The 273,321-nt window shown below is 38.8% G+C and overlaps 7 protein-coding genes and 3 pseudogenes across 15 annotated transcripts; 7 read left to right on the top strand and 3 right to left on the bottom strand.

The window, feature by feature from the left end:
• Window positions 1-13,358: 13,358 nt before the first annotated feature.
• On the bottom strand, window positions 13,359-13,526 carry CTXND2 (cortexin domain containing 2). The gene has a single exon (XM_088834897.1). It carries the CDS (start codon window positions 13,524-13,526, stop codon window positions 13,359-13,361), a length of 168 nt encoding a protein of 55 aa, XP_088691023.1.
• A 42,175-nt stretch (window positions 13,527-55,701) lies between these two features.
• On the top strand, window positions 55,702-125,246 carry ARNT (aryl hydrocarbon receptor nuclear translocator). Of its 4 annotated transcripts, XM_055401359.2 has the most exons (23): window positions 55,702-55,887; window positions 85,645-85,756; window positions 89,521-89,565; window positions 94,575-94,619; window positions 97,284-97,328; window positions 99,499-99,712; window positions 102,508-102,721; window positions 103,901-104,003; window positions 106,864-106,929; window positions 107,344-107,429; window positions 108,881-108,957; window positions 109,628-109,762; window positions 112,040-112,114; window positions 114,502-114,653; window positions 117,813-117,923; window positions 118,083-118,158; window positions 118,310-118,433; window positions 118,612-118,714; window positions 119,097-119,244; window positions 120,298-120,460; window positions 120,882-121,048; window positions 121,790-121,889; window positions 125,126-125,246. In XM_055401359.2, the coding sequence occupies exons 1-22, from the start codon at window positions 55,863-55,865 to the stop codon at window positions 121,877-121,879; spliced, it is 2,376 nt and encodes a 791-aa protein (XP_055257334.2). In that variant the 5' UTR covers window positions 55,702-55,862; the 3' UTR covers window positions 121,880-121,889; window positions 125,126-125,246. The 4 variants fall into 4 exon arrangements, with proteins under 4 accessions (XP_055257334.2, XP_055257333.2, XP_088691862.1 ...); XM_055401358.2 differs by lacking the exon at window positions 125,126-125,246 and having other exon boundaries at window positions 121,790-121,927; XM_088835737.1 differs by lacking the exons at window positions 55,702-55,887; window positions 125,126-125,246 and adding an exon at window positions 81,301-81,391 and having other exon boundaries at window positions 121,790-121,927.
• On the bottom strand, window positions 84,444-85,035 carry LOC148778166 (NADH dehydrogenase [ubiquinone] 1 alpha subcomplex subunit 5 pseudogene; annotated as a pseudogene).
• On the top strand, window positions 125,126-137,611 carry CTSK (cathepsin K). Of its 2 annotated transcripts, none has more exons than XM_055401360.2 (8): window positions 125,126-125,246; window positions 126,971-127,094; window positions 127,560-127,682; window positions 127,767-127,922; window positions 129,655-129,873; window positions 134,282-134,447; window positions 134,703-134,808; window positions 136,936-137,611. In XM_055401360.2, exons 2-8 carry the CDS (start codon window positions 126,972-126,974, stop codon window positions 137,033-137,035), a joined length of 993 nt encoding a protein of 330 aa, XP_055257335.1. In that variant the 5' UTR covers window positions 125,126-125,246; window position 126,971; the 3' UTR covers window positions 137,036-137,611. The 2 variants fall into 2 exon arrangements, with proteins under 2 accessions (XP_055257335.1, XP_088691864.1); XM_088835738.1 differs by lacking the exon at window positions 125,126-125,246 and adding an exon at window positions 126,646-126,721 and having other exon boundaries at window positions 126,946-127,094.
• Window positions 137,612-137,752: 141 nt separating this feature from the next.
• Window positions 137,753-150,919, top strand: L1TD1 (LINE1 type transposase domain containing 1). Its single transcript, XM_088835739.1, has 2 exons — window positions 137,753-142,798; window positions 145,229-150,919. Exons 1-2 carry the CDS (start codon window positions 142,576-142,578, stop codon window positions 145,939-145,941), a joined length of 936 nt encoding a protein of 311 aa, XP_088691865.1. The 5' UTR covers window positions 137,753-142,575; the 3' UTR covers window positions 145,942-150,919.
• Window positions 150,920-152,272: 1,353 nt separating this feature from the next.
• On the bottom strand, window positions 152,273-152,612 carry LOC148778164 (cAMP-regulated phosphoprotein 19 pseudogene; annotated as a pseudogene).
• A 6,349-nt stretch (window positions 152,613-158,961) lies between these two features.
• On the top strand, window positions 158,962-187,044 carry CTSS (cathepsin S). The gene is made up of 8 exons (XM_055402544.2): window positions 158,962-159,112; window positions 160,063-160,189; window positions 163,233-163,355; window positions 166,147-166,296; window positions 168,048-168,275; window positions 169,487-169,652; window positions 170,936-171,038; window positions 186,600-187,044. Exons 1-8 carry the CDS (start codon window positions 159,087-159,089, stop codon window positions 186,697-186,699), a joined length of 1,023 nt encoding a protein of 340 aa, XP_055258519.1. The 5' UTR covers window positions 158,962-159,086; the 3' UTR covers window positions 186,700-187,044.
• Window positions 187,045-187,550: 506 nt separating this feature from the next.
• Window positions 187,551-219,320, top strand: HORMAD1 (HORMA domain containing 1). Of its 4 annotated transcripts, none has more exons than XM_055402543.2 (14): window positions 187,551-198,927; window positions 199,625-199,769; window positions 201,114-201,177; window positions 201,580-201,616; window positions 203,694-203,714; window positions 203,972-203,998; window positions 206,830-206,897; window positions 207,430-207,581; window positions 208,712-208,965; window positions 210,408-210,474; window positions 210,560-210,633; window positions 212,065-212,148; window positions 215,855-215,923; window positions 217,921-219,320. In XM_055402543.2, the coding sequence occupies exons 1-14, from the start codon at window positions 198,895-198,897 to the stop codon at window positions 217,999-218,001; spliced, it is 1,176 nt and encodes a 391-aa protein (XP_055258518.1). In that variant the 5' UTR covers window positions 187,551-198,894; the 3' UTR covers window positions 218,002-219,320. The 4 variants fall into 4 exon arrangements, with proteins under 4 accessions (XP_055258518.1, XP_088691858.1, XP_088691860.1 ...); XM_088835732.1 differs by having other exon boundaries at window positions 208,712-208,971; XM_088835734.1 differs by lacking the exons at window positions 215,855-215,923; window positions 217,921-219,320 and adding an exon at window positions 212,518-215,845 and having other exon boundaries at window positions 208,712-208,971.
• Window positions 219,321-219,461: 141 nt separating this feature from the next.
• GOLPH3L (golgi phosphoprotein 3 like) lies at window positions 219,462-268,901 on the top strand. Of its 2 annotated transcripts, none has more exons than XM_055402106.2 (5): window positions 219,462-219,609; window positions 221,676-221,870; window positions 245,208-245,339; window positions 246,481-246,595; window positions 266,485-268,901. In XM_055402106.2, the coding sequence occupies exons 2-5, from the start codon at window positions 221,688-221,690 to the stop codon at window positions 266,910-266,912; spliced, it is 858 nt and encodes a 285-aa protein (XP_055258081.1). In that variant the 5' UTR covers window positions 219,462-219,609; window positions 221,676-221,687; the 3' UTR covers window positions 266,913-268,901. The 2 variants fall into 2 exon arrangements, with proteins under 2 accessions (XP_055258081.1, XP_055258082.1); XM_055402107.2 differs by lacking the exon at window positions 219,462-219,609 and adding an exon at window positions 219,950-219,970.
• On the top strand, window positions 256,936-266,474 carry LOC148778163 (ubiquitin-ribosomal protein eS31 fusion protein pseudogene; annotated as a pseudogene).
• Window positions 268,902-273,321: the final 4,420 nt, after the last annotated feature.

Below are 273,321 nucleotides of genomic sequence, written 5' to 3'. Positions count from 1 at the left end.
TAGGCTCCAGTTTCATCCACCTCATTAGAAATGATTCAAATGCATTCTTTTTAATAGCTGAGTAATGTTCCATTGTGTAAATGTACCACAACTTTCTTATCCATTCGTCTGCCGATGGACATCTAGGTTGCTTCCATGTCCTGGCTATTATAAACAGTGCTGCGATGAACATTGGAGTACACATGTCTCTTTCAATTCTGGTTTCCTCAGTGTGCATGCCCAGCAGTGGGCTTGCTGGATCATATGGCAATTCTATTTCCAATTTTTTAAGAAATCTCCACACTTTTCTCCATAGTGGCTGTACTAGTTTGCATTCCTACCATCAGTGTAAGAGGGTTCCCTTTTCTCCACACCGTCTCCAGCATTTATTGTTTGTAGACTTTTTGATAGCAGCCATTCTGACCAGCGTGAGATGGTACCTACCTCATTGTGATTTTGATTTGCATTTCTCTGATAATGAGTGATGTTGAGCATCTGTTCATATGTTTGTTAGCCACCTGTATGTCTTCTTTGGAGAAATGTCTGTTCAGTTCTTCAGGCCCATTTTTTGATTGGGTCATTTATTTTTTCTGGTATTGAGCTGCATGAGCTGCTTGTATATTTTTGAGATTAATTCTTTGTCAGTTGCTTCGTTTGCTATTATTATCTCCCATTCTGAAGGCTGTCTTTTCACCTTATAGTTTCCTTCATTGCGCAAAAGCTTTTAAGTTTAATTAGGTCCCATTTGTTTATTTTTGCTTTTATTTCCATTACTGTGGGAGGTGGATCATAGAGGATCCTGCTGTGATTTATGTCAGAGGGTATGGAAGCACACTTTTAACCACTGGACTGCCAGGAAAGTTCATGGAACCTTCTATATAAGACTGAAAATAGGGTCCAAACAGCCGGGATCATCAAAGCTTTTGAATTCCTCTCCTGGTGACCACCCTTTCACCTATGCTCATTTCACCTGCCCACCAGTTTCCTGGGACCATGCTAAGTACCCATTTCTTGTTGTTACGACACTAGGAATTGAGGTACAGGGAAGTAAACGTCTTATCAAAATATTTGAAATTCAGAATGTTCCAAACTCACCTCATGATTGTATTATTTTCTTACCTGAGCCAGAAATTTTATTTTAATTAATTAATTATTTTGGATGCACCATGCAGCATGTGGGATCTTAGTTTCCTGACCAAGAATCAAACACAGGCCCCTTGCATCCCTGCATTGGAAGTGTGAAGTCTTAACCACTGGACTGCCAGGGAAGTCCCTGAGGTAGAAATTTTAGATGAATTGTTGCTGTTGTTCAGTTAAGTCATGTCCAACTCTTTGAGACACTATGGACTGCAGCACACCAGGGTTCCCTGTCCTTTACTACCACCTGAAGTTTGCTGAAACTCAGGTACATTGAGTCGATGATGCCATCCAACCATCTCATCCTCTGTCGTTCCCCTTCTACTCTTGCCCTCAGGCTTTCCCAGCATCAGGGTCTTTTCCAGTGAATTGGCTCTTTGCATCAGGTGGTGAAAGTATTGGGGCTTCAGCTTTAGCATTATTCCTTCCAATGAATATTCAGGGTTGATATCCTTTAGTATTGACTAGTTTGATCTCCTTGCTGTCCAAAGGACTCTCAAGAGTCTTCTCCAACACCACAGTTCGAAAGCATCAATCTTCGGTGCTCAGCCTTCTTTATGGTCCAGCTCTCACATCCACACATGACTACTGGAAAAATCATAGCTTGACTATACAGACCTTTGTTAGCAAAATGATGTCTCTGCTTTTTAGTATGCTATTTAGGTTTGTCATAACTTTTCTTCCAAGGAGCAAGCATCTTTTAATTTCATGGCTGCAGTCACCATAGAGCCTGTAGACTCTAGGACTCTTTTAGATGTATTACTCCTTATAAAACACACACACAGTATTTATTGGTTACTTCATAACAGGCAGTGTTTTAAGCACTTTACAGTCGTTAATTTAATTTAATTCTCACAACAATCTCATGAGGTAGGAACAATAATAATATTGTCTCCTTTTTTTTAAAGTAAAATTTTAAAATTAAGATATAATTGACTCATGACATCATATGCAAAATAATGATTTGATATTTGTGTATATTGCAAAATGATTACCACAATAACTCTAGTTAACATGCTACCATACATAATTTTTTTTCTCGTGATGAGAAGCTTTAAGATTTTCTTTGTTAACAACTTTCAAATATACAATACAATATTATTAATTATAGCTACCATGGTGTACATTACATCCCCATGACTTCTTTATTTTATAACTAGAAGTTCGTACCTTTCAACTCCCTTCACTCATTTTACCTACCCACCTCTTCCCACATCTCTGGAAACCACCACTTTGTTGTCAGTATGAATTGGGTTTTGGTGGTCTTTATGTTTAGTTGGTGATGGACAGGGAGGCCTGGCGTGCTGTGATTCATGGGGTCACAAAGAGCTGGACACGGCTGAGTGACTGAACTGAACTAATGTTTGTTTGCTTTTAAGATTCCACATATAAATGAGATTAAACAGCATTTGTCTTTCTCTGTCTGAATTGTTTCACTTAGCATTATTCCCTCAGGTCCATTCATATTGCCACAAATGGTAAGATTTCATCCTTTTTATGAGTGAATAATATTCCATTGCGCATATATATATATATATATATATATATATATTTATGGATAGGAAACTGAGGCATAGAATTAAATAAATCTCCCAACACCACAAAGTTAAAAAATGTTAGAGCATGGCAGTTTGGCCCTACATCTTGTGGTCTTAAACCATCATACAATACAGCTTGTTTATCCTAGCTTGTAAATACTTTTTATACCTTTTCCCCCCTTTCGTTTCCTATTCTACTGCCTTTATTTAGTCCTTCCTTCCTTCCTTTCTCTCTCTCCCTCTCTCTTGCTTCCTTCTTTTCATCCCTCTCTCTCGCTCTTTTTTTCTGCTACACCATGCAGCATGTAGGATCTTAGTTCCCTGACCAGGGATCGAACCTGCCCCCTTTGCTTTGGAAGCCTGTCGTCTTAACCACTGAGGCTTCCGAGGTGGCTTAATGTAAAGAATCTGCTTGCCAATGCAGGAGACTTCAAGAGATGCAAGTTCGATCCCTGGGTTGGGGAGATCCCCTGGAGGAGGAAATGGCAACCGAGTCCAATATTCTTGCTGGGAAATCCCGTGGATGGAGGAGCCTGGCAGGCTACAGTCCATGGGGTTGCAAAGTGTTGGACATGACTGAGTGACTGAGCCCACATGCAGTCTTAACCACTGGACCAACAGAGAAGTCCCCTAGTTCTTATTTCTTGCCAGGGCAAAGTAGCCTCCTGATTGGTAGCCTTTATTGTAGATTGGTTCTATTAGTAGCTTTGATCATGTCACTCCCCTGCTTTAAAACTGTTTTATGTTCAAACTTCAATTATAGAATTTAAAACTCTTCATAGTTTGTCCCCCATTTACCTCTCCAGCATATTTCCCATTTCTCCTTTTGCATTCCTGATTATATGCTTTTCCCCCAATACGTTTTATGTGTTTCACTTTTATATCTTCATACCTTTGCTTACTGTGATCTATCTCCTGGAATAATCCTTCCCTTTCTGTTGTGTGCTAAGTCGCTTCAGTCATGTCCAACTCTTGGCAACCCAATGCACTGTCGACCACCAGGCTCCTCTGTCCGTGGGATTCTCCACGCAGGAGTACTGGAGTGGGTTGCCATTTCCTGCTCCAGGGGATCTTCCTAACTCAGGGACCAAGCCTGTATCTCTTACGTCTCCTACATTAGCAGGTGGGTTCTTTACTACTAGTGCCACCTGGGAAGCCCACCTTTCTGTTGGTGAAATATTAGTTCTCTACTGCAAGGAGATCCAACCAGTCCATTCTAAAGGAGATCAATCCTGGATGTTCATTGGAGGGACTGATGCTAAAGCTGAAACTGCAATACTTTGGCCACCTCATGCGACGAGTTGACTCACTGGAAAAGACTCTGATGCTGGGAAAGGTTGGGGGCGGGAGGAGAAGGGGACGACAGAGAATGAGATGGCTGGATGGCATCACCGACTCTCTGGACATGAGTTTGAGTGTACTCCGGGAGTTGGTGATGGACAGGGAGGCCTGGCGTGCTGTGATTCATGGGGTCGCGGAGAGTCGGACACGACTGAGCGACTGAACTGAACTGAACTGAAGGTCAAACTAAATGTCTTCTATGTGAAGTTTTCTTAGTCAAACTTTAATATGTATCAGAATCACCTGGAGAGCTTGTTAAACCACAGGTTGCTATCCCCACACCACACTTGGAGTAGGTCTGGATGGAGTTTGAGAATTTGCATGTCTCAGATTTTCCCAGGTGATGCCCATGCTGTTGGAACAGGGACCAGAGTTTAAGAATCTCTTTTCTAGGGACTTCCTTGGTTAAATATCTGTCTTCCATTGCAGGAGACTTGGTTTGATCCCTGGTCAAGGAACTAAGATCCCACACACTTCGGAGCAACTGCTAAGTCTATGTGCTCTGGAGCCCATGTGCCACAACTAGAGAGCTCGGATGCCACAGAGAGACTGTGCCCTGCAGCAAAAGATCCTAACAACATAACTTGGACCCAAACCCAACCCAGTGCAATGTAGCTGGGACCATCACTTACCCACTGTGGAACCAACTCTTGCCTCTGTGCTTCCATTACCTTAATTCTTTTCCTGTCATGAGTTATCTGGGTCTGTGTGTTTCCTCTGCTGGTTTGTGATCAACTCAATTCTGAGTTCCTATCTTAATTATCTTTATTTCCTCTAGCACCTGACCTATTGCCCCATACATGCAGTACTCTGGAGTTTGTGGTGATTAAAGGGAAATCTTTGCTCTGCCCTGATTATGTTCCTGTTAAGATTCGTTCAATTTTCTGATATGTGTGTGGGTGGGCTGAGGGTGGAAGTAAGGAATGGGAATATTGAAGAGAAACAGAAGTAATTTGGACCGTCATATTCCAATCTGATTTCTTCATTGCCCCGAGAAGCTGAAGCAATTAGTCCAATAGATCAGCAGTGGAACTTGGGGAAGTGTCTTATGAGGACTTGCTGCTAAACATGCAGTCAGGAAGCCTGCTAGAGACCCTAAATCTCTGGCCCCAACTCAGGGAGTACGGAATCAGAATCTGAATTTTAATAAGACTGCCAGGTAATTTGTTCACTAAAGTTTTTATTTTAAAGCTTTTAAAAAATAAATATTTATTTTAATTTTGGCCACACTGAGTCTTTGTTGCTGTGCTTGGGCTTTCTCAAGTTGCAGCGAGCAAGGGGCTATTCTTCACTGTGATACTCAGACTTCTCATTGCAGTGGCTTCTCTTGCTGTGGAGCACAGGCTCTAGATGAGGCCTCAGTAATTGTGGTGCTGGGGCTTAGCTGCTCTGCAGCATGTGGACTTTTCCCGGACCAGGGATCGAACCAGTATCCCCTGCATTGCAAGGTGGATTCCTATCCACTGTACCACCAAGGAAGTCCCTGCTCACTAAAATTTGAGAAACACTGTAGGAAAGGCAGGTTTGAGCTATATAATCCTTTCCAGGACAATAGTTAGGAAGCCAAACTCTGGCTTTTTTTGTTTGTTTGTTTGTTAAGGATTGAAGAGTAACTCCTGTCAGAGACAATCAGGCCCTCATATAAATTTCATTATTTTTCATATTGTTTATTATTTTAGATGTAATCCAATGGAATGACCTATTGGTATAAATCAGTTTTGGGTTTTTTTTGCCTTACCACATGGAATGTGGAATCTTAGTTCCCTGACCAGAGGTTGAACCTGTGCCTCCTGCAATGGAAATGTGGAGACTTAACCACTGGACCACCAAGTAAGTCCAACCTTATTAAAATTTACAAAATATTGAAAATAATAATAATAAGACAGTTTATTGAAGCTGAAACTCCAATACTTTGTCCAGCTGACGCAAAGAACTAACTCATTTGAAAAGACCCTGTTGCTGGGAAAGATTGAAGGTGGGAGGAGAAGGGGACAACAGAGGATGAGACGGTTGGATGGCATCACCGACTCAATGGACATGGGTTTGAGTAAACTCCAGGAGTTGATGATGGACGGGGAGGCCTGGCGTGCTGCAGCCCGTGGGGTCACAAAGAGTCGGACACAACTGGAGAGACTGAACTGAATTGAATTGCCAGCTTAATAATATGAAATAAATAACTGTTACACCTGTACTCATGTCAGTGTTCATATTGGTATGCTCAACACATTCACAGCTATAATCTATTGTGATACGTTGAAAAATCACAAACATATGCTACTTATTACTTGATCATGAGAAATCATAGCGTGGGGGCCAGAACCTTGGAATGCCAAATGATCCTTTCCTTGCAGACAGACTTAGGGGAAATAGAATCATAATCTGAAGGTTATGCATAATTTCAGAATCAAAACAAGGGAACATAGGGATTAAAAACTCAGAGGGTTTCAGACATCAAGAAAGTAATGTAATGGAGCAAAACTGGGTGAGACAGAACCGTGGTCACCCAGGAATACGTCTCACCTACAGGGAGCAGTTGACATTTAGCTCTAGTTAATTTTTTTCCTGTGTGGCACATATGGTGCAACCAGATCTCCAATTTTTCAAGGGAACTTGAAAACCATTTTTTTTTTTGTATGAAAGCTTCTGAGTTTTGATTATTCACAAGTAGTTTAAAAAATTTTGTAAATTCTGACTTCCCTGGTGGCTCAGTGGTAAAGAATCAGCCTGCCAATGCAGGGAAGGTGGGTTTGATCCCTGATCTGGGAAGATTCCACATCCCATGGGGCAACTAAGCCCATGTGCCACCACTGTTAAGACAGTGCTGTAGAGCCTGGGAGCCACAACTACTGAACCCATGAGCCACAACTACTGAAGCCTGTACACCCTAGACCACACTCTCAGCAACAAGAGAAGCCACTGCAATAAGAAGTCTGCGCACCACAACTAGAGAGGATCACCCGCTTGTCACAGCTGGAGAAAAGCCCAGGCAGCAACAAAGATTCAGCTTGCCAAAAAAATAAAAAACTTGTTTTGTAAATTCTGCAATACTCTGTCAGCAATTCAACTTCTAGGAACTAAACTACATACCTTTGAAATGACATAAAGAGCTAAATTATCTTCTGCAACATTATCTGAAATAAAATGTTTAGAAACAAAATAAATTGTCATCAGCAAGTGTTGGTTAAACAAACTATAGCACACCCAAACAGGGGCATACTCTTCAACAGTGTTATAAAAAATAAAACCGCTAAGGAAGCTGTTTGTGCATTAATATGAAGTGATCTTCAAGATACATGATTAAATGAGAAAAACAAGTGCAGAACACGGTATATACCATGCTTTGCTGTGCTGTGCTGTACTTAGTCCCTGAGTCGTGTTCGAATCTTTGGGACCCCATGGACTGTAGCCCACCAGGCTCCTCAGTGCATGGGGATTCTCCAGGCGAGAATACTGGAGTGGGTTGCTGTGCTCACCTCCAGGGCATCTTCACTACCCAGGGATAAAACCCAGGTCTCCGGCATTGCAGGCAGATTCTTTCTCAGTTGAGCTTCCAGGGAAGCCCCATATACCATGCTCAGTTCAGTTCAGTTGCTCAGTTGTGTCCGACTCTTTGCGACCCCATGAATCACAGCACACCAGGCCTCCCTGTCCATCACCAACTCCCGGAGTTCACTCAAACTCATGTCTATTAGTTGTTAAATATTTACTTCTTTATTTGGCTGTGCTTAGATCCCGAGGCACATGGGATCTTTGATCTTTTTTATGGCATTAAAGCTATTTAGTTGTGGCGTGTGAACACTTAGTTTCAGCATATGGGAACTAGTTCCATGACCAAGGATGGAACCTGGGTCATCTGCATTGGGAGCGTGGTGACTTAGCCACTGGACCACAAGGGAAATCCCTCAGTTGTTAAATAATAGCAAAAATACACATTTTTTTATATATGTGTAAAATATCACTGGATGGATACCTAAGAAATTAATACTGGTTATCTCTAAAGAGGGCAAATTGAAGGTGGGGACAAGGGTGGGAGTAAGAGTTTTGTTGCTGTTTAGGCACTCAGTTGTGTCCAACTCTTTGCGACCCCATGGACTACAGCACACCAGGCTTTCCTGTCCCTCACTATCTCCCGGAGTTTGCTCAAACTCATGTCCACTGATGGTGGACATCACTGTTGGTGATGCCATCCAACCATCTCATCCTCTGTCATCCCCTTCTCCTCCTGCCCTCGATCTTTCCAAGCTTCAGGGTCTTTTCAAATGAGTCAGCTCTTTGCATCAGGTGGGCAAAGTATTGGAGCTTCAGTTTCAGCATCAATCCTTCTTCCAATGACTATTCAGGACTGATTTCCTTTAGGACAGACTGGTTTGATTTCCTTGCTGTCCAAGGGACTCTCAAGAGTCTTCTCCAACATCACAGTTCAAAAGCATCAGTTCTTCGGTGTTTAGCCTTTTTTATTGTTCAGCTCTCACATCCATACGTGACTACTGGAAAAATCATAGCTTTGGCTATACAGACCTTTGTAGGCAAAAAAATGTCTCTGCTTTTCAATATACTGTCTAGGTTTTTCATTGCTTTTCTTCCAAGGAACAAGTGTCTTTTAATTTCATGGCTGCAGTCACTGTCCACAGTGATTTTGGAGCCCAAGAAAATAAAGTCTATCACTGTTTCCATTGTTTCCCCATCTATTTGCCATGAAGTGATGGGACTGGATGCCATGACATTCTTTTTCTAAATGTTGAGTTTTAAGTCAGCTTTTACACTCTCCTCTTTCACCTTCACCAAGAGGCTGTTTAATTCCTCTTGGCTTTCTGCCATAAGTGTGGTGTCATCTGCATATCTAAGGTTATTGATATTTTTCCCCACAGTCTTGATTCCAAGAGTTTTTACAGTACACCATTTAATAGTTTTTGAATTCTGAAGCATAAAAATGGATAGTTTATTCAAAGATATTACTTTAAAAATAAAAAGAAAAGAAGAATGTCTGGAAAAATACACATATGTGCAAAAACAAATTACCTTAATAGCAGTTACTCTGGAAAGAAGATTAGTGAAACAAGGCAGTGTCTAGGAAATTTCTGCATTTTTAATCTTAAGTAACATTTGAAAAAAAAATTTTTTTACCACTGTGCATTTATTACTTTCACAATAATTATTAAATGTTAACTCAAAAAACAAATGTAAAATGCAACACACACCTGCACAAGGTTTATAGATTATACTGGAGGGGGTCTGCCCAATAAAACTTCTTTGCAAACCCATTGGATTTCTAAGCCACCAGTTTAACCTAAGTGAAAGAAACATTTAAGGACACCAGATTAACAGAGCTAATGTGGGCACTAAAACCAGGTGGATTCAAGGTCTGTGGGCTGCAACTCCCTGAATCTCCACACCAAGGAGAGATCTGACTACCAGGACTGGAAATATTCTGCTGTCCAATGGCTAAGTTGCCTTCTTTCCTGAACAGCATTCACCACACTGGCCCTGTGTGAGTTTGCCTTGGGTTGCTCCTCTTTCCCTGCTTCCACATTTGATACACTTCTGATTGATGTATTTCCCCCCGCTTGGATAAATTAAAGGAGAACGTAAGATAACAGTCAAATCTGTGCCTCTCTTGTGACTGTATACTGATGCTCTGATTAACCATGTGTTTTTCTTGCATTTTATTTTAGATAGCCTGTGTGTGTGTGTAGCCAAGGATACAAGTCTCACCTGAAGTGACTGTGTGCTGGTCCAAGTACCTGCACAAGCCCAAGTGATGCCCCACACTTAGATTCCAAGATTATGACTCTCTTAGTTCACATTCCCATATGAGGTTGCTGTTGCCTAGAACATTTGGCCCAGCCTGGCTGGACCTGAGAGTTTAGTCTCTATTATTTACCATGCTAGAACCAATTCTCTTCAGCCAGACCTATATTGAGCCTTCGTCAGTGGCTTAGGTGCCTCCTTTCCTTCTAGTGAATTCTCTCTCTCTTTTTATTTGGCTGTTCTAGGTCTTAGTTACAGCATCCAGGATCCAGTTCCCTGATCAGGGACTGAACCCAGGAGCCCTGCATTAGGAGTGCAGAGTCTTAGCCATTGGACCACCAGGGAAGTCCCTCTCTCTCTCCCAATAAAAATATTTTAGGAACAAATTTGAGTCAGTGGTAGTGAGGTAGATGAGCCCATAGCCTGCTAGTGAGATAGACAGCTAGTGAAAGAGACAGCTAGTGAGATAGACAGCTAGTGAAAGAGACAGCTAGTGAGATAGACAGCTAGTGAAAGAGACAGCTAGTGAGATAGACAGCTAGTGAGTTAGACAGCTAGTGAAAGAGACAGCTAGTGAGATAGAGAGCTAGTGAGATAGACAGCTAGTGAAAGAGACAGCTAGTGAGATAGACAGCTAGTGAAAGAGACAGCTAGTGAGATAGACAGCTAGTGAAAGAGACAGCTAGTGAGATAGACAGCTGGTGAGATAGAGAGCTGGTGAGATAGACAGCTGGTGAAAGAGATAGCTGGTGAAAGAGACAGCTGGTGAGATAGCTGGTGAGAGAGACAGCTGGTGAAATAGAGAGCTAGTGAGATAGACAGCTAGTGAGATAGACAGCTAGTGAAAGAGACAGCTAGTGAGATAGACAGCTGGTGAGAGAGACAGCTGGTGAAAGAGACAGCTTGTGAGATAGACAGCTAGTGAGATAGACAGCTAGTGAGATAGCTAGTGAAAGAGATAGCTAGTTTGATAGACAGCTAGTGAAAGAGATAGCTAGTGAGATAGACAGCTAGGGAAATAGACAGCTAGTGAGATAGTTAGTGAAATAGCTAGTGAGATAGACAGCTAATGAAAGAGACAGCTAGTGAGACAGACAGCTAGTGAAAGAGACAGTTAGTGAGATAGACAGCTAGTGAGATAGACAGCTAGTGAGATAGACAGCTAGTGAGATAGACAGCTAGTGAAAGAGACAGCTAGTGAGATAGACAGCTAGTGAAAGAGACAGTTAGTGAGATAGACAGCTAGTGAGATAGACAGCTAGTGAGATAGACAGCTAGTGAAAGAGACAGCTAGTGAGATAGACAGCTAGTGAAAGAGACAGCTTGTGAGATAGACAGCTGGTGAGAGAGACAGCTGGTGAAAGAGACAGCTTGTGAGATAGACAGGTAGTGAGACAGACAGCTAGTGAAAGAAACAGCTAGTGAGATAGACAGCTAGTGAAATAGAGAGCTAGTGAGATAGACAGCTAGTGAGAGAGACAGCTAGTGAAAGAGACAGCTAGTGAAAGAGATAGCTAGTGAGATAGATAGCTAGTGAAATAGAGAACTAGTGAGATAGATAGCTAGTGAAAAGTTGCTATATAACATAGGGAGCCCAGCCTGGTGCTCTGTGATGACTTAAAGGGGTGGGATGGGGGAGGGGAGGGAGGCTTCAGAGGGAGGGGATATTTGTATAATTATGGCTGATTCATGTTATTGTACAGCAGAAACCAACACCTTGTAAAGCAATTTTCCTCCAATTAGAAAATTAATTTTTTTAAAAAGGAAAGAGAAAGTAACTTTATACTTCTTAAGTGTGACCCGCACATAGTGACTTCTAAAGAGGACAGTATGGAAAAGGGTGACAAAGAATAATAAGAAAAAAAATTTAATTATTTATTGAAACAGATTTTAGTTGCATCATGAGTGATCTTTCTCTGGGGTGGATGGACTCTCTAGTTGTGGCACACAGACTTAGTGTCCCGCAGCATGGGGGATCTTAGTTCCTGGACCAGGGACAGAACCCATGTCTCCTGCATTGCAAGGTGGATTCCTAACCACTGGACCACCAGGGAAGTCCCTCTAGTGAACTCTCTTATGGACTTTCCTGTCAGTTAGCCATAGTTTGCTCTACCAAATTTCCATAACTTCAGACTTCGAAGAAATGGAGTTATGATTTCCTTCTCTTTTCTCTTAAAAAATCCCTAGGGTGGTGATTGTGACACTTATCATCATATTTTATATATTAGCTTCCTGTGACTGCCATAACAAATTATCATAAACTAGGTGGCTTAAAACAACAGAAATTTATTCTCTCAGTCCTGAAGGCTAGAAGTCCAAAATCAAGGTGTTGGTAGGGCTGCACTCCCTCCAAATGCTCTGGAGGGAAAACTTCCTTGCTTTTTCCAGCTTCTGATGGTTCCAGGCAAGGATTCTTTAGCTGTGGTTGCATAACTCCAATCTCTGCTTTCATTTTCACATGACCTTTTCCCCTCTGTGTGTGTGTCTTCTCTTCTGTCTTTCATAAAGATATTTGTCATGGGATTTAGGGCTTACCCCACTAATCCAGGTTGAATTCATCTTGAAATCCTTAACTTTACATCTACAAAGACCACCTTTCCAAATAAGGTCATGTTCATAGATTTCAGGGGTAAGGACATGTACATATCATTTTGAGGGCTCCTTTTCAACCCACTAGATGTTATTTTGTAAGTGAGGAAATGTAGGCTGAGGGAGGTTAAGGGGTTTACCCAAGGAAAATGAGTTCCCCTCTACCACAGAACTCTGCCCACTTGAGAAAGGCATCAGCTTTTATTAAGTGTCATACACTAAAAATTTCCTGTTAGATTCTTACCATAGGATAACTGGTTCCTGCTGGCCTTATATTTGCATAACTAAAGGGACATCCTAAGACCACCTCTAGGAGGGCTTAGATGCACCTTACCAAGCATCATGATTATGTTATGTGACCTCATAAAATTATGGCCAATTGTCTAATTATCTTAGGAATATTAGATATTGGAGGATTGAAATCCATGGCCTTATTTTTTAATTTTTATTTATTTATTTATTTTTGGCTGTGCTGGGTCTTTGTTGCCGTGTGGGTTTTTCTTTAGTTGCAGTTAGAGGGGGCTACTCTCCAGTTACTGTGTGCAGGTTTCTCATTGTGGTGGCTTCTCCTGCTGCGGAGGACAGGCTCTAGGGTGGCCAGGCTTCAATAGTTGTGGTTCCTGGGTTCTAGAGCACAGGCTCAGTAGTTGTGGTGCTTGGGCTTAGTTCCTCCGCAGCATGTGGGATCTTCACAGACCAGGGGTCAAACCCACCTCTTCTGCATTAGCAGGCTGATTCTTTACCACTGAGCCACTGGGGAAGCCCCTCATGGCTTTATTTAAAAGATAAGTTCAACCTGTCTCGGCCCTGCTTTGGTAACTATTTCCCTGAATAGAACAACACAGACTAGCTTGTGTTTCATCCCTGTTATTATTCTCAACTCACCCTCATGTGCCTATTGTGGAATGCAAGGGGGAGGAGGCTGAGAAATAGAAAGGTGGAGTAATAAACAGTCTGTTTCATAAATGTCTGTGGAAGAGATTTCAAATCTCCTGTGAAGGGAAGTCTATCAGGTTTTTTCACACTTCAGCTCAGAGATGGTTCTGTAGCTGTAGAGCTGGCCTCATAGGGATTCTTCACCAACTTGGCACACCGAAAAATCATCACTATTAGGAAGAGAAACAGAAGAACCACAAAGGCAATGGCAAAGCCTTTGTCTACATCAACACTACTGGACAGGCTTGAATCATCCATGGGAACACACACCTCTTTACACTTGTCCAACTGTAGCTACTTTCTCAGGAATATCTTCAGATTTGTCATATTCCTAGACAAAAGAGAATAAAACAAGTTTATTGGCTTATATTTGTATGTATGTATTTTTTAAAATTTTTGTATGTGTGTGTTAGTTGCTTAATCGTGTCCGACTCTTTGTGACCCCATGGACTGTACAGCCAGCCCGCCAGGCTCTTCTGTTCATGGGATTTTCCAGGCAAGCATATTGGAGTGGGTTGCCATTTCCTTCAACAGGGAATCTTCCCGACCCAGGGATTGAACCCAGGTCTCCTGCATTGCAATCGGATGCTTTAACATCTGATCTATTAGGGGAGCCCTGGTAGCTTGGGGTAATAGTTGCTTTATAATGTGTTGGTTTCTTCTATACAAAGAAGTGAATCAGTCAACCCACTCCAGTATTTCTTGCCTGAAAAATTCCATGGACAGAGGAGCCTGGTGGGCTATAGTCCATGGGACTTTGAAGAGTAAGGCAGGACTGGGCTCTGCATTGCCCTGCATACCCCCTCCCTCTTGGACCTCCCTTCCATTGTGCCCACCCCATCCCACCCCTCCAGGTTATTACGAGCACCGAGCTGAGTTCCCTGTGTTATACTGCAGGTTTCCACTAGCTATCTATTTGGCACATGATAGTGTATATGTGTCAATACCAGTCTCCCAACCCAACGCACCCCTCTGTGTATGTATTTTCTTAACACTGTTATGTTGAAACCAAAGAGGGTTTCCAAAAAAATTAGCAAGATTTATTTAAGAGGTACTCATGAAACTGATAGGGCTTCCTTCCCTGGTGGCTCAGACAGTAAAGAATCTGCCTGCAATATGGAAGATCCGGGTTTCATCCCTGGGTGGGGAAGATCCCCTGGAGCAGGGAATCTACCCACTCAAGTATTCTTGCCTGGGGAACTCCAATATTAGAGGAGCCTGGAGAGCTACAGTCCATAGTGCTGCAAAGAGTCGGACATGACTGAGCGACAAACACACACACATTCACACACACATGAATCTGATAACATTAGTATAGGTGAACTTCAAGATATAAGCATATGTAAAAGTAGGTGAAATACTCCAAGGCAAGACATGAAAAATATGTGTAACTCAGAAAACAATTGGGGCTTCCTTGCTCTGTTAAATCCCAGTACAGTTGTCTTGAACACCCCAATTCTGTGTTAAGTGCAAACCATTCTTTAATATTTTTTCAAATTTGAGTACTTACTGTAATTAATTTATTGTGGTGTCTTAACTTACTAGGTATGAACATAAAATTGTTTTATTTTTTCTAATCACTATGTTTGTACTGTCATTCCTATCTCTTAACGAAAAATCAGGTATGTCCCAGAAGTGATCAATTTCAGTTAAGTCCACCATCAAAACAATACTGAAAAGAAAGTCAGAGGACTCTCTTTTCCCAATTTCAAACCTCACCATAAAGCTACAGTCATTAAGATAGTGTAGTATTGGCATAAGAATAGACATACACATCAATGGAACAGAATTGAGAGTACAGAAATAAACATACATGTATTGTCAACTGATTTTTGAGAAGAGTGTCAACACCATTCAATAAGGAAAGAAAACAAATGGTCCTGGTAAAACTGGATGTGCATGTGTGCTCAGTCACTTCCGTCATCTCTGACTCTTTGTGATCCTATGGATTGTAACCTGCCAGGCTCCTCTGTCCATAGGATTCTCCGGGCAAAATACTGGAATGGGTTGCCATGCCCTCCTGCAGGGGATCTTCCTTACTCAGGGATTGAATCCACCTCTCCTGTGTCTCCTGCATTGCAGGGGAATTCTTTACCCACTGAACCACCTGGGAAGCCTGGAAAACTAGATAGTCATATGCAAAAGATTGAAGTTAGACCCTTACTTCACACCATATATGAATATTAACTCAAAATAGATCAGAGACCCAAATGTAAGAGCTAAAACTATAAAATTCAGAAAAAAGGAATAAATTTTCATAACACTGGATTCAGTTCAGTTCAGTCGCTCAGTCGTGTCCGACTCCTTGCGACCCCATGAATCACAGCACGCCAGGACTCCCTGTCCATCACCAACTCCCGGAGTTCACTCTAACTCATGTCCATCAAGTCGGTGATGCCATCCAGCCATCTCATTCTCTGTCGTCCCCGTCTCCTCCCACCCCCAATCCCTCCTAGCATCAGACTCTTTTCCAGTGAGTCAACTCGTTGCATGAGGTGGCCAAAGTATTGAAGTTTCAGCTTTAGCATCAGTCCTTCCAATGAACACCCAGGACTGATCTCCTTTAGAATGGACTGGTTGGATCTCCTCACAGTCCAAGGGACTCTCAAGAGTCTTCTCCAGCACCAGGTAAAGGATTTTTAGATATGGTATCAGTAAGAGAAAAAAAGATAAATTGGACTTCTTCAAAATTTAAAACTCTTGAGCTTCAAAGGACACAATCAAGAGGGTAATAAAACCTACATAATGGAAAAAATGTTCGAAAATCTTATATCTGATAAAGGACTTGTATTTAGAATATCTAAAGTATTTGTACAACTAAATAATAGGACGACAAATAACTCACTTAAAAATTAGACAAAGGATATGAATAGATATATCTCTAAGAAAGAATTACAAATGGCCAATAAGTACATGAAAAGATGCTCAACATCATTAGTCATGAGGAGTTACTAAAGAACAGGCATAAGGTTTCAGTGAAGTAAGAAGAATAAGCTCTAGATATCTTCTGTATGACGTTGTATGTATAGTTAATGATAATCTATTGCACACTTAATTCTTTGGCAATGCCAAAGAATGCTCAAACTACCACAAAATTGTACTCATCTCACATGCTAGCAAATTAATGCTCAAAATTCTCCAAGCTAGGATTCAACAGTACGTGAACCATGAACTTCCAGATGTTCAAGCTGGATTTAGAAAATGCAGAGGAACCAGAGATGAAATTGCCAACATCCGCTGGATCATTGAAAAAGTGAGAAAGTTCTAGAAAAACATCTACTTCTGCTTTATTGACTATGCCAAAGCCTTTGATTGTGTGGATCACAACAAACTGTGGAAAATTCTGAAAGATATGGGAATACCAGACCACCTGACCTGCCTCCTAAGAAATCCATATGCAGGTCAAGAAGCAAGAGTTAGAACTGGACATGGAACAACAGACTGGTTTCAAATTGGGAAAGGAGTATGTCAAGGCTGTATATTGTCACCCTGCTTATTTAACTTATATTCAGAGTACATCATGAGAAATGCTGGACTGGATGAAGCACAATCTGGGATCAAGATTGCTGGGAGAAATATCAATAACTTAGATATGCAGATGACACCAACCTTATGGCAGAAAGTGAAGAAGAACTAAAGAGCCTCTTGATGAAAGTGAAAGAGGAGAGTGAAAAGGTTGGCTTAAAGCTCAACATTCAGAAAACTAAGATCATGGCATCTGGTCCCATTACTTCATGGCAAATAGAGGGGGAAACAATGAAAACAGTGACAGACTATTTTTGGGGGCTCCCAAATCAATGGATGGTGACTGCAGCCATGAAATTAAAAGACACTCCTTGGAAGAAAAGTTATGACCAGCCTAGACAGCATATTAAAAAGCGGAGACATTACTTTGCCAACAAAGGTCCGTCTAGTCAGAGCTATGGTTTTTCCGGTAGTCATGTATGGATGTGAGAGTTGGACTAAAAAGAAAGCTGAATGCCAAAGAATTGATGCTTTTGAACTGTGGTGAAGACTCTTGAGAGTCCCTTGGACAGCAGGGAGATCCAACCAGTCCATCCTAAAGGAAATCAGTTCTGAATAGTCATTGGAAGGACTGATGCTGAAGCTGAAGCTCCAATACTTTGGCCACCTGATTCGAAGAGCTGATTCATTTGAAAGACCTTGATGCTTGGAAAGATTGAAGGCAGGAGGAGAAGGGGACGACAGAGGATGAGATGGTTGGATGGCATCACCGACTCAATGGACATGAATTTGAGTAAACTCCAGGAGTTGGTGATGGATGGGGAAGCCTGGCATGCTGCAGTCCATGGGATTGCAAAAAGTTGGACACAACTGAGTGACTGAACTGAACTGATTGTACACTTAAAAATTTGTTAAGAAGGTAGATCTCATATTAAGTGTTCTAACTGTAATAAAATAAAATTTGAAAAAATAAAAGAAATTGGCTAAAGCAGCCTGTGGCAGTAGAAAAGAAGGCAGAGTTGAGATTGTATTGAATGAGGGGGATTTTTAAAATATATTTATTTTTATCATTTATTTATTTGGCTGGATCTGAGTTGTGGCATGTGGGATCTGGTTCTCTGCCTGGGGTTCAAACCTGGGCACCCCGCATTGGGAGCTTGAAGTTCTTAGCCACTGGACCACCAGGGAAGTCCTGAGGGGAATTTTTTTATTTTTCTTGAGGACCAGGTATGGACTACAGCTAGGGACCAGCCTTAGGGGGTCACATAAAAGAGGATCTAAGCTGAGAGGGCTTCCTGCTAGGATGAAGTTACCTTAATAGAAAATGGCTGGAAGTGAACTTGGATTCAGCATTATAATGACCAGCCAGAGTAGAAATATTGATCTGAAGGGATCTGCAGTTAGATAACCCTAGTAGAGAATTTCTGAGGAGTTCATGAAAAAGGAGAGAAAGAGCCCTAAACAACATCCAAGCCTAGAGAGAAAAAAATGCCAATAGATTTGTTTTGGAAAATGGTTTGGATCTTAAGGAGAGATGTGCCTGTGTGCTTGTTTTTCAGTTGCTTACTTGTGTCCAACTCTTTGTGACCCCATGGACTGTAGCACACCAGGCTTCCCTGTCCATCACCTTCTCTCAGAGCCTTCTCAGACTCACATCCATTGAATCAGTGAGGCCATCCAAACATCTCATCCTCTGTCTTCCCCTTCTCCTCCTGCCTTCAGTCTTTCCCAGTATTAACGTCTTTTCTGAGTTGGCTCTTTGCATCAGGTGGCCTAAGTATTGGAGCTTCAGCTTCAGCATCAATCCTTCTTCCAATGAATATTCAGGGCTGATTCAGAGTTCTTGCCTGGAGAATCCCAGAGACGGGGCAGCCTGAAGGGCTGCGCCGTCTGTGGGGTCGCACAGAGTCGGACACGACTGAAGCAATTTAGCAGCAGCAGCAGCAGAGTGGTTTGATCTCCTTGCAGTTCAAGGGACTCTCAAGAGTCTTCTCCAACACCACAGCTAAAAAGCATCAATTCTTTGGCATTTAGCCTTCCTTATGGTCCAACTCTCACATCCATACATGACTACTGAAAAGCCATAACTTTGACTATATGGACCTTTGTTGGCAAAGTAGTGTCTCTGCTTTTTAATAGCTGTCTAGGTTTTTCATCGGAGAAGGCAATGGCAAGCCACTCCAGTCCTCTTGCCTAGAAAACCCCATGGATGGAGGAGCCTGGTGGGCTGCAGTCCGTGGGGTCGCTAAGGGTCGGACATGACGGAGCGACTTCACTTTCACTTTCACACATTGGAGAAGGAAATGGCAACCCACTCCAGTGTTCCTGCCTGGAGAATCCCAGGGACGGGGGAGCCTGGTGGGCTTCCGTCTAAGGGGTCACACAGAGTCGGACACGACTGAAGTGACTTAGCAGCAGCAGCAGTAGCAGGTTTTTCATAGCTTTTCTTCCAAGGAGCAAGCATGAGTGCTAAGTTGCTTCAGTTCTGTCCAGTTCTTTGTGACCCTTTGGGCTGTAGCCCCTCAAGCTATTCTGTCCATGGGATTTTTCAGGCAAGAATACTGGAGTGTGTTGCCATGCTCTCTTCCAGGGGATCTTCCTGACCCAGGGATCAAACCGTCGTCTCCTATGTTTGCTGCGTTGGCAGGTGGGTTCTTTACCACTAACACCACCTGGGAAGTCCTTGGAGAGATGTAGAAAAAGCTAAAATACTGTTTTTGTTTTGTTTTGACTGCACCAGACAGCATGTGGGCTTTTAGTTCCCCAACGAGGGATCAAACCTGTGCTCCCTGCAGTGGAAGTGTGGAGTCTTAACTACTGGACCACCAGGGAAGTCCTAAAATATTGTTTTGTAAAAGATTAGCTGGGGACTTACCTGGTGGTGCCATAGATAAGAGTCCGCCTGACAATGCAGGAAATGTGGGTTTAATCCCTGGTGCGGGAAGATTCCACATGCCCTGGAGCAACTGCGTTCATATGCCACAACTACTGAACCCTGGTTCTAGAACCCATGAGCTGCAACTATTGAGCCGCAAGTACTGAAGCACAAGTGTCTTATAGCCCGTGCTCTGCAACAAGGGAAGCCACTGTAATGAGAAGCCTGCATACTACAATGAAGAGCATAGCTCCTTCTCCCCGAAACTAGAGAGCCCATGAAAAGCACAGCCAGAAATAAATAAATTTTAAAAATTAAAAAAAATTTAGTTGACATGGTGAGAAGCTAAACTGCTCCGTGAAATAGTATCAAGAATTGTGTTCATAATGGGCAGAGTTGTACGTTGGCAGAGAATTGTAAGGTTGTCGTTCAGTCTCTCAGTCATGTCTGACTCTGCAACCCCATGGGCGGCGGCACGCCAGTCTTCCCTGTCCTTCACCATCTCCTGGAGCTTGCTCAAACTCATGTCCATTGAGTCAGTGATGCCATCCAACTATCTCGTCCTCTGTCGTCCCCTGATGACGAGAGAAAAACTAATCTGGTAGCTGGAAAATGTGGGAAAATTGATAGATATTTGAACCATTTAAGATATATCTCTCTCATATATGTATTACATTCTTTACGTGTCATCCTTTCTACAGTGCTCTTTCAGAGCGAGGACGTGTATTTTTGTGTTCCACATTTCAGTGGCTTATCACTAGGTGGTGCTAGAGGTAAAGAACATGCCTGCTAATACAGGCGACATAAGAGTCTTGGATTTGATCCCTGGGTCAGGAAGATCCCCTGAAAGAGAGCATGGCAACCCACTCCAGTATTCTTGCCTGGACAGAGGAGCTTAGCAGGCTACAATCCATGGGTTGCAAAGAGTTGGACACGACTGAAGTGACTTAGCACTCATTACTCTACCTCTGTTAATATCCTTTTGGGCCTACTTCCAACATATGTCTCAAAGCCATTCCCTTTTCTTTAACCCTATGGCCACCATTGTGCTCTAGGTCACCAAATGCCAAACACCTGCAAATATGTTCTGATTTTCCAAAAACATTCTTATTAAAATAAGAATTCTGATTAAAATATTACAGCATCTTCCCGGGTTACCAAGGCTGTCCACGATTTTGCCTCACCTTGTTTCTTGCCACTCTTTTCCTTGTACAATTTTTACCCAGCAATGCTGGACTTGTCGCAGCTCTATGAGTTTTGCATGATCCTCCTTTGCCTCCAGGCCTTTTCCATTAACATTATCTTTGCGTTACTCCCATCCTTCTATATTCAACTTTTAGGCCTTAGCTTAAATGTCAATTTCCTAGGGAGACACTCTAGTAACATTCACTATAGTTTATTTCTATTATTTCAATTTCTCTCTTTTCTGATAAAATGCTAATTCTACATGAGACTAAGGACCCTATATAATTTGTTTTTACCCTAAAAGTCTGGGATATATTAGATGTTCAACAAGTATCTGTTCAATGAATGATATAGTACTATACTTTGCAAAAGTGAGCATGTAAAATGTTGTAATATTTTAGATGTATTATTTTTTATTTACATTTAAGACGCTGTAATATTTTAATCAGAAGACTGATTGATTTACATTTATGAAAGATTGCTTTGCGGTTTGGAGGAGAATAAGAATGTTTTCAGAAAATCAGAAAGTATTTGCAGGTGTTTGACATTTGATGGCTTAGAGCACAATGGTGGCCATAGGGGTAAAGAATGAAGGAATGAATGACTTTGAGAATATGGCATTGAAAGGAGAAGACTGTTGATGATCTAAAAGAATAGTGGTAGCAGAGTGATAAAGAAGGAGTCCAGTCTTTTGTGGATGAAAAAACAAAAGGCAGTGAGGAAATGAAGACACCAAGATTTTAAATCATTTATGAGGAGTTCAACTAGGAAAGAGAGAAGTAGAGTAGCAGCTAAAAGCCTATTGCAGAATCAAACAAGGGATTCCTTTTCAAAGGAAGAATAGAAAGGTATCAAGTAGGATGTGTTTGGTTGCAAGTGACAGAAAAGTCCACTTAAGTGAGATTAAATAATACATGAAATTTATTGACTTATGAGACTAAAAACGGTACGGACCTAACAGAAGCAGAAGATACTAAGAAGAGGTAGCAAGAATACACAGGAGAGCTGTACAAAAAAGAGCTTCACGACCCAGATAATCACGATGGTGTGATCACTCACCTAGAGCCAGACATCCTGGAATGTGAAGTGAAGTGGGCCTTAGAAAGCATCACTATGAAAGCTAGTGGAGGTGATGGATTAGCTCCAGTTGAGCTATTTCAAATCCTGAAAGATGATGCTGTGAAAGTGCTGCGATCAATATGCCAACAAATTTGGAAAACTCAGCAGTGGCCACAGGACTGGAAAAGGTCTGTTTTCATTCCAGTCCCAAAGAAAAGCAATGTCAAAGAATGCTCAAACTACCGCACTATTGCACTCATCTCACATGCTAGTAAAGTCATGCTTAAAATTCTCCAGGCCAGGCTTCAGCAATACGTGAACCATGAACTTCCAGATGTTCAAGTTGGTTTTAGAAAAGGCAGAGGAACCAGAGATCAAATTGCTGGGTCATCAAAAAAGCAAGAGAGTTCCAGAAAAACATCTATTTCTGCTTCATTGACTATGCCAAAGCCTTTGATTGTGTGGATCACAATAAACTGTGGAACATTCTGAAAGAGATTGGAATACCAGACCACCTGACCTGCCTCTTGAGAAACCTGTATGCAGGTCAGGAAGCAACAGTTCGAACTGGACATGGAACAACAGACTGGTTCCAAATAGGAAAAGGAGTACGTCAAGGCTGCATATTGTCACCCTGCTTATTTAACTTATATGCAGAGTACATCATGAGAAATGCTGGGCTGGAGGAAGCACCAGCTGGAATCAAGATTGCCGGGAGAAATATCAATAACCTCAGATATGCAGATGATACCACCCTTATGGCAGAAAGTGAAGACGAACTAAAGAGCCTCTTGATGAAAGTGAAAGAGGAGAGTGAAAACGTTGGCTTAAAGCTCAACATTCAGAAAACTAAGATCATGGCATTTGGTCCCATCAGTTCTTGGGAAATAGGTGGGGAAACAGTGGAAACAGTGTCAGACTTTATTTTTGGGAGCTCCAAAATCACTGCAGATGGTGACTGCAGCCATGAAGTTAAAAGACGCTTACTCCTTGGAAGGAAAGTTATGACCAATCTAGATAGCATATTAAAAAGCAGAGATATTACCTTGCCAACAAAGGTCCATCTAGTCAAGGCTATGGTTTTTCCAGTGGTCATGTATGGATGTGAGAGTTGGACTGTGAAGAAAGCTGAGCACTGAAGAATGGATGCTTTTGAACTGTGGTGCTGGAGAAGACTCTTGAGAGTCCCTTGGACTGCCAGGAGATCCAACCAGTCCATCCTAAAGGAGATCAGTCTTGGGTGTTCATTGGAAGGACTGATGCTGAAGCTGAAGCTCCAATACTTTGGCCACCTCATGCGACGAGTTGACTCACTGGAAAAGACCCTGATGCTGGGGGGGGATTGGGGGCAGGAGGAGAAGTGGATGACAGAGGATGAGATGGCTGGATGGCATCACCAACTTGATGGACGTGAGTTTGAGTGAACTCCGGGAGTTGGTGATGGACAGGGAGGCCTGGTGTGCTGTGATTCATGGGGTTGCAAAGAGTCGGACACGACTGAGCGGCTGAACTGAACTGAAGGATAACTTTAAGTAGGGCTTGATCCAGACAGTCAAGGTGTTTTCATGGTTTTGTCTTTATGTATCTACTTTTCTTCTACATTGTGGTTCCCTGGTGGCTCAGCTGGTAAAGAATCCCCCTGCAATGCAGGAGACCTGAGTTCGAAGCCTGGGTTGGGAAGATCCCCTGGAGAAGGGAACAACTACCCACTCCAGTATTCTGGCCTGGAGAATTCCATGGACTGTATAGTCCCTGGGGTTGCAAAGAGTTGGGACACAACTGAGCGACTCACTTTCATTCTTTCATCTACGTTGATTTTATACCCAGACCAGCTTCCCTATGGTAGCAAGAATGGCTACAGAAAATCCAGACTTCACATATTCCCTCTTCATATTATCTCCTCCTCAATTCCAGAGGGAGAAAGAACAATTTAATATCAGTCAGGATTCTTCTTTGCAAGTAATGAAAACAGGGCCTCCTTTACTTAAGCAAGAGCTTCCCTGGTGTCTGAGATGGTGAAGAATCTGCCCAGAATGCAGGATACCCGGGTTCAATCCCTGGGTCAAGAAGATCCCCTGGAGAAGGAAATGGCAAGCCACTCTAGTATTCTTGCCTGGAGAATCCCGTGGACAGAGGAGCCTTGTGGGCTGCAATCTATGGGGTCACAAAGTGTCAGACAGGACTGACTGACTTTTACTTACTTAAACACAAAATGTATTTATTATAAAGAGACCAGGTGACTTCCAGAATCAAGGAGAAGGAGAATTGTTCCCATAAAACAGGAAGAAACCAAGGGAGGACAGGCACTGGGAATCATAACCAAGGTCAGCACAGGAAAAGTCTGGTTAAGGCACCGTCGGCGCTGGACATGAGCCGCCACCACCGGACACTGCTGTTGCTGAGGCCTGCTGCTACTGTCATTGGATACTGCTGTCCCTGCCATGCCTGAATTATAAATTGTGTCATCTTTGTGTCACTTGATATTCCAGACCCTGGCTGGAGCATCAGACTGGTCAAGGCTGAGTCACGCACCAGCACCTTAGCCACCATGGGGGCGGGAGAGGGAATATTCATTACCTCTAGGTACTGTAGTGAAAATGAAGTTCTGTCTCTAATAGACTCACATAAAGGAGCATTTCTCTCAAATAAGAAGGAGTTTTGGATGTTGAGCAGACAAAAAATGCCAAACATCTATTTTTTGGTCTTGGTCCCAATCCAGCTATATGCTGTTCCTAAGAGATGCACCTAAAATTTAAAGGCATGGAAAGATTGGAAGTAAAAGGTGTACGAAGTAAATACTCACCAAAACAAAATTGAGGTGCTGTATTAATATCAGACAAAATAGACCTTAAAACCAGAAGCATTATTAGGGATACAGAGGATTAACACATTATAATGAAGTACGAAATTCAGTAGGAAGATATAAGAATTCTAAACTGTATGTACCTAATAAAATAGTCTCAGGATAAATAAGCAACAGGACTACAGGGAGAAATTGATAAAAATTGTCATTATACTGGGTAATCAAAATATTCTTCTCAATCATTGATAGGTCAGCTAGACAGAAATTGGTGAAATACAGAATATTTGCTTGATATGGTGAACAACCTTGATTCATAGAACATGCGTCCAACACTTAGCAAATTTGTTCAGTTCAGTTCATTCAATTGCTCAGTCGTGTCTGACTCTTTGCGACCCCGTGAATCACAGCACTTCCGGCCTCTCTGTCCATCACCAACTCCCGGAGTTCACTCTAACTCATGTCCATCAAGTCAGTGATGCCATCCAGCCATCTCATTCTCTGTCGTCCCCTTCTCCTCCTGCCCCCAATCCTTCCCAGCATCAGAGTCTTTCCCAGTGAGTCAACTCGTTGCATGAGGTGGCCAAAGTATTGGAGTTTCAGCTTTAGAATCAGTCCTTCCAATGAACACCCAGGATTGATCTCCTTTAGAATGGACTGGTTGGATTTTCTTGCAGTCCAAGGGACTCTCAGGAGTCTTCTCCAGCACCACAGTTCAAAAGCATCAATTCTTCGGCGATCAGCTTTCTTCACAGTCCAACTCTCACATCCACACGTGACCACTGGAAAAACCATAGCCTTGACTAGACGGACCTTTGTTGGCAAAGTAATGTCTCTGCTTTTCAATATACTATCTAGGTTGGTCATAATTTTCCTTCCAAGGAGTAAGCGTCTTTTAATTTCATGGCTGCAATCAGCATCTGCAGTGATTTTGGAGCCCAAAAAAATAAAGTCTGACACTGTTTCCACTGTTTTCCCATCTATTTCCCATGAAGTGATGGGACCAGATGCCATGATCTTAGTTTTCTGAATGTTGAGCTTTAAGCCAACGTTTTCACTCTCCTCTTTCACTTTCATCAAGAGGCTTTTTAGTTCCTCTTCACTTTCTGCCATAAGGGTGGTGTCATCTACATATCTGAGGTTATTGTTATTTCTCCCAGCAATCTTGATTCCAGCTTGTGCTTCTTCCAGCCCAGCATTCCTCATGATGTACTCTGCATATAAGTTAAATAAGCAGGGTGACAATATGCAGCCTTGACGTACTCCTTTTCCTATTTGGAACCAAATAGTCTGTTGTTCCATGTCCAGTTCGAACTGTTGCTTCCTGACCTGCATACAGGTTTCTCAAGAGGCAGGTCAGGTGGTCTGGTATTCCCATCTCTTTCAGAATGTTCCACAGTTTATTGTGATCATACAATCAAAGGCTTTGGCATAGTCAATGAAGCAGAAATAGATGTTTTTCTGGAACTCTCTTGCTTTCTCCATGATCCAGCAGATGTTGGCAATTTGATCTCTGGTGCCTCTGCCTTTTCTAAAACCAGCTTGAACATCTGGAAGTTCATGGTTCACATATTGCTGAAGCCTGGCTTGGAGAATTTTGAGCATGACTTTACTAGCATGTGAGATGAGTGCAATTGTGCGGTAGTTTGAGCATTCTTTGGCATTGCCTTTCTTTGGGATTGGAATGAAGACTGACCTCTTCCAGTCCTGTGGCCACTGCTGAGTTTTCCAAATTTGCTGGCATATTGAGTATAGCACTTTCACAGCATCATCTTTCAAGATTTGAAACATCTCAACTGGAATTCCATCACCTCCACTAGCTTTGTTCGTAGTGATGCTTTCTAAGGCCCACTTGACTTCACATTCCAAGATGTCTGGCTCTAGGTCAGTGATCACATTATCGTGATTATCTTGGTTGTGAAGATCTTTTGTGTACAGTTCTTCTGTGTATTCTTGCCACCTCTTCTTAATATCTTCTGCTTCTGTTAGGTCCATACCATTTCTGTCCTTTATCGAGCTCATCTTTGCATGAAATGTTCCCTTGGAATCTCTAATTTTCTTGAAGAGATCTCTTGTTTTTCCTGTTCTGTTGTTTTCCTCTATTTCTTTGCATTGATCGCTGAGGAAGGCTTTCTTATCTCTCCTTGCTATTCGTTGGAACTCTGCATTCAGATGCTTATATTTTTCCTTTTCTCCTTTGCTTTTCGCTTCTCTTCTTTTCACAGCTATTTGTAAGGCCTCCTCAGACAGCCATTTTGCTTTTTTGCATTTTTTTTCCATGGGGATGGTCTTGGTTCCTGTCTCCTGTACAATGTCATGAACCTCCATCCAGAGTTCATCAGGCACTCTATCTATCAGATCTAGTTCCTTAAATCTATTTCTCACTTCCACTGTATAATCATAAGGGATTTGATTTAGGTCATATCTGAATGGTCTAGTGGTTTTCCCTACTTTCTTCAATTTAAGTCTGAATTTGGCAATAAGGAGTTCATGATCTGAGCCACAGTCAGCTCCTGGTCTTGTTTTTGCTAACTGTATACAGCTTCTCCATCTTTGGCTGCAAAGAATATAATCAATCTGATTTCGGTGTTGACCATCTGGTGATGTCCATGTATAGAGTCTTCTCCTGTGTTGTTGGAAGAGGGTGTTTGCTATGACCAGTGCATTCTCATGGCAAAACTCTATTAGCCTTTGCCCTGCTTCATTTGTACTTTTCCATATATTGTTTAATCTCATTTGCGTTGGGGTTGAGGTTTAATTTTTGGTCATGTGAAACTAAAATCATCCTAATTCCATTTATTAAATCCCTTTCCGCTAAGAATAGCTAGAATGGTTTCTGGTCTCTGCAAATAAGCCTTGATGTATATAGATACCAAGCTGAGTTTATCCCAGAAACAGAAGCCTGCTATGTATATAAGCCATATAAATACCACAGTTGTTGCAGAAAAAGCATTTGATAAATTTCAATACTAAAAAAACCCTACATTGACATTCTTAGCAAAATAGGGGTAAAAAGAATACTTTTAACACAGTTAAGGGTATTGACCAAAAAATGTAGAGCAAACATCCAGATAATGGTGAAAAGCTGAAAGACTTTCCCCTTAAGATCAGGAACAAGACAAAGAGGTTCATTGCCTTCACTTTATTCAGCATCATTCTGGAGGTTCTAATCAGTGCAGAAAAATAAGATAAAAAAAAAACAAGGATTTAAAAAGAAGAAACAAAAATGTTCATTATTCACTGATATTATTTCCTACAGAATAGTCTACAGAAAATATGGGAAATAAGTAGTTTAGCAAGGTGTTTGGATGAGATACACAAGTCAGTTACATATGTAAATGCCAGTAACAAACAATAAGCAAATGTAATTTTTAAAAGACCATTCATTTTTAAAAGGGTCATTGGGAACTCCTTGGTGGTCCAGTAGTTAAGACTCAGAGCTTTCCCTGCTGTGGTCCTGGCTCAATCATTGGTCAGGGAAGTAGGATCCTGCAAGCTGTGTGGCGCCACCAAAAAAAAAAAAAAGGACATTATTTACAGTAGCTTAAAAATATATAACAAACATAGACAGCATATTAAAAATCTGAGACAACACTTTACTGACAAGGCTTCGTATAGTTAAAAGCTATGGTTTTTCCACTAGTCATGTATGGATGTGAGAACTGGACCATAAAGAAAGCTGAGCACCAAAGAATTGATGATTTCGAACTGTGGTATTGGAGAAGACTTTTAAGAGTCCCTTGGACAGCAAGGAAATCAAACCAGTCAATCTTAAAGGATATCAGCCCTGAATATTCACTGGAAGGACTGATGCTGAAGTTGAAGCTCCAATACTTTGGCTACCTGATGTGGAGAGCGAATTCACTGGAAAAGACCCTGATGCTGGGAAAGATTGAAGGCCAGAGGAGAAGGGGGCGACAGAGGATAAGATGGTTGAATGGCATCACTGACTCAATGGACACATGAGTTTGAGCAAACTCTGGGAGATAGTGAGGGATGGGGAAGTCTGGCATGCTGCAGTTCATGGGGCTGCAAAGCGTCGGACACGACATAGTGACTGAACAAAGTGAATAGAGAGATACACGATATTTATGAATTTCACATGATTAAGTTGTTAACTCTCCTCAAATTTACTTATAGAGGCAATATAACTCCAACAAAATTCCATCAAGGTTTTTGAGAAAACTGACAAACTGTTTTTCTGAAGTGTACATGGGAGCTCACAGGTACAAGAATTAAAAAAGCATTCTGAAGAGAAAGAATATGGTGGAGAGATTTCCCATATCACTTATTAAGGTTTATTACAGAGCTATAGTATTTTTGACAGTGGGATATATGTGCCGGTATAGATAATAGACCATTGGAAGAGACTAGAAAGCCCAGAAACAAACTGCACATTTAGGGATACTTGACTTATAGTGGGATGAGCACTGTTGACAGAAAAAGAATGGCCTGTTTAATAAGGGATACTGGAAAATAAGATATCCATTAAAAAAAAAACCACATCTATAGTTACATGTCAAGAGCAAACTTTGAAACCTTTAGGACTTCCTCAGTGGTACAGTGGATAAGAATCCATCAGCCAGTGCAAAAGGCATGAGATCAATCCCTGGTTTGGGAAGGTTCTACATATGGTGGATCAACTACGTTCACGGGCCACAGCTACAGAAGCCTGTGTGCCCAGAGCCTGTGCTCTGCAACAAGAGAAACCACTGCAGTGAGAAGCCTGCATACTGCAACCAGAGGCTGTGTGCCTAGAGCTTGTGTTCTGCAACAAGAGAAGTCACTGCAGGGAGAAGCCTGCACACACAACCAGAGAGTAATCCCTGTTTGCTGGAACTAGAGGAAGTCCAAGCACAGCAACAGAAATTCAGTGCAGCTAAAAGTAAAAGAAAGACAAATTCTTAAAGACAACAACAACAAAAACTTTAGAAAAAAATATAGAATGTTTTTATGACCTCAGGATAGGAAAAGATCTCTTAAACAAGATACAAATGGTACAATATATATTTTAAAAGATGCATGAGTTTAACTTTAGAATTAAGAACTCCTGATCAGTTCAAACACTATAAAGTAACTAAAAATACAAACCACAAACTTGGAGAAACAGATTTCTAAAAAAGGGTTAGTATCCAAGTTAGCAAACTAACTCCTCCAACTGAATAAGTAAAGGACAAATAACTCAAGAGGAAAATTAGCAAAAGACATGAACAGGCATTAAAAAAAAAAAAAGAAACATGAAAGGTAAAAAATATACGAAAAGCTGTTCAATTTCACTAGTAATCACTGACATTATTTTTTATTCACTAGATTGGTGGACATTAAGAAGTCTGATAATACAAAGTGTTGGCAAGGATGTAACTCATTCAAAGTTCTTATACAGTCCCCATCAGTAATATCAGAGTGCTGCTGCTACTGCTAAGTCACTTCAGTCGTGTCCGACTCTGTGTAACCCCATAGACGGAAGCCCACCAGGCTTCCCCGTCCCTGGGATTCTCCAGGCAAGAATACTGGAGTGGGCTGCCATTTCCTTCTCCAATGTGTGAAAGTGGAAAGTGAAAAGTGAAAGTGAAGTCGCTCAGTCGTGTCCGACCCTTAGCGACCCCATGGACTGCAGCCTACTAGGCTCCTCCATCCCCAGGGATTTTCTAAGCAAGAGTACTGGAGTGGCTTGCCATTGCCTTCTCCGAATATCAGAGTCAGTTCAGTTCAGTTCAGTTCAGTCGCTCAGTCGTGTCCGACTCTCCGCGACCCCATGAATCACAGCACGCCAGGCCTCCCTGTCCATCACCAACTCCCGGAGTACACTCAAACTCATGTCCACAGAGTCGGTGATGCCATCCAGCCATCTCATTCTCCGTCGTCCCCTTCTCCTCCCGCCCCCAACCTTTCCCAGCATCAGAGTCTTTTCCAGTGAGTCAACTCGTCTCATGAGGTGGCCAAAGTATTGGAGTTTCAGCTTTAGCATCAGTCCCTCCAATGAACATCCAGGATTGATCTCCTTTAGAATGGACTGGTTGAATATCAGAGTACAGATCGATAAAATCCCCTGTAGAAAATCATTTTGCATTATCTAGTCAAGGTTGTATATTGTCACCTTGCTTATTTAACTTATATGCAGAGTACATCATGAGGAACGCTGGGCTGGAAGAAGCACAAGCTGGAATCAAGATTGCTGGGAGAAATATCAATAACCTCAGATATGCAGATGACACTATCCTTATGGCAGAAAGTGAAGAGGAACTCAAAAGCCTCTTGATGAAAGTGAAAGAGGAGAGTGAAAAGGTTGGCTTGAAGCTCAACATTCAGAAAACAAAGATCATGGCATCTGGTCCCATCACTTCTTGGGAAATAGATGGGAAAACAGTGGAAACAGTGTCAGACTTTATTTTTTTGGGCTCCAAAATCACTGCAGACGCTGATTGCAGCCATGAAATTAAAAGACGCTTGCTCCTTGGAAGGAAAGTTATGACCAACCTTGATAGTATATTAAAAAGCAGAGACATTACTTTGCCAACCAAGGTCCGTCTAGTCAAGGCCTTGGTTTTTCCCGTGGTCATGTATGGATGTGAGAGTTGGACTGTGAAGAAAGCTGATCGCCGAAGAATCGATGCTTTTGAACTGTGGTGTTGGAGAAGACTCTTGAGAGTCCCTTATACTGCAAGGAGGTCCAACCAGTCCATTCTAAAGGAAATCAATCCTGGATGTTCATTGGAGGAACTGATGCTAAAGCTGAAACTGCAATACTTTGGCCACCTCATGCGACGAGTTTACTCACTGGAAAAGACTCTGATGCTGGGAAAGGTTGGGGGCGGGAGGAGAAGGGGACGACGGAGAATGAGATGGCTGGATGGCATCACCGACTCTGTGGACATGAGTTTGAATGTACTCCGGGAGTTGGTGATGGACAGGGAGGCCTGGCGTGCTGTGATTCATGGGGTCGCGGAGAGTCGGACACGACTGAGTGACTGAACTGAACTGAACTGAGTGAAGTTGAATGTACATATTCACTACAACCCAACTCCCAAGTCCACTCCTGTGTATACACCAGGAAAATTAAAAGAAGATTGCTCCTGCAGAATTGTACACAAAAGCAAAAGTTGAACAGCTCAAATGACCACACCTTGGCGAAATATCACATAAATTGTGGTATAGTCACAGTAAATACTATAAAGTAGTGAAAAGAATGAGTGAACAAACTAGAGTTGCATTAAATAACGTGGGTGACTCTTAGAAACATATTAGTGAATGATAGAAGCAAATTACAGAAAACCGCATACATTATGGAGAAGGCAATGGCACCCCATACCAGTATTCTTGCCTGGAAAATCCCATGGACGGAAGAGCCTGGTGGACTGCAGTCCATGGGGTTGCTAAGAGTTGGACACGACTGAGCAACTTCACTTTCACTTTTCACTTTCATGCATTGGAGAAGGCAATGGCAACCCACTCCAGTGTCCTTGCCTGGAGAATCCCAGGGACGGGGGAGTCTGGTTGACTGCCGTCTATGGGATCGCACAGAGTTGGACACGACTGAAGTGACTTAGCAGCAGCAGCAGCATACATTATTATATTATTTTTATAAATCTCAAAACAAAGCACTTTTTCCAATAACAATACACTATTTAGGGATGCACACATATGTGATAAATTTTCTTCTGAAAAAGCAAAGGAGGGAATTCCCTGGCAGTCCAGTGGTTAGGACTAGGTGCTTTCACTGTCTCAGACCAGGCATGTGGCCAAAAAAAGAACAGGAAAAAGTCAAGGAGTGAGTGATATAGATTCATGGTAATGATTACTTCTGGGAGGGAGGCAGGCAGATTATCTAAAGGAAAGAACACTCGGGTAAATGTACTGAGATGGTTCAGTTATTATTGTATTTCATAACTGGAATATATTACATGTCTTCTTTTCAGTGTATCAAGTATTATACACATTTTTGAGAAGTGGTGGGTTAAAGTATTCGGTTTGACTATCTTGCACTGCAAATATGCTATGAGAAATAAAAAAGTTCTAGACACTCCTGGTGATGCGGTGATTAAGAATCAGCCTGCCACTGCAGGGGACATGGGTTCGATCCCTGGTCTGGAATATTCCACATGCCGTGGAGCAACTAAGACCACGTGCCACAACTACTGAGCCCCCGTGCTGCAGCTACTGAAACCCCAGCACCTGGAACCTGTGCTCCGCAAGAGAAGCCACCGCAGTGAGAAGCCTGTGCACCGCAGTGAAGACTAGTCCCTGCTCACTGCAACTAGAAACACTTCACACGCAGCAACCAAGACCCAGCACAGACAAAAATAAATAAATTATTCAAAAAAGAAAAGAAACAAAAAGTTCTTTGGGATACAGTACTCATTGGCTCCAGAGATCACTATGTGTTTGTGAGAGTGTCCTCTGAAGAGCCAAAAAGGGAACAGTTTAGAGAGAGCTCATTAGAAACTGTTGATGGTCCGTACAGTTCTTGGTTTTGGAAGGGCAAAGAGTGTTCCTTCTAGATAAGTCAACCCCCAGTGAGAACAATTCAATGGCGATCATGAAATACAACGTGGCAGTGGAGAACATGGGTTCTGCAGTCAGTCCATCTGGATTTGGATCCTGGCTCTAACAAAGCTTGGTGATCCTCAGCAAGTTACTTAAATTTTCAGAACCTTGGTTTCTTCATCTGTAAAATGGGGATAATAATACAATAACCCTATAATGTAGATGCTAAGATTAAATAAATATGTAGAAGATAGCACAGTGCCTGGCACATAACAACTGCTATGTAAGTGTTTATTGTTATTATCCTCCCTGGGTGTACTGTGTTCCTCATTTCTTGCACCCTTTCTCTTGCTGTGGAGTATCTGGAAGTCATTGCTGTTTTAATTTTTCGCTTAAGTGGAGTTATAGAGCAAGTTTTTTCCCATATTACAGTTGTACAGTATTGATAGTGTATAACATCAATTGAAAGGGGAGGTTAAGGTACACACTTCAAAGCACTGACAACTAACTACTCAGGGTTATATACAGTTCATTTGGTGCTAAGAATGTAATAGATATTCAATGTATTATATGACTTGAAGAAAGGATTCCAATTTAAATTTAGGCTGTGTGTTTCACAGAAATTAAGTGTCAAAACAAGTCTCATGATGATTGGAAATGTGTCTTCCAGCCCCCTGGTTTATTTTTAACTTGAGACTTTCCTGGTGAAAAATTCATTCTAAGGGAAGAGCTAGTCTAGGTTCTCAGTTTAGCTAGAGTCAGAGAAGAGGTAAGATTCTGACAATACAATCTCTGAGAGGCAGTGTTTTTTGACACTGAGTTCCCTCAAATGTCAGTCCAAGGTTATGGGAGAGTCAAGAACTTCTTTATCATTGCTCTTGTTACTTTATTTTATCTACAGACTTGCATGCTTTGGGAACTAGAGGTTCCAAACAGGTCCCTCTCTATTACTATACAAACTCTATTAACTTTCAATTTAACTTCAATGCATCATTTACTATTTAACAAATAAAGCACAAAAACTAGGACCTGTGGGCATAAAAAGATATAAATAAGGCCTGATTTCTGTCTTTAGAAAACTTACAGTCTGATATGGAAGATAAGACACATCCATACAACTGTGACACAGGTACAAAATGATAAACACCAAAACAAAAGGTAGCAGGCCTCTCTGAAATTGTCTGCTGGACACTTCCCCTCCTGTCCACTCATACGGCTATTAGGGGAGCTACCGTGTTCTGACACGGCCCCACCGTGCTGGCTGCCTCAGTTCAGTGGTCGGGGGTAAGCATCCAGCTGGGCCAAAGCTCTTCTCTTGGATTTTTGTAACTGGAATGGGAAATGCGTCCTGGCATTTACCAGCTATTTAATATGTACTTGCTGATAATTGAGTTGTAGTGAGAAAACAAATTTCATTGCATTTTTAGTACCTTGTCAGTGTCTTTACCCTACTCCAGTACTCTTGCCTGGAAAATCCCACGGGCGGAGGAGCCCGGTGGCTGCAGTCCATGGGGTCGCTAAGAGTCGGACACAACTGAGCGCCTTCACTTTCACGCATTGGAGAAGGAAATGGCAACCCACTCCACTGTTCTTGCCTGGAGAATCCCAGGGACTGGGGAGCCTGGTGGGCTGGCATCTATGGGGTCGCACAAGAGTCGGACACAACTGAAGTGACTTAGCAGCAGCAGCAGCTGTGTCTTTATCCACTTGCATATACCTCAGGTGTCATTTTCTATATATATTTCTTTAATGTCTCATTACATGTGGAGGTATATGCTGCTGCTGCTGCTGCGTCACTTCAGTCGTGTCCGACTCTGCATGACCCTATAGACAGAAGCCCACCAGGGTCCCCCGTCCCCGGGATTCTCCAGGCAAGAACACTGGAGTGGGTTGCCATTTCCTTCTCCAATGTGTGAAAGTGAAAAGTGAAAGTGAAGTCGCTCAGTCGTGTGCGACCCTTAGTGACCCCACGGACTGCAGCCTACCAGGCTCCTCCATCCATGGGATTTTCTAGGCAAGAGTACTGGAGTGGCTTGCCATTGCCTTCTCCGGTGGAGGTATATACCTTCTCTTTATTCATCAAAAAGGCCATATTCTCTCAAAAAAAATCCATATAATTTTACTCTGCTACTTAAATATCTCACTGGACCCCTTACAGTCTGGATAGTTTATTAATTTTCCAACTTCTCTCTATTGCATTTCAAGAGACTTGTGTCTTACCTATCATTTGTTCTTATCACAGATTCCTAGCTATGATTTTATATACTGTGTAAACCATCTCCATTTTATAAAGTTAAAGAGAAAAATAAACAAAAATATATACTTCCTGAATGTAAAGAAATCATTCCAAAGTAATCTGCTGATAAAAGAACACAAAGGGAAGAGTCAGGAAAATTTCACTGAAGAGATAAATACCTGAATTGAATTGAGGCCTGAGAATGAGTAGCTCCTGGTGGCTCAGGCAGTAAACAATCTGACTGCAATGAAGGAAATGCAGGTTTGATTCCTGGGTCAGGAAGATCCCCTGGAATGGGTAATGGCAACCTGCACCAGTATTCTTGCCTGGGAAATCCCGTGGACAGAGGAGCCTGATGGACTATAGTCCATGGGGTCATGGGGTCACAGAGAGTCAGACAAAGCTGAGCAACTCACACTTTTCATGCTGATAAAGGTGGGGAAGGGGAGAAGCAGGAAAGGAGAAGAGAGGACAGCATAGTATGTTTGAGAAACAGTGAATGTTCAGTAAGTGCTTGAGATATATTCTCCCACTGAATAAGCAGCCTAGGAAAGTTCACCTGGGCCCTTGTATAGCACATTAAAGACTCTGGATTCAGCTTTGCAATTGGTGGGGAGTCATCAAAAAGCCTTTAAGCATGGAAATTGCACCATTAGATGGTTGTTGTAGAAATATTAGACTGGCAGGAAGATGGCGGGTGCATGAGAGCAATTAACCTGAAGTCTTTCATTAATATGAACTTCTAGAGGGCAAACATCTGAAAGTTTTGGGTTTTTTTTTGTGATTTCTCACAGCATTGATTAGCATAGTGCCCACACCCAGGTGGCGCTAATGGTAAAGAATCCGTCTGCCAGTGCAGGAGACATAAGAAACATGGGTTTGATCCCTGAATTGGGAAGATCCCTGGAGAAGGGAATGGCAACCCACTCCAGTATTTTTTCCTGAAGAATTCCAGGCAAGAATGGATAGAGAAGCCTGGCAGGCTGCAGTCCATTGGGTTGCAAAGAGTCGGACATGACCGAAGCGACTTGGCATGCACATACCGCACCTACAAGGAAATATTTGTTAACGTGGAGACCCCAGTGTCAGAAGGAACACTCTGCTTCTCTAGGGTGAAGAAAATGGATAGGCTGACACTTGTCTGGTTAACAAACTCAGCTACGGTAAGACTAGTCATAGAAATCTTTCTACAAGTGATGACCAGGCTCAACTTGGAGTAAGGAAGGTACACTCCCAATGAAGGAACAGTGATAGAGACAAGGAAACATGGGAACTTTTGTGGAACTAATGTTTATTTCAGTATGGTGGAGATCACAATACATAAAAATGAAAGGTATAAAGTTGTAGAATCTCACAGTTGGAAGGAACCTTTAAAAGTAACCTTGTTGCATTAGCCTTCTAGTCATTCTTGCAAAGCCCCTGGGGGTACGGTGATTTTAAAAATACTGGTGTGGCATGCTCAGGAAGCAGAAACATGGGACTGAAGTTCAAGGGTAAAGAAGAGCAAGATCTTTTGAGTTAAGAGTCACCCAAGGATAGGGCAGTTGAAATCATAGGAGTAGATGAGATGGTTGAAGGAGAATTAGAATCAAGGGAATGTTAGCATTTATGGTGGAGGAAAGAGGTCAAGGAACCACAGATGGAATAGTTACAAGTAGAACTTGTAATAGTTACAAGAGAATTCCAGGCAGAGGACAGTTTGCAAACAACCTTGAATGCTTCAGAGAGATGGAAAATCTTCAATATTTGGAAACTGGAAAACATTATCTTGGATTCTTCTTCTCCTCTAATTAAATCTGAATTCCTGAACTTTGATTTGAAGGTCTCTTCAAACTTCTCACTCATAGCTGCCATATTCCAATAAATGAATTTTGCTTCTATTAGGCTTATATCTTTCCTCTCTCTCCCTTACAAAGTAAAATAGGGACTTCCCTGGTGGTCCAGTGGTTGAGAGTCTGTCTGCCAACACAGGGGACACAGGTTCAATACCTGGTTTGGAAAGATTACACATTGAGGGGCGACTAAGCTTGACCACAACTACTGAAGCTCTGGTGCCCTAGAGCCTGAACTCGGCAACAAGAGAAGCCGTCCCAGTGAGAAGCTGGCATACCGCAACTAGAGAAAGCCCACGAGCAGGTGAAGACCCAGTGAAGACAAAAAAAAGTAAAACACATTCTTGCTGAAAAGAGAAAAGAAATAGGATGATAATGTTTTTGTTCTTGGCTCTTGTTTTCAGATGTAAGGATCTGATCCAGGTTTTATAGGGCCTGAAGTTTATACAAATTGGAGATCTGTCGTTAAGAAAAGAATGGTTGTTTAGCCACTGGTGCCGCCTGTGTTAAGTCGCTTCAGTCGTGTTCAATTCTTTGCGACCCTTGACTGTAGCCTACCAGGCTCATCTGTCTATGGGATTCTCCAGGCAAGAATACTGCAGTGGGTAGCCATTCTCTTCTCCAGGGGATCTTCCCAACCCATGAAACCCACATCTCTTATGTCTCCTGCACTGGCAGGTGGATTCTTTACCACTAGTGCCACCTGGGAAGCCCTGTTTAGTCACTACAAGATTTTTAATACAAAATTAGGTTTAAAGTTTTTAGAATGGAAAAAAAAAATCACAAGAAATTATTGGAGACTTAGTTTCCATAGGGCTTCCCAGGTAGCGCTGGTGGTAAAGAACCCACCTGCCAATGCAGGAGACATAACAGATGTGGGCTCCATTCCTGGGTCGGGAAGATCCCCTGGAGGAGGGCATGGCAACCCACTCCAGTATTCTGGCCTGGAGAATCTCCATGGACAGAGGAGCCTGATGGGCTACAGTCCATAGGGTTGCACAGAGTTGGACACGACTGAAGCAACTTAGCACCGCATACATTCTTCTGAAATCTCTTGGATAAGATAGCTTTTTTTGACAAATATAAATGGCAGATAAAATTCAAAATCTGTTTTCCAGAGAGAAGATCCGCCTTAGAATCTTTTACAGTGGCTCTTAAAGTTCCAGTTTTGTTTGAGCTGAATAGCAGCACTGCTCCCTAGAGTAGGGATAAAGAGGGCATGAATCTACTGGCTTGTGTAAAATTAGGTCCTGCTAAAGTAGGAAACAGAACAACAGTACTTATTTACAAATCTGTAGCAATGTCAGTTCCTCTTTCACTTAACACTTTCCAGAAAGATCAATCACCACTTCCTTTCCTTGTGTTCTCAAGTCACTTAATTTTTCCCATCTGTAGTGTTGCATATTTCTTAAAAAAAAAAAAACCAAAACAACAACTAAATGTAAAAAGACCCAGATTTTTTTCCTGGCTGTAAGTTTAGTCTGAAAGGAAAGGTGATTGTGAAGAAATACAATAATGAAACTTTCTTACTATAATCTCTAAAATCAAAGACATCCTCTAGTTAATAGGACTAACAGAGGACCCCCCCAAAATAAGACTATCCCCAAGATATCCCCTTTAAGATATGTTTCACTTTTCAAAAGAAGCACTAATGAAAAAAAAGCTCTTTATTTCCCCAGTGTTCCCCAAGCTTGCAGAAAAGAGTTATTAAACTCAGAAGACTTGTTGGAATTATTCCCATAAAAACTTTACCAGGAAGGGCCATATGGGTGTTTATTTACCTTTTGAGAGAGTGATATCCAAGGCTGGATGTTGGCAGGGTAGTGTCCTCCTACTCAAGCACATCTCTTGGCAGCCTCTCCTCTTTTCATCAACCCCTTCTTAAAAAAGAAGAGTTGTTGTGGCTCTCTCCCCTTCCCCACTCCCACAGTGAACTCAGAAGCTTCATGAATAGTTCAACTAAAACAGGATCAAGTTTCGGACACTCCCATAGTGAGTGAGAAAATGATCCCATTAGATTAAATTGGAGCCTAGATCAGTAGAAGTATATTTCCACAACTCTGCTAGGGCTGGGGCAGCCAAGGTTAATAGCTCCAGCAGTATCGGCTAAGTCAGATCATGTGGGTGGTAGAGGCTGAGTCAGTAGCCAGCTTTTTTGGTCTGTGCAATGATTCTTTGCATTAGTAGCATCACCCAATAAATTGTTAGAAATGCTAATTCTTGAATCCCCATTCCAGCTTTAATAAATAAGGAACTTTGGAGGTGTTGGCACTTTTTTTTTTTTTTTAATATTTATTTGGTTGCTTCAGTTCTTAGTTGCAGCACTCAGGCTTAGTTGCCCCCAAGGTATGTGAGATCTTAGTTCCCTGACCAGGGACTGAACTTACATCCCTTGCATTGCAAGGCAGATTCTTAACCACTGAACCACCGGGGAAGTCCTGGCACCTATGTCTTAACCAGCTTTTCTAGGTGACTGTGATGTATGCTCAAGTTTGAGAATTACTTGCCAACAAGATTGGGCTTCCCTGGTAGCTCAGATGGTAAAGAATCTGCCTGCAATGCAGGAGACCTGGGACAGATCCCTGGGGTTGGGAAGATTCCCTGGAGAAGGGAATGGCAAACCAGTCCAGCATTCTTGCCTGGAAAATTCCACGGACAGAGCCTGGTGGGCTACAATGCATGGTATTGGAAAAAGTCGGACACAACTGAGCAACTTTAACTCACTCACTCACTGCCAACAAGATCAGTGAATCTCTAAAACCTCCCCTTTTCCTCAAAAAGAATTTTCTTAGGATGTTTGGATCAGAAAAGTAAAAAACTGTTTCATTTAGCATTAATTATGACATTGTTATTTTGTTGCTAAGTTGTGTCTGACTCTTTTGTGACCCCACAGACTGTAGCCTGCCAGACTCCTCTGTCCATGGCGTTTTTCAGGCAACAATGCTAGAGTAGGTTGCCATTTCCCACTCTAGGGGATCTTCCATCTCCCGCATTGCAGGTGGATTATTTAACCCTGAGCCACCAGGGAAGTTATTACACATGAACATATACTTCATGCAAAATTTAGCAATAGTTCCTCTAAGGCTTTATTTGGTTCTATAAAAAAAAATCTGTATAGGATGTGTATGTTCAATTTCTTTATTTACCATAATTTATTATTATTTACAAAAAAATGATTTTATGTTTTTTCATTTAGCAGTGAATCTTGAACCTCTTTCCATTTTAATACATATAAATCCACTTCATTTTTTTAAATGGCTACTGAGCACCCAAGTACTCCATTACATAAATACCTGAAGTAGGCATTTGGGTTGTTTCTAATTTCTTATTATTACACCAACATTGCATTGGATACCCTTGTACATATTTCTCTGGGTACTTGTAGAAATGGGGATAAATTCATCAAAATATTGGAAATATAAATTCTGTGTTACAGGATATTAACATTTAGAATATTATTAAGTGTTGCCAAACTACACACTAAAAAGGTTGTAGTAATTTATGCTTCATTTCTGTTTTTTTAACTGTACCATGAAAATAGGTTACTTTAAATCTCTGAAATGCTTGTCTAGTTAATAGGTAAAAATAATAGTTTCTTAAAAATTTGCATTTCTGTAAATACTATGATATTTGAATTTCTGTTATTTGTACATCTTTTGTAGATTTTCTGTAATCTATCCTTTCTCTTCTTTTGACTGGGCTATTCATCTTTTACTTATTGAAAGAATATTTGTAGAATACATGAAGAATATTTGTAGAATATATGAATATACATATACAAATACAGGTATATTAAATATGTGTATTAAAATCCTTTTGACATAACTTTTTGTGATTTGTGCTGTTTCCAGTTCCTATCCTCTGCCTCTCTCACTCCCTAACTTTTGAAGCTGCTCTTTATCAACATTAGCTTTGAGAATTCAACCTCTTTTCTTTTGGGCTTCTCTTATTTCCCTGAGCAGTCTCACCCCTCCCACACACTTTTATTTATTTATTTTAAAAATATTTATTTATTTTTGACTGAGTCTTCATTGCTGTGTGGGCTTTTCTCTAGTTTCAGCGAGTGGGGGCTACTTTCTGGTTGCAATGCACAGGTTTCTCATTGTGGTGGCTTCTCTTGTTCTGGAGCATGGGGTCTAGGGTGACCAGGCTTCGGTAGTTATGACTCGGGGGCTTCAGAGCACAGGCTTAGTAGCTATGGCACATGGGCTTAGTTGCTCTGAGGCATGAGTAATTTTCCTGGACCAGGGGCTGAACCCGTGTCCCCTGCATTGCAAGGCAGGTTCTTAATCACTTAACCACCACCCAAGATACTGATCTGTCCGTCATTCATCCAATTCTGGGTAAACTGCTCTGTTCATTTTCTTTCCTCAGGCTTCTGAGTATTGGCAGAGAAAGTAATAACAATTCTCCATAATTTCATGAGAATGTATGACTTTCCACTTTGGGACCTCAGGGCATTTCACAATCCTTTTACAATACTTTCTTTATTCATACACTTCCGAACCATCTATACCTTTACAGCTACAACCAACGCCATTTCTACTTCTTATTCTCAGTGGAAGTTTCCACTGGTATTTCTCGTTAAGAATCAAAGTCATGGCATATGACTTGTCAATTTCTCTTTCTTCAGTTTAAAGTGTCTATACATTTTCAGTAAAAAAGTGCCTTGATTTTTCTGAGAATAAACACTTCCACACAAAGCCCTAACCTATCTCCTTGTTCTGGCTAGGACCAGTCTTAATTTTCCTGAGCATATATTTTATTACATTTTTAATTTGCCCCCTTCTATAAGCTCAGTCTATAAACATATTTCTCTATTTCTAATTTTTATGTCTCATCCCAACTAATGTTTGATTATTTTCTCTTAATTGTCATATTTCTTGAGAAAGTGGTATATGCTAACTACCTGCCTGTATTTACTTATTTTCTGAGAAGGCAATGGCAACCCACTCCAGTATTCTTGCCTGGAAAATCTCATGGACGGAGGAGCCTGGTAGGCTGCAGTCCACAGGGTCGTGAAGAGTTGGACACGACTGAGCGTCTTCACCTTCACTTTTCACTCTCATGCATTGGAGAAGGAAATGGCAATCCACTCCAGTGTTCTTGCTTGGAGAATCCCAGGGATGGGGAAGCCTGGTGGGCTGCCATCTATGGGGTTGCACAGAGTTGGACACAACTGAAGCGACTTAGCAGCAGCAGCAGCATTCACTTCTCATTCACTTGAACTATGATTTTCCTTTCTTCTACTTTCCTTAGATTTGTTCATTCTTATCTCTGAACATACAATGTTTTGCCCAAACTTTTATCTTGAAACTCCTTTGGCTTCCATTGCCTTGCTGTTTCCATGTTGCATCTTCCTTCTTTCATAATCTGAAACAGGCATTCAAAAAAAATTGATTTACAATATTGTGTTAGTTTCTGGTGCACAGCAAAGTGATTCTGTTACATACACATATATATGTATTCTTTTCCAATATGGTTTATTACAAGATATTGAATACATCAACAGATCCCTGTGCTATACAGGGACTATAGTGGGACCTTATTGCTTACTTTATATATAGTACTTTATATCTGTTATTCTCAAACTCCTAATTTATCCCTCCCCCCCTTTCCCTTTGGTAACCATAAGTTTGTTTTCTATGTCTCTGTTTTGTAAATAAGTTCATTTGTATCATATTTTAGATTCCACGTCTATGTGTTATCATATGATATTTCTCTTTATCCTTCGAAATTACTTCACTTAGTATGATAATCTCTAGGTCCAAAAGGTATTGTTTTATCCTTTTTTATGACTGGTTAGTGTTCAATTGTAGATGTATACCACATGTTCTCTATCCATTCATCTATTGATGGACTCTACTTGCTTCTACGTTTTGGCTGTTGTAAATAGTGCTGCTATGAACATTGGGAACATGTATCTTTTCAAATGATAATTTTGTCTGGATATATACCCAGGAGTGGGTTTGCTGGGTCATATGGCAACTCTAGTCCTAGTTTTTTAAAGAACCTCCATACCATTTTGTGGGGCTTCCCTGGTGGTTCAGAGGGTAAAGCGTCTGTCCACATTGCGGGAAATCTGGGTTCGATCTCTGAGTCGGGAAGATTCCCTGGAGAAGGAAATGGCAACCCACTCCAGTACTCTTGCCTGGAAAATCCCATGGACAGAGAAGCCTGGTGGTCCAAGTTTTTCTGGAACTCTCTTGCTTTTTCAGTTATCCAGCGGACGTTGGCAATTTGATCTCTGGTTCCTCCGCCTTTCCTAAATCCAGCTTGAACATCTGGAAGTTCTCAATTCATGTACTTTTGAAGCCTCACTTGGAGAATTTTGAGCATTACTTTGATAGCATGAGAGATGAGTGCAATTGTGCCGTAGTTTGAACGTTCTTTGGCATTGCCTTTCTTTGGAATTGGAATGAAAACTGACCTTTTCCAGTCCTGTGGCCACTGCTGAGTTTTCCAAATTTGCTGGCATCCTGAGTGCACCACTTTAACAGCATCATCTTTTATGACTTGAAATAGCTCAGCTGGAATTCCATCACCTCCATCAGCTTTTTTCATAGTGATGTTTCCTAAGGCCCACTTGACTTCGGACTCCAGGGTGGCTGGCGCTAGGTAAGTGATTTTGTAATATTTGTGTGATAACAGATGAGCAGAGCATGGTAGGTAATGGAAGAGCAGCATCAACAGAAGAAAACTGGGGTGCTGGCTTTCAGAAATGATACCTAAATTGATATCTGTACTACAGGTGTGTTAAGAGGATAAGATGTATATATGTAAGTGGGTTAGGGTTATCTAGGCCAGAGAACCCCACATGTTTTGAACTACTATATGTTGAATGCTTGAAAAGATGAAAAATGTAATGGGTTAGTTGAGACTTTTCATTCTTTAACAAATGTTTACTGGGTTCCTGACATGTTCTAGACACAGTTATAAGTGCTAGGTGTCAAACAGACCCAACAAAGTATTGAGTATGTGACACAGTAACAACTCCTCTGGAGAAAATTTTCAAGTCCTTGTAATTTCTCTCCTGGATTTCTGAAAAATATAATCCACCTAAGTGCCTTTCTTGTTTCTTATTAATAGTCTCCCTCTCCCCCAAATAATCTGGATGAGGGATTCTACAAAATTTTATATCCAGAAGTAGGGTTTCCAGATAAAAGAGGAATATTTTTCAGTATAAATATGTCATATGAAATATTTGGAACATATTGATACTAAAAAATTATTTCTTGTTGATCTGAAATTTGAATTGACTGGCCAGCTTGTATTTTCATTAGCTAAATCTGGCAAATCTATCTGGAGAGACTTAATAAAATATGCATCTAAAGGCCACCATTTTAAGTAATTAAAAAAACTGGCTTACCATGAACTTACTCAGAATTTGTGATAGTTAAAAAATTAATAGTAGTAGTGGTAACTGTTTCATATTGGAAAGCTGAAAACACATGTAATAGGTCAGGTTCCACAATCAACTTCTTCTTTTTTTTGTGGATCATATAAGGCATTTATTTACCAAATGATATTTTCCTCAGTAAACTCAGAATATATGATGCAGACAATATTATTTTGATAAAACTTGTTGAATGATGATGTTTTCTGACACATTCATTGATAAGAATCCACATACAGACACTTCATGGATCTAAGGTGCAGAGAGGAGTAATATTCACAGTTGGTTTGTGAGTGAGGAAAACTTTTATGTTGAGGAAAACTTTTAGAAGTGTGAGTGGAGGTGGAGAGAAGAATCTGGCACCTGAGTTGCTTAAAAATATTATCAGTGTCATAGATGAAAGAAGGATCCTTTCATTCAGTTTGCAGAAAGTAACAGTTTTTTAAAAACTAATTAAACTCAAAAAGAGAGAAACTAAATGCAAAGCAGACTTGATCAAGTAATTATCTATTCAAATATGCAAATAGTCAATAGCTGGTAGTAGAAGATACAGTCTGGAAATTAAAAACAACCGTCTAAATATAGAATTGGAAACAATATGCAAAACAACCTAGAATGGGCTTAGATGTTAAAAAATAGAGAACATGAGTTTTGTACTTCTCACTCAGTTCAGTTCAGTCGCTCAATCGTGTCCGACTCCTTGCAACCCCATGGACTGCAGCACATCAGGCTTCCCTGTCCATCACCACCTCCTGGAACTTACTCAAACTCATGTCCATTGAACTGGCAATGCCAGTTCAACTTCTTAATTTTTGTTTCTACTAAAATTAGAAAATCTAAATGCACAATGAGCTTATCAGATACAGCAATGAGTGTTTGGTGACTACCAGATAATTCTGAACACTTGAATCTAAGATCTAGCACCATGTTTGTTTGGTTTAGTCACTAAATTATGTCTGACTCTTTCGTGATTCCATGGGCTATAGCCCACCAGGTTCCTCTGTCTATGGAATTTCCCATACAAGAATACTGGGGTGGATTGCCATTTCCTTCTCCAGGGGATGTTTCCAACCTGGAGACTGAAACCACATCTCCTGTGTTGCAGGCAGATTCTCTATCACTGAGCCACCAGGGAAGTCATCTAGCATCATGGGGAGCTTCTAATTAAAGACAGCTTTTAGTAGTGTTAGATCCTAAGTAGAAGACTAAATGGCAACCTCAAAAGTTGAAGATTTCAACTTGGGAGAGAATAGGAGTTGTATTCAATTTACATGGGTTGCATTCAGCTCTGAAAAGCACTTTTTCCATTCAGTTGCAACAGTTGGATGTGGTTTAAAATATTTTGAATAATGTGTCATCCATTTTTTTCTCTGATGAAGAAAGAAAATTATCATGTATTGTTGGGAAATAATAAACTCTTGGTAGTAAAGGCATTTGCATAAAAGTTTTATTTTCTTCCAAAAATCTTGATACTTGTTCTTAACATTAAAAATCATGACATTTAGAATTTGAATAATTGAAGATTAATGAAAATGTTGCTCAGATAAGCCTACTTAGAAAAATTAAAATAGTTTTTGTTAGTATTATCTGTATAGCAAAGAAGGGGTTTTTGCTCCAGCATTTATTTATTTTATTTACTTATTTATACATTTATGGCTGTGCTGGGTCTTTGTTGCAGTGCAGGCTTTCTCTAGTTTCAGCAAGTGGGGGCTACTCTCTAGTTGTGGTACTTGAGTTTCTCATTGCAGTGGCTTCTCCCGGGCTCTAGAGTGCAGGCACAGTAGTTGTGGCACATGGGCATGGTCTCACATGGGCTTAGTTGATGTAGAGTCTTCCTGGACCAGGGGTTGAACCCGTGTCCTCTGCCTTGGCAGGTGGATTCTTAACTAATGGACCACCACCAGAGGTCCTCCAGTCCTTATTTAGAAACTATGAGAGCACCTTCCCCATTCCTGGCCTCCACACTTTAAAAGCAGTCTTCTAACATTTGCTTGTTTCTTCTCAAAGATCATCCTTACTGGCTTGCTATCAATATCACGGTAATCCAAGCCTATGCCCCAACCAGTAACACTGAAGAAGCTGAAGTTGAACAGTTCTATGCAGACTTACAAGAACTTTTAGAACTAGCATCCAGAAAAGATGTCTTTTTCATTATAGAGGACTGGAATGCAAAAGTAGGAAGTCAAGAAAAACCTGGAATAACAGGCAAATTTGGCCTTGGGGTATGGAATGAAGCAGGGCAAAGGCTAATAGAGTTTTGCCAAGAGAATGCACTGGTCATAACAAACACCCTCTTCCAACAACACAAGAGAAGACTCTACACATGGACATCACCAGATGGTCAACACCGAAATCAGATTGATTATATTCTTTGCAGTCAAAGACGAAGAAACTCTATACAGCTAGCAAAAACAAGACCAGGAGCTGACTGTGGCTCAGATCATGAACTCCTTATTGTCAAATTCAGAGTTAAACTGAAGAAAGTAGGGAAAACCACTAGACCATTCAGATATGACCTAAATCAAATCCCTTATGATTATACAGTGGAAGTGAGAAATAGATTTAAGGGACTAGATCTGATAGAGTGCCTGATGAACTATGGACAGAGGTTTGTGACATTTTACAGGAGACAGGGATCAAGACCATCCCCATGGAAAAGAAATGCAAAAAAGCAAAATAGCTGTCTGAGGAGGCCTTACAAAAAGCTGTGAAAACAAGAGAAGCGAAAAAGCAAAGGAGAAAAGGAAAGGAAAGATATAAGCATCTGAATGAAGAGTTCCAAAGAATAGCAAGGAGAGATAACAAAGCCTTCCTCAGAGATCAATGCAAGGAAATAGAGAAAAACAACAGAATGGGAAAGACTAGAGAACTCTTCAAGAAAATTAGAGATACCAAGGGAACATGATGCAAAGATGGGCTCGATAAAGGACAGAAATGGTATGGACCTAACAGAAGCAGACAATATTAAGAAGAGGTGCAAGAATACACAGAAGAACTGTACAAAAAAGATCTTCATGACCCAGATAATCACGATGGTATGATCACTCACCTACAGCCAGACATCCTGGAATGTGAAATCAAGTGGGCCTTAGAAAAGCATCACTAAGAACAAAGTGGAGGTGATGGAATTCCAGTTGAGCTATTTCAAATCCTGAAAGATGATGCTGTGAAAGTGCTGCACTCAATATGCCAGCAAATTTGGAAAACACAGCAGTGGCCATAGGACTGGAAAAGGTCAGCTTTCATTCTAATCCCAAAGAAAGGCAATGCCAAAGAACGCTCAAACTACCGCACAGTTACACTCATCTCACATGCTATGGCAACCCACTCCAGTACCCTTGCCTGGAAAATCCCATGGATGGAGAAGCTGATAGGCTACAGTTCATGGGGTTGCAAAGAGTCGGACATGACTGAGCGACCTCACTCACTCACTCACACGCTAGTAAAGTAATGCTCAAAATTCTCCAAGCCAGGCTTCAGCAATACGTGAATTGAGAACTTCCCAGATGTTCAAGCTGGTTTTAGAAAAGGCAGAGGAATCAGAGTGATTCAAATTGCTGGGTCATCGAAAAAGCAAGAGAGTTCCAGAAAAACATCTATTTCTGCTTTATTGACTATGCCAAAGCCTTTGACTGTGTGGATCACAATAAACTGTGGAACATTCTGAAAGAGATGGGAATACCAGACCATCTGACCTGCCTCTTGAGAAACCTATATGCAGGTCAGGAAGCAACAGTTAGAACTGGACATGAAACAACAGACTGGTTCCAAATTGGGAAAGGAGTATGTCAAGGCTGCATATTGTCACCCTGTTTATTTAACTTAGAAGCAGGGTACATCATGAGAAACACTGGGCTGGAAGAAGCACAAGCTGAAATGAAGATGGCTGAGAGAGATATCAATAACCTCAGATATGCAGATGACACCACCCTTATGGCAGAAAGTGAAGAGGAACTAAAGAGCCTCTTGATGAAAGTGAAAGAGGAGAGTGAAAATGTTGGCTTAAAGCTCAACATTCAGAAAACTAATATCATGGCATCTGGTCCCATCACTTCATGGGATATAGATGGAGAAACAGTGGAAACAGTGTCAGACTTTATTTTTGGGGGCTCCAAAATCACTGCAGATGCAGATTGCAGCCATGAAATTAAAAGACGCTTGCTCCTTGGAAGGAAAGTTATGACCAACCTAGGCAGCAAATTAAAAAGCAGAGACATTACTTTGCCAATAAAGGTCCGTCTAGTCAAGGCTATGGTTTTTCCAGTGGTCATATATGGATGTGAGAGTTGGACTGTGAAGAAAGCTGATCCCTGAAGAATTGATGCTTTTGAACTGTGGTGTTGGAGAAGACTCTTGAGAGTCCCTTGGACTGCAAGGAGATCCAACCAGTCTATCCTAAAGGAGATCAATCCTGGGTGTTCATTGGAAGGACTGATGCTAAAGCTGAAACTCCAATACTTTGGCCAACTCATGCGAAGAGTTGACTTGCTGGAAAAGACCCTGATGCTGGGAGGGATTGGGGGCAGGAGGAGAAGGGGACGACAGAGGATGAGATGGCTGGATGGCATCACCAACTCGATGGACATGAGTTTGGGTAGACTTCGGGAGTTGGTGATGGACAGGGAGGCCTGGCGTGCTGTGATTCATGGGGTCGCAAAGAGTAGGACATGACTGAGCGACTGAACTGAACTGATTACTTCATGTTTAGTAATAAATTTATAGTTTTCACTGGTTTGTTTTATGTTGAAACAGAATCAGGAGAAATGCGATTTGACTGTTCTCTGAATAAAACACAAATTGGACTGACATTTTGCTTATTGTAGAGATAATATTCTTTGTGTACCCAAAGCTACAACTCCATCAGTTTTGATCATAACTTATATTTTACAGATTTTCTCATGCCTCACAAAATTTTTTTATTTCACTTTTTCTGTAACTTGAATTTTTAATGATATACTAAATAAGAATTTTCTGGGCGTTTTCCCTTGTGTACTGTATATACTGTGAAATGATTCATATTGCGTATATCATTTATGTCCACTTGTAAAATAAACATCTGTTTAGCAAGTCCAGGGCAGATAGTGCCCTTTCATGTTGTATATACTATGATTTTGTATGATATTTGCTTAGGGATTTTGCAAAAAGTCCATTATACTTTCTCCCGGCAAAACATTAACTTTGTAGCTAGTTGCACAAGTTTGTCTGAAACAAAGTGGCATTTACCATTTTTTAAAAATGAGGGATGTTACTTGATCTTTTTTTATTGGTGAAAACATCTGTGTCATTCTGGAATACATTCAGTTCAGTTCAGTTCAGTTCAGTTGCTCAGTTGTGTCCGACTCTCCGTGACCCCATTACTTTGCATTTATTCCAAAAAAATACATTTCTCAGCAATGGGGTTATGTATTTGGGTCAAAATTGACTTGAAAGCTTTGTTGGCTTTCCAAGTCACTGACAAAATTTCCTAATAGTCAGGGAGTAGTGGGGAAGGGACAAATGTGTGCTAACCCAATAAAATCCAATATTTAGATATTTGTAACTGTACTTCTTAGTCACTATTTTTTTTAATTTATTGCTGCTTTGATGAACCTTACCACATTTTAAGCCACATAATAATTTATATGCTATATCTGCACTGCAGTCTTGTTTAATAGCTAGTACTTTGTCAACAAAGGTCCGTCTAGTCAAGGCTATGGTTTTCCCCGTGTTCATGTATGAATGTGAGAGTTGGACTGTGAAGAAAGCTGAGCGCCGAAGAATTGATGCTTTTGAACTGTGGTGTTGGAGAAGACTCTTGAGAGGCCCTTGGACTGCAAGGAGATCCAACCAGTCCATTCTAAAGGAGATCAATCCTGGGTGTTCTTTGGAAGGACTGATGCTAAAGCTGAAACTGCAATACTTTGGCCACCTCATGCGACGAGTTGACTCACTGGAAAAGACTCTGATGCTGGGAAAGGTTGGGGGCGGGAGGAGAAGGGGACGACAGAGAATGACATGGCTGGATGGCATCACCGACTCTGTGAACATGAGTTTGAGTGTACTCCGGGAGTTGGTGATGGACAGGGAGGCCTGGCGTGCTGTGATTCATGGGGTCGCGGAGAGTCGGACACGACTGAGCGACTGAACTGAACCATTACTATGTAATTTTGAAGTACTTGTTACCTTTTTTCACCACTACTTCTTACGTGTCAGTGTATTTCTTTTGAGTGAATGATTTTTCTGTTTTTGGTGAATTGGAAATAAAACACAAGAAAGTAGTAACAAAGAAACTTTTAATTTTAACAAATGTAAACAATAATATACAAATTACGTTAAGCTATCTTGGTCGAAATAAACTATACTGATAACTAAATGAGAGAAATGGATCTATGTAATCTTTGCAGTATATATACAACCTATAAGAATTCAAAGCTGCTCAATAGCATAATGGGATTTGTTAAAACTAGAATTAAATTTACATTAGACAATATGTGAAAGCTATGTGAAATTAAACGAGTAGATACTTATAAAGCAGTTGGGACCGTGTCTAGCTCAAAGTGCTCAGTGCTTCCTATCATTAGAAAATAAATCTGAACAGTCATCAATTCTGTACTAAAACCCTTTCACTGTCCCTCAGTTCAGTTCAGTTCAGTCGCTCAGTCGTGTCTGACTCCTTGCGACCCCATGAATCACAGCACGCCAGGCCTCCCTGTCCATCACCAACTCCCAGAGTTCATTCAAACTCATGTCCATAGAGTCGGTGATGCCATCCAGCCATCTCATTCTCTGTCATCCCCGTCTCCTCCCAACCTCAATCCCTCCTAGCATCAGACTCTTTTCCAGTGAGTCAACTCGTCGCATGAGGTGGCCAAAGTATTGCAGTTTCAGCTTTAGCATCAGTCCTTCCAATGAACACCTAGGATTGATCTCCTCTAGAATGGACTGGTTGGATCTCCTTGCAGTCCAAGGGACTCTCAAGAGTCTTCTCCAGCACCACAGTTCAAAAGCATCAATTCTTAGGCGCTCAGCTTTCTTCACAGTCCAACTCTCACATCCATATATGACCACGGGAAAAACCATAGCCTTGACTAGATGGACCTTGGTTGGCAAAGTAATGTCTTTGCTTTTTAATATGCTGTCTAGGTTGGTCATAAATTTCCTTCCAAGGAGTAAGTGTCTTTTAATTTCATGGCTGCAATCAGCATCTGCAGTGATTTTGGAGCCCCCAAAAATAAAGTCTGACACTGTTTCCACTGTTTCCCCACCTATTTTCCATGAAGTGATGGGACCAGATGCCATGATCTTAGTTTTCTGAAAGTTGAGCTTCCAGCCAACTTTTTCACTCTCCTCTTTCACTTTCATCAAGAGGCTCTTTAGTTCCTCTTCACTTTCTGCCATAATGGTGGTGTCATCTGCATATCTGAGGTTATTAATATTTCTCCGGCAATCTTGATTCCAGTTGGTGCTTCTTCCAGCTCAGCGTTCCTCATGATGTACACTGCATCTAAGTTAAATAAGCAGGGTGACAATATACAACCTTGAAGTACTCCTTTTCCTATTTGGAACCAGTCTGTTGTTCCATGACCAGTTCTAACTGTTGCTTCCTGACCTGCATACAGGTTTCTCAAGAGGCAGGTCAGGTGGTCTGGTATTCCCATCTCTTTCAGAATGTTCCACAGTTTATTGTGATCCACACAGTCAAAGGCTTTGGCATAGTCAATGAAGCAGAAATAGATGTTTTCCTGGAACTCTCTTGCTTTCTCCATGATCCAGCAGATGTTGGCAATTTGATCTCTGGTGCCTCTGCCTTTTCTAAAACCTGCTTGAACATCTGGGAGTTCACGGTTCGCATATTGCTGAAGCCTGGCTTGGAGAATTTTGAGCATGACTTTACTAGCGTGTGAGATGAGTGCAATTGTGCGGTAGTTTGAGCATTCTTTGGCATTGCCTTTCTTTGGGATTGGAATGAAGACTGACCTTTTCCAGTCCTGTGGCCACTGCTGAGTTTTCCAAATTTGCTGGCATATTGAGTGCAGCAGTTTCATAGCATCATCTCTCAGGATTTGAAATAGCTCAATTGGAATTCCATCACCTCCACTAGCTTTGTTCGTAGTGATGCTTTCTAAGGCCCACTTGACTTCACATTCCAAGATGTCTGGCTCCAGGTGAGTGATCACGCCATCGTGAGTATCTTCATAGTGAAGATCTTTTTTGTACAGTTCTTCTGTGTATTCTTGCTACCTCTTCTTAATATCTTCTGCTTCTGTTAGGTCCATACCATTTCTGTCCTTTATCGAGCTCATCTTTGCATGAAATGTTCCCTTGATATCTCTAATTTTCTTGAAAAGATCTCTTGTTTTTTCCTATTCTGTTGTTTTCCTCTATTTCTTTGTATTGATCGCTGAGGAAGGCTTTCTTATCTCTCCTTGCTATTCTTTGGAACTCTGCATTCAGATGCTTATATCTTTCCTTTTCTCCTTTGCTTTTCGCTTCTCGTCTTTTCACAGCTATTTGCAAGGCCTCCTCAGACAGCCATTTTGCTTTTTAGCATTTCTTTTCCATGGGGTGGTCTTGGTTCCTGTCTCCTGTACAATGTCACGAACCTCCGTCCAGAGTTCACCAGGCACTCTATCTATCAGATCTAGTTCCTTAAATCTATTTCTCACTTCCACTGTATAATCATAAGGGATTTGATTTAGGTCATATCTGAATGGTCTAGTGGTTTTCCCTACTTTCTTCAATTTAAGTCTGAATTTGGCAATAAGGAGTTCATGATCTGAGCCACAGTCAGCTCCTGGTCTTGTTTTTGCTAACTGTATAGAGCTTCTCCATCTCTGGCTGCAAAGAATATAATCAGTCTGATTTCGGTGTTGACCATTTGGTGATGTCCATGTATAGAGTCTTCTCTTGTGTTGTTGGAAGAGGGTGTTTGCTATGACCAGTGTATTCTCATGGCAAAACTCTATTAGCCTTTGCCCTGCTTCATTCCGTGCTCCAAGGCCAAATTTGCGTGTTATTCCAGGTGTTTCTTGACTTCCTACTTTTGCATTCCAGTCCCCTATAATGAAAAGGACATTTTTTTTGGGTGTTCTAAAAGGTCTTGGAGGTCTTCATAGAACCGTTCAACTTCTGCTTCTTCAGCATTACTGGTTGGGGCATAGACTTGGATTACTATAATATTGAATGGTTTGCCTTGGAAACGAACAGAAATCATTCTGTCGATTTTGAGATTGTATCCAAGTACTGCATTTCGGACTCTTTTGTTGACCATGATGGCTACTCCATTTCTTCTAAGGGATTCCTGCCCACAGTAGTAGATATAATGGTCATCTGAGTTAAATTCACCCATTCCAGTCCATTTTAGTTCACTGATTCCTAGAATGTCGACATTCACTCTTGCCATCTCCTGTTTGACCACTTCCAATTTGCCTTGATTCATGGACCTAACATTCCAGGTTCCTATGCAATATTGCTCTTTACAGCATCGGACCTTACTTCTATCACCAGTCACATCCACAACTGGGTATTTGTTTCGCTTTGGCTCCATCCCTTCATTCCTTCTAGAGTTATTTCTCCACTGATCTCCAGTAGCATACTGGGCACCTACCGACCTGGGGCATTCCTCATTCAGTATCTTATCATTTTGCCTTTTGATACTATTCATGGGATTCTCAAGGCAAGTATACTGAAGTGGGTTGCCATTCCCTTCTGCAGTGGACCACATTCTGTCAGACAGGAAGTTATAGCTAATCTGCTTCACACTGCCTCCTGTTTTGGCTGTCGGTACCAGACCATAGCCTTAACTAGACGGACCTTTGTTGGTAAAGTACTGTCTCTGCTTTTTAATATACTATCTAGGTTGGTCATAACTTTCCTTCCAAGGAGTAAGCGTCTTTTAATTTCATGGCTGCAATCAGCATCCGCAGTGATTTTGGAGCCCAAAAAAATAAAGTCTGACATTGTCTCCACTGTTTTTCCATCTATTTCCCATGAAGTGATGGGACCAGATGATCTTTGTTTTCTGAATGTTGAGCTTCATGGTTTTTCCCGTGGTCATGTATGGATGTGAGAGTTGGACTGTGAAGAAAGCTGATCGCCGAAGAATCGATGCTTTTGAACTGTGGTGTTGGAGAAGACTCTTGAGAGTCCCTTGGACTGCAAGGAGATCCAACCAGTCCATTCTAGAGGAGATCAATCCTAGGTGTTCATTGGAAGGACTGATGCTAAAGCTGAAACTGCAATACTTTGGCCACCTCATGCGACGAGTTTACTCACTGGAAAAGACTCTGATGCTGGGAAAGGTTGGGGGCGGGAGGAGAAGGGGACGACAGTGAATGAGATGGCTGGATGGCATCACCGACTCTGTGGACATGAGTTTGAGTGAACTCCGGGAGTTGGTGATGGACAGGGAGGCCTGGCGTGCTATGATTCATGGGGTCGCGGAGAGTCGGACACGACTGAGCGACTGAACTGAACTGAACTGAACCAGACCATAATCGCCCAGATCGTCTCACACTACCAGTTCTATGGTGGTGGTTTAGTTGCTAAGTCGTGTCCGACTCCTTGCGACCCCATTGACAGTAGCCCACATTTCCTTTCTCCGTGGGATTTCCGAGACAAGAATACTGGAGTGGGTTGCCATTTCCTTCTCCAGGGGATCTTCCCCAGCCAGGGATTGAACCTAGGTCTCCTGCAGAGATTCAAAACTTACTGAACTTTTATTGCCAGGGACAAAGTTCCTTAAAAGAGGAAAAAAAACTAGAAAAGAGTACAAATCACTAAGTGAACTTTACGCATTAGAGCACCTAAAAAATATTTACAAAATAAACCTTATGCAGAACTGCCAACCAGGCGAATCCGCCACCCAGGGAAGCTTTTTAGTAAAATTGTTTTTCATTGACGTCACAGGATCACTGACCTCTAACTCAGAAGAGGCGGGATTAGGGAGACAGCTGGAATCCTTTCTCGCCCGCCCTCCTCCACAGGACGGGCTGGCGGCTCAGTGGCCAGCCCGCCCTCTGATATATCTTGGATCTCATTGGTCAGTTCTCCCGAGGAGGCTGGCTTTGAGTTTGACCCCGCCCTGGAGGCGGGGTCTCTCCGCGGTAGGACTGGGGACGGTGGGGGTTGCTGCAGCCGCCATCTTGGGCTCCGCGGTAGCGGTGGCGGCAGTGCGGCGCCGCGTCTGGGGAGTGGCTCTTCCCTCCCCCTCCCCCCCGGTTCCGCGGCGGCAGCTCCTCCCACTGCGGGGGGGGTGGTGCGGCGGCAGTGGCATCCACGGCCATGGCGGCGACTGCTGCTAACCCCGGTGAGGAGACGGAGGACTGGGTTGCTTGGGAAGGAGGAGGGGCTGGAGGGGCTGGCAACTGGGGAGACCCGGGGCTGCGGGGCCGCGGTTGGGGCCGAGCGCGCCGGGACGCGCGGGGGCGGCGGTGGGGGAGGGGCCGGACGCGGGGGCTGGGGGAGACCCGCGGGAGAGGGAGGGAGCAGGTGGGAGGTAGCTGGGGATTCCTTGCCCGGAGTTCTGTGGGAGCGCCAGTCCGCGCGGGGCTGGCCCGCCTCCACTCTTGTGGCGGCGTTCTGGTGTGCGTTGTGCTCTTTCAACACTGCCCACTGTGGACCTGCTTGATGCCGAATAACTGTGGGCAGAGTGGCTTGTTTTACTTTAAAAGTAGTTTGAGCTTATAAACGCTGAACCGCGTTGCCGTTCAGCTGAGATGTTACTTCCAAACGTTTAGATTTTAAAGTTTCAAAATCTTTGCATTTATACTCAGTTTCTTAAAAACAAAGAAACCAGCCAACCTGTCTTCCCCCCCGACGGGGCTGTCCTTTGAAACTTGCGTTTATTATTAAGAGGTGCCTCTAGTATCATAAGCTGCTGAAAGCTGAGGTTTGTGTAATGTTTGAGTTTCAGGATAGGTCTTGCCAACGGCAAGCATCCGGGACCCCAGGTTGAAATCTTGTTAGGTGGGTCGAGGTAGTCCCCATTCTTTAAGTTCAGTTCATGCTGTGTCTCAAAGAACATCTCTTCTATAGTGAGAGCTTGAACATTAAAAAAAAATAAAATTAACCAGTCGTGTCTCAGACATAGAATAGGGTGTAGTGCAACAGGTCTGGACACATCAGGTTTTGAAATTCCTAGTCCCAGTCCTCTTTCCAGTACATTACAGTTATTTCTCCCTAGGAAGTATTTCATTTTAGGGATCCTAGTTTACTTTGCTGACCTTGGTCATTTCTTAGAAATCCTTATCTTTGATATCTTCAGAAAAGAAGTAAGAGGTAGGGATAAATAACTTGAAAATATAGTAGTGGGAGGGCTTCACTGCTATTCGCTTGTTAAAATTTAGATGGATTTTTTTCGTTCCTCTGAAAGGCAGCAGTATTTTGCAATATCCCGGTTTTACTATTACAATTGAATCACTGTGAAATTTACTGTCTTTCCTACCATGTTTCTGGGAACAGAACTATTTAAAGAAGTTAATTTGCCACATGTGAATATCATATTTTTAAATCTTTTTAGTTTTTTCCTTTTAAAGGAAAAGGAGATAAAGTTAATGGCTAAAATTCCATTGCAGGAAGTGCTGAGTGATGGAATAAAATTGGAAAGATGCTATTATTATGGCAAACCTGACCTTGAAGTAAAATGACTTATCTGTTAACTAGCGAGTAAATAAACAAGATTTTAAACTAACACATTGCAAAATACTTATATAACCATAGTCAAGTTGCAAAGCGTTTCTCTTATTAAGAGGTGGCGAAGTAAACAAGTTTAGTACATATGTCAGAAGCTTTTTTTCCAGCAGTGTGGGTGGGGTTGCTTTATTTTGTTTTTTAAACAAGGGTAACAAGAAGGACAATCTCTTAACCACATTTTCATTAGCTGATCAATATCAGCTTAAATCTGTAAGCGGAAAATAGTATTTATTTGTACAGAATGCTTGCTTATGATGGAACAGTTATTTTGTTTATTGCCCTTTGGCAGCCTGCTTCTGCAATTTTTAGATTTCTTTTTGATGTTGGAGAATTTTCCCATAGCTTCCAAGTTATTGATCCCAAGTTCAACCATGATGTTTAAATTAGAAAGTGCATTTTCTTCCTTCAGTTCTCCTTTTGCCCCTTTGTATCAAAAGGAAGAGATCAATTGTGGACTTTTGGTAGCCTGTTGCATATGAGGGCCATAAATGTAGGGACACAGGGTGGAAATGTTCTGTGCTCAGTGAAAAGAGGCTTTCAGGTCTGAATTCCTTGTGCATGGTCAAACCTTTTTTTCTTAGGGTCATTTTAGGAACTAGAGACATCGTACATGTTTCTTTGAGTTTTTCTACTTTGTCTTTTTTCTAGTTAAGTTTCCCTATGGTTCTTGTTTGTTCTTTTTTCACATATGTCTGCACAGATTTCTGTTAATAATTATTTAACTCTTCTAAGCTTCCTTTAAGGTAATCCTTAGCATTAATAACAATACTTGATCATTTTAGTTGTGTTTATAGGGTTTGACATAGAGACTGTTGGTGGCCCTACAGAGACTTTCAGGAGACCTGGTTCCTTTGCATTTTTTACTATGTATGTCTTAAAATGGTGCTGGATCAAAAGAAGAGTAAGATATGGTTTATACTGTACTCTCTGAGTTATGTTGGAGTAATAGTTCTAATGTGGTGGTGCCTTTTTTCTCTGTAATTGATAATTTTTCATACTCATTGTTTTTTAATATTTCTGTTTACCATTGGGAAGCAGAAGTAAGTGGGTAGGTGGTTCATGAAGTCTTAGACTATATTTTTCTTCTCCGTGGAATACTAACAATTTTGAGAAATATTTTTTAAATCATGTGATTTGTAATGCATTGGCTAAGGCACTGGTTGGGAACAGATTAGTTATTTGATTTATATTTCAGTATTCAAACCAGAGATGTGAATGAGTTTTTAGTAGTGCAGGTTTTTCCTCCCTTGATTCTGGTATTCGCTTTAACAGAGATCTCTTTTTGTGCTATTCCGTTCCGTTCAGTCGTGTCTGACTCTTTGCGACCCCGTGGACGGTAGCCTACCAGGCTTATCCGTCCATGGGATTCTCCAGGCAAGAATACTGGAGTGGGTTACCATTTCCTTCTCCAGGGGATTGTGGATGCAGAATGGGTAGAAGGCAAAGGAAGGAACACATGTTTGGGTTTTTAAGACTGACATTTAGGAAAACTTTTTCTTTTCACATAGTTTTTAACCTCTTCAGATTATAAAGTAAATTAACTTAATTTTTATCTATTACCTTTACTTACTTTTTTCAGATACCGGAAAATAGGAGTTTATGCAGTATAAAATTAAGATGCCAAGATACTTAAAAAAAATTATATTCTATTGCAAAAAACTTTTTCAAAAGCGTTTAAATATATTTTACTGATTCAGCAATTGAAAAACAGTCAACATTTTTGAAAAAGAACCTTAACCCATGTACTTTTTATTTTTAATTTTTAAAAAATATTTTTACTTTTTGTTAGAAACGTTTTACTTGGCTAGTTATTTTTGGTTGTGCCAGGTGTTTGTTACTGCATGTGAGCTTTCTCTCGTTGCAGCAAGCAGAGGCTAATCTTCCTTGTGGTGGGCTGGCTTCTCACTGCAGTGGCTTCTCTTGTGGTAGAGTGTGGGCTTCAGGCACTCAGGCTCAGTAGTTGTGGCACATGGGCCGAGTTGCTCTGTGGGATCTTCCCAGACCAGGGATTGAACCAGTCTCCCCTGCATTTCTAGGCAGACTCTTAACCGATGGACCACTAGGAAGCTTCCCCACATACTTTTTATGCTGTTCAAATTGTGGCACCAAACTGAATGTTTTCTGTTTTCTTAGAAATTAAGAAGTCGATACGGCTGCATTCTTGGAACTCTAGTTTTCTTGCTTTTGAAATAGTGGTCTCTCACTTTAGTTATTTGCATTCCAGTCCTACTTCTCTACTCATCACTGACAGATGAGAATAATATGTTGTTTTATGGATGCTTGTGAAAGTCTTTTGTAGTTCTCTGCTATGGATGACTTTCTTCTAAAGTATTAACAATGGGTATTTTCCACAGTGCCAAGTGATGGTTGATTTTCAAAAAACTAAATTGCAACATTCAAGGAAACTAAACCCCCTTTTCCTTGATTTTACTTAGGCTGTGACATTTGGGGCATATTTAATTTCAAAACTGGTAAAATTTGAATTCTTGATTGGGGAAACTGTCTTTGAAACTGTGGTTGCTCAGCTTATAAAGAATCCACCTGCAATGTGGGAGACCTGGGTTCACTCCCTGAGTTGGGAAGATCCCCTGGAGAAGGGAATGGCTACCCACTCCAGTATTCTGGACTGGAGAATTCCATGGACTGTATGGGTCCATACATGGACATGGGGTCGCAAAGAGCCAGACAAGACTGAGTGACTTTCACTCACTCACTTTTTTCCCTTCAGGCTGTTTACAATGGTTATTTTAAGTGTTAATTCCCCTGGTGGTATAGTCCTGTTATAGGGTGACATTTCTGTCAGTGCTATCCAATGTTTCTATGGTTGTATAGCTGATTTCCTTTAAATATAATTGAAGGGATATATTTAAAGCTCTTGTGAAATGCAAAGCCTGAACTCAGTGGAGTTTCTTTGGGCCCATCATTCACAGACAGTGATGGACCCTGCTTGTAGAGCTATTTGTTCTTAAGAATGCTGCTTAACATGCCATGATGATTTGAATAAGTAGACATTAACGAATGTTGAATTTGGATTCAAGATAACCTCTTTCATGAAACTTCCCTGGTGGTCCAGTGGTTAAGACTCCAAGCTTCCAATGCAGGGGGCACGAGTTGGATCCCTGGTCAGGGAACTATGATCCCACTGGCTGTGTGGTGAGGCCAAAAAAAAAAAAGATAACCCCTATCATTTTACGCGTAAGGAAACAAACCTAGAGAAAGAAATGGGCACATTTATTAAACATGTATTAAGTTCTTAGTGTATACCAGGCTGCACTTTTCCTGTTTTGTTGGCTATTATGTATGTTAGAAACCATCTCTCAGTTTCCAAATAAATTATCTCAGTTTGCATCTCTTTTCATCATTTCTTTGTTTTGTATTTGCCTCTTCACATTTTTCGGTAGTTGAGTAGACAAACTAAATTTATTACTTTAACAACTTTTTAAAAAAAGATTTTTGTTGTGGACCATTTCTAAATCTTTATTGAATTTGTGACAATATTGCTTCTGATTTATGTTCTGATATTTTGGCCATGAGGCATGTGGGACCTTAGCTCCCCAACCGTGGATCAAATGTACACTCCTTGCTTTCGAAGGTGAAGTCTTAACCACTGGATGGCCAGGGAAGTCCCTGATTTCAACAACTTAATTCCAATTAAAGTTTCATGAGAGCAGGACCTTTATCTACCTTGTTCACCACCGTACCCTACTGCTCTCAGGGGTGTCTAGTGTGCTGAGTAAATATTGAATAAGTGAATGTTGTAAAACCTGGCATTGGAGATTTATATCTTTATGCACTGTTAACATGAAAATACCTTTGAAAGGATAACACTAATTAAACCATAGCATCATGAATTCATTTATAATAGCTCACATTAATAATTATTGGTCACTTATTCTAAATATATCATCTCTTAATCCTCATATATATTATCTCATTTAATTTTTGTAAGAATCCTATGAGGTATGTATTAATCATGTTTTTAGATGAGGACACTAAGTCACAGAGCAAATGATTAGTTTGTCTGAAGTCACATAGCTAGGAGGGGTAGAGACAATTTTTTTGGGGGGGTAAAGACATTGTGATTGCTGGCAGTCCATCTACACAAAGTTTTTTTATAGGCATTTTAAAATCTTTTTTTTAAAATTAAGGCATAGTTGTACAATATATAAGTTTCAGGTGTAGAGCATAGTGATTCATGGGTTGTGTTCAGTGTATAGTTATTAAGTATTGGTTTTATGCCCTTTGTTGCACTGTCGATCCTTGTAGTTTGTTTTATATATAGTGGTTTGTACCTCTTAATAATCCTACCATTCTCTTATCCCTCCCTTCTTCCTTCTCCCTACTGGTAACCATCAGTTTGTTTTCTGTATCTGGGAGTCTGTCTGTTTTTTGTTAATATTCACTGCTGCTGCTGCTGCTAAGTCACTTCAGTCGTGTCCGACTCTGTGCGACCCCATAGACAGAAGCCCACCAGGCTTCCCCGTCCCTGGGATTCTCCAGGCAAGAACACTGGAGTGGGTTGCCATTTCCTTCTCCAATGTGTGAAAGTGAAAAGTGAAAGTGAAGTCGCTCAGTCGTGTCCAACCCTTAGCGACCCCGCGGACTACAGCCAACCAGGCTCCTCCATCCATGGGATTTTCTAGGCAATAGTACTGGAGTGGCTTGCCATTGCCTTCTCTGGTTATATTCACTAGTTTTATTTTTTAGATTCTACATTTAAGTGATACGTACAGTATTTGTCTTTCTCTGTTTAACTTAACGATACTTAGCATACTACCGTCCAAGTCCAATCCATGTTGTTGCAAATGGAAAATTTCTTTCTCTTTTATGGCTGAGTAGTATTCCATTGTATATGCACACCACATCTTTATCCATTTATCTGTCGATGGATGCTTCTATGCTTCTCAGGTTACTTCTATATTTCTAATAATGCTGCTGTGAATATTGGGGTGTATGTATCTTTTTGAGTTAATGTTTTCTTTTTCTTTTGAATAAATACCCAGGAGTGGAATTGCTCGGTCATATGGTAGTTTTATTTTTAGTGTTTTTTTTTGAGAAACCTCCATACTGTTTTCCATTGTGGCTACACCATTTTAGCCACAGTGGAAAATAGTATGAAGGTTCTCATTTCTTTACATTCTCACCAACATTTATTGTTTGTGGTCTTTACATAGTCAATATTCTTAACTGCTAAGTTACAAGACTTAGTAGTATTCTCCATTGGACTTAAAGTCACTTCCTACAGAAGTGTAGCACAATTGCTTCTTTTTAAGAAGGAGGGTGGGGGTATTGTCCTTTTTTTGTAGATAAAGGTGAAGTACCACATTTGGCAGCCAGCATAGCACAGTTGCTTGGATGGAGAGATGAGTGCACAGTGCTGAAAAATTTGCTGGAAAAGTTTTGCAGTTCTTGAAATCTTTTCTGTAACATCCTTTATTCATAATTGTTTTTCAGCTCTTTAAATGACTTTAAGGTTCTTACTGGAATCTTTCCTCCTGGTTCTTAATAATCCATAATTGTGCCTTTTTGATGAACTTTTTGAATTGGGCTTCAGAAACAGTGCATTGCTCGCTTTTTCTCACTGACTTCCTTCTTTGTTCCTTAGACCTGCTCATTTTCTTTCTCTTGTTCATTATGCTTCTCCAGGTCTCACTCTTAGGACTGGAACTCTTAATTGATTAGTTAGTAAGCGAATCAACTTCTTTCATTTCTGTTTGCCCATCCACCTGCCTCAATTAAACATTTATTTGGTAACTGTTGTGTCTCCTTCCGTTCATTTATCTTTTATGTATTGAAGACTGTCCAAAATGTTTATTCCTGTCTTTTCACATAAGCTTATTTTCTGTATTTTCATCTGTCTAAAAAAAAAAATCTCTTTGAATAATCCTCAACATGTTATTTATTATATATATACAGGTATATGGGCTTCCCTAGTGGCTCAGCAATGGCAACCCACTCCAGTACTCTTGCCTGGAAAATTCCATGGATGGAGGAGGCTGGTAGGCTGCAGTCCATGGGGTCTCGAAGAGTCGGACACGACTGAGCAACTTCATTTTCACTTTTCACTTTCATGCATTGGAGAAGGAAATGGCAACCCACTCCAGTGTTCTTGCCTGGAGAATCCCAGAGATGGGGGAGCCTGGTGGGCTGCTGTCTATGGGGTTGCACAGAGTCGGACATGACTGAAGCCACTTAGCAGCAGCCGCAGTCGCTCAGCAGTAAAGAATCTGCCTGCAATGCAGGAGATGTTGGAGACATGAATTCAATCCCTGGGTCAGGAAGATCCACTGGAGGAGGGCTTGGCAACCTACTCCAGTGTTCTTGCCTAGAGAATCCAATGGACAGAAGAGCCTGGAGGTCTACAGTCCATGGGTCACAAAGAGTTGGACACGACTGAAGTAACTGAGGACTATACAAGTATATACCTACTCCAGTATTCTTGCCTGGAGAATTCCATGGACAGAGGAGCCTGCAAGGCTACAGTCCATGGGGTTGCCAAGAGTTGGACTTGAATGAGTGACTAACACTTTCCAAAGCTTTATATATATATGTGTGTGTGTATGTGTATGTATGTATATATAGATATGTAGTCACCAGTATTTTCTTTCAGATTTGCTGCCCTTCCTACCTTTTCTGTATCTTTCATGACTATCACAGTTTTTCCAGTTCCCCAGGCTAAGTAACTAGAAGTGTTGGGATTCTTTTATGTTTTTATCCGATTTGTTATCATATCTTGTTTTTTTCCCATTTAAAAAAAGCATTTTAAACATATAAAAATATTAAAGCATATAAAACATTTTAACTGTATAAAATATATACTTAAAATAGATTTATTTATTTTTAATTAATTTTTATTGGGATATAGTTGATTTACAATGTTATGTTAGTTTCTGCTGTTTACAGTAAAAGTGTATTTGTCATCCATATACATATGTTCACTCCAGATTCTTCTCATATAAATCATTACAGAGTATTGAGTATAGTTCCCTGTGCTATACAGTAGGTACTTAATAGTTATCTGTTTTTTTTTTGTTTTTTTTCAGGATTTTCACAATATTTTTATATAAATAAAGGTAGGTCACAAAGTAGCATTGAGAGCACAATTCATCTAAAACTATAAAATTATATAACACACACAGATAGGCCCAAAGACATTATTTTGATAATGAGTGTCTGGAATAGTGAGATTAAAGATAATTATCTTTTTTTTTCTTCTGTTCTTTTTTTTTTTTTTGAAAATTTCAACCCATTTACGTTTAAGGTAATTATTGATAAGTACGATCCCGCAGCCATTTTCTTTATTGCTTTGGGTTCAAGTTTATACACTCTTTCTGTGTATCCTGTCTATAGAAGATCCTTTAGCATTTGTTGGAGAGCTGGTTTGGTGATGCTGAATTCCCTCAGCTTTTGCTTGTCTGTAAAGCTTTTGATTTCTCCTTCATATTTGAATGAGATCCTTGCTGGGTATAGTAATCTGGGCTGTAGGGTATTTTCTTTCATCACTTTAAGTATGTCTTGCCACTCCCTTCTGGCCTGAAGAGTTTCTGTTGAAAGATCAGCTGTTATCCTTATGGGAATCCCCTTATGTGTTATTTGCTGCTTTTCCCTTGCTGTTTTTAATATTTGTTCTTTGTGTTTGATCTTTGTTAATTTGATTAATATGTGTCTTGGGGTATTTCGCCTTGGGTTTATCCTGTTGGGGACTCTCTGGGTTTCTTGGACTTGGGTGATTATTTCTTTCCCCATTTTAGGGAAGTTTTCAACTATTATCTCCTCAAGTATTCTCTCATGGTCTTTCTTTTTGTCTTCTTCTTCTGGGACTCCTATGATTCGAATGTTGGAGCGTTTAACATTGTCCCAAAGGTCTCTAATATTGTCTTCATTTCTTTTAATTCGTTTTTCTTTTTTCCTCTCTGTTTCATTTATTTCTACAATTCTATCTTCTAGTTCGCTTATCCTGTCTTCTGCCTCTGTTATTCTACTGTTTGTTCCCTCCAGAGTGTTTCTGATCTCATCTATTGCATTATTCATTGTATATTGACTCTTTTTTATTTCTTCTAAGTCCTTATTAAATCTTTCTTCCATCTTCTCAATCCTTTTCTCCAGGTTATTTATCTGTAACTCCATTTTGCTTTCAAGATTTTGAATCATTTTCACCATCAAAATTTGAAATTCTTTATCAGGTAAATTCCCTATATCTTCTTCTTTTGTTTGTGTTGGTGGGCAATTATCTTGTTCCTTTACTTGCTGGGTATTTCTCTGCCTCTTCATCTTGCTTATATTGCTTTGCTTGGGGTGGCCTTTCCCTCTTCTTGCAGTTTGTGGAGTTCTCTTTATTACGTAGTTTCTTCGCTGTGAGTGGGGTTGGACGGGTGACTTGTCCGGGTTCCCTGGTTAGGGAAGCATGTGTCGGTGTTCTGGTGGGTGGAGCTGGATTTCTTCTCTCTCCTTTAGAAGACAATGGGCTGCTTTTCTGGGAGCCTGATGTCCTCTGCCAGTATTCAGAAGTTGTTTTGTGGACTTTACTCCGCATTCAAATGTTCTTTTGATGAATTTGTGGGGGAGAAAGTGGTCTTGCCATCTTATCCCTCCGCCATCTTGTTCCTTCCTCCCCAGAACACTGGATTCTTATATTCCACTTGGTCGTGGAGTATCTCTTCCCAGCTGCTCCAGCAAGGCGCAGCCGCTGTACCTTACCTTGGGCGAGGGGTATCTCCTCAAGGTCGCGCCTCCTGCTTTGAATGTAGATCAGCTTCTTTCGGCCCTCCGGTGCCCAAGCAGCCACCGCCTCCTGAACGTGGTACAGCTCCTCTCGGCCACCGCCCTAACCCTGGGCGCGGGGTAGCTCCTCTCAGCCACGATTCTGCATGTGGTCGGTTGCGCCGGAGCCGGGTGTCTCCCGCGCCTACGCCGCCGGAGCCTAGTTATCTGTTTTATATATGTTGTTTGTTTTAGTTGCTAGTTGTTTCCAACTCTTTTGTGACCTGATGGACTGTAGCCCACCAGGCTCCTCTGTCCATAGGATTCTCCAGGTAGGAATACTGGAGTGGATTGCAATTTCCTTCTCCAGGGGAATCTTCCTGACCAGGGATTAAAGCTGCATCTCTTGTATTGGCAGGCGGATTCTTTATCATTGAGCCACCAGGGAAGCCCCATTTTACATATAGCAGTGTGTTTGTGTCAATCCCAGTCTCCTAATTCATCCCTTCCCCCCTTTCCCCTTTGGTAAGCACAAGTTTGTTTTTTACATCTGTGACTCTTAAAATAAATTTATTGAAACATATATATTAAAATTTATTTTAGTAAAAATTTTCCATACATATATTTAAAGACTTGGTTTTACATGATTTGTTATAAAAACAGCAGTACTTTATCCCCTTCTCTGGTGACATCTGTTTTTTTTTTCTTTTAACCAAACTTTTAACTTTTTATTAAATGTCCCGGAAATAGGAGATACGAGTTTTTAAACTGAAGAAGCCAGAACAATGAATGAAAACTCATGTACTCAAGACACATTATTATGAAATTTCAGCGTCAGATACAAAGAGTATTTTATAAGCTTCTCCAGAGAGGAGAAAATTGATCAGTGAAAAATAATAAGCAGTCAGATGGTTTTGCTTCTCCATACGGTAATCACACTGGCAGATAGATGACAATGGAGTGATGCCTTCCAAATTCTGAGGGAAAATAATTTCCAACTTAGAGTTCCATAGTTAGGCAAACTATCAGTGAAGTGGAAGAAGGATACTTTCACATACTCAAGGTCTCCTTTATACTCTTCCAGGAACTTCCTAGAGGATGAGCCTTGCTGGTAGATGAGAGTGTACCAAGAAAGTAGTAGTAGCGTTAGTTGCTTCAGTTGTGTCCGATGCTGTGATCCCACGGACTGTGGTCTGCCAGGCTCCTCTGTCCATGGGACTCTCCAGGCAAGAATACTGGAGTGGATTGCCATTCCCTTCTCCAGGGGATCTTCCTGACCCAGGGATCAAACCTGGGTCTTCTGCGTTGTAGGCAGATTCTTTTATTGTTTGAGCTACAGGGAAGGCCTATACCAAGAAAGAGGACACGTGAAATACAGGGAAGAAGCAGTACAATAGGATACATCCCTTTTACATACATTGTTCTTAGTTTCCCTGTTTCCAGTTCGGTAACCTCACTTTCAACTTTGCCTGGTGTTCCCCAGGCCAGAGGACCTCTGGTTTAGTTTACACTCTTCCAGAGAATAAATCAGTTTTTGACTGGGTTGAGGAGGGGCATTTTCCCTTTTGGAAGAAATAGGAAGAGGATCTGGAAATTGACCTGCTTCTTAAACAGTTATTGAACTAATCCTTATTTTAGCTTTCATTTGCTCTCCCCTCTACCCTCCCCCAGAAGCACCCAGAGTCACCAGTTCCTGAGTCTGGGGCATTCTGGTATGTAAATAGAGTCGGTTTTTTGCTTTGCTTTTTCCCTTACTCATTTAGAATTAAATTCTTATGGGTCTACCAAAGGTAGTGGTACCAGTTTCCATAAATTTATTATTCTTTTCTTTCACCCATTTTTTTTCCCATTTATATGGTTCTGTATCTTGTGTTAAAATTGTTTTTCTCCTTTATGTAATTTGAGGTGGTGGGGGCAGAAGAGAGTAAAAGTAGGTGTATATACATTTAAAATACTATTCTTATTCAGAAGTTACATAGTTTAAAATTTTAGAAGTTCCTTTACCTTTTCATCCTGCTATCCTAATTTAGACCTTTTATCACCTCATTTTTGGTTAGTCTAATTTGTTTCTCTGAGTCCGTCAGATTGATCTTTTAGTTTATATTTTCTTGTCCCTCTAACTTAAAGGTATGTTTTGTTTTTCAGTTGCTTATTGAATCAGATTTAAGATTTCATCTTGACCTTCAAGGCCTTCTCACAGTTGGGTAGCACTTGACATGTTATATTTTCTACCGAATACAAATTCTGTGCTTCTTCACAGGTCTGTTTCCCTACAGCTCCTCACAGCTGTTTTCATACCCCGCTACCCCCCATTATGATTTGCTCATCTTCTTTTGTGTATATGGGATGCCTTTTTCGTCTTCTTCGCTTTTTCTGAGGTCCAGCTTGACCTACCTTTCTGAAACTTCGTGGCTGGCTGGTTAGCAGCTTTGTTTCCTTTAGTTTTTCCTTCCTATTGAGTACCTTCTCTGTGCCAGGGACTGTGTCAGACTTTAAACCACCTCAATTATCTTTTCTTTCTCTAAATTTCTCCAACTCTTAGATCCCATTTAAACCTATTATTGAAAGAGTTAATAGTGATAATATATAAAATAAACTCAGTCTTAATAGAGAAATCCACATGAAACCAACAATGATGATTATTTTATACCTAGAAAATTAGTAAAACTTTGAAGGATTGCTGAGATCCAGTGCTTTGGGAGCTATGGATAATTTATACCGTTGGTGAAGTTCTTAATTGGAATGACCGAAATGGCAACCCACTCCAGTACTCTTTCCTGGAAAATTCCATGGATGGAGGAGCCTGGTAGTCTACAGTCCATGGGGTCGCAAAGAGTTGGACAAGACTGAGCAATTTCACTGGTTCAGTGGTCTTGGAGAGTAATGGGCAAAGTTTTAAATGTGCTTCTTTAGATTCAGAAAGTCATTTTCAGAAATTCTTTGTTGTAGGTAATCTTGGCATATGTGCTTAAAAATATACAAGACTATTTGATGAAACATTATTTATGATAGTGATAGCTTGAATGTCATAAATATGTGTGTGTGTGTGTGTGTGTATGTGTTAGTCACTCAGTTGTGTCTGACTCTTTGCAGCCCCAAGGATTGTAGCCTGCCAGGCTCTTCTGTTCATGGGATTCTCCAGGCAAGAGTACTGGAGTGGGTTGTTATTTCCTTCTCCAGTCATAAATATATGTTCTGTGAAATACTGTGTAACTGTTAGAACTAACTAACAATATTTATTGATGTGGCATACCTTCTAGAATACATTGTTAATTGGAAAATAAAATTTTTAGAATAAATATGATATGGATCCTTTCTCTTTGTTATGTAAAAATTGCTAAAACCCTGTAATATATAGTGTAAAGAAAAGATCTGGAGGGATTCATAACAAAATGTTAACAGCAATTTCCCGTGGCAGAAATTGGGGTATATGTACAAAAGACTTTACTTTGGACAGTTTGCTTCTGTATTGTTTGAATATTTTTGGAGACTTCTACATCTTATTTTCTGTATACCCATATTTTAATACATTACTTTTGTAATGTAAAAATCAGTAATGGCCAAATCAGAGCCTTTTAAGTGTTTGCTGTATTTTTACAGTGCTCCTGTTTAAGAAGTACTGCAGTGTGTTAGGCACTGCTCACGTTTATTATCTGATCTTCCCTGGAGGTAGGTACTGTTACAGCTGCATTTTACAGATAAACCCTGAGAGATTAAATAATTTGCCCAAGGTCATACATGTAGTAAGTGGTAACCCTAGGATTGGAATTTAGATTTCTATCACTTTAGAGTTTGAGCTATGTTCTTTCAGATTTTCAGTGCATGCCACACATACAGGTACACGCACATAAATTTTCTTTTTAAAAAATTGGGATCATGCCTATTCTGATTATAAAAGTATTATATGTCTAGTGTAAAAGATAAAATGGATATGTAGAAAATCAAATATGGAAGTTTCTAAATGCCATTCCAGAGACAACTACTGTTAATAGGTTATTGTGTAACATTCACTCGCTCCATTCTAGCCATGAGGTCATCCACACTATTTCTAGAATTTAACAGGCATACTCTCACCTCCAGGCATCTGCACTCTGCCTAGAATGCATTTTCCCGATATCTGCATGGTTTATTCCCTCACCTTCTTCTGACCTTTCCTTAAATGCTGCTTTTTCAGCGAGATCTTCCCTCACTATCTAAAATTGCTTGAACTTTATATACATCTGAGTTGACTCCCCCAGTTTATTTTTCTCTGTATTTATCACTATATAACATATTGTTAGATCAAACCAAGTGAAATGGCTATTTATCCATTTCTTATCTATAAAATGTCAGCCCAGTTTATATTTTGTTTCCCGATTTATCTTGCTCTTCTACTAGCATGCAGAATTCATAAGAGTTGGGATTTTTGTCTCTTCTATTTCTTGTTTTATCTCTAGGGCTTGGCAACAGTGCCTGACATATAGTAGGCATACAATAAATATTAAATGAATTCTTCCAGGCTTTTGTTATGCATGTAAGCTTATTGTATATAATTTTCTATAGCTTGTGTTTCCATTTTTCCAGTCATATATGGTGAGTAGCTTTCCCTTTCAGTGATATAGATCCACCTCAAACATTTTTTATATATTAAAATTTTTTTTATTATGAGAAAGTACATATAACATAAAATTTGCCTTTTTAACTTTAAAAAAATTTATATAGTTGTAGTATAGTTAAATTACAACCTTGTGTTAATTACTGCTGTACAGCAAAGTGACCCAGTTGTACATATATATATATAATTTGTTTAAAAATTTTTTATATATTTTGGCCATGCTGGGTGTTAGTTGCAGAACCTGGGATCTTTGATCTTTAGTTGCAGCATGTGAACTCTCAGTTGCAGCATGTGGGATCTAGTTCCCTGGCCAGGGATCAAACCCTGCTTAAAACAACAGAAATTTATTCTCGCGCATCTCTGGAGGCTCTCAGTCTGAAATGAAGGTATTGGTAGATTTAGTTTTCTCTTTTCTAGCTTCTAGACACATCATCCAGTCTCTGTCTCTGTATCTAAATGTCCCTCTCCTTGCTTTTGTAAAGATATCCGTCATTGGATTTAGAAACATCCTAATCCAATATGACCTCAATTTTCACTAATTATATCTTCAGAGACCCTATTTCCAAATAGGATCACATTCTGAGTCTCTGTGGACATGCATTTTTTACATTCTTCCGCCCACTACAATTTATTGAGCAAGATTTATTCCAGGAATTCAAGCATCGGTCAACCTGAGAAAACCTATGTCCGTGTCATTATCAAACTAAAGGGAAAGAAAAATGATTGTATTAATAAATACTTTACAAAAACATTTGTTTCTGATTTAAAAAAAAATCCATTCCACTGCAATAAGCAGCCCATCCACTGCAACTAGAGTAGCTTCCACTGTCCGCAACTAGAGAAAAGCCCACACAGCAACGAAGACCCAGCACAGCCAAAGTAAATGAAGAAAGAAAAAAACTATTTTGAAAAGAAGATCCATTATTGGACCTTCGAATAATGTTAAGATGTTAATGTTATAATGTTAAGATGTCAGTTCTAAGTTAATGTTTAGTCAGTGCAATTCCAATAAAACAACCCAACTTAAAAAAAAATGAAAATGAATTAAAAAAAAAGATTCTTTTTTTTTTTTAACATAGACTTCTACGACTGGTGAAATCTGTTGAAGCCCTTCAACCTCATTGGATCATTGTGGAAATAAACGAGAGGCACTCAAGTTGCTCAGCACAGTGCCTGACACAAAGTGAGGGCTTAGGAAAAAACCACTAATTATCCATGCACTCACTGTAAAACCAGGAATAATACTTTGAATCTTCAAAAGTTCTTGTCACACTTTTGTGTTGCACCCATTCCAGAATATTAGTAAAAACCTCCCCTGGTCTGGGCCAAGTTGGAGCCCCTAGTGAGGAGTGCAAGGACACAGGCACATGGGAGGAAACTTTGGTGAGCTGGTGGTGCAGGGCCCTAGGCCCCAGGCTCACCCTGAGGTGTGGCTTGCTCTCCCTATTGAACCCTTAGAATGTTAGTGCGTAAGGTAACACCATATAGTATTATGAAAAAAATGAATTTTATTAAAGATATAGTTACCAAAATAGAAATTACAAGTTTGTAATGCAGTAATTAATGTTTCTTTATTAACACAATGAGATGTAGTGACAAGTCTAGTAATTATTATAGTCTCAAAATAGTATTGAATGTAATAATTCTGGATATTTGTATTAACATGTGATGTGAAAATATCTGATTTCTGTTGATGACAAAGTCACACATAACTGCTGAAACTACTGTGTTTTACCTTACTTTCATGATTGAAGGAAATGCTAAATTTCAGTTAATGATTAATGAGAATAAAACTTTTCTTTGTCCAAGTTTATGAGTAGGTTTTATCCACTGACCCACAGATCAAGAGCCCTTGCAATAATTCAGTAAATGAAGAAAAATAAATAGTGTATAAGTGTATAAAACTACATATTGAATAAGGAAAGATAAAATAATCATTCCTTGCAGGTGTGATTATGTATTAAGAAAATCTAGTAAACTAAATGCTTTTATCATTGGAGAAGGAAATGACAACCCACTCCAGTGTTCTTGCCTGGAGAATCCCAAGGACGGCGGAGCCTGGTGGGCAGCCGTCTGTGGGGTCACACAGAGTTGGACACGACTGAAGTGACTTAGCAGCAACAGCAGCAGCAAATGCTTTTATAGAATTTAGTAAAGTTATTTGAGTACATAAACACACTTAAGTCAGTAACTTTCTTTTATTCTAGCAATAACCAATTAGAGGTTGTAATGGAAAAGATTTTATTCCAAGATATAATAGTATTAAGAGCTATAAAATACCTAAAAATAAGACTTATGTGAGGAAAACTGTAAAATTTTATCAAAGGGCATTAGGAAATGTCTGAATAAATGTAAGATGTACCATATTCCTGGATGATGAAATGCAGTACCATACTACTGCAAAGTTCTTATATAAATTTGATGTAATTTAGTTAACCTTAAGAGTTGTTTGTTATTAGAACTTTACTGAAATTTTAAATTTCAAAAGGAAGATGAAGTATATGACATTAAAATGTTTTAAAAACTTTTAAACTTTTTTGGAGATGATTTTAGATTCATATTTAGTTATGAGAAATAATACGGAGATTCCCTACCCTTAACCCAGTTTCCCCCAGTGCAGTGTTTTCTTGGAAAACTATAGTATAATATCATGAACAGGATATTTACATTGGTACAGTCAAGATACAGAATATTTCTGTCATCATAAGGGTCCCTTGTGGTACCCTTTTAAAGCAACATCCGCTTTCCTCATACTTCTACCCTCTCCTTAATCCCCAGCAGCTACTAACCTGTTTTCTGTTTCTGTAATTTCACTATTTCAAGAATGTTCTATAAATGAAATTGTACAGTATGTATAATTTTTCCGGTCTTTGAGTATTACAAATAAAAGTGTACAAACATTTGGGTACAGATTTTTCTATAAATGTAAGTCTTCGCCTTTCTGGGATAAATACCTGCAAGTGCAGTGCTGGAATTTGTGTTGATTGCATGTTTAGTTTTTAAAGAAAATACCAAACTGTTTCCCAGAGTGGCTGTACTATATTATATTCTTACCAGCACTAGTGATCTTTTTTTGTATCTTTCCTATTTTTTTATTAGTATTATTTTTAGCCATTTTAATAGGTATGTGTATATCTCACTGTGGTTTTAGTTTGCATTTCCCTCATGTCTAATGACGTTGAACATCTTTCCGTGCACTTCTTTACCATTTGTGCATCACTGATGCAACGGACATGAACTTGGGCAAACTTCGAGAGATGGTGAAGGGACAGGGAGGCCTGGTGTGCTGCAGTCCATGGGGTTGCAAATTTGGACACGACTGGGCGATTGAACAACAGTCTTTGGTAAAATGTGTGTTTAAGACTTTTGCTTTATTACTGTTGAGTTTTGAGAGTTCTTTTTATATTCTAGTTACAAGTCCTTTGTTGCAATATTTTCTCCCACTGTGTAACTTGTCTTTTGATCCTCTGACAGTCTTTCACAGAACAAAAGTTCTTAATTTCAGTGATGTCCAGTTAATCAGTTTTTCATTTCCTGGATCATGTTTTTGGTACCTAGTCTAAAAACTCTTTGCCTAGTCCCTAGATCCTGAAGATTTTCTCTGAAAGTTACATAGTTTTATATTATACATGTAAGTTCATGATTCATTTTGATTAAATTTTGTAATAAGGGGTCAAGGTTTTTTTTTTTTTCCCTACGGATGTCTAGTTGGTCTAGCACTATTTGTTAAAGAGACTATCTTTCCTCTGTTGAATTGCTTTTGCACTTTTGTCAAAATCATTTGGGCATATTTGTGTGAGTGTTTCTGGGTTCCATTGATCTAAGTGTCTGTGACTCTGCTAGGGTTTCACAGTCTTAATTACTGTAGCTATATTAGAAGTCTTGAACTCAAATAGACTCTTTTCTACAACTTTTTTTTAGCTATTACAGCTTTTTACCTTCTCATATATATTTTAGAATGGTCATGTGTATATCTTCAAAAATATCTTGGTAGTATTTTGATAGGAATTGCATTAAACTTGTGTATCAGTTTGAAGAGAATTTACATCTTTTGTTGAGTCTTCCAGTCCATGAATGTGATAAGTCTCTCCATTTGTTTAGATCTTTCATTTCTTTCATCAGCATTCTTTCAGCATACAAATCCTGTGCATTTGTTAAATTCACATTTAATTATTTTTTGAAAGGGTTATGAATAGTTTTGTGCTTTAAAATTTTTATGTCCATGTATTAATTGCTGGTATATAGAAACACAGTTGAGTTTTGTGTGCTTATCTTGTATACTGAAGCTTTGCTGAATTCACTTGTTTGTTCTGAGAGGTTTTTTTGTTTTGGTAGGTTCCTTAGAATTTTCTACAAAGACAATCATGTAATCTGCAAATGGGGGTAGTTTTATTTTTTTCCTTTTTCATCTATATGCCTTTTATTTCCTATTCTTGCATTTTTTGCACTGGCTAGAACTTCCCATACTGTGTTTAAATAAGTGATGAGAGTGAACATTTTTTTTCCTCGTTCCCAGATCTTAGGGAGGAAGCATCGTCTTTCACTGTTAAGTATATGGCAACCTGCTCCAATATTCTTGCCTGGAAAATTCCATGGACAGAGGAGCCTGGCGGGCTACAGTCCATGGGGTTGTAAAGAGTTGGACACGACTGAGCAAGTGAGCACATTCACACACCCACACATACATACACACAGTGGCAATTTTTCTTTTTTCCCTTTTTGTAGATACTTTTGTCAAGGTGAAGACATTTCACTTTAATTTTTCTGTTTTTGTCAGAATGGGTGTTGAATTTTAGGAAATACTTTTTTTTTTATATCCCATGTGTTTTTTTTTTTTTTTACTTTTTAAATTCTACCTCTCCCTGTTGCACTTTTCCTTCACCCTGCAGCAAATACTTTTTATACATAGGCTGATATGATCATTATTTTTCTTCTTAGCCTAGTAATGTGTTGATTGATTTTAAGTGTTTAACCAGTTTGCTTTTCTTGAGTAAATCACATATGGTTACACTGTAAAATTCTTTTGCATATTGCCAAATTCTGTTTGCTGAATTCTATTTGCTAATATTTTGTTATTTGTTAATATCTGTTTTCCTAAGGAATATTGATCTTGGGTTTTTGTTTTGTTTTTCTACTGTCTTGGGTTTTTGTATCAGGTTTATACTAGCTTCATAAGATCAATTGGTAAGTGTTCCCTTTCTCAGCTTGTTTCTGGAGAAGATTGTGTAAAATTGCTGTTTATTTAAATGTTCAGTAAAATTCTCCAGTGAAATCATCTAGACCTAGAATTTTTTAAGAGTTCTTGAAATATGAATTCAGTTTCCTAGTAATTATGGGACCATTCATGTCACCTGTTTTGTGTTTGATTAGTTGTTTTAGTTTGTGTTTTTGTTTCTTTTAAAATTTAATTTTTTTGTTTGTTTGGCTTTGTTGCACCTTTGTTGGTGCATATGGGCTTTCTCTAGTTTCACTAGGACACAGGGGCTCCAGAGCACAGGCTCTGTAGTTGTGGCACATGGGCTTAGTTGCCCCATGATGTGGAATCTTCCCAATCGAACACATATCCCCTGCTTTAGCAGGTGGATTCTTTACCACTGGACCACCAGGGAAGTTCAGTTTGTGTTTTTTAAGGAATTGGTCCTTTTGATCTAAGTTGTCAGATTTATGAAAGTTAGTATTCTCAGTTATCTCTTTGATTTCTTCGGGATCTGTCGTGAGAATTCCTGTTTTTTCCCCTGCTTTTGGTAGTTTGTGTGTTTTTGATCTGGTTTGTCAATGTTATTGATCGATTTAAAGAACTTTTTGTTTTATTTTTAAATTGTTCTTCTGTTTTACAATTTATTATTTTATGTCTTTCATTATTGCTTGTTTTGGGTTTATTTTGTCCTTTCTTTTTCCCCAAAGACAGTAATTTAATTCAGCTTCAGAAAAAGCTGTCACATGAATTTGGATTAGAAAACATGACAATAAGAGGTTTGGTTTTTCCGGAAACACAAGGATGAGAAATAACCCTTAATAGGTTCAGTGATAATTTTCTGAATCTTCCTCTTGCATCAAAAGCTATACATCTCCCCAAAGCACGTGCTCCAAGAGTTAGTTTATTTTCTTTTTATCTCTGTCTAGCTGGGACAGGCTACTTCCCTTCCGCCTCCACCCCTCTTTCAGTCAGAATGTGTGAATGCTAAAGACCTTGAGCTCTGACCAGTAAAAGAACTGTCCTTTAAGCTAGCAACCCACAGGCCAAAGCCCCATTCCCAGTCCCCATGGCAGAGGCCACAAAGCTGACATTGTTTCTACTGTCTCAGTGAAAGTCACTGAGTTGTGTCCAACTCTTTGCCACCCCACGAACTATATAGTCCATGGACTTCTCCAAGCCAGAACACTGGAGTGGGTAGCCTTTCCCTTCTCCAGGGGATCATCCCAACCCAGGGATCGAACCCAGGTCTCCCGCGTTGCAGGTGGATTCTTTACCAGCTGAGTCACAAGGGAAGCCCTCCACTGTCTCAGGAAGAAGCCAAAAGCTGACCCTCATCATAAATCAAGACCTAACATGAAGAGAGAATGAAGGCTCCGAGGTCCAGAGTAGGCTGCAAGCTGGGGGCAAGAAAAGGGAACTTTTGCAGTCATTCCATCTTTAGAAATAAGGGGAAAACTGAACCCTTTCCATTATTGTGGTTCTATAAGGTACTCTACTGCTGAGCTCCAAGAGGATATGCAAGCACAAACCTTTTCCTAGGTCTCACATCAAGTATTGGATCCCATTCCAGGTGTGATACAGGAGAGGGAAGACGAGTGGAAATTTGGCTGTGTGATCAGTGCTGGTCCCAAACACAGGGACTTCACAAGTTCCAAATGAAAATCCAAGCTCACAGGGACCAAGAGGGCCGACAGCGCAAAGAGATCCCTATACTCGAGGCAATACCAGTGCCACAGTGGCCAATGGACGTCACCATGGAAAGAGACCAGTTGTAGATACTGATATGGGGAGACAAAGGACAATTTGAAATAGTGTTCTTTTCCAGAACCTCTCCATTTCTTCTTTGGCTGTGGTTCCCAAAGGAACATTTCTGATACTGGACTGAGGACTAAGGTGGGTGTGGAGGCAATGATGGCCAGCATGTCTCAACAAGAGCTCAACCATCTTGGGGGTCTGGCCTGGATGGAAGTGACCTTTTTTTCCTTTTTAGTTTAGGTGAATTATTTCACTTTTCCTCTTTTCTTATATAGCATTTTAGTGCTGTAAGATTTCCTCTGACTATATAGTTTTTGGTGTGTTCCACAAATTTTACCATCTCGTAATTTCATTTTTTAGTTCACTGTATTTTTTATCCACTTTGAGACCTCATCTTAAGTTATTGAGAAATGTGTTATTTAGTGTCGAGGCGAATGGAGATTTTCCTATTACCTTTCTGTTTACTAATTTCTGGTTTGATTCCATTGTGGGTGGAGAATCCAATCTATGATTTCAGTTCTTTTAAATTTGTTGAGGTTTGCTTAATGGCACAGCATATGGTCTATCTTGGTATCTGTTCTGGGGACACTTGAAAAGAATGTATATCTGCTGCTATTGGGTGTGGTATTTTTATAAATGTTACCTTGCTGTTCAGTCACTAAGTTGTGTCTGATTCTTTGTGACCCCATGTACTGCAGCGCGCCAGGCCTCCCTGTCCTTCACCATCTCCTGGAGTTTGCTCAAACTCATGTCCTTTGAGTCAATGATACTATCCAACCATCTCATCCTCTGTTGTCCCCTTCTCCTCCTGCCCTCAGTTTTTCCCAGCATCAGGGTCTTTTCCAGTGAGTCGGCTTTTCGCATCAGGTGGCCAAAGTATTGGAGCTTCAGCTCCAGCATCAGTCCTTCCAGTGAATATTCAGGGTTGATTTCCTTTAGGATTGATTGGTTTGATCTCCTTACAGTCCGAGGGACCCCCAAGAATCTTCTCCATTGCTGCAATTTGAAAGCATCAATTCTTTGGTGCTCAGCCTTCATTATGGTCCCTGTCTCACATCTGTGTTTGACTACTGGGAAAAAACATAGCTTTGGCTGTATGGACCTTTGTAGGCAAAGTGTTGTCTCTGCTTTTTAATGTGCTATCAATCCTTTCCTTCCAAGGAACAAGCATCTTTTAATTGTATGGCTGCACTCACTGTCTGCAACAATTTTGGAGCCCAAGAAAATAAAATGTCAGTGTTTCCACTTTTTCTCCTTCTATTTGCCATGAAGCGATGGGACTGGATTCTGAATGTTGAGTTTTAACCCACTTATTCCCTCTCCTCTTTCACCCTCATCAAGAGGTTCTTTAGTTCCTCTTTGCTTTCTGCTGTTAGAGTGATATCATCTGCATATCTGAGGTTGTTGATATTTCTCCCTGCAATCTTTATTCCGGCTTTTGATTCATCTAGCCTGGCATTTCACATCATGTACTCTGCATATAAGTTAAATAAGCAGGATGACAATATACAGCCTTGAGGTACTCCTGTCCCAATTTTGAACCAGTCCGTTGTTCCATGTCTTATTCTTACTGTTGCTTCTTGACCTGCATACGGGTTTCTCAGGAGACAGGTAAGGTGGTCTGGTATTCCCATCTCTTTAAGAATTTTCCACAGATTGTTGTGATCCACACAGTCAAAGGCTTTGACATAGTCAATGAAACAGAAGTAGAAGTTTCTCTGTAATTCCCTTGCTTTCTCTAAGATCCAGCGGATGTTGGCAATTTGATCTCTGGTTCCTCTGCCTTTTCTAAACCTATCTTGTACATCTGGAAATGCTTGGTTTTTGTCCTGCTGAAGCCTAGCTTGAAGGATTTCAAGGCTTCACCTTCCAGTGTCATATCTTTTTGCCTTTTCGTGCTGTTCATGGGGTTCTTAAGGCAATAATACTGGAGTGGTTTGCAATTCCCTCCTTCCGTGGACCACATTTTGTCAGAACTCTCCACTGTGACCCGTTCATCTTGGGTGGCCCTGATGGCATGACTTGTATAGCTCATTGAAGCTTATGGAGCTTCCTACACAAGCTCCTTCATCACGACAAGCTGTGATCCATGAAGGGGAAATGTTAATTAGACCCTGTTGATTGAGGTGTCACTGAGGTTTTCTGTACCTTTGCTGATTTTCTTTCTAATTGTTCTGTGCATTGTTGAGAGAGGGATATTGAAGTCTCTCAGATATAACTGTTTTCTCCTTTCTGTTCTGTCAGTTTTTGCTTAACATATTTTGCAACTTTGTCGTGCATGTACACCAGATGTTTCCTTGCTGGACTGAATCTTTATTATATAATGTTCTGCTTTGTCTCTGGTAATTTTATTTGCTTTGGAGTTTACCTTTTTGTGTGGTTCAGTCACCAAGTTGTGTCTGACTCTTTGCGAACCCATAGACTGCAGTATGCCAGGCCTCTCTGTCCCTCACCATCTTCCAGAGTTTACGTTATCTGATTATTATCAATATAGCCACTTTTGCTTTTCTTTGATTACTATTTTACAAGATGTATTTCCATTATTTTACTTTCGCCCCACCTCCACTGTTATATTTGAAATGAGTTTCTTGTAGACAGCATATAGTTGTCATGTTTTTTAAGTTGCTCTGCCAATCTCTGTCTGTTAATTGGTATATTTAGACCATTTGCATTTAATAAAATTATTGATGTGTTAGTGCTCAAGTCTGCCATTTTATTTTTTGTTTTCTGTTTGTTTTGATTTTTGTTTCTCTGTTTTCTTTTTCCTGCCTTCCTATAGGTTATTTGAACATTTTTAAAACTTCTAAAGAATTGGACATGACTGAACAACTGAACAATAACAACAAATAATGTTTATTAGTGTATCTTCTTGAATAGCTTTTCTAATAATTGCTATAGTGGGCCTTATGTTATATATACATATACGTAATTCAGCACAGTCTGTTGATGTCATTTTACCAGTTTGAGTAAAGTGTTGAAATCTTAACCTCCCTTTACATTCTTTTATCCTCCCCATTTATAATTTGCCTTAAATTTCTGTATTTACATTTAGAAGCATCCGTGTTGTCATTTTTGCTTCCACCATTATATATAATTTAGAAACTTCAAAAGGAGAAGCACAGCCTGTTTATTTTTATTAATACAGTGTTTTTTTCCTTCATTCTTGGTGTTCTAAAATTTCTTCTCTTTAGCATCCTTTCTTTTCAGAGAACTTTGTCTAGCTATTCTTTAGCATAGGGCTGCTAATGACAGATCCTCCTGAGTTCTCCATAATCAGAGAATATGTTTATTTTCTGCTCATTTCTGAATGATGTTTTTGCTGGGTAAAGGATTCTGGATTGGTAGTTTCTTTCTTTCAGAACTTAAAAAATACTATGCCACTTTCTTTTGGCCTCCATGGTTTCTGGATGAAAAATCTGCTATCTGAATTATTTTTCCTCTCTTAAGTATCATTTTTCTCTAGCTTCTTTCAAAACTTTGTCTTTAATTTTTTTACATTTAATTGTGATGTGTGTTGAAATGAGTTTCTTTAGGTTTATCCTTTAAGGGTTGCTCAACTTTTGAATCCATAGGTTACAACTGTCACCATATTTGGGAAGTTAGATGTTATTTTTCAGATTTGCCTTCTTTCTCCACCCCAGGTCTCAAATGATACAAATACTAACTCTTTTGTTAGTTATACAAGTCCCTGAGCATCTCTTGATTTTTTTTTTTCCTATTCATTTTCTTTCCCTGTCTGTTTTCTCTTCAGTCAGTCAGTTCAGTTGTTCAGTGGTATTGGACTGTTTGTGACCCCCATGAACTGTAGCACTCCAAGCTTCCCTGTCCATCACCAGCTCCCAGAGCCTGCTCAAACTCATGTCCATCGAGTCGGTAGTGCCATCCAGCCATCTCATCCTCTGTCGTCCTCTTCTCCTTCTCCCTTCAATCTTTCCCAGCATCAGGGTCTTTTCCAGTGAGTCAGTTCTTCGCATCAGGTGGCCAAAATATTGGAGTTTCAGCTTCAGCATCAGTCCTTCCAATGAATATTCAGGACTGATTTCCTTTAGGATTGACTGGTTTGATCTCCTTGCTGTCCAAGGGACTCTCAAGAGTCTTCTCCAACACCACAGTTCAAAAGAATCATTTCTTCGGCACTCAGCTTTCTTTATGGTCCAACTCTCACATCCATACATGATTACTGTTAAAACCATAGCTTTGACTAAATGAACCTTTGTCAGCAAAGTAATGTCTCTCTACCTTTCAATATGCTGTCTAGGTTTGTCATAGCTTTTCTTCCAAGGAGCAAGCATCTTTTGATTTCATGGCTGCAGTCACCATCTGCAGTGATTTTGGAGCCCAAGAAAATAAAGCCTGTCACTATTTCCATCGTTTCCCCATCCATTTGCCATGAAGTGATGGGACTGATCACAGATGTTTTCTGTTTGGATTATGTAATTTGTGGTGTTCTTTCATTTCATGGATTCTTTCCTTTGTTCCCGCCTTTCTGCTGTTGAGCCTATTCACTTAACTTTTAATTTCAATTCATATTTTCAGTTCTAAGATTTCTATTCAATTCTTCTTTATATTTCCTACATGTTTGCTGAGACTATTTCTGCTGAGGCTATTTTTTCATTTGTTTCAACTGTGATAGTAATTGCTTGTTGAAGCATTTTTACCATCCCTGGGTCAGGAAGGTTCTCTGGAGAAGGGAATGGCAACCCACTCCAGTATTCTTGCCTGGAGAATCCCATGGACAGAGGAACCTATAGTCCATGGGGTCACAAAGACTCAGACATGACTGAGTGTTTATTATTATTTTTACCATACTCACTTTTAAAATCTTTATCAGATAATTCTAACATCTGTGTCATTTCATTGTTAGCATCTATTGATTGTTATTTTTCTCAAATTTAAAATCTTCCTGATTCTTAGTATGATGAGTGATTTTTTAAAGAACTTTGAAGCCTGGACATTTTTGTATTCTGTGACATTCGCCTTTATTTAAACCTGTTTTATCTAGCTTCCATGATGCCACTTTAGAAGAGTGGCATCAATAAGGGTGCTACCGTGTTACTACTTGGTGGAGATAGAATTCCAGGTTCCCCACTAAGTCTATTTTGACACTTGAGGTAGGACTTCTTACCGCTGGATGTGGATGGGAGTTACATTTCCCTACGTGGTCTCCACTGACAGTTGGGAGGGACAGGTCCTCATTTCTGATCACTGGAAATGAAAATTCCAAGACCCTACTTGGCCTTCTCTGACACCATACCAGGAGGGGTTTTGAGGTACTTTGTTACAGACTTGCAAAGACAGATATTTCGGTTCCCACTCAGCCTTTGCTGACAGAGTAAAGGCTGGATCAGTTTTCCGCTGGTGTTGGCTGAGGTAGAGTAGTAATTGTTTAAGAATTCTCTGTCTTGGTAACCTGTTCTCTTTCCTGGTCGTTTGTCTAGAGAGACTAAACCTTTAAGAAAAGGAAACCCAGGAGAACTCATCCCCATAAATTCTTCAGATCCTGAAGTCTTTAGCTCGTCTGCCTTCTTCTCTCTGCCTTTCAGAATGTCCTCGTGTTTGCTTTATGTATGATGTCTAGAACTTTTAGTTGTGCTTAGTGGGAGGAATAGGGAAAAGTACATCTATTCCATTGTCCCGGAAGCAGAAGCAGTATATGCCATTTAATAAGAACATTTTGTAAAATAAATTAATGGAGAATGGAGGACTTTCCTATTTGATAATTAAAATGTGCTATAAAAACCACTTTTTATCAAAAGTGTTCAGTATTGACACGGGAGCTGGAAAATATATTAATACACAGTAAAAGTATAGAAAGAGATCAAGTGCTTGTGCTGCTGCTGCTGCTGCTGCTAAGTCACTTCAGTTGTGTCCAACTCTGTGTGACCCCACAGACAGAAGCCCATCAGGCTGCCCCTTCCCTGGGATTCTCCAGGCAAGAACACTGGAGTGGGTTGCCATTTCCTTCTCCAATGTGTGAAAGTGAAAAGTGAAAGTGAAGTCGCTCAGTCGTGTCCAACCCTTAGCGACCCCACGGACTGCAGCCCACCAGGCTCCTCCATCCATGGGATTTTCTAGGCAAGAGTACTGGAGTGGCTTGTAGAAACCCAAAAATATAGCAGAGTCATTTCAGATAAGTGAGGAAAGGATGGATTAACCAGCAAATGATATTAGAATAATTAGTTAACCATTTACAAGAAGATAATCAGTGTCCTGCCTTATGCCCGATAGGCAGAAGTAATAAATTTCAGATGTATTAAAAATCTAAATGAGAAACATAAAAGTATTATAAGGATGTAAATTCAAAGGTGGGGAGCTTTTCTAAGCAAGACAGAAATCCAGGAATTATTTAGGAAAACATTGATAAGTTTAGCAATATAAAATTGTAAAACGTTATATATTTAAAGGCTGAGGTAGGTGATGGAAAATATTCGTAATACATAATAGGCATGCATTATCCTCTGTAAATTGATATCCTTTAATATCTTATATACCAATAGATAATATCTTTTATATACTGATAGATCCTGTAAATTCTTTAGAAAAAGATATATTATTAAGTATAAAAATATCAAAGATACGTCAACTCATTGATTTCAGAGGACTAATGTAAAAACACGTAATAAGAATTAAATATTGTACCATTTTTGCCTGTCAGTTTTGGTGAAATTACAAAGTATAATATCAAGTCCTGGTGAGGGAGATAGGTACTCTCAAATCTTGTTAGTGGAAGCAGAAATTGTAGCAACCTTTTTGGAATGTAATTTAAAAGTATCCATCATAATTTTAAGTGCTTATTATATACCTGGATACAGTGAATTTCATCTCTAGGAATCTGTCCTAAAAAGCAGAAGAGAATTTAAAGTTGTATGCGTAAATGTTTTATATTATTAGTAAGTATAAATACATTTGCTTATTTGTAATAGTAGATAATTAGTAATAGTAAATAGAAACAACATAAATGTCAGTCAGCTTGAGGAATGGTTGAATAAGGTATGATATATTCATACAGTGTGAGGTTATGAAAAGGGATGAGGCATCTGTCTTGAGTGTGTGTGTGTGTGTGTGTATGGATATCTTTGATATGTATTTAAATGCTAAAAGCAACTTGCAGATCAGGATTCTATTTTTATTAGGAAAAATGCCTCCTCCCCCATCAACACACATGTCATTTAATGATGGCCATATCCTTTGGTTGGCAGGAGACTCCTGCACTAAAGACTCCCATGTTTCCTTTCCATTGCATCATTTTTCTCTCCAGACTTAGTTCATTTTCAGTCTGGAGAAATACCTCTTCTGCTTGGCCACCCTGAAGTTGCTCTTAACTTTTTTCTTTTAATGTCTGGCTTCATTTTACCCATACCCAGCTTCTCATTTGTAATCTGTTCTGTATACTTTCTGTATGCTACATTTTCAGAGATTTGTCCAAAAACATCAAGAATCTTTGTATACAATATTTTTGGCTTGTCTTGTGGCCTCTCACATAAGGTTAGTCCCAAAAAGCCAGTGGTCATCTTCGACAAACCCATTGTAATCAAATGTGCCCATTTTTGATCAGAGAGATAGATGTATATAATCTAATCTGAGGAGAAAAATGAGAGATAAACTGAACTCAGCTGTTAAAAATGATTGCTTCTGGGGTATGAGATTGAATTGGTAGGAGAGAGGAAGGATTAAAAAGAGGAGCCATAACAAAGGATTTAAAGTTTCACTCTATGTAGGTATTTTTGACTATTGGACTTTAGATGATTTTTAATTTTCAGATTGTTCTGAATTTTCTAAATAAATCAGAGGAGCTAAGTTATATATATTTGTTGCATGAATGAAGTATGTAAACCAATTTGTGTCTTTTAGATTAATGTCACTATTACAAGCTTTTAGAAGTGGAGGCTGCAGAATATAGTGCCACCTCTTCCATACTGTATGAAGTTGGGGAAACTGAAGTAGGGAAATATTTTTCCAGAGTAAGAATTCAAGAAAAGCACTCTAGAATGAGCTTTTGAGTTTTCTAGCAAACTACTCAGATATCTTCCATAGCTTCAACCTTTCTTCTTGCTAGTTTGATAGTGATGATGTTGATAAACAAGGACAATCTTTCTAAAATATGTATTTCTGTTTTTCTCTGACAGAAATGACATCAGATGTACCACCTCTGGGTCCAGCCATTGCCTCTGGAAACCCTGGGCCTGGGATTCAAGGTGGAGGAGCCATCGTCCAGAGGGCTATTAAGCGGCGACCAGGGTAAGTTTGAGTGTAGTGTGTCATGAACGCTTCTTTAAACCACCTAATTTTGTTAGTTGCTAAACCCCTTTTCCTAACCCTCTTGCTTCCTTTGGCTGCTTATTACACTCCTTTCAGATAACTTTCTTTAGTCCCTGGATTTTTCTTTGTATGGAATTGATGTTTTTATCTAAGTTGCTTAGAGGCAGTTTTATTTTTTTAAAAACCAAAAATCTCTGCAAGGTAAAGGACTGTAGCCAAGCCCAAAGATTTCACTGTTGCTGAGAAAATATCATTGCTTTCATTAAGCTTTGTATCTCCATTCTCAGAATCTTTTTGGTAGGCTTTTTACTTTCCTGAATTTAGAGAATGCTGAAATCTAGAATATTTTTCCTTTAAATTATTGGTATGTTGCCTCATTGGGAATCCAGAGTCCGTTTGGTTCCAGAATTATTTATTAAATGCCTAATTAGTGTAAGTCATTGTGTGATTGCTCCTAGAATACAAAAGTAAATAAGGCACAGTCTTTGTCTCTAAGTTGCTTATGTTCTTAAAGGGATACTCATCACACACATACATGTAATTCAAGATAGAACACGCAAGGTTTGCTAAGAAAGAAACAAATACAGTGCTGTGTATTTCACAGTATGGAAATATCACCATTGGTTGGTAGAGGTTGGGAAAGGCTTCAGAGAAGAGATTGCTTTAGAAAGGCCTGGGAGAATGGGTAGCATTTTACCTACTTTAAATTTTCTATTTTTTTCTTTCTTTTGTTATAAAAAATTCTGTAGCTAATGTTACACCTAGTCCTTTAAGTTTCCTCCTTCCTATAGTAATGCAAGGGTGTTCTCTGCCTTAAAGTGGTAACAGAATAACATATTAAGGCTTGCTGTGTCTCCAAGAAGCAATTAATTTACTGAGGCATAGGGTGAATAAGCAGTTTACCCAAGGTTTTAAAGCTAGTTAAGGAAATGGCAACCCACTCCAGTGTTCTTGCCTGGAGAATCCCAGGGACGGAGGAGCCTGGTGAGCTTCCATCTATGGGGTCACACAGAGTCGGACACGACTGAAGTGACTTAGCAGCAGCAGCAGCAAGTGGAGGATCTATAATGTAAACCTTGAGAGATTAGCTTTAGAGTCTACTCTCTTAAACACAGTGTTAAAATTATATATAATCTTAACAATTAGAATCAGAATCAGTATTAATATCAAAATTAAGAGATTGGCTGAGAAAGTTTTATTGTAAGTGTACAACTGTCAGAAGTGGCAAATACGTATTAGTACAGAAAAATGTTCATAATATATTGAGAAAAGAGATTACAGTATATGTAATGTATCAACTCCTATCAGAAAAAAATATGTATATAACACATATGCATAGCCAAAAAACTGAAAGGATACTTTCCAGTTAGTCTGGATGATGGGATTATGGGTGATTTATTTTTTCTTTTGTTTTTAATTGTTTCTAAATTTTCTGAAGTGTTTGTGATATTGGTAATGAGGAAAATATATTAAAAGAAATAATATATATTTTAAAAGAAATATTAGAAAATGTAGAAAGTTAGAAGACTAGTAAAGCAATCATCTTACTACCCAAATTCATCTCCCATTATTTTTTTTGCATAATTACTTCATTCTTTATATGTAGTTATAATCATATAATTATATTGGTTTATGTAGCCTAGTCTTTTGATCTAATTGTATAAAATAACTCTTTTTTCCATACTGTTACATATAGTATAGAAACATAAAATAGTTACATAGAAGGATGTACTTAATTTCTGTTTTGGGACATTTAAACAGTTTTGAAGATATACTATTATATTGTAATGCTTAATGAGTATCTTTGTACATAAATTTTTTCTGAGTTGTTTCTTTCGGATAGAGTCTTAGAAATGAAGTTATTGGGTCAGTAGGTTTGAGCCCGGTAGGAGGCCGTCTATGGGGTCGCACAGAGTCGGACACGACTGAAGCGATTTAGCAGCAGCAGCAGCAGGTTGATTTTGACATGTGATCTGGGGCTACAGGGAGGAAGAAAAATGGACACTTTTAGGATTGATGCTATGTACTTCATATATAATCCATTTAGAGGCCTATAATGTCAGGTTATCGCTCTAATGGAGATGCCAAGATCACTGGGTTAAGGTGGTAACATAGTTACATTTTAGTTTAGTATAGAGATTAATAGGAGATTGCCTATCTCATTACCTATAATCTTGCCTAATCCCTTGAAATGAAAGTCACCTCTTTTTTCACTAAGCATCTGTAGCTTATTGATTATGCTCCTCATATGATGCTTTCTCATTTTCACTTGTATATTTATATTTGTCTAGGAGAAGAAGCCTTTGAGAGCAGATCTGTTTTCAACTCATCTAGTACAGTATCTGGAGTGTAGCATGTATTACATGTTCATTGGATGAATAAAGGGAAGAAACATTATTTAACAACCTTCGGGGGGTTCTCTGGTGGTTCATTGGTTAAAACTCTGCACTTTCACAGCTGCTGCTGGTGATGCTAAGTCGCTTCAGTCGTGTCCGACTCTGTGCGACCCCATAGACGGCAGCCCACCAGGCTCCCCTGTCCCTGGGATTCTCCAGGCAAGAACACTGGAGTGGGTTGCCATTTCCTTCTCCAGTGCATGAAAGTGAAAAGTGAAAGTGAAGTTGCTCAGTTGTGTCTGACTCTTAGCGACCCCATGGACGGCAGCCCACCAGGCTCCTCCATCCATGGGATTTTCCAGGCAAGTGTACTAGAGTGGGTTGCCATTGCCTTCTCCATTTCACAGCTGAGGGCTCATATTTGGTTCTACCTGGGAACTAAGATTCCACAAGCCGTGCAGTGTGGCCTAACAAAAACCCAACCTTTGGAGGTCTTAAATCACTTCCTTATGGAACATCACTGTTCTGAGAGATATTTCAGAGAGCTGGTAACATAGCCTAGAATAAACTATAGAAATGAAAAATAAAGACCTGAATTACTCATACTAATGTTTTCCTTGTCCTTTTTGAGTAGATTCCTGCTCCTTTTGTGAGGTTATACTCTGATGTAAAACTTTGACAAAGGTGGATTGCTACCCTAGGAAAATAAAGGTAGCAGTAGGCACTCTTTTTAAAGAAAAAAATTATTTATTTACTTGCTAAGTTGCTTCAGTCATGTCTGACTCTTTGTGACCCCGTGAATAACCCCACCAGGTGCCTCTGTCCATGGGATTCTCTAGGCAAGAGTTTTGGAATAGGTTGCCATGCCCTCCAGGGGATCTTCCCAACCTAAGGACTGAACCCATGTCTCTTTATTTACTTATTTATCATTTATTTTTGGCTGTGCTGGGTTTTTGTTGTTGTGCCTGGGCTTTCTCTAGCTGTGGAGAGCAGGGGCTACTCTCTAGTTGTGATTTCTGGGCTTCTCATTGTGGTAGCTTCTCTTGTTGCAGAACTCGGGCTTTATGTGCACGGGCTAAGTAGTTGTGGCACATGAGCTTAGTTGCCCTGTGGCATGTGGGATTTTCCCAGAGCAAGGATCGAACCTGTGTCCCCTGCCTTGGCAGGAAGATTCTTAACCACTGGACCACTAGAGAAGTCTGGTACTCATTTTTGATTGACCAATTTCTTTGCCCAGTTTGGTTCAGCAAGGAAGAGGTAGTAAGTATATCTTTGCTTATGTCCACTTCCTCTTTTCTTTCTTCCTTTTGAGTGGGTGTTCAGATAGATTGTGGGTTTAGAATTTTAATTTTTTTAATATTCTGCATTATCAGTAGGCTTATAATATTTTTTGTTGACTTTCTTCAGATTGGATTTTGATGATGACGGAGAAGGGAACAGTAAATTTTTGAGGTAAGATTGTAAAATTTATCTAGATTTCTGATATTAAAAATTAGTTAATTATCTTTATGACTCATATTTTTCTCTTTAGACCTAAGGAGAGTCCTTCATCCTAAAACTAAAATTTCCTGTTATACCCCATACAATTTCCAAGCATTCTGGTAATAACTCCAGAGGAAAGCGCTCAATGAGAAGAGGGTATAGAATTTACAAGACCCTCTGTATCAGTCACCTATAGTTGTGTGGCTTAAAAATAACAGTGATATATTATTTCTTACAATTCTGTCGATTGGTTATTTTGCTGATCTTGCCTAGGCTCATTCTTAAGACTGCATTCAGCTGCTTTGTCATCTGGGAACTGGACTCAGATGATATGCTGGGTATCTCTCTTTTTTTTTTTTTTTTGTGGTCATTTATCCTTAAAGAGGGCAGGCTTGAGTTTCTTTACATGGTAATGACTGTAATACAAAGGGCAAGTCTCAGTCCAAGTGCTTATTATCAAGCATCTGCTTTGTATTGATATTTGCTGTTGTCTCATTGGCCAAAGCAAGTCTTTTGTCCAAGTTCTGACTCAATATGGGAGTGGGCTGCACCAGGTAGTGAATACTGCAAGGAGTAATTAATTGCGAGGTCATTAATGTACTCAATGTTGTCCTGTGATACTCATTGATTTCTCCTACAGAGCAGGAATTGGAATTTGTATCCTTGTAGTACTGAACCTTCTAGAGAACTGAAAATGAACTTTTCAATATATTGATGAAGGAATACTTTCAGAGAAATGAAATTTCTATTCTTGCTTAAGACCAGTTACTTGGCTTTGTGGGGTTTTTTTTGGGGGGTGGGGTTGGTGCCGGGTTGGGTTTTAGTTGTAGCATGCTGGATCTTCGTTGCTACATGTTGGATCTTTAGTTCATCATATGGTACCTAGTTGCCTAACCAGGGAACTCAGGCCCCTTGCATTGGGAGCATGGAGTCTTAACCATTGGACCACCAGGGAAGTCCTTACTTCGCTTTGTTTTTAAGTCAGGAAAGCAGTAAAAGTCAAAGAATGGAAGATAACCTTGACTGCACCCTGCCTTTTTTTTCTTTTCAAAGTTGAAAATGCTACATAGGTAATGTCTACATTGCGGAGTAACACACGTTTGAAAAATTTATTTTACTATGTGAGTTTCTGGATTTTATTATTTGAACTAAGTTCTTAAAAGAAATATGAACATACTTTATCACACAATTGTTAAACAGTGCAAGGTTATATGTAATGAAAGTACATCTTCATTTCACTTCATACGTTCAGAATCCTTCTGAGACTAGTTTCCAGTTTATTAAGTATCCTTCCACGAATATTCAGTGCATATGTAAGTGTATTTAAATGCACGTATATGTGTGCATACATAGTCTTTGTCTCCTCATTTTTTGTTTTTATACAGAAGATGCCCATATTGTAAATTGCTTGCCATTGTTTAGTTTTATAGAGCTTAGTTGAGTCAGTGACATCTGTCTGTCTATTATTATTGTTTTTGCAGTATTTAAAGTTAAAGCTCATGTGTTTAGCTTCTGCCCAGCTGTGGAACACTGCCAGATATTCTCAAAAACAACAACTGTGACTTGACTACCATAAAGAAATAGTTATAAAATATTGGAGAAAGCCATTTTCCAAAAGAGGTCTTGAACGTTAATGAGTGTCAACAAATGTAAAAATAGGAAAAGATTTCAGTTTCTATGCAAGAATAGACTTTTTCCACACAGTTTCAGTGCACATTCCTCCAGTTGCTGCTGCTAAGTCACTTCAGTCGTGTCCGACTCTGTGTGACCCCATAGACGGAAGCCCACCAGGGCTCCAGTTAGGAATTCCAGTTAGGAATTCCTAATTATAATAAGAGATATAACAGTAGTAGTAGATGTGCATATGAATGGGATAGAGATAATCACTAGTCTTATTTATTCCTGTCATTTAGCTCTAGCCCTGAGTCATTGCTTCCATTCCACAAAATCTGGTAGTCACAAACTACACACAAATTTTAAAAGGTTTATTTGTCCTTTTTCCAACCTTAAAGTTTTCAAAATTGATCTTACCAAATAGGTCATTATGCATGCCCAGGAGAGACATCACCAAATTTTTTTTACTTGATAATCAGAACTTTTTTTTTTTTCCAGCCTCATGGCTTGCAGGATCTTAGTTCCTCAACCAGGGATTGAACCCATGCCCCAGGCAGTGGAAATATGGAGTCCTAAACAGGAATTCCTGGTACATTTTTTTAATTGGAATTTTCCACTTCGGTCTGGGAGTGAAAGTCTTATTTGCATTGTATCTGTAAATCAGCTTAATACTTGGTGAATATATGGTGGATTAAATCAGTCTCCTTGGTGGATGCAAGTTGTAATTTATTACCTCTTTTCATCACTTTGTTCAAGTGTCATTTTGTTATATTCTCCAGACAACACTGTGAAATAATTTTTAAGAATATGAAGGATTTGAAATTCTACATACAATATCAGAGTTGCTAGTACTAAAATAATGCTTCTCAAACTCAAAGAAATGCAGGTACAAATCCATCAGGGGGTTCTTGACAAGATGAAGATTATAATATGTTAGGTCTTGGATAGTGCCCAAGATTCTGCATTCTTACAGATTCCTAAGTGATGGCTGCTGCTTCTGGTCCACTGACCACACTTTGAGTAGCAAGGACCTGGAAGATACATTCTTGAGATTCAAAATTAATATGTAAATTATAGGTCTCTTTTTTCATTAGGAGTTTGTAGCATGTGATTTATAGTATATTTTGTGTCTTAGAAGCAAACAATTTGTCCTTGAGCTGAAATTCCACTACACCTCTATGTCTGTTCTCCAGCTATTTTCAAAGAAAATTTTTGGGGTCAAATTAGTTGAGGATTTATATAGCCTGTGAAAAATAAATTTTGGCTGTAATAGGAATAACTGGTTTAACTGAAAATTTTGTCTTACTTGTCTCACAAAGGCTCTTTCTGCCCAAAGCTAATGGATTTTTGTTATGTCCTGTGGCAGTGAGAAGAGGAAAATTTAGATCATCCGGAGAAGAGAGTGGTGTTTTCATAGTTAGGTTAACCTCCTTCAACACATCCTCCTTTGCGGTTTCTGTAGTAGCAAACAGGATTCATCAGCTTATTAAGTAGAAGTTCTTGAGATGAATGGATTGTGTTTTCTTAATCAAAGAGATACTGTTCATTATTTAAATAATAATTTAAGACTTTTAGAAACTTTTGCACATCAAAGGAAACACAGTGGAAAGGTAACCTATGGAATGGAAGAAGATATTTGCCAATCGTATATCTGATGTGATACTTGCAGAACTCCTGTAATAAAAAACAATCTGCTTAAAAAATGAGCAAAGGATTTGAATAGGCATTTCTCCAAAGAACATACACAAATGGCTAAAAATCATATGGAGAGACACTCAACATTACTAATCATTCAGTTCAGTTCAGTTCAGTTGCTCAGTCATGTCCAACTCTTTGTGACCCCATGAATCACAGCACGCCAGGCCTCCCTGTCCATCACCAACTCCCAGAGTTCACCCAAACTCATGTTCATCGAGTTGGTGATGCCATCCAGCTGTCTCATCCTCTGTCCCCTTCTCCTCCTGACCCCAATCCCTCCCAGCATCAGGGTCTTTTCCAATGAGTCAGCTCTTCGCATGAGGTGGCCAAAGTATTGGAGTTTCAGCTTTAGCATCAGTCCTTCCAATGAACACCCGGGACTGATCTCCTTGCAGCCCACGGGACTCTCAAGAGTCTTCTCCAACACCACAGTTCAAAAGCATCAATTCTTCGGCGCTCAGCTTTCTTCACAGTCCAACTCTCACATCCATAAATGACCACTGGAAAAACCATAGCCTTGACTAGGTGGACCTTTGTTGGCAAAGTAATGTCTCTGCTTTTTAATATGCTGTCTAGGTTGGTCGTAACTTTCCTTCCAAGGAGTAAGTGTGTTTTAATTTCATGGCTGCAATCACCATCTGCAGTGATTTTGGAACTCCAAAAAGTAAAAATGCAAATCAAAACTACAATGAGTAGGCCATTAGAATGCTACCATCAAAAAATCCAGAAAATAGCTAGCACTGGTAAGGATATGGAGGAATTAGAACTCTTGTGCACTGTTGGTAGGAATGTAAAATGGTATGCCCACTTTGGAAAACAGTACGGAGGTTCCTTGAAACATTAAAAACAGAAATATTATATGATCTCGCAGTGCCACTTCTGGTTATATATCCAAAAGAATTGAAAGCGAGATCTTAGAGATATTTGTACACTCATGTTCACTGCTCCATTTTTCACAGTAACAGAGGTGGAAGCACCCCAGATATCCACTCACAAACGTAATATTACTCAGCCTTAAAAAAGAAGGAAATTCTGTCACATACTACCACGTGGATGAACCTTGAGGACATTATACGAAATGAAATAAGCCTGTCAAAAAAGATAACTACTGTATGATTTCACTTATGTGAGGATGTAAAGTAGTCAAAATCAGAGAGACAAAGTTAGAGTGGTGGTTGTCAAGAGCCTGGGGTGGGATGGGAACAGAGAGAATGAGAAGATGGTGTTCAGTAGCTGTAGAGTTTGTTTTTCAGTGTGAAGAAGTTCTGGAGATACTTTGTACACCAGTGTGAATATAATTAGTGCTACTGAGCCATACACTTGAACATGGTTAAGATGGCAAATTTGATGTTACATGATTTTTGAGGTAATTAAAGAAAAACTAAACTATCTCTAACCTCTGGGAGGTATTGACAGGGCAGTCAGCTGTGCCCTCATGAGCTCAACATCTTTTTTTGAAATGTTTGGTAAGTAAGAGTAAAGGAGACATTAGAAAACAGACAAATGTATTTTTAAGTTCTGTGAGATGATATTATTATCTCTATTGCTTTGTGCTGCCTTTTCAATTGCTTTTTTTGCTGAATATTTTTACCCCTGGTTCTCCTTTCAGAATGAGATAGATATAACAAATGTAATGCCTTGGATTAATCTTTTTTTTTCTCCTTCAGGTGTGATGATGATCAGATGTCTAATGATAAGGAGCGGTTTGCCAGGTAATGTAGTGGAGCATCTTGGTCCTTGTGGGACCAGGCAATTTAAAAATTCTCAGTTTTAATTTTTTCTCAATGAGAGTTAAATTCTCTGCCCATTCTCAGCTAGTGAAAATGAGTATTATAATTGTTGTTTATGGTCAGGTAACATGGCTTCAGACTTATGGCACCAAACTAATGGTATACTTAAACAGTGTTTTTATGTATGTGAGAAATAGCTATACATTATGCCTGCTGGGTGTCCACAGAAACACAAACAATATTAATTTCTTGGTTGCATTTATTATTAAGTGGATCTGCAAAATCTGTATAGATAATGATTTAATTCTTTTAAAAATGACAGCAAGGAAACACTTTACACAAAGAGTGCAGTTTTTATTGAAATACATTTGTTTAAGTTACCTGTCTAGAGCATGAAAAATATTTTGGTTTATATTAAACAAATCCTCTCAACTCAGATATTGGTTTATTCTTAGAAAGTTTATTCTGTATATTGTTAAGCAGTAAATTATTTGTTTTTTAAAAATTGAATTTGCAACCACATCAGAAAAGTGAATAATCCAAAATCCAATGCTTAACTAAGCAATTACTACTTATTCATTGCTGATGCTGCTGGTCTGGGGCCCATTCGTTGAGACCCATTGATGTCAAGGTCTAAGCAATATCATTCAGAGTAGTTTTAAACTACTCTGAAGCAGTGAGATGCCATCATAAGCTTTGAATGAAATGATAATGTATTAATATAAAATGCATATGAATTTTTCTCTAGTAGCTTTATATAGGACTCATTAAAGAGAAGCACTGTAGTCAAGAAGGTAGATGGGAGACCATTGAAACAATAAGACAGTGATAAAATGAGGGCCTGGGCTAGAACGGTGGCAGTGGCAAAAGAAAAGGAGCAGATTTAAAGGTTTCTGAAGAATTTGTAGTTACTTCAAATCTGAAGTAGATGCTTAACAAACACTTTAGGATGTGAATCATCTCTCAAATGAGAAGTTAATAGTAGATATTTGGGCAGTAGTTTTAAAAAAACTGCTTAAGAAAGTGAAGCCATCAAATAATAGTGGTGATAACGGGTTTCACAGTCTCTTTACTGAAATTCTAAAAAGCTATGAAAAGATGACCTGGACTGTTTTAGTCTTCATTTGTCTTGCTTAATGTAAATACTTATACATTCTGTACTTTATTTGGAAATATTGAAGTAGATAAGGGATTATGGATCTGTATTGGTAGGAGTAGTAATAGTAATTTTAGATATTTAACTTGCAGACAACAGAGCTCATTTCTTCGTGGGGTCTTAGTTCCATGACCAGGGATTGAACTGGCACCCTCAGCAGTGAGTGTGTGGAGTGCTAAGTGCTGGACTGCCAGGGAATTCCCGGAACTCATTTCTTTAAGATTTCTTAAGCCAGTTCACCTCAAATATTCTCGTTGGGGATTCAGTAGCTAGTCTTCAAAAGATAAAATGAATTTTCCCAACTTTTTCAAAAAATATTTGTAGTTTGTTAAGGAATTACAATAACCCAGTAAATATGAAACTTTACTTAATATCACCTTTTTCTTGTCAATATGCATAAGTTTTCAGGTGGTTCTTGTCATTACTGTGTTATTTTTTTGTGTGTCTTTTTTCCCCCCTGCTGACCATTTTCTAGAAATTTCCCTATGCATTGATAAAGTCATTGTAGTTGTCATTTTTTAATAGCTGGTCTTTCAGCCTGTTAATATATCATACTTAGATATATTTTCTTAATCTATTCTTAATCTCTTTATATACATATACTTATGTATATATTTAAGATGGAATTGATTACTGATAAACTGAACTACCAATACCAACTTCCAACGTGTTTCTTCATTTGCCACAAACCCTTATAGTATTTCAGTTATTCAGAGAAATTTAGTGGTAATCCTTTGTAGCCCCCTCCAGGGAAGAAGGAGTTGATCTAGGATCCAGCAACGTTTCAGCTTTATTGCAGAGAAATGGGAAAGCGACAGAAGAGAAATTTACCACTTCAAGATCAAATCATTGATAGGGGATGTACTAGATACCTAGCTCTTAGTTTTATTTATGTAATTCTCCAGGGAAACCTGGTTGGTTATTTGTCTGTGAGCACATGTGTTCTGTACGTGTGTTATAGAGAGATTGTGTTTGTGATCACTTGTTTGACATTCTTAACATGATTTACTGCTTGATTTTTTTTTTTCAGTGTAGAAATAGCATATGTGAATTTTACTTTCTTTCCAGATTGGAAGCAGTGTTTGAAAATGGTATCCCTTTGTTTAGTTCTTATTCAAATAGTATGTCTGCTTGGTTTCTAAAGAGATAATTGGCTTTCTGTGCTCAAATTATGTTCATTTATAATGAATATTGGGCTTGCTTTTATGTTGACCTTTGTCCTGTAAGTTACTTTTCCTTTATTCTGACAGTTGGTTTTGTCGAGTACAGGCAAGGTTCTTGTCTATATCTCCATTTCCCCCTCTCTTCTCTGCATCTGTTTTTTTCTGTTATTTTCTTCCCTTCCCTTTCCCCTTTTCGCCTCCCTCTTTCCCTTTCTCCCCTTCCTTCTTTCCTCCCCCCCTTTTCTTCCTTCCTCCCTTCTTTCCCCCCTTTCCTTCCTTCTTTCTTTTTATTTTACGTTTAGCTTAGTTCATTAATTCTGTTTTTAGGTCGGATGATGAGCAGAGCTCTGCGGATAAGGAGAGACTCGCCAGGTAGGAAAATGGTGTCTTTTAGCACAATGAAGTGGATCCTGCTGCTTTTTCTATCCTTTTTCTTATTTCTGCTCTTTTCTTCCCCTTTCTCTTCATGTTTTTCTTTGTCTGTGGCAAGAGAGGACAAGATTTTTAGAAGTTTGTATATAACGGGAACTTTGGCTTCCCCCACCAGAAAGTGGGTGAGTTGAGGGAGCTTAAGAATTTAAGAAGTTTCTATTAGTTTTATAGATTTCTCTTTTTATCTTTATCTTCGCACATTAAGTTTCGCAGAATAAAAAGCTTTTAGAAACAGTGCAGCTGTGCCAGTCGATACTTTAGCAGGAAAATGCTCTTTTATCAGGAAGCCAATAAATATATCTGTGTTTGCAATTAGTTCCCAGTCTTTAGGCCTCAGTATTTTACTCCACACCCTTCTAGAAAGCTCACCCTTATTTTCCTGGGTACACTCACAACCTAGATTACTTTGTCACAGCAGTACTGGTGTGGCTTTGGTGAGTGAATCTTGTGGTTTCTTAGAAAAGCTTAGCAGCCTTGATGTGGCTATTTAAAAGATCAGTCTTCTGGATTTCAGTGTCAGAAACCTGTCAGATACAAGGAAATGGGTGCTTTATGTTTAAGAGTAGAATGTTATGTTTCTCAGGCAGAGTAACTAAATATGGACCTACACTATGAGACCTATTGTTACTTCTTTCAGCTGGGTCACAATCTCATTTTGCTGCTATTTTAATTTATGCCTGCTAACGCTTTCACGTTTCAGGAAACTGGTTGTGGTATGGTGGGAAGAACATTGCATTCAATGGGAATGGGGGCAGCCCTTGGAAAAGTCAGTTAACTACTGGACGTTAGTTTGCTCTAATCATAAAAAAGAGATTTAAGTTAGATTCATTGTTTTCTTTTTTTGTTTGTTTTGGCAGAGAACTTTTGTTCAGATAGAATCTTTAGTGGTAATAGAAGTCCGTAAAAAAGATAAAGCAAAGCTGCTCAAAACAGAAACAGAAATGCAGCATGTTGTTGGAGTCTCTCCTTGAAGCATTCCTACTGAAGGTACCGAGGAACTGTTAGGCTTTTCAGAAATCCAATTTGAAAAATACTGAATTATACTTTTAGCAGTAATTTTACCCTGATTGCAGAGAAGGCAATAGCAGCCCACTCCACTACTCTCGCCTGGAAAATCCCGTGGATGGAGGAGCCTGGTAGGCTGCAGTCCATGGGGTCGCTAAGAGTCAGACATGACTGAGCGACTTCACTTTCACTTTTCACTTTCATTCATTGGAGAAGGAAATGGCAACACACTCCAGTGTTCTTGCCTGGAGAATCCCAGAGATGGGGGAGCCTGGTGGGCTGCCGTCTATGGGGCCGCACAGAGTTGGGCACGACTGAAGCGACTTAGCAGCAGCAGTTACCCTGATTTTGAGGAAGTCAGTATTGGAGATGTGTTCTGCTTACCCTGGTGAGATCCAGATTGTCTGTTTTCAGGCCTTTAAGCATCTTCCTTCCTATCTCCAGTTCACTTTGTCCCAAATTGGGCATCATAAGGGACTTCTAGTAAATGGCATATTATAAATCTCTTGAGCTCAGTGTACTGGCACCACACCCAGATAGAGAAGCTAGGGCCTTGTCCATTAGGGGGACAATAGAACTTCCAATTCTGTCTCCTATTGTTGAGAATAAGAGAGATATTTAGAACAAACAATATTTTATAGACCAGGGAAGTCTATGCTAATCAATTCTTGTATCAACTGTTGAGCAACATATTTCTGTTGGAAAAAATTGGTCATTTTATGTTTTCAGCCTTTAAAAAGTTGAATTGGTAAATAAGAAATCAGCCAAGCTGAGGAACTTAAGTGAATAAAATCAACATTTTTTAAGACTCATTTCTTAAAACACTTTATTCTGAGGGAGTGGTAATTTACATAGGAAGTGAAGTTTCCAGGAGTTAGATTTGCTGTTATCCGCTTGTACTGTTATCTACCTTGTTAGTTTCTATTCCATGCTTGCTCTGCATGAGAGGCTTGGCAGACCTTACTCTAACATCTGATACTTAAGTACCACTAAATCTAAGTACTGCATTTCTTCAGCAGCTCACTTGGTATCCATGTCACTCTCTCTGCTCCCAAGTGGCCAGATATGACCACCTGGATGGGGCCTCTCCTCTCTCTCCATACAGGGAAAACCACAGTGAGATTGAACGGCGACGACGGAACAAGATGACAGCCTACATAACAGAACTGTCAGACATGGTACCCACCTGTAGTGCCCTGGCTCGGAAACCAGACAAGCTAACCATCTTACGCATGGCAGTTTCTCACATGAAGTCCTTGAGAGGAACTGGCAACACATCTACCGACGGCACCTACAAGCCATCTTTCCTCACTGATCAGGTCTCTGGGAAGCACACATGAGGGGGTCTAGAATTTTTTGAAAGTTTTGATCTTTTGGGGGTGGATGCCCATAATCCTGAAGTGTGTGTTATATTGGGAATCAGAGCAGAGCTGAATCTGTAGATTCTTTAAGGACAGGAATTCAGCTCTGAAGGAAATATTCAGGTCATGGGAAAGTAAGTTTTGATCCCTGACTATACCATTTATTAGCTTTGAAACAGAAGTAGAGAAGAATTGTGAAAACTATTTAGCACGCTTACAGGTATTTTAGAACTTAACTCATGAATCCAGTCTTCAGGGTAGACGAACAGTGGAATCTCAGGGATGACTGTGTTCATCCCCAAAGAACCAGTCCTTTTCTTTGGCTTTAGGGTTATAGAAGATGAAAGTAATATATTTCTTTTTCTTGAAGCAGCTTCCAGTTTTAGTGATGAAAGGAATCTAACAGGCAGTTGTTGTTGCTTAGAGCTGTGCTGTGTTACATTCGATGCACTATGAGAGAAATTTCAGCTTTTCAGAAACTCAGTTTGAATATGAATATGTGAGTAGCAGGATACACACATAAGTGAAAAATGAGGAAAATGCGTATGGGAAGAAACGCCATTAAAGAACTTATTAACAATTTATATAGAATTAAATATATGTTTTGGCTTCCCCCATGGCTCAGCAGTAAAGAATCCTCCTGCCATGCAGTAGATGTGGGTTCCCTCCCTGGGTCGGGAAGATCCCCCGGAGGAGAAATGGTAACCTACTCTAGTATTTTTGCCTGGGAAGTCCCATGGACAGAGGAGCTGGCGGGCTCCAGTTCATAGGGTTGCAAAGAGTCTGACACAACTGATAGACTGAACACACAGACACACACAAATACATATATACTAGCGGTATGGCCAAAGCAAATAGAGTGGCTCGGCCTGTGTGAGAATAGTCAGCAAAGACTTCAAAGAGTATAAGATAGCCATGTTCTGTTTTGATTGTTGAAAGTTTATCACATCTATTGCAGAAAATACAGGAAGTACAAGGAAGAAAAAATTGACCTGTAATGCCATCCTTTTATTCAGAGGATCAGAAAGAAGGAAGGAGTGTGGTTTGGAAAAAAGGAATGAAATTTTTCCTAATAGGATGGTCTATATGAAAGCACATATAGCACAAATTTTATATATATATGTACATTGAAATAGCTAATCAGTTTGTACTAACAGAACAATATATCAATATAGATATTGATTCAACAATTTCCAGTTAGGCACTTTTTGTGAGCTAACCAGGTACTTTGTGCTGTTAGAAATGTAAAGAATGGTAAGAGGTAGTCACAGGTAAAAACGTGTAAATAAATAAATCATGATGTAAACACAGAATCCAATCTATATCAGAGGTGCAATAATAAGTCCTGTAGAAGTGTAAATATGGAAAACGAAGAATAGGGGAATAGTGTTGTAAATATTGGAAATAGCTTGATTAAAAGCGCTGTGAGAATAATCAGGTTATTCAAGGGAAATCAGTTTAGCATGCCCTGGGAGATGATAATGGGAAGATAGGCTGGTACCTGATGAAGGAATATTTAAATGTTATGTTAAATAACTTAGATTTTAATTTTTAGGCAATGGGTAGCTATAAAAAATGTGGTAGCATTTTAAGGATGGATTGGAAAGAGTGAAAGCAGGGAGACCATTAGTCTTGGCATGAGATAACTAAGACAGTGACGTTACATTCAAAAATAGAATTGATAAGCTGAGTTATCACTGGAGTGTGAGAGATTAGTTAGATTTTTTTAGACCTATGCCCCGAGAGGAAGGGGATATTGTTAATCAAGAAAGAGAGTGCTGGAAGAGCACAGAGGATTGTTTTTGAAGAGGGAAATAATGCTGGGTTTTGAGATGTTGAAATTGAATTGCTGATAGAATGTCTATTTGGAGATGCTTAGCAGACTTTAGGCAAGTCTAGAAATATAGAGTTGGGTATCATTTCGTAGTAGAGAAGTGAATATGATTTCTCAGAGAGAGAGTGTGGAATAAACAGAGGAGAGAACTTAAGATAGAATGTTGAAAATGCCCACACTCGAAACTTGAACAGAGGAAAAGGAGATTGAAGCAGAGAAGAGACATTTAAGTTCAAGAATGGTGTCATAGAAGCTAGGCAGAAGTAAAATTTAAAGGATAGAATGAGCAACACTGTCAGATCTGTAGTGACATTGTGTACAGCCTCAGGAAAGAGCACTTGAGTTGGCAGTTAGGAATACATTATTAATAGTAACTTGCTGAAAAAAGATGTAGTGGTTGAGAGTGAAGATTGCAGAGGGACTGAGAAATACATGAAAAGTAAGAGTAGAGCCAGTGAGTATAATATTACTCTTAATTTAAGCTTGGCCCTGGAAGATGAGTTGGGCAGAGTTGAGGGAAGTTTCGTATAGAATTAAGAAAACTTGATCATGTTTAAGATTTGAGGGGAAAGAGAACAATATGAATATTTGTAGAGCATCATCCTAAGAAACCAGAGAGGGTGAGATCAAGAACTCAGTTTTTGTTAATGGTAAGCATTTTTATTATCTGTTTTGAGATGTGAGGTAAAGAGGAGGGAGGTGGGTAGTGACATAGACACACTGAACTATCTATTGGAAAAAGCTGCCTTGTCAATGAAGGTGATTATATTTAAGGGACAAATCTGTGCCTGTGGGTGAACAGAAGGCCACTGTTTATGGAAAGATACATATGGTCTGAAGGGTCTTCCTTCTTTCCATAGTAACATTTGTTTTTTTCAAAAGAGTTCCGTATTAACTTGTATTTCTCTTCCTTGGGCAGGAACTGAAACATTTGATCTTGGAGGCAGCAGACGGCTTTCTGTTTATTGTCTCATGTGAGACAGGCCGGGTGGTGTACGTCTCTGACTCAGTGACCCCAGTTTTGAACCAGCCACAGTCTGAGTGGTTTGGTAGCACGCTGTATGATCAGGTGCACCCAGATGATGTGGACAAACTCCGTGAGCAGCTTTCCACTTCGGAAAATGCGCTGACAGGTATGCGTTACACAGGTGGGAAATGAATGGCAAGTCCTTCTTTTTTTCTGAGATAGAAGAGGTATTTTAATGCTTAAATTTTCCCATTGTATCTGGCAAAACTTTTAGAATTTTCTTCTTTCATGACTATAATCTGTTTTTTCATCCACATGCAAGTAATATATTTTGTAGCCCATCCTTAGAAAATGTTTCATTAGTGACAGTGTTTATATAAAAGTTTACTTTAGTCTTAATATTAGTGTAAATACACCATAAAGGCCAAACCTGCAATACAACCACCTCCCTTGTCATTTAAAAAAAATTAAATTGTCCATGTTTATGTCTAATTTGTATAGGTAATTACTTGGTATTTTTTCTACCAAGTTTTGCTTGGCTTTGACTTTGTGCTTGGTTCTATGATGATAGATTTTTATTTTAGAGAGGAATGGTTATCGTTCAGTATATGAGGTGTTTTTGTTTGTATCGGCACTATTTTTCTGTCTTGTTTTTGTCCCCCCCCCCGACCCAGCTGCCTCCGTTTAATGTTATTCAGTCCTTTTGCCAGAGTTTGGCTGAAGGAAATAAGTCACATCTGCTCCTAAGCAATCTGGAAAAAATTTTAATGTGGAAACAGATTAAAGCTGGTAATTGAAATCAAATCCATTGTGGTCATATTAATGTTGGTATTTAGCTTTCCCTTCTTTTATGTTTTTATGGATTTCATTTTTCGAGTTCTTCTCAAAAGTTCCCATTTGGTTTCTATATAATATAGGAGGGACAATTTTAGCATGAAACAGATGTGTTTTTCTATAGCATATAAAATTATTTGTTTTTAAACCAATGACATTCACTCTGTGTGTGTGTGTGCACGCGCGTACATGCATGCATATGTGTAAAAATAATCAGTCCCAAGAATATAACCTTGCTCTTGCTTGCCAGCTCTACCTACTTCTGCTCCTGTCTTCCCTTGCACAAAGTTATTTCCAGTGCTGCCTTTGAACTGAAGCGTAAGATTCATTGATGGGAATCGAGGTGTTTTAGACTTGAAAAAAATCCATCTCATACTTGGCTTATTCTGTTGTAAGCAAGGTGATTGAAGAGCGTGAATAGGCTATTTACTTAGCTTTGCCTCCAGTATCTCTCCCCCTCTTCCCTGCACACAAGAATGTACTCCAGACTCTTCTTCACTTCCTTCTTCAGGGCGTATCCTGGATCTGAAGACTGGAACAGTGAAAAAGGAAGGTCAGCAGTCTTCCATGAGGATGTGTATGGGCTCAAGGAGATCATTTATTTGCCGTATGAGGTGAGTGTCAGGATGAGGATTATGACTTGTCATAGGAAGAATTCAGAACTGAGGGTTTGATTTCTGGTCAGAGGAGTTAAACTTTTAAATCTAAGCTCCAGGTAGATTAAATTTAACTCTCAAGACCCGATTTAGTCATAACACAAAATAAAGTGATAAGCAAACTAGTATTTACTGAACTCTTCTTATGATAGGTGCTTTATGTGTCATCTCATTTTCCACAACTGCCCCGTCGAGTAGAATTCAAGGTTACTATTTGCTGATTAAAAAAAAAAATGACACAAAGAAATTGACTTCCCATGTTTGATTCAGGATTTTATTTTAATCCATACTAGTTGGATGCCAGGATCTATATTTTTTTCCTGGTGTATTCCAAGACAACGTCCATGTACTCAGGCTACTTCTGCCCCCTTCTCTTCCCTTTAGTAGAGATTTAAGACTTTCTGATTCCTTTCACTTAATATTTAACATTTATAAATTATATACTGTACATTTTAGGATTCTGAAGAAAGGATGGTGGTAGTTTTCATCATAGGTAGAGAAGACATCTCTTCATGTCACAAAATAAATTCAGGTTGTGTAATGGAAATTGACTATTGAGAGGATGCTTATTAGACGTGATGAATAGGATATTAAGAAAGGTTTCCTGGGGGTGTTACAAAATTTAATATTATGTGGCTTAGTGGTTTGGAGTAGCTTCTAGACCCAGACTACTGGATTTATCACTTATCTTCTGACCTTGAATGGATTAAATGACTGCCTTGTGTTTTTATTTCTTCACCTAATATTGGGAGTTATATCAGCCTCATAAGGTTGTTATGAAGATTAGAGGAATAAATATATATAAAGATGCTTAGGACTTCTCTGTTGGTCCAGTGGTTAAGAATCTACCTGCCAGTGCAGGGGACACAGGTTCGACTCCCAGTCTGGAAACATCCCACAGGCCTCAGAATAACTAAGCTGTCATGCCAAACTACTGCATAGAACCCGTGCTCTTCAACGTGAGAAGCTGCTGTAATGAAAAGCCCACTTCCTGCAACTAGAGAAAAAGCCCACATGTAGCAATGAAGACCCAGCACACCAAAATAAATAAATTTTTAAAAGATCCTTAGAATAATGCCCGACACATAAAATTCTATGTATGTTTTATTTATTATTAAAGAAATGAGAGAAAGAAAGTAGTGAGAATGGGAGAGGGTGTCCCAGTATGTGGACATGGCTAATGCAATGACATACAGAGGAGCAAGGTAAATAATAAGGTGATTGTGTGCATTCTAAGTTGCTTTAGTCGTGTCTGACTCTTTGCGATCCTATGGACCGTAGCTTCCCAGGCTCCTCTCCTCTAGGGGTCTTCCCAACCCAGGGATCGGACCAGCATCTCTTAAAGTCTCCTGCATTGGTCGGCAGGTTCTTTACCACTGGTGCCACCTGGGAAGTCCTAGATAATAACAAAATACAGGAAATAGATTTTGTTGCAGCATAGTGCTGGAGTTTACAAACCGCATCTCTCTTTGTAAATAAAGCTTTATTGGAACATAGCCATGCCCATTTATTGACATACTCTCTGGCTGCTTTCATACTCTTAATAGTAGAGTTGACTAGTTATAACAAATTGTTTGGCCCACAGAGCTGAAAATATTTACTGTCTGGTTATTTACAGAAAAAGTGTACTAACTCCTGATGTAGAGAATATCTCCATTTGTAGAGCACATAGAACATTTTGATTTAAAAACTCTGAGACAGTTAACAAGTTTTAGAAATACCAAACCTGATTTCTTTATCTTTCATTGTTAGGAGCATTGTTGCCAATTTTCTGTGTCAAGTTGTATCCAGAGCCTGTTATCTGGCTGTTAAATGATGAAAACTTTGATAGTGCAGCTTTTTTCCCTTTATTTTTTTATTGAAATGTGGTGGAATTACAATATTGTAGTAATTACAGCTGAACAGCTGTATATAGCTGTATACATATATCTACGTATATATTCTTTTTCATATTCTTTTCCATTATGGGTTATCACAGAATATTGAATATGGTTCCCTGTGTCATTCAGTAGACCTTTTGTTTATCCATTCTATATATTCCAGTTTGCATCAGCTAATCCCAGACTCCCAATCCAAACCTCTCCCACCTTTTTCCCCTTTGCAGCCCCCTGTCTATTTTCTGTGTCCCTGATTCTGTTTCATAGATAGGTTCACTTGTATCCTATTTTAGATTCCACGTAGAAGTGATATCACATGTTATTTGCCTTTCTTTTTCTTACTTCACTTGGTATGATCATATCTAGATTCATCCATGTTGCTACAAATGGCATTCTTTTTTTTTGGCTGATTAGTATTCCATTTTATATATGTACCAGATCTTGTGTACCCATTCATCTGTAGATGGACCTTTAGGTTCCTTCCATGTCTTGGCTGTTGTGAGTAGTGCTGCTGCAAACATAGGAATACATTTATCTTTTTTTAATTACAATTTTGTTGGATCATATGGTAATTCTGTTTTTAGTATTCTGAGGAACCTCCATACTGTTTTCCACAGTGGCTGCATCAACTTGAATTCCTCGCATCAGTGTAGGAGGGTTCCCCTTTCTCCACATCCTCTCAGCATTTATTTGTAGACTTTTTAATTATGGCCATTCTGACCAGTTTGAGGTGGTACCTCATTATAGTTTTGATTTGCATTTCTCTATTAATTAGCAGTATTGAGCAACTTTTCACATACCTTTTGGCCATCTGTGTTTCTTCTTTGGAGAGATGTCTCTTTATATTTTCTGCCCATTTTTCGATTGTTTTTTTTTTTTTCCAAGTTGTATGAATGATAGTGCATCTTAATTGCTTTTAATCTCTCTGTTCATTGAAACAGGTGTGGCAATAGCTCTGTGGATTCAGTCTCCGTGAATAGGCTGAGCTTTGTGAGAAACAGATGCAGGTGAGATCTTAAGCAGTAAAAAAAAAAAACCCAAAAACCCAAAGGGATGGTCAGGTACCTGTAGAGACCATCACATTTGCAACTATCTTACTATAGTACTTCCTTCAGCAGCCCTTACCCTCATCCCTCACTTCTCAGTTACATTTTTATTTTTCCTGAACTTCTAAAGCATCTTTTGCTCATCCTGTTTAAGGAAGTTACACTCCCACTTTACCTGCTTTCTTCCTGCTGCAGAACCTTTCAGTTGCTTTACTTTGGCAAAGGTTAAAAAATATGGTGGTCACTTTAGGTGGGAAAGGTCTAGTCATCCTATTATTTAAACACCCAATAGCCTAAAGTTAAAGGTGCTAAGCCAGCATTGCTTTTTAAATGATACTGAGTAAGGTTTTTTCCTCACACCTGTAATTTTTTTAGGAATGGACTTGGCTCTGCAAAGGATGGGGAACCTCATTTCGTGGTGGTCCACTGCACAGGCTATATCAAGGCCTGGCCCCCAGCAGGTAGGAAAGTTGAAGAGTGATTTCTTTCTGGGTGCAGCTAGTTCCTCAGAGTCCAAGAAAGTTAACATTTATCATACACATTTATCATATACCTGTTGCATATGAAATGTGCTTTGGTATAAACTGTAAGAAGATAGGAAAGAAAAAGTGGACTCTTTCCCTTCCATTATGGATTTTGTATTTCAGTTAGTGGAGAAGGAAATGGCAGTCCACTCCAGTACTCTTGCCTGGAAAATTCCATGGACTGAGGAGCCTGGTGGGCTATATATAGTCCATGGGGTCGCAAAGAGTCGGACATGACTGAGCGACTTCACTACTACTTCTGTTCCAGTTAGGGAGATGGATTTCTCAGACTTGAAAATGACTTAGTATTGGCTGTGTCTTTTATTGGAACTAAAAGTCAAAAGGGAATGTAAGAAAAGTGGTTGGGGTACAAGGATCAGACTTTTAATCTGGCTGGTCAGAATTTCCAAATCTTAGCAACTTTATTACCTCCCTGCTGCGTAGGTATAACAGAATTGGGGGTTCTAGAGGGATAGCAGCTAAGAGAGGCAAGGTAGTGTATTTTGGTAAGAGGTTAAACTTTTAATTTGGAAAAACCTAGGTTTATTTCTGACATTATTTACTAGTGGTGTATCTTAGTAAGTTACTTGACTTAAAAAACCCTCAATTTTCTCATCTATAATCTGGAGATAATATAACCCATAGAGAGTTATTATGAGGATTAGGTTTAATGTAAGAAAAGAACTTAGCCTAGTGCCTGGCATATGGTAGGTACCCCCAAAATGGTATTTAAATGTAATTAAGATAAATTAATTTTAAGTTGTAATGGTGTTTGAACTTTTTAGATTATATACTGTATAAACGATACATTTACAATATGTATGGTCTTTTATATGTCTATGTAGCTTTCAAATAAATACTATTTTTCTTGGTAAAAAGAAGATAAATATGCAAAGAGTAGCGGGAAAATGCAACTGTCTCCCCTTTCCACATAAAACATTGAAGTCCTGGCTTCTCTGTTTTCCAAAGGAGATAACTATTGGTGTTTGGTTTAATTTCATTTTTGGTTGTTTTTTTAATTTGAAAGTCACAGGTTAGGCAAGACATCTATTCTCTTAATGATGATAGGTCACAGAGTGACCAAATACAGTGTCTTCATATGTATTTGGTTTGGCCATCTTAATCTCTTAGAATACTTTGTGTAGGACCTGTGCTCTGTAATTTTTTATAGTTAATGTGAGTAATATATGAATTAACATGTATAAAAATACTTAAAACGGTACAAGTTCTTTCGGTTATTTACCTTTATTCTTATCTTTTATCTCTCTTTGTTGTTTTATACCTAGTCTCATTATATCTGTGTGTGTTTTAAATCTTTACGCATCTAATTTTTGAAGACAGTTGTGTTTGGGATACATGTTAAACCTTCTAACTTCAACTTCTTGAAGGTGTCTCACTTCCAGATGATGACCCAGAAGCTGGCCAGGGGAGCAAGTTTTGCCTAGTGGCCATTGGCAGATTGCAGGCAAGTACGAATTTTCTGCATCGGTTAATATATCACCCCCTTTCAGTGGGAGAAAATCTTCAGGATGTGTTCATGTTATTTTTTTTCTTTTACTCTCTGAATACAAATGAAGCATTCTGAAAATCCCCAAATATGGAGGAATAAGGCATTCACACTTAACATTGCTTCTGTCGATTTAGCAGAAACTGAAGACAGTGAAAGATCTTTTGAAGAGAGAGGTCTTTTCCTTTTTCATACTTTTAGCTTTGCAGTGCTAAATTTTCTGTTTCCAACTGATTTCTTTTGCTCCTATACAATGTAAGAGAGTTCTTCTCATTTTTCATTTCATGACTGGCAGTAGGGAAGTGGAATTATTTTGATTCTCCTTACAAAAACAGATGTTTCTTGATTACTTGGGAGAATAATTTTCCAATATGAATAATGAACACAACTTAGCTAAATGAAAGTAGGTGGATTTGGGGTTGAATGAATTTTTACCTTTCTTCACAAAGTTAGTGAAGAGTACATGTGTGGGAGTGGAGCTAGGCCTCACGCCCTATCTGTGATTATCATTTTTTCCTTTCTGGATGAGTTGTGACAGTTCAGAAATTCCTAAAATTGGGAACCTGATGGGAAGTACATCTGTAAAGAATGGTGTCATTTTATCTCATTTTTATCTCTTTACTTTCAGGTAACTAGTTCTCCCAATTGTACAGACATGAGTAATGTTTGTCAACCAACAGAGTTCATCTCTCGACACAATATTGAGGGAATCTTCACTTTTGTGGATCATCGCTGTGTGGCTACTGTTGGCTACCAGCCACAGGTGAGGAGCTGGAGTTGTTACACCACTGATATTTAGGCCTCTGTTTTCCCTTGGATGTGCTGAGATTATTCATTCATGTAATTCCAGAGATAGTCAAAACATAGCAGCCCCAGCTCAGAAAAAGAGATGATCCTATTCTATTGATAGCTAAGTATAATCTCAGCTTCCTACCAAGGTTAGCATCTGAGCTAGAAAAATACGACTTGTGAAACCAGGTGGGAGCAGCAGGTATGAATGTGTATTTCTTTGTTATTAATGATATTAATACAGATAATGATGCACTTTAACTAGCTCTAATGATATGCCCACCTTTAGATAATGAATATAATCAATCTAGGTGCATAGTAACCCATTAAGTATGCAACTTTAGCACTAGTTATTATGATTTATTTAGATATCTCTTTCTGCAGACCAGATATAACTATATCTGAATTGAGAAATAGGTCGTCACATAAACTTCAAAATTCTAGCCACCAGGAGGGACTTCTGGCTGTGGCTGTGTAAAGAAGCTGGTGAAAAAGAGATCTTGAAAAAGAAGAACAAAGTCATTTACACTTCCTAATGCAGCACCTGTTGTAAAACTGTTGTTACCAAGACAGTGTGGTGTTGGTGTAGGGATAGTTATTATCTAGATCAGTAGATCAGAATGGAGTCTATTCTCACATTAATGGTCAACTGATCAGCTAATTTTCAACAAAGATATCAACATGATTCAAGGGGAAAAGAAGCTTTTCCAATAGATAGGGATGGGACAATTGGATATTCATGTGCAAAACAGAATAAAACAAAAAGAACTTAGACTCTTACCTCGTAGCATACACAGAAATCAACTCCAAGATGTAAAGGTGTAAGAACCAAAGTTATAAAACTTCTGGAAGAAAATAGGAGAAAATCTTTGTGATCTTGGGTTAGGCAAAGACTTTTTTTTTTTTTTTGGCTGCACTGTGCAGCCTGCTGGATCTTAGTGCTCCCCACCAAGAATTGAACCTGGGCCATGGCAGTGAAAATACCGAGTCCTACCCACCAGACTGCCAGGGAATTCCCTAGACAAAGATTTGTTTTATGACACTAAAAACGTGGTTCACAAAATAAATTTGATAAGTTGGATTTTATAAGAGTTAAAATTTGCCCTCATAAAAGGACATCATTAAGAAAATGATAAGACTAGCCACAGATTGGGAAAAAATATTTATAAATCATATATCTGAAAAAAGATTTGTATCCAAAATATATGAAGAACTCTTAAAACTCATTAAGACAACCAGCCGGTAAAAAAAGAGCACAAGATTTGAACAGACATTTCATCAAAGAAGAAATATGAATAGCATGTAAAAAGTTGCTCATCATTAGGAAAATACACATTAAAACCACAATGAGATACCACTGTATCCCATTAGAATGGGTATAATCAAAAAATATTGGCAAGACCATGGAGAAACAAAACCTTCATACATTGTTGGTAGGTAAGTAAAATGGTCAACTACTTTGGGAAAACATTTTGACAGTTTCTTAAAAAGTTAAACACACACTTACCCGACAAATTAGCAGGTCCACTCCTAAGTATTTACCTAAGAGAAAGAAAGCATATGTTCACAGAAAGACTGACACCCAGATGTTCATGACTGTATTATTTATAATAGCCAAAAAGTGAAAACAGCCTAAATGTCCTTTAACTAATGAATGGATACACACTGTGATATATCCATGTTAGAATACTTATAAGCAATAAAAGATATACTATTGATATTTAGAACAACACAGATGAACTTCATTAAAATATTAGGTTAAATGAAAGAAACCAGACCCAAAAGACTGCCTGTTCTATGATTCCATTTGTACAGAGAAGCAAAACTAAAGAAGCAGAAAGCAGATCAGTGGATGGCAGAGGGATTGACCTCAGACTGGCACAAAGGAAATTTTAGGGGCAGTGGACATGTTCTAAAATTGAATTGAGGATAATGGTTGTATAACCATATAAATTTATTATAGATCATTAAATTAAAATTATAAAATTCACTTGGGATGAGTGAGCCTATCTAAATTATACCTCAAATCTGTAAAAAATGCAGTTAAAATAAATGTGCAATATCCTAAAAAAGAAAATTGCTCTAGAGGTCAGTTATTTAGCAGATTCCATTTGTTTTTGTGTTTTTTTCCCCTCTACTCTATAATCCTAGCATAAAAGCAAGAGAAATTAAATCCAGTTCCTTTCCAAATGGGCCAGGGAAGTTAGGTGATCATAAAAGTGTTGATCTTACTTTTCTTTTCCTCTTTTAGGAACTCTTAGGAAAGAATATTGTAGAATTCTGTCATCCTGAAGACCAGCAACTTCTAAGAGATAGCTTCCAACAGGTAGCTTTTTTTCCTGGTTTGAATTAGAGTAATATTTTTGTCTAATATCTGTTATTACATTTATCCAACAAATACGTATTGAGGACTGATTAATTGAGCACTATGGCAGGCCTTGCAGTTGTACACTATTACTTGTATTATTAAGAAACAGAAAGGACCAGTACTTGGAAATTATGGATAAAGTAATATTCAAGGTGTTTTTGTTTGGCTTTGGCTACTCAACATCAAAGCGGCCATCTTTAAAGTATTTAAAATATTCTGCACTTAACCGAACAGTGGGTGGTAGTTGAATAATTCATTTCACAGTTCTTCTGTAGATAAGTAAGAGTTAACTCTTAATTGTAAGCTAACTCTTAATTATACTTTTTTAGGCCCTAGATTCTGAAAACATCTGGTGAATTCTAATTTCAGGACAGACTTGGCTTTAGATGGTACTCTTACTTTCTATTAGTTGGGTTAATTTCCCTCTTTAAGTCTCACTAGTGTTTTTACTGGGTTTCCCCGCAATGCAGGAGACCGCAGTTCAATTCCTGGGTCAGGAAGATCCCCTGGAGAAGGGATAAACTACCCACTCCAGTATTCTTGGGTCCTTTGTGGTCCAGTCATTAAAGAATCCACCTGCAATGTTGGAGACCTGGGTTTGATCCCTGGAAGAGGGCATGGCAACCCACTCTAGTATTCTTGCCTGGAGAATTCCCATAAACAGAGGTGCCTAGTGGGCTGCAGTCTATGAGGTTGCAAAGAGTCGGACACAACTAAGCACAGCACAGCATAGTATTTTTACTGATACAGTAGGCATATAAGATAAAGCATTTAAAACACATAGCCCAACTTCTAGAGGAAATCAGACAATGGTAGTAAAAAGTCTGTTTCCTGACTTTTCAGCATCACTTGTTTTATCCATGTAGAAGGATCACATTGCATTATATGTGCAGTCTTAGAAAAGCTATTCTGACTTCTGTTGAAACTGTTCAAAGCTTAGGACATAGACTTCTAGTGTGAGAAGATATTGTACAGTATATTTTAAATCCATGAAATTCATAATTCTGACACTTTTGGCCACAGAGTACCTACCATTTTATCACTTGTAGAAAATGTTTATTCCAAAGCAATGGGTGAGTCAGACACACTGTGATCTCAAGGTTTTTTATTCTGACATCAGTTGCTGCTGTGATACTTGTGTGCTAATAAGCAAAGGTACTTTTTACTGTGCAGACTAGTTGCTGCTTACTAGATTTTGATATTTCTTAAGTCTAGATGGATTTATATTCTTTTTGTTTCTCAGTACATAAATTTAGTTACTATTTCTAATGAAGCTTGTTTCCCTTGTTTTCTTCCCATTTTGGTTCTTGTTATACTTTGTTTCACATTTGATTTTTAAAAGTTTTATTTATATATTTTAAATGTACCATTTTAGTATTATTAAGTGAAATGTATCCCATTTCTGTTATAATTATTTCTCAGTCAAACTGTAATATCAGCGTTACTGCCACTCTTCTGTCAACTTAAACACAAATATTATCACTTAACTTTCGGTTAAAAAGCAATTTATAATGTAGGTATTTTGAAGTACTGAACTTATCCTCTGTTGGTGTAGATACGTACAGCAATAATCAGGTTTCAAATACAGTACTTGGTTTGTATACAAATGTAATATTCATTGTGTATATATTATTCAGTGAGCACATGTAAGTGTTAAAGATTACTTAATAATTATTCATATCACATTTTTTTAGATGTTAAGTAAATTTATTCTTAAAAAAAGTAAAAACACATAGCCTGGTGCTTGGCATACTGTAAATAGAAAACAAATCTTAGCTTCTAATATTTTTATTATAAAGGAGGGGAATTCCAAAGATTATTTTCTGTTCTATGAGATCAGAAATGAAAATAATAAAAAATGACTTTCTTTAAAAAACAAAATAAAACTAAAGCCATTTTACTTTTATTTATAGAAACCTTCATGTGTGCTGTGAAAACAGAAATTCTCAGCCATAGTGGTAAAAACTAGGATTGAGGGGCAGCATGTAGGCAATGCTCAGTGTCATTAAACTTTTAAATTTTTTACTAAATTTGCTAGATCAGTGTATCTTTAAGGGACTTTCCAAAGGAAGTGGGGAAACATAGTCTTCTCTCCTGGAAATAATTGTTGTTCCTGTTAGACATTGGTGAAAGTGGTCAGATAGCTTGGCACTCTAAGAAGAAACATGGTGAATATACCTCCTTATTATTTAGTCACTTAATAATGTTTCACTCCCCAAGTTGTTTTGTTAGTAACATTGCAAGATATTGTTATTTCAAGGACAGTGACACAAGAATCCTAGGATTGTACATGTCTAAAGAAAATTTTTTGCGAGTTTCAACTGATAGTATGAAACCTTTTTCAGGTGGTGAAGTTAAAAGGCCAGGTGCTGTCTGTCATGTTCCGGTTTCGGTCTAAAAACCGAGAATGGCTCTGGATGAGAACCAGCTCTTTTACTTTCCAGAACCCTTACTCAGATGAAATTGAGTACATCATCTGTACCAACACCAATGTGAAGTATGTACCTTAAAGAACTTTTCCAGTGTTGGAATTTCTCATGGGCCAAGTCTGCTTGGCTACCACCTCTTCTACTTTTCTAGTAGTAAATACCATTAGTTCCGCATCTGCCAACTTCTTAGAATTTGGGGTAGTTCATCCAGGTAGAATAAAAAAAATTTTAATTTTTTTGTAGGAATATAGTTGGTTTACACTAGTAGACTAAAATTTTAGCAAACAATAGCTTAGAGACTAGTTTCTGGCATGTGAAGAGTTTGGTCAGTTGACCTTTGAACATGAGTTTGAACTGCAGTGGTCCACTTATACGCAGAATTTTTTCAATAGTAAATAATACAGTACTACATGAACCCCATATGGAGGGCTGACTATATAAGTTATACTCAGATTTTTGACTACTTGGAGAGTCAGTGCCCCTAACCCCCGAATTGTTCAAAGGGCAACTGTATTTCAATTTTGTTTCAGTCTTGTCTAGAAATAATTTTGTTTTATACATCAGTTTATTGCTGTAGTCTGGCAGATTTTTTTTTTTTCTTTCCTAGAACGGGTGTCTGCGAACTTTCCTAAGAGACCAGATAGTAAATATTTCAGCATTGTGGGACATGCAGTCTCTATTGCAGCTGCTCAACGTTGCTCTTGTAGCACAAAAACAGTTCTAGACAAATGAAATTAATAAAGATGGCTGTGTTCCAGTAAACTTTTATTTACAGAAACGGGCAGTGGACTGGATTTGGCCTATGGACCATACTTTGCTTTAGAGCATAGCTATATTGACTAATTTATTAGTTTTTGTTTCTCTGTTCTTTGATTGTCTTCTGTTTGAACTTTTCCTCAGCTTTGTAAGAGTTTTATTAGAATAGATTTCATATACCATACAGTTTACTCATTTAAAAGGTATAATTTTTTTAGTATGTCATAGGGCTGTGCGGGTATTACCACACAAAATAGCTATTACCCCCAAAGAAATCCTGTACTTATTAACAGTATCTTCCTCAAGCCCTGTGTAACTTAATCTATTATGTGTCTCTCTAAATTTGCCTGGTCTGGACATTTCTGATAAATGGAAACACATTTTTGTTTATCCATTCGTTGGTTGGTGGATATCGAGTTGTTTACATTTTTTTGGATACTAAGAATGCTGCTGTGAACACTTGTGTACAGCTTTTTGTGTGGATATGTTATTCTCTTGGGTATATATACCTAGGTAGCTCAGGTGGTAAAGAATCTGCCTACAATGCAGGAAACCCCGGTTTGATTCCTGGATCGGGAAGATCCCCTGGAGAAGGAATATTCTACCCACTCCAGTATTCTTGGGCTTCCCTGGTGGTTCAGATGGTAAAGAATCCACCTGCAGTATGGGAGACCTGGGTTTGATCCCTGGGCTGGGAAGATCCCCTGGAGGAGGGCATGGTGACTCACTCCAGTATTGCCTGGAGAATCCCCATGCACAGAGGAGCCTGGCGGACTATAATCCATGGGATCACAAAGAGTCGAACATGACTGAGGGACTTAGCACAGCCTAGAATTGCTGGGTCACATGGTAACTCTATGCTTAATCTTTTGAGAAACTCCCAAACTGTTTTCCAGAGCTGCTGTACCAGTTTGCGTTCTCAGCAGCAGTGCTGTACTTTTCTCGTCAGCAGTGTATGAGGGGTTCAGCCTCTCCACATTCTTGCTGTCTTTTTTTATTGTACCCATCCCAGTGGGTGTCAGTTGTCAAGGTACTTCTTTTCCATTTAATCTTTCTATGTAGAATTGGCCTTGAACCCACTTCTGAGGATCTGATTAGAAGTAATTATCAAGTGTGAATAATACCTGGTGACAACATTGAGTCTCTGTATCCTCTAATTTAACTTTTAGGGCTCATGAAGTTTAATTTTTTGTTAATTAATTTAGTATAACAGTGGATTCAGTTCAAAATTTTCATTAACTTAGGACTCAAGTCATTATAGTTGTTTTGTTTTTTTGCATCTTTATATTTCTGAACAACAGCTGTTTTGTGTTTCTCTTTTGCTTAAATTTTGAAATGTTTAAGTCTTTTTAAGAAGTTGTTTCTGGAAATAATGGCTTTTCCCATTTTTGCATACTACAGTTTTTCCTGCTGTCAGTTCAGTTCAGTCGCTCAGTCATGTCTGACTCTTTGTGACCCTGTGAATCACAGCACACCAGGCCTCCCTGTTCGTCACCAACTCCCAGAGTTCACCCAAACTCATGTCCATCGAGTTGGTGATGCCATCCAGCCATCTCATTCTCTGTTGTCCCCTTCTCCTCCTGCCCCCAATCCCCCCCAGCATCAGGGTCTTTTCCAGTGAGTCAACTCTTCGCGTGAGGTGGCTGAAGTATTGGAGCTTTAGCTTCAACATCAGTCCTTCCAATGAATACCCAGGACTGGTCTCCTTTAGAATGGACTGGTTGGATCTCCTTGCAGTCCAAGGGACTTGCAAGAATCTTCTCCAGCACCATAGTTCAGAAGCATCAATTCTTTGGTGATCAGCTTTCTTCACAGTTCAACTCTCACATCCATACATGACCACTGGAAAAACCATAGCCTTGACTAGATAGATCTTTGTTGGCAAAGTAGTGTCTCTGCTTTTTAAGGTGCTATCTAGGTTGGTCATAACTTTCCTTCCAAGGAGTAAGCATCTTTTAATTTCATGACTGCAATCAGCATCTGCAGTGATTTTGGGTTTCCTACTGCAGTTGGTTTTAATTAATTCTTAATACTTTATTTTGTAATTAATATTATTTGTAGAAAATATTGAAAATAGCAAAGAGAAGGAAAACAGTTCTCACCATCAAGAAATAGTCTTTGTGTTTCAGTGTGTACTTTCATCACTTTTTTTACTTATGTTTTTTTTAAACACAATATATGGATATGCAACATATACATAACACACATCCACAACTACTAGGTATTGAATACCTGGAAGGAGTTAGAGCCCAAACAGGATGAACTCTTGGCTGCAGAACATAGTTTCTATTTGTATCATGTTGTTTATAGTGCGGATTATTTGCTGAATCTGAGGTTACAGGTATCATAGGGAGCTTTAAAGGGGAATTTATCAGTGATTACCCCATGTACCGGTGAATCTGTAGTATCTTTTGTACAAACAGTAAGATACTTTTTGTTTTCTTTGTTGTTTCTACTCTTCATTTTCCCAGGAACTCTAGCCAGGAACCACGGCCTTCACTGTCCAACACGATCCAGAGGCCACAGCTAGGCCCCACAGCTAATTTATCCCTGGAGATGGGCTCAGGGCAGCTGGCACCCAGGTGAGAAATGGTGGAACAATTATTTATTGAGCAGTGACTAGCCTGGGGAGTGGCAGTCTACAGTCACACGTTTTTGTTTGTTTTAAGCCCTTTCTGCAGATCATTTTTAACATAACTTTTTTTCCCCTATTTCTTTTTTTCCTTGTCTTTCACATGTAGGCAGCAGCAGCAGCAGCAAACAGAATTGGATGTGGTACCAGGAAGAGATGGACTAACCAGCTACAATCATTCCCAGGTTAGTATGTCGTCTTTAAAGGATGGTGAACGTTTCTTTAAGAAGTGTCCCTAAGAGCCAGTTAGAGTGTACATGTATCTTTATATGAATTTTCGGATTATTGAATTGTCATGTTAAACCTTCATGGTTATTTTATCATTACATTCCACAGGTTTCTGTTCAGCCTGTGACAACCACAGGGCCAGAACACAGCAAGCCCCTTGAGAAGTCAGAGAGTCTGTTTGCCCAAGATAGAGATCCACGATTTTCAGAAATCTATTCCAGCATCAGTGCGGGTATGTTTTTTCCTTATTCTCATTTTGATCACTTATTGATGGGCCTGCAGCTGCCCAGTCAGTAGTCTCCCAGCATATTTCCACTTAACCCTAATACCTCGTAAATAAATAGGAACTTGCTGAACTAATATACTACAGCCCCTTGACTGGCCCTCCCCCAACTCCTTTTGGTCCACAGATCAGAGTAAAGGCATCTCCTCCAGCACTGTCCCTGCCACCCAACAGCTATTCTCCCAGGGCAACACATTCCCTCCTACCCCCCGGCCGGCAGAGAATTTCAGGTGAGCCCCATATGTGTGTGCTGCTTTCCAGGGCAACTGAGGGATTCAGTTACTGAATCCAGGTTTTATTCTTCCCTAGCTTTCTCTGGTTATTTCAGAAAAAGCAGTGGAACTTGTTGGCCTAAGATGAGACAAGCTTGCTTTTCTTCCTCCTTTTTCTTTGCACCTGTCCTGCTGCCATGTTCTAGGTTCCATCTCTGTGTGTCCTGAGCAGTGTGTGACTGTCAGTCTTTTTCGTCTTTCCCAGATTCTGTTATCAAGTTTTCCTTAACCCCCAGGGAGTCGAGGGAATCTAGGGATAGCACTAGATTGTCCTTTGATTCCTAGGTTCTGTGATAAATGCACCCTTTTCATCCTCACCTCACTATTTGTTCACTCCTAGAAATAGTGGTCTGGCCCCTCCTGTAACCATTGTCCAGCCATCAACTTCCGCAGGGCAGATGTTGGCCCAGATTTCCCGCCACTCCAATCCTACCCAGGGAGCAGCCCCAGCTTGGACCCCTAGCACCCGCCCAGGCTTCTCTGCCCAGGTAAACCTTCTCATCTGTCTGTCCCTTATATTTGTTGTTTGTTTGTTTGGTTAGGCTTTTTCCATATGTAAAACTGTTATTGTCTATCTTAAACGTCTCCTCTCGACCACCCTGCCATCCTCTGTCTTCCAATTTTTATCTTATTGAGAACAGGAATTATGTTGAAGAATCCTCATATAATATATATGTGTATGTATAATTAAGGCTAAAGCTAATATCCTTTTATATGTTGCTATGTACTTATATTTGCATAAGTAATATTTTAAATAAAAAAGCCAAAATCAGAAATAAACTCTAGAATTACTATATGTGGTATAATCTCATTGTATAAAAAAATACATAGGAAAATGAAAACTGGAAGAAATTATCCAAAAATGTTAACTATGTGTCTTTGGTGGTAGGATTATGGATGATTATTTCCTTTTTATTTTCCTTCATTTTGATGATATCCCATGGTGCATACGCATTATTGTCATAGTATGGAAAATGTTTAGTTACCAAAAAAAAAAAGATATCATTAAGAACAAACAGATGTGGTACAGATTGAATAATAAAATGATGCAAAGTATGTTTTTCTCTTTATATAACGCTATATAAAACTATTATTAATGCCTCTAGTTTTTGTATAGTTTTACAGTTTATAAAATGCTTTCATTTATGTCATTTTCGTTTAATTCTCAACTTTAAATGTGTATGCTTTTACTAATCGCATAGTTCTTCGCTTTTTACACTTCATCACAAGTGCCTAAAAATAGTGTCAAAGGGTGAAAGGGAAAGTGAAGTTGCTCAGTCGTGTCCGACTCTTAGCGACCCCACAGATTGCAGCCCACCAGGCTCCTCCGTTCGTGGGATTCTCCAGGCAAGAGTACTGGAGTGGGTTGCCACTGCCTTCTCCGGAAACTGGGAGTTAATTGGAAGAAATGTGCAATGGGAAATAAATAATGAGGTTGGCTCCAAAGAATCCAGTGATTGACAGAGGGTTAACTCTCATAGGAATGGTCTGTGCAATAATGTTAATGTTCTGTTTGCTCTCTGCCCCTTTCTTTCTTTTAGCAAGTGGCTACCCAGGCTACAGCTAAGACTCGTTCTTCGCAATTTGGTGTAGGCAGCTTTCAGACTCCATCTTCTTTCAGCCCCATGTCCCTTCCTGGTGCTTCCACTGCGTCACCTGGTGCAGCTGCCTATCCTAGTCTCACCAATCGTGGATCCAACTTTGGTGAGTTCACACTAGAGTCAGGGTAACAGGAAAATCACATCACAAAGGAGAAAGGATTTAGTGGTTAAAATAGTTTGTTTTTGTCCTGGCTGTACTGATCTAATTATAGGGAAATGCATGGTGACAGTCCATTTGGAATTGAAAACCTGCCCACGTGAAAAGGACTTTATTAGCATGTGTAACAAAAAGCATGTAAAGTATTATAAATTTAATAATATGCACATTTAGTCTGAATGAGCAAAGGATTCTTTAGAAAAGACTCTACCTAGAAGAGAAAAATAAATTTGGGACTAGGGTTTGAAAGAAAGGACAGAAGGTATCCAGGTAAAATTAACGACTTGCATGTGGTTATGTGCTAGTTTCTCCTCTCTAGTGGAGTTAGCAGATTGAAATTGTTTATTTTTCCTTGTTATATTTCTAGCTCCTGAGACTGGACAAACTGCAGGACAATTCCAGACACGGACAGCAGAGGGTGTGGGTGTCTGGCCACAGTGGCAGGGCCAGCAGTCGCATCATCGTTCAAGTTCTAATGAGCAACATGTTCAACAACCATCAGCACAGCAACCTGGCCAGCCTGAGGTCTTCCAGGTGAGAGGGTCTAAAGACTTCAGAAAACCAGAAACTGGGAGAGAAAGAGTCAGGGAGGAGAGACAGAGAAGAACGCATGGATTGAGATTAGGAAGTGGGAGAAGAGAATAGTCGGGACACGCAAAAATAGATGTCAGTAATTGAGAAGGTTGTGAACTTCGTGTGCTGCACCAGACCGTCATTAGCGATGTGAAACAGCATGAGAAGACATGAAAGAAAGTAATTTTGGTCCATTCACGGAGAACCATATGCCCATTTGATGATAGTAGTTTAGGTATAAAAATACTGAATACAGCTATAAGGGTCTGTTTATATAAATCCTGAGGGGACTGCAGTAATTAGTAACCTCAGGTGGGATAAAGGAGGAGCTTAGTTTAAAACACAGATTGGAAGAAGGCAAAACAAGGTTTCGGTGGAAAACAAATAGGATAAGAGATACTTTATAGATATCCAGAGGGGATTTTATGAAATATGACAAGGAGATTTTTCTCCCATTGAAAATATTGAGGACTAGAAAAGAGGGAGAATGTGGAACTGTAGGGGGAAGGCAGAGAAAGAAGTAGGAAAACAGATTGTCGTCTAAAGAAGTTAGAGTTGCTGGGAGTAAAGAAGGATAAGAGAACTCAGCACAGCAGAAACTCTGGGGCTAGGGATGATAGTTCAGGGGGATGTTGGGAAGGAGCTCAACAAACGTGAAGGATCAAGGTGTGTGACCCAAGCTTATTCTTTTTCTCTTATTAGGAGATGCTGTCCATGCTGGGAGACCAGAGCAACAGTTACAACAATGAAGAATTTCCTGACCTAACTATGTTTCCCTCCTTTTCAGAATAGAACTATTGGGGTGAGGATAAAGGGTGGGGGAGAAAAAAAAAATCACCGTTTGTTTTTAAAAAAGCAAATCTTTCTGTAAACAGAATAAAAGTTCCTCTCCCTTCCCTTCCCTCACCCCTGATGTATACCCCCTTTCCCTTCTGACCTTTCCCTTGTCTTCCTGCATCTCTGAGATAACATTTATAGAAGAAATGGAATGATTCCTGAACGCTTTGGGGACCCTTTGAAAAATTGAGGCTGGGTTAGGTTAAGAATGTCTTTCCTTATGTCTCCTGACCAGAAATTTATGCAGAAACGATTTGTGCTGGGTCAAGGGGCAGGTTAGAAAACATTCACTATTTCCTTTGGATACTATGGCTTATTTTTGGAAAGAAATTCTGAATAAGGTGAGAGAGAGGAGAAATGTCCTCAATGTTTGAGGACCATGAAACATGGTAGGTGTACATGGGGTTTTCGGAAGTAAGTATAGGCGCTTTCTGCTGCCTGTGAGCAATTCCTCTGGAATGAAATATGAGTAAGGAATGAGAAAGAGAGAGAGTGTGTGTGTGTGCATGTGTGTGTGTATGTGAGTGTGCACATTTGTTTCTGTGTTTGTTTCTTTCTCCCTATTAGGGAATTATGCAAAATTTGTCCCAGATTTTATCTTTGTCTTTCTCTGTGTTTTTCAAAGAGTCCTAAAGAGTTGAATCTTCCAGTTAGTTTCCACTTAGTAATGCAGCCAAAGAGTATTTAAGTAAATGTCTTTGCTGCGCTTATTATATCTGTGCCCAGCCACTATGCAAACTGTAAGCAAGTATATGAAGTCTTCTGTTGATATGGTTGGTCTCTCATTGAACATATGTAGTGATAAAGCTGGGTCATTCCTGCTTTTGGTGCTCTCACCTTGTACGGAATATCTGCATTACAGAAATAGGCTGGCAAGGTAAAACGTTCAGAACCCCCTACTTGTCCATAAGGATGATGCTGCATTTTTCTGTCAGAATCACATATGATGTGTGTTCTCTAGAGGTTAAGTCTGCATGGAAACTCAACTTCTTGGATTAGCAGTCCCAGTGAAAATCCTCACTGCTGGAATTTAAACCAAATACCAAGCCTTCTTGCAAAGTAACCTCTTTCATCCCATACTCAAAGTATCCAGTCTGCAGGAACTGCAATTTAGGTCTCTTCTGGACCTGTAGTTCTTTCCTCTTTGCTCCCTCTCCAGTCCTGAGACTGGATTTTGCTTTATAGTACAAGTGTAATCAATCCATGTGATAGATGGGACCTGGACTCCCATCCCAACAGGGTCACTTAATAATTAACTATAGCCATATAAATGCGGATACAGGTTACTACTCTCACTCTTTACCTTCCTCAGGTAACAGTCATGTGTATCAGCCTTTTCGTTGTTGTTGTTCACTTGTTTGGCTCAGGCCAGTATCCTAAGTGCAAGACTGAACCGACGAGAAGACATACTAAATGTAGCCACAGGGGACTGAGGCGCGTAGGTGGCCTTGGAGAGGGCTGAGAGAACGTCACTAGGTTTCCCTCCCTTTTGTCTCCAGTCTGGTGCCAGGTAGTGAAGTGCAAAAGGAGACTGTTTATTTTTTTATTCTATGTGCACACATACAATATACATATATATTTATATCACACTTTAAGAAACCAAAAAGTTGAGTTTCCAATGAAATCCTTGTTTTTTTAATAATCAACTGTTTTTAAATGTGATCAGGACTATAATATTGTACAGTTATTATTGGGCTTTGGGAGAAGGGGAGGGGTGGAGAAGATGCTCTGGGGTTTTTTTTTCTGCTTTTCCTTCAGGGTTTTATTTTTGATTTTTTTTTTTTTTTGTTGGCCATTTCTGTACTGCTGGCATCTGTGCTGAGCCTTACAGTGGCAAAAATAATGACATGTAGCAAAGATTTTAAAACAAAATATTTTTTCCTTTTGTAAACTTCCTTGTGTTGTGTGATCTTAATTGCGGCCTTATTATTCCATCCCAGCTCAGAAACAAACACCCACAACCAGTTTAATCCATAACTTGTGCTTCAAATACACATGAAGCACAGTATGTCTATAATTTCAGGAGTCAGAAATCATAGGGCTCTGATCAGTCAGCATTCCTTAGTTGTCCTCCTGATCCTGACTCACTTGAAGTAAAATCATGAGGGACGTCTGACCATATGATGGGGGTAGGGGATTGCCCAAGTCCTTGGGAAAGGGGGATAAATTGGGACTTGAGACCAATAGGGCACTTCTGGATTTAAAGGAATCAGGGATAGAGATATTTAAACTATTTAGGTCTAGACGTCATTTCCCTCTCGGATCATGTGTTTGATTAAGAAATTAAACCCATAAGCATAAACTTGTTTTCTTGAGGGTCTATGTATGTAACCCAGCTAGAAACTGAAAACCATGTATTATTATTTTTGTTCCAAGGACCCTCTTTTCCTCTTCCCCCCACATCTGTTTATGGAAGAAAATGTTTGGGGATGTGGTTTAGGGACTGAACTAGATTCTCATGATCTGTCACATGCCTGCATATTGAGGGAAGCATTTGGAGAAGCTCATATGACTGGCCCTGGATTGGGGATTTTAATAATTGAGACAGATAATGTTCATTAGGCTTTGGCAGTGAAGAAGTCACAAGTGAATTTGTCAGTGCTTATGGCATTGATTCAAGCGCTGTCATAACCAGGAGTACTGTTTCTGATTACTTTAGAACTGGTTTCATACAGACTTTCTGGGCATATCCTTCCTTAGCAAAATCATGTTAGTCTGGAAAAGCTATTACCCTGCCTGAAAGCAATGACAACTTTTAGGCAACAGGTCTATAATATACAAATGATTTTGGAGCCTGTGACTTCCCTAAGATACTTTTTTCTAGTTTTTTGTCTTCATTTCCTCATCCGTGATGTGAGGGTCAGACCCCAATTTTAAAACAGGTTTCAAAGTTGGAGAAATGAATAATAACAGGAAAGGGGCCAGAAAAGAAAGAATCCCCTAATGTAACAAATAACATATGCTTGTCTATCCACCAAAGAGAAGGTAAGCCCTAACTTGGATAATAATGTACTGAGGTCTTTTTTGTCTGTCTCAAAGGCAGGCAGCCATGTGAAACTAAATACCTAACTCTCTGCACTGCCACACATGCTCCACATGCGTACAGAGGAACGATGCAAATCTGCTGCCTCCTTCCCTCCTCCCTAAACCCCCTCTCTCAGCATTTCTATCTCCACTGCCCTCCCCATCCAAATTTTCCAGCCAGCAGCCAGAGCTGACTTCCGCAATCCTGGTGGAATAAATCCAGCACCCCTAGTCATCCGGCCACATTAGCCACACTTCTCTGCTGAGACGAGCCCAGTGAACAGATCCCCATCAACAGGTAACATTTTCAGCTTCCTGGATCTTTTAACCTCTCATTCCTGTCAGTTCTCCATTTTTAGGAATATTAGGAGCGTAGTGACTTGTAGGTCAAAATGAACTTTATCGGCTTTCTGGATGAAAACAGTGATTTCCTCCTTTGGTTATTTCCTGGCTGAGTAAAATATGCCTGAAAATATTTAGGACTCCTTTTATGGTTTATATGTATGTATATGTGGTTGTTAGTGAAAGCAAAGAATATAAGGCCTTTACCCATCCCTCAAAGAGTGGCCTCAGGGTTTTTTTTTTTGGTTGGTGAGGAGGCAAAAGGTACTAAAAGGGTTAAGTTACTAGCAGGGAGGAGAGTGCAAGATGGGTGGTAGCTCAAGGTCTTCCTACTCTTCAGAATCTCAAAATCCCTGAACACTCCAGATGTTAAATGTCCTGCTGGACATTTTGCCAGTGTGCAAAGATTACACAAAAATGTCAGGTTTAAAAATCATGCAAGCTGTACGACTTGCCTCAGACTAAACTTGCTCTTAAAATGGAGAACATGTGATTAGCAAGACACTCCAAGACATGAACGCAGCTAGAGTAAACTTCTGAAAAGCTGTGTGACTAATGATCATATAACATTGCTTTTCTGTCTTATGTTCTAAAAAACTTTGGTTTTGAGGCTTTTTTGTCCTGTGAGGCAGTCCCAGAGGTTTTTTTGGGTTTTTTGGTCGGAAAAAAAAATCTTTCCTCCCACAGCAGCTGTTTGAGATTAGGACAGTTTCCTGCCTAAGGAAAGAGCAGGAAGAGAAACGAGGAAGTGAATAAGAACACTGAGGGGATATCTCATAGAGAATAGGAGATGCTGTCAACTTTTCCCTTGTCCCCTGCTGGCAAGATCAGGAGCAGAATCAAAATTTAGGCAAGGAACAGAAGAATACCTTGAAGAAATGATCAGGAAGCAAAGACTTAGCTCTCCTTTGTGTATTCTTCAATCCCATTCATCTTACCCTACACCTGTCCATCTCCTACGAGTCTGCTGGGGACAGTGGAGCAGACAGGAGTTGCTCCCATCCTGATTGTCCATTGTCTTTCCCATTTCTGGCTATCTGTCCAATTTGTGTGTGTGTGTGGTCTCTCAAAATACTTGGGACCAGATGTATCAGCATCACATCCAAACCAAGACCCCCTTTCCCCTGCCTATCGTTTTATCATATGGAAATCACTCTCAATCTCTGTCTGCCTTCCTCGTAAAGCCTAGTTTTCCTCGGCCTCATGGTCCAGAGGAAGGGGCTCCTAACTTTGGGTTCAAGAACTCCCCAGAATTACTGTGTGTGTATTCATTTTTTTGGCAAGAGGAATTAATAGTGGGTTGCAATTTTTTATTAGCTTGTCATGTGAGTCTAGGATTCCCAAAGATTAAGAACCACCTGTCTGAGCATATGGTTCCAGCTATTTCCTCATCCCAAGTCAGGTTAGGAACCTCTGGACAAACAGAAAAGTCTCCCCCAATTATGGCTTCCCAGGTGGTGGTAGTGGTAAAAAACCTGCTTGCCGATGCAAGAGGCATAAGAGACTTGAGTTCCATCCCTGAGTTAGGAAGATCCCCTGGAGGAGGGAATGGCAACCCACTCCAGTGTTCTTGCCTAGAGAAGCCATGGACAGAGTCTGGTAGGCTATAGTCCATAACGTCAGCAAGAGTTGGACATGACTGGAACTACCACACACGCCCTTAATTATCCTGTTCTCCAGGATGTGGGGGCTCATGGTTCTACTACTGCTGCCTGTGGTGAGCTTTGCTCTATACCCTGAGGAGATACTGGACACCCAGTGGGAGCTATGGAAGAAGACCTACAGAAAGCAGTATAACAGCAAGGTGCTTGGGAACCTGGAGGAGAATGTGGGAGGGCTGGAACCCGAGACATCCAATCCTAGCTTCCAAATTCCCTTCTTCAATTTTAGTATTATAATACAACCAAGCAAATCTGTCCCTGTTCCCTGTTAACATATACTCTCTATTCCTACTCTTCAAGTCATCCTCAATCAAGTCCTATCTTTTCTTTATAACTGTCTTATAGGTCTCTTTTGGGAAACCTTCACAAATAATGCTATTAATCCATAAGCAATTTTCCCCTATAAATCAGAGCTTTGAGTTTTATTATTTGCAGTTATTTATATTTTGATTTTTGCATGCTCTTAACAATCCCATTGTCAGTTCCCCAACTAGATGGTAAATCCTCTATGATTATAAATTTAATCTCTTGTGAAAACCTCCACAGTATTATGTAAGTAACTTTATACACAGGACAGTCTATGCCCATACTAATTATGCTCTGTTTAGGTGGATGAAATCTCTCGGCGTTTAATTTGGGAAAAAAACCTGAAGCATATTTCCATCCATAATCTTGAGGCCTCGCTTGGTGTCCATACATATGAACTGGCCATGAACCACTTGGGGGACATGGTGAGTTGAATCTCAGTTCCTGCTCTATCTGCCTGTTTGTCTTGGTTCCCTGCTTATGCCTGGTCTCTTTCTTCTTTGTCCCAGACCAGTGAAGAAGTGGTTCAGAAGATGACTGGACTCAAAGTACCCGCTTCTCGTTCCCGCAGTAATGACACTCTCTATATCCCAGACTGGGAAGGCAGAGCCCCAGACTCTGTTGATTATCGAAAGAAGGGATATGTTACTCCTGTCAAAAACCAGGTATCCTCCTTTCTGTTGGGTGTGGGTATGTAAGCTAGCATGATCTCTCCCTTTTTCTGCTTCTTTGTTCCTAAGGTATGAGGGCACCAGAGAGGGGAAAGAATTAAGTTACACCTCCCACTGCCAAGAGAATAAAGCCTATTCTGTTGTTTAACTCATCATCTGTTTTTGTAGATTTAGGTTTTTTTTTTTTTCTTTTTTCTTTTCTACAAATAGTATTGCTATAAGCACCTGTGTGCATATATAAAAAATTTATGCAAAATAAATCTTAAAATTGGAATCAGTAGGTCACAGAATCCTTTCCACAAAAGTTTTTACAATCTTACATTCTTACCAGCCTGAGAATATAAGTTTTCCCACAACCTTAATCATGCTGATTATATCTGCCAGATGAACACTTGATCTAACATTCATTCAACAACCACAGTTTTTGCAAAACCTACCAGGTATAGTGCTAGACAGTAGAGAGGACTAAGGCATAACTTAGGTTCTCAAGAAATCCCCAATCTTAAAAAACAGAACTAGCAGGAAAGAAAAAAAATGTATCATCCAGCTGAACACACACCAATAATAATAGCTAGCACTTTTTAGGAGATTATTATTATTGCACATAATAATTCATCCTTTATATGAATTAACTTTTAAAATTCACATAATCTCATTATATTATTATTATTCACAATTTACACATAAAGACAGTGTGGTACAGAGAGGTTTAGTAATTTACCCAAGGTCACTGATCTAGTGTGTTACAAAGCTAGTACAGATGGTCCCTGACTCTTTTTTTTAGCAAGATAATAAATCCTTAATTATTCATCTACATTGTTTTTAAAGCAAATATCTTATGCAAATATTCACAATTAGTATCATTGTTTTCAACACAGTAGTTATATTTTTATAAGTCTTCCACATTTCTATTCCCTATGCGCCCAAGAACTACCTTTAGAGAGTATTTCTTTTATCTGCAGTATTTCTTCATTTGTAAAAGTATTAAAGAACATGGAAAACTTTTCCTATCCTAGAGTAGTTCTCTTGACTTTCTAATGGTTCACCTTATGATATTTTTGACTTCATGATGGTGTAAAAGTGATAGAAACTGTACTTGAAATTTTAAATTTTGATCTTTTCCCAGGCTAGCAATATGTAGTATGATACCTTCTCTTGATGCTAGGCTGTGGTCAGGCCATGGCTCCCAGCCAGGCACATGGTCATGAGAGTAAACACAACTACAGTCATTCTGTTTTTCACTTTGAGTACAATTATAATTCAATAAATTGCATAAGATATTCAATGTAATTATAATTCAGTAAATTACAGGAGCTATTCAACACTAATAGGCTTTGTGTGAGATTATTTTGCCTGATTGTAGGCTAATGTAAGTGTTCTGAGTACATGTAAGTCAGGCTGGGCTAAGTTACGACGTTCAGTAGGTTAGGGGTATTACGTTTTCACCTTACTGTTTTTCAATTCATGATGGATTCATTGATTCATTGAAGTGCTGTACTCTGCTTTGCTGCAACTAATGGTAACAGTAGTAACAACAGTTATTAATAGCAACAATAGCAATAGAACACTGCAACAAAGGTTAAGTGAAGGGAAATAGGAATAGTTCATAGCAAAGGGGATGGGTGCTGGAATTTATAAAATGTATGAAATTTCATCAGGCAGGTAGAAGAGAGAAAGAGAAAGTGTGAACAGCAATTATTGATGGTTTCTCTATTATGCGTCTCAGGGTCAGTGTGGTTCCTGTTGGGCTTTTAGCTCTGTGGGTGCCCTGGAGGGCCAACTCAAGAAGAAAACCGGCAAACTCTTAAATCTGAGTCCACAGAACCTGGTGGATTGTGTGTCTGAGAATGATGGCTGCGGAGGGGGCTATATGACCAATGCCTTCCAGTATGTGCAGAAGAACCGGGGCATTGACTCTGAAGATGCCTACCCATATGTTGGACAGGTGAGACTGTTCCACACAGTCATGTAGTTCTGTAATGGCTTCTCCTTCTCCAGCATGACATTTTGTTCTGGAAACAGTTCCAGAAATCTTGTTTTCTGTTACCCTATCCAGCTTTCTTGATGGAATGATTTCCCACAAAAGGCCAAGAAGGTTCCCCTAGTCTGGGAAATTTTTGTGTGTGTTTTAAAATTAATTAATTAATTTGTTGCTTGACGCAGTCTTTCTCTGATTGTGGTGAGCGAGGCCTACTCTCTAGTTGTTGGCTTCTCATTGTGGTTGCTTCTCATTGCAAAACTTAGGCTCTAAGACCTGTGGACTCAGTAGTTGTGGAGCACAGGTTTTAGTTGCCCCACAGCATGTGGGATCTTCCCAAATCAGGAATCGAACATGTGTCTCCTGCATTGGTAAGTGGATTCTTACCCAGTGGACCACCAGGGAAGTCCAGTCTAGGAAAATTTGGGGAGCTTAGGCTACCATGACTCCTATCTGTCTCTGCCCTGGAGAAAGAACAGAGGACAGGCTATCCCATAGATCTCTGAGTAGGTCTCTATAACTCTCTATTCAACTCTTCCACTCCCATCAGAAATCTCTAAGCCCACTGTGCTAATTTCATGAATCACGTGGCTTTATTTTGTATGATCTCAATGTGGATTTGGGGATCATTTAAGCAAATTATGTAAGCTAACATGTTTAAAATGAGAGAAAAAAGCAAGTTGCTTCATATTTATTGCAATTTTAGAGATGAACTCACTTCCTCCCATAAGGTCCTTTAGTAATAGGAAGATCTTTCTTATCTAAAAGGAAGAAGATCTGAGGACAGTTTTATATACATGGAGTTGATAGGTAATATGGGACCTTTGCAGCAGGAGCCTTTAAAGTAGGGATTGCAAGTCTGAGTAACACAACTGATGGCTACCGTGTGCTGAGCCGTGTACTCAGTGCATGTTCTCATTTAATCCTTATAAAAGCCCTGTAAGGTACCCTTATCCTCACTATAGAGGTGAGGACATAGAAGGACATAGACACTTAAGGAGATAAAATGGCATATTCAAATTCACAGCTCTAGTTATGTAGCAGAGCCGAGATCTACCCATTAGATCTGTGTATCTGCTGCAAATATCCCCAGTCTTGTCTTCTATTCACACGTTCAATAATTTCTTTACTAGAATATAATATCTAGGAACAGAATTGTCTGAGTCTTAGGGCCTGTGCATCTTCAACTATACTAGATGATGTCAAATTGTTTACCAAAGTATTTGGAAAATTTATATTCCCATCTGCATAGTATAAGAAATCCTGTTGATTGACAGCTTTGTCAATATGCTTATCTGGCCATCTGCATTTCTTCATGAATTGACTGCTTATATCTTTTGTGTGTGATTGTGTGTGTGCTCAGTCATGTCTGACTCTTAGCAACTCTGTAGACTGTAGCTCACCAGGCTCCTCTATCCATGGAATTTTACAGGCAAGAATACTGGAGCAGGTTGCCATTTCCTACTCTAGAGAATCTTCCCAACCCAGAGATTGAACCCGTGTCTCTTGGGTCTCTTGCACTGGCAGGTGGATTCTTCACCACTGCACTACCGTGGAAGCATTTATATCGTTTGCCCATTTTTAATTAGGTTTTATTCTCTTTCTTACTAGTGTTTAAAAAATGTAAAAAGATATTTGGATACTAATACTATGTGTATTGGGCTTTCCTGGTGGCCCAGTGGTAAAGAACCTGCCTGCCAATGCAGGAGATGTGGGTTCATTCCCTGGATCAGGAAGATCCCCTGGAGAAGAAAATGGCAACCCACTTCAGTATTCTTGCCTGGGAAATCCCATGGACAGACGAGCCTGGCAGGCTACAGTCCATGGGAATGCAAAATAATCGGACATGACTTTGCGACTAAACAACAGCTATAACTGTGTATTTTGTTTTCTTTCTGTTTATGATGTCTTTCAATCCAGAAAAATTCTTAATTTCAGAAAAATTATTTTTTTCCTTTGCAATTGAGCCTTTAAAAACCCAATAACAGTGAGTTTTATTTATTTATATTTAGTCATCTGAAATGATATCTAATGCAATAAAATGCTCATTAATGTAAATGACTGAACAGATCCATTTCACTGGATACTCAGTCTACACAGTAAAGTCACTTCAGCACATCCTCATGAAATTTCATGCCATTATTATTCCATGTTATTTTTTTTTTTTTTAGTTGTCAGGTATACAAATCAGGAAAGTTGAGGTTGTATGTGGAAAGATTTTTCTTTAATCTGTATACAGTTTTCATAGGGCTGCTAGTGTAAGGTACAGCATACTAAAGCTGCCCTAACAGATGAGCTTTTTAATTCTGAATACATCAGGCCATTAGTGACATAACCCAAATGTGACAAAATATTGTTTTAAGTTGTTAAATTTTTTTTTGACAACTTTTTGTTGTCACTTGATATCAAAAAAATAAATCCTCACAGTATATACAAAAAAAAAAGATTCATGGTTATAACATTTTTTCCATGTTGCTTTATCCAGGCAGTGAATTTAAAGGTTTGTCTAACTATATTAAAAAAATAAAATATTATTAGAACTAGTTGTTGATCACTTATCCATTGACAGCTTACATCATTTATTCAGTACTGTATTAACCAATTTGTTGAGGGATAGTTTAATAACTCAGAAACTCTGAATAAAAATTATATAACATTTGAACCCCTGTTTTGAAATTGAAGGAGCAATTGACTTATAATTTTTGTTCCCCTACCCCCTCAAATGATCTCTTTAGCATTTTAGAGGAATATGCAATGATTTTGGTTTTATAATCAGTCGAAATGAGGAGTTAGCCATTATAAGACATGTGTTCCATTTTTAGTATTCTGAATCTTGGACAACTGTTCTCATTTTTTTTATTTTCTGAAACTGAAAGAATTTCTTATATGAACATGTAAATGAATAGAAAGAGGTCACGAAAAAACAAAGCTTAAAAAAGAAGGCAGCAGGCAGATAATGTAGTAATTTAAGTTCATTCCAGCCACAATACAAGTTATTTTTACTTTAAAATATCATTGCATGGTATCCTTCCAAATCCATCCCCTAGATATTTTATTGTACTTGTATATCTATGCAATTTTTGGTACTAGGAGGCACCAAGGGTTTGGATTATATGCAAAGGAATCTAGAGAAATTATTAATACAGGACATTACTGTAATCTTAGACTATCACGTCAAATGCTTCCATTATTGTTAGTGTTTAGATAATTTTTTTAAAAGTATTTATTTATTTATTTTTGGCTGGATCAGGTCTTGGTTACTGTGCAGAGGCTTTCTCTAGTTGTGGCAAGCAGGAGCTAATCTTTGTTGCAGTGTGCAGGCCTCTCATTCCAGTGACTTCTCCTGTTGCAGAGCACTGTCTCTCGGCATGCAGGCTTCAGTAGTTTTGACACACAGACTTAATTGTTCCATGGCATAAGGGATCTTCCCAGACCAGGGATTGAGCCATGTCCCCTGTATTTGGCAGGTGAATTCTTAACCACTGACCACCATGGAAGCCCTAGATAATGTATTCTTGTAGATGTAATGTTAGGGTTTTTGAGGGGTAGCCTCTAGAAGAATGAACTGCCGAAAAGAATACACTGCTTTGACGTGGGTTGCCATTATATTCCATTATTCTGGCTGGACAATGAAACACATCATTGTTAACTAGACCTGCAAAACATAATGTTGGAAATTCACAGGCTCAATCACTAAGTTCTTTATTAATTTGTCCTAGTGTCATGCTATGGGATTTTACCTCCCTCTGTCGAGAGCACAAGGTCAGCCAGAACGCTGCCTGATGCATGTGCACGGGGCGAAGGTCTTCTGTCTAGCTGGGGCTGGGCCTCCTCCCAACACAGGAGCTGCTGCCTCCTTGCCTACTGAGGATCACACATACTACATTGCCAGAGTTGATTTGTGGGTTGTTTTTTTTTTTTTAATCTAATTTCAGAAATCTTTATCTACTCTGAGGTAATAAAAATATTCCTTTTTTAAAGTTTTATAGTGTTTTTTTTCACATTTATGTTTTAAAACCACCTGGAGCTGATTTTGGGGCATGGTACAAGGTATACAATTTTCATGTTCTTTTAAAAAATTTTAATTTAATTTTAATTGGAGAATAATTGCTTTACAATATTGTGTTGTTTTCTGCCATGTATCAGCATGAATCAGCTGCAGGTATATGTATGTCCCCTCCCTCTTGAACCTCCCTCCTACCTCCCACCCCATATTCTTTTCTTGCAGTTTCTAAAATGGTGAAGGGAGAACAGACCCTTTGTGGAGACTCAAGTCTGCTGCCGTGCACCGATGTCACCCAAAACTTTAACAGACTTTCTCACCAGTTAACTGCCTTTACTTAGTCCTAGTCCTATTTTAACTTTGTTTTTCCAGGATGAAAATTGTATGTACAATCCAACAGGCAAGGCAGCTAAGTGCAGAGGGTACAGAGAGATCCCCGAAGGAAATGAAAAAGCCCTGAAGAGGGCAGTAGCCCGAGTGGGACCCATCTCTGTGGCCATTGATGCAAGCCTGACCTCCTTCCAGTTTTACAGAAAAGGTAAGATGCTGTTCCTATAGAGCACAATCAACCTTCTCTCCTGATGTGGACTGGGCAGCTTCCCCAAGGGTACCAGGCATTTTCAGTACTTGTTTCCATAATCAGACTGAGTCCACCAGAGAGAAACAGCTGCCACAGCACAGACCATCTCTTTTGTAAGATGGGACAGGATTCTACAGAGGGTCTCCACTCAGGAAACCCCACAGGGCAACCCTTGGATTGCAGAAAGCTTCACCTTGATAATTTGTTTCCTAGGTGTGTATTACGATGAAAACTGCAATAGTGATAATCTGAACCACGCGGTTTTGGCAGTGGGATATGGAATCCAGAAGGGGAACAAGCACTGGATAATTAAGAACAGGTAATTATGGGAACCCTGTATTTGTCACCCCCTCACTCTTTTAACACTCAACCTCAACTTCCCAATATTCCTTTTTTTCTCCCAAAAGAAAATTTTCTCACATGTTTCAATTCTACCTTCCCAATCTGAGGCTATTCATTCTAACATAATGGCCAGACAAGAGTACTAAAGGTATGTGTTGGCCAGCTAATCCATGTTCAAGGTGCTTAGTCACGTACATAAACATGTGAGCGGATGTCTGTCTTCAGTGATCTCACAACCCCTAAAAAAGACAGACCAAGCTAATGTGAAAACAGAAAGGAGCACCAAAAGCCAGCAGGAGCTTTGGAATTGTATATATTTTTTCTTTTTTCTCTAATGTGATTGGTTTTTAAGGGAGGTTTCCATCATCAGTCTGATGGTAAGCATTAGGGAACAATATAAACAATGTAAAAGTTTAATATCCCCTTGTGTAGCTTTTTGCTCTTAGGATAGACATATATCAGAATTAGCCAGAGATTTTGAAGTCTGTGAAGATAAATGCGTTTCAGAAAGTAAATGTGAGCACCAAAAACAAAATTAGTATTTCCTTCTCTATTATTGGGAACAAATAAAACTACAGGGCCCCTTGGCTCCCTGTTTCTCTTTAGCTCCTTATGAATTTATGCATGGGGTGCAGATTTATAGGAATTATTCTTTTCCTTTCCTCATTGATCAACACTAGCCTGGCAGTAGCACTGATTAAACTTTCTGTCCTTGATGCCCTCTGAAGGAGCAGGCATCCTAGACTCTGGGAAGTTCTCGGGGCAATGTAGCAGTGTAACCAAGTTCGGCATGCTGCCTGGAGGGCTGCTAGGGTGGAATATGAGGCTGGGAATAACTTTTTAAATCACACTCCGAACTAAGGGTGAGCCTGTGCACCTTCCTAAGAGGATATTCCTTCTCCCACAGCTTCCGTCTTGTGTTCTTCCTTTCTTCTTTCTCAGCCCAGGCACTTAACCCTGTCCTTTCTTTTCGATCAAGTGGTAAGTTCTACATCCGAGAGAGCTGGGAAGAATAAAGGACATGCCCAGGCAGGATCAGGGTCATTGGGAACCCCTGGATAAGGGAACAGGGGTAGGGTAAATTGCTTAAGTAAATGTACCAGGTAACTGGTGAATTTTCTGGTTGGGAAAAAAGGACAGTAAACTTATGAAAATAATTTAGGAAGATATATATAGACCAATCTCTCCCCATTCCCCTGTCTTTGTGTCTGCCTCTGTCTTTATCTGTATCTCTTCTTCCGACCTTTCCACTCGTCCCCTTAGCAGTCTCATCTATTCTGATGGCTTCATTCATCTCTCCTATGATTGTTGCTCAGGTGCTCAGTTTGTCTGACTCTTTGTGAGCCCATGGACTGCAGCACCCCAGACTTCCCTGTCCTTCACCGTCTCCCGGAGTTGGCACAGACTCATGTCCATTGAGTCGATGATGCCATCCAACCAGCTCATCCTCTGTCGCCACCTCTTCTATGGGTTCACTCGCAAACCAAGATCACCAGCTTCAGCCTCTCTTGCCTCTAGACTCATGTTTTCAAGATAATTCATCATAAAACTCAAGTTGAATGACTTCACTCTGCTAATCAGAGAACTTCAGTGTCTCCTTCACTATCATGGGCCAGAGAGTAAAAGTCTTTAGCCTGGCCAGAAAGATCCCCTTAACCTAATCTCCTACTATACCCTGTCAGGCATCCTGTTTTTCAGCTATATGATTTTTTTTTATTGGAGTATACTTTATCCACGATTCTGTGATAGCTCCAGGTGTATGGCAATTAGCTACATGATCTTAACACATAACCCATGCTTTCCTGCCTCTATTACTCATTTCACTCTCACCCGCTGGCTTCCCGTTTCCACAGGTCCAAATTCTATCAGCCTTTGAGCTCAGCTCAAATGCCACCTCTTTTGTTAAGCCCTTTTTGATCCCCTTGAGCAGAAGCAATCTCTCTTGTAACACCATGCCTTCTCTCCATTTCTTGACTTTAAAGTCTTTAAAGGTAAAATCTGATTTATTTATTTTGGTAAACTATCAAAACCTAGCACAATACTCAGTAAATGTTTTATTGAATAAACTGAGGGTACTAAGTATTTTCCTTGCTTGGTCCTACAGCTGGGGAGAAAACTGGGGAAACAAAGGCTATATCCTCATGGCCCGGAATAAGAACAACGCTTGTGGCATTGCCAACCTGGCCAGCTTCCCCAAGATGTGACTTCCACCAGCCAACCCCTGCCTGCTCTTCCATTCCTTCCACAATGGTGCAACATGCTTATGTACCTTGAAGGAAACTGGCGTGACTTTCTTGACACAGATGTGGTAACACAGAGATTGTCCATTCAGTCTCCCTGTTTGTGCAAGTGACACTCCTACTACTTTCTTCTCTTCACCCAAGGTCTTTATTTTTTCATTGTTGCCAGAGTAGAATTTCCCTAATGGGTATGCACTCTTGGGCTAAGAGATGTGACCAGCACCTGCCCTGACTGTGTTGTTCTGAGGCCAATGCTGTACAGAGGCTGGAGACCCTCAGATAGGCTAGATTTTCATTCACAGGGACTGGTTAGCTTTAACCACTTGAGAGGACTAAGGTGACCTGACTTCTCAGTCTCCATGTTTACTTCTCTATCTTCCAGGTAGAAATTCCACCCCATTAATAAATGTATTCACAAATCTTTGGTACAAGTTTACATGATACAACAAATGTGTCTTTTTTTCCTTCTTTGCATTTTTAAAGTAAACTGTGTTTATCGCTTATCTATAATTTAATAAATAGCTGTTTAGTAAACATTCATTTTGTGTCAGATACTGGGCTAGGTGCTGGAGACAAAAAAATGAACAAAACATATTCCTTGTATATGATGTGTTCACAGTTTGGAGATTCTGTTGCATAAACAGTTCATCCTAATTCATTTATTTGTTTATTCCTTCCACTAACATTTTTTAGTGCTTACTCGGTATTAAGAGTTGTACTAAGTTTCAGGGATTAAATGGATATAAAAAGATTTCAATATTTAATTCTATCTGTATGGAGACTAGATTAAGTGATCCATGAACCTAGGTCTTGAAAAATATCTTTATGTGGTTCAAGAACCTAAACTTTTGCTGTTACCAAAAGAGGAAATTGAAACTCTTTATAATAATTTCTAAGCAGTATCAATTTTAAAAGAACTTAGCTGGCTAACAGTAAATCAGCACAACGAGCTTTTGCCATTTTTCACAGAATGTTTTTTGAGCATCTGTTATTACTGCTAGAAAGAGTTCACATTTATTGAACACTGACCATGTGTCAGACGCTACTTTATTTCATGTTGTGCCATGTATTTTTGTGTGTCAATATTTATTACCACGTCATTTGCAGTGTATTCAAAGCTACCAGGATGAAACGAATTAGTAAGATGCAGCCCTGACTTCTGTGAAAGTTATAGACTAGTGACAGACATAAAAACAACTAATAATATCAATCATAATTAAATAAATATGAACTATGGAAGCTCAGGATTGAGTCATTCATTCATAAAATATTTTAGATGCGGTTTCATTGAAAACAAAGCTTTGAAATATCTAAATGGGCAGAGAAGACTGGGAATTGAGGGGGATGAGGGAATAGAGAGATTGGGCGTGATGTGAAGAGTTGGATTAGGTGAGGCTGAAGGTTCTGGGTGAACAAAGCACCAAGAGAGATATATGTGTGTGAATGATAAGGGCTGCAGTGGCTGCAAGTATAGGGTGCAAACACATATACATGGTAGAGCTGAGGAGAGAAAGTAGTTTGGAGGTGAGTCCAAAAAGGCCTTGAAAGCATTTGGTGTCCCAAGAAGTTCATACTTTATTCTAGAAACATTCAGGCATTTAATTGGCATCAAATATTTTTGAGTAGGAGAAAGACACAATCAGATTTTTTTTTTTAATGTTAGCAGTGCTCCTCTGGCAGTGCTGTGAAGAACAAATAACAGATGAGGAACAAAATGGAGATGCAAGAAAATGGAAAGTCAACATTTAGGAGACACTGCACATACTCTTGGGCTTTCCAGGTGGCACAGTGGTAAAAATGTCAGTGCAGGAGACATAAAGACGCTGGTTTGATCCCTGGGTTAGGAAGATTCCCTGGAGTAGGAAATGACATCCTACTCCAGTATTCTTGCCTGAAAAATCCCATGGACGGAGGAGCCTGTTAAGCAACATTCCATGGGGCCGCAAAGAGTTGGACACGACTGAGCGACTTCACATTCATTCACTTTGCAGTATTCTTGCCCTGGAAAATTCCATGGTCAGAGGGACGTGGTGGCTACAGTCCTGGGGGTAGCAAGAGTCGGAGATGACTGAGCACACACACACACACACTCTGTTTCTTCTCAAAAAAAGAATAATCACTGTGGATGCTGATTGCAGCCATGAAATTAAAAGACGCTTACTCCTTGGAAGGAAAGTTATGACCAACCTAGATAGTATATTAAAAAGCAGAGACATTACTTTGCCAACAGAGGTCCGTCTAGTCAAGGCTATGGTTTTTCCAGTGGTCGTGTATGGATGTGAGAGTTGGACTGTGAAGAAGGCTGATCGCCGAAGAATTGATGCCTTTGGACTGTGGTGTTGGAGAAGACTCTTGAGAGTCCCTTGGACTGCAAGGAGATCCAACCAGTTCATTCTAAAGGAGATCAGTCCTGGGTGTTCATTGGAAGGACTGATGTTGAAGCTAAAGCTCCAATACTTTGGCCACCTCATGCGACGAGTTGACTCACTGGAAAAGACTCTGATGCTGGGAACGATTGGGGGCGGGAGGAGAAGGGAACGACAGAGAATGAGATGGCTAGATGGCATCACTGACTTGATGGACATGAGTTGGAGTGAACTCTGGGAGTTGGTGATGGACAGGGAGGCCTGGCGTGCTGTGATTCATGGGGTCGCAGAGAGTCGGACACGACTGAGCGACTGAACTGAACTGAATAATGATATGAGCTATCATTTATTGAGCTTTACTATGCAGACCATAATGTGTTAAATGCTTTACCTACCCTTATTATTGCTGTTTTACAGATTTCAAATAGCTTCTGCAAGGTAACCTAGCAAGTAAGTGGTAGAACCAGGATGCAGACCGGGTCTGTTTTGTTTTTCTCTCTCATTTTACATATTTTATTATTTATTTTTATTTTTAACTTTGTTATAGAACATTTTAAACATATATATGAAAGGAGAAAGAGTGATAGAGGGAATCCCTGTATACATCACCAGTGTCAACAGTTAACCAACATTTTCCAATCTTGTTTTGTCTATCCCTTCTCATTTTTTTTTCAGTGTTTTAAAGCAAATAGAGAAGGCAATGGCAAGCCACTCCAGTACTCTTGCCTAGAAAATCCCATGGATGGAGGAGCCTGGTAGGCTGCAGTCTATGGGGTCACTACGAGTCAGACACGACTGAGTGACTTCACTTTCACTTTTCACTTTCACACATTGGAGAAGGAAATGGCAACCCACTCCAGTGTTCTTGCCTGCAGAATCCCAGGGACGGGGGAGCCTGGTAGGCTGCCGTCTATGGGGTCACACAGAGTCAGATACGACTGAAGTGACTTAGCAGCAGCAGCAGTGACTATATAACATCCAGCTGAAGACTAGCAGGGGGTACTCTTTCTACCCCCTTCTGATGTCTATGTCAGAAGCTTTCTCTATCTCCTTTATACTTTAATAAAACTATATTACACAAAAAATAAAAAAAATAAAGCAAATACCAGATATCACTTCATAAATACTTCCTTATACATATCTGAGTGAGAAATTTTTTAATATAACCACCATGCCATTAGTACTGGAGAAGGCAATGGCAAGCCACTCCAGTACTCTTGCCTAGAAAATCCCATGGATGGAGGAGCCTGGTAGGCTGCAGTCCGTGGGGTCGCTAAGGGTCGGACACGACTGAGCGACTTCACTTTCACTTTTCACTTTCCACTTTCACACATTGGAGAAGGAAATGGCAACCCACTCCAGTGTTCCTGCCTGGAGAATCCCAGGGACGGGGGAGCCTGGTGGGCTTCCGTCTATGGGGTCACACAGAGTCGGACACGACTGAAGTGACTTAGCAGCAGCAGCCATTAGTACATCCAACAAAATTAATAGTTATTTCTTAGTATCATTTACTATTTAGCCCATTTAAAAACCTCTCCAATCATTTAAAGGTGTTTTTTTACTGTTCTCTCAAATTAGTATCCAAACAGTTTTATGCATTTATTTCCTAAGTTTACTGTATTCTTTTGAACTGTGGTGTTGGAGAAGACTCTTGAGAGTCCCTTGTACCGCAAGGAGATCCAACCAGTCCATTCTAAGGGAGATCGATCCTGGGTGTTCATTGGAAGGACTGATGCTAAAGCTGAAACTGCAATACTTTGGCCACCTCATGCGACGAGTTGACTCACTGGAAAAGACTCTGATGCTGTGAAAGGTTGGGGGCGGGAGGAGAAGGGGACGACCGAGAATGAGATGGCTGGATGGCATCACCGACTCTGTGGACATGAGTTTGGGTGAACTCCGGGAGTTGGTGATGGACAGGGAGGCCTGGCGTGCTGTGTTTCATGGGGTCGCGGAGAGTTGGACACGACTGAGCGACTGAACTGAACTGAACTGAACTGTATTCTTTGACAGTCAGCTCCTCACTCTGCCCTCTCCCCACACAGACCTACTTTTTTTTTCTTGTAACTGATTCCATGGAGAAGCCAGATCATTCGTCCAATAGAATGTCTCATACTCTGCATTTGGCTGACTGCTTGCTCTTTTGGAATCCCAAGATCCTAGTGCTCTTAGCTACTACAATATACTCTATTTCTCATTATCTTTCATAGATGTTGTGAGGAGGATATGAAAATTTACAACAGCCCATTAACTTTCAGTGGCACAGATGTTAAAATACTACTGGGCAGTTTTATTCTTTCATAGTACACATCCTTCTTGCTGAATTTTCAGACTCTAATACTCTTGAAAAACCTTCAAAATACAGCTTAGTTTGTCCATGGGCTTCAGGAATCTGATCCTTCACTTCTGGGCATTTATAACCTGAAGTCTGCTTTCCTGTGACAACTTAAGGAAAAACATGCAAGGTGAAAGTTGTGGGCAGACGCGAGAGACGCCCGGCTCCGGCGGCGCAGACGCGGGAGACGCCCGGCTCCGGCGCAACCGACCACGTGCAGAATCGTGGCTGAGAGGAGCTACCCCACGCCCAGGGTTAGGGCGGTGGCCGAGAGGAGCTGTACCACGTTCAGGAGGCGGTGGCTGCTTGGGCACCGGAGGGCCGAGAGGAGCTGATCTACATTCAAAGCAGGAGGCACAGCCTTGAGGAGATACCCCTCGTCCAAGGTAAGGTACAGCGGCTGCGCCTTGCTGGAGCAGCTGGGAAGAGATACTCCACGACCAAGTGGAATATAAGAATCCAGTGTTCTGGGGAGGAAGGAACAAGATGGCGGAGGGATAAGATGGCAAGACCACTTTCTCCCCCACAAATTCATCAAAAGAACATTTGAACGCGGAGTAAAGTCCACAAAACAACTTCTGAATACTGGCAGAGGACATCAGGCTCCCAGAAAAGCAGCCCATTGTCTTCTAAAGGAGAGAGAAGAAATCCAACTCCACCCACCAGAACACCGACACATGCTTCCCTAACCAGGGAATCTTGACAAGTCACCCGTCCAACCCCACACACAGCGAAGAAACTACGTAATAAAGAGAACTCCACAAACTGCAAGAAGAGGGAACGGCCACCCCAAGCAAAGCAATATGAGCAAGATGAAGAGGCAGAGAAATACCCAGCAAGTAAAGGAACAAGATAATTGCCCACCAACACAAACAAAAGAAGAAGATATAGGGAATTTACCTGATAAAGAATTTCAAATTTTGATGGTGAAAATGATTCAAAATCTTGAAAGCAAAATGGAGTTACAGATAAATAACCTGGAGAAAAGGATTGAGAAGATGGAAGAAAGATTTAATAAGGACTTCAGTTCAGTTCAGTTCAGTTCAGTCGCTCAGTCGTGTCCGACTCTCCGCGACCCCATGAATCACAGCACGCCAGGCCTCCCTGTCCATCACCAACTCCCGGAGTTCACTCAAACTCATGTCCACAGAATCGGTGATGCCATCCAGCCATCTCATTCTCCGTCGTCCCCTTCTCCTCCCGCCCCCAACCTTTCCCAGCATCAGAGTCTTTTCCAGTGAGTCAACTCGTCTCATGAGGTGGCCAAAGTACTGGAGTTTCAGCTTTAGCATCAGTCCCTCCAATGAACATCCAGGATTGATCTCCTTTAGAATGGACTGGTTGGACCTCCTTGCAGTATAAGGGACTCTCAAGAGTCTTCTCCAACACCACAGTTCAAAAGCATCGATTCTTCGGCGATCAGCTTTCTTCACAGTCCAACTCTCACATCCATACATGACCACGGGAAAAACCATTGCCTTGACTAGACGGACCTTGGTCGGCAAAGTAATGTCTCTGCTTTTTAATATACTATCAAGGTTGGTCATAACTTTCCTTCCAAGGAGCAAGCGTCTTTTAATTTCATGGCTGCAATCAGCATCTGCAGTGATTTTGGAGCCCAAAAAAACAAAGTCTGACACTGTTTCCACTGTTTTTCCATCTATTTCCCATGAAGTGATGGGACCAGATGCCATGATCTTTGTTTTCTGAATGTTGAGCTTCAAGCCAACCTTTTCACTCTCCTCTTTCACTTTCATCAAGAGGCTTTTGAGTTCCTCTTCACTTTCTGCCATAAGGGTAGTGTCATCTGCATATCTGAGGTTATTGATATTTCTCCCAGCAATCTTGATTCCAGCTTGTGCTTCTTCCAGCCCAGCGTTCCTCATGATGTACTCTGCATATAAGTTAAATAAGCAAGGTGACAATATACAACCTTGACGTACACCTTTTCCTATTTGGAACCAGTCTGTTGTTCCATGACTGGTTCTAACTGTTGCTTCCTGACCTGCATACAGGTTTCTCAAGAGGCAGGTCAGGTGGTCTGGGATTCCCATCTCTTTCAGAATGTTCCACAGTTTATTGTGATCCACACAGTCAAAGGCTTTGGCATAGTCAATGAAGCAGAAATAGATATTTTTCTGAAACTCTCTTGCTTTCTCCATGATCCAGCGGATGTTGGCAATTTGATCTCTGGTGCCTCTGCCTTTTCTAAAACCTGCTGGAACATCTGGGAGTTCACGGTTTACATACTGCTGAAGCCTGGCTTGGAGAATTTTGAGCATGACTTTACTAGCGTGTGAGATGAGTGCAATTGTGCGGTAGTTTGAGCATTCTTTGGCATTCCCTTTCTTTGGGACTGGAATGAAGACTGACCTCTTCCAGTCCTGTGGCCACTGCTGAGTTTTCCAAATCTGCTGGCATATTGAGTGCAGCACTTTCACAGCATCATCTTTCAAGACTTGAAATAGCTCAACTGGAATTCCATCACCTCCACTAGCTTTGTTCCTAGTGATGCTTTCTAAGGCCCACTTGACTTCACATTCCAAGATGTCTGGCTCTAGGTCAGTGATCACGTTATTGTGACTATCTTGGTCGTGAAGATCTTTTCTGTACAGTTCTTCTGTGTATTCCTGCCACCTCTTCTTAATATCTTCTGCTTCTGTTAGGTCCATACCATTTCTGTCCTTTATCGAGCCCATCTTTGCATGAAAAGTTCCCTTGGAATCTCTAATTTTCTTGAAGAGGTCTCTTGTTTTTCCTATTCTGTTGTTTTCCTCTATTTCTTTGCATTGATCACTGAGGAAGGCTTTCTTATCTCTCCTTGCTATTCTTTGGAACTCTGCATTCAGATGCTTATATCTTTCCTTTTCTCCTTTGCTTTTCGCCTCTCTTCTTTTTACAGCTATTTGTAAGGCCTCCTCAGACAGCCATTTCGCTCTTTTGCATTTCTTTTCCATGGGGATGGTCTTGGTCCCTGTCTCCTGTACAATGTCACGAACCTCCATCCAGAGTTCATCAGGCACTCTATCAATCAGATCTAGTCCCTTAAATCTATTTCTCACTTCCACTGTATAATCATAAGGGATTTGATTGAGGTCATATCTGAATGGTCTAGTGGTTTTCCCTACTTTCTTCAATTTAAGTCTGAACTTCGCAATAAGGAGTTCATGATCTGAGCCACAGTCAGCTCCTGGTCTTGTTTTCGCTAACTGTATACAGCTTCTCCATCTTTGGTTGCAAAGAATATAATCAATCTGATTTCGGTGTTGACCATCTGGTGATGTCCATGTGTAGAGTCTTCTCTTGTGTTGTTGGAAGAGGGTGTTTGCTATGACCAGTGCATTCTCTTGACAAAACTCTATTAGCCTTTGCCCTGCTTCATTCCGTGCTCCAAGGCCAAATTTGCCAGTTACTCCAGGTGTTTCTTGACTTCCTACTTTTGCATTCCAGACTTAGAAGAAATAAAAAAGAGTCAATATACAATGAATAATGCAATAGATGAGATCAGAAACACTCTGGAGGGAACAAACAGTAGAATAACAGAGGCAGAAGACAGGATAAGCGAACTAGACGATAGAATTGTAGAAATAAATGAAACAGAGAGGAAAAAAGAAAAACGAATTAAAAGAAATGAGGACAATATTAGAGACCTCTGGGACAATGTTAAACGCTCCAACATTCGAATCATAGGAGTCCCAGAAGAAGAAGACAAAATGAAAGACCATGAGAGAATACTTGAGGAGATAATAGTTGAAAACTTCCCTAAAATGGGGAAAGAAATAATCACCCAAGTCCAAGAAACCCAGAGAGTCCCCAACAGGATAAACCCAAGGCGAAATACTCCAAGACACATATTAATCAAATTAACAAAGATCAAACACAAAGAACAAATCTTAAAAGCAGCAAGGGAAAAGCAGCAAATAACACATAAGGGGATTCCCATAAGGATAACAGCTGATCTTTCAACAGAAACTCTTCAGGCCAGAAGGGAGTGGCAAGACATACTTAAAGTGATGAAAGAAAATACCCTACAGCCCAGATTACTATACCCAGCAAGGATCTCATTCAAATATGAAGGAGAAATCAAAAGCTTTACAGACAAGCAAAAGCTGAGGGAATTCAGCATCACCAAACCAGCTCTCCAACAAATGCTAAAGGATCTTCTATAGACAGGATACACAGAAAGAGTGTATAAACTTGAACCCAAAGCAATAAAGAAAATGGCTGCGGGATCGTACTTATCAATAATTACCTTAAACGTAAATGGGTTGAAATTTTCAAAAAGGCTAGGAAACAATTCTCATAGCCATCAATAGTTCAGTGTTGAGTTCATGAATAGTTTTTAAGTTTGGGACAAACTGTAGTATTTGCTATTTGAAGTACTATTTGTAATTGGCATATTACGATGTAACATTGGTCTTCATTTCCATCTTAAAACGCCTAAAAATGCCTAACAGGTTTTTAGATTTGTGAATTTTAGTTGAAATGTATTTTACGATGTTACTAAACCTGCAGAAATATTGAAATATTTCAGAGAACTTATTCACTGTACATTTAATTTATTTTATTTATAAAAGTTATGAACTGTAGGAAGTTTTACTTGTTGGGTCAAATGCTTGTTGCATTTGAAGTGCTAGTTACAAGAAAATCAAATAACTTCAATGTATAAATGCTATTAAGTTTTTAAAGGACTCTGGAGTATAAGTAAGTTTGTTTAAAGAAATTTAGTCTGTTCAACTTGAAAAAAATAAATTTAAAAAATTGGAAAAAAAAATAAATGAGCGACAGAGAAAAAAAATAAAACTAATGTCAAAAAAAAAAAAAAAATTCACTGTGATGACTCTTATCTAACAGACAAAATGGAGGGTTGATCATTGACACAACTACCAGATAATCTTAACCAAGTTAACATCAACACCACCAATACTACTTGTTAGAACTGCTAATGAGTAGGGTTCATGCTTCATATTACTGATTATTTCCAAAGTATATAAAATGACCCAGAATTCCTAGCTCCCATGGTTTACTTCTCATCCTCTGGTCCTGGAAGGCTTTGAGGAGTTTCTGTAGCCAAGCACATGAGGTAGTCTTTCTCCTGAAGGAAACCTGACCTTTGGTTCAGGTTATCTCATTATCACCTGATACCGAGTTACTTTTGTATTTTCTTTAAGCACCTAGCTCTGTCCTCTTCGGTCCTATTTTCTCCAATCCCTGTGGAGGATGTGAAACTGTGCTGATCAACCCCAAAGCCTCTGCCCATGGAATTCTCTGGGGTCCAACCACTGCCTCCATTGGGTTTCTGATTATAGTCAATACCTGAATTTCCAGTTCTCACTCTTATCTCTGCTGCAAGGGAATTCCATTTTACCTTGTTGTACTGCCCTGAAGGCTTCCCTTGTGGCTCAGCTGGTAAAGACTCTGCCCGCAGTGTGGGAGACCTGGGTTCAATCCCTGGGTTGGGAAGATCCCCTGGAGAAGGGAAGGGCTACCCACTCCAGTATTCTGGCCTGGAGAATTCCATGGACTGTTAGTCCATGGGGTCACAAAGAGTCAGACGCAAGTTTTACTTTCAACTTTCAAACTGCCCTGAAGCTGAAAAAAAGTCAAAGTGTTAGTCACTCAGTCATGTCTGACTCTTTAGCCTGCCAGGCTCCTCTGTCCATGGGATTCTCCAGGCAAGCATACTGGGGTGGGTTGCCATTCCCTTCTCCAGAGGATCTTCCATATCCAGGGATTGAACTCAGGTCTCCTACATTGCAGACAGATTCTTTACCATTTCAGCCACCAGGGAAGCCCACCCTGAAGCTGAATGTTATTTAAAAAACAGACTCATAGACATACAGAGCAGACAAGGGGGAAGAGGATGGGAGGATGGACTAGGAATCTGGGATTAGCAGATGAAAACTATTATATATAGAATGGATAAACAAAAAGGCCCTATTGTAAAGCAGAGAGAACTATATTCAATATCTTGTGATAAACCATAATGAAAAATATTATGAAAAGGAATATATACAGATATATAACTTGAATCACTGTACTGTCCATGGAAACTACAGAATGTTGTAAATCAACTATACTTCAATAAAAATAAATTTCATAAAGAAAAAAAAAAAAAAAGAAAGTTGTGAGTTACGTTTTATTCAGGGACCTTACTGAGTACTATAGCCTGGGAAACAGCCTCTCAGTTTCTCTAAGGGGACTGCTCCAGAGAGTTAGGGGAAGGAACAAATAGGTATATGAATTTTCTTAGCTGGGAAATACACATAGTCAAGCATACATCTTGGCAAAAGATTACTGCTAACTACAAAGAGCAGGTATCTCAAGTTAATAATTTTAGTGCTTTTCTATATATGGAAAAATCAGTCAATCAATCTTCCTGACCTTGTCTTAGACATGACACTACAAATATAAGCAACAACAACAAAATAAATTTGACTTCATCAAAATTTAGAACTTTTGTATATCAAAGTATCACTCAAGAGAGCCAGAAGACAACCCACAAAGTCGGAGAAAATGTCTGCAAATCATATATCTGACTAAAAAATAATATCCAGAATATATAAAGAGCTGCAGCTCAACAATAGAAAACAACCCAATGCAAAAATGGGCAAAGGATTTGAATGACTTTTTCTCCAAAGATGTACAAATGGTCAATAAACACATGAAAATATGCTCATCACCAGACTTTAGAGAGGGCTTCCCTCATAATTCAGTTGATAGAGTCTACCTGCAATGCCGGAGACCCTGGTTCGTTTCCTGGGTCGGGAACATCCCCTGGAGAAGGGATAGGCTACCCACTCCAGTACTCTTGGGCTTCCCTTGTAGCTCAGCTGGTAAAGAATCCACCTGCAATGTGGGAGACCTAGGTTTGATCCCTTGGTTGGGAAGATCCTCTGGAGAAGGGAAAGGCTACCCATTCCAGTATTCTTGCCTGGAGAATTCCATGGACTTTTATAGTCCATAGGGTTGTAAAGAGTCAGACACAACTGAGCGACTTGCACTTTCAGACTTTAGAGAAATATACATCAAATAATGAGATACTACTTGACAATTATGGTGGCTATTACAAAAAAGCAAAAAATAGTGTGGGAACAGTGTAGAAAAATTGGTACATTGTTGGTGGAAACAAAGTGCAACTGTTGTAAAAAGTAAAACAGAATTACCATATTGCTCTACTCTAGGAATTTCACTGTGAGATATACGTCAAAAAATTGAAAATATGGACTCATATACTTGTGTACTAATGTTCTTAGCAGCATTATTCACAATAGCAAAAGGTAGAAATAAAGTATGCATCAACAGATGACTAGACAAACAAAATGTGGTAGATATATACACAATGGAATATTATTCAGCCTTAAAAAGAAATGAACTGTTGATACATACTACAACATGGAAGAACAGTGCCAACATGATAAGTGAAATAAGCCAAACACAAAAGGACAAGTGATTCATTAAATGCCTTATATGAGGCATTTAAAATAGACTAATTCACAGAAACAGAAAATAGAATAGACTAGAAGTATAGGCAGGGGTTGGCTGTGTTCAGTCGCTCAGTCATGTCTGACTCTTTGTGACTTTGCCTGCCATGCCCCTCTATCCATGGAATTTTTCAAGCAAGAATACTGGAGTGGGTTGCCATTTCCTTCTCCAGAGATTCTTCCAGACCCAGGGATTTAATCAGTGTCTCTTACGTCTCCTGCATTGGCAGGTGGATTCTTTACCACTGCGCCATCAGGGAGTCGGGAGCAAAATCCTAAGTTATTGTTTAAAGAGTACAAGTCTTCTGTTTGGAATGATGAACAGTTTCTAAGTAGGGGAGGTTATGAGTATGTTGGGAAAAGGAAAATACTGGAACTCTTTGTACTTTCAGCTCAATTTTGCTGTGACCCTAAAACTGCTCTAAAAGATTAAGTCTGTGTTTTAAATTTCTGTAAATAGATTGTGGTAATAATTACACAACATTGTTAATTTACTTAAGGCCACTTAATTGTATACTTAAAAATAGCTAAAATGGTAAATTTTATGTTATGTGTTGTTTACTAGAATTTAAAAAAAGATCCAAGGAGAGAAGTTGTAGCAACTATTTAGTAATAACTGTTTTGTTATTCCTGCCTTCTCTGTTTCTCTTACAATCCGTATTAGAAAATTCTGTGTCTCTCTTTCCAAAATGTGATTTGTCTGGCCACTTCTCTACCTCAACCACAACCCCTGCCCACAGTTTGAATCCCTGTTGCTTCTCGCCTGGATTCTGTGGTAGACTTACTAACCTCCCTACTTCCATACTACATCTCTGTACTGTAGCTACACTGTAGTCTGTTCTCTGGGCAGCAGGTCATATCACTCCCCTGCACAAAGCCCTCCCATTAAACTATTGTGTATTTAACATGCCAGACACTGTTCTAGGACAGTGACAAAAATCTGTGACCTCATGGAGCTTATAGTTTAGTGAATTTAGAATACAGTGCAAATTCTTAAGTGACCTACAAGCATGATATGGTCCCAGGTTACCTCTCTGACTTCATTTTAGCCCATGGCCTTGTGGAGAGAAGTTCTATAAACAAGATTAGACTTCTGTTAGAAAGGAAGTAAGGGGTGAGTAGTTGTGGTTAAAAAATATTCATGCTTATATTGAAAAAATGCTTACCAAATTTCCCTCCCCAGTGAGACAACCTATGATGTTATCTGGATCCTGTGTTCAGGTTCAAGATCAAGAGTTTTGACTGATGTATGTTGTCTTCCTCACCAAGTTTGGATATGGCCCCTTGAGGTCTGGCTACAAAAACTTGTCTATATCTAACATATCTAAAAAATGGTGGAGAAAAATAGAATAACTACAATGAAAGTCTAATTCTGGAAAGGGGAGAATGGATGAAAAATAGAACAGTTATCATTGATCCAAAGCATACATTATACCTAGCGGGGCTGGAATATGGAAGATTCCCCCTTCCCTGGTAGTGAATTGAGTTTCTTGGCCAGCCAGTTGGCAACCACAAAATTTGTTCTCTCTAGGGATTTTCTTTATTGCCACCATGGCCCCTGGTTCTTCCTGCTAGATAATCTTGCTTGTTCTTATTCTTCACGGCTATACCAGCGGTGGTGATGGTGGTTTAGTTGCTAAGTCATGTCTGACTCTTTTGCAACCTCGTGGACTATGACCCACCAGGCTCCTCTGTCCATGGGATTCTCCAGGCAAGAATACTGAAGTGGGTATTTTCTTCTCCAGGGGATCTTCCTGACCCAGGGGTTGAACCTGGGTCTCCTGCAGTGCAGGCAGATTCTTTACCACTGAGCCCCCTGTAGATATAGGGTAAATGCCCTTTCTTGAGACTGACTACTCAGCTTTAGCTGTGGTACAAGTTGGGAGCCTAGAAAGGCAATAGACTAATAGGCCTGGGGATTCTTTGTCAAGGTTCTATAGCAGTTCAGTAGCCCTTGGTTCAATTTCTCCTGCTAGTTCCCACAGCCAGATATTTTTTTCCTAGTCACTATAGCCAGAGGATGCAAAGTTCTGATAGGCTAGCCTTGGGTCCTACACCCACCCCTGGAGCTGGTGGGGGAGTTGCTTTTCTCTTAACCCAATGTGTGGGGGTGGGTGGGGGGTGGGTCCCCATTTTATCTTATTTTTTTTTAGAAAATATTTTTAGTTCATGGAGTCACAAAAAGTTGAACACGACTGAGCGACTAAGCATGTGAGCTAGTAGGACTGCTGCTGCTGCTAAGTCGCTTCAGTCGTGTCCGATTCTTCGTGACCCCATGGACTGCAGCCTACCAGGCTCCTCTGTCCATGGGATTTTCCAGGCAAGAGTACTGGAGTGGGGTGCCATTGCCTTCTCACAGAGCTTCTGCTGCTTCAGTCGTGTCTGACTCTGTGCGACCCCATAGACTAGGCAGCCTATCTATTGATGGGTGGGGCTGTATTCCAGTCTATGGGGTTGCAGAGAGTTGGATATGACTTAGACAATGGCGAGACTCTTGAAGAGTCCCTTGGACTGCATGGAGATCAAACCAGTCAATCCTAAAGGAAATCAACCCTGAATATTCATTGGAATACTGCTACTGAAGCTGAAGCTCCAATACTTTAGCCACATGATGCAAAAAGCCAAGTCATTGGAAAATACCCTAATGCTGGGAAAGATTGCAGGCAAAAGGAGAAGAAGGCGACAGTAGATGAGATGGTTAGATACCATTACCCACTCAATGGACATGAATTTGAGCAAACTCTGGAGATAGTAAAGGACAGGGAAGCTAGGCGTGCTGCAGTCCATGGGGTTCCAAAGAGTTGGACATGCTTTAGCAACTGAATAACAATACATACAATCATTTTCAAGCAGATTATATTGCACACTAACATATTCTTTTCATCAGTGCATTGTTAAACTAAAAGTGGAGAAGTAACATATTAAGGAGACATAATGGGAGACCTATGTTTCTGAGTAGATTGAACAGCACAGAAATAAAGGAAATTAGAAGATTCATGCTGTTCAGCTCTTTTAATCAGCCAGCCAGCTTCCTGGCAACAAGGCAAGGCTTCCTCCGTTGAGAAAGATCCTGTGGAGTAGGCTTGTGGTTGCCAGTGACTTCTGTCTTATCTGGAGCTGCAGTAGGAAGTTGCTTGTTCTTCATTTTCGCTTTAGCCATGTTGTATCCCAGAATTGAAGTATTTTTGCCCTTTCTGCAATCATTTTCTTAAAAAATCTGAACCTCTAGACTTTTGTCCCAGATGAGGCTCCCTTGCTATTAATTCTACTTTTTCAGCTTTCTCTGGACTGGTCACTTTATCTTCCAATTCCTTCTGCTCCTCTGTGGAGGCTGCCTCAGAGACTTCCTTGAACATATTGCTCCCACCCCCTTGTCCTGCTCTGCCCCATTTCAAATACAGATGATATTACCACAAGAAGGGGAAATGATAGCTAGGTGAAATAGACAAATAATGTACACTGTAAGACATGCTTTAGCTATAGTATTCTCCACCCCTGTAGAGAAGACAGATGTTGCTCACATCTATTGCTTGTGATACATTTCCATGGGTATACTCACAAAATAATGTCAGTCTCTGGTAGCTGTCCATAAACTTCCCTTTCCTCCCCCAGAAAGCATATTGGAACGTACGTATAGTGATCCTATTACAGAGATAACCTGAATCTAATTAATTTTAAATGTATCACTTGTAAATTTTGGTACTTTATTATTACCGACACATTTCTGAGACTTAAGTTGGAATTGATTATAACTCATCAAGTGTGTCACAATTGTTATACATTTGTTAGGGGAAGGTCTCACTTTTGGTACCCCAGCACTCCTGAATAATGTCTTGTTTTGATATCTTGGTAAAATTAACCTTCTTTCTTTGAGCACACATTGCCAAGTGACCAAGGTGGGCACCCAAGACAATGGGGGATGTCTACTGGATCAAATATTTTCAGAATAATGTGCCAAGCAGATAATTATACAGGAAGTATTAGAAATACTATAGATTTTCAATTAAAAATGTCTATTTTCCTCAGTGATTAAAGAATCCTATTTTCTTTCTTCAGAAAATGTAAACTGGATAATTTTGACATAGAGTTAATTAATTTTCTAGTCTCCCATACTGTACTAAGTATGAGAGTATATTGGACCATGTTCCCATGGCATGTGGGATCTTAGTTCCCCAACGGAGACTCAAACCCATGCCCCCTACAGTGAAAGCCTGGAATTTTAACCACTGGACCGCCAGGGAAGTCCCTATTAAGTATATTCTTCTTACCTTTGCGTACTTCTGGGACAGAAGGGTCAGTAACAACTGAACTATTTTAACTATGGAAATAATGTCTGTTATTAAATTCTCAAAACAAAATTAATCACTTGGGTAAATTGACAGAGTAAAACTAGCATTGGTATCATTCTAAAAATCAGTCTTTTTCTGTAAAACCACGTAAGATAGTTCCTCAGAGAAACTTGAAGCAGCTGACTTTCAGGGTGCATAAGCCTACGGGGTGGTGACTTAAAACCTGGAGAAAGCACTAGGCTTCCTTATTCTGCTTTCATTTCCCTTTTTGACATCATTCAGGAGATGTTTCCTCATCTGTGATGGAAGGGAGGCAGCAGGCTAGAGATTTAATAATGTACTATTGCAAATTTCCTCTCAAAAAAAAAACTCTAGTTAAACGTGCAACAATAAGTATGCCCCATTTCAAAGGATACTACTGTGCAAAAATCTAGTTTTCAGGTTTAGAAAGTTGCAGGATGAGTTTCATTTTATAACATGCATTAAGTGTACACAAGGGTAGACTTACGTAATAACGTATTCCCCTAGTGTTTTTAAATAGTATATTTGTTTATAGACTTTTATATACCAGGAGGGGAGCTAAAGAAGCAGACAAACCTAAGGCTGGCTAAAAAGCCTCAGAAGACATGGCCAAATGGGTGATGCATCAGAAGTGAAGATAAAACATGTAGAAGATGATAATTAGAAAATTAATCCATTAAATATTTATTAGTTTTTGCTTAAACATGTATTAAACGAAACAATACAAAGATAAGTAAGACAGGATTCTGTATTCCCAAGTCAACATAATATGAAATGATCTTATGGGATGCAAATAAAGAATAAGTTCAGAATTGCATGGTACAATTTGTTTCTTAAAAGTATATAGAATATTTGTATATGTATAACTGAATCATTTTGCTGTATACCTGAAGCTAAAACAACATTGTAAATCAACTTGTCTCTAATATACAATAAAATTAAATTTAAAAAGTATATAGAAATGGAAGATGGTGAAGTAGCCAGAGAAGACGGAGAAAGGCAAGACTTGGGAAGTAGAACTTGCAAGGTAGAGAGGCCAAGGGGTGGAGACAGCCATTTCAGAAAGACACAAATGACTGTGTAATGTGGGGGCTCACAAGACCAGCTTGACTACAGCAGAGGGTGAACATTTCTAAAAATCTACTCTTAATTGAGTAAAATGCTTAAGGATGGATCAGATTGTGAGCCAATGCAGCAGGCTACAGGAAGCATTTGTATAAATGGTGTGGTAAAAATGCATTTTAGGACTTCTCTGGTGGTCCAGTGGTGAAGAATCTGTCTGCTAATACAGGAGACACAGATTCCAGTCCCTGATCCATGAAGACCCCACATGCTGCAGGGCAATTAAACCTTTGCGCCACAGCTTCTGAAGACTGCTTGTCCTAGAGCCCATGCTCTGCAACAAAAGAAGCCACTGCCATAAGAAGCCCAAGCATTGCATCTAGAGAATAGCCCCCTCTTGCCACAACCAGAGAAAGACTGCATGCAGCAACAAAGACCCAACACAGCCAAAAAATAAATAATAAACTTTAAAAAAAATGTGTCTTAAGAGAACAACTTGGTAGTGATGTACAGGATGAAATTGCAAGGTAGATTGGACTGAAGGCTGTTGAAATAATTTAAATCATGTCAGTACATATTTATTGAGTTCCTACAAGTTGACTCACTGGAAAAGACTCTGATGCTAGGAAAGGTTGGGGGCGGGAGGAGAAGGGGACGACCGAGAATGAGATGGCTGGATGGCATCACCGACTCTGTGGACATGAGTTTGAGTGTACTCCGGGAGTTGGTGATGGACAGGGAGGCCTGGCGTGCTGTGATTCATGGGGTCGCGGAGAGTCGGACACGACTGAGCAACTGAACTGAACTGAACTGAACTGTATCATTGCATTCATACTATAGAGGATACAAAAATGAGTAAGGTACACCTAATTTCTGTACTTAAGGGACCAACTGGTACATTTGTATGGCCCAACTGGTATATTTGTATGGCCAACACATAAATAATTGTGAGATTAGATAGAGAATTAAAAGAATGATTTTTCTGGTCTCAGAATCTACGAGATGCCACAACAGAGCCTCCAAGTACTGTAGAGGCTCAAAAAGAGACATTAAGCTGGGAATAAAGAAAGGTTTTTTGGAAAGAGATATCTTTTGAGATGAGTCATGAAGGAGAAATGGGATTTCAAGAGGCAGTGATGGGGGAAGGAAATTCCAGACAGTGGGAAGCAAAATGATTCGTTAGAGAAGTACTACTTTAAATCTGGGTTCAATCCCAGGTCAGCAATCCCAGGTTTTGAAAGGCAAAATATACAGCCTCTCAGAACTTGAATTTCCCCTCTGTTGAGTGAAAGTGAGTGGAGTGAAAGTCGCTCAGTTGTGTCCGACTCTTTGCAACCCCATGGACTATACAGTTTATGAAATTCTCCAGGACAGAATACTGGCGTGGGTCACCTTTCCCTTTTCCAGGGGATCTTCCCAACCCAGGTCTCCCACATTGCTGGTGGATTCTTTACCAGCTGAGCCACAAGGGAAGCCCAAGAACACTGGAGTAGGTAGCCTATCCCTTCTCCAGGGGACCTTCCCGACCCAGGAATCAAACCAAGGTCTCCTGCATTGTAGGCAGATTCTTTACCAACTGAGCTATAAATGACAATAATAATCATCCTACTTCACAGCAGTGAAAAGATTAAATAATAATATACAAAGAGTATAGCACATTGGAGAAGGAAGTGGCAACCCATTCCAGTATTCTTGCCTGGAGAATCCCATGGACAGAGGAGCCTGGTGGGCTAAGATCCATGGGGTTGCAAAGAGTTGGACACGACTGAAGTGACTTAGCACGCACGCATGCACATAGCACATTCACTGGCATATAACTGGTGCATCCAATAAACATTAGCTAGGACTGTTATAATAATAAACTGTGGAAAAAGTGCAGAGGATAATAAGCATAAATGTCCTTGAAACATGAAGAAAGCTAGTTGCTTTGAGTGTAAGATTTATGTATGAGAAGAGCTGCCTTAGTCTGACTGCTATAATAAAATACCATAAACTGGGTGGTTTATAAATGTGTGAGTGTGTGCTCCGTCATGTCCAACTGTTTGCAGCCCCATGGGATTGTAGCCCACCAGGCTTCTCCATCCATGGGATTTTCCAGGCAAGAATGCTGGAGTGGGTTACCATGCCCTCCTCCAGAGGATCTTCCTGACCTAGGAAATGAACCCACGTCTCGTGCATCTCTGGCATTGGCAGGCAGATTCTTTACCGCTAAGCCGCCTGGGAAGCTTATAAACAACAGAAATTTATCTCCTCACAGTTCTGGAGGCTGGGAAGTCCAAGATCAAGACGCTGGCAGATTCATTGTCTGGTGAGGCTCCCTTCCTGGTTCATGTATGGCTGTCAGTGAACACATGGTGAGCTATGTCCTCCAAGATGAAAGGGGTAAGGAAGCTCTCTGGGCTGGGAGTGTTCAACATAAACCTGCCATAGTTTGTCATATTAGAAAAGAGTCCATTAGAGAGCACTAATATCATGCCAAATATAGGGACTCAGGACTCAGAAGCCATTTTGAATGTTTTCACTGACCAAAAATGGGACAGTACGAGAAACATTAACTATAAAGCTGCATTGAATGAAGCACATAAAATATGGTTAAACCCATGAATTCATAATGATACAAAAATAACTCAAAGGTTTGCAATGTTCAGACTGTATTTGGAACTCAGAACAGACTATCTTTTTTAATGTTTAAGATAAGGAAATATAAATACCGACATGTTTGAGAACATTAGATGTAATAATAGTATTGGAATTTTATTTATTTCAGAGCCTTTATCTTTTAGAGATACACACTGATATATTTCAGTTCAGTTCAGTTCAGTCGCTCAGTCATGTCCGACTCTCCGCAACCCCATGAATCACAGCACGCCAGGCCTCCCTGTCCATCACCAACTCCCGGAGCTCACTCAAACTCATGTCCACAGAGTCGTTGACTCACTGATATATTTACATGTGAAATAATCTGATGTCTAGTGTTTGGTTCAAAATAATCTGGGTAAGTGGGAAGGTAAATAAAGCAAGATTGGCCACATATTGATAATTGTTAAAGCAGGATAATGGTCTCATGGGGCTCATTTTACCATATCTCTATGTTTATTTATATCTAATTGTCCACAATAAAAGTGTTTTTTTTAAAAAAGCTAGATGCACATAGCTGATTTTCCTGTACAGCAGAAACTAACACACATTGTGAAGCAATTATACTCCAATAAAAATTTTTAATAAAAAAAGCTAAATGACCATAAGCATGAAAATGTCTACTACAGATAAGCATATTCAACATTGTAACGATCTTGAGTCTCCTAAATTTATAATATGTGTGTTGAACATATTTATGATACATATGTCTTCTCTAGTGGTAAAGAGTCTACTTGCAATGCGGGAGACCCAGGTTTGATCCCTGGGTGGGGAAGATCCCCTGGAGAAGGGAATGGCAACCCACTCCAATATTCTTGCCTGGAAAAATCCCATGGATGGAGGAGCCTGGTGGGCCCCCATCCTTGGGGTCACAAAGAGTTGGACAAGACTGAGCAACTAACACACTCACTCACTCATATATAGTAATTCAATATAAATATAAATTTAAATAAACACTCTTGATAGAAATTTTCAGAAAGCTGAAAAACTGATAAACTGATTTTTGTTTTGTTTTGTTTTGTTTTGTTTTTGATAAACTGATTTCTAAAACTCATGTGGAAAAGTTAACAGGCACAAAACAATAAGACAACTTCGACAAAGAAGAATAAACCTAAGAGTGACCTACCCTGTTAGACATCAAAACATATTCAAAGCTACTTTAATTAAAACCTCTGCATTCTCTTTCCTATTGCCCCTTCAATAAAACCTTCTCTTTCCTATTGCCCCTTCAAAACTCTGCATTCAATAGCAATGCAGAGTCTGTCAATTATTGAAGGGGCAATAGGAAAGAGAATGCATTAGTGAGCTCAGAAACTGACCCGTGCATAAATGGGAATTCTCATCTGGGTGAGAATTAGACGACAGTAGATCAGGGATGAGTTGTGTTAAAAAGAATAAAGTGGTTTTTCCCAGGAAATCATGGAGGAAACCAGGAGTTCAGGAACTTAATCCTAATCTCTTCATAACTAAAATTTTCCATCTGAAAGTTGCTGTTTTTAGGTAAATTGAATAATCAAAATGATGAGAGTTTAGAGAGTAAACTTGTACTCATGTTATTTTGCTGAGTTTGTTCTATTGATCTCTTTTACTGGGGGCTCTTTTTTGTTGGTTTACCGTACCCACTCTGTCTCCAAAACCACAGTGAGAGAGCCGGAGGTGGCACGATTACTTAGATTTTAAATGAAACTGAAATGAAAGTTCACTTCCTCATTGTGGATGCCTCATGTGACAAGTTCCAATTTCTTTTTAAAGTCACTTTAGCTGAAGTCTCACTGCTGCCTTTGAAAACTTTGGAGAGAGCCCACAGTCAATATTCTTAGTATGGGAGCACCTGCTTGTTCTATCACGTATGTACTGTCTGTTCTTTTTCTCCTGCTTGGTCCTTAAACCTTTCATTGGTGTTTTTAGCTTGTTCTGCCTGCCAGGTTTTACACCGTTTCTTTCAGGAAGTAAACTAAACAATCATTGTCGCTCAATTTGCCTCTTATTTTTTTTGACTAAAAAGAATCCGTTTTTGAAAAGTTTAATGTTGGCTTGAATATCTAAATCCTGAGGCTAACACATAGCTTTCTTTGGACTATAATTTGAAAATTTGTATGGTTAAAAATGCAGCTGTTTTGAATTAAAAAGAAGTGGAAAAGAAAGCAGAATCCAGTTTGAGGGAGTTAGTCACTGAATTTCTGTTACAGTCTCTTTGTATTAAATATAGAATGACATTTTCAAAAGTAGTTAACACTTCTTTTGAAGCAGATATTTTTATTTTTAGGGATAAAAAGGTAAAATGATCCAAGGATGTGAAAGTAGTACATAGGAGTTGTCTTTTAACTACCTCTGAAGGTTGTGGATATTTGAAAGACCAGTTAAGAAGAGCTTGTGTATTCAAAAATTACCAAGATAAACTGATTTTTCAAAAGTTTGCCTTCTTCTGAAATATTATTAATATTTTGGAACAGAGAAAAGAGGATTTCCCTTGATTAGATTTGTTGTCAAATCCTGTAAAGTCCCTGCTTCTCTCATCTCCACATCCTCCCAAATTCGGATGTAAATTTGGTTTACCAGATAGCAGGAAATTTTTTGAAAATCAAAATTCTATTTAGAATTGGAAGTGGCATTTCAGACAAAAACCTGCATTTACTCCATGTCCTTATATAATCCAGAAGGTTTCCTGCATGATTCTGATTTGTAACATTCTGTCTCTTTGACAGACTCTGCATTGCTTCTTGTTGTTGAGAAAAAAGTGCGGTCACATTTGATGCAGCTAATATTGAGTCTTCCTGTGTCATCTTTCCTTTAACAGAATGAAATGGCTGGTGTGGGCACTCCTGCTGTGTGCCTCTGCGATGGCACAAGTGCACAGAGACCCTACTCTGGATCATCACTGGGATCTCTGGAAGAAAACCTATGGGAAACAATACAAAGAAAAGGTAGATGGGCTGCTATTTGAGCAATTTGCTTTTACTTAAGTACCCTACATGTTCTTTTAAAAAAATATTTATTTGACTGCACCAGATTTTGGGGCTTCCCTAGTGGCTCAGATGGTAAAGAATGCACCTACAAAGCAGGAGACCCGGGTTCAATCCCTGGGTTAGGAAGATCCCTTGGAGAAGGGAATGGCAACTCATTCCAGTATTTTTGCCTGGAGAATTCCATGGATAGTATAGGAGCCTGGCAGGCTCCTAATGGGGTCACAAAGAGTCGGACAAAACTGAATGACTATCACCAGGCCTTACTTGCAGAATGTGAACTCTTAGTTGCAGCACATGTGATCTAGTTCTCTGACTAGGGATCTAACTCTGCGCCCTGCCCCTGCACTGGGAGCATGGAATCTTCACCACTGGACCACCAGGGAAGTCCCTCCCCTACATATTTTGACAAGCAGTGTCTTCAGTAAATGTTACACACTCATTTTCTTGCCAGATTCTGTTCTTGGCCCTAGAATTTCATCAGGAAACAAAAATTTCCTGTTTTTAGGGCACTTATATTCTAAAGGGAGAAATAGGAAAGAAGTAAATAAATAAGCAGATATATAATGGAGATGAGTTTGTGCAAACTCAGGGAGATAGTGAAGGACAGGGAAGCCTGGCACGCTGCAGTCCATGGGATCGCACAGAGCTGGACATGACTTAGCCAATGAACAACAGTACGATGCAAACAGTGGAAAAAAATAAAGCAAGACCTAGGGGGTTGGAGGAGGGTCTTGGGTGATGGCTGTGAGGGGTTGGGAGTGATTATCTTACACATGTGACAGTACAATCAGGGAAGGCCTCACGTGGGAAGGTCCCAGGCCAAGAGGCGAAGAGTGCACGTTTGAGGAACAAAAAGACCTGTCTTCAGTCCCTGGCACAGAGAAGCACTGGCAGATGTTATTTCTTGACTCTCACTTCCCACTTTGTACTTTTGTTTTTATTTCTAAACATACTTCTTGATTGAGTTTAATACTTAACCCCGGTGCTTCAAATAACTAAGTCCTAAAACTATGATGATCTAGTCACTAAGTCATATCCAACTCTTGCGAGCTGATGGACTATAGCCCGCCAGGCTCCTCTGTCTATGGGATTCTCCAGGCAAGAATACTGAAGTGGGTTGCCATTTCCTTCTCCACCTAAAACTATAATATATGAGTTTGTAAGCAAAGATTATATATAAATTTATTTATTTGATGTATGATTTTTGTATAAAAATGCTCTGAGTTATTTTCTTAGTAGTGATGAATTTCACCCTCGCCCATTCCCCTTTATGGGTAAGGGTGAAAATTTCAAGCCTCTGATTTCCATGTTAACCAGAGTTAGATGTGCAGTTAGCACCACTATCTGGTTCAATGGATGTTATCTTACTTTTTAATGATTCTAGTCCATTAGGAGGAGTGAAAGTGACTTTTAATTAGTACCCCACTATTAAAATCTATCTCACAGTTCTCCTCTTTTTTCCTTTCCTATACTTCATTAGATTTGTCTTTATTTTATTTTTCACTCTAGTGGTTTAGAAGTCTTTTAGTAGGATAACAGTAAAATCGTGCTTGAAGGCAGAGGGACTGCTTAGACTTACTACCTAGACTTACTTACTACCTAGAACCAGCACTTAAGCCTGGGTTCTAACACTCAATGAAATTAGACAGAAAAGAGTTGCTACTGACTGCTCATTGGGCTATGGCTTGTTGTAAACTATGGCCTTGTGGGTGGAGGTGAGGTCAGCGATTCTAAGAGGCACCATGTATACTGCATTCTATGTAATTAAGCTCCTGGAGGGCAAGAAAATCAATAGCCTGAATATGAATTTATGCTGGTTAAAATTAAGATAATAGGACCAAAGTTATTTTTTAAAGTATGAATAATGGAATGACATCTACATGAGTGAAAAAGAAATTGTGGAATGTATTAGAAATCCAATTAGAAACCTTAGAAATGAAAAAATAGAGTCACTGAAATAAAAACTCAATAAAAGGGGTTAACTCCAAACTGGAATGAGCTGGATAGAATCAGATCTAGAAGATAGTACTGAGGCATCCACCAAGAAGGCAACACACAAAAATAAAATGGAAAAACTATGAAAATGCGGGTAAAAGAGATGAAAGAAAGTTTGAGGCTCCAAATACATCTGATGGAATGATGATACAGAAGCAATATTTGAAGAGATACTGGTTGAGAATTTTCCAGATATGGAAAAAAGAATGTTCCTGAATCCTCTAGTTGAAAGTGCTTTCCAGTCAAAAATACTACACAGAGAAACCCATACCCACAAACATATAGTGAAGCTGCAAAATATCAAAGAGAAAAAGAAAATCATATAAGTTACCGAAGTTAGAAACATTACAACAATTAGACTGACAACAGACCTCTAATCTACAATAATAGATACCAGAAGGCAATTCAGAAATACCTTCAAATAACTGAAGAAAAACAGCTATAAATTTATAATCAGACTAAACTATTTTTCAAGAGTGAGGGTAGGGACTTCCCTGGTGGTCCAGTGGCTAAGACTCCCTGCTCCCAATGCAGGGGGCTCCAGTTCAATGCCTGGTCAGGGAACTGGATCCCACATGCCACAACTAAAGATCCCGCATGCTCTAACAAAGATCCTGCAGGATTTTCTAAGACCTAAGACAAAGCTAAATAAATAAATAATCAATTATATATATGTTTTTTTCCAAAAGGCCTATAATGATTAAGTGAGTTTACCACTTACAAAGAATATACTTCAACAAATTGCAATTTCTAAAAAAAATTCCTAGCATATTGAGGAAGTTCATTGTACATATCTAAAATGATATTAATCACCAAGAGAGCAATTAAGAGGAAGAGTTAAGATTGGTGTGCAGTTTTTCCCAGTTACATTTATTTATTCATATTCATTTATTTGCATGCTCCCAGACAGATCCACATTTAATAGAATGCTTCATTATACGTATATTTTCATTATTGAACACATTTGTGCAGGATTCAGTATAATGATGTTTCTTTTTTATTTTAGAATGAGGAAGTAGCACGGCGTCTCATCTGGGAAAAGAATCTAAAAACTGTTATGCTTCACAATCTGGAGCATTCAATGGGAATGCATTCATATGAGCTAGGCATGAACCACCTGGGAGACATGGTAGGTAAATTATAAATAATCCTACATTCATCTTTGGGTAAACTGGATTTCTGTCTCCCCAAAGGCAATTTGAAGGTAAACAACAAAGGAATGTTTTATATGTATATGAACATAAAATTAGAAAATAGAATTTAGGGACATAAGAATTTGCAGATTCCTTATTGATCTACACTGTGACCACTTTCCTTAATAAATCCGTTCTATAGGGGAATATTTTAAACTCACAGACCACAGTTAATTTTACTTTTATTAATTCTAGAAAATATTGCCTAAAGACTGCTCACAACATTTTACGTTATCATACTTATGTAAATCTAAACTGATTATTTAAAATGGTCCACCTGCTTTCTTAATGGGGGAGTATGGGTATTAATTGTATTAATTGTACAGGAGACAGAGACCAAGACCATCCCCATGGAAAAGAAATGCAAAAAAGCAAAATGGCTGTCTGAGGAGGCCTTACAAATAGCTGTGAAAAGAAGAGAAGCGAAAAGCAAAGGAGAAAAGGAAAGATATAAGCATCTGTATGCAGAGTTCCAACGAATAGCAGGGAGAGATAAGAAAGCCTTCCTCAGTGCAAAGAAATAGAGGAAAACAACAGAATAGGAAAAACAAGAGATCTCTTCAAGAAAATTAGAGATTCCAAGGGAACATTTCATGCAAAGATGGGCTCGATAAAGGACAGAAATGGTATGGACCTAACAGAAGCAGAAGATATTAAGAAGAGGTAGCAAGAATATTCAGAAGAACTGTACAAGAAAGATCTTCATGACCAAGATAATCACGATAACGTGATCACTGACCTAGAGCCAGACATCTTGGAATGTGAAGTCAAGTGGGCCTTAGAAAGCATCACTACTAACAAAGCTAGTGGAGGTGATGGAATTCCAGTTGAGCTATTTTAAATCTTGAAAGATGATGCTGTGAAAGTGCTGCACTCAATATGCCAGCAGATTTGGAAAACTCAGTAGTGGTCACAGGACTGGAAGAGGTCAGTCTTCATTCCAATCCCAAAGAAAGGCAATGCCAAAGAATGCTCAAACTACCGCACAATTGCACTCATCTCACACGCTAGTAAAGTCATGCTCAAAATTCTCCAAGCCAGGCTTCAGCAATATGTGAACCGTGAACTCCCAGATGTTCAAGCAGGTTTTAGAAAAGGCAGATCAAATTGCCAACATCTGCTAGATCATGGAGAAAGCAAGAGAGTTCCAGAAAAACATCTATTTCTGCTTCATTGACTATGCCAAAGCTGTTGACTGCGTGGATCCCAATAAACTGGAAAATTCTGAAAGAGATGGGAATACCAGACCACCTGACCTGCCTCTTGAGAAACCTGTATGCAGGTCAGGAAGCAACAGTCAGAACTGTACATGGAACAACAGACTGGTTCCAGATAGGAAAAGGAGTACGTCAAGGTTGTATATTGTCACCCTGCTTATTTAACTTATATGCAGAGTACATCATGAGGAACACTGGGCTGGAAGAAGCACAAGCTGGAATCAAGATTGCTGGGAGAAATATCAATAACCTCAGATATGCAGATGACACCACCCTTATGGCAGAAAGTGAAGAGGAACTCAAAAGCCTCTTGATGAAAGTGAAAGAGGAGAGTGAAAAGGTTGGCTTGAAGCTCAACATTCAGAAAACAAAGATCATGGCATCTGGTCCCATCACTTCATGGGAAATAGATGGGAAAACAGTGGAAACAGTGTCAGACTTTATTTTTTGGGGCTCCAAAATCACTACGGATGCTGATTGCAGCCATGAAATTAAAAGACGCTTACTCCTTGGAAGGAAAGTTATGATCAACCTAGATAGTATATTAAAAAGCAGAGACATTACTTTGCCAACAAAGGTCCATCTAATCAAGGCAATGGTTTTTCCCGTGGTCATGTATGGATGTGAGAGTTGGACTGTGAAGAAAGCTGATCACTGAAGAATTGATTCTTTTGAACTGTGGTGCTGGAGAAGACTCCTGAGAGTCCCTTGGACTGCAAGGAGATCCAACCAGTCCATTCTAAAGGAGATCAATCCTGGGTGTTCATTAGAAGGACTGATGCTGAAGCTGAAACTGCAATACTTTGGCCACCTCATGCGACGAGTTGACTCACTGGAAAAGACTCTCATGCTGGGAAGGATTGGGGGCGGGAGGAGACGGGGATGACAGAGAATGAGGTGGCTGGATGGCATCACCGACTCGATGGACATGAGTTTGAGTGAACTCCGGGAGTTGGTGATGGACAGGGAGGCCTGGCGTGCTGTGATTCATGGGGTCGTGAAGTGTCAGACACGACTGAGCGACTGAACTGAATTGAACTGAACTGATGGGTATTAATATAAAGTATCCTTTCATTAGTTATTAGATTCTGCTCTATCTTACAAAAAATTTTCACTCTGGCCAAAATTCAGAATAATGGTACCCTTTAGAAGGGAACACCCTAAATAGGTTAAATGCAGGACTCTTTTCCAGCTCTTTTTCATAAGCAAAGTCAGTTTAGTCCACTTTTTAGAGAACCCTTCTTATAAAATTCTGCCTTGCTTTGAAAGAAAAATATGCCTCTCTCTAGTTTTTTATCTTTTCTTCTTCTCCTTCCCAATGTCTGACTGGGATGCTAACAGCAAAGTGTCGGACTAAAGAGACCTGGATAATTCACCTCCCAGATAGTTACCTACGTAAGTCACAACTACCACTAGTTTTTCTCAGTTGTTAAATATATTCACAGTTACAATTTTCAAGATATTGACCAGAAGGATATAAGTAAAAGGACATATGTGTATATCTTTGTAGACCGGTGAAGAAGTGATATCTTTGATGAGTTCCTTGAAAGTTCCCAGCCAGTGGCCAAGAAATGTCACTTACAAGTCAAACCCTAATCAGAAATTGCCTGATTCTCTGGACTGGAGAGAGAAAGGGTGTGTTACTGAAGTGAAATACCAGGTGAGTATTATCATCTTAGGCCTCTGTACCTCAGGTAGAGGTCTCTCTTCCTTAAATACTTAGTCTAGCTACGACTGAGCAACTTCACTTTCACTTTTCACTTTCCACTTTCACACATTGGAGAAGGAAATGGCAACCCACTCCAGTGTTCTTGCCTGGAGAATCCCAGGGACGGGGGAGCCTGGTGGGCTTCCATCTATGGGGTCACACAGAGTCGGACACGATTGAAGTGACTTAGCAGCAGCAGCAGCAGCAGCAAATAGGTCTTTAAGAAAGACTTTTAGTGTTCATACTGTCCATCAAGTGCACTGGACCCTCCACCAGTCAGTTACTTGAGAAATAGTATCATATGTGTGAGAAAATTTCAATCAGAAAGTTTATTCCTCCGTCTCACTTAGGATTTCAGGATTGATGGAGAGGAAATAACTAAAACTAAATGTGATCTGTAAATTGTACCAGTCAAGTTAGTTCTTGACTAGGCTTACATTGCCAAGATAAGAAATATGGGCTTTATAAATGTGTTCCTATATTTTTGTATTTCCTTTAATTTGCTTGTGAAAAAAAAAAGCTACAAAAATCCTAAATTAATTAGGGGTAACTAAGGATAAAAGGCTTCTTAGGTGGTGGTGCTAGTGGTGAAGAACCTGTCTGCCATTGCAGGAGACACAAGAGATGTGGGTTCAATCCCTAGGTTGGAAAGATCCCCTGGAGATGAGCATGGCAACCCACTCCAGTATTCTTGCCTGGAGAATCCCATGGACAGAGGAGCCTTGCAGGCTACAGTCCATAGGGTTGCAAAGAGTCAGACATGACTGAAGCGACTTAGCCCGCAAGGATAAAACATATATATCACCTTGGAGGTCAGGATAATGGAAAAGAATCAACGTCCTTTGAAGCAGCCCCAAGCCTGTGACCAAAGAAAAATATAAATTTTAGGAAATGAATGATACTGCTAATCTCATAATTCTTTTCCATCCAGATATTTTTCTTTCAACTAGTTTTGAGTTTCTTAGTGGAATTCTCTAAAAGTTCGAGAAGACCCAATAACTACCCATCTAAGTGTTCACTATAAATATCAATAATTTAATGAGCTCCTTTCTCTGAGTGCTTACATTTCAATGGGTCATTTTACTTTAACCAAAAGCAGACTGAACTTGCTTCCTTCCAGTAGACAGCCAAGTGGAATGAGAGGAGGAGAGGGAGTGCAGTTATGATGTGGCTTGGGCCCCTCTGCACCTTTTTAACCTAAAGCAGCTTTGTGTTTTTCTATTTATGCTTCCCAGTAAAATAACTTATGATCAAAAAAATTCTAAAGCTAAAAATGTCCAAAAAATGCTAGTCTTATCTTTCAGGCAACATTTGGCAGGAAGAAGGGTGTTTTAGGTCAAGGGAATCATCCTAGTCCCTCTCAAAAATCCCTTTACTGTTGGCATCTGTCTCCCCTATTATGGGGTGAAAATAGCTGATATTTGGTACATGCTCAGTAAATACTGTTTCTTAACATATTTGAATATGGCAATTATGCCGTGAGGTCAGCCATTCATAAATATTTATTAAAGTTAGACCTTGTTCCAGAGAATAATCAAGTGTTCAATCTTCATTGCCATGGTCTAAGGGGAGGGGGAAACGGTAGAGGGGGAGCTCTTCCTGAACTGATGAAAGTGCTGACATGTTGGGAGTTGCCCAGTTTGCATTATGGAAAGCCATCCTTACTAACTATGATTGCCTTTGTGACTTTGTCTCTGTTGTAGGGTACTTGTGGTGCTTGTTGGGCTTTCAGTGCCGTGGGAGCTCTGGAAGCACAAGTGAAGCTGAAAACAGGAAAGCTAGTATCTCTGAGTGCACAGAACCTGGTGGATTGCTCAACTGTAAAATATGGGAATAAAGGCTGCAATGGCGGCTTCATGACAGAGGCTTTCCAATATATCATTGACAACAATGGCATCGATTCAGACGCTTCCTATCCCTACAAAGCCATGGTGTGCTCGCAAGTTAACTTTTTGTGCTGCCCCTTGACCTTACGTTATCCCTCCAACTCACTGTACTAAACTTGTCACCAAGCCCAGTGCGTGAGAAGCAGTGCTGTGTGGTATGTGTGTGTGTGAGAGAGAGAGAGAGAGAAGGAGAACGAACCTCAATCAAGAATTCTCAAATTCTCAAGAGTTCTCTATCTTATGTAGCAACCTTCTTAATTTATCAGTGGCACAATAATTTAAAACAAGCAGGTGGAGTTCATGCTAAAAAATGGATTTTCAGCAAACCTTCCTTAAAATTCTTTGTATATCTGCCTGGTATTTAAACTTTTTCATCCTGCAAACTCCTGTGCTCAACCTTATTCTTAGATCATCAACCACACAATTCTTCTACCTTACTAAAAAGCTAAATAATGCTCTCCTCCTCCTCCAAGTCTCACCACACATTTTGTTAAATGATATGACAGAAAATTTAGAAAAAATAAAAATATCACTCAAACCCTCCTACCTTAACCATTATTATTTTGGTTTATTTCTTTCAAGTTCTCTTTCCTATAAGGCATTTTTAAAACCTAGTTGTATATACAACTTCCCCTTTCTCACTTGAGATATGGTATTTTTAAACCAATATTTGGGCTTCCCTGGTGGCTTAGTGGTAAACAATCTGCCTGTCAATGCATGAGACATGGGTTCAGGAGGATCCCCTGGAGGAGGGAAAGGCAACCTACTTCAGTATTCTTGCCTGGGAAATCCTGTGGACAGAGGAGCCTGGCCACCTATAGTCCATGGGGTCACAAAAGAGTCAGCCACGACTTAGCAACTAAACAATCAAACCGATATTTAATCTGCAGATCATCTTGCAGGCATTATACCATCAAAAAGATTTTAAAGCTCTAGTCTAGAGTCTTAATGTAGTGTTTCCCTAACAATCCACCTAGAGTCTTAGAGACTTTACCGTGGCAGTTTTTGTACATGTGAAGATGTTCACAATGTAAAGCAATAGAATAGTTCTGTATTTCCTCTGTTACTGGTGAAACGTAGAGGTATTAGGATTTGGAAGATTTTATATTTCTTTTTTTAAAAATAAGGAAGACCCTTAGATACTTGAAAGGATGAATGAGAAAAGAAAACATATTTGCAATCCAGACTTAGAATACTGTCAATTTATAAAGGAAGTTGAAGTCCACTTCTGTATCTGACTTATCCTTTCCCCACAGGATGGAAGGTGCCAGTATGATGTAAAAAATCGAGCTGCCACGTGTTCAAGGTATATTGAACTTCCCTTTGGCAGCGAAGAGGCCTTAAAAGAAGCCGTGGCCAATAAAGGACCTGTGTCTGTTGCTATAGACGCGAGCCATTCTTCTTTCTTCCTCTACAAAACTGGTAAAAACCTAGATTATTACCCTCATGCTTTATACTGCCCTCGCACTGGAGGAAAGAATGTCCTCCTTCCCCATCGCTCTGCCTCTGAATGCTTAGATTAGGTTAAACGGAACCCTGCATCTCATTTCACTTCATATACGTATTTTTACACCCAGTTCTAATTAGTAAAGTAAGACTTGAAAAAATTTACTAAGACTGCATGCCAGGTCCTATGCTAAATTCTTTTTGCACATTATCTCATTTAATCCTCATGTGTGCTTGGTTGCTCAGTCGTGTCTGACTCTTTGCGATCCCATGAACTAAAGCCTGCCAGACTCCTCTGTCCTTGGAATTTTCCAGGCCAGAATGCTGCAGTAAGGTGCCATTTCCTCCAACAGGGAATCTTCCTGACCCAGGGATCGAACTTGTATCTCTTGCGTCTCCTGCATTGGCAGGCGGATTCTTCACCACTAGTATCATTTGGGAAGCCCCTTAATCTTTATGATAACCCTATTTTACAGATGAAAAAAACATGTCTTAGACAGGTTAACTTACCTCAAGTCATACAGTCTGCAGGTGGTCAGCTGGGATGAGAAACCATGCTGCCTGAGTCCAGAGCCTGAGCGCCTAGCCTCCGGGTCCACTGGGGAGTGAAGGTGCAGCACAGCAGAGTACAAGGAGGCCGCCCACTAAGCACAGGACATCATATTAAACAAACTAGAAGGTTATCATCTTGTTTTAAAGCCTCACCTTAAAGATCATTTAATTCAGTAAAGGATGAAAATGCATAACAATGTAGGAATATATACAAAGAAATACAACAATATAAGTTAAAAAAAATTAGGGATCTTCCCCAGTGGTCCAGTGGTTAAGAATCTTCCTTGCCATGCAGAAGACATGGGTTTGATCCCTGGTGGGGTATTAAGATCACACATGCCGTGGAGCAGCTAAGCCCATGAAACACAACTAGAGAGTCTGTGCACCCCAACAAAAGATCCCATGGGCTACAACTGGGACGCAACACAGCCAAATAAATAATTTTTTTTAAACTGGAAAAAGGTGGCAGTTCATCAAAGGAGCTTTCTGCAGGAACTGTGATTAACTTGATGCCAAACTTTGTGAAACCAAAAAGCAAACAATAGAAAAACCCAGTTGTGACAACTATAGCATTGATGGCAAAGAATCATGAACTCTAACTAGTTTAAACATGAGAGTGTATGTCCCTCACATAGATCCAAAACAGGCTAATAAGATAGTGTCACACACCACTTACTCTTTTTTCTTTACCCGTATATTATTCTCAGGTGTCTACTATGACCCCTCCTGTACTCAGACTGTGAATCATGGTGTACTAGTGGTTGGCTATGGTAACCTTAATGGAAAAGACTACTGGCTTGTGAAAAACAGGTAATGTACTCATACTTTAATGTATATTTAATTAAAATTGGTATCTGGACATATGCACTTCTCTGTATCTTAATTTCTAGGGAACCCAGTACCCTCCCCACAATTTTGTTCCTTCTCAGAACTTCCCATCTCACTCAAAGGCGACACAACACAACATAGTTACCCCGTTAGATACTATGAATTTGTCCTAGATCCTCCAGAACTAATCAAGCAATAAGTCAAATTAATTTTATGTCATGTCTGTTCTTGATCCTGCCCCCTCTCCATTTCTTCTAATTATTGCTCCAGTTCAGGCATCTCTTGCCTGGACTATCCCTGTAGCTTTCTAGCTGGTCTCCTTTATTGAAAAAAAATTTTTTTAGTTAAAAATTATTTTGTACAATTTTTAGAAGTTACTTTCCATTTATAGTTTTTACAAACTATCAGCTATAGTCCCCAGTTTGGGTGATACATCCTTGAGTCCATCTTACACCCAATAGTACCACCCACTCCCCCGCACCCCCACTGGGAACCACTGCTTTGTTCTCAGTATCTCTGAATCTGCTTCTTTTATGTTATACTCATTTGTTTATTGTATTTTTTATATTACACATATAAGTGATATCATATAGTATTTATTTTTCTCTAACTTATTTCATTCAGCATAATGTCCTCCAAGTCTACCCATGTTGCTGCAAATGATAAAATTTTATTCTTTTTTATAGTTAAGTAGTATTCCATTGGAGAAGGCAATGGCAAGCCACTCCAGTACTCTTGCCTAGAAAATCCCATGGATAGAGGAGCCTGGTAGGCTGCAGTCCGTGGGGTCGCTAAGAATCGGACACGACTAAGCAACTTCACTTTCACTTTTCACTTTCACACATTGGAGAAGGAAATGGCAACCCACTCCAGTGTTCTTGCCTAGAGAATCCCAGGGACGGGAGAGCCTGGTGGGCTTCCGTCTATGGGGTCACACAGAGTCAGCCACAACTGAAGTGACTTAGCAGCAGCAGCAGCAGCAGTATTCCATTATACATATATTCTTGATTGCTGAGTTGCTTCAGTCGTGTCCTATTCCTTGAGACCCTGTGGACTGTAGCCCACCCAGCTTCTCTGTCCATAGGATTCTCCAGGCAAGAAAACTGGAGTGGGTTACCATTTCCTCCTCCAAGGGATCTTTCCAACCCGGAATCATCTGTTGATGGGCATTTAGGTGGTTTCCATGTCTTGGCAACTGAAAATATGCTGCTATGAATACTGGGGTGCATGTATCTTTTTGAATTAGTGTTTTTGCTTTTTCAGGATTTATACCCAGGTCTCCTTTACTCTTAAATCTGTCCTTTATACTACTTTCAATCTGGTTTGTCTAGACTATAACTTTAGAATTTTATCTCTTAGAACCAGTCAGTGTGAGATGAGTGTTCCATAGTAGAAAAGACAAGTCACCTATGTTTGGTCCCTACCTGTCAGTCAGCCTCAGTTCCTGGCACTTTGTCTCACACTTTTCATTCTAGATTATTGAAACATACACAGTTACAGTTCCTATCCATATCATTTTATCTTCACTATCTTCATATCTTGTTTGTTTTGGTCCTTCTGCCTGCAATATCCCTTTTCCTCACTTGGTTTATTCCTCCTTTTCCTTTAAAACCAGCTTAGTCATTATCTATACCGGAAAGTTTTCCCTAAACCCTTGGGCTGAGCAGAATGTCTTTTTTTTTTTTTCTATGCAAATAAAGTGTCCTTTGCATTCTAGAGTATTTTACACAATATATTTAAATTGTTCATTCACCTAACTATCACCCCAGTATTCTGTATATGCCTCTGGGGCAGAGATTATGTTGTGTCTTTGAATGCTTCGCACAGTATGTGGCCAACATCCCCTCAATACATGCATTAGCAGTCTTCTCCAACACCACAGCTCAAAAGCATCAATTCTTTAGCGCTCAGCTTTCTTTATAGTCCAACTCTCACATCCATACATGACCACTGGAAAAACCATGGCTTTGACTAGACAGGCCTTTGTTGTCAAAATAATATCTCTGTTTTTTAATATGTTGTCTAAGTTTGTCATAGTTTTTCTTTCAAGGAGCAGTCAACATTTCATGGCTGCAGTCACCATCTGCACTGATTTTGGAGCCCAGGAAAATAAAATCTGTCACTGTTTCCATTGTTTCCCCATCTATTTGCCATGAAGTGATGGGACCAGATGCCATTATCTTAGTTTTTTGAATGTTGAGTTTTAAGCCATATTTTTCACTCTCCTCTTTCACTTTCATCAAGAGGCTCTTTAGTTCCTCTTCACTTTCTGCATAAGGGTGATATCATCTGCATATCTGAGGTTATTGATATTTCTCCCGGCAATCATGTTTCCAACTTTTGCTTCATCCAGCCCAGCATTTTGCATGATGTACTCTGCATTTAAGTTAAATAATTCAACCCCTAGCAGCCCTCAGTGGAGAAGGCAATAGCAAGCCACTCCAGTACTCTTGCCTAGAAAATCCCATGGATGGAGGAGCCTGGTAGGCTGCAGTCCGGTGGGGTCGCTAAGGGTCGGATTCGACTGAGCGACTTCACTTTCACTTTTCACTTTCACACACTGGAGAAGGAAATGGCAGCCCGCTCCGGTGTTCTTGACTGGAGAACCCCAGGGACGGGGGAGCCTGGTGGGCTTCCTTCTATGGGGTCACACAGAGTTGGACACAACTGAAGTGACTTAGCAGCAGCAGCAGCAGCAGCAGCCCTCAGATCTTTACGGAAAATACATAGTCTACAAATCATAAATAAACAGAAAGGTACTTTTCTACCTTTTCCACCTTGTGGCTCACAAACAAAATGGTAGTCTTTGCATGGCCCTTTGGGAAATAGTTGAAGTGATTAATATCTTGGTTCATTTAAAACCTATTCACAGCACTAATCAGCTTGGGTCCAAACCAGTGATAGCTTTTAAAATGGAGCAATACTTTCATTTCTATATATCTTATTTACTCCCTACAGTAGGTATGCTAAATTCTCTACTGAAGTTTCTTCTCGAAGATCATACATCTTTTGGAGTTTTAATTCAAAACCTCTTCTCAGCACTTGCTAATTTAAAAAGCATTTACTAGGCATCTTACAATGAGATAGACGGTATATAGGCTATGGAAATACAAAAATTAGTAAGAAGTTATCCTATTCTGTAAGGGCTCACAGCTCACTCGAGGATTAGAACAACAAAATACAATACATCATGATATAATGTCTAGATTTTAGGATAAGCTCAAGGGAAAATTATTCTCTATTTTTAGTAATACATTACCATCTTTAGATTATCAAAGCCTTGGTATCATCTTGTACGCTTCCTTCTCTCCCTAAACCCACACAGCCCTGTCCTTCAGGCTTCTGATCACACTTTATATGGGTTTTCTCTTTTCCTTTGCTAATGACAATATCTAATTCAGATTCAATTCTCACTCAGCTGTGGAAATATCTTCTTAAAATATGTATCATCCAAACCTATGGTCAAAATTCTAAATAGTCTACCATTTTCATCAAAATAAAGTCTAAACTTCTGGCCAGTCATTCAAGGGTCTCCACTAAGTGACTTCAAACATAGCCTTCTAGACATTCCTTCCACTATATTTTCATGTACCCATACTCACACTCTGGCCACAGTGAACCACTTTCTCATCATTCCCTAAATGTAGAGACACTTAACTATTTCTAATTTGTTACTTATGCCATTTCATCTTTCTGAAATACCCTTAAAGCCCATTGCTGCCTATAGAAACCCCACTGTCTGTGGTCAAATGGGCACCCTCATACATTCTGGTGGAAGGATTGTAAAATTTTTACAATCCTTCTTGAAAGCAATTTGATAATATGAATCAAGAACTTTCTAACTGTTCATATTCTTCATCCAATTATTTCCATTTCTTGGAACGTAGATGAAGAAAATAATCCTGAATTTTGGGAAAACTTCATACCTGATTTATGTAAATGTAGCTTTTTTTTCTTTAATAGTGAAAATTAGTAAGCAACCAGAAATACCTAAAAATAGGTAGTATTAAATAAATTATGATATAATCAGCCCATGTATTAGAAATTATATTTATTGAGATCATTATCAATAACTGAATAAAATACTTGGAATATATGTTTAAATGGAAAAATGCATATAAATACAATATTTATATTCAGTATAAGTATTAAGTTTATAGCTCTTTTCTCTGATATATATTATATTAAAGGACCAGAAAGAATTATACCAAATGTTAAATGATGGTTGTCTTGGGGACTTCCCTGGCAGTCCAGTGAGTTAAGACTCCAGCTTCCCCTACAGGGGATGTGGGTCCCAACCTTGGGCAGGGAACTAAGATCCCACATGCCATGCACAGCCAAGGAGAAAACTGGGATCCCAAATGCCTTGTGGCACAGCAAAAAATAAAAGATTGTCTTTGTCTCCCTTTATGTATTTTTGAAATAATCTTTAATAAACCACTTATTATTTTTAAAATAAAAAAAATTATTGAAATTCTATTTATTCTTCAAAACATACCCTGAATTCTATCTCCTCCATACCCCATTCATTAACTCAGAATTGTTTCTCTAACTTCTAAGCTCTAGCAATGCTTTATGAATTCTATTATAGCATTTAGCAAATTGTAGCTTCTGTTATAGCTATTTCTAAAAAGCATGCTCCATTCACTAAAATATAAACTCCCAGTGGTAGAATAGTCTCTTGCTTCTGTTTACATCTTCATTTCATACATCGATTCAACAAACATATATTGAGCACCTACCATGCACCAAGTGCAGTGTTAGACAATGAAAAATACAGCTTTTCTCTATCATCCTGCAAGATTTTTTTTTGGCGGGGGAGCTTCCCTGATAGTTCAGTTGGTAAAGAATCCCCCTGCAATGCAGAAGACACCAATTCGATTCCTGGGTTGGGAAGAGTCCCCTGGAGAAGAGAAAGGCTACCCACTCCAGTATTCTAGCCTGGAAAATTCCATGGACTCTAGAGTCAGTGGGGTTGCAAAGAGTCAGAAACGACTGAGCGACTTCAAAAAAAAAAAAAAAAATCCTTCAAGATACTCATGCTCTAAAACTTAGAGTCAAGGAAACAGGCAGATACATGTGACCATCCCAATAGAATGTCGTAAATGCTAAGATGGGGGTGTGCATCCATTGCAGTGGAAGCACAGGAGAGTATCTGGCCTAACCTGGGGAGTCTGGGAAGGCCTTTTAGCCAGATTATTTGACTGAATCTTGAAGGAGGAGAAAGAAATAGCCAGACGAAGAAGGGTAATCAGAACAGAGGAAGGTAAATGTGCCAAAGTCCAGAACTGAGAGAAAGTAAATGAGTTGAGAGAACTGCAGCCTGTTAGAAAGAGATGTGAGATAGGAAGGGGAAAAGTTATGAACAACCACAATTGCTGGCCCAACAAAGACAGATTGGACATAATCGTGAATTCCAGGCTCCACAGAGGTTTACTCCAACAAAGCCTTCTTAATATCATCAAACTTGTTCTTAATGCTGTCCTGAAAGGTTAGATTCTATGTTATTTCCAATGATACCAAGTTAACCTTCAGTAAAAGAATGTGGAGTCTTCCTCTAATTGGCCTCTTATTTTTTTTTTAATTTTCCTTTTGTTTCTACTTAATCTTTTTGGTATGTATATAACACTGTTCTACGTCCCTGAATTTTTCTCCCTTTCTGGATATGAGTATTTAGCTCCTTTTTATAATACAGTATAGCATAAGGGCTTCCCTGGTGGCTCAGAGGTTAAAGCGTCTGCCTCCAATGCGGGAGACCCGGGTTCGATCCCTGGGTCAGAAAGATCCCCTGGAGAAGGAAATGGTAACCCACTCCAGTATTCTTGCCTGGAGAATCCCATGGACAGAGAAGCCTGGTAGGCTACAGTCCACTGGGTCGCAAAGAGTCGGACATGACTGAGTGACAGAACGGAACGGATAGCATAATAAATAAAAGCATTATAAATAAAAGCATTTACTTTGAAGTCAGGGAGACCTTACTTAGAATACTAGCTCCTTTACTGTCTGTGTGACCTTAGGCAGGTTATTTAACATCTTATTTAATATCTTGAATAATTTTCAGTTTTCCCATTTGTAAAATGGGAAAAATAGTCTCAAGATTACTATAAGGATTAAACAAGATAATGTATGTAAAACATTTATCACATAGTATCTGGCACAGATTATGTATAATAAAGCATAGTTATTATTTTTTTAAATCTCTATTAAGAGAATATGATCTGTTATAGAAAACTATGCCTTCAGCAATATCCCAATGTAAATGCAGTTATAAGTTTTACAGAATGCTTTCATAATGTCTAGCAGTATAGGTAAATGACTTAATACCAAAAGATACTTGAGTAAAAATTATTTTAGGGGAGCCAAAACAATGCAAAATACTTGATTATAAACCCTCTGATGGTTTGACTGAATCCAGGAATAAAACTAGAGCATATAAGTGAAGAATGATGAACTACATATTTCTTCAGGGACATCTCCCTAAATATTAGGCACTAGAGATTACAGTAATCCAGGCCTATGCCCCAACCAGTAATGCTGAAGAAGCTGAAGTTAATCGGTTTTATGAAGACCTACAAGACCTTTTAGAACTAACACCCAAAAAAGATGTCCTTTTCATTATAGGGGACTGGAATGCAAAAGTAGGAAGTCAAGAAACACCTGGAGTAACTGGCAAATTTGGCCTTGGAGCACGGAATGAAGCAGGGCAAAGGCTAATAGAGTTTTGTCAAGAGAATGCACTGGTCACAGCAAACACCCTCTTCCAACAACACAAGAGAAGACTCTACACATGGACATCACCAGATGGTCAACACCGAAATCAGATTGATTATATTCTTTGCAGTCAAAGACGAAGAAACTCTATACAGCTAGCAAAAACAAGACCAGGAGCTGACTGTGGCTCAGATCATGAACTCCTTATTGCGAAGTTCAGACTTAAATTGAAGAAAGTAGGGAAAACCACTAGACCATTCAGATATGACCTCAATCAAATCCCTTATGATTATACAGTGGAAGTGAGAAATAGTTTTAAGGGACTAGATCTGATTGATAGAGTGCCTGATGAACTCTGGACGGAGGTTCGTGACATTGTACAGGAGACAGGGACCAAGACCATCCCCATGGAAAAGAAATGCAGAAGAGCGAAATGGCTGTCTGAGGAGGTCTTACAAATAGCTGTGAAAAGAAGAGAAGCGAAAAGCAAAGGAGAAAAGGAAAGATATAAGCATCTGAATGCAGAGTTCCAAAGAATAGCAAGGAGAGATAAGAAAGACTTCCTCAGTGATCAATGCAAAGAAATAGAGGAAAACAACAGAATAGGAAAAACAAGAGACCTCTTCAAGAAAATTAGAGATTCCAAGGGAACATTTCATGCAAAGATGAGCTCGATAAAGGACAGAAATGGTATGGACCTAACAGAAGCAGAAGATATTAAGAAGAGGTGGCAGGAATACACAGAAGAACTGTACAAAAAAGATCTTCACGACCAAGATAATCACGATAGCGTGATCACTGACCTAGAGCCAGACATCTTGGAATGCGAAGTCAAGTGGGCCTTAGAAAGCATCACTACTAACAAAGCTAGTGGAGGTGATGGAATTCCAGTTGAGCTATTTCAAGTCTTGAAAGATGATGCTGTGAAAGTGCTGCACTCAATATGCCAGCAGATTTGGAAAACTCAGCAGTGGCCACAGGACTGGAAGAGGTCAGTCTTCATTCCAATCCCAAAGAAAGGCAATGCCAAAGAATGCTCAAACTACCGCACAATTGCACTCATCTCACACGCTAGTAAAGTCATGCTCAAAATTCTCCAAGCCAGGCTTCAGCAGTATGTAAACCGCGAACTCCCAGATGTTCAAGCAGGTTTTAGAAAAGGCAGAGGAACCAGAGATCAAATTGCCAACATCCGCTGGATCATGGAGAAAGCAAGAGAGTTCCAGAAAAACATCTATTTCTGCTTCATTGACTATGCCAAAGCCTTTGACTGTGTGGATCACAATAAACTGTGGAACATTCTGAAAGAGATGGGAATCCCAGACCACCAGACCTGCCTCTTGAGAAACCTGTATGCAGGTCAGGAAGCAACAGTTAGAACTGGTCATGGAACAACAGACTGGTTTCAAATAGGAAAAGGTGTACGTCAAGGCTGTATATTGTCACCTTGCTTATTTAACTTATATGCAGAGTACATCATGAGGAACGCTGGGCTGGAAGAAGCACAAGCTGGAATCAAGATTGCAGGGAGAAATATCAATAACCTCAGATATGCAGATGACACTACCCTTATGGCAGAAAGTGAAGAGGAACTCAAAAGCCTCTTGATGAAAGTGAAAGAGGAGAGTGAAAAGGTTGGCTTGAAGCTCAACATTCAGAAAACAAAGATCATGGCATCTGGTCCCATCACTTCATGGGAAATAGATGGGAAAACAGTGGAAACAGTGTCAGACTTTATTTTTTGGGGCTCCAAAATCACTGCAGATGCTGATTGCAGCCATGAAATTAAAAGACGCTTGCTCCTTGGAAGGAAAGTTATGACCAACCTTGATAGTATATTAAAAAGCAGAGACATTACTTTGCCAACCAAGGTCCGTCTAGTCAAGGCTATGGTTTTTCCCGTGGTCATGTATGGATGTGAGAGTTGGACTGTGAAGAAAGCTGATCGCCGAAGAATCGATGCTTTTGAACTGTGGTGTTGGAGAAGACTCTTGAGAGTCCCTTATACTGCAAGGAGATCCAACCAGTCCATTCTAAAGGAGATCAATCCTGGATGTTCATTGGAGGGACTGATGCTGAGGCTGAAACTGCAATACTTTGGCCACCTCATGCGACGAGTTGACTCACTGGAAAAGACTCTGATGCTGGGAAAGGTTGGGGGTGGGAGGAGAAGGGGACGACCGAGAATGAGATGGCTGGATGGCATCACTGACTCTGTGGACATGAGTTTGAGTGAACTCCGGGAGTTGGTGATGGACAGGGAGGCCTGGCGTGCTGTGATTCATGGGGTCGTGGAGAGTCGGACACGACTGAGCCACTGAACTGAACTGAACTGAGAGATTTTTGAGGTTAAACTACCTAAGAAGATCCTTAGTTATTTGGATGGTCTATGTTGCCAATGAGGGGCAGATCTATAAATTTAGAAAGCTAGCTGAACTATAGATGCAATTGCTATGGACTTAGAAAAATTTAGGAGCCTGACAAGGACACATTTGGTCAGACTGCCCTCAAGATGGACCAGGATTGTCTTTGCAAAAAAAAGGGAGGAGTTTTATTTAATATGCAGATCAATGAGAAATGAAGGCTCCACCGTTATTGGGCATAAGACAACTTTGACCTGAGTAAAAAATTAAAGGTATTAAATATATGTGCCCAATAGATCTTGAAACACACACATATTCACATACACACACTCATGTAAACATACACACCAAAAACTAAGTACCCAGGATACCTGGTGACCTCTCTAAGATAAACAGTTGTGAAATAGATGGGCCTCTAGGTAATGCAGTAAGTTGATGGAGTGGATTGGGGGTGGGTACAGAAATGACTCCTCTTTATCCTTAAGTTATTAAAATATAGGCTAGAAAAAAAGAATACTCCATCTTCCCTCACTGAAAACTTGTCTGATCTTTCAGGAGATCCTGACTTTTAATGTAGAGTTAGGGTACATGTTTTACACGAAACATTTTAAGAATCTTTATTAAATTCATACATATTGCCTCTTCTCAATGGAATCAAAGGCTAAAATAAGATTTAAAAAGAAAAAAGTTATAACCTAGTGATTTTTCTTAGAAATTTCTATGTAAAGAGATTAAGAATGTACTTATTGATTTATAACTCAAGACAGGTATTTATTACATCACTTCACTGAAATCACTCTTGCCCAGATTGCCACTCACCTCCATCTTGTCTCATTAAATAGTTTTCAAGTCTCATCTTACCTGCCCTCTTAATGTTTGATGTATAAGTTCTTGCTCCATTCTGAAACACTTTGTTTAACTTCCAGAGGACCGCATTCTTCTGGCTTTCCTCCTACTCTACTTCACAGTCTCTTGAGTTCCTTAGTTCCTTTTTTTACTTCTTACTTCTAAACATTAGACCTCAGTTTCCCATCTCTCTCAGCTCACTCCTTAGGTGATCTCATTTAGTCTCATGGTTTTAAACATCATGTATGTGCTGAGGACTCTTACCTTTATAACCTGAGTGTTAGACTCCATGTCCAACTGTCTACCATTTGACCTCTCCACCTATGTGTCTCTCGGCCTCTTTAATTTAACATGTTCAAAATAGAACTCTGGACTCCCTGCTACTGCCCCAATTTCCTCCATCTTGGTAAATGTCAACAGCATTTACTCCAGGCCAAAACATTAGAGCCATCTTTTCTTTCTTCATATGCTATCTTACATCTAATCTATCAGCAAATCCTGTCATTTCTACCATCACTAAATTACCCCAAATCTTATTACTTCTCAATACCTCTACTGTTACCACTCTAGTTCAAGCCACTGTGCATCTCTCTTGGTCTACTGCAATAATCTCCCAACTGATAGTCACTTTCCCTCTCTTTTGCCTATAGTCAATCCTCTACATAGTAGCCAGAATGATCTTTTTTAAATCAAAAAACAGATTTTATTACTCTTCTACTCTAACCCCTCTCATGGCTTCCTTTACACTCAGAATAAAACCCATGATGAGTAAAGCATGACATTATCTGGTCTCAACCTGCCTCTGCAACCACCTCTCCAACTCCTTTCTCCTCTCTCACTCAGCTTTGGGTACATTAGACTTGTTGCTGTTTCTCAGACATACCAAGATTATTCCCAGGTCTTTGCATCACTTGTGCCTTCACTTTACTTAGGTCTTTGCTCAAATATTTCCTCAGATAAGCATCCTCTGTCTATACTATCTAAAATGTAGCCCTGGGGAGTTCCACGGTAGCCCAGTAAGGACTTGGTGCTTTCACTGCTGACCCACGTTTGATACCTGGCAGGGAACTAACGTCCTGCAAGCTATGGGGCACAGCCAAAGAAAAAAATAAAAATAAAATATAGCCCTGACTCCCAACACTCTGCATCCCCTTACCATTTATTTTTCTTTATACTGAAAGAAGGTGACAGTTTTAGTCGCTCAGTCATGTCCAACTCTTTGGAACCCTATGGACTATAGCCCACCAGGCTCCTCTGTTGATGGAATTCTCTAGGCAAGAATACTGGAGTCGGTAGTCATTTCTTTCTCCAGGTTCTTTGCAGTACTTTTATCATATTACATATTTCTTTGGTTATTGTATGTTTCCCCTGTAGAATGTATATAGGCTTTAAAAAGACTTTGTCTACCTTGTTTACCTCCATAATCCTAATGCCTAGAGTAGTGTCTGGCACAGCCTAGAATGTTCAAAGCTGTAATTTGTTAGAAAGGAAATCAACATGTATTTTAGAAGGAATTTCTGATAAGTTAGTGTCTATAATATGCAGGGAGAAAGTAGAGGGACCAAACACCCTGTTTTGTTACCAACTAAGACGTTTCCCAGGCCACAAGACTTTAAGTGCTATTTCTTTATTATTACTTATTTATTTTATTTTTGGCTGTGCTGGGTCTTCGTTTATTTATGCGGGCTCTCTCTGCTTGCAGTGAGAGGGGGCTACTCTTCCTTGCGATGTGCAAGGTTCTCGTTGCAGTGGCTTCTCTTGTGGAGCACAGGCTCTAGGGCACCTGAGCTTCAGTAGTTGCAGCACACAGGCTTAGTTGCTCTGCAGCATGTGGAATATTCCAAGACCAGGGATCAAACCCATGTTCCCTGCATTGGTCAGTAGATTCTTATCCACTGCACCACCAGGGAAGTCTGTAGGATTTTATTTTTAAAACCAGGACAATCCTAGGCAAATGGAACTGTTAGTCACCCTAGGAAAAGCACTACATATTTTTAAAGGGGATGGACTCCCCTTTGAGTCCAATCAGATGGACTTATACTTGGATAAAAACAAAAATAGCCATCTCTACTTGTCGAGCATTTATTACAGACACTGTGCAAGCACTTTAAATATATTTTCTCATTTAATTTCTAAGGTAATCTATGAGATAGGCTTTTTATCCCCATAACACAGAATAGGAAGCTCCTGATACCGAGAGAATTAAGAAACTTGCCCTAAGTTGAACAGTTTGAAAGGGCTATAGAGTTAATCAAAGTAAACAACTTGGTAAGGACTGGAATGAACATTTGGAACTGATCTTGCACAGTTCTGAAGACAAGAATTTGTCCTCAAATATTTATCTAGCTTGAGGTTTTTAATCAGTTGTATTTTTAAAAGCAGAGTTAGCAGTACTCGGCCAAAAAGAGGTCTGGGATGTTCTACAAAGTTGGGCCAGTTGACCTTCTCTGGGACTGGGACTGAATTGAATTGTATATTGAATGGAGTCTGGGATATTGAATGGGATCAGGGACTGCTCGATCTCACTGACTAAGTTCATATTACTAGTCATAAGAGCTTCCACTCAACTTTCATTACCAGAACTTAGGTCTAAACTCAGTATCTAAAAGTTTTACCTATTTTTTAGGCAGTAAAAAGATCCTTGATGTTCTGGTTTGAATTTCATTCCCTATACTACCTCACTCACAGGAAGAATGTAGAAAAAAGGATAGTTTAAAAGTTAGTGTAGGTTTTGGCATAAAAGCCTAGATTTGAACCCTTGCTTTGCAATTAACCACCTGCATGACTTACGGCAAGCCGCTTTACCTCTGCCTGTTTTTTTCTTTAGTAAAAAGAAGATAATACCTACCTCATAGGATGATGATTAAATGAGATAATATATGTTAAGCTACTTAGCACAGAGTAAATGTTCAATAAGTGGTGGCTATTGATATTTATAATAGCTTAGCCAGAGTTTATTATTGCTTTTCTTATCGAACTGGATACTGAAAAACCTGCATCCATTGATGAGAGGTGACAGTGGAGTTTGGATTTTATTCTCAAGGTATTAGGGAGGCATTCAAGAATTTTAAACGGGAATGGCAATAAATAAAAGGAATCAAAAAAGGAGCCCAGTGAGTTCTCTGGAGGTCCGGTGCTTAGGACTTGGTGTTTTCACTGTAGGGCCCTGGTTGAATCCCTGATCAGAGAACTAAGATCCTCCAAACCATGTGTATGACGTGAGTGCTCAGTTGCTTAGACGTGTCCGACTCTTTGGGGCCCTTTGGACTGTAGCTCTCCAGGCTCCTCTGTCCGTGAGATTTCACAAGCAAGAATACTGGAGTGGGTTGCCATTTTCTACTGCAGAGGATCTTCCTGACCCAGGGATCAAACCTGTGTCTGCTGCATCTCCTGCTTTGGCAGGCAGATCCACTGAGCCACCAGAGAAGCCTGTGGTGAGGCAAAAAAAAAAAAAAAAGTCCATAAGAGAGTTTAAGAAAGAGTGATCAGAGAGAGAAGAGAAAATCAGGATACAGTAGTATTTTAAAGCCAAGAGGGAAGTGAGGTGAGAGTAGTGAAGGTGAAAAGCACAGTTGTGTCCTACTCTTTGTGACCCCATGGACTATACAGTCAATGGAATTCTCCAGGCTAGAATACTAGAGTGGGTAGCCTTTTCCTTCCAGGGGTTCTTCCCAACCCAGGAATCGAACCCAGGTCTCCTGCATTGCAGGCGGATTCTTTACCAGCTGAGTCACAAGGGAAACCTGGGGTGAGAGTAGACAACTGTGTTAAATGGTACGAGAGAGAGAGAAATAATACCTGAAGATTGTCCAGTGAATGGCTGATACATAGAACATTTAAGGCCTATTGAAGAACAACTCGGGAGTTGGTGATGGACAGGGAGGCCTGGTGTGCTGTGATTCATGGGGTCGCGGAGAGTCGGACACGACTGAGCGACTGAACTGAACTGAACTGAACTGAAGAACAGCTACTTTAAATTATGCCACTTGTCTTTTTCCAATAAGCCAGCATGTCTTAGTTTCTCCACTGCAGGTAAAAACACAACCTTCCTTTGAGTCCTGAGCAAAAATTTGCAGCAACTTCCCTTTGCCTAGGGAGTTAAACAAGTTCCTCAGTCTGCTGTTCTATGCTCTGTACAACATGGCCCCAAACCAACTTTCTATCTTCTTTTCCCACTGGTTTCCTAAGGACGTTTAATTTTCCTTTCAACTGAGTTTCTTGCTGCTCTTCAAATAAAATCACAGTATTTTATGCTGTTATTTGTATGCTAGTTATAGCACAGTTCATACAGAGTATGAATCCTGCCTCACATTATAATTATCTGTATAATTATAATTATATAATTATAAAATCTCAGAATAATAAAGAACCTCACAAGTCATTTCTCTTGCAAGGATTTTGTCAATTTTTTCACTAGTATGTGAAAAAGGGAGAAAAAAATATTTTGGTGAATCTTTCATAAATCTAAATTTATTTGATTCAAAGGGACTATCCTTAGATTAGAGATTATGTCCCCTTAAGTTTTGCTTTTGGTGTTAAAATTTCCTTTCTTTTATAATATGATGGTGATAATAGTTTTTCTTTTTAATGTCTGCTGGTGCTGCTGCTGCTGCTAAGTTGCATCAGTCGTGTCCGACTCTGTGCGACCCCATAGACGGCAGCCCACCAGGTTCCTCCATCCCTGGGATTCTCCAGGCAAGAACACTGGAGTGGGTTGCCATTTCCTTCTCCAATGTGTGAAAGTGAAAAGTGAAAGTGAAGTCCCTCAGTCGTGTCCGACTCCTAGCGACCCCATGGACTGCAGCCCACCAGGCTCTTCCGTCCATGGGATTTCCCAGGCAAGAATACTGGAGTGGGGTGCTATTGCCTTCTCCATTTTAATGTCTAGTACTTGCTAATTTAAAAACTGGTAACTTTATGTCAATCTGCAAAAGTTTTTGAAATTCTTAAAGTCTGTGAAATGTTAAAGTCATGAACCATTGATCTCCTCTAACCCTCATCTGACCCAGAAATTCCCCCTCTAGCAACATCTCTAACAAGTTATGTAAGCCTCTGATTGAACACTTCCAGTGCCAGGGAGCTCATCTCCTCCCATGGTAGCATATTCCATTTTTTTTACGGCTTTAACTGTGAACGTGTCTTTACTCCACTTCCAAAAGGTGTTTGAGAGCTACCCTTTTAGAAAACCCCTATCCTGTGCCTTTTCCCTAATGATCTCTCAAAATATTTCTACATGACACTGAAGAAATTGAAGTTTGATAGGAAATCATCACCTGAGATCCTATTATACAAAAGTACTTCAAGATGGGGCCTTGGAAAATATAATAAAACTCATTCTCTTCAGAAGCAGGAGAATTTATAGGTTTGTGATGAAACATATTATTTTCCTAGGTATTAAATTAGGTATTAATCTGTTCATCAATATAGCATTAAAATGTATCAAACCATCCTTTGAAAATTGCCTGAAAGCACTGGGGAAATTATTATATATTATGTTGTTCTAATTTTGCTTTATAGGTTCTCTTATATAATCACTTTAGGAGAAAAGCAGTCTAAGATTGAAAATTGATAATGCAATTTTATTATATTCATTTGTAATTTTGTGTTACTTCTTTTTCTAAAGCTGGGGCCTCAACTTTGGTGACCGAGGATATATACGAATGGCAAGAAATAGTGGAAATCACTGTGGGATTGCTAGTTATCCTTCTTACCCAGAAATCTAGAGGACCGCCTTGTTTTATAACAATTCAAGAAAAAAGAAACACTTTCTCACAATTTAATTTTACCTGCTGTAACAGTAAAAATGAGTGTGATATGATCAATATATATTTACTGTACTAACAGAAAATATAGTTTGATTCATCTACTCTTTTTAGCTTTGCAGATCTTAGGGAAAAGTTTGCTAAGTAAATTAATAATGTGCAATAGATATAATTGTATGAAGGTTAGTCAACTGAGACAATCTGTCATGTTTATCACTCTCTTATTTGTCCTTTGAAGTTCCATAATATGCTGTTGAAACTTGATGGCATATAGATGCTTAATAAATATATAGCTTTTCAACTCTGTATCATTACCACATACCATTCTCTTTTGTTCTTAAGTAACTATTATAATCTGTTATGAGAATATAAATTGTAATATGCTGGTGATGTGCTATGGCAACTTTATGGAAGAAACTATTAGATTATTAATGTCCTGAGATTGTGTCTTTGCACATGAAAGGATTCAGTCAATATTTTAAAATCAGTGATTTCAAAGAAGACAAATGCTAAGTAGACAATCTATTTTCAAGCACTTTGTAGGAATTATTGATCAACAATAATATACTGATTCAAAGTATTTTTACCTAGTCATTAGCAATTTGGCCAGTACCTTTTGGGGGCAAAAAGTCAACCTGAATAAATAAACAAACTGCATTTCTTTAAAATGATGTATTGTTCATATTTTATCTAATTCAGATTGATATTCCTCACACCTGCTCTAGATTAAAAGACAGTTTCTGAAGAGGTAGCAGGAACTTTAAATTGTCTAAGTTCATGTCTATGATGTGAAAAATGGATGGGATGATGCCATCAGTATATCTTAAACTGAACTTAATTAATTTCACTATCTTTGGTTCCCTTGTCACAAAGTACACTTTAAAGGACAAGAATTGCTCACTATAAAAACATGGTAGTAACATATGACTATCATCAAAACTGTAGAAAAACATTGTAGTTAAAAAGTATTTAGTTGACAGCACTTCCCTGGTGATCCAGTGGCTAAGACTCTGAGCTCCCAATATAGGGGGCCTGGGTTCGGTCTCTGGTCAGGAAACTAGGTCCCACATGCCACAAGTAAGACCTTGCCCAGACAAATAAGTAAATAAATATTTTCTTTGAGTATTTTTAAATTTTTATTTTGCTCACAATTTTTCAAGCACTGTAAATGGAACAAAAACAAAGGTTCTTAATCTTTGTCAGTGATTAAACCTATGGCTACCTTCTCAGAAAAATGTTTTTAAATCCTTAAAATAAAATTCATAGGATTACAAAGGATACTGATTACATTAAAATATAGTTATTAAAATTTTTGAATATAAATTTGTGCTATAGAAATAAACATGCTTCTTTTAAAATGCATTAAATAACAAGAGCCCATGACTATCTCAATTTTGAAATAGTGACAAATATAAATGATATTTGAAGGTATCTGAAAAAAACCTGAGTTTTCTTTTGGTGACAGAATTACAAGTATTATTATTACTGTGGTTTATGGACTATGTTCAGAATTGAAGGGAAATGCTTTCAGTTAGAGATTACTGAAAATAAAGGTATCATTTTTTTCCCCATTAAAATCCACAGATTTTCTGAATTCTATCCATAGATCCTTTAGGAATCTGTGGATCCCAGGTGAAGAGCCTCTGAACTAGTAAGTAGAATAATGAAATATATAACAAAAATCTTTGTATGTCTAACACAAAGGGGAATTTTCATCCATAAGTAATTTTAAACTTACAAAAATAAAGAGCCTTTTTAAAAAATAAAAAGTTTACACAAAATAAAGTTCAAATCAAAAAAGAAATTAAAGAAAAATATGCTGGGAGTTGTATATAGGGTGATTTGAAGAAAATAAAAAGGATAGTAGCTAGAAAATACTATAGTAAGTATACACGTGTGGTGATAAAAGTGAAAGTGAAACTGACTCAGTCGACTCCAACTCTTTGCGTCTCCATGGACTGTCCTTGGAATTCTCCAGGCCAGAATACTGCATTGGGCAGCCTTTCCCTTCTCCAGGGGATCTTACCAATCCAGAGATCAAACCCAGGTCTCCTGCACTGCAGGCGGATTCTTTACCAGCTGAGCCACAACGGAAACCATAAGGAAAGCCCAAGAATACTGTAGTGGGTAGCCTATCCCTTCTCCAGGGGATCTTCCCAACCCAGGAATCAAACCGGGGTCTCCCGCATTGCAGATGGATTCTTTACCAACTGAGCTATGAAGGAAGCCTATGGTGATAAAACCCTGGACAAATTTGGTAACTGTGAAAAAAGGAAAAATTTAGAAACAAATTGAGAACAAAGAGCACATCTAGGAGTTAAATGGATAATAAAGGTAAAGAAACAAGAGGATTTAAACATTCCAGAATTAGGAATCCACTGAACAATGCCATTAAAAACATATAAGAAAGGGGCTTCCCAGTGGCTCAGTGGTAAAGAATCCACCTGCCAATGCAGGAAACGTGGGTTCGATCCCTAGTTCAGGATGATCCCACATGCCACGGAGCAAGAAACCCCATGTGCCACAACTACTGAGCTGCACTGTAGAGCCCAGAAATCAGAACTACTGAGCCCGTGTGCTACAACCACTGAATCCCCTGCAGAGAGCCATGCTCTGCGACAAGAGAAGCCACCACAATAAGAAGCTGGCACACCACAAGGAAGAGTAGCCCCCACTCATGCAACTAGAGAAAAGCCCGTACGGCAGTGAAGATTCAGCACAGCCAAAAATAAATAAAAATTATTTTTAAAAGTATAAGAAAAATATGAAGACAGACATTATTTATTTGAAAAGAATTATCCTCTTCTTACTCTTCTCTAGATGAGAGTCTTGTCGATGCTTCATATACACGTTTACACTGTAACTTACATGTCTATCTTTAAAAACAAAAAAAAAGCAGCCGTTAAGTGATACAACTATTCAAGATGAATAGTATCTTTGCTGATGCCTTCCACCCCACTACCAACATTCAGTTCATCCTCCTACCAGCCAGAGTGAGCCTTTGAACATACAAATTAGATAATATCGTTTCCAATTGTAATCATTTAATATCTCCCATTACACCTGAAAGGAGGCACAAATTTCTTAATGCGGACTATTCAATTCTGCATATCCTGGCTTTCTTTTCTCATCTGGAGACAGTTATATATATTTGCTATGCTTTTATCATAGTGGCCTTCAGTTTCTGAAGCACTTTCTACTTTAGGGCCTTTGCAAGTATTATTTTCTCTGCCCAAAATACTTCTCCATACCCCTTTTCTGGTTGTAACTCAAAAGACATTTCCTTGGAGAGATGGTCCATGACCCTCCTTCCTGTCTAAATTAAGCTTCTCTGCTCTTGACTTTCTCATTGAATTCAGTGTTTTTCTGCTGTAACACTTACATCAAACTGTAATTATGTATATATTGATGTATGTTTCTCAAAAGGCAGGTCAGGTGGTCTGATATTCCCATCTCTTTCAGAATTTTCCACAGTTTATTGTGATCCACACAATCAAAGGCTTTGGCATAGTCAATAAAGCAGAAATAGAGGTTTTCTGGAGCTCTCTTGCATTTTCGATGATCCAGCGGATGTTGGCTATTTGATCTCTGGTTCCTCTGCCTTTTCTAAAACCAGCTTGAACATCTGGAAGTTCACGGTTCACGTATTGCTGAAGCCTGGCTTGGAGAATTTTGAGCATGACTTTACTAGCGTGTGAGGTGAGTGCAATTGTGCGGTAGTTTGAGCATTCTTTGGCATTGCCTTTCTTTGGGATTGGAATGAAAACTGACCTTTTCCAATCCTGTGGCCACTGCTGAGTTTTCCAAATTTGCTGGCATATTGAGTGCAGCACTTTCACAGCATCATCTTTCAGGATTTGAAACATCTCAACTGGAATTCCATCACCTCCACTAGCTTTGTTCATAGTGATGCTTTCTAAGGCCCACTTGACTTCACATTCCAGGATGTCTGGCTCTAGGTGAGTGATCACACCATCGTGATTATCTGGGTCATGAAGATCTTTTCTGTACAGTTCTTCTGTGTATTCTTGGCACCTCTTCTTAATATCTTCTGCTTCTGTTAGGTCCATTTCTGTCCTTTATCGAGCCCATCTTTGCACGAAATGTTCCCTTGGTATCTATAATTTTCTTGAAGAGATCTCTAGTCTTTCCCACTCTGTTGTTTTCCTCTATTTCCTTGCATTGATCGCTGAGGAAGGATTTCTTATCTCTCCTTGCTTTTGATGCTTTTGAACTGTGGTGTTTTGAATTGATGCTTTTGAACTGTGGTGTTGGAGAAGACTCTTGAGTGTCCCTTGGACTGCATGGAGATCCAACCAGTTCATCCTAAAGGAAATCAGTCCTGAATATTCACTGGAAGGACTGATGCTGAAGCTGAAACTCCAATACTTTGGCCACCTCGTGCGAAGAGTTGACTCATTGGAAAAGACCCTGATCCTGGGAGGGATTGGTGGCAGGAGGAGAAGGGGACGACAGAGGATGAGATGGCTGGATGGCATCACCGACTCAATGGACATGAGTTTGGGTAGACTTCGGGAGTTGGTGATGGACAGGGAGGCCTGGCATGCTGCGATTGATGGGGTCGCAAAGAGTCGGACACGACTGAGCAACTGAACTGAACTGAACTGATGTATGTTTATTCACATAACATCTCTCTCCTTCATTAGATTGTAAGGTCAAGGAGGGCAGAAATCATGACACTTTGTACCTAGACCCTAGCATAGTACCTGCCTTCAAGTAGTCAGTCACTATTTGTTGAAAGAAAGAATAAATGAATACAGAAGAATGAGTGGCACATTGTAAGTGTTAGAAGTAAAAATATGCCCTAGTTCCTTCACAGTAATGAACTCCAACACTTTGAGAAGCTATTTTAGAACTCCTGTTCAAAATTTAAAGAATCCATTATTCAAAACCTAAATTAATGTTTAGTAGAGCTAATACATTCACATGGGGCTTCCCTGGTGGCTCAGATGGTAAAGAATCTGCCAGTAATGCAGGAGACCCAGGTTCTATCCCTGGGTCGGGAAGATTCCTTGAAGAAGGGCATAGCTACCCACTCCAGTATTCTTGCCTGGAGAATCCCATGGACAGAGGGTATAGCCTAGTGGGCTACAGTCCACAGGGTCACAAAGAGTCGGACACGACTGAGTGACTAACACACACTTTATATTCACATGGCTCAAAAATCAGCAAGTATTGTAGGAAGGGGGGATATTTCCCCCTACTATCTTCCTAGTTTCTCCAGCCAGAGCCCTGTAAATTGGATTGACAAAAGGCAGATAAACAAGAAAAAGCATACAAATTTAAGTTTATTTGACATGGGAGCCTTCAAAAGGATTTAAAGACTGGAAGAAACGGTTAAACTTGGGTGTTTTTGTACTAGGTTTGATGGAGAGTGGAAAGTCCTGGAAAAATGTAGTAGGACAAAAAAGAATAAGCTAAGGGGTGGTGAACTGGGGGAAACTCAGCAAGTTCTGCTAAGTTCAGAAACATTCAGGAGTATCCCTTGTCTTGAAGATAAGGCTGCTCCTTTCTTCCAGGTATAGGGAGGGCACCACTTACATGAGGGTCTTATGACCTGCTTCAGAAAGGGGAGGGGGTGACAGAGAATCCTTCCAGCATCTGCTGTTTCTATGAACTGTTTCAGGGGGAAAGGGACAGGAATTCCGCACTTGACATTCTTTGAATTCCTTCAGCTTAAAACATTCAATATATCAAAATGCCATATTTTGGGTAGTGTGTTCTGAACCCTATAAGTGTATAACAGTCAATTCTCATTAATTTTTAGTAGTGATCAGCAAATAATATCATGAACAAGGAATTATCAAATACTGAATTATTGTTTTTAAGGGAAATGCAGGGTTAGTTTCCTATAAGATCCTGGTCACAGCATTTTAATCAACTGATTGATACATGACCTTCTTCTATGTATGATTCTGCTTAAAGACACCTTATTTAATATAATTTGTTGATTCATTAATATTGAATTTTCAGCCAGAAGCACTATAACTCATGCCTAGACAAATCTTATCTAACACTTGTATTTCCTCTTTAAGGCATATGACAACTTTCTCGTTTTTAGGAACATCGAACACAACTAGCACTATCTATTTTAAACAGCAAAATCACCTCCCTTCTAGAAAAGACACAAAAATGCAAAAAACAAAAACAGAGTAAAAGGTACTAAAAAGACTTCAAAAAAGTACTTATGTACAATAGGAGAGCTTAAACAAGAAGACAGAACACAAACTTGTCCAAAGAGAAAAAGTCAATATAAGTCAGCACCTGGATAAGAACTCACCTAAGCAAACATTGTCATAAAACTAACATATCCATTCTCCTAAGGGTTTGTTTATATTTACCTGTAAGTCATTTGTTCTCCCATAAGTTCCCCTCTGTCACTCTCTATCCCCTATTAAGATGGCATAGGAACTTTACATTCTAACCACATCCTTGAATCACATTTCTTTATGAATTCCCATACAAATATATATAATTAAATCTGTGGGTTGTTTTTTTTTTCTATTGCCAGATTGTTGTCAGTTTAATTTTTAGACCCCAAGTATTAGACTAAGAGGGTAAAGGAAAAGTTTTCCTTCCCTAACAATTTCAAATAGCAAATAAATTGTATAAAAATTGATCAGTAAAATATAGATATGTGTATGTTTGCAGTGCTTGTGTAATATAATTAAGAATTTATCAATTTCTAGACAGTAAAAATGCTATGTTCCCTCGAGTACCTAGCAGCTATTATTAAACAATTCAGAGGCATATGCAAAATGGTACTACAATTAACACTATGCATAGTTGAAGATTGTTTGTTTTATGGTGAATATCTGTAAAAGCTGAACTTCTTAGTCTCAATCAACATTTTAAAAAGCAGTAATAGATTTATCAAGAGTCTCACTTCAGGCTCAGTTTTATCAATAGTTTTATCAAGAGCCTTTTGATGAAAGTGAAAGAGGAGAGTGAAAAAATTGGCTTAAAATTCAGCATTCAAAAAACTAAGGCATCCAGTCCCATCACTTCATGGCAAACAGATGGGGAAACAATGGAAACAGTGACAGACTTTATTTTAGGGGGGCTCCAAAATCAGTGCAGATGGTGACTGCAGTCATGAAATTAAAAGACACTTACTACTTGGAAGAAAAGCTATGACCAACCTAGACAGTATATTAAAAAGCAGAGACATTACTTTGCCCACAAAGGTCTGCCTAGTCAAAGCTATGGTTTTTCCAGTAGTCACATCCAGTATGGATGTGAGAGTTGGACCATAAAGAAAGCTGAGCGCCGAAGAATTGATGCTTTTGATCTGTGGTGTTGGAGAAGACTCTTGAAAGTCCCTTAGACTGCAAAATCAAACCAGTCAATCCTAAAGGAAATCAGTCCTAAATATTTATTGGAAGGGCTGATGCTGAAGCTGAAACTCCAGTATTTTGGCAACCTGATCCGAAGAACTGACTCATTGGAAAAGACCCTGATACTGGGAAAGATTAAAGGCAGGAAGAGAAAGGGACAACAGAGGATGAGATGGTTGGATGGCATCACTAACTCAATGGACATTAGTCTGAGTACGCTCCAGGAGTTGGTGATGGACAGGGAAGCCTGGGGTGCTGCAGTCCATGGGATCATAAAGAGTCAGACACAACTGAGTGACTGAACTGAACTGACTGAATAGTTTTACATCAATGATAATTATTTTAGTTGTTTCTTCTAGTATTTACCTTCTGATAGATTTGTATTGCTATTTTTTACTTATCAATTTTAAATGGTATCTATATGCTTATTATTATGGTAGTTGATATTTTAGATCTCTTGCACCAACACCACCCATTTCTCCACTCTCATCCTCAAAACAGAGTCATTGATACAGTTGGTTAAACCAGTAGTTAGATATTGCATTGAAGGAGTTCAATGTGCCAACCCTAAATGTGCCATTCTGGTGTATTGACTATTTTGAGTTAAAGGCATTTGAAAAACAGTGACTGCACAAAGGACATTCTGATCTTCCTTCTTTTTCTTAAAAGCAGGAGATCAAATTCCCATGTGAAAGATGTCCTTTCTCTACCAGAAGGAAAGAAACATTCTTTATCAAGGACATGCTGAGATAAATCTGTACAAACTTTAACTAACCCTCACCTTCCTAGTCACTTCTCCACTTATTTAACTATCCCAATGCACTGCTTCCCTTTGTCTAGTCACATTTTCGCAATTTTACTACTTGCCAATTCAATATATAAGCATTCAACTCTGCTTCTTTGGGTCCTCACTTTTCTTGTGAAGAATTCCATGTACCTGTAAAAAACATGTAATTAAAACTTGTGTGTGTTTTTTTTTTCTATCCCACCCTCGCCCTCTCCCACAGAGTCCAAAAGACTGCTCCACACATCCGTGTCTCTCCTGTTGTCTCGTATACAGGGTTATCGTTATCCTCTTGCTATATTCCATATATGTGTTAGTATACTGTATTGGCGGAGAAGGCAATGGCAAGCCACTCCAGTACTCTTGCCTAGAAAATCCCATGGATGGAGGAGCCTGGTAGGCTGCAGTCCGTGGGGTTGCTAAGGGTTGGACACGACTGAGCGACTTCACTTTCACTTTTCACTTTCACACATTGGAGAAGGAAATGGCAACCCACTCCAGTGTTCTTGCCTGGAGAATCCCAGGGACGGGGCACCCTGGTGGGCTTCTGTCTATGGGGTCACACAGAGTCGGACACGACTGAAGTGACGCAGCAACAGCAGCATACTGTATTGGTGTTTTTCTTTCTGGATTACTTCACTCTGTATAATAGGCTCCAGTTTCATCCACCTCATTAGAACTAATTCAAATGTATTCTTTTTAATTGCTGAGTAGTACTCCATTGTGTAAATGTACCACAGCTTTCTTATCCATTCGTCTGCGGATGGACATCTAGGTTGCTTCCATGTCCTGGCTATAATAAACAGTGCTGCAATGAACATTGGAGTACACGTGTCTCTTTCAACTCTGGTTTCCTCGGTGTGTATGCCGAGAAAACTTGTATGTTTTCTGCTGTTAATCTGCCTTCTGTCAGGTTAATTCATAGGCTCAGCCAGAGACTCTAACAAGGTAGAGGAGAAATTATTCCTCCCCTACAGCATTATTATGATTCTATCATTCACAGATGAGCTATTCACTTTTTCACATGTTCTTTTTTTTTTTGTATAGTTGTTAATGACTCAAAAATAAATTTAATATGAAGCACTGTATCATAGGGCTTTCCATGTGGTGCTAGTGGTATAGAACCTGCCTGTCAGTGCAGGAGATGTGAGACTCAGGTTCAATCCCTGGGTGGAGAAGATCCCCTGGAGAAAGGCACAGCAACCCACTCCAGTAATCTTACCTGGAGAATCCCATGGACAGAGGAGCCTGTCAGGCTACAGTCCATAGGGTTGCACAAAGTCAGACACAACTGAAGCGACTTAGCACGCATGCACTGTGTCATAAAGTTAATATGTCATCATTAGATGGTCTAGTGACTGCCCATCTGACAGCACTGAAATTACTTGTGAGCTTATCTCAGGAAACCAATTTTACCCTAAAATAGAGTAATACTTGTGTTATCCTCACAAAATTCTTGGAAGAAGCAACATAAAGTAAGAGAAAGATGAGGTAATGAATGTGAAAGCTCTTTGTAAACTGTTGACCTGAAACACACTTCCAGATTCCAGCAAAGATGGGTTTATTTGGGATCAGCAGAAAATTGCAATTCCAATGGTTTGCAACCAGGGGCCAGCCACGTGCAAGTCCCTCAGTAGCACAGGGAGGAGAATGCTTTTACAGAGAGAAACCGGAAGTTGGGAAGGCCACGGTAAACAAAGAGTATGATTTTTCATTGGCTGAATCCGTGTAAGGAAAGAAGAGAAGTCCTTCTTCCTATTGACCTCTGCTGTCTCTCAGGGCATGAGAACTCTCCATTCTGATCTCCCAACTTCATTTAAGTGAGGCTTCTGTTTAATTTTTTACAAAACATTAAGTGTAAGGGAAATAAAAAGCCAAATAATTAGACCAGGGGATTTTCACTATTTTTGACCATGAAAACAGAATTCTAGTCTTCATTCCTCTCTGAATTGACTGCGAGAAAATCTTTCCATATCTAGGGTGGCTGTTTTCTAACTGGCAAGGCAGGTACCTACCAAAGACTAAGAATTACTAATATATGTCTACACTATTGACACTACTTGGATATATAACAATCTGCAAGCTAAGTTTGTATTACTAGACAATCTTTAACTACCTACCAGTTCTGAGTATTATTTTGCTTCTAAATGAGACATTAATTACACTCAAGCTATCACCGTTTCCACAGCACAGACACAGCAAAGTAGAAATATCTAGGAAGGAGACTGCTAGAGCGACTGTTTCCTGAAGACACAGCAGACTGTAAGATGGGAAGGCACGCAATATCCCGTAGATCCCGTAACAAAATCAAAAGTGTGAAAACAATCAGAAATTAATATGATTAACTAAACGGCTGTTGAGAACACTTTGTTCACTGTTAAGATGGTTATGTACATCGGGAGTGCTTAGCACACACAATGAACCTTCCCCGCGGGCACGTGGCTTTTGCGAAGCCTGAGAAGGAAACCACAGTGGTCATGTATGGATGTGAGAGTTGGACTGTGAAGAAAGCTGACCGCCGAAGACTTGATGCTTTTGAACTGTGGTGTTGGAGAAGACTCTTGAGAGTCCCTTGGACTGCAAGGAGATCCAACCAGATTGATCTAAAGGAGATCAATCCTGGATGTTCATTGGAAGGACTGATGCTAAAGCTGAAACTCCAATGCTTTGGCCACCTCATGCAACGAGTTGACTCACTGGAAAAGACTCTGATGCTGGGAGGGATTGGGGGCAGGAGAAGGGGACGACAGAGAATGAGATGGCTGGATGGCATCACCGACTCGATGGACATGAGTTTGAGTGAACTCCGGGAGTTGGTGATGGACAGGGAGGCCTGGCGTGCTGTGATTCATGGGGTCGCAAAGAGTCAGACACGACTGAGCGACTGAACTGAACTGAAAAGGAAACCTACATGCTCTCGGGTTTCCCAGCACGCCTTGCGCTGCTCTTGGCGGGAAAGGTTAAGACTCTGGGGTCAAAATCTACTGTCTCGCCTGCGCAGGCGACCGTTGAAGGAAGGCGCATGCGCGACAGACGGAGCGCGTGCCGTTTCTTTCCCGTCTCATAGTTGCTGGCGGCCGGACTCTCAGAAGATACGTAATACATATTTGTTTCATTTTCGTTTTTCATTGTTTTCGTCTTTTGCTTTATAATGCCTTTCTCCGTTACTTCCCATCTACTTTTAAATTTCTTAAGATCTTAGTGGTGAAACATTTAGGGGAGGGAGAAAATGTATACCTGTTTATTTTTCACAGAGTTTCTTGAGATTAGGAGAACTCTGGCATCCAGTCCAGGCCTTATTAGGATAAATGTAAATGGTTACGGTAAATAGACTCTTCTGTGAATTCTTCTAGATGAATTTACTGGTTAAGAAAAATGAAATTGGGACCAAAAAAAAAAAACCCTCAAAACTTATATCAAAGAAATGAGAAATCTGAATCAGTCCAAAAAATCTAAAATATGTTTTATTGCTGTTTTATCATTGTTCCACAGGGTAGGACGATATGTTATATCCAGAGCCATGCTCAAGTTCAGGGAAGCAAAGTTATGTGATTTGGTCATTTTGAAACTACAAATTTAAAACAAAAATTAAAAGATTATTTTAAAGGATTTGGGTGGGGCAGTTTTTCATTACCTACCTGTGCATTGTTATCAATGTTTGAATACCGCGAAGTGAAGGAAATAGTAGACTGTACTTTAAGAAAAAAAAAAGTGCTCTTTTAAAACGCTTTCTTAATAATCCCTTTAAAAAAAAAAGACTTTTAAAGAGCTTTCTTAATAACCCTTTTTTGTGTCAGGCTTGCTAGTTAAGTGGCTTAGAATTAACAATTTATTTAATTTTATAGCAAAGTGAACCTCTGTTTTCAGAGATTCTAAGTAAAAAAAGAGTCCCATTATTTATTCCCATAAAACTTTTGACTTTACATGTAGTGAACCAGATTAGAGATAAAAATAAGATCTGAAGTTAAAGCTCCTATTTCTGTCACAAGGTTGAATTAAAGAAAATATCAGAAGATGGCCACTACACAATTACAGAGAACTTCCATGGTATGATTTCTTGTATTTTAATATATTTTAATTTAGCTAATTTTATTGTTTCTTGAATTATCAACTATTTTTACGTTTGAAAGAGGTGAACCTTTGAAAGTTTAATGATGCCAGTAAACTCCATGTTTTAAGAAATGAAGATATTTGCTAAGCTAATTTGAATTAATGGAGAATTTTATTGGATGCTTGATGCATTGCATTAAATTGCCACTTCAAATTCAGCTTGCATTAGGTATCAATGAATGCTATTATGTTGCCTTGATGAAATTATCACTAATAGCAGTCCTCTCCTAGAACATGAATTTTTATGCCCCACAAATATAAAATTGTCTTCTCTTCACATATCTTGCATTACGGTTACCTGTCTGTGTTAAACCCAGTAAGTGACTAAAGAGAAAAGAAGGAAAAAATTAGATAGAAAAATCAGTGTTATCTATCCATGTGTTATGCAGTTAACCTACAAGGGGATTTCTAATGATATTTAAGCAGTTTTTGCCTGTTACCTTTAGACTGCCACCCTGGAAACACCCTCACAGTATAGAAGCCATCCTGATTTTCTGGGGATTCTAACCACCATGGTTAAGAATTTTGGAGAAGTACCATGTTTATGCAAAAAAATTAAATCTACTTTAAGTTCAAGAAGACTGTATTTTTAGTAAAGATAAATAAAATGTTTTTAATTTCCCTTGAATTTTAGAGTGCACTGATATTTCCTAATAAGATATCAACTGAGCAGCAGTCTTTAGTGTTAGTGAAGAGGCTTTTAGCAGTTTCAGTATCCTGCATCACATATTTGAGAGGAATATTTCCAGAATGTGCTTATGGAACAAGATATCTAGATGGTAACGTAATATTTGTTTAAAAACTTTCTTTAAGGTGTTATTTTTTAGTTTGGCTTGCTCTAAAATAGTAGTTTTTTACTTAGAGGTTTTGTTTTTATAATAGCAGCTGTATTGAGATATGATTCGCATATCTAACAATTCACTGATTTAAACTGCAGAATTCATTGATTCTGGGTATATTCACCACAATCAGTTTTAAAGCATTTCGTCACCTCAAAAGGAAACCCCCACCCATTAAGTCACTCTCTACTTCCCCCATTTCCAGTCCTAGGCAACCACCGATCTGCTTTCAGTCTTTTATGTCTTTATTTGCCTATTCTAGACATTTTAGATAAATGAAATCATATAATATGTGGTCTTATGTAATTGGCTTCTTTCACTTGACATGTTTTTAAGTTTCATTCATTTTGTAGCTTGGATTACTACCTTTTTTTTCTGAATAATATTCCATTATATGAATATACCACATTTTATTTATCTACTACCAGTTGATGAATATTTGGGTTGTTTTCACTTCTGGCTTTTCAAATAATGCCACAATTATGTACAGATTTTTGTGTGGACATATAAATGATTTTTTAAAATATATTCAATAGCTTTGAAAGCACTTAAAATTTTCCCTCAATCTCTCAAGTGTAATATCACCTGACATTACTCTTATAATGATGAAATAAATAGGTAAAAACATCCTATTACTTATAGTCTCCTACAGTGGTAGTGTATGTTCTTGTGTTATTTTAAAGAAGTGAAAGTAATACAGCCATTTTATACTATAATAATGATTTACTATCACATAATGTGTACCTTATATTGTTCACCAACTTTGTTGGCAATATGTTAAACACCATGTTATATGTGATATCTTGTTAGTATGAGTTAGATACTATTCCTGTTTTTCACATATGAAACCTGAGACCAACTGATCTTAGTCCTTTCCACTATATTACTAATTGCTTCCTTGCAGGGCTCTGTCTGATAGCCTTTTAACTTCTTGGCCTTTTGCAAGTATTTAATTGGGATAAGGGGCCAGAGCAAATTTTCTAAGACTCTTAGATAACAATGGCATGAAAGCATTATATCTAAGTGTTCTATATCTTTTAAAATGAAAAACTGTTTCTATCCACCAACATGCATCCTAAGCAACTATGATGCTATTTTATATTAAGGATAAAAAGATGATTTGTTTCCATGCAACCTTTCTTTCTTTTATTAACATCGATCATCTGGAAGTTCATTGCTATTAATAATAAACCTGTAATACACAACTGAAGAAAAGAATCTTCATTTATGTTTTTAGATCCTTACTAATCTTAAGTATCTCTATATCCTTATTTTTGTATTTAGATCTTTGTGTCAAAATTCTGAGAGAAGATAAAAATTGTCCAGGATCTACACAGTTAGTGAAGTGGTAAGTAAAATAAATAACGAAAGAAAATTATTTTTCTTAAATCATATTTTTTGGTACCTTGTATAAATTTAAGTATTTAATCCAGTTTTAGTGATTTCCCCCTTTAACGCTGGATACCACTTCTGCATATCTTTGGATTTTTGCATTAAAATTTTCTTTATTTCATGCTCCATGTGAGCAGGCTTAATTTTGCTATTTTTATTCCTCTGTCTTCCTTTTTTTCATCCCCTATTGACATTTTATATTTCTACCACATTGTTCTATTTTATTGTTTAAGCTAGTAAATAGGGGAGCTTCATTATTAATAATAATTGTGTATTAGTAATGAGATAATGAGACATTAAAAGAACTATTTTCTGGAAGTGAATTCAGTCTAAAAATGAATCCTTGATTATTTTTTAGGATGTTAGGATGCTATGATGCTTTACACAAAAAATATGTAAGTCAGTACCTCTTTATTCTTTTTTCATAGTTTATATTCTACAAATGTAACAGCAGTTACCATATAGTAAAAGATTAATTTAAACTAACTTGGGTATAGGCCAGCCCAAAGCTAAAAGTTTGAATATTTTAAAGATTAATATTCAACTCATTTAAAGCTAACAGAATTATTACTTACCAAATTTTGACAAGCCAGTTTTGATTATTAGCACTCATTTGCTATACCCTTCTCCAGGAGATCTTCCCCATCCAGGGACTGAACCTGTATCTCTCCTGTCACCTGTACTGGCAAGTGACACTGGCTAGTTATCACTAGCACCACCTGGGAAGCCCCATTTGCATTAATAACATATATTAACTTATAAAATGAATTAATACATCCTTTGAAATCTTTCATTAGTTTCACTTGCCTTCTAAAATCATATTTATACTAATAATGTAATAAATTATTCTTCATGAGAGTTTAAAAATAAACTTATATGTAGTCTAGGTTAAACAGTGACAAGGCTTTATGTATACTTACTGAGCTTACATTTATATCAACAAAGCAAATCTAACTCTAAAAAATTATGAAAAGGATAACATTTTATCCATGGTCACCAGCCTTCTTCATTAAGAAGAATGTTTTTAATATTCATTAAATGAGTGCCTGTTCTGTGCTAGGCACATATATTCTAGGTAGGAGCTGGTAAGTTAAAATGGTCAACAAGACAAAGAGGGTCTCTTCTATAATGGGAAAACAACCAATAAAACAAGGAGATTAGATAACATCCAGTTGTGTTAAATGACATTAACATTTTAAGAAAAAGGATGTGGCAAATGGAGAGGTGGTGTAACTTTAGACTGGGTAGTCTGAAGAGCTTCTCTGAGGAGGTGATACTTAAGCTGAGACTTGAATTAGAAGAAACCAGCTTGGCATTGATATTGGGAGAATATTCCTGACAGAGCAACAAATGCAAAGAGTTAGAAGGGAATTTGGCCAGTTCAAGGAATAAAAAGAAGGCCAGAATGATTGGAGTGTGATGAGCAGAGCTAGAGAGTGGCAGGAGATGAACCTGTGGAGATAGACAGGGCCAGAGCATTCAGGGCTGAGTAGGTAGAGCTTGGACTTTATTTTAGGTACAATAAAAGCCATTTGAAAGATTTGAGTAGAAATGTATCATCATTAGATTTATATTTTAAATTAAAAGAAAAATCACTTTGCTATTTAGAGAATATGCCATCAAAGGAGAAAAAGATTGTAATTAAGGTCAATAGCACTTAATCTATTGCTGAAGTACTGATGAAAAACAATGGTGTCTTAGACCAGGATGGGGCTTCCCTGGTGGCTCAGTGGTAAAGAATCCTCCCCTCAATGCAGGAGACCCAGGTTCGATCCGTGGGTCAGGAAGATCCCCTGGAGGAGGGCGTGGCAACCCACTCCAGTATTCTTGTCTGGAGAATCTCATGGACAGAGGGAGCCAGGCAGTCCACAGTCCATAGGGTTGCCCAGAGTCAGACACGGCCGAAGCAACTGAGCACACACACACATAGACCAGGATGACAAAGGAGAAAAATGAAAAGACTCAGGATATAGCTGACAGAACTGATTGGATTTGTTGATAGATTGGTTCTGGAGTATAAGGAAAAGATCCAAATTAAGGGTGACACGAATTTTGGCAGATTACTAGAGTGAATGATTTCCTGTGATTCTCTATTCCTTTAGGCCCCAAAGCCTCTTCCCTTTACTCAATGAGCAGGGCCCTGAACTGTTTTTTCTCAAAACCAGTTCTCATATTGGGTAAGATTTAATGAGTTATTTCACAATATGTATTTTCCTTGTAACGGGTAGTAATGCCTCATTTGCTTAAGTCAGTGATAGAAATTTCAACCTTCAACAAGATAACTAGAAATAAATATTTGGGGGAATAGGGAAGGATGGCTGAGATACTGCTTTACCTGCAACAAATGAAGTTTGTTTTTTGTGAGATTATTTTTATTTGGAATAAATGTTGAAGTAGGACAAATAATTCTTATGATCCATCATGCAAAAATATAGAATAAAAATAAGATTTTTGTTCTTTGTTATATTTCAGCTGAGGATGGTTGTCCTAGCTGTAAGTATTTTTAAATTGTATGTTCCTTATAAGACTGTTAAATTCAGCCTTGCTTAATTAAATAAGGCCGAAACCATCTATTTATTATATCATTTGATACAAACCACTGATCTGTTCATTAGAAAAAGTAATATTTGTTGTGGGAGGTGGGTTGTTTTGTGTTTTACTGAATTCATTTAATATTTTAGTCTAAATATCCAGTTTAGTTCTCCTTATATGTTACTTATGTAACTCAGTTGTAAATTATTTTTAAATAGGTGTACACCAATCCAGAAGACCCTCAGGTATGTTTAAGTTAGTAAAGAAACATAATGCCTCTAATACCTACAAGTAACATAAAAGTATAATAGTTTTTAATGCCTTAATTGTGCTTTTGTCAATGCACTTTCACATATATTTTCACATTTGAACTTCATAAAGACTTCTGAGTTAAGACAAAGCTTGTATTGTTACCCTTAAACAGATTAACACCCTTAACTACAAGGGAGATTGTGTGACTCATTCAAGGCCACAAAGATACAAACCATAAGAAATAACCTAAATCTCCTGACTTCTGATATTTTACAGTGTTCTTATTTTTAATGGTATTCTTTTTATAGAATTAAAAAAGGAGTTGAGTTTTAGAAAAATAAGATACTAATTCTTGATCTTTGACTGTAAATTCTAATCCAATCACATCTACCTGTTCATCTGACAATTAAAGAAAGGGTTATAAAAATGAAAGGGAAAACCAGCAGACGAGAAACAAAAGGATGTATTTCCCTGCTGATCCAGGGGTTAGGAATCCACCTGCCAGTGCAAGGGACACAGGTTTGATCCCTGGGTTAGGAGGATCCTATATGCTCTGGAACTACTAGGCTGGTGCTGCACAACTTCTGAGCCCATGCACCTGGAACCTTTTCTAAATTCTTTTTTGCCTTTTCTAAATCCAGCATGTACATCTGGAAGTTCTCAGTACATGTACTGTTGAAGCCTAGCTTGAAGGATTTTGAATATTACTTGCTAGCGTGTAAAATAAGTGCAACTATATAGAAGTTTGAACATTCTTTGGCATTGCTGTTCTTTGGAATTGGCATGAAAACTGATCTTTTCCAGGCCTGTGGCCACTGCTGAGTTTTCCAAATTTGCTGGCATATTGAGTGCAGTACTTTAGCAGCAGCATCTTTTAGGATTTGAAATAGCTCAGCTGAAATTTCATCACCTCCTCTAGCTTTGTTTGTAGTAATGCTTGTGCTTACCATACAGTAAGGATTTAAGTCCTGTGCTTAACCATTCTGTTAGTGGAAGAGATGTGCTACCTCCCTTACCTGCTTATTAAGGAGTTCCTTCCCTCTAGTATGTAAAACATAAATTGCAGTGAGTGGGGAATAAGTATCTTACAGGCACTGAAGTCCCAAATCCAAAGCCCTGGGAATTGACTATTTAGGTTTGGAAGGTTTCAGTGGATGAATAAGGATTATCATGCAGAAAGAATTATTAAATGGCGATACACAAAAAAATCCATGTATAGCTACTTAGCCTTCATTTCAGTCGCTCAGTTGTGTCCGACTCTTTGCGACCCCATGAACTGCAGCACACCAGGCCTCCCTGTCCATCACCAACTCCCGGAGTCCACCCAAACCCATGTCCATTGAGTCGGTGATGCCATCCAACTATCTCATCCTCTGTTAGCCCCTTCTCCTGCCCTCAATCTTTCCCAGCATCAGGGTCTTTTCAGATGAGTCAGCTCTTCACATCAGGTGGCCAAAGTATTGGAATTTCAGCTTTAACATCAGTCCTTCCAAAGAACACCCAGGACTGATCTCCTTTAGGATGGATTGGTTGGATCTCCTTGCAGTCCAAGGGACTCTCAAGAGTCTTCTCCAACACCACAGTTCAAAAGCATCAATTCTTCGGCGCTCAGCTTTCTTTATGGTCCAACTCTCACATCCATGCATGACCACTGGAAAAACCATAGCCTTGAGTAGACGGACCTTTGTTGGCAAAGTAATGTCTCTGCTTTTTAATATGTTGTCTAGATTGGTCATAACTTTCCTTCCAAGGAGTAAGCGTCTTTTAATTTCATGGCTGCAGTCACCATCTGCAGTGATTTTGGAGCCCAAAAAAATAAAGTCAGCCACTGATTCCACTGTTTCCCCATCTATTTTCCATGAAGTGATGGGGCTAGATGCCATGATCTTAGTTTTCTGAATGTTGAGCTTTAAGCCAACTTTTGCACTCTCCTCTTTCACTTTCATCAAGAAGCTTTTTAGTTCCTCTTCACTTTCTGCCATAAAGGTGGTATCTTCTGCATATCTGAGGTTATTGATATTTCTCCCTGCAGTCTTGATTCCAGCTTGTGCTTCTTCCAGCCCAGCGTTTCTCATGATGTACTCTGCATATAAGTTAAATAAGCAGGGTGACAGTATATAGCCTTGACGTACTCCTTTTCCTATTTGGAACCAGTTTGTTGTTCCATGACCAGTTCTAACTGTTGCTTCCTGACCTGCATTCAGGTTTCTCAAGAGGCAGGTCAGGTGGTCTGATATTCCCATCTCTTTCAGAATTTTCCACAGTTTATTGTGATCCACACAGTCAAAGGCTTTGGCATAGTCAATGAAGCAGAAATAGATGTTTTTCTAGAACTCTCTTGCTTTCTCCATGATCCAGCGGATGTTGGCAATTTGATCTCTGGTTCCTCTGCCTTTTCTAAAACCTGCTTGAACAACTGGGAGTTCACAGTTCACATATTGCTGAAGCCTGGCTTGGAGAATTTGGAGCACGATTTTACTAGCGTGTGAGATCAGTGCAATTGTGCAGTAGTTTGAGCATTCTTTGGTATTGCCTTTCTTTGGGATTGGAATGAAGACTGACCTTTTCCAGTCCTGTGGCCACTGCTGAAGCTTTCCAAATTTGCTGGCATATTGAGTGCAACACTTTCACAGCATCATCTTTTAGGATTTGAAATAGCTCAACTGGAATTCCATCACCTCCATTAGCTTTGTTCCTAGTGATGCTTCCTAAGGCCCACTTCACTTCAATTCCAAGATGTCTGGCTCTAGGTGAGTGATCACACCATCGTGATAGCCACCAGTATTATATATCAGATTCGTAACTATGATATTTTCTATTTTAGACAATTTCAGAATGTTACCAATTTAAATTCAAGTACACCAGTAATGGACCAGTCATGGACTTCACAAGGTAATTATTATTCTATAGTTTTCTCTTCATATTGCAGATTACCACTTATTCATAATAATACTGTATAGCTAAAATTTAGAAATAATTCTGAAATTCTCGAGCATCCCTAATGTACTATCAAGGATACGAAATATCTTTGGAGTGGCTGCAAGGTAGAATTCTATGGATAATTGTATATATTTTAATTGTGAAACAGAACCAAAGAGTAGGAAATCTATTGTATGCTTATGTGATTAGAAATACAATAAAATTCATCATTTGTTTCCTTTAAAAAACATCTTACATAAAATGTGTATTAATATATGTAAATTAGTTTAGAATTATAAAATGATATTAAATTTTTTATAATAGTGGTATTAAGCACATGAAATCATCACTTTTAACTTAACAACTTGATACATTAATAGGAATAAGAATCTTAAGTAGTAAAACAGGTAAAATAAAATCTTAAGTAGAAATCTTAAGTAGTAAAAATAAAATCTTAAGTAGAAGCCATGGATGTCATAAAAGAAACTGTGTGATTCTCTTCTAGTAAAAACCAAAGCAATGAACCTAATATGTCATCTGCTGACACCAAGAAAGCAAGTATTCTTCTCATTCGCAAGATTTATATTCTAATGCAAAATCTGGGACCTTTACCTAATGATGTTTGTTTGACCATGAAACTTTTTTACTACGATGAAGGTACTATTTCCAGATCATCCTGTTTTAGTTGGTACCTGTATATTTTCTTATTAATGAAACAGTTGGTTTCCATCCCAAATATTTTTAGGCATCTAAATTTTTTTATATATATAATATTTTAATTATAAAATTTATATTTCATGTCGGTATTTGAAAAAAACGTACACTTCTCCAGTGATAAGAACATGTCCATTCGAAGCTCAGCCTCATTCATAACTAAAGATATGAAGCAATGAGATACCAGTTTTCACTTACCAGATCATACAACTTATAAAATCATTATTGGCAGGGATGCTGGGGGAAGCAATCACTTTTGTATACTCTTGATGGAATGTAGCCATTAATATGCCATATAATATTTTAAGAGGACTATTTGGGAATATGAATAGTTTAAGTGCACATTCTCTTTAATCCAGAAATTCTGAAGCTAGAAAAGTATCTTGGGAATATATGTAGACAAATATGCAAGGTTATATGTTTATGCATTATTGCATTTGTTAAACTGGAAACAAACTGGAAATTTAACCTTGAATGTTCCTTATTGGAGGATTGAGTAAATAAATTATAGTGCATCTATATAATAGAATGCTGTGCAAGCTATTTAAAAGAATGTGCTGATAAATTGTTATCCAAAAAATTTTAAAAGCAGATTAAAAAGTGATGTTAAAAGCAGCTAGGTACAGAAGAATATGACTTCATTTGTGTTTTTTAAGAATATGTATATATTGCATGCATAATATCTTCTAGAAGAACACAAAGCATCAACAATAATAACTAACATTTACTGAATACTTCCTCTGTGTCAGTTCTGTTCTGATCATTTTATAGACTTCAATACCACAGTGACCCTGTGAGGTCGGTACTAGTATTTTCCCAGCTTGACAGATGAGGAAACCAAATCAACAATGACAGTTTCCTCCAGACACATAGCTAGTCAAGTGTAAGGAAAAAAATTTACCTTTAAGGAATAAAATAGGAACTTGGAGATAGTAGGAGACTGCATTTTACTTATTATTATGTGTCCTTCTATACTATTTAAAACTTCTTTAATATGCAGTATATTCTATAATAATAAAAATTAATATATTTTCTTCAATTTTATGAACAGCATAGTTTATACTTTTCTGCAGTTACACCCCCAGATTACCAGCCTCCTGGTTTTAAGGATGGTGATTGTGAAGGAGTGATATTTGAAGGGGAACCTATGTACTTAAATGTGGGAGAAGTCCCAACACCTTTTCACACCTTCAAAGTAAAAGTGACCACTGAGAGGGAACGGATGGAAAATATTGGTTCAGGTATATTATCACCAAAACAATTAAAAACACCACTTCAAAAAATTCTTATGGACAAAGATGATTTAGAAGATGACCAGAAGCATTATGTAAGTGTAAGTATATTTAAAGAGTTGTAAAGAACAGTAGTAATGAATGTTTTATTCAATTCTGAGTACTTTAATAAATACTTATTATCACCATAAACTCAAGTTTGAAAGGTACCGTAAAGGTTTAGGCTTGTGGTTTTAAAACTTTTCACGTGGGTGCGAAGAATATTATTCTCAGAAATTTAAAAGCACAACTATTGTGAATGAAGTAGGGAATGGTCCTGTAGGCCCAGACGTTCACCATCTCACCTACCCTCATGGTGGACTCTTAAGAAAACCCCTTTGTCTGGAGCATAATTTGAAAACCATGGAATCCCCTGGTGGTCCTGTGATTAGGACTTGGCACTTTCACTATCTGGGTCTGGGTTCAGAAAAAGAAAAGAAAACCTTTTCTGAATGACTGAATGACTCCAGTCCCCCAGACTAATGCTGGAATCTTTTCTTCAACACCCCTATTCAGTGCTCATGTAAGCCTGTGGTTGAAATTCTTCAGGGCCTGAAAACTCAGTGTCCTGAAGGAGCTTGAAGTTCCAGAAGGCAGGAAGAGTGTCTTATTCAGCTTTGTATTTCTTCTGTACCTAGCATTTAGATTTACAGAATGTATTCTCAATATTGGTTGAATGGATGGATGAATTGAAGTATTTTAAAAAGCTTTTTTTTATTATTATAGCCTCATTCCCAGAAAATCTTTCATCATTATTATGTTTGTTCTTTAATCTCACCTTTGTGGTTTTCTCCTATCTCTTTTTATTCTAAATTATGATCACAGCTCTTATGATAGGGACTAACTATTCTGTTTTAGGCTCTGTAGCCAAATCCTTACAAATAGAAAACTTAATTTTCAACCAGTTCAGTCAAGAAGGAATCGTTTTCCTAAAACCTAAATGCCACTCTTGCTTTATAAACAAATATGGCTGGGATTTATGAAGCATTCCTTAAAATATTTAAAGCTCTTTGACATATGTCACAAGGGGAATAGTAATTATAAAGTAGACATCAAGCTATTTCTGTCATGCCATAACTGTGCTTATCCTTTCCCAACTCCCTGAAGAGGGTTCAGAGTTTATATTAGTATCTATACAGAAACTTAAGAGCTACGGAAGTTGTAACTTATTGTGTCACCATGTCTAATTCAATGCTCTCAAACAATAGTAAGATCTGGGGTTCTTAGAATCATCATACATTTTTCAGAAAGTTGTATATTTTTACTATCTACCTTAAAGCAACCTTGCAAAGTAAAGAAAAATAGGATTTTATACTTCGAATAAATAAGCTGCCTTATAGTAAGTATAGGACCACTTTATTTGTAGAAAGCGTGAGGTCATTGTAGTGTTATGTTACATTTAACCTTCATGTAAAACAAGCTTGTTAATAAATACTACCCAGTTGCTTTAATTTCTTTTTGGAATGTGTCCATTTTTTTCCTTTATGTAATTATGTAGGATGAGTTTGACACTGAAACTAAAATGGAAGAGCAGGAAAAAAACCCTGGCTTTTCTGTACATAGAGGTGAGAAGTTAATGAAAATGTAAATTAATTCACTTCCAATTCAATTTTATACCATTTTAACTCTTTTATTTCTTTTTTTTAACAGAACCAGGTTTCGTTTGTGAGGAAGATGAAATGAAATCTAAAGGAAGTCCAGATTTTTCAATTTCTCATTCTCAGGTAATAAACTTCACAGTTTTATCTCACTTTTAACTTGAATTTTTTCAAAAGACAGGTTCTTAAATGCTTATCTGGTTATTTCTCAGATTTTCTTATATTCTAGGTATTTTAGAAGAAAATTAGTTATTAAGAATGCTTACTAACAAAATTTGGGAATTATGTGTTGAAAAGTTTTGAGTGTATTATTATTTAATTTCTTTAGTAATAAACCTAAATACTATTCAAAGAATCTCAGAATTTCAGAGGTAAATAGAATCTTAAGCAATTATTAATTTAACTCAACCACCCTTTCTATTTGCAAGTGGAGTATATAATACATTTTTGTTGCCTTGGAGCAGAACATGTTTAATTTTGTTTTCTATATATAATAAAATCCTGAAATAACATTTAGAAAAAATCAACATGAAAATAATGGGACTGATGATTGCCTACCTTCTTCTGCACAGCCCTTCTCCAGTGGGTGTGGACTGAAGTTCTTATCTTCTGAAAGACTGGTATCTAGTGATAATTTCGATCTTTCTCAATTCAGTGAATGGTCAGTGTACAGTGTCAGTTTCAGTGTCTTTACCTTTGTACTTTTTATGACAGTAAGAATCAACACAAAATTACTAACTTTCGAGAAACCCAACTAAGATGGTAGGTATTGTGAGGGGGCATCAGAGGGCAGACACACTGAAATCATAATCACAGGAAACTAGTCGGCCTGATCACATGGAGAAGGGAATGGCAAACCACTTCAGTATACTTGCCTTGAGAACCCCATGAACAGTATCAAAGGGCAAAATGATAGGCTACTGAATGAGGAATTCCCCAGGTCGGTAGGTTCCCAGTATGCTACTGGAGCTCAGTGGAGAAATAACTCTAGAAGGAATAAAGGGATGGAGCCATGTATGGATGTGAGAGTTGGACTGTGAAGAAAGCTGAGCGCCGAAGAATTGATGCTTTTGAACTGTGGTGTTGGAGAAGACTCTTGAGAGTCCCTTGGACTGCAAGGAGATCCAACCAGTCCATTCTAAAGGAGATCAATCTTGGGTGTTCATTGGAAGGACTGATGCTAAAGCTGAAACTGCAATACTTTGGCCACCTCATACGACGAGTTGACTCACTGGAAAAGACTCTGACGCTGGGAAAGGTTGGGGGAGGGAGGAGAAGGGGATGACAGAGAATGAGATGGCTGGATGGCATCACCAACTCTGTGGACATGAGTTTGAGTGAACTCCGGGAGTTGGTGATGGACAGGGAGGCCTGGCGTGCTGTGATTTATGGGGTCGCGGAGAGTTGGACATGACTGAGCGACTGAACTGAACTGAACTGATTAACTCAACATGGCAAGACCCTAAATTTTATGTGATTGAATTTTTGACCCCCATTATTATGAAAAGCTTCTCTTATATTGTTTTAGTGGTTTCATGTAATTATTTTATTTTCTAGGTTGAGCAGTTAGTCAGTAAAACATCTGAACTTGATGTGTCTGAAAGCAAAACAAGAAGTGGAAAAATTTTTCAGAATAAAATGGTAAAGGCATCTCTTTAGATTTGATTTCATTCTAACCTTGTAATTTTCCCCGTAGTTGAGTTTATTTTGCTTGTAATACTTCATTTATTGGACCAACATTTAGTAAGCACATACTATTAATATGTATCACTTTACTAGGTACTGGAAATATAATATGCCCTTAGCTTAAAGTTTAGTAATTTGAGGTAAACAAGCAGTAATATAGCACTATGATAACAGTCAGAATAGGCTACCTAGAGACACAAAGGAAAGAATGGTTAATTTTACTGAAGGTGCAGTGGAGAGGGAAATCCAGAAGAAGCTTTGAGAAGTGACACTATCCTCCAGACTGTCCTCCAGGATAGTGACACTATCCTCCTCTATTTCCAGACGCCCAAGGAAATTTCCAGGAATGCTAAAGTGTTCCCATGTTCTATCTTGTGAGTGGGTTATCTTATTAATAAGACATTAAAAATAATTATACATTAAAATATATATACATACATATCTTACATAAAGTGAATCTCATATTTTAAGGAAAAAACACCACTGCTTTATTTTAGTTTTTTATATGAGTTGTACTAAATAGAGGTTTGGACTTCCCAGGTGATACTAGTGGTAAAGAACCCATTTGCCAATGCAGGAGACGCAAGAAAACACAAGTTCCATCCTTGGGTCGGGAAGATCCCCTGGAGTGGGACATGGCAACCCACTACAGTATTCTTGCCTGGAGATCCCATGAACAGGGTAGCCTGGCGGACTGTGGTCTGTAGAGTCACACAGAGTAGGACACAACTGAGGCAACTTAGCACATATGCATATAGAGGTTTATATTTTATTTTAGGTCTTTTAAGTTACTCTCCAAGGTTCAAAGGTGAATAATAAGCATTGTATAAAATATATGAGCTATTATATCAGGGAATTCCCTAGCAGTCCAGTGGGTATTACTCCATGCCTTTGCTGCAGGGGCACAGGTTCAATCCCTGGTCAGGTAGCTAAGATCCCACATGCTGCACAGTTCAGCAAAAAAAAAACGATATCCAAAGTTAGGAAACAAATGGCGCACTCTGACAGTGGTATGCTAGAGGATTTCTTTCCCCCTCTTCATTCAGTGACATCATGTTTTTCTACCTAGCTTGAAACTGGGCATAAAGTATTCACAGCATTGTTGTTGTTCAGTCGCACAGTCATGTCTGACTCTTTGCCATCCCATGGATTGTGGCACGCCAGGCTTCCCTGTCCTTCACCATCTCCCAGAGTTTGCTAAACTCATGTCCACTGAGTCGTTGATGCCATCCAACCATCTCATCCTCTGTCATCGCCTTCTCCTCATGCCTTCAGTCTTTCCCATCATTGGGATCTTTTCCAACGAGTCAGCTCTTCTTTTCAGGTGGCCAAAGTATTGGAGCTTCAGCTTCAGCATCAGTCCTTCCAATGAATATTCAGGGTTGATTTCCTTTAGGATTGACTAGTTTGATCTCCTTGCTGTCCAAGGGACTCTCAAGAATCTTCCCCAGCACCACAGTTTGAAAGCATCAAGTCTTCAGTGCTCAGCCTTCTTTATGGTCCAACTCTCACATCCATACATGACTACTGGAAAAACCATAGCTTTAACTAGACCTTTGTCGGTAAAGTGATGTCTCTGCTTTTAAACATGCTGTCTAGGTTGGATGTAGCTTTTCTTCATAGGAGCAGGTGTCTTTTGATTTCATGGCTGCTGTCACCATCTGCAGTGATTTTGGAGTCCAAGAAAAAAAATCTGTCACTGTTTCATTTTTTCCCATCTGTTTGCTATGAAGTGATGGGACTGGATGCCATGATGTTAGTTTTTTGAATGTTGAGTTTGAAGTCAGCCTTTTCACTCTCCTCTTTCATCTTCATCATGAGGTCCTCTAGTTCCTCTTTGCTTTCTGCCATTAGGGTGGTGTCATGTGCATATCTGAGGTTGTTGATATTTCTCCCAGCATCTTGATTCCAACTTGTGCTTCATTCAGCCCAGCATTTCACATGTACTCTACATATCAGTTAAATAATCCGGGTAACAATATATAGCCTTAATGTACTCCTTTCCCAATTTTGAAGCAGTCCATTGTTTCATGTCCAGTTCTAACTGTTGCTTCTTGACCTGCATACAGGTTTCTCACGAGGTTGTCTGGTACTCCCTTATCTTGAAGAGTTCTCCGTAGTTTCTTGTGATCCACACAGTCAAAGGCTTTGGTGTAGTCAGTGAAGCAGAAGTAGATGTTTTTCTGGAATTCCCTTGCTTTTTCTATGATCCAGGGGATGTTGGCAATTTGATCTCTGGTTCCTCTGCCTTTTCTAAATCCAGCTTGTGCATCTGAAAGTTCTTGGTTCGTGTATTGTTGAAGCCTAGTTTGAAGGTTTTGAACATTACCTTGCTAGCATGTGAAATGAGCGCATTGTACAGTAGTTTGAACATTCTTTGGCATTGCCCTTCTTTGGAATTGGAATGAAAACGACCTTTTCCAGTCCCTTGGCCATGCCTTAACTCAGGATTTATTTCTCCCAGAGAACTGGTTGTTAAACATTTACCAGAACACCACTGATGATAGTGCCATTTTTAGGTGTCCTTTTTTCCCCACATTCGTGATGGAAAGTTAGAACTGGCAAGCAAGAAATAAAAGAATTCTAAAAATTACTACTTCTAGCAGCAAAGTGTTCTTTCTAGGCAGCTTCTATTTGAGATGAGTATCCTTTACTATCCTTTACTCCACCGAAGTACTCCTAATTTTGTCAATAGTGACTGAATTATGGTTAGAAACAGGCAGGAAGTGAAGATATTTAATATATATAGTAAGTAAGTTATTGAAAAGTACATTTCAAGCATCAGAAAATAAATAAGTACTTTTAGAGTATAATACTATGAAAACTAATAACTTGTCACCATCTAATATTCATTTTAAAAACTGTATATGTAGCATTATTCACAATAGCCGAAAGATGGGGGAAAAGCCCTAAATATTCTTAACAGATGAATGGGTAAACAAATGTGGTATATCCATACAGTAGACTATTATTATTCAGCCATAAAAAAGAATGAAGTATCAGTCCATGCTACAACTTGGATGAACCCTGAAAACATTATGCTCAGTGAAAGAAACCAATGATACACACACACGTGCAAAAGTATTACATGGTTCCATTTATATGAAAGTCCAAAATAAGGATTTCTGTAGAGACACAGTCTTAATGCTGGTGCAAGAATGAGGGAATAGTGGAGTGATAGCTGTAAGAGTACAGAATTTCTTTTTAGAGGATATATTGTGTGCTCAGTCATGTGCAACTCTTTGGAGCTTCATGAACTGTAGCCTGCCAGGGTCCTCTGTTCATGAAGTTTTCCAGGTAAGAATACTGAAGTGGGTTGTCATTCCCTACTCCAGGGGATCTTCCCAACTAAGGGATCAAATTCAGGTCTCTTGTGCCTCCTGTATCATCAGGCAGATTTTTTACCACTAGTGCCACTTGGGAAGCCTTTTAGAGGATGAAAGGGCTCTAAAATTGACTGCGGTGATGGTTGCACAACTCTGTGAATATACTTAAAATCACTGAAGTTTGTATATTTTAAATGGATGAATTTTATGTATCCGAATTATATCTCAGTAAAGTCGTTTTTTTAAAAAACTGTATATAGTTGTCTGTGGTTGAACAATCATGGTGATTGTTCTTTGAGAAATAACCAATTGGTAATTATTCTATCTTTGTGGAGGCTAATGGAAATCAACAAGTAAAATCTAAGGAAAATCGGAAGAGAACTCATCTTGAATCTGGGAAAACAGTAAGTCTTATAATAATATATAGGTTGAATGAAATGGCAAGTAGCAAAATATTATTGCTGTAGATTAAGTTAATGATAAATATGATATCCCCGGATATAACTCAAAGCTCTGGTTTTCAGATCTTGTTTAAATATATTTGATGCTAAAAAATTGGGTGATTTTAAAATAAAATGTGGTACATTGTTTTGTTAATTTTCCCATGTAAACATTTATTGTCTTATTCCATGAATGATTTGAAATAGTTGGAGGAATGTATAAGATAAAAATCAACATCAGGAAAAATATGAATAGAATAAGAAAAAAAATGAGAATACAAGAATACTCAGGCCATTTTATTTATGTAGAATTAAAATTGGGCCACAGATTTGATCTGAGCTTTCTACAGATTAAAACTAAAGTAGAAACAAGCTAAGTTACTAAATCCACATGTTCTCTATAAATATAGCATCTCCTCTTAGTACCTTAGAACATTTTCCTGACCTAAATTCTATAACAAGTTGTATTATATTTGGAACCTTATTTTAGCAAATCAGATAATGTATTTGTTGTTTCTGAGATAAATATTTATATGTTTTCAACCAGAATTTTGAGTATTATTCAGTTCAGTTGCTCAGTTGTGTCCGACTCTTTGCGACCCCATGAACCGCAGCACACCAGGCTTCCCTGTTCATCACCAACTCCCGGAGTCCACCCAAACCCATGTCCATTGAGTTGGTGATGCCATCCAACCATCTTATCTCTGTCGTCCCCTTCTCCTCCTGCCCTCAATCTTTCCCAGCATCAGAGTCTTTTCAAATGAGTCAGCTCTTCGCATCAGGTGGCCAAAGTATTGGAGTTTCAGCTTCAACATCAGTCCTTCCAATGGATACACAGGACTTATCTCCTTTAGGAGATCAGTATTATTAGTATGTTAAAATTAGACAACTTAGGGACTTCCTTGGCGGACCAGTGGTTAAGACTCCACATTTCCAATGCACAGGGTGTGGGTTTGATCCTTGGTCTTGGAAATAAGAACATATATACCATGTGGCATGGCCAAAAGGTAAAAATCTTTTTAAAAATTAGATAACTGAAAACTTGACAACTTTTGAAAATCAAATGTTAAAGGGGTAGTCTCAAAGATATAGTTGGTTAATACTGTTTTCAGTTTATGTATCTTAAAAAGGAAATGGAATAACCTGACAGTTCATTAATAGATTAGGTTCTTTAGTTTTTACCAATATTTTAAGCCTTGATTTTTTTTCTGCAAAATCATAATCCAGTTTGTATCGTTAGTGAGTTTTACCAGAGAAATAAAAACTTGATAATTCAGAATCTTTTTAGCAGTTTTCCTAATTCATCCTCCCATTCATTCAAGGGTACATTGAATGTCTAAAATCTATCAGGCACTGCTAAATACCAATGATACAAAAAGCAAAACATGATTTAAATCTTACATGATGCCAAAGTGAAATGTTTCTCTATTTGCATCTTATTTTTCTTCCCCCTTCTCACTCCCCTCAAAATATTTTGCTGTTTTGAGATGGTGGTTTAGTTGCTAACTCATGTCCAACTCTTTGCAACCCCATGGACTGTAGCCTGCCAGGCTCCTCTGTCCATGGGATTTCTCAGGCAAGAATACTGGAATGGGTTGCCATTTCCTCTCCAGGGGATCTTCCCAACCCAGGGATCAAACCCAGATCTCTTGCATTGCAGGCAGTTGCCTGCATTGGGGGCAGATTTTTATCAACTGAGCTACCAGGGAAGTCTACTATTTTCAGGACATAATATCAAATCTTCTAACAACTTCAACATCCCTAATGAAAACCTTACACTTTGCAAGACTGTATTCAGCAGCCATCAGGAGATATAAATAACAAAATTTTAAAAGTAAGAAAAGGAAGGAGTGGAGGAAGGAAGAAAGAAAGCGAAGAAGGAAACTCAGACATAAAAAAAACTCTAAAATTAAAGATATTTAAACTGGAAAGTATTCTTAGTAGTTGTTTTCTTTTGACAGGTCCTTCATCACTTTGATTCTTCCAGTCAGGAGTCAGTGCCAAAAAGAAGAAAGTTTAGTGAACCGAAGGAGCATATATAAAAATTTTTTTTCTGCATGTTTGCAGAGTTCTTCACAACACTTAAACTAAAGGTTGCTATATTGCTATTCTTTAAGGTGTGTTTGACCTACCCCTGAAAACTTATATATGGTCTTAAGCAGTCAGCACACTAAAATGAATCCTTAACTATCATATTATGATCCTTAATCTTGTCTGAGACAAATTCAAGAGAACTCTTGTATAAAAACAGAATTACCAGTGTCATAATTCTATTAATTATCCTCTTGATGTATCTCCCATTTTGGCAGACACTTCCTTTAAACACGTTAATTTTTTAAGGCCCTCTAAAAGCCGTTTTTTGAAGTAAATAATGTTTATTTTTGTATTAAATTTTTCTAGAAATTCACTTTTTACCTGTTAAAACTATACTTTGGCTGTATTTGTTAATTTGTTATTAAAACAATGTCTTCAGTACTTTGATACAGTGTATTAACATGACAATATATAATGTACAATTTAAAATTGGTGCTTTACCTTTTTTAACAATTTTTACAAGACAAAATGACTGATTTTAAAATCTAGCATTTTTGGCAGCATAAATAAAATATTGTTCAGCGTCTAGACTCTTTCATGGCTTCTAATTTTTGTTTAAATAGTAGAAAATGTTTAGGCACTAATTTTGAAATCATTTCGGTATATGTTTCTTTCAAGAGTTGAGCATACTTCCTAGAACTTTTGGGTGGTAATGTGAAAGATATTGTGCCTTCATTAAGAAACCTGGGACCTGGTTCTAGACTTTACTATTTCCTGCGCTCTAGAAAAGGAAGGCTTAAAACTTAAGTCTGTTTGCCTCTTGCATTTTCAGCAGCCATATTCTAAAAAATAGACATTGTCCATGAACTTGCCAGTAAGAAACAGTAATGGAAAATGTTACTATGAATGCTGTGGTAGAAATGTGTCTATCCTGTTGAATGTAAACCAAACAAACGTCCACAAACTGACCCAGATCATGTTTTTCTGGAACAGGAAAGTTAGGGATAAGCTAATTGTCGAAAACAACCAATTTTTAAATGTTTATGTATTCTTAGCTTTATTGTATCCCACCTCATCTCACCTAATTGTCCCAGTATACACTGCTACAGAACACACCTGCTACACTGAGATTGCCCAACAAAAACCTTTGTAGATCGGCAGCTGGTGATAGCTCACTAAACGCTTTGATTGGCTGGTTTAATGGGGGTGGGGATCGCAGCCCTCTTTCCTCTTGCTACCAAGGTTCTTTCATTGGATTGACCAGCTGTCAGGTTAAACCCAAACCTGCCTCCTTTTGGTGGTGTTTGTCTGGAGCGCAACACAATAGCTGGGGGGAGAGCCTCCCCTCACAAGCTCTAATTGGCTGAACTCAACCTTGAAGGTTTCTGATTGGTCCAATGAAGAAGCACCAAGGTAGGTTGCCTAGTGATCCTGAGGAAGCTGATGTGTTATTCCTTCTCTGCATCGAAGGATCAGGAAGTTTGTTCTCTCTGCGTGGCTGAGAAGTTTTTCACCTTGCAGGACGGGGGTAGGGGGTGGGGGTGGGGACAAATGTCCCCATAAAATAGAGCACAAGCTGCAACCTGCGTTTGGCTGTAACCCAGGAGTAACGTCAGGTAAGCAAGGGGGGAAATACATCTAACGTCCAAAAAAATCCCTCCAAATATTTTACTTTATGGAGAGGAGGTTTATATCTAATTTTGGGGCCATCGGTTTTTTTGTTTTTTAATATGCTTTTTAACTAGTAAATGTCTAGGGATGATTAATTCTTCGAATAAAATCCCCACTCTTTTTTTTTTTTTTTTGCCCTGAAGATACTAAGTTTCTTGGATTGGATTAGAAAATAAGCCCTATCCACAGTGCCAGATAGGGTTAGTGTCCATAAGCATTTATTTCATGGTTCTCTTCTTTTTTCACTCTTACTCCTGCCTCCCACCAAGAATTATTTGAAATACAGCCTTGAACAAAGAATCTTTTGTAAGTCACTTTATTTATATTTATGTTTTAAATGTTCTCATGCATTTCTGAGTATTCATTTTAATCAGTATATATTTGTCGAGCAGTTACAACGTTAAAGACATTTGTGCTAGTTGCTATGGAGAATATAAAAACCCAAGAAGGCAATATCCCTGCCCTCAAGAAGTTTACAGTTGAGAGACAGCCATACCAAAAGAAAGACTATAATAAATACTTTAAAGGAAGTAAGTATAAATAAAGTTGTTTGAAAGTACAGCTGAGAGACCTAGCCATGGGACACGGCGTAATGGAAAAGCAGATTCCCTGAAGGTTTTAGAGTGGGTGCTCAGTAAGACTACAAAGAATGAGTAGAATTTAGACAGGGAGGGAAGGGAGAGAGAACTCCATCCTCTACAAACAAAGGCATGACATGTTTGTGAAATGGCTTAACTACATAATTTGGAGTAATGGGAAATATTGCTAGAAGACAGAATGAGATCCAGTCACAGAGGCTCTTGAATGTGCTCTTTTGACCTTGAAAAAGCTATTTTCAATAATTGCTGATTTAAAATACTTAATTGTACTTCACCTTAAGAAATGGCATTTAGGTTTATGTAAAGTATGCTAACTTTAAGCTTTATCACACATAGTGCAATTTTTCTTGACTGTAGATTTTTTAAATGGCTGTTGTTGTTCAGTCGCTCAGTCATGTCCAACTCTGCGATCCCATGAACTGTACCACACCACACTTCCCTGCCCTTCACCATCTCCTGGAGTTTGCTCAAACTCATGTCGAGTCAGTGTTGCCATCCAACTATCTCATTCTCTGTGGCCCCTTCTCCTCTTGCCCTCAATCTTTCCCACCATCAGGGTCTTTTCCAGTGAGTCAGCTCTTCATATCAGGTGGCAAAATGAACTCCATGAACAGTATGAAAAGGCAAAAGAAAAACCAAAAACCTGTAGTACATGATATAAATAGGCTGATTTTTTTGGTAATTGAGAAAGAATTTGATAATCTTTTAACATTCTTTTGCCAGTACTTTTTGTTGTCACCTGTTTATGTATTTGCAAGATGATTAGCCTAGGACTAGAGATGAAAGTTTTTAGCTATATGGAAATGCTGTACATGATATTCTGAGTGTTATTCTCTAGACTTATGATCTCCAAAAGTGGTTGCATGAAATGAGTCATTTGGGTTTGGGAAGGAAGTATTAGAACATGTATTTCTATTTAGTTTTTCTTAATTATTATTTTTTTTTTTTTACTAATTTTTGTGTTTTATAATGCATCATTGAATATTTTTAGAAATTATATATAAATTACTGTATGCTCTTTGGAGCCGGATGCTCACTTTTTTTTTGCTGTTCCATATTATTTAACTTGTGGAGAATCTATTTTGTGAAAGGAATCACAATAATGGACATTCCCTCCTAGGTTATAGGTTATGCACAAGAAATCAGCAGGCTTAAAAAACAATATCATTTCTCCTGGTCTTTAGAATTACTGATTTGATTTCTTGACAGTGCTTCCAGTGCAATTCAACTTGTTGTACTTTGGAAAAGATACTGTGTTATCTACTTAATTTTTTCTGGTTGTTATTCCTTGCTTCCTTTCTCATTTAAGTTTAGAAATATTTCTTATCTGTATACATTTTTAGTATGCATGCATTAATATCTAGATGTTTATTTACACAAGCATACATATATTTTTTCATCACCCTCTCCAGAAACAGGTGAGAATGACCACCTTAACTCACCGGGCCCGTCGTACTGAAGTCGGGAAGAATTCTGAAAAGAAGGTAGAAAGTGAGGAAAACATGAATCAAGACCGAAGTCAAGACAGTGAGGACACTGGAGACTCTAAGGATATCCGCCTCACCCTTATGGAGGAAGTATTGCTCCTGGGACTAAAAGATAAAGAGGTAATGCAGTTCGGTTTGCTTGGCTGTCTCAAAGACTTCAATATTGGAATGTTTTTAAGAAGTATCTGATAAAATATTTTCATTAATGCTAAACTGGCCTTAGAATTGTGCTTCAGCCATCTGGGGCATGGGAAAGTCTGGGAGGATGGCTGATACTTGGAGGTAAGATCCAGAAGTATAATCACTTGAAGTGTAATTACAGAATTACTCCAAAATTTTAGAAGATACAACACAGTGTAAAGTGTTTGTAGTTTCCCAAGTGAGATTGATGGTGAAATGACCTCTTACTAAACTAAGAAAGAGGACCCACACACACTGAAGTCTTCTTGAGCTTTAGGGAGAAAAGGCTTTTAAATGAAAAGACAAGGAACATATGTGGTTAGCTGCTTACAAACATAAATAGTGGGTAGGTTTCTCATAATACAGTAAGAATAACTTCCATTCTGTGGATCTTCAGAAGTTAAAAATCAACAATTGATGAGGATTATTTTATAAAATATTTTAAAATTAATTGCAGCTTTCTCTTTTTTTCTAATTTTTCCCTTATTAATAGAACATTTATTTTATAATGAGATTAGTTTGAGATAGCAAGTCTTGTGATATAATCAAATATTTTTTTCATTTTTCTACTAGTAGTAAACATTATCTTTCATTTGTAATTTAACAGTTTTATTGTGTTTTCCCTTCACTTTCCTCCCTTATGAAGAGGTTATAAAGATATGTAAGTAATATTTTAAACAATACTAGCTTTTCAAGAAGTAGTATTTCTACTTCCTTTTCAAGAAGACTTTGGTAAATACAAAAAAGGCATATTTATTATTGCCCTCAGTTTTGAAAACATCAAGTTTAATTGTTACTTTATAATAAAAAAATACTAAATGTGGCTTTGATAATTGTCCTTAGATAGAAATGAATTGGCTACGTGCATCTAGTAATATCTCTTCTTTACTACACTGACTCCTCAACTTGAGAATACCCTTGTTTTACTTTGTATTATGCTATTTTATTTTTTTTCTCTATCACTTTTCCATCTTCTGTTTTTTGTCATGTCAAATTACCAACTTGAACAAGATTACAAGACATTATAGACATTATAGCCTGTGTATTGTTAAAACTAATACTAGAGACATGCCTATGTGTACTTGGCCAAGACACAAATATACCAGAAAATCTTGCCTGGAAGTATATTTTCCTGTTTTCTGAGAAGGTTGGTGAGGCTCTAGTTTTATAAAAGTTAAATAAATGAAAAAGCAAAACTGACTCCCTAAGACAAAGTCAGAGTAGGTCTGAAGATTAGGTGATATAAAGATTTTGAGATGTTTACATAGTGCCTCAGAAACATTCACTGACTGTAAAAGAAGAACATATTAGATCTAAAAAGCTGTTTTGTTTGGTTTAGTTTTGAATAGGAATGATTAATTCCTTGCTGAACCTAGATACTAGAATTTTTGCTTTGGTTCTGTAGCGAAACTTACTTTGGACTTGTCTTTTGGACACAGAAACTTGTGTTTCTGAGTTTATAATAGTTAATATAAACTTAAGGAAATAGGATAAAAAATAAAGAAGCTTGTTGACAGAGATGATCATAGTAGGTGTTCGATATACTGGTAAAACACTGTACAAAGATGGGTAGATAATATCCACATTTTGAATTGTTCTAATTTTATTTTGGTGGATAGTTGATAAATTTTTAGCTTTCAGTTGACTCAAAAAGAATGAGAAAAGATAAATCCTCAGGCATACAAAAATAGAAGTCAAACTTTCTGATTTATTAAAGTTGTAATAGTTATTCCAAAATGCCAGTAGCATAACTAGCTCTAAAAATAGTTGATTTCCAGCTCAATTTGTTTTCTTATCTCTCAAACCACTTGTTGATTTATTTAATCAACATTTAATGTGCTTAGGATTATAAGCACTAGCAGGGCTTCCCAGGTGGTGCTAGTGGTAAAGAATCTGCCTGCCAGTACAGGAGGCGCGGTTTGATCCCTGGGTTGGGAATATCCTCTGGAGCAGGAAATGGCAACCCACTACAGTATTTTTGCCTGGAAAATCCCATGGACAGAGGAACTTGGTGGGCTACAGTCCATGGGGTCACAGAGAGTCAGACACGACTGAGCAATTAAGCATGGCATAGCATTATACAGATAGTAAGGTAAATATAAAATAATATAATATATTGTCACTGTCCTCAAGAAACATGCATTCTAGCTGGGGAAACATGATCTGTATCTTTTTAAAAATTAAGTTAGCCAAAGCTCTAACATCTGCAGAATGGATAAAAATGAATCATTCATTTACTTAAATGAGTATAAATATATTTTATATAAAGAATGAAAATGAACATTCTTACAAAACATGTATGATTTTCATATAATGTTCAGTAAAGGAAGCCAGACACAAAAGAATACATATTGTATGATTATATGTATATAAATTTCAAAAAACTAAGCTATAGTGCTTGGGGTTGCCTATTTAGGTGGTAAAATTATACAGAAAAGGGGATTACCATATTTGTTAGGGTAGTGGTTACCTTTTTGTGAGAATTAGAGGAGGAAGGAGTGTTAGTGATTAGAAAAGAGCTTGAAAGGGCTTTTCTAATAGTTTTCTGTTTCTCTACTTGGAGAAAATTTCATAGATATTCACCTAGGGATAAATCATTGAGCATTTCACCTTTGTGTACTCTGTTCTGTGTGCATTGTATTTCACAATTCAAAAGATTTTTAAAGAAAACAACAATTTAAAAACACCAAGTTTTTCCATGTTAGAACAGTAAGTGCAGAGGAAATTGGAGAAAGGAAGGATCATCATAGGTTGGAATAATTTGGGGAAGAACAAAAGGCAGTGAAATTAGCTGGACCTTTAAAGAATGGGTGTTACATTTGTATGCTTAATTGTCTGACTCTTTGAGACCCATTGGACTGTAACCTGCCAGGTTCCTCTGTCCATGGGATTTTTTAGGCAAGAATAGTGCCTAAAAAAGTCCCTTTCCTTCTCTAGGGGATCTTCCCAACTCAGGGATCAAACCCAGACTCCTATGTCTCCTGCATTGCAGGCAGATCTTTCTATCGGGGAATCCCATAGATTTACATAAGTGGACAGAACAGAACTCATCAACTTCTGGATGAGTTAGCAATGATATCTTGAGCTTGATGAATTTGGGAGATAATTGAGTACCAGTATGATTAAAATGGGCTTCCCTGGTGGCTCAGAGGGTAAAGCATCTCCCTGCAATGCTGGAGACCTGGGTTCCCTCCCTGGGTCAGGAAGATCCCCTGAAGAAGGAAATGGCAACCCACTCCAGTACTGTTGCCTGGAAAAATCCCATGGACAGAGAAGCCTGGTAGACTACAGTCTATGGGATCGCAAAGAGTTGGACATGACTGAGTGACTTCACTTTCTTTCTTTCTTTCTTTATGATTAAAATATGGACTTCCGTGGTGACTCAGTGGTAAAGAATCTGCCTGCAATGCAGGAGACACGGATTCAATCCCTGAGTCAGGAAGATCCCCTGGAGAAGGAAATGGCAACCCACTCCAGTATTCTTGCCAGGAAAGTGCTATGGACAGAGGAGCCTGGCGGACTACAGTATATGGGGTTGTAAAAGAGTCAGACACAACTTAGCTGCTAAAACAACAACCCAAAACAGCATGACTGAAGCAGGTGGTATTCTTAGAAAACAGTGATCTCATTGTTTTCTCAAAATCGACAAATTAGACTCAGATCAGAGTAGAAATGATTTTGAGTGCCAGGCAAGACTTGTAGACTCTTTCCTTTAAGTAAAAGGGAATCAGCCTAATGAAACAGCAACATCCATTTCATTTTTGTGTCTAGTTGGAGAATATTTTTGCTCTATTTTCTTTGGTATGTTTTGAGTATATGTTTTGGTATATGTGTAATTTCATGTTTTTACATCATTTGTTTGTGATATGTCAAAAAAAAAATTCTTAAATGTTAACCTTTGCATCCCAAAGTTAACTTTTGCTGAAGATTTCCATTAAATTTTCTGTGTACATCCTAATGCTATAATTTTTTTAGATTATATTTTAAAAAGCTGTAAGAAAATAACATAATGAGACTAATATTTCACAAACTGTAGGCCTAGAAAGAAATTATAGTAGGTCTTATAGTCAAATGCTTGTGAAATATTACTGTCATACTTTCTCAAAATTTTTCTGAGGACTAGCTGCCATAGACTGGTTTAAAATATTAAGCTTCATTGTCTTGTGAAATAATCAGGAAATTTAAATACATGTTGAAGAGTCTAACCTTTCAAATACATTTAAAATTAGATATTTCCTCGGTTCAAGAGCACTAAACTTAACTGAGAAAATTAAACTTGAGTACCTGCGTGATCACAATAAAATAGGTTTATTTCCTGTTGAAATCAAGATCCTGTTTGTCATTATCGCCTTTGTGAAAAGTTTTTTTATAGATACTAATATTGACTCATGGACAGCTAATGCTTTAATTAAATTGGTAGTATATTTAAAATTTCTCCTTTATGAAAATCTTTATAACTAAGTCACCTATAAGAAGCATGAACCTACTAATGCTTTTGACTTTTGGTCATAAGCTTTTAAATTTGGATAGTGTTTTACGGAGAAGGCAATGGCAAGCTGCTCCAGTCCTCTTGCCTAGAAAATTGCATGGACAGAGGAGCCTGGTGGGCTGCAGTCCATTGGGTCGCTAGGAGTCGGACACGACTGAGCGACTTCACTTTCACCTTTCACTGTCACACATTGGAGAAGGAAATGGCAACCCACTCCAGTGTTCTTGCCTGGAGAGTCCCAGGGATGGCGGAGCCTGGTCGGCTGCCGTCTATGGGTTTGCACAGAGTTGGACCCGACTGAAGCGACTTTGCAGCAGCAGCAGCAGTGTTTTTTAACCCTCTTCCCTTCCTTGCAAAACTTATCTTAATAATGCCATTTATTGAGTACTTATATGCACTCTAAAATCAACTGCAATGGTGATAGCAGCCGTGAAATTAGAAGCCAGTTGCTTCTTGGAAGGAAAGCTATGGCAAATCTAGACAGTATATTAAAAAGCAAAGACATCACTTTGCCAACAAAGATCCATATAGTCAAGGCTATATGGTCTTTCTGGTAGTCATGTATAGATGTGAAAGTTGAACCATAAAGAAGGCAGAGCACCAAAGAATTGATGTTTTCAAACTGTGGTGCCAAAGAAGACTCTTGAGAGTCCCTTGGACTGCAAGGAGATCAAACCAGTCGGTCCTAAAGGAAATCAACCCTGAATACTCATTGGAAGAACTGATGATAAAGCTGAAGCTCCAGTAATTTGGCTCCCTGATTCGAAGAATGGACTCATTGGAAAAGATCCTGATGCTGGGAAGTACTGAAGGCAGAGGGAAAAGAAGGCGACAGAGGATGAGATGGTTGGATGGCATCACTGATTCAGTGGACTTGAACTTGGGCAAGCTCCGGGAGATGGTGAGGGACAGGGAGACCTGGTGTGCTGCAGCCCATGGTGTCGCAGAGTCGGACGTGACTCAGTGACTGAACAACAACTATGCAGTGTAACATAAAAGCTTTTCACTATATTTCTCATGTCACTGGAGTAAAAATTGACAGTATTGTTCACTGATATTATGAAAATGTGTTTTCTTTTTTAAATTTTTATTTATTTCCTTTTGGTTGTGCTATGTCTTTGCTGCTGCATGTGGGCTTTCTCTGGTTACAGAGAGAGGGTGGAAGGAAGGGTTAGGGGTTACTGTCTAGTTGCAGTGTGCAGTCTTATTGTGGTGGCTTCTTTTCTTGCTGAACAAGGCCTCTAGGCATGCAGGCTTCAGTAGTTGTGATGCACAGGCTTAGTTGCCCTGGGGCATGTGGAATCTTCCTGGCCAGGGATCAAACTGGCATCCCTTGCCTTGCACTGAACCACTGAACCACCAAGGAAGTCCCCTGGAAATATATTTTCATTCATTCGTTTAGTCACAAAAAGTCTACTGAATATCTCGTATACGTCAAGTGCTGAATATTAGAAGAGAACAAAAACAATAGTCCCAACTTTTGAGATTATTTATAGTCTATGACCTGAGAGTGGCTGGAGAAGTTAGGAGACTGTTGCACTACCGTGAGATATGCATACTATGTTCTGAGCACTGAGGGAACAGAGAAGAAAGATACCTAACTTGGATAGGTGCGGAAAATAATAGGTGGGAGAGGGAAAGAGAAAAGATACTGGAGAAGACTTCTGGGAGGTGATAAGTCTTAATCTGAATTCTGAAGATGAGCAAGTTAGTCAGTGAAGAGAGACAGTTTCTAGGAAAAAAGAACATCAGTTGCATGTTTGTAATAATTTCAGTGATCCATAACTGGAATAACCACAGAAATTTAAATGCATCCAATTTCCTTTAAATGAACTCAGATGTTTTAAAGTACCAGAGCTGGACATTCAGTTGTGTGTTTTATTGTTTAACTTTTCAAAAATTATAAAATACAACATATCCAAAAAAGTGTTTAAAACACATATGTAGAATTTAACAAGTAGTTTTAAATACTCATGTGGCTGTCTTAATTGCAACATGTGGAGACTTTAGTTGCAGCATGTGAACTCTTGGTTGAGACATGGGATCTAGTTCCCTGAGGAGGGATTAAACCTGCATTCCCTGTAACGGGAGCATGGTGTCTTAGCCACTGAACCACCAGGGAAGTCCTCAAAAGCAAACACTCATGTAACCACCAGCAATAGAACATTGTCAGCATGCTAGAAGCATCATCTTGTGCCCTTCCCTAATCACATGCTGCCCTACCTCCCTATAGTTTTAACATGTATAAATCCCTAAACAATATATTTCAGTCTTGCTTGTTTTTTAAACTGTATGTTTTTGGGTTAATACTGTCATGTATTATTTTGTTCAGTTTGTTTGAAATCCATCCATATTGTTGAATATAATTTAATTCATTTCATTACAGTGTAGTATTTCATTATATGAATATATGGCCATTCTACTAGTAAATGGACACTCAGGAGTCCATTATGAATAGTGCCGCTAACAATATTCTTGTACTTTTACCAATTATGTTCTTTCAAACAATGTCACCATTCATACTTATAGAAAAATGATAAACTGAATAAAACTTTTCATTTTAAATTATAAATCTAAAATATGTTAATGCTTATCTTTTCAAACTTACTAATGATCCTTCATTAATTTACTCATTATAATTTATTAGCAATGGGAGATTGGAAGTGACAATTTTTTTAAAGCTAGTTAAAAAAAAATGTCAGTGAACAATCTATAAGTTAAAAACAAAATCAGTTGCAATAAGTTCGTACACAACTTGTGGATGAATGGCTATAGGTGGAGAAAATTGCTGAATGGCTATAGGTGGAGAAAATTGCTCCTCTTTGAAAGTTGCTCAGTCCAAAAACATTTTATTACAATCAAAAGATTAAAAGTGTAATTTAAAATTTAGGTCACAGCCTGGTCTTTTAGTTTCCTGATTGCACAAAATGAACAATAAATCTCTTGTCACTAGTATTGCCATTGTGAATAGGGCAAGTGTATCAGAAAGACTCGTTTGTCAGCTTTTATGGTTTTAACATAGGCTGTTACCCAAAAAAAAGAACTTTTGTTTTGCTCTTTTTCTTTTTTAATATCTAGTTAAGTGATCCCAAAGGATTATTTACTATTGGTTTAAAAGGTAATAAACTGGGAGACCAAAGTCCTATTTTAACAGTAGGAAAATATAATTTAAGCTGTTTCACTGAGTGCCTGCCTCTGTATATGCTCCCCAATACCCAAATGCGTGCTGTTTTAACATTTCTGGTATTGACGTTAAGACAAAAGCCATCCACTTAAATTTGGACTTTTGGCTCTTTACCACTGTTTCTATAAACTTGATGTGAGCCATTTCATCTCTTTTGTCTCCCTCTTCATATTTTATTAGTATAGCAATAGAGTTTTCAAAAAAGTTTGCACTTTCTCTTGCTTGATCCTGCACAGCAAATATTATCCTCTCTTTATGGGAGTCAAAGTTAAACTAGAACAATAAATTGTGAAATTTATGTTCAAATTGAGCATATATATACTGACATGTTTCAATTCTCATTTCCTTTTCTATATATTCTGTAACTGTTTTCTGTGTTGTTACCATGGGGATTACATTTAACATCCTAATGTTAAACATTTTAAGTTGAATTTATACCAACTTAAATAGCACACAAAAACTGCTTCTGTACAGCTCCACCCCACTTCTTTTAGTTATTGATGTTACAAAATTACATCTTTATATATTTTATGCCCTTAAACTAATTACGCTGCATTCAGTTCAGTTCAGTTCAGTCGCTCAGTCGTGTCTGACTCTTTGCCACCCCATGAATCACAGCACGCCAGGCCTCCCTGTCCATCACCAACTCCCGGAGTTCACTCAAACTCATGTCCATCGAGTCAGTGATGCCATCCAGCCATTTCACTCTCTGTCGTCCCCTTTTCCTCCCGCCCCCAATCTTTCCCAACATCAGAGTCTTTTCCAGTGAGTCAACTCGTCGCATGAGGTGGCCGGAGTATTGGAGTTTCAGCTTCAACATCAGTCCCTCCAATGAACACCCAGGATTGATCTCCTTTAGAATGAACCAGTTGGATCTCCTTGAAGTCCAAGGGACTCTCAAGAGTCTTCTCCAACACTACAGTTCAAAAGCATCAATTCTTCGGCGATCAGCTTTCTTCACAGTCCAACTCTCACATCCATAAATGACCACTGGAAAAACCATAGCCTTGACTAGACGGACCTTTGTTGGCAAAATAATGTCTCTGCTTTTTAATATACTATCTAGATTGGTCATAACTTTCCTTCCAAGGAGTAAGTGTCTTTTAATTTCATGGCTGCAATCAGCATCCGCAGTGATTTTGGACTATGTACAAAATAGAATATAGAATAACAAACCAAAGTTACACCAGTACTCACTTTTACACTAATGTTTTAAAATGTATTAGTCTCTTAAATCATGTAGAAAACAAAAAGTGGAATTGCAAATCATTTTTACTATAATACTAGCTTTTGTAATTGTCCATGTGTTTACTGACATCTTTATTTCATTCTGCTTTGAGTTACTGTCCAGTGTCCTTTCATTTCTACCTGTAGGGTACCCTTTAGTATTTCTTGCAGGGGAGACCTAGTGGTAAGGGACTCCCTGAGCTTTTGTTTATCTGGAAATTTCTTACTTTCTCCTTCATTTTTTGAAAGATAATTTTGCTGGATAGAGAATTTTTGGTTGACAAGTGTTTCCCCCCGCCCCTTTTAGAATTTTGAATATATTAGCCCATTGCCTTCTGGTCTCTGAAGTTTCTGATGAGAAATCTGTTGATAATCTTATTGAGGCTCTCTTGTATGGGACAAGTGGCTTCTCTTCTGTTGCGTTCAAGATTCTCTGTCTTTGACTTTCAACCATTTGATTTTAATGTGCCTCAGTGTGCATATGTTTGAGGTCATTCTATTTGGAGTTTATTCAGCTTCTGGATGTTTAAATGCATCAAACTTTTTATCAAACTTGGGAAATTTTAGACCATTATTTCTTCAAATAATCTCTCTACCCCTTTTGCTCTCTTCTTCTTGTATACCCAAAGTGTGTATGTTGGTTCACTTTTGTTGATATCCCACAGTTCCCTGGGATATGTTCATTATTCTTCAATGTTTTTTCTTTCTGTTCCTCAGACTCAATAATTTCAGTTTGTCATATCTCCAGGTGTGTTAGTTCTTCTGCCTGCTCAAATCTTCCTTTGAATCCCTCTAGTAAATTTTTATTTCAGTTATTATACTTTTAGCTCTAGAATTCCTTTTTGATTTATTTTTAGGTTTTCCTGTCTCTTTACTGATATTTCCATTTTTTTCATACATTATTTTCCTGACTTTCTACACATCTTCCTTTAGTTATTTGAGGATCTTTCGTTTTAAAGTATTGTTTACTAGGTCTGTCATCTGGTCTTTCTGGAACAGTTTCTATTGGTTTATTTTTTTTTTCCTTTGAGTGATACTGAACTATTTCTTTGTATGTCTTATGATTTTTTGACTGAAAATTGGACATTTGAGTGTAATGATAGGTAACTCTGGAAATCAGATTATGCCCCTTCCCCAGTTTGCTGGGTTTTGTTTTTTCAGATTTATTTATGTATAACTGAAAAAATTGTGAAATTAAGTATACAACATGATTTAGTATATGTATACATTGCAATAAGATTACCCCATCACATTAATTAACACACCCATCACTTGATGTATATTTACTTTTGTGTGTGTGTATGAGAGAACAATTATTCTCTTAGCAAATTTTTGTTTTACAGTACAGTGACATCAGATACACATCACCATATATAAAATAAATAAGAATTTACTGTATAGCACAGGGAACTATATACAGTATCTTGTAATAACCTATAATGGAAAAGAATCAGAAAAAAGGAAATATCTATATCTATCTAACCAAATCACTTTGTTATATATCTGAAACTAACACAAAATTGTAAATCAAGTGTACTTTAAGAAAAAGTAGATAGCAATATAGTGTTGTCAATATAGTCACCATAATACATCAGAACCTTATTCATTGTGTAACTGAAAGTTTGCACCCTTTTACTAACCTTTCCCTGTTTCCTCCTACTTCCCAATCCCTGGCAACCACTTTTCTACTCTCTGTTTCTAGGAGCTCAGTTTGTTTGTTTGTTTTTAATTTTACATGTCAGTGATACCATGTGGTGTTTGTCTTTCTCTCTGGCTTATCTCACTTCCAGGTGAAATATCTCTGGGGCATAATGCCCTCCAGATTGATTCATGTTGTCACAGTGACTGGATTTCTTTCCTTTTTTTAAGACTGAGTAATATTTTTTCCTTGATCCATTTACCCATTGATGGATACTTAGATTGTTTCCATACTTTGGCTATTGTGAAAAATGGTGCAGTTTAATACAGATATCTTTTTGCAATAGTGGTTTTGTTTCCTTTGTATTTATACACAGAGGTGGGATTGCTGGATCATATGGTAATGCTGTTTCTAATTTCTTGAGAAACCTCCACACTGTTTTCCATAGTTGCTGTACCAATTACATTCCCACCAACAGTATACAGAAATTCCCTTTTCCCCACATTCTTGCTAGCATTTGTTATCTCTTATCTTTTTAGTAACAGGCATTCTAACAGGTATGAGTTATCATCTCATTGTGGTTTTTTTAAATTAACATTTATTTGGCTGCATCAGGTCTTAGTTGCAACACATGTGATCCTCAGTTTCTGTATGCCAGCTGTTAGTTGTGGCATGTGGGATCTAGCTCCTTGCCCAGGGATCGAACCCTGATCCCCTGCATTGGGAGCATGGTATCCCAGCCACTGAACCAACCAGGAAGGTCCCTCATTGTGGTTTTGATTTGTAGTTCCCTTATGATTAGTGATGTTGAGCACCTTTTCATGTGCCTGTGGGCCACTTGTGTGTTTTCTTTGGAAAATGTCTGTTCAGGTTCTTTGCCCGTTTTTAAATTGCACAATATGGTTTTTTGCTATTGAGTTATATGAGTTCCTTGTATGCTGTGGATGTTAATCACTTACTATATATGTGGTTTGTAAATATTTTCTCCCATTCCAGATGTTGCTTTTTCATTTTATTGATGGTTTCCTTTGCTGTGCAGAAGCTTTTTAATTTGATGTAGTCCTCTTTTTTATTTTTTTGCTTTTGTTGCTTGTACTTTTGGTGTCAAGTCCAAAAAACCTGGAAAGAGAGCTTACCCTCTGTGTTTTCTTCTTGTAGTTTTACTGTTTTTCAGGAGTTATGCTTAAGTCTTTAATTCATTTTTAATTGATTTTTGTGTATGGTGTAATGCTTTTTTTTTTTTTTTAATTATTATGGGCTATCTCTGTGCTGAGAATTAGCCTAAGTTGTAAAATTAAGGTCTTTTTGAGTCTTTTCTGAGCCTGTGCCTTTCCTTGGTCATTTACAATAATCTTCTAATTTCCCCTGTGTATGTAGTTGCTTTTGAATGTCCTAGTCTTTGGTATCTGACTCCAAAAAGGAGACAAGAGAAAATGAAGAGGAAGAAAAAGGCATCAACCCTTTAAATCACCTGGCAGTCACTTCAGCCAGAAGGTGAAGGGCTTGCAGCAAACGAGGGAGGTTACAACAGTGGTCTCTGTGTCTGCACTTCCAAGATCAGAATACAGATCCCTGTTATTTGGATGGCAGAGTCCATATTGCCTACCCTAGCTTCTAGTAGGAGCATATAAGCTGCATATAAGCCACATGCATGGCTGCCTGCCATGGGGTTAGGGGATGGGAGATGGGTAGCCTGTGCTAAACTAAAATTTGAAATTGACTAGAATTAACTGTAATTAGTGATCCATGGCTTCCCCTGGAAGTTGCAAACCTTCAATAGCCTCCCAAGTTCCAAAATACTTTTATCAGACAGATTGTACTGATAAAATTGTTGTCTAGGTGGGAAGACAGATTTCTGATAATTCCTATAAGGCAACTTCCCAGAATCCCCACATTTCTTTTTTATATATTCTGGCCATGTTACTATCCCCATGCTGCTGCTGCTGCTGCTAAGTCGCTTCAGTCGTGTCCTACTGTGTGCGACCCCATAGAGGTCAGCCCACCAGGCTCTGCGGTCCTTGGGATTCTCCAGGCAAGAATACCCGGAGTGGGTTGCCATTTCCTTCTCCAGTGCATGAAAGTGAAAAGTGAAAGTGAAGTCGCTCAGTCATGTCTGACTCCTAGTGACCCCTGGACTGCAGCCTACTAGGCTCCTCCGTCCATAACTTGTGTTAAATTCTACATTTCCTTTCAAAGTGAAAGTGAAGTCGCTCAGTTGTGTCCAACTCTTTGTGACCCTATGGACTGTAGCCTACTAGGCTTCTCTTTCGATGGGATTTTCTAGGCAAGCAACCAGGGAAGCCCACATTTCTTTTCAAAGCCCATTACAAATCAAAAAGTGACCTTGCGATTCTCTAAATTCCCTTGCATTTATCATACCTCTCAATGTCTTTAGTTACTTCATTTTCTAATAGTCTTATGGGCAATCAAAAAGGTACAAAATTCCAGTTAAAGTCCTGGAGATATAATCTTCAGCATGATAACTATAGTTAATAATATTGTATTGTATACATTAAAGTTGCTGAGAGAGTAGATCTTATAAGTTCTCATTACAAGAAAAAAATTGTAATTAACTATGTTTGATATTAAGAAGATTTATTGCCAGGATCCTTTCACAATGTGTGTGTATATATATATAGCATCATTATGTAGTATACCTAAAACTAATGTAAAGTTATATATCAATAATAGTATCCATATAAATTTATAATTTAAAAATTGGGAAGTAAAGGAATAAAGATGGGAGAAATTGTAGGAGAGATATTAACTTTATCTTTTATAGTAAGAAGTCAATTAGAAGTTGTCTAACATTGAAACATTTGAACAACAAAACTCATCTACTTAATAATCTGTTTTCTTAACCATAGAAATAAGTCTGTTAGGAAAATCTTTTGTAATAAGAAAATGATTGAAGTTCAGTAATTCCTTCAGGTTCACTTTATTTTCTCTTTGTGATAAATTTCAGTAAAATTGTGTTTATTACATTTTACTTTAAACTTGTAGTATGATTTACTCCATTTTTTAAAAATATGATGTCATGTTACTTGAAATTGACATAAAGAGGAAACTGAGGTTAACCTGAACATTGCTTTTCTTCATCACTTAGTTTTCGTAAATGTCATTTACTAAAAGACCCAAATAAGGTTAAAAAAGGACTTGTGGAAAACGTAAGACTATGTGTAGACTTTGTTTGGCTCCTAATTCAAACAAACTAATTATCCTAAAAAATATGTTAAACAATTAATGAAATTTGGAGGCTTACAGAATAGTTGATAGTATTAAGGAATTGTTAATTTTTTAGGTGTGATAGTATTGCAGTTTTTTGTTTGTTTTCGGCCACACAGCTTGTGGGATCTTAAAGGTTCCCCAACCAGGGATCAAATCCAGGCCCTTGGCAGTGAATGCCAAGTCCTAACCACTGAACCAACAGGGAATTTCCCAAAAATGTTTTTAAAAAAGGGTGTTGGGGTCATGTTTTCTTAAATCATGGTTCCATTTTAGGCTATATTCTATTGATTCCTTGTTATGAAAAGTTATGACATTCTCTCACAGTTTCTTCTACCTCTGTGCCTCAGTGTTTTATGAAATTTATAGCGTGTGATTCTTGCCTGGAGAATCCCCATGGACAGAGGAGCCTGGTGGGCAACAGTCCATAGGGTCACAAAGAGTTGGACACGACTGAGCGACTCCACTTTCTTTTCTATAGTATGTACATTCTGTTCCATAATTTACACAAATGTTCTATGGAGGAAAGCCCCAAAACTGTGGTGAGAGAAGAAGCAGATGGGAAAATTGGTGGGTATTAGAAAAGATATGTGTAGTGTGTATGTAAAGAAAAATCTGGTTTTATATATATATGTATGTATGCAAATAATAAGATGATAGAATTTATGAGCAATTTTTATTTTATTTTATATGATTCTTTTTTCTTTATTTTCTAAAATATATGTATACTGCTTAGTAACAGATTGTAGGAAAAGAAAGGCATATAACTTAGTTACTGGTTACTTAGTTACTTAGTTCTGGTTCTACAATCATTTTTAAATTGTTTAGAATAGAAATTAAGGACATTTTTACTGGTCAGAATGAGGTGTAAAGCTAAGGTGAAGTCGCTCAGTCGTGTCCGACTCTTTGTGACCCTGTGGGACTGTAGCCTACCAGGCTTCTCCGACCATTGGATTCTCCAGGCAAGAATACTAGAGTGGGTTGCCATTTCCTTCTCCAGGGGATCTTCCCAACCCAGGGATCGAAACTGGGTCTCCTGCATTGGAGGCAGACGCTTTAACCTCTGAGCCACCAGGGAAGCCTATAAAGCTAAGGTAGGAATATTCAAAGATAACCAGTTTTATTTTGGATTTCTTTTTCGCTGACAAGGCACTGTGCTTAGTTGCTCAGTTGTGTCTGACTCTTTGTGGCCCCATGGACTGAAGCCCACCAGGCTCCTCTGTTCATGGGATTTCTCAGGCAAGAATATTGAAGTGTGCTGCCTTTTCCTACTCCAGGAATCTTCCCAACTCAGGGATCAAGCCCATGCCTCTTGCTTCTTCTGCATTGGAAGGTAGATTCTTTACCACTAGCACAACCACTGTGTTATTTGTTTTTATTTTCTAAACTTTTGATAGTGGCTTTTATTTTTTTTAAAAAAAAGGAGTTCCCTGGGTTGCCTAGTGGTTAGGATTCCTGGCTTTTACACACACACACACACACACACACATATTCCTGGCTTTTACACACACACACACACACACACACACACACCCTCATTTGGCAGCCCTGAGAAAACTAATAAACTGATTATTATGAGCAACTTTGCATCTTCCCACCCAATGTTGTGAATAATCCTAAAAGGATATAGTCTTCATGTAATTTATTGAGAAATTATATCCATTTGTCTAGGTTTATAATCCATTCTTCCCAATCATGCTGAAATCATCTGTTAAAAAATTAGAATAACATCCAGGTCACAGTTCCTTATTCCCCATTATGATTAAGCAAAGTGAACTTTTAGTAATGCTTAATCTCTTTTCTAAAATGTCTCTTTTGGCTCTGTCAACATAGAAATATTAATTGGAGTTAGAATGAATCACATTAATTTATAAAAGAGGAAAATAGATCAGATCTTGGAGCCATTCATTTAATAGAGTACTTTTTTTTTTAAGTCTTTACTGAATTTGTTACAGTATTGCTTCTACTTTCTGTTTTTGGATTTTGGCCATGGGGCATGTGGGATCTTAGCTCCCTGACTGGGGATTGAACCTGCACCCCCTGTATTGGAAGGCAAAATCTTAACCACTGGACCACCAGGGAAGTCCCTAATAGAGTACTTTAAAGGAAAATAGTAGATTAACTCTTCTTAAAGTAATTTTTAGAGGGAAAAAATGAAATAAAATTCATTTTGCTTGTAATACTTTTTTTCTTGTTTTTGATAATCCTGGAGATCATCTTGCAGACATTGGGCTTTGGAATTGGGCATATAGAAAAGGCTTCAGGAAGACACAGCAAAATTCCTTCTGTAATGGAAAGTGAAACAGTTTTAATGGTGAATCTTCAGATTAAGGGAGAGAGTTTTTTTCCTAATAAAATATTTTTTTAATTTGGAAAAATTAGAAAACCACTTTTTAAAGTAGACAGTATTTTATGTAACTGTGATCATCTTGAATATGAAATTATATATTTGCCTGTTTTTCATTCAACTTTAATGTAAGGATTTTCTAACATTTTTAAAAGCTCCTTTTAATGATGCTTTACGCTTCTTTGGTTTCTTTCCTCTTTTTACCCCAAGCAGGCAACTTTAAAATCTTTAACCTTCAGAGTTGTTTTAAGGTGTGTCTTTAAAGAGGTTTGAATAACGAACACTTAAGTTTCAATATGTATAATCTATGACTCAAAAATTTCTTCTAAGAATGTATTCAACAGAAGTGCACATACAAATGAATATTTCTTTACAGCATTTTTTTATAATGGCTAAAGACTGTAAGCAACCCAAACAAACATCAATAAGGACTTGACTAGATAAACTATAGTGTATCTAAAATGCAGTGCTATGCCCATAACAATGATTGAGGTAGCTGTGTGTTTAGTGATGTGGAAAGATATCCAAAATAATGCCTAAGTGGAAAGTTGCCACTCAGTATAATCTTATTTCTGTATGTAATATTAGCAAACGTATAATACAATACACTATGCATATGAAGTCTAGAAAATATCCACTAAACTGTTACGTGGAAGTGATAAGATTATGAGACTTCTACTTTCTAAATTATACATTTCTAAAATATCTCTTCTTTTTTTGACAATTATATATTACATTTATAATCAAGACAAAGTCTACTATTCAAAGATCTCATTCTGCCAGTCCTCCAGTATTTTCTGTCGATCATGAAGCAGTGTGCAATTTTGGTTTCTCAGTAGATTCTAAAATTTTTCTCTTTCTCTTTTCCCTCACGTACATAGCCTTTGGTAATTAAATGTAATGATTGAATGGTGAACTTCAGTATGCACATGCTCATCCTGCATACTAAAAAGCACTGACCCTTTAACATAGAATCTTCATTTTACATGGCTTGAGAATTTACCAAGACAGCTGGATAAATTTAGAGGAAAATGGACTTTAGAGTTATAACTGTACTTAAAAGTCTTCTTGTATATTCTTATACTTTTTACTATTATGACATGATTCAGTAAAAAGAAAGTTAAAAAACTAATTTGAAGAGTTTTATATAGTGTGAGATACTATGTTGGGAAAGGGTGATATTGAAAAACAAACAGTTTGTACATCCTGGCCATTGTTTCTTGATTTGCAGTACTTCTCATTTATAGTTCTGTTGACAATCTGACATCATTTTTACTGAAACAGAAGTTATATGGTCAGGTAGAAATGAAAAAACAAGGAAAACTTTCCTCTAATTGCTATATTACTCGTTGAAATGTTTGTACACCTGTTGAGATTCATAGTCAACAGGATCAAAAGTTATACCTAAGTAAATTATATTCTAAAGTAAAGTTACAGTTTAACCTTAACTAGGCAGCTAACTTCTATAAAACCAAGTATTACTCAGGAGTGGGGGGGTGGTGGGTAGGCTTACTCCCTCCTTAAAGAGGAGTTATAAGGATTGCTCTTGAAGTAGCCATGAGGCAGGCAGTGAAGAGAACTAATCCCACCTTTGAGTCTAAGATCAGACCCTCAGGAAATTTGGATAAATCTCGGAATGCTTATAGTTCAAGTTGAGCTTTTACCAAGTTAATATATTTACTTTAAATCATAAATTTGTGCTTTTCAGAAACATTTATTGAGAAATACTATCAGTCATATCTTCTCCCTTTATATAGAATATATAGCAAATTTATAATCTATTGAGGACAAGCAGTTGATTGCAATATGAAATAATAAATGATAAGGGAGAAGTAGACCCACACACACACACCCAGGTGAGGAACCTAACCCAGAGGGTGGAGTGGAGGGAAAGATAATGTTAGACAAGGTTATGTGGAAGATGTGACCCTTGTACTCAATCCTTAAGAACAAAGAAGAGCTGAGTAAAGAAGAGTTTTGTTTCTTCTAGACAGAACTGTGTGTGCAAAGGCCAGTAGGCAAAAAAGGTGCGTTAAGAGTACTTAAAATTGTTCCAGCAAATTTGGAAAACTCAGCAGTGGCCACAGGACTGGAAAAGGTCAGTCTTCATTCCAATCCCAAAGAAAGGCAATGCCAAAGAATGCTCAAACTACCGCACAGTTGCACTCATCTCACATGCTAGTAAAGTCATGCTCAAAATTCTCCAAGCCAGGCTTCAGCAGTATGTGAACCGTGAACTCCCAGATGCTCAAGCAGGTTTTAGAAAAGGCAGAGGCACCAGAGATTAAATTGGCAACATCCGCTGGATCATGGAGAAAGCAAGAGAGTTCCAGAAAAACATCTATTTCTGCTTCATTGACTATGCCAAAGCCTTTGACTGTTTGGATCACAATAAACTGTGGAAAATTCTGAAAGAGATGGGAATACCAGACCACCTGACCTGCCTCTTGAGAAACCTGTATGCAAGTCAGGAAGCAACAGATAGAACTGGACATGGAACAACAGACTGGTTCCAAATAGGAAAAGGAGTATGTCGAGGTTGTATATTGTCACCCTGCTTATTTAACTTATATGCAGAGTACATCATGAGGAATGCTGGGCTGGAAGAAGCACAAGCTGGAATCAAGATTGCCGGGAGAAATATCAATAACTTCAGATATGCAGATGACACCACCCTTAATGGCAGAAAGTGAAGAGGAACTCAAAAGCCTCTTGATGAAAGTGAAAGAGGAGAGTGAAAAGGTTGGCTTGAAGCTCAACATTCAAAAACAAAGATCATGGCATCTGGTCCCATCACTTCATGGGAAATAGATGGGGAAACAGTGGAAACAGTGTCAGACTTTATTTTTAGGGGCTCCAAAATCACTGTGGTTGCTGATTGCAGCCATGAAATTAAAAGACGCTTACTCCTTGGAAGGAAAGTTATGACCAACCTAGATAGTATATTAAAAAGCAGAGACATTACTTTGCCACCAAAGGTCCTTCTAGTCAAGGCTATGGTTTTTCCCGTGGTCATGTATGGATGTGAGAGTTGGACTGTGAAGAAAGCTGATCACCGAAGAATTGATGCTTTTGAACTGTGGTGTTGGAGAAGACTCTTGAGAGTCCCTTGGACTGCAAGGAGATCCAACCAGTCCATTCTAAAGGAGATCAATCCTGGGTGTTCATTGGAAGGACTGATGCTAAAGCTAAAACTCCAATACTTTGGCCACCTCATGCGACGAGTTGACTCACTGGAAAAGATTCTGATGCTGGGAGGGATTGGGGGCAGGAGGAGAAGGGGACGACAGAGAACGAGATGACTGGATGGCATCACCGACTCTATGGACATGAGTTTGAGTGAACTCCGGGAGTTGGTGATGGACAGGGAGGCCTGGCGTGCTGTGATTCATGGGGTGGCAAAGAGTTGGACACGACTGAGCGACTGAACTGAACTGAACTGAAAATCGTTCCAGAAAGCTGGAGAATAGTGTTCTCGGGAAAATAAGCCAGAGAGAAACAAGTAAGTAGCCTCCTGATTTAAGTGCAATAAGGAAGACCGAGGTTCAATCCCTGGGTAGGGAAGATTCCCTGGAGAAGGGAATGGCAACCCACTCCAATATTCTTGCCTGGAGAATTTCATGAACAGAGTAGCTTCGTGGGCTACTGTCCACAGGGTCAAAAAAAGTTGGACAAAACTAAGTGACTAACACTTTACCTACTACTTTCACTAAGAAATTTGGATTTGACTGGGAGGAGCAGAGTGGAAGGGAGTTATATAATTTATTTGAGCTTGAAGATTATAGGAAAAATGGAATTAGAAGACCTCTAGTTCTGCAGTATAGTGGTAAGACTTAATTTTTGATGTATTGTTGGAGGAATTCCCTGGTAGTCCAGTGGTTAGGACGTGGTATTTCCAGGGACCCAGGTTTGATCCCTGGTCAGGGAACCAAGATCTCACAAGTCATATGGTGTACCCCCAGCCCCCACGCCCCCCACCCCGCCAAAACTGTATTCTTGGCAGTCTCCCAGTCCCACCATGCCTTACTCACAGCAGAAGCAAATGCAGATCTTCTCTAAAGGAAGACTTCCTAAGGGGCTTCCCTGGTGATCCAGTAGTTGAGACTCCAAACTCCCAGTGCATGGGGCACAGGTCTGATCATTTATCAGGGAAGATCCCATGTGCCACATACTGTGGTCAAAAAAAAAAAAAGTAAAGGAATACATCCTCAGTTTAGGCCTCCAGAATCTCATAGATTTACAAAAAATTAAATATGGGCATCTTAATCAAATGTTATCAAACATACAAAGAAAAATACACCCATGAGAAAGAATCAGGAGAAGTAACAATGGTTCATTCAAGGACCTTAGATATTAAAATGATCAAACAATATGAAATGTCTATGATATTTTTAAAGAAATAAATGAATCACAAAAGAAATGATCACAAATGATCAGGTAAATGTGAAAAATAAATGAAACTTTAAGAGATGTAAAGCAGTGGCTCTGATGGTAAAGAATCTGCCTGCAGTGCAGGAGACCCAGGTTCAATCCCTGGGTTGGGAAGATCCCCTGGAGAAGGGAATAGCTTCCCACTCCAATATTCTTGCCTGGAGAATTCCATGGACAGAGGAGCCTGGCTATAGTCCATGGGGTTGCAAAGAGTTGGACACAACTGAGTGACTAACACTTTCTCAGGGTTAGTTTAACATATTACATATAGATGAAGAATAAATTGGAAGTCAGATATGAACTAACTCTTGAAAAAGCAATATAGAGGCAATGGAAATGGAAAATATATAGGAGAGGTTAAAAGGCATGGAGGTTAGAATAAGAAAAATTGAAAGAATTAAGGGAATAGAGGAAAGCCAAAATTCTTAGAAATAAGAATTAACATATTTTGAGAAGTAATAAATGAGACTACAGATACAGGAATTGTATACCAAACAGGATACATAAATTCACACACACTTATGTTGTAGTCAAATGGAAAAACACCAAAAGAGAAAATCTTAAAGGACCAAAGAAAAAAGACAAGCCACCTACCACAGTCAGTAAGAATGATAGATTTCTCACTGCAACAATGGAAGCTAGAAGAGGAGGGCATAATATCTTCAATATGATAAAGAGAAAACTATTAATGTAGAATTTTATGTCCAGAAAAACAATGTTTTTAAAACAATGGTAAAATGAAGACATTTCAGATCAACAAAATAGAATTTGCCTTCAACAGACTTTTACTTAAGGAAATTCTACTTTAGGAAGAAAGAAAATGGTACCAGAAAGGAGATCTGAGATGCAAGAAGGAATGGTGAGCAAAGAATTTGGTAAGCATCTGAGTAAATCTAAACAAGTGTTACCTGTATAAAATAATGATATCTAATTTGTGAAGTAAAAGATACAATTTTGGCCAATTAAGAGAGATTAATATATTGATTTGTTTTAAAAATAGATAGTATATTTTAAATTATCATCCATGTTAAAATTTCAAAGATAACTTCCTAAAGAAAAGTGAATGTATAACTTCTAAATCAGTAAAGAGGAAAACTGGATGTTTTTTGGCCACACCATTTAGCATGCAGGATCTTAGTTTCTACCAAGGATCAAATCCACACCTCCTGCCTTGGAAGCATGCAGTCTTAACCACTGGACCACCAGGAAAGTCCCTGGAATTTTTAAAAGCTGTTTTTTAAGGCTTTGCCACTTAGCTTTGTGTCCTCTGTCATGTTACATAACCTCCATAAGCCTTAGTTTCCTCATCTTTAAAATGTGGGTCATAGTAGAACCTCCCTTACAGGCTTGTTGAGAAGATATAATCATATAATGCATGCAAAGAAGCTTAGCCCAAATCTACAACATAGTTAAGTGTTCAATATATATTAGACATTACTGTTATGAATAGTGACTTAGTCTTGTTCATGCTTTAAAGCCATGCTAGAATCTGCCAACATCACATCCAGCCTCTCTCCAGTGAGAGGGAAAGCTACACCCAAAGATAGCTAAAAAGTGTTAACACAGTTAATAACTGATAGGTCTTCCTTGTGTTAATTACAACTCCTTGGTTAGAACCTTCAGAATATTGCCTTTCAGTAAAAAGTTCAGAGCTTCAAGGCTTTCTACAGCCTAGCCTGACCAACTTGATCTCCTGAGTTCTCTTTAAATCCTTGAGCTAAATCTCTAAACATATTTGAGGTCTCCTTCCTTAATGCTTTTGCTTAAAATGCCCTTTTGAAGAATAGGTAGAATTTGAATGCCTTCCTTCATCTGGAAAACCCTCACTCTCTACTAAATCCAACCTATTCTTCAAATCCCAGCTTAAGTCCCATAAGAGTTCCTGACTACTCCAGCCCAAAAGTAATTTATAATTTGAAAAAGTATCATCTAAACCAGGCTTTCTGTAGTAATTTATACCTGTCTCTTCTCCATTTTTCAGTTGAGCCTTTATTCAAATTTTATATTATCACAGACAGCTTCCCTCAAGTTTGCAGGTCTTTCCAGCTACATTTTCAGATCCTTAAGATAGTGGCTAGTAATTGTATATCTTTGTATTCCCTGTAGTTCTCAGGAAGGGAAACTAACATGTAAGTGCCTACAATATGCCAGGTGTTATACTAAATGGTTTCATACTTATATATATATATATCTTACTTACTCTTCACAATAAACTTATATAGACATTAGTGCCCTCATTTTACAGATGAGGACATTGCACTTGAGAAAGGTTAAGTAACATACCCAAGGCACTTAACTAGTCAATGGCAGAGCTGGGTTTCTACTACACCATCCATCAAAATAGCTTGCAACTAATACATACCTTGGAGGTATAAAAGCTCAAATGGTATACATCTTTCTACTTGACTTACTTGTATCCCACTGTGAAATTTAGAATGTCATGGAAACAAAGAAGCCAAAATTCTTCTCAAAAATTGAAATTTGGCATGCCAGTTATTAACAGCCCAACCATAGGAATTCACAAAGAGCTTGAAGTTAGAAAGTCATACTTTGCGGGGAGAGGGTGGATTAAGGAAGTTAAAGAGATTTTCTTTCATTTATTCTATAGTTTGCCTTGAGTTCATATAATGTGATGTGAAATGAATCACAGAACAAATGGAACATTCTTTGGGTGCTTGCTGCAAGTCCATATCCCTTTCAGAACATTCTTTCTTTTCTCTTTTTCCCTTTCCTAGGGTTACACATCTTTCTGGAATGACTGCATATCATCTGGCCTGCGAGGTGGCATCCTGATAGAGCTGGCCATGCGAGGTCGAATCTATCTAGAACCTCCCACCATGCGTAAGAAGCGACTACTAGACAGAAAGGTAGAGCATCCTCCATGAATATCCTCTTATGAAAGGACAAATACCAATGATCCATTTTGGAAGAATAGGAAGATTTGAGATGTCAGACAATAAAAATATCACTTATTCAGTTGTCCCATTGTCTAACAGGTTTAATTATCCTGTAGCAGAGAGAGAAATCTAAGTATCCATGGTTTTGTCTTCCCTTTTTATGAAGAAAAGTCAGATCTAGGATGGTGTTGATTATTTTTCTGTATTTATCAATAGCTGTAATATTATGAAACAGAGTATTATATAATGAGGACGTACACATGTGAGTCAGATGCAGTCATAACTCTGGTCAACCTCAGATAACCATTCAGTTTCCCTCCTTCCAATTATTTTGCAAGTCCTCTCTAGCATGAGTTATACCACTCTCTCCATTTTCTTATTACTTGTTTTTTCCACTCGCAACTTCACTGTCATACTTAGCACTCTAGTGAAACTACATTCTTAGGTGTCAGCAGCTAATTTTCAGTCTTCAATTTATTTTTCTCCTTTAACCTGTATGTGGTGTTTGACACTTTTGACTACCTCCTATTTGAAACTTCCTCTCTTCTTGACCTTTGTTATATTACATCCTCTTGCTTCTCTAGTGGTACCCTATTTCCTTTACTTCTCCATTCTGTAATGTCTAAATCTCAATTTATATCACTTTGTATCCTTTTAGAGATATCATTTACCTTTATAGCTTCATCTATCACCCTTATGATATTAATTTTCAAATTTCTAGACCTGTCTTCTTTTTAACTATGTCCAGGAACATAGTTAACTATTGTCCAGACATTTCAACTTGGCTATCCCATATCAGTTAAAACCAAGCTTCGTCAACTTTACCTGAGTTTCCTTGTTTCACAAGTTGGTTTTCCAGGCTCAAAGAGTTATTGTTGAATCTTTTTTCTCCATTATCATTTATATCCAGTTTGCCACTGGGGACCAGTTCAAATGTTATTTTTATCTATCCATACTAGACTTTAAATTTCTTGAGGAAACAGAGACAATATGTTATGCTGCTTTGCTTTTCCTATGACATTTAACCAATAATATATGTATAGCATATTCACTGATTTTAATTTGAATGAAGTAGATGAACCAGAATCTCTTGTTTCTTCTTTTCTGAAAGGTACTGCTAAAGTCAGACAGCCCAACAGGTGATGTTTTACTGGATGAAACTCTCAAACACATCAAAGCAACTGAACCCACAGAAACTGTCCAAACATGGATAGAGCTACTCACTGGTAAGACGATGCAGAATGATTTTTTAAAAATCCCACATTTTATAATCTTTATCCTACTCTTAAGGTTGGGAGAAGAAGTATAGAAATTCAGGGTGCTGAGTAAGATATATATATTTCACTGTTAAACTGTACTAATGAGGGACCAAAAAGGCATGATTAATCAATATATAAAGTTTTCCAAAGCTTCACCTTACCTCTGTGCACCTCATAAGCTCACAAGAAATTTTTTTAACATTTGTGTTGATGTATAATTCACATACAGTTGTATAATTTGCATACAGGGTCATCATACAGTTGACCCATTAAAAGTATACAATTAAATGGATTTTAGTATATTCACACAGTTGTGCAACCACCATCATAACCTAAGTTTAGAACATTTTCATCATCCCCAAAATAAACCATATGCTCACTACCAGTTTTCCCCATGTTTCCCAGCCCTCCTGCCCAGCTCCAACAACCACTAATCTACGTTCTATCTCTGTAGATTTGCCTATTCTGGATATTTCATATAAATGAAACCATACAACTTATGGTTTTTTGTGACTGACTTCCAAGGATAATATTTTCAAGGTTCATCCATGTTGTGGCATGTATCAGCACTTCATTCCTTTTTTCCTCAAAGGCAAGTTCAAAAACTTTAATATGAATAAGCCTATGGCATAAAATTATAGGAGAATCTTCCACAGGGCTCTTTGAGGTCACAGGCAGTGTCACCTTCTGGAGCAGTTTTTTTAAATTGAAGTTTTTATTGAGACATTTGTATTAAGTTGGTCAAAAAGTTCATTCTGTTTCTTCTGTAACATCTTACAGAAAGACTCAAAGGAACTTTTTGGCCAACCCAATATATTGACATGCAGTTGTAAGAATTAATACAGAGAGATACCTTTATATGCTTTGTCTAGAATCCCCCACTGGTAAAATTTCTCAAAATTTTAGTATATGATAATCAGGGTACTGAAATTGATATGATTCACCAATCTTGTTAGAATTTGCCTAGGTTTTTTAGGTTTTTTTGTTGTTGTTCTTTTTGGGCTGCACCGCGTGGCATGTGGAATCTTAGTTCCTCAACCAGGGATCAAACCCTGCCGCCTGCAGTGGAAGCACAGAGTCTTAACCATTGGACAGCCAGCAAAGTCACAAATTTCCCCAGTTTTAATTTGACTCTTTATTTCCAAATAATATTTCATTGGATGGTTATACTGCTTTAGTTATTTATTTATCAGTTGATGGACATTTGAATTATTTCCTCTTTTTGACTAGTGTAAACATTCATAAACAAGTTTTTGTGTGGACATGTTTTCATTTGGGGGGTATATACTTAACTTTATTGTAGTAAAATACGCATTTATTATCTTAATCATAAGTGTACAATTCAGTAACATTAAAAACACAGTGTTGTATAACTATTACTTCTATCTACACTCAAAGCTTTCTTGTCATCCCAATATCCCTCTTCCTCCCTCTCCTCATTCCCTGGCAACTTTTATTTACCTTGTGTCTCTATGAATTTACCTGATGTAAGTAACTCATATAAGTGGAATCATACAGTATTTGTTCTTCTATGCCTGACTTACTTGAAAGCTATGCATGTTTTCAAGGTCCATTCATCTTACAGCTTACATCAAAATCTCATTCATTTTTATGGTTGAGTAATATTCTGTTGTATGTGATATACCACATTTTGTTAATTTCATCTGTTAATGAACACAGGTGTTTCCATCTGTTGGCTATTGTGGGTAATGCTGCTGTGAACCTTGTTGTGCATATATCTGATAAAGTCATTGCTTTCTATTCTTTTGGATGTATATCTTGGAGTAGAATTATTGGGTTATGTGATAGTTTAATAGTTTGAGAAACCACCAAACTGTTTTCTACAGAGGCTGCAGTCTGAGATTCTTAGCAGCCATGGTAAGGTTCCAGTTTCTCTACATCCTCATTAGCACTTGTTGATCAAATTGCCAACATCCGCTGGATCATGGAGAAAGCAAGAGAGTTCCAGAAAACCATCTATTTCTGCTTCATTGACTATGCCAAAGCCTTTGACTGTGTGGATCACAATAAACTGTGGAACATTTTGAAAGAGATGGGAATACCAGACCACCTGACCTGTCTCTTGAGAAACCTGTATGCAGGTCAGGAAGCAACAGTCAGAACTGTACATGGAACAACAGACTGGTTCCAAATAGGAAAAGGAGTATGTCAAGGCTGTATATTGTCACCTTGCTTATTTAACTTATATGCAGAGTACATCATGAGGAACGCTGGGCTGGAAGAAGCACAAGCTGGAATCAAGATTGCCGGGAGAAATATCAATAATCTCAGATATGCAGATGACACCACCCTTGGGCAGAAAGTGAAGAGGAACTCAAAAGCCTCTTGATGAAAGTGAAAGAGGAGAGTGAAAAGTTTGGCTTGCAGCTCAACATTCAGAAAACAAAGATCATGGCATCTGGTCCCATCACTTCATAGGAAATAGATGGAAAAACAGTGGAAACAGTGTCAGACTTTATTTTGGGGGGCTCCAAAATCACTGTGGATGCTGACTGCAGCCAGGAAATTAAAAGACGCTTACTCCTTGGAAGGAAAGTTATGACAAACCTAGATAGTATATTAAAAAGCAGAGACATTACTTTGCCAACCAAGGTCCGTCTAGTCAAGGCTATGGTTTTTCCCGTGGTCATGTATAGATGGATGTGAGAGTTGGACTGTGAAGAAAGTTGATCGCTGAAGAATTGATGCTTTTGAACTGTGGTATTGGAGAAGACGCTTGAGAGTCCCTTGTACTGCAAGGAGATCCAACCAGTCCATTCTAAAGGAGATCAATCCTGGGTGTTCATTGGAAGGACTGATGCTGAAGCTGAAACTGCAATACTTTGGCCACCTCATGCGACGAGTTGACTCACTGGAAAAGATTCTGATGCTAGGAAAGGTTGGGGGCGGGAGGAGAAGGGGACGACAGAGAATGAGATAGCTGGATGGCATCACCGATTCTGTGGACATGAGTTTGAGTGAACTCCGGGAGTTGGTGATGGACAGGGAGGCCTGGCGTGCTGTGATTCATGGGGTCACGGAGAGTCGGACATGACTGAGCGACTGAACTGTCTTGTTTTTAATTATAGCTATACTAGTCGATACGAAGTGGCATCTTGTTGTGGTTTTGATTTTTATTTCCCTAATGATTAATGATGTTGAGCATCTTTTCATGGATGATTTATGTATATTCTTTGGAGAAATGTCTATTCAGGTCCTTTGCCCATATTTGAATTGACTTCTGTTGTTTTTGTTGATTTTTAGAAGCTCTTTCTATAGTCTCAACAGTAATCCCATATCAGATATATGATTTGTAAATATTTTCTCTCATTGTATAAGTTATCTATTCAATTTATTGAGAGTAACTCTTGATGCACAAAAGTTCTTAATTTTGATGAAGTCCAGTTTATTTGTTGCCTCACTTTTGTTGTCATATCGCTGAAATCTTTGCCAAATCTAGTGTCATAAAGATTTTCCCAATGCTTTATTCTAAGAGTTTTACAGTTTTAGTTCTTTTTTGTTGTTGTTGTTGGCAAAGTAATGTCTCTGCTTTTTTTTATTATTATTTTTATTGGAAATTACTTTACAATATTATATTGGTTGGTTTTGTCATACATTGACATGAATCTGCCCCAGGTGTACATGTGTTCCCCTTGAACCCCCCTCCCTCCTTCCTCCTCCCCTTATCCTCCCTCAGGGTCATCCCCGTGCACCAGCCCCAAGCATCCTGTGTCATGCATCGAACATGGACTGGTGATTCGTTTCACATATGATAATATACATGTTTCAATGCCATTCTCCCAAATCATCCCACCCTCACCCTCTCCCACAGAGTCCCAAAGACTGTTCTATACACCTGTGTTCTTTTGCTGTCTCATATACAGGGTTAAGGTTACCATCTTTCTAAATTCCATATATATGCATTAGTATACTGTATTGGTGTTTTTCTTTCTGGCTTACTTCACTCTGTATAATAGGCTCCAGTTTCATCCACCTCATTAGAACTGATTCAAATGTATTCTTTTTAATGGCTGAGTAATACTCCATTGTGTATATATACCACAGCTTTCTTATCCATTCATCTGCAGATGGACATCTAGGTTGCTTCCATGTCCTCGCTATTATAAACAGTGCTGCAATGAACATTGGAGTACATGTGTCTCTTTCAATTCTGGTTTCCTTGGTGTGTATGCCCAGGAGTGCAATTGCTGGATCATATGGCAGTTAGTTTTAGTTCTTAAATTAGTTCGTTGATCCATTTTTACTTAGTTTTTGAATATGATATAAAGGTTCAACTTCATTCTTTTGCATATGGATATGCGGTTTCCCAGAACCATTTGTTAAAAATACTATTCTTTCCCCCTTGAATGGCCTTGGAAGTCTTGTTGAAAATCATTTGACCATATCTGCAAAGGTTTATTTCTGGACTCTCCATTCTGTTGTATTAACCTGTATGTGTGCCCATACTGTTTTACTGACTGTAGCTTTGTAGTAAGTTCTGAAGCTGGAAAAGTATGAATCCACTAATTTTATCCTTCTTTTTCAAAGTTGTTTTGGCTGTTCTGGGTCTTGTGCAATTCTATATGAATTTGAAGATCAGCTTTTCCACTTCTATGGAAAAGGCTGTTAGAATTTTATAGGGATTCGGTTGAACCTGTAGATATTTTGGGGCGGTTATTGAAATGGCAACCCACTCCTGTGTTCTTGCCTGGAAAATCCCAGGGACGGGGGAGCCTGTTGGGCTAACGTCTATGGGGTCGCACAGAGTCAGACACGACTGAAGCGAATTAGCAGCAGCATTGCCATTTTAACAGTGTTAAATCTTCCTGTCCATTAAAAGAGACTTAGGCTGTCTTTCCATTATTTAGGTCTTCTTTAATCAGTTTTATAGTTTGCAGTGTACAAATCTTTCACCTCCCTGGTTAGACTTATTCTTAAATATTTAATTTTCTTACACACTGTTATAAATGGGATTGCTTTCTTAATTTCATTTCCAGATTATTCATTTCTGATATACAGAAACAACTGATTTTTGTGTTTTCCTCTTGTACCCAGCAACTTAGTCGAGTCTATTAGCTCTAGTTGCTTTTTGTGTATTGGGGAGATTTTCTTTGTATAGGATCACATCATCTGCAGACAGGGATAGTTGTAGTTTTTCCTTCCCAACTTAGATGCCTTTCATTTTTCTTTCTTGTCTACTAGCACTGGATAGAACTTCCTTAAATTGTTGAATAACAGTGGTGAAAGCAGACATCCTTGCCTTTCTTGTTCCTTGACTTTTGGGGGATCTTTCAGTCTTTTACCATTGATTATGATATTAACTGTAAGGCTTTCATGAATACTCTGTATCATATTGAGGAGTTTTTCTTTTATTCCTAGTTTCCTAGAAGTTTTTATAATGAAAGGGTGTTCGTTTTTGTCAAGTTACTTTTCTTTTCTTTTTTAATTGAAGGATAATTGGTTTACAGAATTTTGTTGGTTTCTAAGTTGCATTTCTGAATCAAGTTACATGGCCATGTGTGTTTTTTTTAAATTATATTAAATGATGTATTATTGATACATTGATTTTTATTGAAATATATTTGGCATAAACGTTATATTAGTTTCGGGTATATATCATGTTGATTTAGTATTTATGTATATTGTGAAATAATTACCACAGTAAGTCTAGTTAGCATCCATCATCATACATAGCTTTTTTTTCTTGTGATGAGAACTTTTAAGATCTGTTTTCTTGAGTGCTTTGTTGCTTCAGTTGTGCCCAACTCTGTGCGACCCTATGGACTGTATGTAGCCCACCAGGCTCCTCTGTCAATGGGATTTTCCAGGCAAGGATACTGGAGTGGATTGCTCTGCCCTGCTCCAGGGGATCCTCCCAACCCAAGGATCAAACCCGTGTTGCTTATGTCTCCCTCATTGGCCAGCATGCTCTTTACCACTAGTGCCACCTGGGAAGCCCATTTGAAAGTCTGTTTTCTTAGCAACTTTCAAATATACAATGTTAGTAACTATAGTTACCACGCTATATATTACATCCTCAGGATTTATTTTATAACTGGAATTTTGTGTCTTTTGATCTTCACACAGTGTGGCATTCTTCCCCTTCCCACCTTAGCAACTACCAATCTATTCTCTGTATCTAAAATTTTGGAATTTTTTGGTTTTGTTTTAGATTCCAGATATAAGTGAGATCATACAGTATTTGTTTTCTCTATCTGACTTATTTCACTTAGCATAGTGCCTCAAGGCCCATCCATGTTGTTATGAATGGCAAGATTTCCTCTTTTTATGGCTGATTAATATTCCAATGTATGTATATGTGTGTGTGTATATATGTGTATGTTTGTGTGTGTGTACACCACATTTTCTTTATCTGTTCATCCATAATTGATATTTAAATTGCTTCCATGTCTTCTGTTCAGTTTAGTTCAGTCACTCAGTCATGTCCGACTCTGCGACCCCATGAGTCACAGCACGCCAGGCCTCCCTGTCCATCACCAACTCCCAGAGTTCACTCAAACTCATGTCCATCGAGTTGGTGATGCCATCCAGCCATCTCATTCTCTGTCGTCCCCGTCTCCTCCCGCCCCCAATCCCTCCCAGCATCAGAGTCTTTTCCAGTGAGTCAACTCGTCGCATGAGGTGGCCAAAAGCTATTGTAAATAATGATGCAGAGAACATGGGGTACATGTATCTTTTCAAGTGAGTGTTTTCATTTCCTTTGGAAAAATTCTCAGAAGTAGAATTACTGAATTATATGGTAGTTATCATTTTAATTTTTTGAGAAACTTCTATACTGTTTTCTATAGTGACTGCACCAATTTACATTCTTAGCAGCAGTGCATGAGGGTTCCCTTTTCCCTATGTCCTTGCCAACATTTGGGTTTTTTTTTTAATTTTTTAAATATTTAGATATTTATTTTTATTTATTTACTAATTTGGCTGCACTGGGTCTTAGTTATAGCATGCAGGATCTTAACTACAGCATGAGGCATCTAGTTCCCCAATCAGGGATCGAACTTGGGTCCCCTGCATTGGGAGGGTAGAGTCTTAGCTTCTGGACCACCTTGGAAGTCCCTATCTTTTAAAAATACTTTTTATTATATATTGGAGTATAGCCGATTAATAATGTTATGATAGTTTCAGGTGGCCAGCGGGACTCAGCCAAACATATACATGTATCTGTTCTCCCCCAGTCTCCCCTTCCATCCAGGCTGCAGCATAACATTGAGCAGAGTTCCCTGAACACTTGTTATTTTTTATCTTTTTAATAATAACCATCCTAACAAGTGTGAAATGATATCTCACTATGGTTTTGATTTGCAATTCCTTGATGATTACTGATGTTGAGCACATTTTCATGTGTCTTTTGGCCATTTGTATGTCTTCTTTTGAAAAACATCTATTTAGATCCTTAGTCTATTTGAGTTTCTGTTACATTCCTGGGATAAATTTTACTTGATCATAGTGAATAATCCTTTCATCATGCTGTTGGATTAAGTTTGCTAATATTTTACTAAGGATTTTGAATCTACATTCATAAGACTTACTGGTCTGTAACTTTCTTTTCTTGTGATGTCTTTATTTGGCTTTAGTTTAGGGATAATCTTGCCTCACAGAATGAGTTAACGTGTTCCTTCTTTAAATTTTTGGAAGACTTTGAGAAGGATTGGTGTTAATTCTTGTTTAAATGTAAGGTAGAATTCACTGATGAAGTTATCTGTCCCCTGACTTTTCTTTGTTGGGAGGTTTTGATTTTTGATTAGGGATTTCATCTTTTTATTTGCTATAAATCTGTTGAAATTTTCTGTTTCTTTGCAGTTTAAATAATTTGAATTTTTCAAGGAGTTTGTCCATATTTTCTAGGTTGTCTAATTTGTTGGTTTAACATTATTCATAATATTATTTTATAATCCTTTTTTTAATCCCTGCAAGGTCAATTGTAATGCCTTCACTCTCATTTCTGATTCTTAGTTGTTTCTATCTTTTTTCCTTTGGCAGTCTAGCTAAATGTTTGTGAATTTTGTTGATCGTTTCAAAGAAACAACTTTTAGTTTAATTTTGTTTGTTGTTTTTCTGATTTCTAATCTGTTTCCTTCCTTCTATTAACTTAGGGTTTATTTTGCCCTTCTTTTTCTAGTCCATTAAAGTATAAAGTTAGGAGATTGATTTTAGAGTTTTTAATTTAGGCATGTACAGCAAATTTCCCTCTGCATTCACTTCATCCCATATATTTTCATATGTTGTGTTTCCATCCATTTCTAAGTATTTTCTAATTTCCTTTGTGATTTCTTCTTTGACACATTGGTATTTCAGTTGATAGTTCAGTTTCATTGGTAGTTCAGTTCAGTTCAGTCGCTCAGTCATGTCCAACTCTTTGCGACCCCATGAATCACAGCATGCCAGGCCTCCCTGTCCATCACCAACTCCCAGAGTTCACCCGGACTCATGTGCATCGAGTTGGTGATGCCATCCAGCCATCTCATCCTCTGTCGTCCCCTTCTCCTCTTGCCCTCAATCCCTCCCATCATCAGGGTCTTTTCCAATGAGTCAGCTCTTCACATGAGGTGGCCAAAATATTGGAGTTTCAGCCTCAGCATCAGTCCTTCCAGTGAACACCCAGGACTGGTCTCCTTTAGGATGGACTGGTTGGATCTCCTTGCAGCTTGTTTAATTTACACATATAGGCAAATTTTCATTTTCCTTCTTTTATTGATGTCTAATTTCATCCCACTGTGGTCAGAGAAGATACTTTGTATGATAACTGTCTTTTGAAATATATTCAGATTTATTTTATGGCCTAACATATGGTGTCCCCTGGAGAATGTGCCATATAAATCTGAGAAGGACATGTATTCTGCAAGTAGGGTGATACAAAACTCTTTATGTCTGTCCTGTCCATTTTGCTTCATGTATTTTGAGTCTGTTATTAGTGTAAATATTTATAATTGTTTTATCTTCTTGTTGTACTGAACCTTTTATTAATATATAATGTCTCTGTGTCTCTTTTGTATGATTTAAAGTGTATTTTGTCCAAAATTAGTATAGCCATCCCTTCTCTTTTTTGGTTACTATTCGAATGGAATATCTTTTTCCATCCATTCACTTTCAACCTTTGATTTAAAGCAAGTCTCTCATAAACAGCATATAGTTGGATCATGTTTTTTAACCCATTCTGCCAATTTTTTCTTATGATTAAACAATTTAATATGTTTACATTTAAAGTAATTACTAGGGCTTCCCTGGTGGTCTAGTGGTTAAAAAATCTGCCTTGCAATGCAGGGGACACTGGTTCGATCCCTGGCCTGGGAAGATCCCACATGCCATGGGGCAGCTAAGCCCATGTGCCACAGCTACTGAAGCCTGCATACCCTGGAGCCAGTGCTCTGCAACAGGAGAAGTCCTCCCACCACAACTAGAGCATAAGCCCCTGCTTGCAGCAGCTAGAGAAAGCTCATACGCAGCAATGAAGACCCAGTGCAGTCAATAATAAATAAATAAATAATAAATAAAGTAATTACCGATAAGGAGACACTTCTACCATTTTGCTATTTGTTTTCTATATGGCCTATAGATTTTTGTCCCTCATTTCCTGCATTACTAGCTCCTTTTATGTTTGGTTGATTTTTTTATAGAAAAACATTTTGATTCCCTTCTCATTTTCTTTAGTGTATATTCTATAGACATTTTCTCTGTTGCACCATGGGGATTACATTTTATATCTTAAAGTTATGACAACCTAATTTGAATTTATACCAACTTAACTTCAATAACACAAAACTTCTGTTCTATACAACTCCATCCCACTCTCTGTTTTGATGTCACAGATTATACCTTTATAAATTGTGTGACCAATAATATAGGTTAATAATTGTTCTTTAATGCATCTGTTTTTTAAAGTATATAGAAAATAAAAAACAGAGTTACAAACCAAAATTAACTTTTATAGTTGTCCATGTATTTAACTTTTATTGGGTGTCTTTATTTCCTCATTACTGCTTCAAGTTACTTCTAGCTTCCCTTCATTTCAGACTGCAGTACTTTTTAGCATTTCTTGCAGGGCAAGTCTAGTGGTGACAACCTTCCTCAATTTTTATTTATCTGCTGCTGCTGTTAAGTCGCTTCAGCCATGTCTGACTCTGTGCGACCCCATAGACAACAGCCCACCAGGCTCCCCCGTCCCTGGGATTCTCCAGGCAAGAATATTGGAGTAGGTTGCCATTTCCTTCTCCAGTGCATGAAAATGAAAAGTGAAAGTGAAGTTGCTCAGTCGTGTCTGACTCCTAGCAACCCCATGGACTGGCTCCTCCATCCATGGGATTTTCCAGGCAAGAGTACCGCAGTGGGGTGCCATTGCCTTCTCCTTATTTACCTGGGAAAGTCTTAATTTCATTTTTCAAGGACGCTTTTTCTGGATATAGAATTCTTAGGTGACAGATTTTTTTCTTTGAGCCCTTTGAGTATGTCAACCCACTGTCTTCTAGCCTCCAAAGTTTCTGATGAGAAGTCTGGTGATAATCTTATTGAAGATACTTTGTGTATGACAACTCACTTCTCTCTTCCTGCTTTTAAGATTCTTTATCTTTGTAAACTAAATTAATGCTGGAGAGGGTGTGGAACAAAAAAAATCTTCCTACACTTGGTAGGAATGTAAATTGGTGCAGCCAATATGGAGAACAGTATGGAGTTTCCTTAAAAAACTAAAAGTAGAGTTACGTACAATCTGTCAATCAGATTGTACTCCTAGGCATATATATACCTGAGAAAATTCTAATTCAAAAAGATACATGCAACCCAGTGTTCACAGCAGCACTATTTACAATAGCCAAGACATAGAAGCAACCTAAATGTCTGTCAACAGCTGAATGGATAAAGATATTTTATATATATATATAGAATGAAATAATGCCATTTGCATCAATATGGATGGACCTAGAGATTATCACATTAAGTGAATTAAGTCAGACAGAAAAAGACAAATACCACTTTTGGATCCGCCATCTGCGGTGGAACCACTGCCAAGATGCAGATTTTCATGAAGATTCTGACAGGAAAGACCATCACTCTCGAGGTCAAGCCCTTGGATACAATAGAAAATGTAAAGGCCAAGATCCAGGATAAGGAAAGAATTCCTCCTGACCAGCACAAACTGATCTTTGCTGGCAAGCAACTGGAAGATGAGCGTACTTTGTCTGACTACAACATTCAAAAGGAGTCCACTCTTCATCTAGTGTTGAGACTTTGTGGTGGCACTAAGAAAAGGAAGAAGTTTTACACCACTCCCAAAAAGAACAAGCATAAGAGAAAGAAGGTTAAATTGGCTGTTCTGAAATACTATAAGGTGAATTGAGAATGGCAAAATCAGTTGCCTTCAGTGGGAGTGTCCCTCAGATGAATGTGGTGCTGGAGTTTTTATGGTCAGTCACTTTGACAGACATTATCGTGACAAATGTTGTCTGACCTATTGTTTCAACAAGCCAGAAAACAAGTAATTGTATATTGGTTAATAAAGATATGAGCTAACAGAGAAAAAAAAAAGACAAATACCATATGATATCACTTATATGTGGAATCTTTAAAAATGATACAAATGAACTATTTATAAAACAGAAACAGACTCATAGAAATAAAAAACAAACTTATGGTTACAAAAGTGGATAGCAGAAGGAGGGGTAGATAAATTAGGAGTTTGGGACTAACAGTTAGCTCAGCTGATGAAGAATCCACCTGCAATGCAGGAGACCCCGGTTCCATTCTTGGGTCAGGAAGATCTCCTGGAGGAGAGGGATAGGCTACCCACTCCAGTATTCATAGGTTTTCCTGATAGCTCAGACAGTAAAGAATCTGCCTGCAGTGTGGGAGACCTGGGTTTGATCCCTGGGTTGGGAAGATCCCCTGGAGGAGGGCATGGCAACCCACTCCAGTATTCTTGCCTGGAGAATGCCCATGGAGAGGAGGAGCCTGGCAGGCTACAGTCCATGGGGTCACAAAGAGTTGGACATGACTGAGTGACTAAGCACAGCTTATATAAAATAGGTAGACAATAGGGACCTACTATATAGCACAGGGAACTATAGTCAGTAAATTATAATAACCTAGAATGGAAAAGAATCTAAAATATATATGTGTGTGTGTGTGTGTGTGTATGAAAATCACTCAGTCGTGTCTGACTCTTTTCAACCCCTTGGACTGTAGCCTGCCAGGCTGCTCTGTCCATGGAATTCTCCAGGCAAGAATACTGGAATGGGTAGCCATCCCTTCTCCAGGGGATCTTCCCAACCCAGGGATCGAACCCAGGTCTCCTGCACTGCAGGTGTATTCTTTACCATCTGAGCCACCAGGGAAGCCCATTAAATATATATGTGTGTAACTCAATATCGCACATCTAAAACTAACATAACATTGTAAATTAACTATACTTCAATTTAAGATTTGTTTTAAAAGATTGTTCATCTTTGGCCTTCAATAGTTAGATTATAATGTATCTCAGATGTTTTAGTCAACATTGAGTTCATTAAGTATCTTAGATTTGTAGATTCATGTCTTTCATGAAATTTGGACCATTTTCAGCTATTTTTTCAAATATTTTTCTGTCCTTTCTCTCTCTTCTCCTCTGGGATTCCTACAATGAAAATATTAGTCCATTTGATGGTGTCTCAGAGGTTCCTTAGGCTCCATTCACTTTTTTTGTTATTTTTCCCTAAACTTTATTACTTCAATTGTACTATCTTCAAATTTGGTAATTCTTCTGCCTGCTTAAATCTGTTTTTGAACCCATATAGTATATTCTTCATTTTAGCTGTTGTATTTAAGCTCCAGATTTTCTTTTTGATTCCTTTTTGTAATTTCTATCTCTTCATTAGTATTCTGATTTTGTTCATCATTTTCCTGTCCTTGTCCATGTCTTCCTTTAGCTATTTGCTAAAGAAAGCATCATAAAGAAACATCTTTAAAACAGCTATTTTCAAGTATTTATCTAGTAAACTTGACATCTGGGCTTCCTCAGTACAAATATTGTCTTTTGTTCCTTTTAGTGGAACATACCTTTTTCTTTCACTATGTGCCTTGTAATTTTTTTGTTGTTGAAAGCTGGATATTGAAGTCTTATAATACAGTAATTCTGGAAATCACACTTTCCCCATTCCCCAGGTTTTGCTGAGTTGTTTGTTGTTATTTTGTTGGTTGTATTATGGTTTCTCTGTGTTGTAGATGCAGCTGAGGTGAAAGCCTCAGATCTCAGGTTCTTTCCAAGGTTGTACTTCAGAGATTACAGGTTTTCTTAAGCAAGCACAGTTGCTTTCTTAAATACTGTGTACATGCAGTTGTTTCTGCATGTAAAAAAAGCTTCTCTTTTAAATCCCCTGGAAGCTGCTTCAACTGGTGGGGATTGGAACAGTGGCAGCCTTTAGCTGTATGTCAGCCATCAGAAGCTACAAACCATAACCAGAACCCTGATCCTGAGGTTTCAAAGATAGGGTCCTTATTGCCCATCCTGACTCCAGTAGGCTACACCAGAACTACAGATTTCTGTTCCCACAGCTACCTTTCATGGGACTGGGGGTTGAGTAGTCACTGCTGCACTGAAGGCTGAAATTGACTGAAATTGATATTGAGCACAGTTTGCTAGCCTAGCTTCCCCTGGAACCGACAAGTATTCGTGGAAACTCAAGAGTTCCAAAAAATAATTGTTTCAGATAGATGCTACTAGTATAATTATTGTCTAGGTGGAGAGGTGAATTTCTAATGCTTGCTGCCATTATCCCAGATGTAATCTCTCAATTTAAAGAACCTTATCAGCTATAATCACATGGACCCCAGCCTTGTCTAACTCAGTGAAACTATGAGCCATGCCATATAGGGCCATCCAAGACGGATGGGTCATGGTGGAGAGTTCTGACTAAACATAGTCCACTGGAGAAGGGAATGGCAAACCACTTCAGTATTCTTGCCTTGAAAACCCCATGAACAATATGAAAAGGCAAAAAGATAGGACACTGAAAGATGAACTCCCCAGGTCAATAGGTGCCCAGTATGCTACTGGAGATCAATGGAGAAATAACTCCAGAAAGAATGAAGAGATGGAGTCAAAGCAAAAACAACACCCAGTTGTGGATGTGACTGGTGATGGAAGTAAAGTCCTATGCTGTAAAGAGCAATATTGCATAGGAACCTGGAATGTTAGGTCCATGAATCAAGGCAAATTGGAAATGGTCAAACAGGAGATGGCAAGAGTGAACATCGACATTCTAGGAATCAGCAAACTAAGATGGACTGGAATGGGTGAATTTAACTCAGATGACCATTATATCTACTACTGTGGGCAAGAATCCCTTAGAAGAAATGGAGTAGCCATCATAGTCAACAAGAGTCTGAAATGCAGTACTTGGATGCAATCTGAAAAATGACAGAATGATCTCTGTTCGTTTCCAAGGCAAACCATTCAGTATCACAGTAATCCAAGTCTTTGCCCCGACCAGTAATGCTGAAGAAGCTGAACAGCTCTATGAAAACCTACAAGACCTTCTAGAACTAACACCCCAAAAGGATGTCCTTTTCATTATAGGGAACTGAAATGCAAAAGTAGGAAGTCAAGAGATACCTGGAGTAACAAGCAAATTTGGCCTTGAAGTACAAAACAAAGCAGGTCAGAGGCTAACAGAGTTTTGCCAAGAGAACTATGACACTGGTCATAGCAAACACCTTCTTCCAACAAAACAAGAGAAGACTCTACAAATGGACATCACCAGATGGTCAATACCAAAATCAGATTGATTATATTCTTTGTAGCCAAAGATGAGAAACTCTATATAGCCAGCAAAAATAAGACCGGGAGCTGACTGTGGCTCAAATCATGAACTCCTCATTGCCAAATTCAGACTTAAATTGAAGAAAGTAGGAAAAACCACTAGACCATTCAGGTATGACCTAAATCAAATCTGTTACGATTATACAGTGGAAGTGACAAATAGATTCAAGGAATTAGATCTGACAGTGTGCCTGAAGAACTATGGAAGGTTTGTGACATTGTATAGGAGGCAGTGATCAAGACCATCCCCAAGAAAAAGAAATGCAAAAAGGCACAATAACTGTCCAAGGAGGCCTTACAAATAGCTGAAAAGACGTGAAAGGCAAAGGAGAAAAGGAAAGATATATCTATTTGAATGCAGAGTTCCAAAGAATAGCAAGGAGAGATAAGAAAGCCTTCCTCAGTGATCAATGCAAAGAAATAGAGGAAGACAATAGAATGGGAAAGACTAGTGATGCCTTCAAGAAAATTAGAGATACCAAGGGAATATTTCATGCAAAGATGAGCATAATAAAGGTATGTACCTAGAAGCAGAAGATATTAAGAAGAGGTGGCAAGAATACACAGAAGAACTATACAAAAAAGACCTTCAGGACCCAGATAATGATGATGATGTGATCACTCACCTAGAGCCAGACATCCTGGAATGCAAAGTCAAGTGGGCCTTAGGAAGCATCACTACAAAACTAGTGGAGGTTTCAGAATTCCGGTTGAGCTATTTCAAATCCTAAAAGTCAATGCTTTTAAAATGCTTTGCTCAATTTTGGAAAACTCAGCAGTGGCCATAGGACTGGAAAAGGTCAGTTTTCATGCCAATTCCAAAGAAAGCCAATGCCAAAGAATGTTCAAACTACTGCACAATTGCACTCATCTCACATGCTAGCAAAGTAATGCTCAAAATTCTCCAAGCCAGGCTTCAACAGTACATGAACTGTGAACTTCCAGATGTTCAAGCTGGATTTAGAAAAGACAGAGGAACCAAAGATCAAATTGCTAACATCCACTGGATCATCGAAAAAGCAAGAGAATTCCAGAAAAACATCTATTTTTACTTTATTGACTATGCCAAAGCCTTTGACTGTGTGGATCACAACAAACTGTGGCAAATTCTTAAAGAGATAACAGACCGTAAAGAATAACAGACCCATCTGCATCCTGAGAAATCTGTATGCAGATCAAGAAGCAACAGTTAGAACTGGACATAGAACAACAGACTGGTTCCAAATCAGGAAAGGACTACGTCAAGGCTGTATATTGTCACCCTACTTATTTAACTTATATGCAAGGTACATCATGAGAAACTCTGGGCTGGATGAAGCACAAGCTGGAATCAAGACTGCCGGGAGAAATATCAGTAACCTCAGATATGCAGATGACACCACCCTTATGGCAGAAAGCGAAGAAGGACTTAAAGAGCCTCTTGATGAAAGTGAAGGAGGAGTGAAAAAGTTGGCTTAAAGCTCAACATTCAGAAAACTAAGATCATGGCATCCAGTCCCATTACTTCATGGCAAATAGATATGGAAACAGTGACTTCATTTTTGGGGGCTCCAAAATCACTGCAGGTGGTGACTGCACCCATGAAATTAAAAGACCCTTGCTCCTTGGAAGAAAAGCTATGACCACCCTAGACAGCATATTAAAAATCAGAGACATTACTTTGCCAACAAAGGTCTGTCTGGTCAGAGCTATGGTTTTTCCAGTAGTCATGTATACATGTGAGAGTTGGACTATAAAGAAAGCTGAGTGCCAAAGAATTGATGCTTTTGAACTGTGGTGTTGGAGAAAACTCTTGAGAGTCCCTTGGACTGCCAGGAGATCCAACCAGTCCATCCTAAAGGAAATCAGTCCTGAATATTCATTGGAAGGACTGATACTGAAGCTGAAACTACAATACTTTGGCCACCTGATGTGAAGAACTGGTTCATTTGAAAAGACCCTGATGCTGGGAAAGATTGAAGGTGGGAAGGGGATGACAGAGGATGAGATGGTTGGATGGCATCACCAACTTGATGGACATGAGTTTGAGTAAGCTCCGGGAGTTGGTGATAGACAGGGAAGCCTGTGGTGCTGCAGTCCATAGGGTCATAAAGAATCGGGCACAACTGAGCGACTGAACTGAACTCAACTGGTCAAGTATATCCAGTTTGTCACTAGGGATTACTTCAAATACTATTTTTGTGTCCCCACTTTCACCCCATACTAGATTGTAAATTTCTTGAGGACAGGAATAGGGACTGTTTTTCAATACGGGCTGTTTTACATTCCTGCCACCAGTGTGTGAGAGTTTCAGTTCCTTCACATCCTCATCAATACTTGTTATTCTCTGTCTTTGTAATTTTATTTTAGCTATCCTCGTGATACATAGTGGTATCACAATAATTTTTATTTGCATTCCCGTAATGACTAATATAAGCATCTTTATATTTGCTTATTGGCCATTTGTATATTTTCTTTGGAGAATTGTCTGTTCCAATCCTTTGCCCATTTTGAAATTGGGTTTGCTTTCAACTGTTGAGTTGTACTTTGAAAATATGTTCTAAATACAAATCTTTTCAGATACATGATTTGCAAAATTTTTCTCCAATTCTATGGGTTGTTTTTTCAGTTTTTAATGGTATCCTTTGAAGTATAAGTTTTTTATTTTGATCCATTTCACCTAATCTTTTTTGTTACTTGTAATTTTGCTGTAATTAAAATTGAAATAAAAATTTCAGTTGAAAATAAAAATAGTTTAACTTGTCTAATCCAGATGTCTTTTATTTATTTTTCTTACCTAATTACCTTGCCTAGAACTTTCAGTATGGTGCTGAATAGGAATGATGAGAATGGACTTCCTTGTCTTATCCTTGATCTAAGATGACAGCATTCAGTCTTTCCCTATTAAGTAATATGCTAGCTGTGAGGTTTCCATAAATTCCTCTATCAAGTTCAGAAAGTTTGTCTATTCCTAGCTTATGAAGTGTTTTTATGATGTAAGAGTGTTGGATTTTATCAAATGCTTTTCTTTTGTCTATGGAGATGATCATTTGGTTTTTGCTTTTCATTTTATTGATTTTTGTATTTAAAATAAAACTTATATTTCTGTTTTAAGTCCCCCTTTATCATATTACATAGTTTAGGGATGGGGTTGTTTGTTTTTTTCCTTCCGCTGAGCCATACTGCTTGTAGGATATTAGTTCTCTGACCAGGGGTTGAACTTATGCCCTTGGCAGTGAAAGTGCAGAGTCCTAGCACACTGGACTATCAGAGAGTTCCCTATGTCTTTATTATATTGCTAGATTTGTTTGTGCATATTTTGTTCAGTATTTTTGTACGTATATACATAAGAGATACTGGTCTATAGTTTTCTTGTGAAATTTTGTCTCATTTTAGTATCAGAGGAATACTTACTATTTAGACTAAGGAAGTGTTCCTTCCTCTGCCTCTTCTTTTTTAAGTGTTTGTGAAGGATTGGCATTAATTCTCCATTAATGTTTGGTAGAATTACCAGAAAAGCCGTCTTGACCACACTTTTCTTTGTGGGAAGTTTTAAAGTTACTATTCAATCTATTTACTTGTTATGTGTGCTAAGTTGCTCCAGTCATGTCCAGTTCTTTGCGATCCAGCGGACTGTAGCCCACCAGGCTCCTCTGTCCATAGGATTCTCCAGGAGAGAATACTAGAGTGGGTTACCATGCTCTCCTCCAGGGGATCTTCCCAACCCAGTGATCAAATTTGCGTCTCTTATATCTGCATTGGCAGGTTGGTTCTTTACCACTAGCATCATCTAGGAAGCCTTTTACTTGTTATATGTGTGTGTGTATTAGTTGCTCAGTCATGTTTGACTCTTTGCAACCCCTTGGACTGTGGCCCACCAAGCTCCTCTGTCCATGGAATTCTCCAGGCAAGAATACTGGGGCATTTGGGGAGGCAAGTGCCATTTCCTTCTCCCCAGGGGATCTTCCCAACCCAGAGATAGAACCCAGGTCTCCTGCATTGAAGGCAGATTCTGTCTGAGCCACCAGGACATTATTTGTTATAGTTCTATTGAAATTCCCTCTTTCTTATTGAGTCAGTTTAGGTAATTGTATTTCAAGGAATTTGTCCATTCTTCTAGGTTGTCTACATTGTTGTCATACTGTTTTCCATAGTATTCCTTATAACCCTTTTAATTTTTGTCAGTTTAGTAGTAATGTCTCCTCTTTCATTCCTAATTTTAGTAATTTTGAGTCTTCTTTTTTCCTGGGTCACTCTGGGTTTGTCAGTTTTTTTCATCTTTTCATTGAACCAGCGTTTTATTTTATTGATTTTCTCTATTGTTTTCATTTTCTCTATTTCCTCTGTACTCTATTGTTTCCTTTATCCTGCTTGCTTTGGGTTTAGTATTTTCTTTTTCTAGTTTTTTAATGTTAGAAGGTTAGGTTATTGATTTGACATCTCCTTTTCTAATACAGGTCTTCCCTGGTGGTTCAGATGGTAAAATATCCACCTGCAATGCAGAAGACCTGGGTTGGGAAGATCCCCTGGAGAAGGGAATGGCTTCCCACTCCAGTATTCTTGCCTGGATAATTCCATGGACAAAGGAGTCTGGCAGGCTACAGTCCATGGGGTTGCAAAGAGTTGGACAGGACTGAGTGACTTTCACTTTTCTAATATGGCATTTGGATCATAAATTTCCCTCTTTATACTGCTTTAAGCTGCATCCCATAAGTTTTGGTATGTTCATTCAACTCAAAAGTATTTTTTAATTTTTTCTTATGATTTCTTCTTTGACTCATTTGTTATTTCAGAGTGTGTCTTTAAATTTCCACATATCTTTTTAATTTCCCAAATGTCTTTCTGTTATCAATTTATAATTCCATTATGATCGACTAGCATACTTTGTTTTCAATTCTTTTAAATTTATTAAGGCTAGTTTTATGGCCTAACATATGGTATATTATGGAAAATATGCACTTGAGAAGTATGTGCATTCTACTGTTATAGGGTAGAATGCACCCTATAGATGTCTTCTGAAGTCTAGCTGGTTTATAGTCTTGTTCAAGCATTCTATTTATTTTTCCCATAGGTGAGACCTGGAACCCTTTCAAATTACAGTACCAGCTGAGAAATGTAAGAGAGAGAATTGCAAAGAACCTAGTAGAGAAGGGTATTCTAACCACTGAGAAGCAGAATTTCCTCCTATTTGACATGACTACTCACCCAGTGACCAATACAACAGAGAAGCAACGACTAGTGAAAAAACTTCAAGATAGTGTCCTAGAGCGGTGGGTAAATGACCCTCAGCGCATGGACAAGCGAACACTAGCACTGCTGGTGCTAGCCCACTCCTCCGATGTGCTAGAGAATGTCTTCTCCTCTCTGACCGATGACAAGTATGATATGGCAATGAATCGTGCCAAGGACCTAGTAGAACTGGACCCTGAGGTAGAGGGGACAAAGCACAGTGCCACAGAGATGATCTGGGCTGTGCTGGCGGCCTTCAATAAATCGTAAAGCCAGCTGTTGGGTTTCTCCGTTTCCATTGCTGGCCAGTGACTATCAGAGACACCGTCACCGAGTTTTGTGTGATGAGATGTTTTCCATCATTTTTTTTCCTCTTGAATCAGATTTGTTATTTGGGGAAAGCAGCTTCAGGGCTTCTCCTTAGACCTTGTCTCTTATAAGCAGGCTTTCTATCTCCCTATACTTCCACTGCAGAGGTGAGTAAATTGGGTGAGCCAGCAGTCACCCAGTAAACATTTTCTCTCATTTCTTGGCTCACTTCCATCCAGTGTGCTTTTGGATTATCAGAAATATTTCAGTGAGACTTGGATTTCTCTAGCCATAGAATGTGAATGAGATGTAGAGCAAACCATTTATCTCATTTTTTAAAGTTTGTTTTCTGTCTTAAATATATGTTTTCAGCCTGTCTCTCAGGCTCTGCTAAGTAATGTAGCTTATTGAAGTAACCATCTCTTTGAATAAGGGACAATGGAAATAAAACTGAATTTTGGAGCAGATGGTCTCTGAGATATAAATGTATGTTCCACTAGTGATTTTCTCATCTTTCCTTTTCTAAATTAATGAGACTATTCCAAATGTGATTACCTGGTTCTCACAGTCCTAGAACGATAAATATATTATCTACTCTCTCAGCATTATCCTACTCCATCATTCATTTGAACAGAAATCTAAATTAAAAAAAAAAAAATGCATCTCTCAACCACCTCTTTTATGCAGTCACCAATACAATTTGCAAAGAAGGAAAGTGGCATTAGAATTTCCACTCTTTAGCACATGACTATCTGGATTCCTCCAGGCTACCTTAAATGTCTCTACTCGGATTGAATTTAGGGAGTTGTAAATTTCAATTGCTGAATAGCACCATCCTGAGTCCAGACAATATATCTAAACTCTAGATCTTGTTCCCTGTTTTGGCTTCCTACATAAATTGATGGGTGTGCGTGCTCAGTCACTTTAGTCGTGTCCAATTCTTTGTGACCCTATGGACTGTAGCCCACCAGGTTCCTCTGTCCTCGGGATTCTCCAGGCAAGAATACTGGAGTGGGTTGCCATGCCCCTCCTCCAGGGGATCTTCCCGACCCAGGAATGGAACCCGAGTCTTTTAGTCTCCTGCATTGGCAGGCAGGTTCTTTACCACTAGTGCCACTTATTCTGTGTGTATTTAAAGGTCCTGGAAGTAGTTTTATCTATATTTAATCCACAGATGCCCTCCTAGTCTTGTCTCAACATAATCCTTTGTCTAACTCATTCTCTAAAACATTTTTTAAGTCAGTAGTAAATGCAAAGAGAAGCTTATTGAGAAAAATCATATTCAGAAGGTCAATTTGATGTTAAAAGCATCCTTTTATATAAAGTCCAGCATTTGGGAATATAAAGAGGACAGGCACCAAACTGTGCTAATGTCAAGCATTTGTTAATGCTGATACTTGAATGGATCTTGCCTCTTGACCACTACAAACAGTCTATCAAAGGGCTAATACAGATGACCCAGACCCGATATCAAATTTTCCTGATCAGAAATAATTAAATGAATGATTGTAACTTTCCCTCCTCTAAATTTGTCTAGCCCCACAAAATTCTCCAACTCACTTTTTTTCACTTTAGGTTATCACTTAGGTGACTAAAGATAAAAAGTTTAAATGAAACAAATTCCTAAAAAATGTGAAGCTGAGTAGAGCTTCAGTCTGGCTCCCTAAAACTACAAAAAACAGTCCATGGATGTCTCTGACTTAGTTTTTCTTTCCATTTGAACAGTTTGGCATGAATTTAAACCAGGTTTTCCTGTGGAGAGTTTCAGCTTGATTGGGAGAGTGGAAATTGAGTTCTTTCTGGCAACTCTCGGTTAGTGTTTCTTTTTATATTGTATCTCATTAAGACGAGGATGTCTTCAGTTTGAATCTGCATAATGTTCACTGCAAAACACCATTTAATGCATATGGCCTTCACAATTTCTGTATAATAAAGATCAATTATTGGCTCCCTGGTCTCTGTGCAGTTTTACAACTAAAGTTATTTTAACTGGAAATAACTTTTCATACAAGGCCAGTAACACTCCCCGCTTACACTAGGATACCAGCCTCTGTTTCATTCTGTGTGGAAAACTGTGTATGCATGCTCAGTTGCTAGGTCATGTCTGATTCTTTGTGAGCCCATGGACTGTAGCCCACAAGCTCCTCTTTTTATGGAATTTCCCAGGAAAGAATACTAGAATGGGTTCTCATTTCTTCTTCCAGGAGATCTTCCTGATCCAGGGATTGAACCTGTGTCTCCTGCATTGGTAGGCAGATTCTTTACCACTGAGCCACCCGAACTCCCTTGTGGAAAATTAGGAATACACAAATATTATTTATACATATATATATACAATATATATACATACACATACTGGAGGGCAGGGCACATTAAATCTAACCCGAACACCAGCTAAAGTCTGAAGAATAGTGTCTCCATCTCAAGCAAAATAAGTTACCCAATTGCATCATTATTACCAGGAAGAGAATGAGTATATTCTACCCTATTAATAACTACTTGCAAGTGACACCCGAACTTACTGAAGAGCTGACAGTCTTAAGTTCCAAGTGTAGGTTACAAACCTAACTATAACAGAGTTAACAACATGTGAAAAGAAAGATAATTGACCTTGTAATTAGCTTATTGTTCTTCTTTTATAATGTCTATAGCATAAGGGGGCTTCCCAGGTGGCACCAGTGGTAAAGAACCCACCTGCCAATGCAGGAGACATAAGAGACTCGGGTTCGATCCCTAAGTTGGAAAGATCTCCTGCAGGAGGGCATGGCAATTCAATCCAGTATTCTTGCTGGGAGAATCCTATGGACAGAGGAGCCTGGTGGGCTGCAGTCCACAGGGTCACAAAGAATCGGACATGACTGAAGCAACTTGGCGCACAGGGGCACACAGCATAAGGGACAACATGAAATGTATTTACTAGAATTGTTTACTTCCTTGCTATTTTTATTTCAGAGAAAGTATAAAAACAAAGTATAACAATGTTTATCAAAATATGGTGCATCAAAGTAACTTTTGTGGGTGTAAGTACTTTGCCAAAATACAGGTTCCTAGTAAATCAGTCACTGGGGTTGAGGGCTTAGGAAGCTGCATATAAAACATAGTCTCTAAAACTTACATGTTAAAGTTTGAGAACACTGTTTCTTTTTCATTTATCTGGCTGAGCTGGGTCTTCATTGCAGCACAGACTTCACTGGCTGTCGTGCACAGGTGTTACATAGGACACGATCTCAGCTCCCAACAACTCACATTTAAGTGGGCAAATGAGGCCCTCTGTGAAAAATGCTCAAGTAGAAGTATAAACTTAATTTTCAGAAGCACAAAGGAGTAGCATTCTTCCTAGGAACATTAGGAAAAACTTACAGGAGTTATATTTATTTACTCTAGTGGCTTTCATGTATTGAGTACTTTTACTATGTTAACCACGTCATATATTTTCTCATTTATTCCTCAGAACTCTAAAAAGCCATAGAAGTTTATTTTTAAAGAAAATTCAGAGGTAGTGAGGCTTGCCTAAGGACCCCATCCAGAGGTTGAGTTCAAATGCATGCTTTTAACCACTACTCTCTCCTTCCTCCATTTAAACTCAGTCTTGAAGAATCTTCTCAGGTTGAGAAGGAAGAGCTGAGGCTATTCTGGGCTAGGAAAACAAAATATAAAAAACAAAACACAAAATGTACAAAATAGGGCTTCCCTGGTGGTTCAGTGGTAAAGATCCACCTGCCAATGCAGGAGACATGGGTTCAATCCCTGGTCCAGAAGAACCCACATGCCAAGAAGAAACTAAGCCCTGGGCCACAACTATGACCCTGTGCTCTGCAGAAGCCCACGCAACGAGAGAAGCCACTGCAGTGAGAAGCCCATGCACTGCAACTGGAGAAGAACCTGCTGCAAAGACCCTGCACAGCCAAAAATAAAGGAACTTTAAAAAAAATGTACAAAATCATTTGTTACATACTAGAATTTCATGAAGTGTGTGCTTTTCATATATATTTCCAAAAGAGATCATTCTAAGAGATTATATTCAAATTGTAGACTAAAGAAGGGTTTTTGAAACTAGCAAAATATTTTTGTTTACCTTCATTTATTCCTTCTCTGATGATTTTTTTATGTAAAAATTTCTGATACATCATTCTTCTCCCTTAATAGCTTAACACTTCTTACAGGTCAAGTGTGCTGGACATAAATTCCCCAGTTTTTGTCTGAGAAAGTCTTCATCTTTCACTTTGGAAGGATAATTTTACTGGTTATAGAATTCTAGATTCAGGGATGGTTTTATTTTTTGTTTCTGTTTTACGACACTTCAACTATTTCACTCCACTCTCTTCTTGCATGAGTGTTTTCTGGTGTCAAATTTTAACAAAACTATAAAGAATTTTAATTGAAAGATTTTTTAAAAATTTGTTCCTCCCATTTTCCATACAGCTAAAATACATATATATTCATATAATTTCTAAAAATGTTTTACTCCCTAAAAGAATAAAAATATTAATTTTTAAATAATCATTGATTTAATGATGAAATAATTTGGGTAGAATGGATTTTTTTATATTTTTCTATTACCTATTACATGCGTGCATGAATCTTTGTTTTGCATCCCTGTTCTTCTCAAGGCCTTGGTCTGTCTTCCTTTTCTCCTCAGTGAGTTCCAGGTGTGTATATAATTTGGAAAGAGACATGACTTCTTACTGATGTGAGAAAGGGAGCCATCCCTCCCAGAAAGCAATAAAATTCTCACAGAATGCAAGTTAGAAAACCAAGGGTCACTTCCTGGCAGAAATCTTTTTCTAGCAGCCCAATTCACTGCCATTAGTTTTTCTTTACTTTTCAGATCGTAAAAAAGTAGATTCCACTGGGGTGGAAAGTGGGAAGCAAATACTCCATAAGAACTCTTCAAATAGACATGCTTTTCTGTAGATTTTTTCGCCTGAATTTCAATAATCTGCCCACCACTTTGTTTTTCTCAACCTATGTGAACCTCCCCATGTATAAAAGAATATTTTATCTAAACTTAATTTAGAAACTCAGCTGGGAATCAAGAGGCTTCTCCCACTTCAGAAGGGCTTTTTGACCAAATCCCCATACGTCTACCACATAAGCAAGCCTAGTAGACATATATCATTCTCCTGATTTGATGGGAAATTCAAAGCCAAAGTTTTTCTCACATTTCAGAGATGTTGAAATCCCACTTCCAATTGAAAGATGAGTACTTCCTCAAAGATTTCTGGACCTTTAAAGCTATGATATTAATATAATACCTCAAAATACTTGTGGGTTACCCTTAACAATATATTTTTTAAAGTTCCCCTCCCAGTTGTGTCACCCCAGGTTTTTTGAACTCCTAGGTGAGGCTAGAAACTTTAGTTATCTAAACTCTTAGATAACTTAAATTGATTTGTATTGATTGAATTTCTTTCTGTTTGAGAGCAGGGAGGAAGAGATGTTTATGATCAAAGAGGGGAAGACTAGAGAAGGTAACAGTAGTTGATCATATTCTAAACATTATGAATATTTACAAGCCTGAACAAATACTTTTCATTTTAACATGATCCTGTGTTAAAAATTAGATAATTCAGCCTTTTGCTTCTAGACTCCATCTTACTCTCCACATTAGATACCTTTCTAAATGTTTTATGAAATTAACAAAAGTACATAAATCAAGATAAATAAAAATATACAACTCAATAATCAATAGTGAGCATTCCCATGTAACCAGCACCCCAGTCAAGAAACAAAACATTATCATTTCCCAAAAAGCCCCCTTCGTACCCTCTCCCAGTCACTATATCCTTCTCTAAAGGTAAGCATAATCCTTTTAACACAATAGACTGGTTTTGCCTTTGAATATTATATAAATGAAATCATACAGTATGTATTTTTGTGACTGTTATATATTTTACTTTGAACATTTTGGGTTGTTCTGTGCTGTGGTTAGTCACTCAGTCATGTCTGACTCTTTGTGACCCCATGGACTGTAGCCCACCAGGCTCCACTGTCCATGGGGATTCTCCAGGCAAAAATATTGGAATGGGGTGCCATGCCCTCCTCCAGGGCATCTGGAGTGATTATAAATAGAGCTGCTATGAACACATGTTTGGTGAATTCCACCTAGGAGTGGAATTGCTGGGCCATAGCGTTTACATTTAGCTTTAATACACAGTGCCAACAGTTTTCCAAAGTATGGTTGTACTAATTTATACTCCCACCAACCATACTACAGAGCTCTTATATTGTGAAGTCATAATTTTGGGGCATATGATTGGGTTGAACCCAAATCTGAATAAATGAAAAGTGAAGTCGATCAGTCGTGTCCGACTCTGCGACCCCATGGACTGTAGTCTACCAGGCTCCTCCGTTCATGGGATTTTCCAGG

Source organism: Moschus berezovskii, chromosome 4 (assembly GCF_049115385.1).
Source record: "Moschus berezovskii isolate FMDL1 chromosome 4, NW_MosBer_1.0, whole genome shotgun sequence".
NCBI classification, from domain to species: domain Eukaryota; kingdom Metazoa; phylum Chordata; class Mammalia; order Artiodactyla; family Moschidae; genus Moschus; species Moschus berezovskii.
Note: the sequence above shows the minus strand (reverse complement) of the source record. Positions and strands in the feature narration are given on the sequence as shown.

Bases quoted from the DNA above. Each gene is read 5' to 3' on its own strand.
- GOLPH3L (XM_055402106.2), top strand. From the start codon at position 221,688: ATGACCACCTTAACTCACCGGGCCCGTCGTACTGAAGTCGGGAAGAAT. The intron at 221,871-245,207 runs GTAATGCAGTTC...TCCCTTTCCTAG, and splicing joins TGGGACTAAAAGATAAAGAG to GGTTACACATCTTTCTGGAA. The intron at 245,340-246,480 runs GTAGAGCATCCT...CTTTTCTGAAAG, and splicing joins AGCGACTACTAGACAGAAAG to GTACTGCTAAAGTCAGACAG.
- CTSS (XM_055402544.2), top strand. From the start codon at position 159,087: ATGGGAGCACCTGCTTGTTCTATCAC. The intron at 159,113-160,062 runs GTATGTACTGTC...TTCCTTTAACAG, and splicing joins GCACCTGCTTGTTCTATCAC to AATGAAATGGCTGGTGTGGG. The intron at 160,190-163,232 runs GTAGATGGGCTG...TTTTTATTTTAG, and splicing joins GGAAACAATACAAAGAAAAG to AATGAGGAAGTAGCACGGCG.
- L1TD1 (XM_088835739.1), top strand. From the start codon at position 142,576: ATGAGCAAGATGAAGAGGCAGAGAAATACCCAGCAAGTAAAGGAACAA. The intron at 142,799-145,228 runs GTTCAGTTCAGT...TTCCAGACTTAG, and splicing joins AAGATTTAATAAGGACTTCA to AAGAAATAAAAAAGAGTCAA.
- CTXND2 (XM_088834897.1), bottom strand. From the start codon at position 13,526: ATGGATGATTCAAGCCTGTCCAGTAGTGTTGATGTAGACAAAGGCTTT.
- HORMAD1 (XM_088835732.1), top strand. From the start codon at position 198,895: ATGGCCACTACACAATTACAGAGAACTTCCATG. The intron at 207,582-208,711 runs GTACTATTTCCA...ACTTTTCTGCAG, and splicing joins ACTTTTTTACTACGATGAAG to TTACACCCCCAGATTACCAG. The intron at 210,475-210,559 runs GTGAGAAGTTAA...TTTTTTTAACAG, and splicing joins TGGCTTTTCTGTACATAGAG to AACCAGGTTTCGTTTGTGAG.
- CTSK (XM_088835738.1), top strand. From the start codon at position 126,661: ATGGTTCCAGCTATTTCCTCATCCCAAGTCAGGTTAGGAACCTCTGGA. The intron at 126,722-126,945 runs CTCCCCCAATTA...AACTACCACACA, and splicing joins CTCTGGACAAACAGAAAAGT to CGCCCTTAATTATCCTGTTC. The intron at 134,448-134,702 runs GTAAGATGCTGT...TTTGTTTCCTAG, and splicing joins CTTCCAGTTTTACAGAAAAG to GTGTGTATTACGATGAAAAC.
- ARNT (XM_088835737.1), top strand. From the start codon at position 81,316: ATGAACTGTAGCACTCCAAGCTTCCCTGTCCATCACCAGCTCCCAGAG. The intron at 89,566-94,574 runs GTAAGATTGTAA...TTTCTCCTTCAG, and splicing joins GGGAACAGTAAATTTTTGAG to GTGTGATGATGATCAGATGT. The intron at 99,713-102,507 runs GTCTCTGGGAAG...TTCCTTGGGCAG, and splicing joins CATCTTTCCTCACTGATCAG to GAACTGAAACATTTGATCTT.